At 38.3% G+C, this 288358-nt stretch overlaps 6 protein-coding genes across 27 annotated transcripts; 2 read left to right on the top strand and 4 right to left on the bottom strand.

Annotated features, from left to right (window-relative positions):
* Positions 1-84530: 84530 nt before the first annotated feature.
* PMS1 (PMS1 homolog 1, mismatch repair system component) lies at positions 84531-169719 on the bottom strand. 9 transcript variants are annotated; one of them, XM_045086474.1, is made up of 13 exons: positions 169628-169719; positions 163488-163639; positions 153198-153380; positions 144372-144474; positions 138776-138939; positions 113919-114035; positions 105512-105634; positions 104600-104743; positions 103542-104431; positions 95280-95759; positions 91806-91936; positions 87847-88007; positions 84531-84768 (listed from the first exon to the last, which is right to left on the bottom strand). In XM_045086474.1, the coding sequence occupies exons 2-13, from the start codon at positions 163617-163619 to the stop codon at positions 84604-84606; spliced, it is 2793 nt and encodes a 930-aa protein (XP_044942409.1). In that variant the 5' UTR covers positions 163620-163639; positions 169628-169719; the 3' UTR covers positions 84531-84603. The 9 variants fall into 9 exon arrangements, 8 of the variants coding, with proteins under 8 accessions (XP_044942409.1, XP_004763426.1, XP_004763427.1 ...); XM_004763369.3 differs by lacking the exon at positions 169628-169719 and adding an exon at positions 168457-168563; XM_004763370.3 differs by lacking the exon at positions 169628-169719 and adding an exon at positions 165609-166658.
* On the top strand, positions 168842-186375 carry ORMDL1 (ORMDL sphingolipid biosynthesis regulator 1). Of its 8 annotated transcripts, XM_045086481.1 has the most exons (5): positions 169818-169960; positions 172043-172223; positions 177488-177639; positions 186137-186150; positions 186272-186375. In XM_045086481.1, the coding sequence occupies exons 2-4, from the start codon at positions 172050-172052 to the stop codon at positions 186147-186149; spliced, it is 339 nt and encodes a 112-aa protein (XP_044942416.1). In that variant the 5' UTR covers positions 169818-169960; positions 172043-172049; the 3' UTR covers position 186150; positions 186272-186375. The 8 variants fall into 8 exon arrangements, with proteins under 8 accessions (XP_004763429.1, XP_044942414.1, XP_044942415.1 ...); XM_004763372.3 differs by lacking the exons at positions 169818-169960; positions 186137-186150; positions 186272-186375 and adding exons at positions 168842-169145; positions 181091-182665; XM_045086479.1 differs by lacking the exons at positions 186137-186150; positions 186272-186375 and adding an exon at positions 179246-179324 and having other exon boundaries at positions 169816-169960.
* OSGEPL1 (O-sialoglycoprotein endopeptidase like 1) lies at positions 185032-196087 on the top strand. Of its 4 annotated transcripts, none has more exons than XM_004763378.3 (9): positions 185032-185109; positions 186137-186150; positions 186272-186377; positions 191204-191591; positions 192422-192626; positions 192702-192850; positions 193857-193987; positions 194095-194166; positions 195207-196087. In XM_004763378.3, coding segments are annotated over exons 2-9 (1131 nt in total). In that variant the 5' UTR covers positions 185032-185109; positions 186137-186149; the 3' UTR covers positions 195286-196087. The 4 variants fall into 4 exon arrangements, with proteins under 4 accessions (XP_004763435.1, XP_004763434.1, XP_044942412.1 ...); XM_004763377.3 differs by lacking the exon at positions 185032-185109 and adding an exon at positions 185515-185599; XM_045086477.1 differs by lacking the exon at positions 185032-185109 and adding an exon at positions 185817-185933.
* A 3561-nt stretch (positions 196088-199648) lies between these two features.
* On the bottom strand, positions 199649-266230 carry ANKAR (ankyrin and armadillo repeat containing). 4 transcript variants are annotated; one of them, XM_045086470.1, is made up of 24 exons: positions 263848-266230; positions 261434-262070; positions 257413-257850; positions 255435-255598; positions 254657-254760; positions 249749-249929; positions 247638-247857; positions 246196-246231; positions 239974-240175; positions 237470-237678; positions 234264-234368; positions 230783-231024; positions 226188-226356; positions 220071-220312; positions 218747-218900; positions 218501-218662; positions 212621-212727; positions 210811-210933; positions 208320-208478; positions 207522-207639; positions 205047-205156; positions 203343-203539; positions 201417-201463; positions 199649-199909 (listed from the first exon to the last, which is right to left on the bottom strand). In XM_045086470.1, the coding sequence occupies exons 2-24, from the start codon at positions 262032-262034 to the stop codon at positions 199662-199664; spliced, it is 4338 nt and encodes a 1445-aa protein (XP_044942405.1). In that variant the 5' UTR covers positions 262035-262070; positions 263848-266230; the 3' UTR covers positions 199649-199661. The 4 variants fall into 4 exon arrangements, with proteins under 4 accessions (XP_044942405.1, XP_044942404.1, XP_044942406.1 ...); XM_045086469.1 differs by lacking the exon at positions 263848-266230 and adding an exon at positions 263189-263323; XM_045086471.1 differs by lacking the exons at positions 261434-262070; positions 263848-266230 and adding an exon at positions 258760-259097.
* A 133-nt stretch (positions 266231-266363) lies between these two features.
* On the bottom strand, positions 266364-271262 carry ASNSD1 (asparagine synthetase domain containing 1). Its single transcript, XM_004763379.3, has 3 exons — positions 269799-271262; positions 269328-269509; positions 266364-266733 (listed from the first exon to the last, which is right to left on the bottom strand). The coding sequence occupies exons 1-3, from the start codon at positions 271260-271262 to the stop codon at positions 266448-266450; spliced, it is 1932 nt and encodes a 643-aa protein (XP_004763436.1). The 3' UTR covers positions 266364-266447.
* ASDURF (ASNSD1 upstream open reading frame) lies at positions 271261-274876 on the bottom strand. Its single transcript, XM_045086484.1, has 4 exons — positions 274678-274876; positions 273331-273384; positions 272060-272135; positions 271261-271354 (listed from the first exon to the last, which is right to left on the bottom strand). The coding sequence occupies exons 1-4, from the start codon at positions 274870-274872 to the stop codon at positions 271275-271277; spliced, it is 405 nt and encodes a 134-aa protein (XP_044942419.1). The 5' UTR covers positions 274873-274876; the 3' UTR covers positions 271261-271274.
* Between the last annotated feature and the right edge of the window lie 13482 nt (positions 274877-288358).

Genomic DNA, 288358 nt, shown 5'->3' with positions numbered 1-288358 from the left:
AGAGAATGATAATACAAGCTAGAGACAGGAGGAAGATATTTGCAAAACACATATAGGCCACAGGAGAGAAAAAAATATATACAATGAAAGCATCCTTTTAGGTGGTCAGTCATCTAAAAGAAGTTTCAGAAAAAGAGGAGAAATTAAATTGGGAAGAAAGTATTAAAGAAATATTACAATAAAATTTCCCTAAACTGAAGAACATAAATCTCAAGCCTGAAATTAGCCAGGGAATACCTAGTAAAATGACAGAAATTAAGAACAAGGTACATTATAAAATTTTACAAAACTGGAAATACAGAAAAAGTCTTAAGAAATTCCTTAGAGAAACAACCAGTAACATGCAAAAGATCAGGAATACAAATAGTATTGGTCTTCTCACCAAAAACAACAGTTTCCCATTACTACCAGGATAAATTAAGAACAAAACCCACTACATGGCCTAAAGGCTGTGCACGGTCCTAGACCTGCCCAGCTCTCAAGTCTCATACCATTTCCCTTTTTATTTCTCTTTAAATCAGTTACACTGGCTTATTTTCCTTCCTTCCACCCTGTAAAGCATTTATCTCTGCTATTTCCTTCATAGAGAAGACTCTTCTCACTTCAAATGTTTCACTCTTTCTTCATATCTCAATTCAACTGTCCTTCCTTTACATTTCAGTAGTTACAATGTTTTTAGGAAAGTCAGGGACCCAAATCCTCCTCTTATATGTTTACACAGTCCTATATGCCACCCCATGTAGTACTTACTTCAACCATGATTTTATTTTCTAGTATACTTTTATTAATCTTTAGATGTCATCCTATTTGAAACACCAGCAGTAGCTGATATTTTAATCACTCTGTCCTCTTTAAAAATTGCCTTTGTTAGGCTTGCAGAATCCCACATGCTCCTTTTCCCCCTTAAGTTACTGGATATTACACCATCTCTTTTGAGATTCTTCTCTACCTCCACAACTTTGAAATGTCAGAATGCCCCAAGGTCCACTCCAACGCCTTTTGTTTTCTACCTGCAGTCATTCCAATGACTTTATTCTGTCTCAGTGGTTTAAATACCATTCATAAACAAATGAATACAAAAATTAAGTTAATAGCTTGGATTTCTCTTCTGAGTCCAAGCTTGAGTGTCCAAATGCTTATCTACTTGAATGCTGAATAACCAAACCCAATCTTTTTAGACAAATATCATTTCTAATGCAGCATTCTATATTTGAAATTATATATCAGTCTGAGAGGCCTTTAAGCTATAAAAGCCCTCTGGATATCTTGAGCTGAGAGTAGATATTTGCATGAAAGTTGGTGGTTTCAAACTGAGTTAGTCCAGAGGAAGACATTCAATTATATATCAATACTGTAAGCTGAAAAAGGCAGAAAAATAACTTTGTATCCCTACCTTGGGGCATGAACAGTGGTCTATCTCATTCACCATTATATATTTAGCATGTAGCACAATGACTGACATATGGAAGAATTAAATAAACAATCTGACCTAGCCACTTAGTATATTTTTGAAGACTACTTAATAAAGTGGAATGCATTGCAATTCATGAAGGAAGAAAACCAAATTGCAAATAAATATATAAAAAGATGACCAACCTAAAAAATAAATAAATAAAGATGATTAACCTCAGGGCACCAGGGTGGCTCAGTTGGTTAAGCGTCTGACTGCTGATTCTGGCTTAGGTCACGATCTTGGGGTCGTGAGAATGAGCCTGCATCAGACTCTGCACTGTGTATTGCCCTAGGTCTGCTCAAGATTATCTCTCTTCCTCTCCCTCTTCCCTTTCCCCCACCCCTGCTCTCTCTTGCTCTAAAATAAATAAATAAATCTTTTAAAAAAAGATGATCAACCTCATGAGTTATCAAGAAAATGTACTTAGAGTCACAGAAAGATATAATTTCATGCTTGCTATAATTATAACTTTAAATATCTCACAATACTAAGTATTAGTAAGGATGTGCAGAAATATACTTTCATATGCTGATGAATATAAGTTGGCACAAATGCCTTGGAGAGCAATTTGGCAATATCCTATGAAAATATGCATATCCTATGACCAGTATTTCCACTCATAAACACATCATTCAAAGGAACTCTGCATAACAGCATAACTCTTGCATAAGGGCATATGTGAAAAATATTCATAGCATTATTGTTTAAAATAGCAACATTTTGGGGAACCTAAATGGCCAGTAACAGAAAAATAAATGAATAAATTGAGGGAGTATATAAATGCAATTGAATATTACTCAGCAGTGAAAATGAACAAAATATCTATGTGTTTCAGTACAAATATACTGCATATACACACCATTGAGCACAAAGGCAATCTGCAAAAGAACACCCAGTGATAACATTTACATTAAGTTTCAAAACATGCAAAGCAATACCATATTGCTTAAGAGATATGTATTTAATGAAAGTATTTTAAAAATATGGGAATGATAAATATCAAATGTAATAATCTTTGGAGGAGAAGTGGGAGAGAATATAATCCAGGAAACACAGTTTCTACTCTGTTAGCAATGTTTTATGTCTTAAGCTGGGTAGGAGATACATTGGTGTTGCTTATGTTATTCTTCAGGTTTCCTGAATCTTTTTTTCCTTTTTTTTTTTTTGTAATTCTGAAATAGTTCTTAATTTTTTTTTAGCAATTAAAAAAAAAAACCTCATCACATATGTAAGTCTAATAAAAATGAGTACCTAAAACTTAAGTCAAAACGTCTATAACATTAATTCAATGAAATTTAGTCATTTCTTTTCTTTTTTCTTTTCTTTTCAGCATAACAGTATTCATTGATTTTGCACGACACCCAGTGCTCCATGCAATCTGTGCCCTAATACCCACCACCTGGTTCCCCCAACCAACCACCCCCTGCCCCTTCAAAACCCTCAGATTGTTTTTCAGAGTCCATAGTCTCTCATGGTTCACCCCCCCTTCCAATTTCCCTCAACTCCCTTCTCCTCTCCATCTCCCTTTATCCTCCATGCTAAGAAAAAAGACAGTCTCTTCAATAAATGGTGCTGGGAAAACTAGACAGCTATATGTAGAAGAATGAAACTCGACCATTCTCTTACATTCTCTTACATTCTTTTATCCATAAACTCAAAATGGATAAAAGTTTAGTCATTTCTAATGATGGCAGAAAGGATGTGGGCAAGAAAGTAAAAATATAAACTGGTAATAATTTATGATACATTTGGATTTATATTTGCATATGACATACATGTAGTATATTTCAGAAGCCTTAAATATGTTTATACTATTTGACCCTACATGTTTTTGGATAACATAAAAAATTTCTATGCACATATTTCTAAGTTTTTCTATAAGAACATTATATTTGTATAATAAACCTTTTCTTAAAAGATGAAGTTTAATTTAAGGAAACTCCACACTGTTTTCCAAAGTGGCTGCACCAACTTGCATTCCCACCAACAGTGTAAGAGGGTTCCCCTTTCTCCACATCCTCTCCAACACTTGTTTACTGTCTTGTTGATTTTGGCCATTCTAACTGGTGTAAGGTGGTATCTCAGTGTGGTTTTGATTTGAATCTCCCTGATGACTAACGATGAGGAACATTTTTTCATGCATCTGATAGCCATTTGTATGTCTTCTTTAGAGAAGTGTCTGTTCATGGCTTCTGCCCATTTTTTGACATGATTATCTGTTTTGTGGGTGTTGAGTTTGAGGAGTTCTTTATAGACCTTGGATATAAGCCCTTTGTCTGTAGTGTCATTTGCAAATATCTTCTCCCATTCCATGTGTTGCCTCTTTGTTTTGTTGACAGGTTTTTTTTGCTGTGCAGAAGCTTTTGATCTTGACAAAGTCCCAAAAGTTCATTTTTGCTTTTGTTTCCGTTGCCCTTGGAGACATATCTCGAAAGAAGTTGCTGTGGCCAATGTCGAAGAGGTTACTGCCTATGTTCTCCTCTAGGGTTCTGATAGACTGCTGCCTCACATTGAGGTCTTTGATCCATTTTGAGTTTATCTTTGTGTATGGTGTAAGAGTATGGTTGAGTTTCATTCTTCTACACATATCTGTCCAATTTTCCCAGCGTCATTTATTGAAGAGACTGTCTTTTTTTTCACTGTATATTTTTTCCTGCTTTGTTGAAGATTATTTGACCATAGAGTTGAGGGTCCATATCTGGGATCTCTACTCTGTTCCACTGGTCTATGTGTCTGCAGAAGAATGGATAAATGTATATATGGTCCATATATACAATGGAGTATTATGCCTCCATCAGAAAGGATGATTACCAAATTCTGTATCAACAAGGACGGGACTGGAAAAGATTATGCTGAGTAAAATAAGTCAAGCAGAGAGAGTCAATTGTCATATGGTTTCACTTACTTGTGGACCATAAGGAATAACATCGAGGATATTGGGAGATGGAGAGAAGTGAGTTGGGGGAAATTGGAGGGGGAGATGAAGCATGAGAGACTGTGGACTCTGAGAAACAAACTGAGAGTTTTGGAGGAGAAGGGGGGGTGAGAGATTGGGTGGGCCTAGTGGTGGGTATTATGGAGGTCATGTATTGCATGGAGCACTGGCTATGGTGCATAAACAATGAATTTTGGAACACTGAAAATAAAATAAATTTTTTAAAAAAGAAGTTTAGAGTAAATAAAAGAAACTGAATTGGTGAAGTGAACTTGTAAACATTATAAAGAAACCTCCTAATTCTAGTAAAACTTTTGCCTTAAAGTCTATTAATATATCAAAATCAGTTTTTGGAAGGAGTTTCTGTATTTCATAAGTTTTTCTTTTTCATTCTTCTACTCTTAACCTCTTTGTACTTTTTATATATGCTTTTTGTACATAGAGCATAGTTGTATTTTGTCTAATCCAGTCAACCTTTGTTGTTTAACTAGTTAAAAATATTTAACTATAGCATTTAGTTTGTTCACATTTATCATAGTTATTGAAAAAAATTATGTTTACCATCTTATTTTTGCTCTTGTCCCATCTAGTTTTTATGTTTCCTTTCTCATCTACTTTTCAATTGACTAAATTTTTTTTAATCGTTTGTTTTTCTCCCTCAACTAGTACACTGTTCCTATTGTTTTGGCAATAACCCTGGTATTATCTAGTATTTGATGTAGACTTATACAAGTTTTATATTAATATCTTTTATTCTCTTCTTGAACTACACAGGAACATCTGCTCTTCTTTTGATATATATTCTGTTGCTTTCCAATATTTTAACTTTTTTATCATTAAATGTCTTTTTTTTTTTAGACAATGCTTCTTTGTTTTTACATTTGGGATCAATTCACCTCTGAAAAAAGTACACCCAGGAGAATTTTTTTCAGTCAAGTTCTGCTCATTATAATCTATTCTATTGTCGAAGTTTTATTTCACTCTTGTTTTTGAAGAATCTATACCTTTAAATCAGGTATAGAATTCAGAATGATGGCTGTTCTCTTTTAGAACATTAGAGATAACATTCCAAAGTCGGTTGGGTGACGGTCTTTGGCTGAGGTCAGGATCCTGGAGTTCCTGGATCAAGTCTGCATTGGGCTCCCTGCTCAGTGGAGTCTGCTTCTCCCTCTGACCTTTCCCCTTGTGCTCTCTCACTCAATAAATAAGTAACATCTTAAAACAACAACAACAACAACAACAACAACAAATAGTTGGTCTTTGTTTTTCTTTTTTGTTTTCTGCAGTTACACTGCAATCTATCTAGGTTTATTACCAGTTCAGGGAAGTACTAGTTGTTCAACAGGAAAACCAAACACACAGTCATTCAGTATGATAGGTAATAATCTAGGCTGCCTATTCCAAGTTGACAAGTGGGTTCTCCCCACATTATTTTTCAGGAACCCGGTTTCCTTCCTTCTAGTTTCCTGCCATTCCATGGTCAAAATCAGGTTATAGGCATATTCTTGCTCTGGTTTACAGGAAGTTGGATAGAAAATGGAAGTAGCCTGTTTATTTCTTAAGGTCCCTAGCTGAAAGTATTTTATAAGTAAGAAATAAGGCAATAAGTCACTCTAAACATAAGGGAGACTGGAAGATATAGAGTAGTTGAAAAGTAATGATTCTGGTACTTCCATTACTAAGTAAGAAAGGGAAATTGTGAATTGGTAGATACCTAGCTGTTCTTACCAGTCTACCTGCAGATTCCCTTTATTTATTTTCCATGGGATTATCTGACTACTTAATCTGCAGTATTTTTTTTAATAATTTCTGTGAAATTCTTAACTATCCTTTGTTGTCATAGAAATGTTTAGTATTATTCCAGATTCATGTGAAATCTTAATGAATAACCCAACAAGATCCCATGGATTTTTACCCAGTTTCCACTAATGGTAACATCTCACAATAAAAATGCATGAATTAAGCTTCCTGCAATAACTTGGATGAATCTCAGGAATACAGTGTTGAACCAAATAAATGTCAAAGAATACTTATAGTATTATTTCATTTACATAAAATTTAGAATATTCAACAGTGAACAATAGTTGATCAAGGAGGCAACCTTATGTGGTACCCCCTAAAGAGAAGCAAGACAATGAAATAGACAAAATTGAGGAAAGTGTTTATGTCTGAGGGGCAGCTCTAGCTCTAGCTCTATATTTGGAGTTTCAAATACAAGATCATCTAATGATAAGATGGATTTTGATTTTTCCACTTGCAGTTGTCTCTTATATGTGTATCCCTCCTCAGGAATCTTACAAGGAAGGGTAGTTTACCCAAAGCAAGATTTAGGCACCTGGGTCTCTTGAGATAATGCCTAACAGGAGGTGTTCAATAAATAATTATTACCAGTTAATGATCAAACATATATAATGTACCAAAGATAGAAATTAATATAAGATCAGTTTGGAATGAGTTCTGCCAAGGCAAGTTAAGCTCTGGCTGAATAAAAAACATACTTGCATTTTTTAAAAATTATTTTTGATGCTTATAGGCGGAAGTGGCTTAGTAATGTTTTCGTGTGAAAAGAATGTGAAAACTAATCTACACAAATGTTACATTAAAATTCTTCTCATTTTATGAAAAGACCATTGAATATAATAAATAATGATACCACAATTATTTCTGGGTATGTATTTTTTCATTTCAAATGAATATAACATTATCTACTGCCTCCAATAAAGAAATTATAAATGGATTTTTAAGCTAATGAATCATGAAATATTTTTGTTGAGTTATAAGTGAACCAAATGGTCATATTTATTGTAACACCTGGAAGAAGTCAGGATATGCACAGCTGGCTGTTAGCTTGTCACACATTCCTAAGTTTACAATTACTACTAGTGTTCTCAAAGTCCACTGACAAACAGTTGCAGGTGGCCAAGATGTTTTTGTGTAGAAACAGCTTTACTCAGCAAAATCTAATAATGTATCAATAATAGCATTTACTTTGGAAACTATCAGTATTTAAGAATAACAATTTTCAAATATTTTCTTAAAATTATTTAAGACATGCTTGGAACTACTAATGAGAAATTTAAAAATATTGCTCTAATTTTTTTTTAAAAATTCAGTAAATAAAAGAACAGTTAAAAATACTGTCAAAGGATTATCATATGATCTCCCTGATACAAGGAATTTGAGAGGCAGGGTTGAGGGTTTGAGGGGTAAGGAAGGAAAAATGAAACAAGATGGGATCTGGAGGGAGACAAACCACAAGAGACTCTTAATCTCACAAAACAAACTGAGGGTTGCTGGGGGGAGGAGGGTAGTGAGAGGGGGGTGGGGTTATGGACACTGGGGAGGGTGTGTGATGTAGTGAGTGCTGTGAAGTGTGTAAACCTGATGATTCACAGACCTGTAGCCCTAGCGCAAATAATACATTATATGTTAATAAAAATAATTAATAAAGAGAAGAATACTGTCAAAGGAAAAAAAAAGAATACTGTCAAATAAAAAGTTAACCTGTTAAATAAACTCTATTTGATATATTTCTTACAGTGAAAATAGCCACATCCTTATACTATAAAGGGTTACTTACATAATTCATTTTCTAGAGCATTAGTTCTTTTAAAAAAGATTTTATTTATTTATTTGACAGAGAGAGACAGCCAGAGAGGGAACACAAGCAGGGTGTGTGGGAGAGGGAGAAGCAGGCTCCCCGCTGGGCAGGGAGCCCAACTTGGGACTTGGGCCCAGGACTCTAGGATCATGACCCCAGCTGAAGGCAGGTGCTTAATGACTGAGACACCTAGGTGCCTATCTAGAGCATTATTTCTATATGAAATGCAACTAGTATTCCAGAAGAGGGGAATACATATCATTTTACAGAAGGATCTTTTTCAAGTTTTTAGATAATATTAAAAAGCTAAATTTCTATATTAATTTAAAATGCTTTAATTTAAATTGTTCCATATAATTATTTCAAAATTTCCATTAAATATTGGGGTGCCTGGGTGGCTCAGTGGGTTTAAGCCTCTGCTTTCAGCTCAGGTCATGATCCCAGGATCCCGGGATCTATCCCTGCATTGGGCTCTCTGCTCAGCAGGGATCCTGCTTCCCCCTCTCTCTCTGCCTGCCTCTCTGCCTACTTGTGATCTCTGTCTGTCAAATAAATAAATAAAAATCTTTAAAAAAATTTTTTTAAAATTAAAAAATTTTCCATTAAATATTGATAGGAAATATTTACAAAGTATATAACATGTAAAGAATAACAGAAACAAATATTTACATACCACCTCTCAGTTTAAGAAAATAACATTACCATTGTAGTTCTTTGTGCCTTTTTCTGAACTCATTTCCCTCCCCTTTGCCCCTCAGACATAAACACTTTCCTGAATTTTGTCTATTTCATTGTCTTGCTTCTCTTTAAGGGGTACCACATAAGATTGCCTCCTAGATCAACTGTTGTTCACTGTTGAATATTCTAAATTTTATGTAAATGAAATAATACTGTAAGTATTCTTTGACACTTATTTGGTTCAACACTGTATTCCTGAGATTCATCCAAGTTATTGCAGGAAGCTGTAATTCATGCATTTTTATTGCAGTATATAATTACACCATATAAAAGTACCATAGTAACCATTCATTCTATTGTTGATGGACATTTTGCATATCCCATTTTTGCTATTATTTAGTGTTACTAAAAACGATTTTACACAACCTTTTTGGTCCCCACATCCAAGAGTTCCTAATGTATATGCATATAGAGATATATACATACACATATTTATAAGTGTCTAATTTACATGTAATATACACATTACTTTATTATGTCAAATTATTCCCTAGTTTGGTTTTTACCAACTCCTATTTTCACCACAGTAAATAAGTATTCTGGCTATTCTATATCCTTGCCATACTTGATATTTTTAGATTTTAAATTTAAGTCAATCTGGCAAGTTTATAGCAGTATTTATTTGTGGTTTTAATTTGCATTTCTTCAATTCCAGTGAGGTTGAGAAACTTTTTGATTGTTTAATGGCCATACTAATAACTTCTCATGAAGTGCTCCTTCAAGTATCTTGTTCATTTTCCTTTGGAATTGCTTGTCTTTTTCTCAACTGAACAGGAAAGAGTTATTTATTAATTCTAAACATTAATCCATTGTCAATTTTATGTTGCAAATATCATCTCTTAATGGATTGTTTTCATTTTTTCATCTTTTGATCAACAGATCCTAATTTTAATGTAGAATTATTTAACCATCGTTTCCTTGTTCAAAACCATTTTCATGGGGGAGACAAGATGGCGGGGAAGTAGGAGGAGGCACCATTTCAACCTGTACCCTAAAGTGAGCTGATTACCTTCCAAAGAACTTCAATCACCCAAAACCATTTTCTTGCCATTATCTCGTATGAAAATGGCTTACTTCAGAAGCCAAACATCTGTACTATAGAAATTGAGAAAATGTCATAGCTGTTCTATCATATATTTTAAAAATTAAACAACAGATATTCATATGAAAAACTGTGACTCAGACAAATGGCTAGTTGATTTTTTTTCTGGGTTTAGTGGCAGTTGATATATCAACAAATTAGTTTATTTGCTGATAAATCTGGAGCTACAGAAAAAACCCACAGAGGTTTCTGAAAAGTTTTCTACAACTTGTCACTTAACTGCAATAAAATACTAGTGAGTATTAGTTGTAAAGGTTGTTGGCTGTTAACCAATTGGTTGTTAACACCTGAATTAATAATGGAGATGATACCATTTGTAATGGGAGTTTAGGTGGGTGAAAAGAATAATTTTTTTTACTTTTCACATCCAATCTTTCTATAGTATCTGAACATTATAACATAAGCGTGAATTACCTTTATAACAAAAACATGTTTGATATTCTTCAAGCTGAATTTAAATTTATTATAAAAAATTAAAGCTATAATGATATGAAATTTATGATCTTATAGTGCAACACAGATTTTGTCATGTTTGTATGTAAGATTTGAGTCTTCTAACAACTCTTAAAATTATACTAAGAAAAATTAAGTTCAAGAATGCTGAAATATTATCAGTTAAAAATGTACCATTATTTTAAAGAATTTTTGGAAAGACCTTTAGATAGACCATGGGTTCTATTATTTCTAAAACGGAGAGGCAGAATACATCAGCACTAGAAGTCATTTGTGAACATAACTTATATCCAAACTTAGAACACAAAAATTATAATTTTTGGCAAGAAAACAAAGCAAATGGCTAACTGGTATTCAGATATCTATCTGGTATTAAGTTAGATGTATGTTAATTTTCTGAGACACTTGCATTGAATTAAATTTTTAAAAGACCCTCAGGGAGAAAACTGGATGGGAAGAAATTACAGAAGACAAACCACGGGAGACACTGGACTCTGGGAAACAAACTGAGGGTTACAGAAGGGCGGGTGGGGGCACAGTAACCAGGTGAGGGGCATTAAGGAGAGCACGAGTTGTGATGAGCACTGCGCGTTATACACAACTAGTGAATCGCTGACACTACATCAAAAACTAATGTACTATATGTTGGCTATCTGAATATAATAAAAAATTTTAAAAAAGAAAAAGACCCTCAGTGAGATGATAAGGGGAAAATAAGAACTTTGAAGTTTCTCTTTTCAGTGCCTGGGTGGCTTAGTCGGTTAAGTGTCTGCCTTCCACTCAGGTCATGATCCCAGGGACCTAGGACCGAGTTCCGCGTTGGGCTCCCTCCTCTGCTGGGAGTCTGCTGCTCCCTCTGCCCACCCCGCACTTGTTCTTTCAATCTCTCATGCTCAATCTCTCAAATAAAATATCTTTTAAAAATTTATGTTTTTCTTCCTGCTTTGCCACATAGTGGTGTTTCTGATAAATTTTGTGTTCTTAAATCACATCCCAGTAAGAATTTGCAAGCTGAATAAGTTAAAGAGAGACCTTCTAGAGTCCAGAAATACTGGTATGCATACATCAATAATATATATACAGAGAAATGTAGAACTTGCATCATCTAATTCTGATCAAGGATGCAGCGATCATTTTTGCTGATAATGTTTGAGTATTAGAAAAGTCAGTGATGGTCAGTAAAACTGTAATATTCCAAATCAATTAATATGAGATATGCCAACAGATGTCTGCAAAAAATAATAATCAACTGAACTGAATTAGTCACTATGATAAAAATGATGCAAAGATGTGTTATTTGTAACAGTTAAAACAATACTTATTTAATATTCAACTACAATGTAATTTAATGTTTATATATTTCTCTGGTTTATCACATAAATACATCACCAAACCAGAAGTTTGGTCAAACCATGTTACTGATATTTTAATCTGCAAAATAAAATTTGAAGTACATGTACCTCTTAGCAGCTCATACCAAGAAGGTAAGGAAAAAAGGACTTGGGAGAATATTCCTTTTGCTTCTAGAAATACCTGACCTGGACTGTATCCTTTCTCTTTCTCTTGCCTTCCATCTAACCTAGATCCCCAACCTTGATGATTTAAAGCATTTGCCAAAGGATTAGAGACTTAAATGTAAAAATGAAACCGTAAAAGAACTAGCAAAAATATAAACCAATACTTAAATAATCTTGGGGTGAAAAAGATGCTTCTAAGCTTAACTCTGAAAGTATACTAAAAGAAAAACTTTTTTATCTTTTTCACTGAATAAAAATTTAAAACATATGACAGTAAAAATATCACAAATTAATATTATTGCAGTACTTTTGTATATGCTATATATATGTTGACATGCTATATGTTTTATATGACTTATGCTAAAAGATAAAGGCCTTAATAGAAAAAATCAAAAGGCAATATAAGGCAATTAATAATTAAAATGGCATTATATATTTAATATATTAACTTGGAAAAACATGTTCCTAGCATGTTTCTTGGAGTGGGTATATGTATGTGTGGGTATATGTATATGTATATGTATATATGTACATATATATATGCATATATAAATATGTATATGAATACAATTTTTAAAAGTAGAGCCCATAAAAGTAGACTCACATTCATAGTGGGTATTGCTGGGGAGTAGAACTACATGTACTTTTTATTTTGTTTTCTCCATTAAAGTTTCTTTTTTGTGGGGGGATGGAATACATGTTATTGTAGCAGTAAGAAAAAAAAACTCACTTTAAAAGTTAAATGTACAGGGAAGCCTGGGTGGCTCAGTCAGTTAAGCAGCTGCCTTTGGCTCAGGTCATGGTCCCAGGGTCCTGGGATCGAGTCCCGCATTGGACTCCTTGCTTGGCAGGGAACCTGCTTCTCTCTCTGCCTGCCACTCTGCCTGCTTGTGTGCTCTCTCTCTCTCTGACAAATAAATAAATAAAATCTTTTTTAAAAAATAAAGAGTTAAATGTACAAAATTAAACTTCAAAGGAAAATAGAGATCTACAGAAAGCCCTATGTCTTCTGAGCTAAAGCAGAGACAAAGTAATAATTCTTCTGTTGATGTGAATCTCATTTTCTGAATGTGTGAAAACAGAATTGGTAAAAAAAAAAAAATATTTTGTAAGTTGTGAATTAATTTCTTCCTCTGTTAACTTTCAGTATTTCATTTGTAGGTATATAGGGAAGTCAAGAATGCTAAACATTTTTAATTTTCCCAGCTCATAGAAATTAATAGTAATAAATTAATAATTACATACTGCCTACAATGTATTTACCACTGTAAATACATTGTGGTAAGTTCCACTGGAAGTAAACAAAAGTACTTATTATATGTTAAATATTTAATAACCCAAACTTTCTACCAAATCAGTCTGGTATGACCCAACAAATAATGATTCAGTAAACTTCTTAGTCAAGAATCTCAGCAACATAAACTTACTGCTTCAATCTTCCACGTAACATGCCACTTCAATAAAAATACTTGGTCCACCATCAACAAAATATGCACTTTTGAATACTGGAAAAAGATTTATTCTTCACACAAATTTGAAAACTCTGGTTAGAATCAGAAATCACTATCAATGTGCTAACTTAATCTATATAGGGTTAAATCTGTAATAGTCATTTAATAATGATGATGTTATACAACTTACATTTTTTGAGTGCTTAATACTTTCCATGTACCAAGCTAAGCACTTAATCATTATCATTATGTAACTTCTTGAAAAATTTGGGCTCAGACATTATGCAGCTTGCCTAAGTTCACTTAGCCAGCAAGGGGACTCCAACCTACTGCTGTCTGGCTTTAAATTCTCTAGATCATAATGCATGCGCCCACTTTCCATAACTAAAAATCTAGTAATAGAAGATAAACTCAGATTATTTCAGAATTTTGGACTGAAAAGATTTTACAAGCTAAAAGAAAAACAGGATGTTTAACATAAATATGTTAAAATAGACATTTTAGTTTCTACTTTTTTGGATCACAACATACAATACTCCAACAAAGTCAACACCTTCAGGTTGTTAAATCAAAATCCTCTCTTTTAAATGCTTCTTTTAAAAAGTAGGAATTTAGAAAAGCATCACAGTGAACTATCTTGGAAGGTTCACAGCACCTATAATTGTTTCACATAAAATCAGAAATAGACACATTTTTTAATGCTATATTTATCCTATTTAATGCTACATATTATATTCTCATCATCCATTAAAGTTCCTACTTCATAGAATCATAGATTTCAAAGTTATTTTAGGCCACCTAGTCTAATAACTTCATTTTCATAATGGAGGAGATTAAGACCCAGAGAAATTTGACCAATTTCTCCATGATTGGAGAAATTAAATCTTCAATTTATCACATGATTGTTTTGTGAATTAGTGCTGGAGTGGGGAATGAATGCTAGATTTCCTGATATAGAATCCAAAAACCCACTACATTACACCACCATATCACCTTCATTTCTATTTTGGATAGTGTCAAGCAGTAACTACAGCATATTTAAATCCTTGGGCCCCAAGCAAATATTTTAGAAGTCCCCACCCTCCTACTGAGGAAGTTGAGCAGAATTCTAAGGTGGACAACTACTTTTATCCTAAATGTATACTGGTGAGGTAGAATTTCTGAATAAACAGTCTCCTGCTAAAAGGGGTGCAGATTATTAGTGTCCCCGCGTGCAATCTAAAGTACTCTCAGAGAGTACTTAAAACAGTAGTAACATATTTTGACATATTACAATTTACAATGTCATTTTACATATTATCTTAGCCAAAGACTCTCAACTAAGGTTGTTTTTAAAAATCTATACTTTTGGGGTGCCAGGGTGGCTCAGTCATTAAGCATCTGTCTTCAGCTCAGGGCATGATCCCAGGGTCCTGGGATTGAGCCCCACATCTGGCTTCCTGCTCGGCAGGATGCCTGCTTCTCTCTCTCTCACTCCCCTTGCTTGTGTTCCCTCTCTCACTGTGTCTCTCTCTGTCAAATAAATAAGTAAAATCTTAAAAAGAAAATCTGTATTATTGAAGTATAACTTAAATACCATAAGCCAAAGAAAAATCAATTTAGAGTGTTTGGTTTGATGTTTTTCTGTTGTAGTTTACTACCAGTCTATGTGAATGGGTATTGGGAGAGCCTGGATGCTTTTGGCTCAACTATCTTACAAAGTTGCAGTGAGGTTGTCACCCATGGTATAGAGTAATCTGAAGGTTTGAGTGGGGCTGGGGATATGCTTCTAGGATGGCTCACCCACTTGACTCTTGGAAACAGGCCTTAGTTCTTCTAAGCAAACAGACCTCTCCACTGGGCTACTCGAATGTCCTCAGTAAATGTCAGCTGGATTCCTCAAGTTTAATGAGTTCTGAAAAAGATACACCTATATAACCACTTATAATCAAGATATAGAACATCTCTTTCAGCCAAACAGCTCTCTCAGAAACCTCACCTCAGTTCTGCCCCCAGAAGAGGTACTATTTTGCATTACTTCATGAAACCTGTTGCATTTATAGACACAGCCACAAAAAATCCATATTTTGGGTTGCCATATAAACTTATTTCTTGCTATGCAAATCGCATATGAATAACTCGCATTAGAAGGATGAAAAACCTTTAATCTGCATGTGAGGAAAGGCAGGATGGAAGGTTAATCTTCCCCACAAACTTGCTCTAATGTAAGCTGCTGAGGAATAGTATCATTCTTCAGTTTAAAAATTTTTCTTTATCACTTTGTTGACCTAGAATTCGTGCTCCTGTTCAAGATGCTGTTCTAGTTTAGCTTTCTTCTGTTGTAAATGCATCAGTTTTCTGGAAAGTTCATTAGTAAGGAACTCTTCTTCCTTCTTGTAATTTACAATAAGGGTGTATTTCTGCTTTTCCAAAGGAGAAACTTGGCTCTATATTACCATTGATTAGTTTGTATTTTCTAGAACTTCACGTAAATGGAATCACATAGAATATAACTTTTGTGGAGGGACTCTTTCACTCAGCATGTTTTTGAAATTCATTCCTGTTGTATGTATTGTTAGATCATTCTTTTTTATTGCTGAATAGTGTTTTGCTACATGGAAATAACACAAAAATAATCATTATACTTTTAATTTTACCAGTAAAAGATTATTGAACATTTTTTGTTTTGTTATGTGAACACCTACACAATATCCTTGTTGTGCAAAGTCTAGAATATTTGCTACCCAGACCCTTAAAGAAAAAGTTTGAGGACCTCAAACTAGCTGAATGGTTATGAGCTGAGAGCTTGATAGAAATGCAGAATCATCAATCATACCCTAGGACTACTGAACCAGAAACTGGGTTTTAGCAAGATTTCCAGATAATTCATATACAAAGTCTGAGAAGCCCTGCTGCTTTCTTTTTCTTACAATTCTAACAAGAAACAACATATATTGTATATGTAAAAGTGTGTAAGCATGTGCGTATATGCATGTGTCCATTGTTAAACCTAGAATCACTCATATCTATGACTTTCAGAAAATTATCTAAAATAAATATTTAAAATAAGCACATAAAAATATGGAGATAAATGCAGGCTGAAAAGTCTTATTTTAAAAACTCCTGTTTAGATATAAAATGATCATTATTTTACAATCTTAAGAGTATAAAATAATCTTAAAAAACTCCTTGCTAAAGCAATTTCCAAAAGAGCAAATGTAGCACAAATGAAAACCATTCCATATTCTGTGCGAGGTACCAGTAATTAGTAGAGATTAACAGATGATCATCTTCATGCATGTGATCAACAAGACCAAAAGGTCAACAGGGTTTTAGTTTACCATATGCTGCAAAATTCATGCTGCAAACCTACTTGGCATGTGCTTTCATTATCTATCCCTTTTAATCAACAAATTAGAAGTTAGAAACAAACCATTCACTTATACTCCTATTAACATCTGTCTAATAAGTACTGGAATATGAAGATTTTTCTCTTCTTTATGCAAAACAGCATGATAAAGATATTTTCAAAACCAGAGAAAACTCATTTATATGTAATTATTTTAAATTTGCTATAATAATAACAAATGACATTTTATTACTAAACTTGGATGTTCAGTTTGTATTCATCTCTATAACAAAGGGTTATAACTTTCTGGATTTCTTAGTTAACATTTGAAACTAAATTATACTTACGTAACTGCTATTTTAGATAAAGAGCTTCATAATTCCACTGATTTAATTCTATTTATTCTAAGTTACTATTTAAGACTCAATAAAAATCTTCAAAATAAAGAAAACTTAAAATTTCTTTTACATACTTATTTCATTAGTGCTAGCCAAATAACAATTTCTCCTTTTCAAACAATCTTTTCCAGAATTTCTTGATTCGGTTTGTATCTTTTTGCACACATGTTAGTTCTAAATATACATCTGAACTCTAAATGACTTCTGTTCATATTAATAGTCCATAACAAGCTATTAAATCTTCCTTACAACAAGCAACAATATGCCAAAACACTTGCTCTGTATTTTGGTACTTTCATGAGAAGAACCTATAATCCCCCCAAAAGTAATTATAAAACAATCATTCCTTCATTAATACATATTGTTTTCTTCATTCATACAATAAAATTCAGAAATAGTAAGAAACTCTCAAAGGAATTATTCAAAGGCCAGGAGTTTTAGGGTTTATCTCACCTCGTTTGAATATGTATAGGTATTATGCTTATAACAAGATTATTTGGTCTCTTCATGTCCTTCAGTTATTCACTTTAATTAGTCCCACTTTGGAATGTGAAAGTTGTTTCCATGTTATTGTTCAAATCTTATCAGAAAACAAGTTAACGCAAGAGTACATCTTTTTGTTTCTGTTTGGCATTCCACTCATATTTATCTCTCAGTCTTCAGATAAAGTTGAATGTGAAAAAACATAAAATTGGTAAATTATATACTATAATATCTACTTTAGAAACAAGAAATGGTAAGAAATATATAATAAGAAGGGTTACATTTAAAACTGTGTCCTTCTCTGAGAAATACAAAAATGAGAAAGGTTACGTAAAGAGAAATACAAGCAAAAGCATAAAAAAGGGCAGCTGAAATGAAATTCTAGGTTTAAATATAGGTGTTTGGAGAACACATAGGTTATAATGTAATAAGCCCTGATTTTAAAATGTCATTTTTTCACTCTGAAAAATACCCTTTCATATTTGAATGGTGATATATGGAGAAAAATGGAAATCATTAATGATGCATGAGTCAGAACATTAGTTTAGAGTAAAAGCCAATTACAATTATGGAATCTGCATCTGTTCATTACAACTTTGTCAGTTTTCCAGAATATGAGGCTAGGCAGTTTTTACAAATGACGTAAATGGAAATGTGTTAGAAACGGCTAAACAATTTGCGCAACATGTAAAAAATGTGATGTTACAGCTAAAAAGGAATTTACTCTTCCTCGCATTACTATTTATATAGACTCCTCTTGGTTCTAGTTCTATGGACTTTTTCTTACTCTGTGCAATTTTGTCATTAAGAGACTGACTACATTCCGTGAATGTTTAAAATTTTGGTTACTTTTTCTATTAGAATACAAAACATCTCTCACCAAGGTGTATAGAATGGTTTACAAAGAACATAAATGACTTTGAAATTTGGCATTAAATTGTTTGATGAGTGTGTGATAAAAGTTTAGATGAATAATCTTTCTAAAGTCATCTGTAATATATGGGCTCTGCTTTTTGGAAAATCAATGGAGTTCATAAAACATGTCATTTAGCTGAAAAGAGGTTGTGTGGATTAGTAAGAAAGAAAATACACCTGGGACATATCAAGTGGACCAAAAATGACAACTTTATACTAAAATAATAATAATAATAACAAAGGAATTAGTGTAAAGGAAGTGAAGCAGAACTTTAGAGATCAGATAAGCATTTCCTAAAGTGTATTCTATGATACCATGTCTCTAATAAACTGAGAAAATGAGTTTTATCATTAAATAAGCTTCAAAGATACTGAGTATTCTCCTTCCTCTAAGAGTGTCACAGTGTACAATAATAGTGTAAGGATCTGTGAGCAAAGTGCTGGGAAAAATATCAACCTGATTTTTATGCATGAAATTCCCATCCCTTTTTGAAAATTTCAACCTACCTATTTTCCCACAGAAAACAATTTGTGAACCCTTTAATAGATAAGTATAGATATTTAGGCAGCAAAATGTTAAAAGTAAAAATGGCCCATATATGAAAACCTATTAAGTTAAAAAATGATCTGAAGGAATTTAAGAAACAAAAGCAGCAAGTTGAACCCTTCTTTCAGCCATTATTCATTCAACCAACAAATATTACAGAACACTGACCTCAGTGCCAAACAATGCTAGGCACTGGGTACAGTTTTGACTTTCTGACAAGTTGCTCCCACCTCACCTTCCTATTTCTTCGCAAAAAACTAAGGATCATTTTGAGTGATACTTGAATAAACTGCCAATTTCAACCTGAATATGATGATAACCCTTTTTCACAGTACTGAAATTAGTAAAGATATTTAACGATCAGGAAAGTAACAAAATGCCAAGAAATGCAAAAATAAACAAATGGGATTACAACAGACTAAAAAAGCTTCTGCACAGCAAAAGAAATCATCAAAATAATGGAAGAAAATATTTTCAAATTACGTATCTGCTAAGGGGTTAATATCCAAAATATATAGAGTAGTCAGTGACAAAAAACAATCCAATTTAAAAATGGACAGAGTATCTGAACAGATATTTTTTCAAAGAAGACATACAGATGCACACATATAGATATGAAAAGATGCTCAATATCATTAATTATCAGAGAAATGCAAATCAAAACCACAGTGAGATATCACCTTATACTTGTTAGAATGGCTATTACCAAAAAACCCCAGAAGAAATAACAAGTATTGGAGAGAACATAGAGAAAAGGGAACGCTCTTGCACTGTTGGTGGGAATGTAAATTGGTAGAACCACTATGGAAAACTGTATGGAAGCTCCTCAAAAAACTAAAAATGTAACTACCATGTGATCCAACAATTCTACTTCTAGGTATTTATCCAAAGAAAATGAAAACACTAACTTAAAAAGATATGTTCACTGAAGCATTATTTATAATAGCCAGGAAGCAACCCAAGTATCTACTGATGGATGAATGGATTAGGTAATTGTGGTGTATGTGTATACACACACACACACACACACACACACACGAATATTATTCAGTCATAAAAAAGAAATTCTGCCATTTGCAACAATGTGGATGGACCTCAAGGGCACTAACTGAAATAGCTAGACAAAGACAAATACTATATGGAGTCCAATATGTACAGAAAACAGACTGGTGGCTGGCAGAGTCAGGGGATGAAGGATGGGAGAAATGGGTGAACTATCTTTTTTGCTTAAATTTAAATAAATTGAATAATAATAATAGAATCCCAGGGCCAAGGCATTTCTTTTAAGCAAAAGAATCTGAAGTTACATCACTTCTGCTCACATTCCATTTGTGAAATCTGTGTCACATAACCATGACTTTGCTGCAGGGGATACTGGGAAATGTAGTCCTAGGCCTGGTAACCATATCTTCGTTCTGATTCTATCCTTATGGAGGAAGGGAGAATAAAATTTAGTGATTGCCTCCTCAAAGTCTATATATATCTATAAACAAAAAAGACAAATTATCTGTTCCCTCTCTACCCAATACCCAGTGATGATGTCATAATAGGATAATCATAAAGAAACTCCTATTTGGGAAAAAGAAGAATTAGAAATATTAACAGTCATTGATCTGTATCATTTGTTAAGCCCACTTAGCAGGTAGTCCAAAGACTTCTATCTCTGACAAAAGATTAAATTCCTTGGCTAGACTGACTGCCCTGATTTTGCTGATGGGGAGAATTTCCATGACCACTATCCTCTAAGGTCCTGTCTTTGCTCTCTGGGCATTGCTTCTTTGTCTATTAATCCGCACAATATGGGAGCTATATCATTTTCATAACCGGGTTCTTGCTGCTGCAGGTTTTTCCAAACATTATCATCCTTTGTGTCACCTAGATGGTTTCTAATGCTGCACTGGTTAACGTTCAACTATTGTCTCTGGAATTTCCCCAACCATTGGCACCCATTATGCAAGTTCTGATGTTGGCACTTCTTGATCCTACCAGAATTTAAAGTTTCACCAATACCAAATTTATGCCTTGCTGCTCTGGGCTTTTTGCAAATAGATTTTTTTTTCTTTCATTTCAATGGAAAACAATAGTATTACATTTTTGCAATACTTTAATGGCAATGGAGCTTAACATATGTAGTATCAACAATGCATATAATGGGATGCTGGGTGGCTTAGTTGGTTAAGTATCTGCCTTCAGCTCAGCTCATGATCTCAGGTCCTGGGATTGAGCCCCACACTGGGTTCCTTGCTCAGTGGGAAGCCTGCTTCTCCCTCTGCCTGCCCCTCTCCCTGCTTGTAAGCTCTGAGACAAATAAATCTTAAAAAAAAAAAAAAACACACCCACACACACCCACAGTGCATATAACTCAACCAAAGTGATGGCAATATGAATTACTTTGACTAAATTCCTGTATGTTTCAACAATTACAAATACGTCAGAACAGATGTTTGACAAACAGGGATTGTAACTCACTTTCAATTGTAAGATACTCTTGATTTCCAGAATATTAAAATGTTAAAGCGCATGTCTTAGAATTGATGATTTAAAGGGTATCTCCATGTTTTTGGCAGGATTATTTACAATAGCCAAGACATGGAAATAACCTAAAGAAAAACATCCATTAACAGATGAATGGATAAAGAATATATATTCTTTTTCCATATATAAATATATGTATATATATACATATATAAACATATATATGTTTTTATATATACATTTAATGTTTAGTTTTTAAATATTTAATTTTAATATTTAATTTTAATTTAATATTAATTTTATTTAATATTTAATAATATAATTTTAATTTTTAAAATTTAATTTTAAAATTTAATATATAAATATAAATGTTTATATATAAAGATATATCTCTATATAAAAATAAATATATATACAATATATGAAAATATATATTTATATAATATATAAATTTATTTGTATAATATATAAAAATTTATTTATGTATTATATATAAATATATTTATATACATATATATTTAATATTTATTTAAATATTAATCAATAATTAATTATAAATAAAATTAATATCTACATAATCTATATAAATATACATATATGTTTATAAAGATACATATGTATGTGTGTGTGTGTGTATAAACAGAATAATACTCAGCCACAAAAAAGAGGGAAATCCTATCATTTTAGACAGCATGAATGGAACTCGAAGGCATTATGTTAGGTGAAGTAAGTCAGAGAAAGACAAACACTGCATGATTTCACTTATATGTGGAATCTAAACAAACAAAAATCCCGAACTCATGAGATCAGCTGTGTGGTTAGCAGGGGTGGAAGCAGAGGAAGTAAAGGCATTAGATGAAGGTGGGGGTTAAAAGGCACAAACTAAGAGAAATAAGTACTGGGGATATACAACATTGCTACTGTTAATACTGCTGCATGGTATATTTGAAAGTACTAAGACAGTAGATTTTAAGAGTTTTCAACACAAGGAAGAAATTTTTTTCTTTTTTTTTTTTTTATCTATACAAGATGATGGATGTTAACTAAACTTATAGGAGCAATAACTTCACAATATAGAAGTCCTTATGCTGCATACCTCAGTGCTGTATGTCAATTACAGCTCAATAAAACTCCAAAAAAAAAAAAAAGAATTGATATAAAGGGAAATAAGTGTTAATTTTATGAAAACTCTTCTCGAAACTAGAGTGAATAAATTAGTGAATGTTTGCCCAAGTTAAACAGTAACAAAGCATCCTAGTGAAAACATCTTTCTTTCAATAATGGGTGTGAGATATAGGATAATGCAGAGATGAGATTCAGGCAACTATATGATGAATAATATTTGATTTAATAGTATAATGATAAGTCAGATATTTTAAACAGGCTAAAGATATTCAGCAGATAAGGAATGCCATAATCCATATGACTTCTATCAATACTGCAAAAACAATCCCATTTTCATTACATGATTTACTCAGGATGAATATGAATCAGCCTGAAGGGCTCCCTCCCGCTGGTCAAACCTGGGATAATTTGAACATCAAATAACTAAAGATAGCAACAGATTTTATCCATAAATGAAAGAATCCATGAGTCCCTGAACAATAGAAATAAATTAAAAAGAAGAGAAAATTCTTTCTTAAAATAGAATTCCAATTAATAAATATGGTAGATTTGATAGGATTAGAAAAAAAAATCACAATTTGTCATGAAATAAAGAGAAAGACTAAGGAACTTCTTCAGAGTGGAGGAGACTAACAGAGACATAATAAATAAATGCAATAGAAATCCTGGACCAAAGTAAGAGCAATAGGTATTTAGCAAAATCTGAAACTTTTTCTTTTGCTATAAAAGGCATCAGTGGAACAATGGGCATGATTAAACTCTCTGGACCATTACTGTCTAACAGAACTTTATGCAATGATTAAAATTGTCTATATCTATGCTTTCCAGTATAACAGCCACTGAATTGATAAATGCTTGAAATGTTAAGTAGTGTGACTGGGGAGCGACATTTCTAATTAATTTAATTAGCCACATGTCGCTAGTTGTTATCATATTGCACAGCACAGATATATAGATTAGACAATGATACTATATCAATCTTAATTACTGATTTTTATAATTGTATTGAGTTTGTCATGCTGTCTTTAATTTTGAGAACTATATAGAAAAGTTTTCAGAGGTTAAAGGCGATTACATGTACAGCTTAAATACTTCAAAAAGTTTCAGAAAAACATAAGAGAGAACGAAATCAAATGTGGTTAAATGTTAATATTTGGAGTATTTGGGTAAAGGTATAGAATTCATTGTATTATTTTTGCAACATTTTTGTAAGTCTAACATTACTTCAAATAAAAATTTAAAAAGAGAAAAGAATAAAATAGCACATAAAACCAATGTTATTCTCATTAGAACTTATTTTAAATATAAAATTATTGAGTTTCTATTCATCTCTGTATTTTTCACTTATTTTTGGAATTTAAGTATTCAACTAATTTGATTTTCATTTAAAAAAAAAAGCAACTCTTCCAACGCTCTAAAATAAAATATTCACTTTTGACCCAAAGTGTGTATGTTTAATTATTCTAAACTTTTTATAGTTAGCAGAGAGAGAAGAAAGCTCAGATTTTGGCCTAAGTATAGAATGTTAAAAGCAGCAAAGGTATTTATTTATTTATTTATTTATAATTTTTAATTTTTTAAATTTTTTATTTTTTATAAACATATATTTTTATCCCCAGGGGTACAGGTCTGTGAATCACCAGGTTTACACACTTCACAGCACTCACCAAAGCACATACCCTCCCCAATGTGCAGCAAAGGTATTTAAAAGTTAAGGTTATTCAGGAGAGCACAAATAACATTTTGAGCATCTCTCTGAGGATGTGGAACATATATAGTCATTCCTACAGAGTAAAATGGAGAGGCCTGAAAAGAGTAAGATTTAGTGGGTTCATCCTTGGGAAGATACTCAAGAAAAAAATGACTGTATGTCTCAACTTTATGTGATCAATCATAGGTCAATGACAAATAAACAAAAAAATGACAATAACAAAAAAAGTTGCTGAATGGAAAATCTGGAAAATAAGTAAAAAAAGTTATCTAATTTTAAATAAGATTTCTTTTTTTCTACATGCTCCTTAATCCAGTATAATCAAGTTTTCACCATTACTTCACTAACACTATTCTCATCAAGATCAATTATGTGCATTTCACTAAATCCAATGAATAATTTTTCATTCTTAACATCTGGATAATGTATAATAATACAGACCATGCCTTTTTTCTTCAAACTTTCTTTTCTCTTGACTTTAATGACATATATTTTCCTGATTTTCTTATCTCTCTACATCCTGCTTCCAATATCCTTTGCATGCATGCTTCTCTTCCTTTACTCATTTCTTAACTATTGATATTTCTCCAGATTCTGTTCTAGAGTATCTTTTCACATTATACACACTGTCCCTGAGTCATTTCATCCCATATGAGCATATCTAGCTGAATGTCTTTCAGGAACCTAGAACTCAAAAACTAAACTTCTTACTTTTGACTCCTGTGGCTACTTCCTCCCCATAAACTTCTCTTCCTTAATTCTTGCTCTTCAAAAATGGCACCATCATTTATTTGTGCACAATAGATCTGAGAGTTATTTCTGATTTTTCCCTCTCCATTACTTCTATTTAAAGGATCATCAAGTTTTGTACATTCTACCATTTAGAGCAGATTCTCATTATTTGCAGTAGTTATGTTCCACTAAATAAAGTAAGTGTTATTGATTTAGGATCTTTTTAAAAACAACAAAGTATTTATAGCTCCCAGTACTTTCTTATACTTAAGAAAATGAAAGCCAAAGCAGCGTCAAGGCCTGAAATAAAAGACCGGAGTTTTTAATTGTAACGCCCAAGTACAGTTGGGATTTTTGGCTATGATTACTTATACATGAGACAAACTGGAATCAGCTAAGCTAGAAGTCTAAGATTTGAGATAATTTTTTTGAAAAGTCACATATAGCACTTATAAAAAGTGACTATTTAACCTAAAGAAAATAATGGGCTCCCAAAAATGCAACAGCAGAAATTGTTTCTTAAGTTGCACATCCCACAAGAGAGCATATTCTTTAATGTACACTTTAAATGTGGCTAAAAATAAAAACCTTCTAACAGAAAAGCCAGGGATCACAGAAGACATTGGAAAAAAAGATTCCTACCAACAAACAGAACTGGGGAGATAGGTGATGTTATACTGTATGTAGGAAGTAGTTTAGTTATGGCTATTTGGGTGGTCTTTCAGTTATCTATTGCAGTGTAAAAAATTACCACAAATTAAGCAACTTAAAACTATGTACATTTATTATCTCGCAGTTTCTGAGGACAAAGAATCCAAACATTAGTTAGGTGTGTCTCTTGCAAGGTTACAATCCACATGTTGGCTAGGCCTGGGTTCTCATCTGAAGGCAACATTCTGTTCCTTAAGATTATAGTCCTGAGCATTATATACTTGCTCTACTCAAATAAAATATCACAGAAAAGCTGTGGCCATACCCTCATCCCAAAGCCTGATAGATTTCCACTATGACCAGGTAATAACAAGGCAACAATTAGCTCTGCAGATCTGGAGTCAAAGAAGACCAGTAGGGAACCAGACTTTCACCCACACAGCTAATAAAAGAACCTACTCCTGGATGTCAGGGGAGGCCTTGCGAGGAGATGGAGACTGCACACCCACCCAGCTGTCATGAGAAGCTCTTCTCCACAATACCCCTTGGGAATCAACAGAGGACAATTGGGAAACCTAACATTTCTATCTCCACATGGCAGTAATTAGCCTCCTTCTCCTGCCGGACAGGTGTTGGAGAAAACCAGCTAAAATAACAGGTTTAAATAATATTTGGAGTCTTGTACTGTAATTCTGGACAAAATAAAAATGAGGTTTTGGCTGAAAGTTACTCATCATACGAAGAACCAGGAAGATCTTAAACTGAATGAAAAAGACATTCAACAGATGTCAAAGCCCAGATAACAGAGATGTTCAAATTCTCTGACAAAGAATTTAATGTGGTCATCTATGCTTCAGGGAGAAACTTAGAAGACACTTTAAACAAATAAAAATTAGAAAACTCAGCAAAGAAACAGGAGATATAAAGAACTAAATGGAAATTTTAGAAATGAAAAATATATAACCTGACTAAAAAACTCAAAGGATAGGATCAATGACAGAAGAAAGGAATCAGAAGAAATAATTAGTATTCCAGAAGATAAAACAGAAATTTTATAGTAATGGCAGTGGAAAATAGACTTAAAAATTGAACAGAACTTTAGGAACCTGTGGACCTATAACAAAAAGTCTAATAACACTCATGTCATAAGAGTCCTAAAAGAAGAGAAGAAAGAGCGTGGAGCTGAAAAAGTACTCAAACAAATAAAGGCTAAAAATTCCCCAAATCCAGAAAAGACATAAACTTAAAGGGGCACCTGGGTGGCTCAGTGGGTTAAGCTTCTGCCTTCAGCTCAGGTTATGATATCAGGGTCCTGGGATCGAGCCCCACATCTTGCTCTCTGCTCAGCAGGGAGCTTGCTTCCCCCTCTCTCTCTGCCTCTCTGCCTACTCGTGATCTCTCTCTGTCAAATAAATAAATAAAATATTTTAAAAAGACATAAACTTACAGATTCAAGAAGGTAAGCCCCCAAACAAAAACCCAAATAAATTTCTACCAATATGTATTAAGTCAGACTTCCAAAACTAATGACCAAGAAAAAAATTTGAAAGCATGGAACAAACAATCTGGAAGACAGATATTTCATCAGAAACCACAGAACCTAGAAGGAAGTGGGATAACATTTTTCAAGAGCTAAAAGAAAAGAGGTGTTAACCCAGAATCCTATATCCATTAAAATTCCATCAGGAATGACAGATTAATGAAGACATTTCTTGATAAAGAAAAACTAACAGAACTTGTCACCACAGACACAGTATAAACAAAAGCTACAGGAAATCCTCTAAACAGAGAAGGAATAATGAAAGATGAGAAAAAATATGGGTAAATACAGTATGCTTTACTTTTCTTCTCCAGGTTTCAAAATTATATTTGATGGCTGAAGTAAAAATTAAGTTAACTACTATGTCTCTAAATGTATATAGAGCAATCTTAAGACAATTATATTATAAATGGGAAAAGATAAAAAAAAAAAGAACATCAAAGGAAGCAAAGTTTCTGTACTTGAACTGGTAATATGACAACAGAATAGACAATAAGGAGTGTGTGTGTGTATCTATTGTTTGTGTGTGTACACTAATACCGGAGCAACCCCTAAAAAAGCTCTCTACAGAGATATTTGAAAACACTAAAGATAAATCAAAATTCTAAAGGATGTTCAACTGACCCATATAAAAGTGGAAAAAATAAAACAAAATGAAAAATACATTAAACAGAAAAAAAGAAGCAGACTTAAGTCCTTTATAGTCACAATTACATTAAATGTAAATGGTCTTAGTACACTAATTAAAAGACAGAGACTGGCAGATTGGATGAAAAACACGACCTAAGTATATGCTGTCTATAAGAAATTCAACTTCAAAAATAATAATATAATCAGATTGGAAATAAAGGGATAGAAAAAATTTATAATGCAAACACAAATCAAGAAAAAGCAGGTGTGGCTATATTTAGTGGACCTCAGAAAATTACTAAATACAGATAGTGACTTTATATGATGATAAAAAGTCAATCCATTAAGACAATATAGCAATCTGAAATGTGTATACACCTAAGAGCAGAGCTACAATATTTGAAGTAAAAACTGATAGAACTAAATGGGGAAATAGACAATCCACAATTACTGTTGAAGACTTAAACTCTCAACAACTAATAGAACTAGACAGAAAATCAAGAAGGATATAAAATTTGAACAACACAATCAACAAACAGGATCTAATAAACATTTATAGAATACTCCATTCCTAACAGCAGAATACACACTCTATTCAAATACCTACAGAACATACACCAAGATAGACCATATCTTGGGCTATAAAACAAATTTCAAAACATTTAAAAGAATTGAAATATAATAGAGTATATTCTCTGACCACCACGGAGTCTAACTAGAAATCAAATATCAGAAGGATAATGGGAATATCTTCAAACACACAGAGATTTGTTAAAGACAAAGTCTCAACATAAATTTTAAAAAATATACTGCAATGAATGAAGTGAGAATAAAACATATCAAAATATGCATGACTCAGACAAAAGATTATACCCATTAAGTGTATTCATATGAAAAGTCTCCTTATCAATAATCTGTTTTTACCTCAAGATCCAGAAAAAGATCAAAATAAACCCAAAGAAAGTTGAAGGAAGAATATAATAAACATTAAAAAAAATCAATGATATTAAAAGCTGAAAAACCTATTGAGAAAAAAATCAAAGAAATCACAAGTTGGCTCTTCAGAAAGATCGATAAAATGAACCTCTCACAAAAGTAACAAAGCAAAGAACAGACAAGACACATATTACCAATATAAAAAATGAAATAGTGATATCATAATAGACCTGCAGGCATCAAAAGAGTAATAAGAAAATATTACAAAGAAGCCTGCACACATAAATCTGACAACTTGGCTAAAATAATACAATATCTCAAAAAGTACAAGCTACCATAACTCATCCACTCTGAAACAGATAATATCCAATATAATCATAATTACCTTAGAGTGAATAACCCATCATCTAAAAAAACTCCCAATGTAATAAGTCTTTAGGACCAGGAGTCTATCAAATGTTTAAAGAACTGACACAAATTCTGCAGTCTTTTCTAGAAAACAGAAGAGGAGGGAACACTTTGCAATTCATTTTATGAAGTTAATAATACTCTGATGTAAAAAAAAAAAAAAGGATATAGAAGAAAAATACAGACCAATACCCCTCATAAGTATAGATGCAAACACCCTTAACAAAATAGCAACAAATAGAATTCAGCAATATACAAAAAGGTTCTTTTCACTATGATCAATGGGGTTTATTCCAGGCATGCAAGGCTGGTTCAATATTTGAAAGTCAATATATTCCTTTATTACTAACAAGATAAAGAAAAATCGATGATCATAATGATCAATGCATAAAAACATCTGAAAAAATTCAACACCCATTTCAGAATTTAAAAAAATAACTCAGATAATGAGAATAGAGGGAGCTTAACTTGACAGGGTATCTACAAAAATCTATAGCCAACATTATAGTTAATGGTAAAACTGAAGGGAGAAACTTAAAAGAGAAATCCCAAGATAGGGAACATGTAAAGGAGTGTCCTCTCTAAACTACTTCTATTTAACATAATGCTGGAAGTTATAGCCAGGCGAATGGTAGAAAAAAGAAATGCATAGAAATGGAAAAGAAAGAAAACTGTTCCTCTTGCAGATGACATGACTATCTACTTGGAAAATCCCAAGGAGGGATGCCTGGGTGGCTCAGTCCATTAAGCATCTGCCTTTGGCTTCATTCATGGTCCCAGGGTCCTGGGATCAAGTCCTACATTGGGCTCCTTGCTCAGCAGGGAACCTGTTTCTCTCTCTGTCTGCCATTCCCTCTGCTTGTTCTCTCCCACTCTCTCTCTGACAAATAAAATCTTAAAAAAAAAAAAGGAAGGAAGGAAAGAAGGAAGGCCCAAGGAATTCACAAAAAAACTCCTAGAACTAATGAGTTCAGTACGGTTGCAGGATACAAGGTAAACATATACTAGCAATGACCACATAGACACTAAATGTGAAAATACAATACCCTTTATAACCATTCAAGAAAAAAGAGTTACATAGGTATAAATCTAACAAGACATACATTAGTTGGATGCTGAAAATACAAAATAGAGATAAAAGACATAAAAATCCTAAATAAATAGAGAAAAATAACCGTATTCATGGGTTAGAAGACTCAATATAGTTAAGATTTCAACAGTCTCCTCATTGGTATTCAAACTTTATTCAATTCCTATCAAAATCACAGCAAGAATTTTTGTGGATATAGATGAGATTATTCTAAAATTGATATTAAGGATAAAGAAAGTAGAAAAGCTAAAACAATTTTGAAAAAAAAAACAGAGAGAGAGAAATAGAGCCTGTTTTCAAGGCATGATATAGATGTAGTAATCAAGACTTTATATTAGTGGAGGGATACACACACAGATCAATGGAACACAAATAAGAATCAAGAAATCACCTATACAAATGTGGCCAACTGATTTTTGACTAAAGTGCAAAAACAATTCAATGAAGCAAAGATAGCTCTTTCAACAAATGGTAAAGGACCAATTTGGTGTCCATTATCTCCACCTGACTCCCACCAAAAAAGAATTTACCTAAGATTTAAGTATAAAATATAAAACTATAAAACTTAATACCATTGAAAAAAAGATTTTATATTGTTTTTGAAACAACCCAGATGTCTTTCAATGGGTGAATGGTTAAACATATACAGTGGCATATCCATACTATGGAATAATACTATAAGCCATAAAAAAATTAAAAACCACTGATAAATGCAACAACTCTCTGCATGAATCTCTAGAGAGTTATGCTGAGTGGAAAAAAAATGCCATTCCCAAATGGTTACATACAGTATTAGTTCATTTATATAACGTTCTTAACATGACAAAATTATAGAAATGGAGAACAGATTAGTTGTCAGGATTAAGGGAAAGCAGTGAAAAAGGAAGTAGATATGGCTTTGTAAGGTTAACACAGGGATCCCTGTAGGGATAGAAATGTCCTGTATCTTGACTGTTTTAATATCCGTGTCCTAGATGAGATATTGAACTATATAGTTTTGTAATATGCCATCATTAAGGGAAGTTGGTAAAATGTACAGTGTCTGTAGTAGTAGTATTACTTAAAATTGCATGTAAATCTACAGTTATCTCAAAATAAATGCTCACTTCAAAAAAGTCTTTTAAAAGTATGAAAAAAAACAGACTACAAAGTACTTCTGCCTAATAAATCTCTGTATTATATAAATGATATATATATTCTCTGTGTTGGGTAATTAATTTTTATAGAGACACAAATAATCTGAATAAAATAGCAATGTTGAATATAGCATAGCTGATTAAATTTAGCAAAATATGTAGAATCTTCATTCATTTAAAACTGATAACATGAAATATGACATTTCATACCCTTGTATGCAAAAGGATATGTCTAATTTTCTAATGTCTGATATTTCAGACAACTTTCAGGCAAGAACATTTTGCTTCTAAAAAAACCACCTTATAGTGGGCTTCTACTTTATTAAGTTTCTTCTAGAAATACCTCATGACGTTGTTGATCCTAGTTAATCTTATAAGCATTCCCATCAGTGTCAAGGGAAACTGTGTTGAAGTAACCATCTGTTAGAGATGGAAATCTTAAAGCTCTCCACAAAATAATTAGCTGGACACTTTTAGATTTCTACTATATTTTTTTTAAAATCAAATGCATACAAACATCATTTGCTAGCTGTGATCTTGACAGATTTAATACCTCTGAGACTCAGTTTCTTTGTATATAAAATCGCATAATTCCTACAGCAAATGACAAAATAAACTCTAAGTGTGGAAGTAGTAATGATACCTGGCAGTGAACAGTCATTTAATAAATTTCAATAATAGCTGATATTTCTAGGTTAAGGCATAAAAAATACAACATGCTACTTCAAAAAAGGGACACAAAGTTCACTTTGCACATAATGTCCCTTCTATATAATGCTAGTGTTAGATGCTAAAGGAAGGCAAAACACAAAGTTGTTAAGAACAAATGGCTTGAGGTACCTGGGTGGCTCAGTCAGTTAAGTATCTGCCTTGGGCTCATTCAGGACATGATCTAAGAGTCCTGGGATTAAGTCCCTGGACTCCTTTCTCATCAGGAAGTCTGCTTCACTCCCCTCCTCTGCCCTTTCCCCTGCTTGTGCTCTCTCAAATAAATAAAATTAAAAAAAAAAATAAAAAAACAAACAAGTAGCTTAAGAGAGAAAATGCCTGGGTTTAAATTCAGTCTCCATCACTTCCCAGCTGTAAGACCTTGGTCCATTTACATCCCATCTCTAAAGCTGGACTTCCTCATCTACAAAAAGGAGCAAGAATATTATAATACATGTAAAGTTCTTTGCATAAATCCTTTCAGATATTAAGAGCACAATAAATGTTAGCTATTAATAATAACAATAATCTTACCTAACATAGTTGCTCAAGTATAAAAGTGATAATTATTGACATCACATCTAAAATATCTTTTCTGACAGTGTGGAGATTCCTTAAGAAATTAAAAATAGAGCTACCTTATGACCCTGCAATTGCACTACTGGGTATTTACCCTAAGGATACAGATATGGTGAAAAGAAGGGCCATCTGTACCCCAATATTCATAGCAGCAATGGCCACAGTTGCCAAACTGTGGAAAGAGCCAAGATGCCCTTCAAAAGACGAATGGATAAAGAAGATGTGGTCCATACATAAAATGGAATATTATTCCTCCATCAGAAGGATGAATACCCCACTTTTGTATCAACATGGACGGGACTGGAGGAGATTATGCTGAGTGAAATAAGTCAAGCAGAGAGAGTGAATTATCATATAGTTTCACTTACTTGTGGAGCATGAGGAATAACATGGAGGACACTGGGAGAAGGAGAGGAGAAGTGAGTTGGGGGAAATTGAAGGGGTAGACAAACCATGAGAGACTGTGGACTCTGAGAAACAAACAGGGTTTTGGAAGGTGGGGGTTGGGTGAACCTGGTGGTGGGTATTAAGGAAGGCACGTATTACATGGAGTACTGGGTGTGATGCATAAACAATGAATACTGGAACACTGAAAAAATAAAATTAAATTAAAAAATAAAATATATTTTCTGACAAGGTGAAATGTAAGGATTAAAACATAGTTAAATTGCAAAAGGTCCACTAGAACTGAAATAATTTGCTAAATGATTTTGCCCGAATGTGTTCATTATGTAAGAAAGTATTATGTACTCTGCTCCATAAATATTTGATAAAAGAACCATAATTTCCTTTTTAGCTCATTGATGCCATTTTTCAAGCATAAAATTAAAACAAAATTGCTACATTTAATAATCATATTCATATTCATAAGCAAATATATTTTTAAAAATACTTTAAAAATTATTTATGTCAGTCAATTCAGAGAAATAACAAGTTTTATAAACATATCAATCTATCTCTTTAACAGTCAAACTATCTTTAGAAATCAAATTGTAATAAACTACATTATAAACAATTTAAGATTAGAAATTAGATCTCATTTGGGCCTGGGAAGGGGAAATTAACTAAGAAATTCTATAATTGTAAGTAACAGCTGCACAGTCAATATTTAATCACTATATTGTGAGACAGTTCAGTAGTGGAAGACAGGATTAACATATTGCTTTAAAACATTCCATTACTTTCTGCATCTGTTTACTGATAATAAAAGACACAGCTGTTCTAAACGAAACACACTAACAGGTGTAAAGTGCCAATTTGGCATTTTACACAAAAGTTACTCCTCATTTCCTTTTGGAATACTCTAAAATTATACTCTAAGCACAGCTACCAATAACTTAAAGAATTTTTTTATACTAACTTGGATTATTCTAGTCATTGAAGAAAAGATACACTTCATTCTCCATGAATTCAGGATTATTTTTAAACAGTACACATCCTGAACTAATTATAATTACCCCAGATGTTTTCCATAAAAATGGTCACACATTTGAACAGAGTTTCTTTAGCAACTGTTCTATATCAAATTTACTGCAAAGAGCATCAAAATTATGAAGTAACACTGTATCAGATTTGTCATGTTTAAACTACAAATGATAATGAAGCTTGAGCTTATAATTTATTTTGACAAGTATTCCAGCTAATCTGTAGTTGTATGTATTTAGTCCAAGGCCACCATAAGGAAATTCAATATTTTTATAATAAATTCTCAATAATCACTCACCTAAAGCAACTTAAAGTAACCAAAATTTGTGAATTCCATAAATATAACTATATAGTTTTGGCTTTTTTTGCTTGCTTGTTTTTAAAATATAATATATCACAATTAACTTAAAATATCCCAAGTGAAAGAATGCCATTCAGGTAATTTAATAAACCTGGATAACTACTTTTTAAATTTTATAAAATACATAATGAGACAATTACAGAATCAATGTCAATGAAAATACTTATTTGTGATAAGAAAGAACACTGAAATATTTTAATTTGGCCACCATATTTACTTTAATATATAAAACTTGGAGAGGAAAGGTTAAGGTAGAATATCAAAGAAGTCCAAAGCGTTCCAGTCTCTTTCTTTTCTTTTCCTAAAATAAAGACATTTGTCAGATTAGCTTTAGAAAAAGAGATTCACTAATATTTAAAAATACTTAAGAGTCCTTGAGACTATGTCTATATTTTGAGATATACCTAACCTGAGGAAAAACATATAAAATATAAACATTTTAATTACTTAAGATTACATAAAGCATTCATATATTCCTCCAATAGTTCCTTTTCCTATTGTAGCTCAGCTACAAATTCAAATAAAATACTCCTCAGCTTTACAGTAAAGTGCCCTCAGCCAGGTCATTTTGTTACTATAGCTTTTCTGGTGCTTCCAGAAACATGTTATGATCAATGAAAGCTCTCTTAGTTTGCTGCTTAAGCTTTGTAAAAAAACACAGCAAGCAAATTATTACATCAAAAGAATACATAAATACATCACTTTTACTGTGGAATCTAATAAAGCTTAACTCTGCCTATAATGTGGTAAAATTATGTTACCCAGAAACATAACCATGGGATTTTCTGATTTGTAAAATAAGTCAAAGTATATAGTCAGTAACCCAAATCATATGATAATGAAATCTGTGAGTTGTTTATATAGATTTCATAAGGCTCTCAGTCTTTATAAATTTAACTACTACATACAATGATTTATCCAAGCTATCTTAATCTTTATCATATTTACTATCAAGAAAGGGGCTTGTTACTTGGAATTGCGTGGAAGTACATGCTGTGGTGTATCCGCTACAAAACTACAATGCACACCTTAGTGGATTTTTAAATTCCTTTCCCATACAAGATTATACTTAATTGTTTAATCCTTGCTGTAACTGGATATACATACATTCTAGTAGTTACATAATTATTTTGTATTCTTTTCTGTTCATAGGAAAGGTGGATCAACCAATTTGTATTTTTAAAAGAAACAGTTGAGGTAGACATAAAGGAAAAACTAGGAGTAGAAAGAAAAACAGAGCCTCCTTTAGAAAACTGAGATTGTAAAACACTTGCTAAAGCAGTTAATTCCACTGATTCAGGGGAAAAAAGACAAAATGGCAACCAAGAGACAAAACAACTTGTCAATTCATTAAAGATAGTAGGAATCACAGTTTAATGCCTTTAAAGAATCAGCCTTTAAAGAAATTACAGGATGAGTGCTTTTAACAATTAAAAACTACTTAATTTTTAAAACCTATATTGTATAAATTTAAATTTCTATGTAAACTCTTGACTCTCTTTCCAGTATATATAAGTATGGTTAGAATCATGAGATACTGGCATAGGGTTTTACATTATACCTGACTTGAGTAACTAAGCCTCTTCATCTAACAATCAAGTAATGAGTTACAGCTGTGGTTTGAAATATTTTAGGATGGTAAGAAATCAATAAATTCTCTAAATCTCTTTCATAATTCAATAATCTTACTGCATCAATCTTGCTGTATCTCCTGGATCAATCTTAAAAACTGATATATTTCCTCCAAAACTAGTAACAAATACATAATGAGAATCCTATGTACAAATGGGTCTTAATAAAATGGTATGTTAAGACTAGCAAACCCAGAATTTATTTTGTTCTATAAAATTTCATTTAAAAATCTTCAAGTATTGATTCTAATTCCTACAACCATGACGTAGCTATCCATCTAGTAAATTCTGAGCCATTAATTATTAAGTCTAACTAGTGTGCTTTCCTTCCACCTTCTACTAATGGAATTTTTCTTCAGATGAAGTAAAATTCTTTCAATTCATTGTTTTTCAAAAATTTAAATAAAAGTTTGAGTCAACATGTAAATACATGTAGAGTAATACATAGGAGACTTCATTTAGAAAAGGTATATTAGAAGCTTAACTTAAATCCATGGAATAAATTCTGCCTTTCCTTAGCTTGAGATGTGAACAGTGCTTAAAAAGGAAAGAGATTCCCATCAGAAAGGATCAATACCCCACTTTTGTATCAACATGGACAGGACTAGGGGAGGTTATGCTGAGTGAAATAAGTCAAGCAGAGAGTCAATTATCATATGGTCTCATTTACATGTGAAGCATAAGTAATAACATGGAGGACATCGGAGAAGGAAAGGAAAAGTGAGTTGGGGGAAATTGGAAATTGGAGGGGGAGACGAAGCATGAGAGACTGTGGACTCTGAGAAACAAACTCGGGGTTTCAGGGGGTGGGGGTAGGGGAATGGGTGAGCCTGGTGGTGGGTATTAAGGAGGGCACGTATTGCATGGAGCACTGGGTGTGGTGCATAAACAATGACCTTGGAACACTGAAAAAAATAAAATAAAATAAAGATGCTAGAAAAAAAAGGAAAGAAATTGAGGCATACATAGTTTCTATCAGATTACCTCCAATCTCTAGCGAAAAAATAAGTTACTAAAGAGTGTTTATAAATACTTTTTAACTAGTTACATGTTACATATCACCATTTTATACTCCTAAAACAAAAGCTGTATCTTTGCTTTCACTGAAAATTTAAATAGCTTTATTGCTACCATATTAGCAATTTAGTTACTGATTTCATTATTGATTAACTTAAATACTGATTAACAGTAAAGAAAATTTGATTATGCTTCAATTGTTATGACTGAATAAAACAAGACACTCATAAATATAACCATAGACTACTAATGCATATTAATCCGCACTACTAATACATATTAGTCAAGCATTGAAAACTATTTTAAGAGGTAAATAAGTGAATTTTATAGATCTGGAATTTCATTATTAGGTACATAGTATCGGAATAGGTCAAACTACTACCTGTTAAAAATCAAAAGGGATTTTCAAATTGTTCTATGACTATGCGGTTTGTATACTTCCAAATTTTAAAAAAAATCAATTAAAAATACAAACTCAGATCTTATATATGACATGTTTACACAAACTGGAAGATTGTCAATGTATTAGTTTGGGTGTCAATGGAGAAAGATTAAGAGAGAGATTGAGAGAGATGGGGAGAGAAAACAGACACAGACCTTGGAGTAAACTTTTTTGGTTTGGTCATTTCTGCATACTTTCCAAATCCTTATGATAGTACAATTTAGGAAAATGTAGTTTGGTATGGAGGTGCTGGCTTAAATTCAGATTGGCCAGCCCAGGTCCATTTTCAGGAGAATATTCAGATGAGTGTAACAATACTGTAAATCAAGACTTTTGTGATATGATAAAGCCAAAACAAAAAGCAATAAAGAAATACACTACAACCAGTGCTGATATAAGACTGTAACTGTTATGTTTAACCTTGTTAAAATTAGTTCCTAAAAGCAAGTCTCTTATTCCCATTTTTATATAAAAAGTAAATATATATTAACATGACTTTTATGTAATCTATGCTTTCGATGTTTGTTCTAAAGTCATTAAAAATCTTTTACTTGTATATTAATTTAGCAAAATTCCATAATGCAAAGATAAATGTCCTACCCATTTCAAATGATAAGTTCTTAAATGAATAAAATTTGGATCATAAAGCTAAATTCAGAATACATCCATTTTCACAATGATATATTCATAGCGGGTAATTCAAGCATAGAGCTAAAGCAAAACATATTTATTCTAGATATTGGGCCTGTGTTATTCAGACTTCTTTCATACTTGAAAAAACAACTTTATGGGCACCTGGGTAGCTCAGTAGGCTAAGCGTCTGCCTTAGGCTCAGGTCATGAACTCAGGGCCCTGGGATCAAGCCCCACATCGGGCTCTCTGCTCAGTGGGAAGTCTGCTTCCCGCTCTGTGCTCACACTCTCTCAAATAAATAAATAAAACCTTTTTAAAACTAAACAACAACAAAAAAAAAAAGAAAGAAAAAAGAGAAAATCCCTTTAACATAATTCTAAAAGCAAAATTTTTAAACTATCACTACTGAAATCAGTAATTATCCACAAAGCATCTGAGGTACATACAAAACACAATTTTTTTATTCATAAATATTATAGCTTACCATGTCGGTATTGACTTCTTTGCCTAAGAATAAAAGATAATTCAAATTGCAAATGATATTAAATATTGTCACATAATAGGTTCAATTTTAAAAGCTGATAGAAAAACATAAATATTGACAAAAGCAAACTAAGCAGTTCCTTATGGTACCTAAGGTGCCTATGATACCAATACTAAACACCCACTACATGTGCTAAGTACTGTGTATATAACTCCACATGGATTATTTGTAAACTTTAAAAAAATCTCTACAAGCTGGCATTTTCCAAATTTTATAAATAAGATGACCAAGTGATTTACTGATAAAACTGGTACATTTCTGAGAATTAAGGCAAAAGACATTATTAATAATTATGCTAAGAGGACATCTGTAAGTCATGACTATTCCAGGAAAATGACAATACATGGTCACCTTACCAATGAGGAAAATGCCTTAAACAGACGCATTCAAAATGTATTCATGAACATTTATTTAACAAATTTTGTACTCTATGTTAGTTAACGGGGATGGCACTCTGAATTTGCAGAACAGGTTACTGTCCTATTTGCTTTCAAAGCTTTATCTCTAACCACTATATACACAACCTACAATTCATAAATAATCTGAATCTCTAAGGCTTTATGTTTTTCAAAACATTTTCACATTCATATACCCTTTGATTTTAAAGGTATATTATGTATTACCTAACCATTTCAAACAATAACTTCTACTGTTCACATGTGTTCATTGAACTTAAAAAATGCTCTTAGAAGTTTGATATGCATTTTTATTTTCTACTAGTTTTGCTCTAGTTTCACTATATATATATATATATATATATATATATATATATATATATCTTACTTTGAAATATATTATGAGATAGGATTCTAAGATTTTTTGGTCCAAATTAATAATGTAATGGCTGAATATTGTTCTGAATAATCCATTACATGGCTTGTCATTTATAGCATTTGCTTTTTCATTCTCACAGGTTAAATTTGAGTCATCAATTTCATTCTACTGATATCTGCTTAATCCCATGTTATTAATATACTATCTTATTTACTGAAACTATATAATTATTACTTGGCCCTACCACTCCTTCTATACTTGCTATTGTTGCCTATTTATTTTTTCAGATTCCAGCTTGAATCAAGATAATCAAACTCTAAGAAAAAAAATTGAGAAAAAAGAATTCAGAAAGAAACAGACAGTTGTGAAAATCAATGGTAACACAGAAAATGGTAAGATTTTGGTTAACAACTGACATAACAATTCTACATTTTGTGTTAAAATATTGAAACAAATTCTAGGTAATTTTAACAAGAAATTGCCATGGGAGTTCTATGGGTAAAGTTAAATTTGTCTTAATCAGGGGGAAGAGAGATGCTGACTAATTTTGCTAAAAAAATATTTACAGTTAAGAATATATTTTAGGAGGACTTTCCAAGTTGGTGGAGTAGGAGACCTCAGTTTTGTCTGGTCCAAGGAATTCAGCTAGATAGCTATCACTTCATTCTAAATACATGTGAACTCAACTAGAGATCTAAGAAAAGAATTGCTGCAATTCTACAAATAGAAAAGCAACCACTTTCTGCAAGGCAGGAGGTGCACAGAAGTGAATCTGAGGTGATATTTTGGAAAATAAACTGCAGGGGGAGGAAGCCTTCATAAATCAGGTACTGGAAAGTAATTTAGCAATTAAGTGCAAAATCAAAATCAAAACTATAACAAGTCTGCTCCAGTGAGGGACGTCCCCGCCTGAAAGGCACTCTGGTGGCAAAGCAGAGTGGAATCTTAGGTGGGAGAGTGTGGTCTCAGGATCCTGGGGTGGGGGGAGAGGTGTCACAGAAATAATGGGGGTGCCTAAGTGTGGCAGAGCTCCCAGGCATCAGAGTGAGGGAGTCAGCTGCAATCATTGAGCTCAGGAGTGGACTTTCAGCTCATTGCTGCTATAAAGCACAAACCACCAAAGAGTTGGACAACTGCTGTCCAAGCAGGGACCATGCAAGTGGCAAAACCATGGGGAGACCCCACCCCTATCTCTGGGAGGAGTGGCACAGCTGTGCTCTGCAGGAGTCAGCAAGGTTTGGAGATACAAAGCAGGGTCACATGCCTGAGATAGATAGGCTAGGCAAGCACAGAGTGTGGATGGAGATCAGGGAGAGAGGAGTGATTGACTGCTTTGCTCTGAGGGTGCACTGAGGAGTAGGGGGCATGAGCTTTTGGCTCTGGGGCTGGAGACTGGGAAGCCGCTATCTTCATTCTCATCCTCTAAAGAGGCATGGAAAGGCTTCAGGGAATAAAAGCTACATAGAGAAATCCAGAGCCACTTACTTAGCATGGCTGTCTGGCAATGGCAGTGTAATTCCGCCCCAGGCAAAGACACCTGAGAATCAGCACAGCAGGCCCCTCCCACAGAAGATCAACAAGAACATCCAACTAAAAACAAGTTTACCAATCACACAGAACTGTAAACCTCCAGCACTAGGGGAAAATAGGATATAGAATTCACAGTTGTTTTCTTATGGTTCTTTAGTCTTTCAATTTTTTTCTTTCCTTTTCAACCAATTTTTTATTTTGTCAACTTTTTCTAAGTCTTCTTTATTTTCATCTTTACAGTTACCTTCTGTCCTTTCATTGTATTTAATTTTATTTTTGTATAAATAATAAATATTTTTATTCACTACAATTTTGGTGTGTAGCTTCCTCTAACAAAGAAACCAAAATTTACCCAGAATGCAGTGTATTGCTCTATTCTCTTTACCTGTCTGATTATATTCTCTCTTTTTTAAGTCTTTTTTAATTTTCATCTTTACTGTTACATTTTACCCTTTCATTGTATTTAATTTTACATATATATATATATATATATGAGTTTTTTTCTCTTTATAATTTTGGGATGTAGTTTTCTAGAAAAATGACCAAAATACACACAGAATCCAGTGTATTACTCATTCACTTGTATGATTATATTCTCTCTCTCTCTCTCTCTTTTTTGGTTTTGGGTCTCTTCTGACTTGTTTAGTGTATATTTCTCTGGGGGTTGTTGTTCCCATTTTAGCATTTTGTTCTCTTGTTCATCTATTCTATTCTGCACAGAAGACAAGATGGAAAAACCCACCTCAAAACAAGAGCACAAAAGGCAGTACTGACTGTCAAGGATGTAATCAACATGAATATAAGTAAGATGTCAGAAATAGAGATCAAAATACCAATTATAAAGATACTAATTGGGCTTGAAAAAAGCATAGAGGACACTAGAGAATCCCATTCTGAAGAAATAAAAGAACTAAAATCTAATCAAAATTAAAAAGGCTAGTAATGAGATGCAATAAAAAATGGAGGCTCTGCTAGGATAATAAAACAGAAGAGAGGAATAGTGATATAGAAGACAAAACAGGCATCTGGGTGGCTCAGTCAATTAAGCATCAGCCTTGGGCTCAGGTCATGATCCCAGGGTCCTGGATCAAGCCTTGCATCAGGCTCCCTGCTCAGCAGGAAACCTGCTTCTCCCTCTCCCACTTCCCCTGCTTGTGTTCCCTCTCTCTTCCTCTGTCAAATAAATAAATAAATAAATCTTTTAAAAAAGGAAGATAAAATAATGGAGAAAAAAGAAGCTGAGAAAAAGAGATATAAATAACTACTGGATCACCAGAGGAGATTCTGAGAGATAAGTGATACCATAAAGTATAACAATATTAGAATAACTGGGATCCCAGAAGTGGAGAGAGAGGGGCAGAAGGAATATTGAAGCAAATTATATTGGATAACTTCCCTAATCCAGGGAAGCAAACAGGCATTCAAGTCCAGGAGGCACAGAGAATTCCCTTCAAAATCAATAAAGATAAGTCAACACCTCAACATATAATAGTGAAATTTGCAAATCTCAGAGACAAAGAGAAAATCCTGAAATCAGCTTGAGACAAGTCCTTAACATATAAAGGGAGAATTATTTCACTGGCAGCAGACCTAACCACAGAGACCTGGCTGACCAGAAAGGAATGACATAATATACTCAGGGTGCTAAATGAGAAAATATGCAGCCAAGAATACTTTATTCAAGGGTGTTGAATAAAGTAAGGGTGTCATTCAAAATAGAACAAATAAAAAGCTCCGAGGACAAACAGAAACTAAAAAGAATTTGTGATCACTAAGCCAGACCTTCAAAAAAATATTAAAAGGGATCCTTTAAGTAAAGAGGTAACACAAAAAGTAACAAAAGTAGCACAGCCCAGAAAGGAAAAGAGAAAATACACAGCTTTACAGGTAATACAACAGCACTAAATTTATATCTTTCAAAGTTACTGTGAATGTAAATGGGCTAAATGCCCCAATCAAAAGACAAAGGGTATCATATTGGATTAAAAAAGCGAGACCCATCAATATGCTGTCTGCAAGACTCATTTTAGGCCCAAAGACATTTCCAGATTTAAAATGAAGGGGTGGGGGCGCCTGGGTGGCTCAGTGGGTTAAAGCCTCTGCCTTCAGCTCGGGTCGTGATCCCAGGGTCCTGGGATCGAGCCCTGCATTGAGCTCTCTGCTGAGCGGGGAGCCTGCTTCTCCCCTCTCTCTGCCTGTCTCTCTGCCTACTTGTGATCTCCGTCTGTCAAATAAATAAATAAAATTTTTAAAATAAAATAAAATGAAGGGGTGGAAAACCATTTATCATGCTAATAGACATCAAAAGATATCTGGGGTAGTAATACTTACATCAGACAAAGTAGATTTTAAACCAAAGACTATAGTAAGGGAAGAAAAAGACTGAGAAAGCCTATATCATACTAAGGGTCTACATAAGGGTCTAAAGGGTCTGTGCAACAATAAGATCTAACAATTACAAATATTATGTTCCTAATTGGGGAGCAGCCAATTATATAAACCAATTAATAACAAAATTACAGAAACACATTGATGATAATACAATAATAGTAGGTGATATTAACATCCCACTCATAGCAATGGACGGATCACCCAAGCAAAAGATCAAAATGGAAACAAGGGCTTTGAATGACACACTGGACTAAATGGACTTGACAGATATACAGACATTCCATCCTAAAGCAACAGAATACACATTCTTCTTGAGTGCACATGGAACATTCTCAAGATTAGATCACATATTGGGTCACAAATCGGGTCTCAAAGAGACTGGGATTATTCTCTGCATATTTTCAGACCACAGTGCTTTGAAACATGAACTCAATCACAAGAAGAAATTTGCAAAGAACTCAAATGCATGAAGGCTAAACAGTATCCTACTAAAGACTGAATAGGTCAATCAGGAAATTAAAGAAGAATTTTAAAAATTTACGGAAACAAATGAAAATGGCACGTATTGCATAGAGCACTGGGTGTGGTACACAAACAGTGAATTTTGGAACACTGAAAAATTTTTTTTAAAAATGGCAACAAATGAAAATGAAACACAACACTTTAAAATCTTTAGGATACAGCAAAGGTAGTCCTAAGAGGGAAGTACTTAGCAGTACAAGCCTTTCTCAAGAAATACAGAAGCTCACGTTACACCTAAAAGACTTGGAGAAAAAACAGCAAATGAACCCCTAAATGCAGTAGGAGAAGAGAAATAATGAAGATTAGAGCAGAAATCACTGGACTAGAAACTAAAAGAACAGTAGAACAGCTCAATGAAACTAGGAGTTTGTTCTTTGAAAGAATTAATAAGATTGATAAACCCCTAGTCTGACTTATCAAAAAGAAAAAACAAAGGACCCAAATAAATAAAATCATAGAAGAGATCACAACCAACACCAAAAAAATACAAATTGAAGAACATATTATAAGCAACTATACACCAAAAATTTAGGCAATCTGGAAGAAATGGATGCATTTCTAGAGTCATATAAACTACCGAAACTGAAACAGGAAGAAATAGGAAACCTGAACAAATGCATGACCAGAAAGGAAATTGACACAATAATAAATAATCTCCCCAAAAACAAGAGTCCAGAGCTGGATGGCTTCCCAGCAGAATTCTACCGAACATTTAAAGAAGAATTAATACTTATTCTTCTGAAGCTTTTTGAAAAATAGAAATGGAAGGAAATCTTCCAAACTCTTTTTATGAGGCCAGCATTACTTTGACCCCAAATCCAGACCAAGACCCCACCAAAAAGGAAAATTACAGACAAATATCCCTGATGAACATGGGTGCAAAAATTATCATCAAGACACTAACCAATAGGATCCAACAGTACATTAAAAGGATTATTCACCACAACCAAATGGGATCCTGGGGTGCACAGGTGGTTAAACATCTGCAAATCAAGTACAAAATACACTACACTAATAAAAAAGGGGACAAGACCCATACTGTCCTCTCAATAGATGCAGAAAAAAACATTTGACAAAGTAGAGCAAACTTTTTAAATTAAAACTCTTCACAGTGTAGGGATAGAGGGAACATACCTCAGTATCATGAAAGCCATCTGTGAAATACCCATAGTGATTATCAAGGGTAAAACCTGAGAGCTTTTCCCCTAAGGTCAGGAACATCGCAGGGATGTCAACCATCACTGTTGACTTCAACACTGTTCTTCAACATAGTACTAGCCTCAGCAATCAGACAATAAAAAGAAATAAAAGATCCAAATCAGCAAAGAAGAAGTTAAACTCTCACTTTTCACAGATGATATGATATTCTATGTGGAAAACCCAAAAGACTCCACCCTAAAATTGCCAGAACTCATACAGGAATGCAGCAAAGTGGGAGGATATAAAATCAATGTAAAGAAATCAGTTGCATTTCTATACACTAATATGAGACAGAAGAAAGAGAAATTAAAGAGATATTAAAGAGTTAATCCCACTTACAATTGCATCCAAGACCATTAGATACCTAAGAATAAACCTCACCAAAGAAGCAAAGGATCTATACTGAGAAAACTATAGAACACTCATGAAAGAAACAGAGAAAAACACAAAGAAACGTCCCATGCTTATGGATTGAAAGAACAAATATTGTTAAAATGTCCATGTTACCTTGAACAATCTATAGATTCAATACAATCCCTTTCCAAATACCATCAACTTTTTTCATAGAGCTGGAACAAATATTTGTATGGAAACAGAAAAGACCCCAAGTAGCCAAAGGAATGTTGAAAAAGAAAACCAAAGTTGGTGGCATCACAATTCTGAAAGTCAAGCTGTATTACAAAGCTGTAATCATCAAGATAGTATGGTACTGGCACAAAAACAGACATATAGGTCAATGGAACATAATAGAGAACCCAGAAATAGACCTTAAACTCTATGGTCAACAACTCTTCAACAAGGCAGGAAAGAATATCCAATGGAAAAAAGACAGTCTCTTCAACAAATGGTTTTGGAAAAATTGAGTGCCCATGTAGAAGAATGAAACTGGACCATTTTCTTACACCATACACAAAAATAGATTCAAAATAGATGAAAGACCTAAATGTGAGACAGGAATCCATCAAAATCCTAGAGGAGAACACAGACAGCAATCTCTGTGACCTTGGCCACAGCAACTTCTTGCTAGACTGGTCTCCAAAGGAAAGGCAAACAAAGGCAAAAATGAACTATTAGGACTTCACCAAGATAAAAGCTTTTATACAGCAAAAAGGACAGTTGAAAAAACCAAAAGACAACCTACAGAATGGGAGATATTTGCAAATATCTTATCAGATGAAGGGTTATTATCCAAAATCTATAAAGAACTTGTCAAACTCAACACCCAAAGAACAAATAATCCAATCAAAAAAATGGGGAGAAGACACGAACATGCATTTTTCTATAGAGAACATACAAATGACAACAAGACACATGAAAAAATGCTTAACATCACTCAGCATCAGGGAAATGCAAATCAAAACCACAATGAGAAACCACCTCACACTGGTCAAAATGGCTAAAATTAACAAGTCTAGGAAAAACAGATTTCAGTGAGAATGCAGAGAAAGAGGAGCCCTTTACTTTATGACACAGCAATTGCACTACTAGGGATTTACCCCAATGATATAAATGTAGTGATCTGAAGGGTCACTTGAACCCCAATATTTATAGCAGCAATGTTCACAATAGCCACACTGTGGAAAGAGCCCAGATGTCCACTGACAGATAAATAAAAAAGATGAGGTATTTACATACAATGGAACACTACTTAACCAACAAAAAAAGAAATCTTGCCACTTGCAAAGACACGGATGGAACTAGAGGGTATTATGCTAAGTCAATCAGAGAAAGACAGTATCATATTATCTCACTCATATGTGGGATTTCAGAAACAAAACAGAGGCTCCTATGGGAAGGGAGGAAAAAAATAAAATAAGATCAAATTAGAGAGGGAGACAAACCATGAGAGATTCTTAATCATAGGAAACAAACTGTGGGTTGCTAGAGGGGAGGCAGGTGGGGAGTTGGGATAGTTGGGTGATGGACATTAAAGAGGGCACTGGGTATACAATTAGAATATAATTAGAACTGAGTATTATGTAAGACTGATAAATCTCTGACCTCTACCTCTGAAACTATTAATATACTATATGTTAATTAATTGAATTTAAATAAAAAGAAACTAAAATTAAACTGACATTCTGAGTATCTTAAAAAAGAATATATTCTAAACATTTAAGAGTAAGCATTAAAAATAAAAACCAACAAAGACCAAAAACAATAAGCAAACAAAAAACATAAATGAAAACTATTGCTTCCAAGCCAAGGAAGACTAAAAAAGGGAAAATAAATTTTATTTTTTCAAAGAGAAAGCATTAAATCAGGGAAACACACACATACACAAGCAAAAACAAAAAGAACAAAATAAGATGATGGCACTATGTCCAAATAGATCAGTAATCCCAATAAATGCAATTGTTTAAATTCACCCATTAACTAATAATATTATATTGTCAAGGAGATGAGCAAAACTATATCCTCAATTCTGTTAAAGGACTAGAGGTAGAGAAAAGCCATGCTGCCATCTGGTTTCAATCTTCTATACAAAAGAGATTGACAATTTAAGTCTAGGGTGGTATAGACTCTCTCCTAAAATATTATTCTTCCTTCTCTCCCCACCAAAACACTGATCACCCATACTTATTACAAAGATCTCCCAGCCTCAGGGGGTTTTCAAAATACTGGTAGTCAGGATTACCCTTTAAGAAGGAAATTGAAATAATCTTCCCTTGGGAATAGTACCAGACCAAAGAAAAGACCTGAAATCTGGCCTGGTTCTCCAAAAAAGCAGTCCTCAGATAACTATTTAAGGAAGCCTTCAATAAACAAACCTACCCAACTAGGTATTTAGTGTCCCTTTTTCTTAGTATAAACAGGCAGTCAAGGATCAGAAAATATCTGAGAAAAGCCACTAACATAAAAGACTGAAGTGAAAAACTTGAAAGAGTTACTTGGAAGGAACAAAGGGATATGAAACCTTCAAAAGAACTCATATTGCATATTGAGAAAGAAGCACAGTCATATATCATTAATGGAAGTGCAAAAAAAAAAGTACAATCCTTATCAAAAAGAGTTTTGCTAATATATTTATCCTTTGACCCAGAGTTCCTATTTCAAAGATCCATCCTGAATATATATCTCTACCAGTAAGAAATAACATATTCACAAAGTTATTCATTGAAGCATTACTTATAATAGCAAAGACCATAAAAACACAAATAACCATATTAGGGTACTAGCTGAATAAACTAACATATCCATATAAGACTACACAGCCATAAAAAAAGATCGAGGAAGCTCTCTCTGCACTGATCTCCAAGATATATTGTTAAATGAAAAAAGCCAAGATGCAGCACAAGCTAACTCAAGGAAAAAAAAAAAAAAAAAAAAACGCTGAAATAAATAACCTAATCTTATAGCTAACAGAGCTAGAAAAACAAACAAACAAGCAAACAAACAAACAAACAAGGCCCAAAGGTGGTAGAAAGAAGGAAATAATATTAGAACAGAACTAAATGAAACTGGGGGTGCCTGGGTGTCTCAGTTGGTTAAGTGTCAACTTGTGATTCTGGCTCAGATCATGATCTCATGGACTGTGAGACTGAGTCCTATGATGGTAGGTTCTACGCTAAGTGGGGAGTCTGCTTGAGAGTCTCTCCCTTTGCCTCCCCCCCACCACTTGCACATGTACACTTTCTCTCTAAGGTAGATAGATAAATAAATAAATAAATACTTTAAAAAAAAAGAAATAAATGAAACAAGACTTAAAAAAAAATAGAAAAGATCAACAAAACCAGAAGCTGGTTCTTTCAAAAGATAAAATTGGCCAACCTTTAACCAGACTCATCAAGAAAAAAAGAAAGAGAACTCAAATAAAATCAGAAATGAAGAAGTAACAACCAACACCATAGAAACAAAGGATTGTAAAAGAATAATAAAGGAAATTAATTGCTAACAAATTGGACAACCTGGAAGAAATGGCTGAATTCCTAGAAGCAGATAATCTTCCAAAACTAAAACAGGAAGAAATAGGAAATTTGAACAGACTGAATACAAAAAAATGAAATTGAATTGGTAAAAACAAAAACAAAACCTCCACACAAACAAAAATTCAGGACCAGATGGCTTCACAGATGAATTCCACCGGAGTTAATACCTACTCTTCCCAAACTACTCCAAAAATAGAAGAAGAAGGAAAACTTCCAAATTAACCCTATGAGGGCAGCATTACCCTAATATCAGGACCAGACAAAGTGAATATGAAAAAATAACACTATAGGCTTATACCTCTGATGAACATGGATGCGACCCTCCCCCCACCAAAATACTAGCAAAATGAATCCAAGAATGCAGTAACAAAAAATCATTCACTGTAAGTAAATTAGATTTATTCCAGGGATGCAAAGGTGGTTCAGTATTCACAAATCAATGTGGTATGTCACATTAACAAGGGAAAGGATAAAAACCATATGATCATCTAAATAGAGACAGAAAAAACACTTGACAAAATACAACATCCATTCATGAAAAAACGCTCAATAAAGTGGGTGTAGAGGGAACATACCTCAACATAATGAAGGTCGTATATGAAAACCCCACAGCTAACATCATACTCAGTGGGGAAAAATTAGAAGCATTTCCTCGAAGATCAAAACCAAAATATGAATGTCCACTCTCACCACTTTTATTCAACTTAGTACTGAAAGTTGTAACTGCAGCAGACAAGAAAAAGAAATGAAAAAAGACTCCGGATTAATAATGAATAAGTCAAACAATATTTGCCGATGACTTGATATCATACATAGAAAATCCGAATGACCATTAAAAAGCTATTAGAACAAATAAATTCAGTAAAGTCACAGAATACAAAATTAATGTACAGAATATTGTTGCATTTCTATACACTAATAATGAAGTAGCAGAAAGATAAATTAAGAAAACAATCCCATTTGCAACTGTACCAAAAAGAATAAAATACCTAGGAGTAACTTAACTAAGGAGGTGAAAGATCAGTACTTCAAAAACTATAACTCATTAATGAAAGAAATTAAAGATGACACAAATTGAACAATAATCAACCCTCATAGATTGGAAGAATAGTGTTAAAATGTTCACACTACCCAAAGGTATCTATAGTCAATGCAGTGCCCATCAAAATACCAACATGTTTCACAGAATTAGTACAAATAACACTAACATTTGTATGGAACCACAAAAGACCCTGAATACTTAAAGCAATCTTGAGAAAGAACAAAACTGAAGGTATCACAAGCTCAGATTTCAAGATACACTACAAAGCTACAGTAATCAAAAAAATATAGTACTGTAACAAAAAGAGATACACAGGTTAATGGAACAAAATGGAGAGCCCGGAAATAAATACATGATTATATGGTCAATTAGTCCATGAAAAAGGAGGCAAGAATATACAACGGAGAAAATCTCTTCAATAAATGGTGTTGGGAAAACTGGACCATATACAAAAGAATGAAACTGGAGCATTTTCTTAAACCACACAGAGAAATAAAATGGAATAAAGATCTAAATGTGAAACTTGAAGAAATAAAACTCTTAGAAGAAAACAGAAGGATTATTAATTTCTTTGACACAGGCCTTTGCAACATTTTTATAGATATGTCTCCTCAGGCAAGGGAAATAAGAGCAAATGTGGTCCATATACACGATGGAGTACGATGCCTTCATCAGAAAGGACGAATACCCAACTTTTGTAGCAACATGGACGGGACTGGAAGAGATGATGCTGAGTGAAATAAGTCAAGCAGAGAGAGTCAATTATCATATGGTTTCACTTATTTGTGGAGCATAACAAATAGCATGGAGGACATGGGGAGATGGAGAGGAGATGGGAGTTGGGGTAAATTGGAAGGGGAGGTGAACCATGAGAGACTATGGACTCTGAAAAACAATCTGAGGGGTTTGAAGTGGCGGGGGGGTGGGAGGTTGGGGTACCAGGTGGTGGGTGTTATAGAGGGCACGGATTGCACGGAGCACTGGGTGTGGTGAAAAAATAATGAATACTGTTTTTCTGAAAATAAATTAATTAATTAAAAAAAAGAAATCTATATTTGAACTCAGTTTTTTAAAAAATGACATGGGGTATGTGTATGTGTGTGTGTATCTCCATCCATCTTAGCTATAGGCCCTGGGAAAGCCCCGAATTATTAATACCATCCCAGTAATGAATGAGTACACCTAAAATACATGCCATTGGTTTCTATATGCTATTCTGACAAAAAGGAGCCAGGAAAGATGGCTGATTTTCAGGGCTGAGGAAAGTACAAGATGAGCCTGGGCCATCACATATGGGAAAAAACAGTGATGTGCTCAAAGACTATAAAAGTGTAGGTTGAAAGGACACAAAAGCAGCTTGAAGGGACTCTTATTGGGCAGATTTGGAACAATTTTAGCGTTAAAAGAGTATCTGTAGTTAACTGTAAGATACTGAATTCATAAACATTTAAGAATCCATACTAACAGTCAAAGGGAAAGGAAAAAAATCTTTTGCCGGTATAGGAGAGGACTGCCACATCACTTATAGGGTGAAAATTGGTAAATATTCAAGAATTAGACATTCAACCTGCTTTTTTAACTATAGCTGATGAGAGAAAGCTCTACTTAACAAAAAAAAAAGTCAGCTAATAAATATAAAAAGAACAATCAAATTAGAAATTGCCATTCTGTAATCCCCAGTGTAGTAACTGAGAAGAATACTCGCACAATTAGCATGGCACCTGGGTGGCTCAATTGGTTGAGTGTCCCTGATTTTTGCTCAGATCATGATCTTGACGTAGTGGGATTGAACCCCAGATGATGAAGTATTAGAATATAAGGGAGGTTCAGTGGGGTGGAGTCCGGAGCTGAGAACCAAGAAAGAATTTCTTGAGCCATCTTTGGTTTACTGAATGAGGTTTACTGAAGCACAGGGACAGGACCCATGGGCAGAAAGAGCTGCTGCACGGGGGAGGGGGTGGGTGTTATGAGGGGTGGCTGATTATATATGTTGTGGTTGGAGGAAGTAAGGAAAAGGGAGGTTTTAAAAGAACTTTTATATGCTAAAGAGGACCATTGTCAAGTTAAGGTTATTTTTCCCCTCTAGCAAGGTGCTACCATTAAGAAAGTTGAAGGAATCCTGAAGAATGTCACACGTGCCCCACCCAGAAGTGGAGGGTTGGGGGAACCATAGGGTGTCGGCCTCTGTTTCACTCTCAGCTCACCTTGTGTTCGTCATCACAGGCTGGACTGTGAACTCAGTCCAAGTCTACATGAAATTCTCTCTCTCACTCTCCGTTTGTCCCCTCTCCCTACTCATGTGCTTGCTCTAAAAATAAATTCTTTTAAAAAAAGGAAATATTTGCACAATACCAAGTTCTGTTCCCACAGATAACTTGCTAATTGCAAAGGGAAAGCATGCCTTTACAATGAAGAGGCCTAACAGTCATCACCTTCACCACATGATCAAACTTAGCATCATGGATAGTGGAACAACATTACATCCTTCCGTTATTATGTAGCATATTAAGTCATCACCTATGAAGTCATCTTGCCAAAAAGATTTAACCAGAATCTAATACAAATTGCATTTAGAAATACAAAGCACAGAACAAGTTAAAAAACCAAGAGAAAACAATCAGACAAATCCTTCTTCAAGGCAACTTTCTTGGTCTCATTAAAAAGACAAAGCTATTTTTAAAAAATGAGAGACCCGTTCAACATGAAATAACATCAGTAGATACAATAGCCAAATGCAATGAATGAATCTGATTGTATTTGAATTTTATTTATTTTTAAAAGACATATTCATTTATTTGAGAGAGAGAGAGAGAGAGAACTTGTGTGAGCAGGGGTAGGGGCAGAGGGAGAGAATCTTCAAGCAAACTTCCGGCTGAGCATGGAGCTGGATGTAGGGCTTAATCCCACAACCCATGAGATCGTGACCTGAGCTAAAACCGAAAACCAGATGCTCAACCAAACGAGCCACCCAGGCACCCCCGTATTTGAATTAAAACAAAACAAAACAAACAAACAAACAAAACAGTTCTGGAAGATATTTTTGGACTGGGAAAATCTGAATATGGATTAGGTGGTTTAAGGAATTAACATTAACTTTCTTACATATGACACTTGTTGGGGTTAATGTACAGCATGAAATCATACATACCAGGCTGCTAAATTATAACACAGAGCCTGTGGGGGGGCAAGGCAAGGTTTTGGAGAAGGCCATAGGCCTTTGGAATGCCAAGGCCTGTGTGACCACGCTGCCGTAGGAATGCCGTGGGGAGTTGCCTTCCCTGAAGCTTTCTTAGCCCAAAGGGCTGCCCTGTGATCTAAGAGATGTATGCACTGTCCCCGCAGCTATGTTTAGCAGATCTCATAGAAAATGCAGATTAGCATATTGTATCTTTACTATGAACAGATCCTCCTAGTTCCAGTAACCCCTCTTGTCACACATTATGTGCTTCAGAAACAGTGATAAGGATCTGTGATTATCCTGAAGGACCAATAAAAGGGGGAGCAAAGAAGGGTAAAGGGTCTTTGTTCCTGAGCGTTGACCCCTTTGCCTTCTCTCTTTCATGGCAAAGTCTGGAGAAGTTTCATCCGTCAGGACAGGGACTGCTGGCCATTCCTGGTAGACACAGTTTTATTTTTGAAGAAGAATATTTCTAGGAAATGCATTCTTTTAGGAGATACATTCTGAAGTACTTAGAGATCAAGTGTCATGATGATTACAACTTTCAAATAGTTCAGAAAAAAATACAAACATGTAAATAGCTATAGCAAATGTTAACTGTAAATCTAGAAGGTGAGAATATGGGTAATCACAGGACTATTCTCTCAGCTTTTCTGTTTAAAATGTTCATAATAAATTTTTTGAAAAAATACAGAATATGAGCAGTTGATATTAATAGATTAGCACACATTTTTTTTAAAGTTGGAAAATGAAGTTGAGGAAATTTAGAAACTACAGTATAATGGCAAAGAGATAGATAATTATTCATATATACATATACATCTATATACAAGCATGTGCATATCTATCTATATACTCATCAATCTAAGAAGAGTGTCATACAAAAATTTTAAGAGAATACGCGTAGGAAGAAACCAGCTAGAAAACACAAGAAAATATCTCAGAACTAAAGGAACATAGATTTAAAACTGAAAAGGCTCATGGGCTGCTCAGCACAGTAATAAAATCAAACCCTCACCAAGACACATTTTCATAAAATTCCAGAATAGTTAGGGTAGAAAGGTCCTACCAGTTTCTAGAGAGAATAAACAAGTCACATACCACCTACCCCTCCACATCAAATGCCTTTAGATGGCACGGCTAGAAGCTAAGACAAAAAAGAATACTGCCTTTAAAGTTCTATAACAAATATTTTCTGAGACACCTAGAAGATGGACTTAGTACATCACGCCATTTTATAAAAAGTGGGCATTTTGTAACACAATCATGTTACTATAAATGTGTTATCGCAACCTTCACATACACACGCACAAAAAAACCAAAACGCAAAATACTCCAGATATAACAATTTCAGGAAATGTAGCCCTACCCTAGATATCTGTTTATCCCAGAATTTCTGCTTCTGTACTACGTTTAGCAATTTTAAAAAACTGGCAACGGGATGTGGTTTATGCCTTTGTAAGTCTACCCCTGAGCTCATTCGTGGCTGCGAGATTTTGGAGTGCATGAGCCCCCTCACAGCCACTGGCTTTTTAATAAAGACTCCTCAATTTGGCCTCCTGAATGTGGTGCCTATCTGCATAACTCGCTGCTCTAGATACAACACTTCCACACTAGAATTTTATATCTTGCTGAGTATAAACAATCAGACATAAGTGATTCCAGGCACAAGAAGTCTCAAAAACTTTAAATCTCATGTACCATTTCTTAAGATAGTACTGGAGGATGTGCCTCACTATAACAATGTAGAAAACAGGAAAGAGAGACACTGGGATTCAGGAAACTCAATTCAACTCAAGAGATGTAAAATGAATCCCCAGATCATGGTAGATCCCTGGAACATGGTCGTGCAAGAGGCATAGAGAATGACCAATTCAGAGTAGAGCAGGTCAGAAGCCTCCAGTGTGGTGACTTTAAGAAAATAAAAATGATAGATTACATAAAGTATGTAAATGTACTGAGAAACAATTTAGAGATTGGGCAGGTGTGGTGGATAAATGAATGACAGATGTAAAAACCCCAAAGGGGAAAAAAAAAACACATAGAAAATACATTTGTATTTGATATGGGAATACGAAAATGTTCTTTACAAAAACCTGTTATTTTTTAAAGTTGTTAGATTTTACAAGTAATAACATTTGATCTATATAGCAAAAAAAAAAAAAAATAGGTAAAGAAAAGTCTATGGGAGAAAATTAAACCCACCTAAAATTCTATTACTTAGAGAAAATATTCATTCATTAAACAAATAATTAGTCAATGCTAACTGTATATCCTGACCTATTTTAGTATCTGGGATACAGTAATGACTAAAATAAATTCTTGGTTTTATAAAGTTTACATTTTAGTGAGTACAGACGAACAAACCATTAAACATAGATTAGGTCAGTGATAAAAAGAAAAAAAAACTAGGATAAGTAGGACAGTAATAAATAAAAAGGGAGGGATGGGCTATTTTTTTTTTAAGATTTATTTATTTATTTATTTATTAGACAGAGATCACAAGTAGGCAGAGAGAGAGGAGGAAGCAGACTCTCTGCTGAGCAGCAAGCCCGATGCAGGGCTTGATCTCAGGACCCTGGCTCAATCCCAGGACCCTGGGATCATGACCTGAGCCAAAGGCAGAGGCTTTAACCCACTGAGCCACCCAGGCGCCCCTGGGCTGTGTTTTATAGAGCGACTAGGGAAGTCATTACTGATAAAAGAATACTGCTGCAGAAAGTTCAATGAAGTGAGTCAATAAACAATGTGAATACCAGAACAAAAGCATCCCAGAAAAAAAAAAAGGCAACTGGAAAGACCCTGAGAAAAAGATCATGACTTACACTTTGAAGCAACATTAAAAGGAGCCAGTGTGGCAGAGGACAAGAAGAGACATTTCTGCAAAGAAGACATCCAGATGGCCAACAGACACATGAAAAAGTGCTCCACATCACTTGGCATCAGGGAAATACAAATCAAAACCACAATGAGATATCACCTCACACCAGTCAGAATGGCTAAAATTAACAAGTCAGGAAATGACAGATGCTGGTGAGGATGCAGAGAAAGGGGAACCCTCCAATGCTGTTGGTGGGAATGCGAGCTGGTGCAACCACTCTGGAAAACAGCATGGAGTTCCTCAAAATGTTGAAAATAGAACTGCCCTATGACCCAGCAATAGCACTACTGGGTATTTACCCTAAAGATACAAACGTAGTGATCCAAAGGGGCACGTGCACCCGAATGTTTATAGCAGCAATGTCCACAATAGCCAAACTATGGAAAGAACCTAGATGTCCATCAACAGATGAATGGATCAAGAAGATGTGGTATATATACACAATGGAATACTATGCAGCCATCAAAAGAAATGAAATCCTGCCATTTGCGACGACGTGGATGGAACTAGAGCTTATCATGCTTAGGGAAATAAGTCAAGCGGAGAAAGACAACTATCATATGATCTCCCTGATATGAGAAAGTGGTGATGCAACATGGGGGCTTGAGTGGGTAGGAGAAGAATAAATGAAACAAGATGGGATTGGGAGGGAGACAAACCATAAGTGATTCTTAATCTCACAAAACAAACTGAGGGTTGCTCAGGGGAAGGGGGTTGGGAGAAGGGGGTGGGGTTATGGACATTGGGGAGGGTATGTGCTTTGGTGAGTGCTGTGAAGTGTGTAAACCTGGTGATTCACAGACCTGTACCCCTGGGGATAAAAATATATTATACATTTATAAAAAATAATAATAATAAAAAGTTGGATTTACAAAAAAAAAAAAAAAAAAAAAAAGGAGCCAGTGTGGCTAGAGGAATGAAACATGGAATCAAATACAGAATGTTAAAAGCATAGAGAAATGGAAGTTGGGGCTGAGAGGTATTCATAGTGTAAAACTTTGTAGGGCATAATAAATGTCTGGAATTTACTCTGACAAAGCCATTGGAAATTATATGGAGAGAAATGACTTAATTTCTGTGAAGGATTGCTCTGGCTCCTATGTGGAGAAGAGTTTATAAGGAAGCAAAACTGGAATGAAGAGATCAGTTAAGCAGCTTTTTAAAAAAATAATTCATTTGCTAACATATAGTGTTCTACTAGTTTCAGGAGCACAATACAGTAATTCAGAAATTCCATATATCTCCCAGCGCTCACCACAGGTGCACCCTTAATCCTCATCTCCTCTTGAAACCCATGCCCACGGCCCCCTGCTCTCTGGTAACCATCAGTATCTTCCTCATAATTAAAGAGTCTGTTTCTTGATTTGTCTTTTTTTTCTCCTTTTGCTTGTTTTGTTTCTTATATTCCACGAGTGAAATCATACGGTATTTGTCTTTCTCTGACTTATTTTGCCTAGAATTATACTCTCTAGCTCCAACCATGTCTTCACAAATGGAAAGATTTCATTCCTTTCTAAAGGCTGAGTAATATTCCATTGTATATATGCACCATTTCTTTATCCATTCATCAACTGATGGACACATACGCTGCTCCCCTATCTTGGGTATTGTAAATAATAATGCTATAAACACACGGGTGCATGTATCCCATTGATTTAGCGATTTTGTATCCTTTGGGCAAATACCTAGTAGTCGAATTACTGGGTTATTTGATATTTTTAATCTTTTGAGGAACCACCATACTATTTTCCACAGTGGCTGTACCAGTTTGCATTCTACCAACAGCGAGGGAATATTCCTTTTTTTTCCATTTCCTTGCCAATACTTGTTTCTTATGTTGATTTCAGCCATTCTAACAGGTGTCAGATGAAATCTCATGGATGTTTTAATTTCCCTGATGGTAAGTGATGATGACTATCTTTTCATTTTTCGGTTGGCCATCTCTATGTCTTCTTTGGAGAAGTGTTTATTAATGTCTTCTGCCCATTTTTTATGGGATTATTTGTGGGTTTTTGGTATTGGGTCATATAAGTTCCTTTTTATTTTTACTTTTTTAAGATTTTATTTATTTGACAGAGAGAGAGTACAAATAGGGGTAGCAGCAGGCAGATGGGAGAGGAAGAAGCAGGCTCCCCACCAAGCAGAGAGCCTGATGCAGGGCTCGATTCCAGGACGCTGCATTTTGGGATCATGACCTGAGCCAAAGGCAGTCACTTAATGACTGAGCCACTCAGGTGCCCTGGGTTGTGTAAATTCTTTATGTATTTTGATACTAACTCCTTATAGAATATGTCATTTGCAAACATCGTCTGCCATGAAGAATCTACTATGATTCTCTCTTAGGTTTATTGTTCATTTGCTGTGCAGCAGATGATTTTTACTGTGTTATAGTTCAAATAGTTTATTTTTGCTTTTGTTTCTCTTGACTCAGGAGTCATGTCTAGAAAGATGGTGTTACAGCTGATGTCAGACAAATTACAGCTTGTTTCTAGGACACTTAGGGTTTCAGGTCTCGCTCTTAGGTCCTTAATCCATTTTATTTTTGAGTGTGATGTAAGAAAATGGTCCGGTTTCATTATTTTGCATGTAGCTGTCCAGTTTTCCCAACACCATTTCAGGGTTGTGAGACTAAGCCCATGCTGGGCTCCACACTCAGTGCGGAGTCTACTTGAGATTTTTTTCCCCCTCTGCTCCTCCGCCTCTGCTCCTGCCCTTGCCCTGACTCATGCTCAAATAAATAGAAATTTTTTAAAAAATGCAACAGATTTCTGTTCACTTATTTTGTATCCTGCAATTTTATTGAGTTTGTTTTTCAGCTCTAGTTTTAGTGGGTTTTGGGGTTCTCTATACATAGTATTATGTCATCCGCATAGGTAAAATTTTACTTCTTACCAGCCTGGATGCCTTTTATTTCTTTTTGTTGTCTGATTGCTATGGCTAGGACTTCTAGCAGTAGGTTGAATATAAGTGGTGAGAGTGGACATACTTGTCTTGTTCCTGACATTAGGGGAAAAGCTGTTATTCTACATTAAGGATAATGTTAGCTATAGGTGTTTCATATATGAAATATATAAATATGCCTTATATTTATATAAATATTATATTTATAATAATATTTATAATATTTATGTATAATTTATATAATATTTATATAAATATGCCTTATATTGAGGTATATTTCCTCTAAATCTACTTTATTGAGGGTCTTTACCATGAATTGATGTTGTACTTTGTCAAATGCTTCTACTAGAAATGATCATAGGGTTCTCATCCTTTCTCTTACTGATGTGACGCCTCACATTGATTGATTTGATAATAACGAACCGCCCTTACAACCCAGGAATAAATCCCATTTGATCCTGGTGAATGACTTTTTTAATGCATCATTGGATTTGGTTTGCTAGCATTTTGTTGAGGATTTTTGCATCAATATTCATCTGCAATATTGGCCTATAGTTCTCTCTTGTGTGTGGTGTCTTTATTTGGTTTTGGTATCAGGTTTTGCTGGTGTCATAGAATGTGTTTGGAAGTTATACTTCCTTTTTTATTTTTTGAAATAGCTTGAGAAGAATAAATATTAACTCTTCCTTAAATGTTTGCTAGAATTCGCCTGTGAAGTCATCTGATCCTGGACTTTTATGGGTTGGGAGTTTTTCGGTACTGATTCATTTTCTTTGCTGGTTATCAGTCTGTTCAAATTTTCTACTTCTGCCTATTTCAGTTTATATATTTATATAAATATATCCATTTCTTCTAGGTTGTCCAATTTGTTGGCATATAGTTTTTCATAATATTCTCTTATAACTAACCATATTTGTTACTTGGGCACTACTTCCCCTCTGTCCTTTGTGATTTTATTTATGTGAGTTCTTTCTCTTTTTTTCTTGATAAGTCTGGCTAGAGCTTATCAATTTTACTGAATTTTTCAAGGAATCAGCCAGTGGTTTCATTGATCTGTTCTACTGTTTCTTAGTTTCTATGTCATTTATTTCTCCTCTAATCTTTTTTATTTCCTTCCTTCTGCTGGTTTAGGGTTCTGTTTGTTTGTTTTTTTCCTGGCTCCTATTTAGGTGGAAAGTTAGGTTGAGACTTTTCTTGCTTTTACACTTATATTGATATAAACTTCCCTCTTAGAACCACTCTTGCTGCATCCCAATGGATTTGGGCCATTGTGTTTTCATTTTCATTAGTCTCCATGTACTTTTCCCCCCTTCTTTTATTTCCTGGTTGGTCCATTCATTGTTTAGCAGCATATTATTTAACCTCCATATATTTGAGTTCTTTCCATATTTTGGTTGTGGTTGACTTCTAGTTTGAGTGTTGTGGTCAGAAAAGATATGTGATATGACTTTTATCTTCTTGAATTTGTTGAGGCTTTTTTTGTGGGGTAATATGAGATCTATTCTGAAGAATGTTCCATGTGCACTTGAATGGAATGTGAATTTTCCTGTGTCAGGATGGAATATTCTGAATATACCTGTTAAATCCATCCATCCCTGTGTGTCATTCAAAGCCATTTTTTCCTTATTGATTTTCTGTTTAGAAGATTTCTCCATTGATGTAAGTGGGGTGCTAAAATCCCCTACTATTATTGTATTATTATCAATTAGTTCCTTTATATTTGTTATTAATTATTTTTTGTATTTGGGTGCTCCTAAAGGAAGCTTGTTAAATAACCCCAGTGAAAGATCACGGCAGCTATTAAGACTCTAGTGTAATTCCCTCTAGTCTTTTCCTGTGCATTTTAGTGTCTGTATAATTAATGTAACTCGGATTAAAAGATGTGTACAGTTCAGTACCATGCTAATATATAAAGTTAAAATATTTCATGTAATTTAAAAATTCACATAAAAGGTTATAATTCTGTATCTAACAAATATTTTTCTTGGTTTCTTATATCCTTATAAATTTATTTAAGTGTTAAATGATATATAGAAACAGTGAATAAAAATTTTGAGAAAATTGTAACAATTGAAATCATCAAAAATGTTTAAACAAATCATCTTATATGCTGAAACACAGTGCAGCTATTAAAAAAACACCTAAAAATTATTTTTAACATATGAGATAATACTTATATAATGGAAAGAACAAAAAAAACAATAAGATTATATACAACAATTTGGGCTTTCTCTCTCTCTTTTTTTTTTTTTTTGGATTAGTGTGGCCAATGGTTTATCGATCTTATTGATTCTTTCAAAAAAACAGCTTCTGGTTTCATTGATACATTCTACTGTATCTCTGGTTTCTACCTCATTGATCTCAGCTCTAATCTTGATGATTTCCCTTCTTATGTGTGGAGTTGGTTTGATTTGTTGTTGATTCTCCAGTTCTTTAAGGTGTAGAGACAGCTGGTGTGTTCTGGATTTTTCTATTTTTTTGAGGGAGGCTTGGATGGCTATGTATTTTCCCCTTAGGACCGCCTTTGCTGTATCCCATAGGTTTTGGACTGAAGTGTCTTCATTCTCATTGGTTTCCATGAATTGTTTCAGTTCTTCTTTGATCTCCTGGTTGATCCAAGCATTCTTAAGCAAGGTGGTCTTTGGCTTCCAGGTGTTTGAGTTCCTTCTGAACTTTTCCTTGTGATTGAGCTCCAGTTTCAAAGCATTGTGATCTGAGAATGTGCAGGGAATAATCTCAGTCTTTTGGTATCGGTTGAGTCCTGATTTGTGACCCAGTAAGTGGTCTATTCTGGAGAAGGTCCCATGTGCACTTGAGAAGAATGAGTATTCTGTTGTTTTAGGGTGGAATGTTCTGTATATATCTATGAGGTCCATCTGGTCCAATGTGTCATTCAATGCTCTTGTTTCTTTATTGATTTTCTGCTTCGATGATCTAATTCTGAGAGAATTAAGATCTCCTACGATTAGTGTATTCATATCAATATGACTCTTTATCTTGATTAACAGTTTTCTTAAGTAATTGGCTGCTCCCATATTGGGAGCATAGATATTTACAATTGTTAGATCATCGTGGTGGATAGTCCCTTTAAGGATTATGTAGTGTCTTTCTGTATCTCTGACTACAGTCTTTAGTTTGAAGTCTAATTTATCTGATATGAGAATCGCTACCCCAGCCTTCTTTTGAGGCCCATTGGCATGAAAGATGCTTCTCCATCCCTTCACTTTCAGTCTGCTTGTATCTTTAGGTTCAAAATGGGTCTCTTGTAGACAACTGCCATTTTATCCAATCTGCAACTCTGTGCCATTTTATGGGTGCATTTAGGCCATTCACATTGAGAGTGATTCAGCAACGTGGCAGGATACAAAGTCAATGTGCAGAAATCAGTGGCTTTCTTATACATTAACAATGAAAATACAGAAAGGGAAACTAGAGAATCCATTCCATTTAGTATAGCACCAAGAACCATAAGATACCTGGGAATAAACCTAACCAAAGAGGTAAAGGATCTGTACTCGAGGAACTACAGAACACTCATGAAAGAAATTGAAGAAGACACAAAAAGATGGAAGACCATTCCATGCTCTTGGATCGGAAGAATAAACATTGTTAAAATGTCTATACTGCCTAGAGCAATATATACTTTTAATGCCATTCCGATAAAAATTCCACCGGTATTTTTCAAAGAGCTGGAGCAAATAATCCCAAAATTTGTATGGAATCAGAAGAGACCCCGAATCGCTAAGGAAATGTTGAAAAACAAAAATAAAGCTGGAGGCATCACGTTACCTGATTTCAAGCTTTATTACAAAGCTGTGATCACCAAAACAGCATGGTACTGGCATAAAAACAGACACATAGACCAGTGGAACAGAGTAGAGAGCCCAGATATGGACCCTCAACTCTATGGTCAATTAATCTTCAACAAAAATATACAGTGGAAAAAAGACAGTCTCTCTTCAATAAATGGTGCTGGGAAAACTGGACAGCTATATGTAGAAGAATGAAACTCAACCATTCTATTACACAGTACACAAAGATAAACTCAAAATGGATAAAAGACCTCAACGTGAGACAGGAATCCATCAGACTCCTAGAGGAGAACATAGGCAGTAATCTCTTCCATATCAGCCACAGCAACTTCTTTCAAGATATGTCTCCAAAGGCAAAGGAAACAAAAGTGAAAATAAACTTTTGGGACTTCATCAAAATCAAAAGCTTCTGCACAGCAAAGGAAACAGTCAAAAAAACAAAGAGGCAACCCACGGAATGGGAGAAGATATTTGCAAATGGCAGTACAGATAAAAGGTTGATATCCAGGATCTATAATGAACTCCTCAAACTCAACCCACACGAAACAGGCAAACATATCAAAAAATGGGCAGAAGATATGAACAGACACTTCTCCAATCGAGACATACAAATGGCTATCAGACACATGAAAAAATGTTTATCATCATTAGCCCTCAGGGAGATTCAAATTAAAACCACATTGAGATATCACCTTACACCAGTTAGAACGGCCAAAATTAACAAAACAGGAAACAACATGTGTTAGAGAGGATGTGGAGAAAGGGGAACCCTCTTATACTGTTGGTGGGAATGCAAGTTAGTGCAGCCTCTTTGGAGAACAGTGTGGAGATTCCTCAAGAAATTAAAAATAGAGCTTCCCTATGCAATTGCTCTCCTGGGTATTTACCCCAAAGATACAGATGTCATGAAAAGAAGGGCCATCTCTACCCCAATGTTTATAGCAGCAATGGCCACGGTCGCCAAACTATGGAAAGAACCAAGATGCCCTTCAACGGATGAATGGATAAGGAAGATGTGGTCCATATACACTATGGAGAATTATGCCTCCATCAGAGAGGATGAATACCCAACTTTTGTAGCAACATGGATGGGACTGGAAGAGATTATGCTGAGTGAAATAAGTCAGGCAGAAAGAGTCAATTATCATATGGTTTCACTTATTTGTGGAGCATAACAAATATCATGGAGGACATGGGGAGTTGGAGAGGAGAAGGGAATTGGGGTAAATTGGAAGGGGATGTGAATCATGAGAGACTATGGACTCTGAAAAACAATCTGAGGGGTTTGAAGTGGCAGGGGGGTGGGAGGTTGGGGTACCAGGTGGTGGGTATTATAGAGGGCACGGATTGCATGGAGCACTGGGTGTGGTGAAAAAATAATGAATACTGTTTTTCTGAAAATAAATAAATTGAAAAAAATTTTTAAAAAAGATTATATACAAGAAATATTCTCATCTACATAAAGTATGTATCAAAAACACTGGAAGGAAATATATACAAATATTATTTCTGGATGGTGAGATTATGGGTATCTTTCTGTTATATTCTGAATCCTTCAAATTTCCTATAGTGAATTGGAATCAATTTTATAATTTAAAAAGTTTCATATTAACCAAAATTAAAAAACACATAGTATTGAAAGACATAAATTCAGATGTGTTATATGATACTAATCACATGTTTCTTACATTAAGTGCTCCCTTAAATATCCATTTTCTCACTTTGAAAATGAGGATAATAGTTTTACCCTCAAAGAATGACTGAAGATTATATACCTGAGTTCTCTCCACAGTATAAGTCCTAACATATTCAATGCTTGATAAATGTTTAAACAAATATGAAAATCTGATGGTCTGAGAATTCATATTTCAAGTAAAATGCAAACTCTCTCATGAAGACCTGATTTAAAACAAGTGAAAAATGTCATTTTTCCTTTCATTCTGTTAACTCTTATTTGCAATCCAATTCAAACTGAAGAAAAATAGATTACTCTAAAATTAATATAAAAGGCAAACCAAATTTCTACCTTCCTTCCTTGAGGCATGTGTCTGCCTAAAGTCCTCCTTAGTACTGGAAAGAAATTTTCAAATTTTGCTGCAAAAAACTGTCTTCCTAAAGTTAAAGTAAATACTGGAGAGGAATTATTTAAACCCACCTTTGTTCAAGCAGATGCTGAACGAAAAGTGACTGAAGTACAATTTTCCACAGCTGATGAGAGCTTGGCAATTCATATATGGTACTGACTCAATTTAACAGATAATTATCAACTCATCTTAGATTGCGATGGAAGCACTTTTAACATAATAAATATATAAAATTTTAATAGTGGCCAAGGAATTAAGGTAACTGTAGACTGTAGACATTGAAGACAAAAGATAAGAATTTCCTTTTACTAGAGGAATCTAAAATTACCTTACCTGCTACAGATTTTTTCCCCTGAGTTTCAGATTTTGTTATGTGTGGGCAGGTAGGGGAATTATAAATATTAGTCTTGTGCCAACTATGTAATTATTGCTATATACTTTATTTATTCATTCTCTGACATAAATGTCCTCATTTTCACACTTTTAAAAGAAAGTATAAAACTCAAAATATTATTTCTTTTTTTTTTTCAAAATATTATTTCTTTAAGCTGCTTCATACAAATGGAAACCTGAGACGCCATGTACTTGCAACTAAACCACTAACTTTAGGAAATACAACTGCAGGTGTCTCTAGCTTCAAAAGACTAAAACTCCAGACTTAGAGAACAAAGAAATTATGAAATTACTATATTACACAATGTACTTTACTCTTACCACTTTATCAAATTTCCTTTTAAGAGGAAACTTTATTCCTGAATTCAAGTATTTATTTGTAAATTTTACTTACTGGTGGTAGAGTTTTAATAATCTCATCCTTCTCTTTTGGACAGAAAAGTGACAGAGATACATATGTATAGATTTCAGTAGGGAAAAATGAAAAAAATTTACGGTGCTTTGATGTATATGATCTTGTTTCACCTGAATAATCCTATCAGATTCTTTTTCCCGTTTTTTAAGTGAGAACCTAAGGTTCAAAGAGGATAAATGACTTTGTGAAGATCACTGAACTAGGAAAAGTACCAGAGCCATAATCAGAACACAGGTCTTTTCACTCTAAACAATGTTTTTTTGTAGTATACAAAATCAGCTCTTCTGTGACACATTTTCTCTGCAGGTAGGTTGTATAAATTTAAGGATTAAAGGCTAAACTACACTGGCGTTAAAACTGCACAATCATTTAAAAAACCATTCCGTATTTTCAAATATCTTTTCCCAAAAGTGACTTTAAAACAGGTTCTGTACTCAACATGGCCAAGATGACTCACTAGAAAATTATTTTTACATTTCATATTAAGGAATCCAGTTAGGTAATCTTTTCCCATTCTGTGTTAACAACTTTAATATAGTCAGGGATGACTAAAATAAACAAATATTTGTCTTTATAAAAAGTATAATTGTGTAAAAAGTATAATTCTGTAAGCAACTCTGTAGAATGTCAGCATGGTAAAAAAGAAATGAACCAAGAGTAAAGAGATTTGCCAGGGACAAACTTGTGTTAGTTACTTAAGCATATTGTACTTCATCTACAAAACACTAATGACCTATAGTATTTCTGTGAAAATTACATAAATATGTATATGATGGAAATTTGTAAGGCATCCTATATAAATGTAAGACAACAGAATTATTGATTTGCTATGTGTTTTTCCTAATGTAGATACCAATCATATTTCAATCAAATACATAGCTAAACTTATTTTAAGCTATAGAAGAGTTACTAAAAATTGTACATCAATCAAAAAAAGCAAATTTGAATACTTTTTCACCCCTACCTATTACTTACAAATTAAAAATTTTTACATATGAAGAATGATTATAAGTTTCTAAGTTTACTTTCTACGAATCATATACACAACCATACTTATCATCTGAAGTACATCTTTATAGGCAATGTGTAATCTCTTTTCCAATATAGAAAAATAATTTGAATTAATCTAATGTTTACAATGGAAAAGGCATTCAAATATTTACTGACTCCAAAGGTAATGACTGATTAATGTTAACTATTAGTTCTCAAAGAACTAAAATATAATGAGTGAGATATACTTAATACAAACTGCAATTAATAAATTTAATCCTCCTTAAAAGATAAAAACTTCTCTTTGAGATCTTCCTTTGCTCTACGAATTATTATGTATATAAATTATTGTACAGTATTTTAATAATAATTCAGCTATCTAAAGCAAATGGTTAGCAAATTAATTTAAAAATGTGTTTAACCTAAGTTAATACACGCAATCATTTTATTTTCCATATTGTTCATACTATTTTGGATTAATTTTATCAGCCTATATAATCCATAATAATTAGAATTAAACCTAGTAACATATTAAGTATTAATGTTTTTTATATCTTTTAAGGAAAATTGTGCAACAGAATATACAGTAATATATAATAAATAATAAATAAAAACTATATATAAATAATAAATTTATAACAAATCAATCTATTATATTATTATAAATATAATAATATTATTATATATTATAAATATAATATACTATATTATTATATAATTAATATTAGCTAATTATAATAAAGTTAATAAAAACTATATATATATTACTATATATATTTTTCCTATATATTATATAGTAGTATATATTACTGTATATTCTGTTGCACAATTTTCCTTAAAAGATAATATAGTATATACTATATATTAGTATATACTATGGATATATAGTATATACTATACTATATATGTATTATATATAGTAATATATATAGTTATATAAGGTTCATAGCTGTCTTGCTATATAATATATATAGTATATATACTATATATATAAATATATAGTAATATATAGTAATATAAGGTTCATAGCTGTCTTGCTCAAGATATCAGTTGCTCAACTTTTACTCGTTGATCTTCCATTTATAAATATTTCCTCTAGAATTTATACTTCCAATTTTTCCTATACTTGATATCCTTAAAAAGCCTATTTTTCAGTATCTACTAACACCTATCCTGTTAAACCACCCTATTTCCTTCCTTCCTCATCTCCCACTTGTTAGTTTCTTTCTCTTCAGTTTCTCTCATCAGCTCCTTAAGAGATAATTAACAAAAAATCATTTTTACTTAATGTACTTGAACAAGGAAAAGGGAAGAATATACCTTTTGCCAAGATGTGCAGGAAAACTGATAACCTTCCTAGAACATGTCTTCCCTATTGGCTAAATTCAAACAAAAATTTGGGGTCATGAAAAAAAGATAGTGAAAGTTGAAAACTGAAGTTAGGGTTTTTTCATGGCTGACCAAAAAAGGGTAATTCTGATACCTATTACTCATAGATAGTGTTTATGTCCTACACATGTTTACCTTAATAGCATATTTATAAGCACTCATGCAATACTTTGAATAGTGACAGTACATACCAGTTGATATATTGAATCCAAAGCTTTAAGGAAAAAATAAAAAAGAAATGCTCTATGAGAAATTTCTAACTATGCAGCTAACATATAGAAAATATTTCAGATTTAGCATTTTTTTAAAAAGACTTTTTAAATTAGAAAAGCAGTGATTACCAAGAATTTCCTGGTGATTTTCTGAATTCTTCATTTGTAATTATACCAAACTTCTTAATTCTCATATTAAGCCTCTGAAAATGAATAAAATATTTTATAAGCTTAAGAAACTGTAATAACATTGGAAATAAAACATAATAAAACATAACTAAAAGACAACAATATTCCTAATAGTAGTTCTCAGGAAAAAACAACAGATGAAATAATTAAGAACAGTATTTCAAACCTCAGATAGATATATAATTTGTGGAGAGTAAGTGGTAAAGAAACATAAGATTTTAACACATAAAGATAAATATAATCTCCTAGGCTCCAAAGAAACATATGGATGGAAACTTACCTTACCTTACCAGATATTAAAATTTCTTACATAGCAATAATTATAAAAAGTTTGGTTCTGATCATAAAGTAGAATCAACAATGTTAATAAAAAATTAATAATAATAACTGATTTATTGAGCATATACTGAGTCAATGTGTTAAACAGTATACATGTTTTATTCATATTTACATTTGATTTAATTACTTATATTTAGTTCTTGCAAAAAATTTATTATCTTAATTTTATAGATAAAGAAAAGTGCAGAGGTTAAGGGCACAGAGCTAATATACTTGAACGTATTATAATTTAGCATATGAGCAAGGCAGCATTTCAGGTAAACATTAATTATTTATTAAGTTCAAGAGACAACTGGCTAACATTTTAGAAGAGAAACGTAGATATTCATGACACTTCTCAGACCAAAAAGTATTTCCATAGTTAAAGATTTTCATTAGAAATTTCAAAGGACCAAGGGGCGCCAGGGTAGCTCAGTTGGTTAAGTGTCAGATTTCGGTTCAAGTGATGATCTCAAAGTCCCAGAATCTAGTCCCACATCCATCCAGCTCCCTGCTCCGTGGAGACTCTGCTTGTCCCTCTCACTCTGCCCCTCACCCTTCTCTCTCTCAAATAAATAAAAAAAATTTTTTTAAGTACCAGAAGAAAACAATAACATACATTTATATAATTTTGGAATTGTGATTATTTACATTAGGAGAGCAAGAAAAAAAAAAAACACCAAAAAGCTCTCTAATATATTTGATTACATAAAATCCCAAACATCTACATGATAAAATACACCACCACCATGTTAAATATACATAATAAACTGGTAATTTTTTTACAACGTATAGAACAAAGTTTTTCTCTCTCCAACATAGGAGTTTTACAAATACTAAAACTACTGATACTCTAAATAGAAAAAGAAACTGGTAAAACACAGAACAGGGCATTCACAAGAGAAGAAACAGAATCCTCAATTAACATATGAAAATATTTTCATCTTCACTAGTAATCAATAAAATGCATACTAAAATAATATTAAGGTATATTGCTTGCCTGAGCAAATATAACTGGTACTGGCAAAGGTGTAGGAAAATCTCCACCGACAATTATTGCTGATGTGAGAGTTAACTACCACCATCCTTTCTGAGGGTAAATGTGGTGATGTGTACAGCATCTTTTTTAAAAAAATCATATTCTTAGATGTAAAAATTTCACATCTTATGAATTTAATCTAAGCTATATTAGTATAAAACAAACAAACAAAAACCTTCCACTGGAGCCAGAAGTAAAAACATCCAAAATCACAGTGAAAGATTTTTAACATCCTCTTTCACTATTCAATAACTAACAGAGAAACAAAAACAGTTCATGTATGTTTGTGTTAACAACACAATTAATGAGCTTGATCTGATCTAATGAAAGTGTGTGTGTATGTGTGTGTGTGTGTAAATCTGCACTCAACAAATGGATACTCTTCAAGAACATGTACAAGAGATTTATTTTATAAAGCTGTAATAATTAAAACAGTGTATTAACTCTGAGACAAAGAAACCAATGCAACAGAATAGAGAATTCAAAAATCTTTGGAGGAAGGATGTACCTTAGTAACAATAAATGTCATTAGGATAATTGAAAACTGATAATCTATATGTTTTAAAAAACTGTATACAAAATAAATTCTAGACAAAACCAGTGCTTGAGTGTAACAATGTTGAACTTCATCTGAACCCTGTGTTCTCTGAGACAAGTGGTAGTTGAAAAATCCCACCACATTTTGTGTTCCCAGAACTGAGTAACTACAAAGACCACTGTGTTCTAACAAGCTCTATCCATCCCACGTATGACCCACTTCTACCTTTCCCCAGTGACGTGACTTCCTTGTTTGCCTGCCTTTATAAAACCCAAGTCCCCTTCTTTCGAGATGTTCTTAATGACTGCTGTCACTATTGCAAGACCCTCAATAAAATCACCTTCTTGTGTGGTGCCTCTGACAAGCATGAAAAGCAGAGTGAAAAAAACACTGTGAAAAGAAAATGTGAGAGAAAGTCTTGGTAACACCAGGGCAAGTAACAATTCCTTGACTAAGATGGATTAACTTCAGTAACACTGTTCAAGTTAAAAAAAAGTTGCAGAAAAAACATTCATTTATATAAAACTTAAAAAATGTGTGTGCATATGTGTGTGTAATTAAAAATCCAAACTTATGCAACAAAAATTCAAACTGTGGATGAAAAGGACATGTATCAGCTTTTGAACAGTCATCTATTGTGAGAGAGGGCGGTGAATAGCATGGGAGAGGGGGAAAGTTTTGTTGGATATATATATCTTCATTTTAAAATTGATTTGCATCAAAGTTTCCAATAACTTGGGAATTCTGTTAAAATACAGATTGTGATTCAACAGGATTGGGACTGGGGGTGGTGCTGAGATTCTGCATTTCTAATAAACTCACAGGTGCTGTTAATGCTTCTGGGCCACGGAACACACTTTAGATCCTTGAATTTAAAGACAATATGGCTAACTTTATTAAACCTAGGTGGTGTATATAAAAGAGTCTATTAATTTCTGTGTATGTTTCATCTGGTTCATAAGTAAATATAAAGTTGAAGAGAATTTCTACCAGCTTCATTGAGGTGCCACCATGCAATGGTGAATAATCCTTCTCTCAACTGTATATACATATAGCTTAAGGCTATTCTCATGTATTTGTAATACTATTTACAAATACAAATACACAAACACATATGAAAGTAAGGAACTCACATGGAATTCTAAAAAAATATCAGGAGAGTAGCATAGATTCTTATAAAATTATTTTATTAAATTAATTAATCATTATAAAATCAATAAACTATTAATAATTAATTAGTAGTAAAATTTTACTTTTTTGTCATTCAGTCCCAAAAAGTTGTCAAATTTCTTAGTTAATTTAATCCTAACCTCTTCATCTGTCATTGATGAGATACTCCTGAGGGATACTTTTTGAGGTGTTCTTACACTATAAAAAAATGGAATATAATAGCATTAATTCAGATTAACATTTAGAATTCAGATTAGTATGTAAAGTAACATAAGTAAAGTGCTTCACAAAAAAGAGAAAAAACTCTGCTTCATGAATGATATTTTCTGCATTTGAAGAAATGGGTTTAGGAAGTTTACATCAATTCATTAAGACAATCATTAAGCATAGAATGAATCGTCTCTAAAGGCCAGACCGTTGGTGTGGTTGGTTCTCTGCGATTTCATCAGCATCTAATACACTCCCCGTTTATAAATGCCCTCAACAAATAACTGTCAAATAAATAAATAAATTTCATTTACTGATTCCAATGTACCAGGATATTATAAAGGCTATAAAGATAAACACAAGAGAGCCTTGCCCTTCAGGTGTCAAAATCTAGTGGAGATAACAGACAGAATTAATTTATATCTTATACATTATAAAATTATATACTAATAAAAATTGACATATTTAGAAATATACGTATTTTTATACAATAGGAAGAAAGTATGGTCACATAAAAAAGGAGGAAAGATATGTATTCGGAGACAGGAACTATATATAAAGTCATGTATAATGTGAAAATAAGTAAGGTGGCAAGGATGGTAAAATATGTACAAGATGCTATGAAAAACCATTAAGGAGGGAATGCTCAGTTTGCTCACAGAGATCAAGAGTCCATTCTCAAGAATTAATGTTGAGTCTTGCAGGATAAAGCAAAGCTTGACGGGTGGCCTGGGGTACAGCAGGAGGGATTAAGTTATTGGGAGACAGATACTTGAGAAAGAGGAACGTATAGGAAAGCAGGAAAACTAAGGTTTATTTTAGAAAACTGCAAGCAATTTAGCATGTCAAGGTTTAGGGTAGAAGAGAAAAAAATGATTGGATATGAGGCTGAAAAGGTATACTGAGGTCAGACTATGAAGTGCTTGGTCATCATGCTAAGAGATTTGATTTGTAACCATGATTATAACCAGTAAGAGTGATTTAATTAGACTTGTATTTGAGAAAGATTCTTTGGTAGCAACAGGAAATATGAACAAGAAATGGGTAGGACTAGAGAAAAAGAAAGGTCTTTCAATATGGTCGAGGCCAAAAGTGATTAGAGCTTGCGTTAAGGCAAGAATTTTGATGAGTGAGAAGAGGTTTAAGAGCTTTCAGGAAGTGAGCTGACGAGATGATCGAGCAGATGGTAAAATGGCTCCCATATTCCTGACTTGGAAGACTGGGTGCGGTGTGCAACGCGATTTTAAGTACACCGATGCATGTGTGCCAAAAGCATATGCACAGGGCAGAAAGAAGCTGGGAACAGAGAAGCATGTCAGCACACAGGAAAGATGGGGAAGGCAACATTTAAAATGAAGTATGTGTGTGTGAGAGAAAAGATGGAAGCAGATGGAAAAATGTTTGTGGGGATTTTTTTTTTTTTTAAAGCAGTTCTCATTTTCATTTCAAGTCACCTAAAACCTATACTTAAAATTCAGGGAATGTCTAGTTCTCTAAATAAGTTAACATATATAAAGGCCTTAAAATAGTAGTTAGTAAATAGTAAGTTTTAAACAAATTTTAACTATTTTATTATTACCCTGAACCGTTGAAGAGCTTTAGTCTCTACTCTCACTTTTCTACTCAATTCTGAGTTCCAAAGAAGATTTGGTAAAATCTCCTTGGGATAAATATAACTTTCAACTTCAACCTTGTCACCCAATTAAAGCATTTTGTTGAAATAAAGATGGTCTCTTTAGTCAAAAAAAGGAGGAACTGGAATAAGAGCTTTCATTAACTGTCAAGATTTGCCCCAGGAAATATATAAAACTCACCCACCCCAGTAGGTATTACAGTGACAGTGGTTTCAGATATGCCTTAGAAAGATACTTTACATCATTGAGAGTTGATGCAATCTGTTTCTAAAATGGTTATGAATGAGAAGAATTGGAGAAGAAAAGGATAAAGAAATTCAATAAATTTCCAGAAATACTTGAATTGGATCTTCAAAATGTTCTTATTCTTTTCCTTGAAGAATTAGACCAAAAATAACCATATACTACAGCAAATTTCAAAGAAAATATAACTTAAACTACAGAGAGGCTTTCTTTCATTATCTTAGTAGAAAAATAACTGTAAATTCATAGTATCAAATTACTGTCAGCATCTAATTACTCTAAGATGCTGTAATGATGAGTAACTTACTGAAGATGATATGCATTTGTTAGATGTACAGTGACAGACTAAGCATTTTTAAAACACTTTGTTTAAAAAAAAAAAAGGAAGGAAGGAAGCCAGCAAGATGGTAGGGGCAGGGCAAGTGGGCAAAAAAATAAAATGCTTTGTTTTTGACTGCAGTATCTCTTAAGAAATAGGTGAAAAGAGATAAGGGATATGAACGAATATTCACTGGATATCTACTATGCCCTCGGTATTATATTAGTCGCTTTACATTGTCCCTTATTTTGTCTTTAAAAAATTGGCAAAGTATTATCTGCATACAATAATATAGAGGGGGCACGCTGACATTAACAGTCTATCATAACAGAGCTAGTAATGGATAAAGCCAGAATTTAATCCTGAAGCTTTCCAACTCCAACGCCCACAGTCTTACAGCATACTGTGTTGCTGACTCTTCTATATAGAATAGATATGTCTTATATTTGGCTAAAAGTGATAAATTAAAAAAAAAATTTGTGTATTTCACTGACATATCATGTGCTTCTTTTGAACTACCATCTTCACTTATAGTTTCTGTTTCTTCCTCCTTTAGGGAAAAGAAAAATGTATTAGGACCAATCTTAACATATATACAAGAGTAGGCAGTTTTCCCCCAAAATGTATATCCCTAAATTGCCTGAAATTTAATAATTTAGAGATTAATTTCAGAGAAACTGTTTCATTTTAAAGTCCAAATATCCTAGCCATTCACATCATGGTTTTCCCCCCTTTATGACAGAATGTTTCTTTATACCATTCACAATGATATAAATCCCTTTTAATCTAATTCTTTTTAAAACTTGGCCAAGATCAACCAAAATAAGAAAAAGGAAGTGTAATCTGTGGTTGGGAAAGAAATAATAACCAAGAGGTATCTAGAAATATTTCGGCCCTTACAGAATGCAGCAGAAAGTCCACAGATAGCGATAAGGACATGGAACCCATGAAGTTTAGAGAGAAGGATAACAAAATATACATTTTCCCCCAAGGCAAAACATCAGAATATTTGCTGTTATGAAAATTAAGAAAAACTAAATAAATTAAAAGCATCTTTTTGTCCATGTGCACCATAAACTCAACATTCTTGTTACGTATGTTTTGATCATCATCCAAAGTCACTAATGAACACCTTTTACTGGCAAATATTAAAATAGAAAAATGGAAAATAAAAATATATCTTAAAATTTACTTTGAATTTAAGTTTAGAACTAACATATTTTTATACCTCAAGAATGTCAAATTCTTCTTCAAGCTCTTCTAAAGAAACTTCTTCTTCTTCTATGTTGAATGAACACAATGAGAATGAGATGACTGAGACACTTATGCATACCATAAATGCAATTCTAGCAGTGTGATTTCTTCAACCAACCTTCTTTACTCCTTCCAATTCATTTTCAACATGTTTTAAACTAATATTCTTAATGTACCATTCTGATAATGTTACTTGTCTAGTTAAAAACTTGTAGCTGCTCTTACTAGAGTAAAAAATCTTTAGTCTGACATTCAGGGCCCCTCAAAATTTGTTTCTAAAAGAATGTCTAATATTATTTCCTGTGACCCTCCTTTGGATGAGGAGTAAGAGTACTGGTTAGTCAATATTTGCATATTTGGAATTAAAAGGGAAGAGTGCTAAATAAAATGCTATCATTCAAATATACAGATAATTGTAGATTGCCTTTTGGGTTAGGCCCCATGCTGGGTGATAAAGATAAGAAGAGGTAAAACTATATATAAGAAATATTACAATATTTAGTGACTTTAATACTAAGTATACCAAGCACTGAATGAATGAAAAACACAAATGCTAGAGTTTAGGGCTTATTTCATTGTTTTGGGGGAAAAAAAAATAGAAGGAGGGGTGCCTGGGTGGCTCAGACCTTTGGCGCAGGTCCTGATCCCAGGGTCTGGGGATCAAGCCCTGCATCAGGCTCTCGGCTCCGCGGGGAGTCGGCTTCCCTCTTTTCTGCCTGCCTCTCTGTCTACTTGTGATCTCTCTGTCAAAAAAATAAATAAAATCTTAAAAAACAAACAAAAAAGGAGGAGGCCAGGCAGAGGTAAGAGTCCCATAAGCTATGAGTGAGAAGAAGAAAGTGAGGAAAGAACTTGTGTGGTGATGAAACACAGCTTCCCTCCAAATCTAGGGCTTCTTCCTTTCTTCCTATTGACTCTAGCTGTTGCTCTCTACCCACAGAGCTTTTTCAACTTATTTTTTCTGTATTCTTTCACATACCTTTACTATTTAATTTGAATGTCTTCTTCTATGTTAATGGTTTTGAATTATTTTTTAATTATAATTCACTGCAAATCCTTTTGGAAATAAAAAGCGATCAAGTCACATTTTTTTTTTTTACTGTTTCAAATTTTTTTTTCTTCAGAAAGCAAACAAACCAATTAAAAATATATCTGAACAAACTTTTTTTTCCAAAGAAGATATACATATGCTCACATGTACATGAAAAGATGCTCAACATCATTAATCATCAAGGAAATGCAAATAAAAACCACAATGAGATATCACCTCACCCCTGTTACAATGGCTATTGTCAAAAAGACAAGAGATAGCAAGCACAGGCAAGGATGTGGAGAAAAGGGGACCCTTGTGCATTGTTCATGGGAATGTAAATTGGTAAAACCACTATGTAAAACAGTAAGAAGTTCCTCAAGAAATTAAAAATAGAACCATATGGTCCAGCAATCCCTACTCTGCATATTTATCAAAAAAAAAAAAAGACAGAAAAAGAAAACACTAATTTGAAAAGATATATCCACCCCCTGTTCACTGTAGCATTTATTTACAACAGCCAAAATACAAAAACAACCTGTGTACTGATAAATGAATGGATAAAAAAACATTGTGGTGTATATCTATATACACAATATTTTTTGTATATATATGTATATGTATACATATATACACACACACACAATGGAATATTATTTAGCAATAAAATAATTTGTAACATTTGCCATTTGAAACATGAGTGGACCTAGAGGGTATGATGTGGAGTAAAATAAGTCGTTCTCTGATCTCTTAAATGTGGAATCTAAAACACAAACCGGAAGATACAGATTGCAAAGTGGTGGTTGTAGAAGATGGAGGTAGGAGGCGAATGGGTATACTATGTTTTGTAAGTTTAAATAAATTGAATAAAAAATTATTTTTAGAAGTATATCCAACATTATATAATCATGATGAAAGAATGTGAAAGTATTCATTAAAAATGTTAAGTGTGAAAAAAATAAAGTGAACAAAAAACATGCAAAAAACTTCAGGAAAAAACAAAACAAAACAAGAAAAATTCCCAGCCCCCACAGGCAGCTGTGCAATATTCTTCATGAAGCGGATCACCCTTGCTGATATGATTTGCATTTATTCTGAACCTTCCTCCATATTTATTCCTCTCATTCAACAATGATTCTAACAGGGTTATTTGCGGACTATTCTCTTTTAATAGATCAAATCTTCCGGAGGCAGAGATTATATTTTATTAAATGTTGAATCCCTCGGTGACTTGAATTCCCCAAGGTGGTTTTGATAGATGTCTAGTAAAAACAGAGTAAGTGAATAAATCTGAATAAGTTTTCAAATGTCACTGAAATAATTCTCTATGAAAGAGGTAAAGCCCAGAGGAGATTGCCCTTAAGAAACTATTATAGGGAATAATATCTAGACAAGTCATAACATGAACCAAAGATAAAAGAAAAGTTAATATTCAGTAAAAATTATTAATACCTTTCTCACTCATAATTTGATCCCATGGATAGGGGACAACATGGACGGTAAGAATGGAAAATTCTAGTGATTAAGTGGAAGAGCTGAAAATCAGATCTTCAAATAATCCTCAAAAGTAGTATCTCCAATCTCAAAGACATAATCATAATTTAAATATAAATTATTTCTTAAATATAAATTATTTAATGCTAGAACATTTTCATGAGAAGAAAATAGAATGTGGGCTGGGTGGCTCAGTTGGTTAGGCGCCTGACCCTTGATTTCAGCTCAGGTCATCTCGGTTTAGGTCATAATCTGAGGGTCATGGGACTGAGTCCCAAGTTGGGGTCCTCACTCAGGGAACAGTCTGCTTCTCTCCCTCTCCTTCTGCCCTTCTCCCTGCTCATGTGAACTCTCTCTCTCTAAAATAAATAAATAAATCTTTAAGAATGAAAAAAAGAGAAAAGGAAAATGCTAGAAATTTCATAAATAAATTTATATTAAAAAACTATAACATTTTTGTATGAAAATTTCAGATGAATTTGCAACTCTTATACTGATCATTTTCTCAAAGATCAACATGACATTTTGGTAATAAACATTCTCAAATTGGCATAATATAAGTGTTCTGTATGTCTATCTCTGTATAATAAACCACATCAAGACTTAGTGGTTTAACAATTTATCTTTCATGGTCCTGGGGGTTGATGAGCTCAGCCGCGCAGTTCTCACTGGAAGTATTTCATATAGTTGTCACACAGGGCAACTAAGGCTAGAGTCACCTGAAGGCATCTTCCCTTATTATGTGGCACCTGAGTTTAGGATGGCTGAACAACTGGAAATAGGGAGTCAAACACCTTTCTCCATTTGGCTAGCTTGTGCTTTCTTTTAACAGATTCAAGGTAGAATGACTTCTTATGAGGTGACTGACTTCTTCAGAGAAACTGTTTTAAGAGAGCCAGCAGGAAAGCTACAAAGCTTCTAGGACTTTATCTGGAAGGCATATAGTGTCACTTCTATTAAAGCCTAATGATTAAAGCAATTAATCTAGCCCAGATTTAAGGAAGTGTGGGGGGAATTACTTGTGGGCACAAGAAGGTAAGGACGGATGGTGGCCATTTCGGAGCCAGCTACCTCAATAACATTCTTGAGAATATAGAAATACAACTTTTTTCTCTTTTTTTAAAGATTTACTTATTTATTTTTTATAGAGAGTGTGTGTGTGCACTCAGGGGGAGGGGCATGAGGAGAGGGAGAAAAACAGATTCCCCGTTGAGCAGAGCCCAAGGCAGGGCTTCAGGGCTCAATCTCAGGACCTGAGATCATGACCTGAGCAGAAATCAAGAGCTGGATGCTCAACTGACTGAGCCACACAAATAGCCTTAAGTCCAAGGTAAATAAAGAATGGTATCCCAGAAGAAAACCTAAAGCTAACTTCCCAATGAAAACTGAGAATAGAGAACCATAAACAGACTCATAATCCTGATTATTTGCTTTTCAGTATCCATTTATATTAAAAATGTATCTGTATTCTACTTCAAGAACCTAACATTTGGCAAAGGATCATATGTATTCTTGTTAACCCAGTGTGGTTCCTGAACCAGTAGAAATGTCGAAATGCAGAATATCAGATCCTACTCAGAACTACTGAATCAGACATGTATTTTAGCAAGAAGCTCAAGAGATTCCTATGCACATTAAAGTTTTGGGAAGTGCTGATTTGGATCATATTCATGCACTAGCATACAAAGGGTATCCTCAAACTTCTCATCTGAAGAAATCTAGAAAACATGAAGTACCCTTCCATCTTTGGAGCAGAGCAGTATGTACATTTAGCTTTGGTTTTAAGTGGAGAAAATAGCTAAAATTTGACTGTCTCTAAAAAAATCTTTGACAAGTTAGAAACTACATGTGTGGAGTGGAAATCCTATATTTATCTGGGACATCAAGGATCATCACTATGTATGTGGGAAAATGTTTGATCTATGACAGTTTATATGTATATATATACATATATATATAAACAACTAGGGAAGCTAAAGACACAGACCCAAAAAGGTACAAAGAACTTCAAAATAGATAAGTACCTTATGTACATTTAGCTACTTATATATAAAGACACATGGAAATATTTTTTGCTACTATTAGTGAATCACTTAAAATATATTTTTAGGCAGGATAACATCACTGCCTTGCAAGTTAATTTGCTGTTATTTACCAATGTCTTTAGATTAAAAGAAAGCAAATTTAAAACAAAAATGTCCTTTTTAAACAAATAAAATTAACTTTTGAGAACATACCATTTTCTTCCAAAAATATGTTTAATCCATTCCCAATCTCTTGCTTGTTTCTTCTTAACTCATCACTCATTTCTAGGATCTAAATTATAAAATATAAAATACCTACAAGAAAGTTCTTAAAAATCAAATCAGTTCAACATTAAAGATAATTTTTAATTTTCCAGCCATTATTTTGTCTTGCTAGGAAATTATATTTGAATACTGAAGTCCTTTATAAACAAAACTGTTTCATTTAAGGAACAGCTAGAAACTTCAGGCTGGTTTCCAAAAGGCCCAGATACAAGCCTAGATTACAACTTAGACATCTGATTTAATAATTTTCTAAAAAGAAATCAAATGATTTTCCTAGTCTGTGAGAAACTTAAAAGAATGAGCTGCAATTACATTGACTTCTTCGTAAAGAAAGGAAAGGCAAAGACACTCCATTCTTCTAGTAATCCGATCTCATCATCAATCTGACTTCCCAGAAAAGACGAGGGAACTTGAGTTCTATTACGGCATCATCTCAGAGAATCTAAATTACTGAAACTCCCCCATAAGGCTATGAGGGGCCTCAGTGCCTGTCCAACAGACTCTGTTACTCCAGAGCCTTTATGCATTTGGATCACGCGCACAGTCTGAACCAACTGCTAAGTAGCCTGCTAACTTGTTCTATCTGCTTTTCACTTGGCTAACGTCTTCCAAACCTTACAGTGTACTTCCCTGCTTAAAAATGTGAATGGCTTCCCACAGTCCTTATGATAAAATTTTCCAAATCCTTTGGGCACCTGGGTTGCTCAGTTAGTTAAGTGTCTGCCTTCAGCTCAGGGCCTGTGGGAGCCTGTGTCAGGCTCCTGCCCCGCAAGTACTCTGCTGCTCCCTCTTCTGCTGCCTCTCCTCCTGCTTGTGGTTTCCCTCTCTCTCTAATAAATAAATAAAATCTTTAAAAATTTTTTCCAAATCCTTAGAGGCCTGAGACCCTTTACGAACAATGTTCTACTATTCTAATCCAATCTCCGTTTATTCCTCAAGATCCAATGATGTAGAATTCCTTGAATTCATCAAGGCACTGACACAAGCTGCTCCGTCTGCCTGAAATATCTTTTTTTCCTTTCCTCTCCCAGATCATTCCTTATCAACTTTCTGCTTACTAGTTTCTCCCACAGGTCTCTCCAAGCCGGAGTGGGTGCGCCTTTATGCTTCCATAAATATTCATTTATACTGCAAGTTTTTCTCCTTTAGAGGGCAAAGAATGTCTTCATGTTGTGTTCAGCACTGAGTGTAAATGTTACTGAATAAACAAAGGAATGAATATGCAACTAAAGTAGAGATGGAGGGGTTTGTTTTAGCGATTTCTAGCCCAATCTGAGTAGGGTGGAAGACATCTACACTCCCAATCCTCCACCACTGATTAGTTTAAAAGATTTTATGGAAAAAGTGGCCTAGGTCAGAGGCACTTGAATATGGTTAACGGTAATGTAGTAATAATTAAGTGAAAAGAGGTTATTCCAGGTCCTGCTAATGAATGTTCAAGACAAAACGGGGAGAAACAAAAATATGGCATGTTACAAAAGATTGTGCACTTAGGGGTCAAGTTCAGCATCTTCATTGCAGAAGTGAAAAATAATGAGCTAAAAGAGATGGATTTGAGATTCTTGGGGGAACTGTGATATAGGATAGGGCAGTGGTTCAAATCTGATAACCCCGGGACAGGATTTTAAAAACTAAAGAAAAGATCATTATATTCATGTGTAGAGGCTTAAGGAGGAATAAAAAGTGTAGTAAAATATAAGCAGAGAATCGTAGGTGGCGGCGGGGGGCCTTCAGTGCTAGTATTCCTGGAAACAATAATGGTTTCGAAGATAAAAAATTTAAGTTTAGGTGAGATGAACCAAAAGATCTAGACTGAGGTAATTATTATTATTCATGCTTATAGAGTAGTGGACAGCATCAAGTCATTTTTTAAAAAATCCGTCCTTGCAGTGAACTGTATTCCTTCCGTCCTCGGTGGTCGGCGTCCCGCAGGAGCGGCGGCAGACCCCGCCGGGCACTAGGCCGCCTGCCGCCCCGAGGCGCTCGTTTCATCAGTCGCCGGGAGAGCGCCGGGATCCCCTCGCCTCCGAGACTCTGTGAACCGGGTCCAGCGGCACGGGCTGGCCACGGCCGTGTAGACGCTCGCGACTGCGCGTCCAGCAGACACGTCCTCTCTGCACTTCCGGCTAAGAGCCGCAGGCCGCCGGCGAGAGGGGCTGCGGGTCCCCGACCGCAGCCCGACACCGGTGCGGCCGCGGGGCCTCCAACGGCGTCTACCGGACGCGCCGGGCCGCGGGGCTCACGGCCTCGTCCGAGCGTCCCACGGTCGCGGCGCGGCAGGCCCGGCCCGGCCACGCACCGGCGCTCCCGGGCGGGGAGGCCCTGCCCGTGCGGGGCCCGGCGTCCCTCGCGCGGGGCTGTGCGGGCTGTGCGGGCCGCGGGGCCTCAGGGCGCTTCGGGAATCCCGCGCCGAGAGGCCCCCGCCCCGGCACACGCGGCCGCAGGCGGAAACGGGCCGTTGGGAGCTTCTCCGCTGCCCGCTGCTCCCCTTGCCCCGACCCCGGCGCCGCCCTCCCAGCCGCGGCGGCCGTGACCTCCGTGCCCGGAGCCGGGCCTCGGCCGCCGCCGCCGCCATTTTGTCCCGCGGGGCCGCGGCGGCCGCGGGGGCCTGCGGGGGACAGGGGGGGGGCGACGCGGGCGGCGCGAGGGGCGGGGCTTCCGGGGCCTCCGCGGACCCAGCGACAGCCCCGCCCCCAACGGCCCGCAGCGAGCCGGCGGCCCCCCAGGGCGCTCCGCGCTGCGCCGGACCCTGCGGTGGACGCGGCGGCTCCGGCCCCAAGTCTGTTGCGGCGATTCCCGGGAGACGAGCGAAGCCGGCAGAGCGCGCCCGGCAAAGCCGCAGTAGCACCCGCCGCCGTCACCCGCGGACGGGCCGTCGAGGCGGCGGTGAGCGCACTCGTGTCGCGGGTCGTCGTGAGGCCCCTGCAGCGACACGAGGAGGCCTGAATGTCCTTTCACGCGGCTCCAACGTGTGCTGCGAATTCCCTCTTCTCCGGTATCTCCGTGGGGCTCTTTCCTCAGTTTACCCAGTAATTTAGAGGATCACTCTCAGAAATGCCTCCCAGAGAGCGGCCCCAGACTTCCCAAGGGGATGGAAAAATACAGTGTTGGGGTATCACGGGTAAGAGGATCACACTGGCCTGCCTGCGGGTAGAATTCCGTGAATCACGACGTGTACCTCTTACACAGGGTCCTTAAGACTCGGAAACTTCTGGAGAATTATGGGACATGGGACTGAGTATGCACATCGTGTACCCAGTATAACACATCTTACTTTGTAAAAAAAACATATCCATTAAAAATGTTTCGACTTTTTGGAAATCAAGGGTTTTAGTGCAGTATGCAGGGGACCTAGTTTTTTTAAAGGACATAACGAATAAGCTTACCTAATTTTTCTTTTTTCTTTTTTTTTTTTTTTAAGATTTATTTATTTATTTGACAGAGATCACAAGCAGGCAGAGAGGCAGGCAGAGAGAGAGGAGGAAGCAGGCTCCTGCTGAGCAGAGAGCCCGATGCGGGACTCGATCCCAGGACCCCGAGATCATGACCTGAGCTGAAGGCAGAGGCTCTAACATACTGAGCCACCCTGGCGCCCCTTACCTAAATTTTCTATTAAATCTCGGGATCTTCCTATCTTCTCTTACAAATGGTGACCCCAATGCCCAATAATTCCCATATAAGAGAGAGCAATTTCTAAACTGTTACCCCAAAAGAGAAGTATATGGCAGGATTTTGAAAGCTAAATTTTCTTCCTCTAACTGTTATTTTCTCACTTTCTCCCATTCTGTCTCTCCATCCTATTTTAAACAACATGGACAACTTCTGTCAGATATGCCAGCCCACTCTTTGACTTCTCTTGGCATAGGACTGCTAAGTGTATTAGTCCACTCAGGCGGCCATAACATAATACCATATATTGGCTTGCTTAAAAAAACAACAGACATTTATTTTCTCACAGTTCTGGAGACTGGAAGTCCAAGATCAAGATGCCAGCATGCTTGGTTTCTGGTGAGAGCTCTATTCCTGGATTACAAAGGGTCACCATCTCTCTGTATTCTCATATGGAAGTTGGTGAGAGAAAAGGGAGAGAGTGAATAAAAGCTCTTGATGTCTCTTCTTAGATGGGCACTAACCGTATCATGAGAGCCCTTCCCCTCATGACTTCCTCTAAACCTAATTACCTCTAAAAAGGCCCCATCTCCAAATTCTGTCACAGTGGGGGTTAGGACTTCAACATATGAATTTTGGAGACACAATTCAATCCACAGCCCCTAGTAAATCAACCACCCAAGAATACGAGGTATTTTCAGTTTTGAGTTTACAACCAATAATTATGAAGGCTGGTTCTTGAGAAAAAAATCAAATAGTTGACATTAAAGTTTTCAAAATCTTTTAAAATATAAAAGTCAGTGAAGTGTCACTTATAACACATGATAGTACAAAGATCGTTTAAAGACTGACTCCCATTATTTTATTACCAAAACAATTTTAATAGTAACAAATTTTCTTAAACATATTTAATCAGGTATCTTCTGGAATATGGGTTAAATGATGAAAAAATGGGCGGCCATGAACACACCCTTTAATTTCATTTCCAAATTGGTCCTTCATTCTGTAGATAATGTCTTGGACATCCTCTTTGGTTAAGTACATGGGCAACTGTCTAGATAGACGCACTGCTTCTCCCTGTGAAGAGAAAGTCACATGTTATACCACGATACACCCTGAAGCAGAAAACACGTTATTCCTGACAAGAAAGAAGACAGAAAACAGATTATATTCTTATTATTCATTCACACACATATTAAACACATATTACATGTTCATCACTATTGTACGTTTTACACACAGTAGAGAATAAGACAAATATCCTTGCTCATGTTAAATTTTATTCTAGTGCGGAGAAACGAAACAGATAAAAAGACAAAATTTTGGGGCGCCTGGGTGGCTCAGCCAGTTGGGTGTCCAACTTTTGATTTCAATGCAGGTCTTGATCTCAGGATTGTGGGATAGAGACTGGTGTTGGGCTCTATATTGTGCTCTACACTGGGCATGGAACTTACTTGGGATTTTCTCTCTCCTTCTCCACCTGCCCCTCCCCACACCCCTCTCTAAGAAAATACAAATAAAAATAAATAAATTAAAAAGAGTCCTCACATGAACAGGAGGTAAAGTCAAAACCTGTTGGTGAACTGGTTATGAAGGATGCGGAACCAAGGGTAATGTCCACATTTCTGGTATGGTGATGCTATTTTCTGAGATACGAAAACTGAGCATTTAGGGGTAAATGGTATTAGCAAAGCTGGTTTCTTTTTAAATTTATTTAAAAACAAATTGTACTTCAAAGAGCTTGAGCCTAATATAATTCTCTAACCACATACCCTCTTCCATTATCCTACTCCTTTCCAACTAAACCTATTTTTTCCTTCACTTTGACCTTTAATCTCCTCAGTCCCTCTTTATCGCTCTGCACCAGCACCCTTCTTGTCATCTTTCCCTATGTAAGGCACAGATAGTAAGCCATTAAAGATACTATTTCTAGCTCTCTGTATTCCTTTTTGATTCCTACTACTAAAACCTGTTGGGTCGACAGTTCCGGGAATGCAGGAGGAACAACAGAAATGACCGCCAGGGCCGCCATCTTCCAGTCCCCCCCTTCCTTAACCCTTGACTCTCCCGCCAAAAGGAGGTGCCCAGGTCATGTCTCCATAGGTAACCCGATACCTATGCAGGAAACAGGAGTATCAGGAGCCCCCACCCCATACCCTCTTATCACCAAATATCTTACCATATATGGAAGTGAATCCAGGCCCTGCCTTGGCCTGATAAAAGACCCCCACAGACTCCCTCCCAGTGCAAATTCCCTGACTCCGGCTTTCCAGAGTCTCAGAACTTCGCCCGAGGGTGCCCACCTCTTCCTGGTGCGACTTTCCTGGCTCCCCTTCTCCTGAGCCCTGAAACTTCGCCCCGGAGAGTGCCTTTAATAAATCTTGCCTTGTGCCTACCTTGCCTGGTGTTGTGTTTACCTCGCCTACAAAACCTAATTCATCTTTAAAATCTAGGACCTAACACAGTTTCCTGTGTACATTATGGGTTCAAATGTGCTCACTCACCCCCTTGTTGTACCATATTCACCTTTAATCCCTATACCTGGATAAACTGTACCATGTACTATTGGAAAATCACCAAGCTATCTTGGCTGGATCCAATACCAATGTTAGCTCTTATCAGTGCTCAATGCCATTTGGACATTACTTGGTCTTCTCTAATCAATCTTCTCTTATAGTACCTACAGCTCTTATTTTTTGATCTTTTCTACTATACTCAAATCCCCAATGCCTTCCTAGCCTCTTCACTCTCAGGAGCTAACTTCTCCTACACCTTCATCACATGTATCATACATGACATCACAAGTTTACCTGAAAACAGTTTTACTTCTACTTTCCTTCCCTTTTGCTCTGATTGAGAGAAGTTTCTCCTTTCTAAAACTTTACTTTACCCTTGTCTTCCTTCCTGCCTCTTTTGGAACATCTGCTTACCAATCTTTTATGTCAGTCTTCTCCACCAATAACAAAGACAAGCTAATCTCTCTTTTCTTCTTTTTACCACCATATGACTTGCTGCCTACACTTTTTCACTACTGCCCTTACTCTTTTGCCATTGGCGAGTCTTTCATCTGGACTACTTTTCTATTATCATTGCCATCCAGCAACCATACCAAATGGTCTTCAAGCAACTATTACCCTATAAAGAATCTGCTACTACTTTCTCATTTTCAAATTTCTTTCCTCCCTTGACCTTTATATCTACTCCTCTTTTTCTTTCACTCTCCTGTCTATTTCTGAGTCATCTTACTCAGCTTGACTTTAAACGTTAAATATTCCTGTAGATCTTATAGTTCTCTTTTTTCCCTAGACTCTCTTCCAAAACAATCAATCCACAACTGACTTAATGTAATGAGGTATAATATTAGTAAAAATATTTATACCTAATGCCAACCACTTTTTTGTTTCTAAAATCATATTTCTTCCCACATGGTTTTTCAATATACAAAATACTACCCTCCTTCAACCTTCATTTAAGTTTATTCTACCTTTTTCACAAGAAGATTCCTTTGAAGTCATTAGAAATTATCAGTGTTAAATTGCTCATGCAATAGGCTAGGAACATCCACAAGTCAAAACTCTTGAAGGACCTATAGAATGCTACTGAATACAATCTTCAGAAAGGGTAAAAAGTGGACTTTCCTGAAGTCTGGTCCTCAGAATACAGTGGGGACATCATGATTATATTCTAAACAAAAATGGCCCATTTTTTTTTTTTTTTTTAGCGGAGAAAACAAATCTCATTTATGTTCAGATAAATACCAAACTTGAGGTTTTTGAGATAATACCAAACTTGAGGGAGAGAATTCAAACATTGAGACATTCACTATTACTTTCCAACAACTATCCTATATGACATTTAAAACCTTATAATCTTCCTCCATCCCATATTACATCAGAACTTATTTAACCCACTGTTATGTTTCTTATTTGTGGTAGATATTCCTAGGTAACTAATATTTCCTTTTATTCAATAATATATCTTTCACTTTATCTCTTTTTCTCTTGCAGAGGTTAAGGATTTCTTTTTTTAGTAGTATTTCTTCTTAGAAAAAATAGACCTTACAGAAACTTTACTATTTTGAAACCTTATTGTTTTATTAAGAAACCACTAAGTATGTTAAAATCTAACCAACCTACATAATCTAATAATAAATACCTCTAAGTAGCTTATCACTTTGCGAGGTCTACATTCATAAACTTCCTTTGCATTTTTGTTTAATATAGCATTAAGAATTTCTTTTAAGTCCATCACTCCATAGAATGGGAGACAATTAGCCATTTCTTCTATTTCCAAGTAGTCTTCAGCAATGGAAATGCCTAAAAGAAAAATAAATAAAACCACATGTAGATATGGTTAGTTTTGTTTAAATTATATTCCAGAAAATGTCTATTAAAAACAAAATCACTGTTAAAAACATTTAGTGAACCTTCCTTAGAATTTAATGTAGTAAGGACAAAGTTCTGTTCCTTAGTTGGAGAACAAATAGTAATTTCCCATAGGACTTCACATTAAGTCATAAGCGTCAGAGACACCACATGTGCTTTATATCATTTAATTTAATCTTAGTTATTGCACTTCTGTTCCCTACATTTGTTTAGAACATTTCTTACCTTGGAGAGAAAATGAAGTCCCATGATATTTATTAAAATAAAACTGGTTTAAGTGTTTTAACAACTGCTGCTGTTCAAAGTGTATTCTACTAGTTTAATACTAACTTGAAGGCCTGAATTATTTCTATGATTATTTTAACTTACAATTTATAAAAATACTCATATAGTAATTTTTTTTTACAGTTTTGAGATATAATTGATAAACACTAAGTTTATGGTTTATGCATAGCCTTGATTTGACACACTTATATATTGCAAATAGTAACATTAATATATTACTAGTTTGAGAGAATGAAATACTGTTTAATCAGTAATGTTTACTCAAAATATCTTAGTAAAACAATATTTAAAACTGACATTATTTATTAAACTACTTTAAATAATTTAGTGACTAAAATAAAACTAAAAAAAGCTACATGATTAGATATATCATGAGGTAAAATATCCATAAGAGCATAAATTCCAAAGGATCAAATTTGGCTTTAGAATTCACTTTAAGACGTTGCAAAACAGCAGATATTGAACTTCTTTGGCTCTGTGTAACAGCGTTCTTAATATTTAAGCCCACCCATGTTATATAGAACTAAGAAAACGAGACAGTTCAACATTGGGTAAGTGGCAGCTATCAACAGATGAATGAAAAAAGAGGAGTGATACAGCTTGAAGAGTTTCAGGTCCTGAGACATCAGTGATCCTATCCCTAATCTGTTTCCAGTTAGAGATCACTTTCTTGACCTGGAGAAGATGCAATGGTGGTACACTAAACAGAGCAGGCACCCCTGGAAACAACTGGAGAGTAACAGAAGATCTATAATCAAGCATTGAGGAGTAAAACACAGTTTGGTCAAGGAAGACAAAATAAGAGTTCGAGCAACCAGGGGAACTTAAATGGGACTTGAAACAGGATTTATACAGGCAAAGAGGAAGAAGCAAAATATTAGAGTTCTATCTTTTTGCATATATAGAGAAGGAAATTACAAAAATATTAGCCCAGAGACTTCACTATTGCTGGTTCTTTACCTTTTTATAGAACAATTAGACTGAAGAGTCTAATAGTGACTAGATTTTCCCTGGAAAATCTTACACATTTCACAGAATTACTTGTGCATATGCGTACAGTATTTGGCAGTAGATGAGGAAATTGAGCAATATTTTAATCACCATGTTTGCAAAATTCTGATATGGGAAACTTACAGACATTTGGAACCATGTAACAATAAACTTTCAAGAATTTTCCATAAGATTCTGTGAAATGCTTCCCAATTTTCAGGGAAAATATTTCAAATGAGTAAGTGGTTTGACAAGCTTTCACTTTCTTAAAATACAGAATTCTTATTGATGCAGAACAAAAAACTAATCCTGTGAATGAGCAAAATTCTTAGGATCACATTCAGAATCTTTTCCCTCAGAGTCAGATGTATTCCTCCTCTCTTTTAAACGTCCTTATCATTCAAAGATGTTTAGTGACAACTGGCAAACTGCTCATCCAAAGTTCGTCCAAGAAAACAAACTCACGAAGAGGAGAAATGGTTTTTTAAGAAAGCATGACATAAAAATTAATGAAGGAAAAGAAAGGCTTAAAAAAGAGGAAAACAGAGTTTTAAATCTGATCTGTTACTGCTAAGGTAAATAATGCTGATGACAATCTAAGAAAACTAATTCCAACCAAATCAAGTCAGTTTGCAGGTGACTCTTACTCATTTTTATATCTCTGGTGCCTTGTGAAGTACCTAGTATTCAACAGGACTTAAAGAACACTACCCACGGGGTACCTGGGTGGCTCAGTCTGTTGGGCATCTGCTTTCAGCAAAGGTCATGATCCCAGGGTCCTGGGATAGAGCCTGGTATCAGGCTCCCTGCTCATCAGAGAGCCTATTTCTCTGTCTCCCTCTATGGCTCCCCCTGCTTGTGTGCTCTCTCCTTGTCAAATAAATAAATAAAATCTTTAAAAACAAAAACAAAAAACACTACCCACAAGCTGAGAACTGAAAGCATAAACATGTTCTTAGAAAAGACAGGGAAGTAGTTATTCTTTTTTTTAAAAAATTGCTGTGGTACTATTTTTTATGAAAAAAAGAGTGGCACCTGCCAGCAATACCACATAGTTCGTTAGAAAAATAGATTAAGAAAAAAAAAATCTTACTACACACAAACCTATACACACCCCTTGTCTCACACTTCAAGTAAGTGCTAGGGGTCTCGAGGAGGAAAGATTTCTGGGAGGTCTAAAAGCAATGACAGACAGGGGTACTGGAAGAAGAGAGAATATCCAAACACTCACCAGTGGCAAGTACTATGCTAACTGATTTCCCTAAGTACCTCTCTCGTGCTCACAACTACTTTATGAAGTAAATATCTCAATTTTTGTAGGAAACAATATAACAAATTAGTTAAAAGCTAGACTATAAATGCACTTGGGTTGAAATCCTGGTTCTACTACTAACTGGTATGCTTAAGCAAACCTCACTGTGTCTTGACTTTTCCATCTGTAAAATGGAAACAGCAACAGAACCTACTTCATAGGGCTATTAATTAATATTAATACATTTACTATTTAGAATAGTGCCCTGTACATTATAATTATTTGCTATTTATTAGTTGTTATGATGAGAAAACACTGAGGCCACCCCAAATCTAAATATCCAAGACTGAGATAGAAGGTAAGAAGTCCAGGGCAGGTGTTCCTAAAACTGCAAAAGTAGGTAAAATTAAAGTTTGGAGCACCAAACCATTTTCTGTGTATACTTAATTTCATAGCTTCATACAATCGTTTTTACTCATTTTCTTTTTACGTTTAAATAAAACATCCCTATAAAAATCTTCAACTCTGTTTTAGCTGAACTTTTTTATGACAAGTTTAGCGGCAGGCAGGAGGGGACAGTGGCATCACTCTTCATGATACCCTTGAGACCAGACAAAGGGAAAAGAAGACAAGAACAGCCTAGGCAGGGCAGAAGACAGTTAAGTATGAAAGTTATGAGAGAACAGAGAAGGGCCCAAGCGGGAAAACAGAAGTCTGCTTCCCAGAATGATTTACTTTTCTCTCCACCCAGTGACTTGCCATGCAGAGAAGATAGTGTTATCGCAGTCTTTCTAGCAAAGCAATGGAATCAAATCATTCTCCAAATAGTAAGACTGCTGATGTTACAAATCTAATTGGCAAAACAGGAAAAGAGACGGTCATTTTTGTTAGACCTTTCCGATATACTACACATTTATTTCTTTCATCATCCACAGGAGTATTAAATACTTTAAACACACTAGGCACATTGTGCCAAAGATGTCAAAAATTACAATGAAACTTGTCGATTAGTTATGAAAACACAAATGCAAGGTAACAGACTGAAAGGGATGCCAAACTTCCTAGTTTCAGGGATTACCTTTTTGAAATATGATTGTTTTTATATAGCTGACACTGTACTTTTGGTGAGATAAAAATATACCGGTATGTGTATTATGAAGCCCAAATGAAACTTCTGGAAATAGTAAACCACACCATCATACCTGGTATCCATTTTATCTTGAAACCATTTGCTGTAAGACGAGGATCGGACAGGTAAGCTGATCCACTGTATCTCTGATCATCTGTGGTCATTTTACATAAAATCTCTAAATAATGAGATCCATTAAAAAGACTGAAAAAGAAATTATGGTCCTTTAACTTATTAAATATGTAAAATGAAATAAGAGGATTTATGGAAAAAAGTTAATGCAAGGGCCCTTTAAAAATGATTCATAAGTAGCCCTGTGACAAACTTTACTTTTTTACATCTCTGTTAATATCTCTTAGAAGACCTACTATATTCAGCATACAGAAAGGAGGAAGAATGGACATAAAAGACAGTTTCTATCTTTTAGAACATTACGAACTAAATGTGAGATCAAAAACTGTGCTCTCTCTATAAAATACAAGTAAAAACTTTATAAATAATGCCATTGTTATATTATTATTATTCTATCATAAGGCTGTTGTTAAGATCAAAGGGTTTAGTAAAGTTCCTATCATATGGTAAATCCTCAGCAAACATTGGCCATTGTTATTACTGAGCTCCTACTTCCTATTTTACAGAGATCTAAGTTATGCCATTGAGAGATAAATGACACAATCTGCATTAGAACCGTAGTAAGGACACTGAATCCAACCCATAATTCCAGTCTTTCACTCAGTTTTGAAAAACTTATATTAATTGTGGTGGGCATGTCACATTTCAAAAGAAGGGTGAAAACAATTTTGAATTCAGTTTTGTTGCTGTCCATGTTCAATTAAGAAATCTTTATTATCAGGCTAGTATGGGTCCCAAATAATAGTTTTTCATTTTATTTTTTTTTTCAAAGGTTTTACTTATTTGACAGACAGAGAGAGATCAGAAGTAGGCAGAGGGGCAGGCAGAGAGAGAGGGGGAAGCAGGCTCCCCACCAAGCAGAGAGCCCGATACGGGGCTCGATCCCAGGACTCCGGAGATCATGACCTGGGCCGAAGGCAGAGGTTTAACTCACTCAGCCACCCAGGCACCCCGCAAATAATAGTTTTTAATGTATTTGTTTTTGAATAACAGAATATCATAAAGGAAAAAAATCTTTAAAAATGTTTAATTTGTAGAAGCACAAAATGATTTTTAAAATATAAATGAAAGTTCATAAATAACCATTTAGAGAAGTAATCATGTTTAAAATTTCATATATACCCTAGTTCTTTTTAAGGGAAGAACAGAAAGTACTATCAGATTTTTGAACTGTTTAATACAGGCCGAATCTGTATTAATTCTTTTTCTAATTCTTTGACAGTTTGCTAAGCCAATCTCAAAGAGAATACTATAAAAGATGCTGGATTTAGGTGAATGTATTACTGCTGTCTTAATTAAAAAGACAGCTCTGGGGGCACCTGGGTGGCTCAGTGGGTTAGCCTCTGCCTTTGGCAAAGAGCCTGCTTCCCCCTCTCTCTCTGCCTGCCTCTCTGCCTACTTGTGATCTCTCTGTCAAATAAATAAATAAAATCTTTAAAAAAACAAGAAAAAGACAGCTCTGATATATGTTTTCCTGTGTCTTGGCTCTATTTTTTCCTTCTGGTAACGGATTTTTTTTTTCAAAATACAAAATTATATTGTATATCAAGAGCAGATAAATAGACAATGAAATTTAAAAAATAACCCACTTATATTAGCATCAAAAACCAAAATATTTGGGAAAAATTTTTTCAAAAAAAATGCCTCTATACTGAAAACTACAAAATATTGCTGAGAGAAATTAAAGAAGACTTAAATCAATGGAGACCACTGTGCAGGGATTGGAAGATGCAGTATTGTTAAGATGGCAATTCCCCCCAATATGATCTACAGGTTCAAAGCAATCCTAATCATAATTTGGTAGCAGGGCTTTTTAACAAAAGAGTTTTAATATACTTTATTAAAGATTTTTTCATATATTCTTGGGAGTTCTGAAACAGAGTTATCCAGTAACATGTCCCAGAGATCAAACCCTCAATAGCTTTCTAATTTCAGGTTTTTGTTTTTTTTTTTAAAGATTTTATTTATTTATTTATTTGACAGACAGAGGTCACAGGCAGAGAGGCAGGCAGAGAGAGAGAGAGAGGAGGAAGCAGGCTCCCAGGTAAGCAGAGAGCCCGATGTGGGGTTCGATCCCCACTCTGGGATCATGACCTGAGTCGAAGGCAGCGGCTTAACCCACTGAGCCACCCAGGTGCCCCTAATTTCAGGCCTTTATCTCTTTTCATATATATGATTCTTTCCTCTGTCAGACCAAAGAAAGAAATAATAAATATTAAAAAAGGGAAATGTTAACAGGTTAGCTGGTAGCTATTCATTTTTACAGAAAATAATTTGCTCATGTAGGATATTAAAGGGAAATACCCCATTTTGTAATCTATAATAAAATCAGTTCAGGGGAACAATCATCAATGGATGAAATCATTAGATGGAAAGGTTGACAGGGAATTTTAAGGTATGAGTGCAGCTGTCAGTGTCAGAAACCAGTGATAAGCGCCTTCTGATGTGATGAAACAAGAAGCACATAGCACAACCTATTAAATGGTCATTCCAGAAAGTATAATCAAAATCTATTCAATCCTGCAGGACTAACTTCTGTTTAAACATGGGAGAGGAAAAAACAAGGAACTACGAGGAAGCAAAGGGACAAACTGAGACAGTAGGCTATTCTAAAAAACAAGTGACTTAGTATCAACAACAAGTTAATGGTGTGATATTAGAAGAGATTTAAGAAACAAAATGTAACGGCTGGACCTTAGATACAAATTAAATTTAATAATTTAAATTTTAATTTTAATAATTTTAAATTTAATACTTTAAATTTTAATTTGTTTAGATAAATTAAATTTAATAATTTAAAAACTATAAAAAAGACATGTTGAGACAATGAGATATACTTTCAAGGAATTATATTGTGTAAGATAGGAAAATGTCATTTGTGATTAGGTAAGTCATTTTTAAAAGAGAGAAACCGAAAGATATTTGGGTGGAAATTGGCTAAAAAATTTAGGAAAGAAAAAGAAAATATGTCTGTGTGTGTGTGTGTGTGTGTGTGTGTGTATGCATAATATACACATATATATTTGAAAGGACAAATAGACAAATGTGGCAAAATCCTGGTAATTGTTGATAAAGGTATTCATTGTATAATTCTATTTTGGTATACACTTGAAATGGAAAGTGTACAATGACAGAGTCATGGCAACCTAACTTCAAAATTGTCCGAGGCAAGTCACTTATGAACAGGAGAATTGAGGCTGATATTTACTAACTGCAGAAGTAAACTAGCTAGAATATTCTAAAATTATTTACTCAAAAACAATTCCATTGAAGATTAGAAAATCAACTTTAAAAAAGAATTCTTTAGACTTTCTCTACCAGAAAACACTTCCAACTTTTGCTTTGAATTTCCAATCTAGTATGGATTGATAAATCTTTTGAGAGTTAAAAAAAGAAATCTATTATTTCAACATACCTCTCTGTTAATATAATTGGCTTTTCCAGTGGCTCTGCAGGAAGTTTATGATTCTCAATAAGTCTTTTAAATAGCAGGGCTTCTTCCACTCTGTAAGGATTTAATAGCATTACCTCTGTTTTGGATGTAATTAGCCACGCATCAGGAAACTTGAGATTGTGGAGCAAGCAAAGTTCCTCCTTCTCTTCTAAGTCAAATTTATGTTTCTCAAAATTTTTTTTTAAGTTTTCCATAGAAAAGGAGATCTGAACTATTTTAATGTTTTGGTTCTTTTTTTCAATTTGGGACTGAAAGAGCTCATCAAGTTTAGGCTGATTAGATAATGAAGTTTTCAATTTGTGCTTCTGTGCCAAATTCCATGCACTGGTGGGCTTTATCTTTTTTCTGCCATCCTTAAATGATGTTTGTGATTCCTGTTCAATGGCTCTCTTGATTTGCTTATTGTATCGTTCCAAATCTTTAGTAGCTTTCTCTTCGTATCTGGGAATAAAGATAAAATAGAACTAATGAGGTCATAATCAGAAACGTATTGGCCATCTGAAGTAAATTTTATAAAAAATAAAGAGCTGGTGTTCCAAGTCTGATAATGATGAAGGAGCCTATATTGGACTAACCTTCCCTACATTAACTATAATTCTGAACAAAATACAGAGATCAACTATTTAAAATGGACATGGAAAAGCAACCAAAAATAGGCAGATATTGGAATGACTCAACATTCAAAAAAGAGATCCATATTTATATAGCTTTTACCCAAAGGGAAGTTCCTGGCATTGAAGGGGAATGGCAAAATAAATAAATAAATAAAATCATCAAGCAATAAGCTGTACTTTTTGGGGAAAAAAACCCCAAAAACACTAAAAACTATTTTTTTCAATATTTTATTTGACAGGGTGAGAAAGAGTGAGAGGGAACACAAAGAAGGAGCACAGGAGGGAGAGGGATAAGCAGGCTTCTCACTGAGCAGGGAGCCCGATGTGGGCTCCATCCCAGGACCCTGGGAGTGATACCTTAGCCAAAGGCAAACGCTTAATGACGGAGCCACCCAGGTGCCCCATGAAAAAATATTTTTTTAAAATAAATTTTATTATTTATTTTTATATCACATAATATTACCTTATATAAGTTGCACTTTTACTAGCTTGAATAACTAGAACAGAGTTCCTTGCTTCCAAAACAACTGGAAATTAAGGGAGAAAAATCCCAGAAAATTCCATAAGTGGAAGCCTGGAGGAAAACAACTGCTAGAATGTTCAATGAGCTAGACACAGATTTTAGTGACTACCTATGGCAGAATAAATGGAATTTAGAGCTTGAATTTTATATAATTAGATGGCTTAATAAACACTTTGCGCTTTAAATTAAAACTGGATGAGGGCTACATCCTAGGGTAAGGGAAAAACTATGTCCTAGAACTAAGAAAGCTGCCCCAAGGTTGGGGGCAATATTTAAAGTCTCTCTCTAAGGAAGTATAAAACAGCCTTCCAGCTCAGTGTGATCTGTCAGTAACTTAAATCGTTGCAGAACAAACACCAACACTTTTCAGAAGAAGGCAACAGAATCTAGAGTTTCTTCAACGTATCACCCACAATGTCCACTAAACAAAAGTTATCATTCAAGCAATAAAAAGGGGAAATGTGAGTAATGATCAAGAGAAAAACTGGATAGTAAAAACCAACCTTAACATGTCTCATATGTCGGAAATTGCCAAAGGAAAAAAAAAGTTATTTTTGAAATGGGTTTTTATAAATATTTAAGGACTTAAAGGAAAAGATTATCCTAATGAGAGAACCAAAAGGAATGTAAACAGGGAAGGGACATTATTAAAGAACCGAAAGGAAATTCTACAACTAAAAAATACAATATCTGAGATTAAAAATGTCAAAAAGAAAGCCTGAAAATGCTTAACAGCAGATGAGAGATGGCAAAAGAAAGGGTCGGCAAACTTGAAGGCAGAGCAATAGAACTTACCCAATCTAAACAGGAGAGAAAAATGAAGATTAAAATAAATCTCTGTGGCCTATGGTACAACAAACAACCCCACATATTTGGGATCCCAGATAAAAATGTAATTAGAATTCCAGATTAAAAATGTGGAACTGAAGAGAAAAAAAAAATTGAAAAAAATAATTGATGACAATTAGACAATTTGGATAAATGAAACATTTTGTAGATCCAAGAAGGTCAGTGAACCGGAGCAGGATAAATACAAAGAAATCCACAGTTTGATACATTAGATCAAACTGCTGAGAAACAAAGACAGACAAATTCCCTGAAAGCAGTGAGAGAAAAAAAAAAAAAAGACATTACAAAAAAAGAATACCACAAATGATGGATATAACTTATTAGAAGCAATGTATAGCCAGATGGCAGTAAATTATATTTTTTAAGTGCCAACAGAATCCAATGATACAAAGCAAAAATGTCCTATAAAAATGAAAATGATACAGACATTTTTGGATAAAAGAAAGCTTAGAATCCCTTGCCAGCATAACTGCACTATTAAGAGTTGACACAATAGAAACTGTGATCTACAGGAAAAAATGATAAGTACCAAAACGGTAACTATGTAGGTAAATAGCAAAAAAGGATCTTTTTTAAAATTGTCATTTCTTTGAAAGGTAACTTGTGTTCCCTCTCTTGCTGTCTCTCTTCTGTCAGATAAATAAATAAAATCTTTAAAAAATAGTCACTCTAATGATAACATGCAAAATAAAGATTTTATGATTAAATTTGTAATAGATTCATAGCTAAATATTAACTTTTTCAGTTGCTATTTATTTCTCATTTTAGAGTCATCAGTGAAAAAATATATTTTAAAAAAACCTCAATACATCCAAACTAATTTAATTCAGTTTCAAAGGTACAAGATAATAGACAATTCAAAATTATCCTGGATAAAATCAAGACATCTTTTTTTTTGGATTAATGAAACTCCTACAGCCAATCAAAGACAGTCTAGCATAGTGGTGATAGAAACTGTTTCTAAAAAATTGAGATGCCTAAATCCCATCCTCAAATTTTCAAATTCTCCAGGTCAAGACTGAGGTTGAACAATACTATTTATTTATTTATTTATTTATTTATTTATTTATTTGACAGACAGAGATCACAAGTAGGCAGAGAGGCAGGCAGAGAGAGAGGAGGAAGCAGGCTCCCCGCTGAGCAGGGAGCCTGATGTGGGGCTCGATCCCAGGACCCTGGGATCATGACCTGAGCGGAAGGCAGTGGCCTTAACCCACTGAGCCATCTTTTTAAAAGGCTCCACGGATGATTCTGAAGTACTCCCAAAACTGAAAACTACTCTTAGGTGTTCAGTAAATTATAGTGGTAAGAGCACAGACCCTGGAGACTGACTGACTGGTCTGGTGCTGCCACTTAGTAGCTCTGTAAATCTATAAAAATTATTTAACTTTTCTGTGTCTCAGGATAATAATTTAATATAGATAATAAAAAAAATTTAATGTAGATAATCTACATTTACTTCATAGTTTTGATATGAGCAATAAAATGAGTTAAAATGTTTCAAGTACTTAGAATAATGCTTGGCACCATAGTAAATAATTATAAACATTTGTTATCATTGTATATCAAGGAACACATCTTATAATGAATGAGGAACATGATTGACTAAAGGCTGCTAATTATTTAAGCAACTTTACTAAAAATATTTTTCAAATGCAGTTTTAAGTTTGAGACTGAAGAATTAACGCTCTTTCTAATCTTAAGTAACTCAAGAAACTGGCTAAATTCTATTGTAGGTAATATACATGAAACATTTTTAAGGAGAAATTTATATAGATATGTGTTAGGATATAAAAATGGCATTCTTGGGGCGAACTGTATTAAATGTTAAAATTGAGACTAAAAGACAAGAGACCACATTATGCTGTGTAGTTTGTACTCAGTATATGTTTGTTAAATACAGAAATGTTAGTTGGATAAGAATGTAAAAAAGACCTTGTGTCACTGTAAACTAGATGAAAAATGCTTCTCTGGTTACTTACCAGGCTATATTCATAATTTTGTATATGGTTTTCTCTCATTTCTATTTAGAATCTGACATTCTGGACTAGCTACATAAAACAGATAATTTTCAACAGTTTCCTTTTAATAGGTACTTTAAGTATTTTTAGCTCTTGGACATTCCAGTTCAAGATTTTTCCCTTACGGTTAAAAAGGAGTTCAAGATGAAGGTCACCATTTGTAATTAATTATAATGTGCAAATTTTCACATATGGTACGAATCTTGTGATTTACTCAAGAAGTCAATTTAATTAGTTCCTTGGGAAATATAAAAAGCTATGTCCAAAGGAAGATTAAGCAAACGTTAAGTAAAAACAGCTGCTACATTTGACTTAATGTCATTAAGGGATTCAGTAACCTGAATGGAAAATATTAATTTTGATTTGACCAGTAATCAAATCGAATGTTTTTGTGATGAAAGATTACATGTAATTATAAAGTTTATTTACCATTTTTAATACCCCAGTTACAATATTATTCTTATTTAAAGTAGAAGTATATTCATCGTATGCAAATGTAAAGTTCAAGTTAACATCAATTGACTGAAACCCCAGTGGGCAAGAGCAGAGGCCTAAATCTGGCTTCTAAACCACCAGAGGAAAGGAGAAAAGCAAAGGAAAAATATCTGGAAAAGAAGAACTAAAAAATTAAATACTCCCCACACTGAGTCTATCCTCAGCTCTCAGCACAAAAACCCTGATGGTAGGGCTTATTCAAATTCTTTGTTATGGTTTACAGAATCTTACATAATCTGGCCTGCTTTCCTTCAACTTATTAGACTCTCTCATATTCTGTTCCTGTTACAGAGAGCACTTTCATTTCCTCAATAACACTATTTTCCTTTTAGCTGTTTTATTTAGAAGATTTCCTATCCCTTTCTGATTATTTTCACTTAGGGAACCATTTCCTGTCTCATAGATGAGAATAAGCCCACTGCTAAGTATTTTCATAACTCTACATTTATTTTAAAACTGACTCCTCGTATTCTATGATTCCTTTGTGTTTTCCTCATTACACTGCATCATTTATAAGTCGAGAAAGTCTATTTTGTTTATCGCTGTATCTGAAGTGATCAGCTAGAATGCGGAGGGCCTTGGATACAGAACGCCCGTAATAAGTGTCTCCTGTCTGAAGACGGGTGGGAAGGGAGGGGGGAGGAAGGAGAAGGAAAAAGAAAGAAAAAGGAAAGAGAGGAGAGGAAAGAAAAGGAGAAAGGAGAAAGGGCAATGAGGGAGGAAGGGAAGGAAACAGAAAGAACAGAAGAAAAGGAGAGAGGAAGGACGAAGGGGAAACCCAGGCAGGACAGGAGGAGTGAGGGGAGTATAGAGAGAAAGATCCACTGCCCACAGCAGAGGAGTCTACTCTGATACCCCTGAGCATTTCCGGCAGAACTGAGGATCATGGAACGAATTCCAAGATAAATATTACAGAAAAGTGGTAGTTAGTGTGATTGTTGAGTAGGATAGCATTTTTGCTACACTTTCTCACTGATCATGATTTTGGAACCCAGCCACCATGGTCCCCAAACCCCTGGCTCTCAAAGATTCTAACACATTTTGTGACATACAGTAAACTCTCTGATTCCAAAATACTTATATTTTCTTCTATTTATGGCCTCCAAATTAAATTCAATCTTCACTAAGCAAGTGAAAAATAATGTCAATCAAAACATAGAAATTTTCTTTTCACAGGTTAAAAATTCTAAGTAAGATCACAAGAATGTGCCAGTCACTTTTCTTACATCATAACACATAATATCTTACTTAATCCTCACAACAATCTAGGAGATACTGTCCACACATTTTTACGAAAAGCCAGCAGAGAAACTGGAGTTAAATCCCAGTGTGGTTTCAGAGGTCTGCTCTTGCCCAACACGGCCTCTTTTGATTACCTAATGGCAGTAAGACAGAGAAAACTTTGGATTCTCAAATACTGCCTGATGATAAACAAGTGTTTAGATGGGGACTATTACCCATAATCCTGTACCCTGATACCTTGAGGCCTCCAAGAAGAAACAATGCTGACACTCCCCAAAAGTCAGCTGGAACGATACCTGCTGTTGTGAGGCTGCGAGGGAACAGCCATCTTTTGAGCTGTCACACTGTCCCTATCTTCCATGAGAGGGAAACATCTATGCTTTTTCCCCACATTCTCAGGTAACACATCACCTCCCTGGTCAACATAATTCAACTTCTGTGGACTTGCTGTACTGAAAGTTAAATGCACTGATCTTAAAATGCCTATGCCATTTAGATAAAACTAAAGACAATCACAAGGTGTGAACCTTATTTGCATCCTGATTCATATAAACAAACTTTAAAAAAACTGTTATTAATAAGAGAATCTTAATCTCACAAAACAAACGGAGGGTTGCCAGGGGGAGGTGGGTAGGGAGAGGGTGGTGGGGTTACGGACATCGGGGAGGGTGTGCACTGTGGTGAGTGCTGTGAAGTGTGTAAACCTGGCAATTCATAGGCCTGAACCCCAGGGGCTAATAATACATTATATGTTTATAAAAAAATTAAAAACTTAAAAAAAAGCTGGTAGTAAGTAATTAGAAATTCAAACACTGAATATCTGATGATATTAGGAATTCTTGTTTTAAAAATTATGATTTATGTATATAAAAAATAAAAAATTAAAAAAAATGAATGGATGTTAAAAGTACACTGGCATAACATTAAAATTCTGGTTTATTCTCTGTTAAAAGACAGTTTTCTTAGATTGTTGATCTGTTATTGATAAAAAATTATTAAAAAAATTTTCTAAAATATGTTCCTTTGTGAACAAATGGAAAAAAGAATTACGATGATTATATCATGGCTATGTTTAAAGTAGGAACATCTTTACTCTTTACAGATACACAGCAAAATGTTTATGAACATATGAACCCTAGGATATGCTTCAGAATAGTAGTAGCAAAAAGGGGAAGTGAAGTACATGGAGGTACGGATGATATGAGACTGACCATGACATGGAGGTTCGTGAAACAGGGTGATGGGTTCACTGTGCTCTTTTGTCTATTTCTGTGCATGCCTGAGAAGAGAAAAAAACACAACCATCCCCACCAAAAAGCAAGCAAGCAAGCAAGCAAACAAACAAGCTAATTTTATGGAGGTTTTGCCTGTCAGTGTTAAGAGGGACACATGAGGTGATGAGCACTGGGTGTTATATGCGACTAATGAATCATTGAAAATTACATCAAAAACTGATGTACTATATGTTGGCTAACTGAATTTAAATTAAAAAAAAAAAAAAGGAAAGTTGCATTTTACTCCCACATACAAAATAGTGGTCATTATTATTTTAAATTGATGGTGTCTTTATAAGACTGAATAAGTTAATGAAAAAGTAAAAAAAAAAAAAAATTGGTTAAGTGTCCACGTTTGTCATCAAATAAAAACTCTGAATGATAAGTTATGTTTAAATTTTCTTCAAGCTATTTACCATATTATTGAGATACCATACATAATATATGGTTGGAAGTATAATTCCACTGTTTCATTTTCTGGTGGGCTATATCACTCAAGACATACTACTCTAAGTCAACTATAAATACTCATCGTATTAGTTTATAATATTTATTTAAATCATCTAGTCTAAAAATGGCAAGTAATAAGTAGCTCTTTTCATCAAAGATAGATCAAACCACCTACTGACCTACCAAAACACTCCACCATAGTTTATAAGTTGCCAACAAATAAATAAAAGATTTTAGAAAGAAGCCTTCAGTTTATACTGATTAGGAACAGTATTGATTCTACTAAACTCAATCTGTAAAAATACTGTAATTTTCATTTTGTGTTACATATTTTGGAGACCAATTTAAAAAAGGGAATAGTCAAGATATTTCTTAAAACCACCACTGTTATAACTCTTCTAATGCATAAGCTTAAAAAAGAGAAAGTCCTGTCATAGAAAGATTCTTTAACATAAAATTAGAAAAAAAAGAAGAAAATACATTTTTAAATTAAGAAGAATGGAAAACCTTTAACTTCAAATTTTAATAATAAGTAGTGAAGGCCTGTACCGAAAACAAAAAAAAAAAAACCCAAATAAAAAATAAAACACTGAAAACCTCTAAATTTAAAAAAGTGATGCCAAAAAGGTACTCTAGCCAAACCAAAAGGCATTTTCCATTCTGGTTTTCCATAAATAAGAAGTTAAAAAACCCAGTGAGTCATATAGAATGGAAATATCCCAGCAGCAAGTCACAAGCAAGCTCTGGAAACTTACTTCAGTTTCTCCTCTTCACTCAATGTCTTCCACAGTTCTTCAATTTGTACTGTTGTATCCTCCAAATTGGTCTTAGAATTTTCTGTGAGAAACTGAGCACGATGATCTTGAATAAAAAGGGCACTTGCTGACATGGGTTTTCTGACTACCCGATTGCTAATTAAATCATATGCTGTAAGCTGTCCAGATTTGTTATCTAGCACATTTGATTTTTTGTTACAGGAACCTTCACTGAGATTCTTTTGTTCAGGGCTTGGATAAGCTTTATTATTGAGCTCACATGCTGAACTTTCTCGAGGCACTAAAATTTTCACAGGTTCAATGTTTTCTCCCATTGAATTTTTAAGTGTATTTCCCTTGCTCCAGTCATCTGCACAGATTTCCAAAGACTTCTCAGGAACTGCTGCTTCCTCATTTTTCCCACTCCCAGCGCTATTGCTTTTATTGCTATTTTCTGATTGGGTATGCTTAACGGAACCTACAAAACAAGTCTCACTACATTCCTTCCGGACATCCTCACAAGATAAATTATTCACTGGGATCTCTTGAAATGTATTTCTACTGTTTCTATCAATGTCAGAATTTTCACTATTAAAATGATCATCATAATGGTCATCAACATGTATCGGATGATTTAAACAATAATTAGTGCTTTTCCCAGATTTATCATTATGCACATCATTTTGGAAAGGAATGGCTGAAGTATCAACATTTGGATAATTATTTCCAGATGATTCCATCTTATTAAAAAGCACATCTGTTTCTGTTGTATTACTAACAACGATGTCAGCTGAGGAAACATCTGTTTTATTATTTTCGTAAGAATCTGTACTAGGTAGTGATCCATAACAAGTCGTCATCAGATTTTCAAGAGCAATTAAAACAGATTCCTAAAAACATAAATTAACAAATGTTAGGGAAAATTACAAAAAATAATAAATAGGCAAGATTTAAAATATTTAAAAATATGTATAAATAAGCAACTTTCCATGTGAAAATGGTTAGGACTGCGTAAGTTTGTAAATAACATAAATAAAAAAAACTCTTCCCAAATTTACCTTATTCTGTAGTAATACTTGACTTTTATCTGGTGTTAAATTTACGTCCACATCAGCTGTAGGAACGTCAATTTTCAGAAAGAAAATGGGATACAAACGAGTTGGTTCCTTTAGGCACTTCAGATTGTAATGATGTCGGATTAACTAGAAATACATGTAATACAGAAACGATAAAAATACCACGTAAAGATAGTACTGCCGCCCTTAAATAAAACCAAAAAATCATAGTCTGCTGAGAAACTGAGTAGATGTAACTGCTAATGAGGAAAAGCAGTATCTACATGGTAATACTCATTTGGAGGCCTTGAACTTACATGAAGCACCAACATTCACTAAGAAGTACAACTCTCCAGTGCATCTGGCTTCACCGTTAAAAGATCAGAGAGTCATGGATGTTTCCAAAGTCCAGGGTTCAAATCCAGACTGCTGCTTCCTGGCTATAATGGGCTTCTTAGTCACTAACTTCTTAGTCACTAATACTTCAGTTTCTTCACTATAAATAAGGATAATAATTCATCACAGAATTGTTGTGAAGTCCTATGTAAGACACCTAGCACAACACTTAATAAATACTAGAGTATCTCCTTATCTCCTTCTCCTTATTTTATTTTTTAAGATTTTATTTATTTATTTCATAGAGATTACAAGTAGGCAAAGAGGCAGGCAGAGAGAGAGGGGGAAGCAGGCTCCCTGCTGAGCAGAGACCCCGATGTGAGGCTCGATCCCAGGACCCTGAGATCATGACCTGAGCTGAAGGCAAAGGCTTTAACCCACTGAGCCACCCAGGCGCCCCTCTCCTTCTCCTTATTTTAGAGCAAATCCTTGAAGTAGTTCTTACAACAGGCTGACAAATGGTAGAGCTAGTTTTTATTTTTGATCCAAGTAATACTTTTTTTTTCTAAAATAGATTACCTTTAATATGTCTTTTTGATGTATTGGTCGTTGGTTTATAAAGATAAAACTCCTTTCTGGGGTTGAAAGACTTGTTAAAGAGTGGTCTGCATCATGCTTTGGAAGAAATCCACTTAGATAAATCTGCAATTATAATAAATAGTTACAGAATTAGTATACAATGTCAACAATGAATGTGTTTCCAGGGGGTCTGACTATATACAGTACAAAAGGTATAAAAAAATAAAACGGATTTTCATTTTACGGTCTCAAGAGTCTTATACTGATAACCATGTCTTGAACATTAACCTTAAATAAAACATGGAAGCTTATTACACTGGTGTTCTTGGCCTCCAACTCTCTCTTCCTACAACTCTTTTTAAGGAAAAATTGGCATTCATAAAAGCTTCATGAATGGGCATATGTTTTACTGTCATAGGGCATACAACATAAATACTGCTGTCTGTTCAACCCTATTTTCTTTCTTCTTTTCTTTACGGTCTAGAAATTCTTCATACTATGACTTTCTTTGAGATGTTTGTCCTTTTCTGCCATCTTTTCTATAAAGAAGTGGCTGTTTCTATTTTGTGGAGATGACCTGACTGTGTTTTCATTTCTCATTTAAAAATCCCTTTCAAGGGCACCCGGGGCGGGGGGCTCAGTTGCTAATCATCTGCCTTCAGCTCACGTCATGATCCCAGAGTCCTGGGATGGAGCCCCGCATTGGGCTCCCTGCTCAGTGAGAAGTCACCTCTTTCTCCCTCTCCCACTCCCCTTGCTTATGTTCCCTTTCTTGCTGTGTTTCTCTCTGAAAAATAAATAAATCAAATCTTGGGGGAAAAAAAAGGGTACTCATATATCCTTTCAGAAAAAAAAAGTCCCTTTTACTCTTTGAAGCCATTGTAGTATTTTTTTTTAAAGATTTATTTATTTATTTGGCAGACAGAGATCACAAGGAGGCAGAGAGACAGGCAGAGAGAGAGAGGAGGAAGCAGGCTCCCGGCTAAGCAGAGAGCCCGATGTGGGGCTCAATCCCAGGACCCTGAGATCATGACCTGAGCTGAAGGCAGAGGCTTAACCACTGAGCCACCCAGGCGCCCCCCAATTGTAGTATTTTATTTTCATTTTTGTTCAGAGAACTTTCCTACAATCAACCCAATTATTTTTATGCTCTTTATTTTACAAACGTTATTATAAAAAGGAGGGAGAAAACGATAAAGGATCCTAGAAAAAAATACCAGAGAAAAGAAAGAGATAGAGGAGATAGAAGCAGAGAAAAAATGCTCCTACTTATTATTTCTAAAGATAATACAGAGATCTGTTAAGAATATAGGACAGAGCCAGACCGACATGATTTAAATCCTAGCTCCATTACTAACTATGTGATCTTGGTCAAGTTATTTAAAATATAAGCTTGTACTCTCTTATCTAAAACAACTAGTAACAGAGGTATTTATATTAACCTGTTAAGAAACACTAATAGTAAGATTTCAGCTAAGGTCTAGGAAAGTGAAAGTGTCAGCGGAGATGCTATTTTTAGGTAAGGAGAAACCATGAGGCTCTTTACCAACACACTGGGTGGCTGCCCTCTATGTCTATGGCTATCCCTACTCTTGGAAATAAGTGTTTAAGGAGATGCATTACCAATTTTAGAACACTAAGTGCATTATTGTCACAGTGCCAAACTGTGCCAATTTAAAAAATAAATTAATAAAGCTGGATAATCTACTACAAAATACGACTTAACTGTAAAAGTCCACAGCATTTATAAATGGTTGCATAATTTACCAGGTAACCTGAGATCTTTCTTAAAGCACCTGCTGAGCATCAGGAAGCACCTGTTTAGTCTCTGAAAGACTTACTGGGTTTGTGGACTTAAAACTGCCCCAAATAGGTAGGAATGAAAAATGAAATGAGTAAAAACAGGTAATATTGATAGTATTTTCCTTTTATACCATCTTAGTTGTCCACTGAATAATTATCATTTCCAAATACTGAGTTTTAAAAATGACTTAGGATGACCTTTTGAACAAAGTATATTTAAGTTATATGGAAAAGTAAAATCAAAGAGCAAAGTCATAAAATGCTCTAAAAATGAAAATCAGGGTACCTTATGGAAAAAGAATGTCTGTTAGAGGCCAAAACAGTGCCAAAAAGAAAGAGAGAGCAAGACAGAGAGAAAGACTAATCAGTGCAACCAATAAAAATTTGACCATACAAGATTCTGACCTAAGTATTCCTCAACCTACAAAGCAAAACAAAAATGAAAAGGCAAAAATATCAACAAATCCTCCTCCCCTGACTGCCCTGCGACTATGGCCTCTCCTTCCCTTCATCATCTCCAAGAATCCCCTAGAATCCCCTAGGATCTGGTTTCTACTACCTCCAATGGACACTCAGTCTTTCTCTTATGTAATTCTCTGCAGACTCGTGAGAGGGTCCAGGATGGCAGAGGAGTAGGAGACTTAAATTTCGTTTGGTCCCAGGAAGCCAGCTAGACAGACATCAAACCGTTCTGAACACCTACGAACTCAACTGGAGAATGAAGAAAACAGCAACTCTGTCAACAGAAAATCGACCATTTGCTGCAAGGTAGGAGGTCGGGAGAAGTGAATCTGAGGCAACAAACGGGAAGATTCTCTGAAGAGCCGGAAGACAATGACAACTCTGTCACTCAGGAAGCCTCTCTTTTGGTCTCTCTGCTTCCTCCCTGCACTTCCTCTGTAGTCTGGTTTGCTGATTTCTCTCCCTTTGCTTACCACCTATAAATGATGATGGTTCCCCCCAGTTCCATCATCAGAGCCTTTCTTCTTGGAATGGACTTTGAGTAATTTCATTCACATCCACACACACACACACCAGTGAGACTAAGATACAGATGTACAGCCTCTATTTCTTTCACCCCAAATGCTTACTATTTTTAACTAGCAGTCACAAAAATCTTCTTAATCACACGACATTCAAAACTTGATGAACTATTTCATGCCACTGCTGCCCTGCTGTACTACTGGCTCCTCCACGTGTCTTCAGCATGATAGTGAGTCCTGCCACCAACCCAATCTGTCAAACGCATCTCCTACCCTCTCCTCTAATTCTGCTGAAGTAACCCTGACTGATTTCCTAATCGTAGTTTTCCCTTTCAGTAAACCTCCAGGACACCAGGGAGTTATGTTTCTAAAATAATTTAAGTAATTCTGCTCAGGACAGTGGGACAAATTCATGCAGAAACTCCCTTCTCCCAGATCTCACCTGCAAATACCTAACAGTGATAGATAAAATCAATTTTTACAAAAATCTCAAGACTGAACCCTTTAAAAGGAAGACAACATAAGATGTTAAGGATGCAAAACATAAGGGACAGTGATGGCTGAAATCAAAAGTCTTATGTGCTCTTGGATCACAAACCAGCTGTGTCAGAAAAAAAAGGTTTTTGTAACCATGTGAGGTCATAGATGTAATTAGACTTACTGTGGTGATCATTCTGCAATATATACTTATAACAAACCATTTTGTTGCATGCCTGAAACTAATACAATGTTATATGTCATCTATATCTCAATTAAAAGAAGAAACAATCTGCCAGGTGGAGATTACATTCTGATGTGGAAACAGGAACAGAAAACACATACTAGGCAAGAAATTAATTAAAATCAGTCTTTCCATGTGAGATGAGCCACTGAAACAGCCCTCTTCCTCCCCCTCAAAAATGCTTAAAAAATACTGTGACTACTGTTTATGGAACTGCCTGCAAGGGTCACAAGAAAGAACACAGATAACTCCAAAACCAAAAATAAAGCTAAGCAAAGTCAGCTAGGAAAAGGGGTCGATAAAGTCTTGGCAGGACAGAAGGCATGAACTACTAAGATTAGCACCTGGTTTTGAACTGGGGCCGGGAGGGGGGTAGTACCTGCCAAGCCATGGGGAAGAAGAAGGTGGAGTAGATAAAAACAAAAATAACAAAACAACAAACCTGCATGCACAATGACTGTGCAAATTAAAATTTCAAAGCATATAAAATAGCAGAGAATGAGAGACTATTCTCCCAGAAAAGTAGAAATGACAGAGCTATAGAAAAGAACTTTGAAATTAGTACATGTACTATGCTTTCAAGAGAGTAAAGAAAAGTTACATCCATTATTTAAAAAATCAGGTGATTAAAATAATCAACTCATAGCTATAAACAAGTTTAGAAGAGAACAGGAAAACAAATTCTGAATCCTGGAAATATGCAGTTTTGGGAATAAAAATCAGGCAGCACTGAGGAATTCACCTAGAACTTGGCATGGAAAAACACAGAGATAAAAATATCAAGAGAAGATAGTTATCAAAAAACAAAACAAAACAAAAAACAAACATGAAAAAAAATAAAATCTGATCTCTATCCCTTAAGCTAACAAAGCCACATTGGGAAACTCCTAATAAATGCCATCACAGCAGTGGTTCAGCGGGGATCGCCATCCATAAATAAGAGATCCTCCAACATTAAGTGGCTCTAGGAAAGAAAGTGACCCTCAACATTATGGGAAGAGATACAGAAAATTCTCTCTATCCAAGGTTCTCAATGACGAATGCATTTGCCATCCAGTACAGTGAAGGCGTCTTGGTGGCCAAGTTTCACAACCTGAAGATATGTAATAGGGATAGAAGTGAGGTGAGATAGGGCAACTATTAGCAGTAGGCAAACAACATAAGTTGCTTTTGGCCAGGAATGAGAAAGAGTCAAAGAAACTCTGATACAGGATAACCCTCCTTACAAGTCCAGAAAGCATGGAGTGGTGATGGGGAGCTAATGGCAACATAAATACAACACCCATTTAGATACACAGTTCATAAATAGAAGAGAGATTTGGTTAGACGGTCACTCTCACTAGAGACATACTCAAAAGTTCATCATTCTGACAACCCATGGAACTGGAAATATTCAGCAGCACACGCTTTCCAAATTCCTGCATTTTTCTGTGCAAGGATAACCACATTAAGGTATAGCAAAAGTTTTGATATCTGTGATAGATTACCAGCAGCTCTCACCCAATTCAAAAGAAAATTTAAAAATCAATGGGCAAGCATAGATCTGGCAATACATCTCAATATAGTGATTTCCACTGGGAAAATGACTAACAGGACAGTTCCAATCACACGTGAAAGCATAACTGACCAAAATCTACGTCAGTGTTTTTCGTACTTGAATGTGGGGGTCTTGTTAAAATGCAGATCTTGATTCCCTATGTCCTGGATGAGGTCCTTGATCTCTAACAAGCATATAGGTAATGCTGGTGCTTCTGACCAAACTATGACAGCTAGAATACCAAGAGCACAATACCAAAGATCATCAAGTCTGGATCTCCTGTCATAAGCTTCCTGGGTTACCAGTGTGGGCAATGAAGTCCCATGAAACCACAAGGAACATGGGGGAATTCACTATCCCGAGATAGTACCTTTATTATCCCAAGTCAGCCACCATAACGAGTCTAAGGTGGCACTAGGGTATACTGAAACTACTTAACAACTATTAAGGAAGCTCTGAAAAACAGGACCTATGTCAGATCATGGCCAGTGCTCCAGGCACCACAGCTGGCCACTAAGGCTGGCCTGAATTGTTCCTCAGGCAGAGAGAACATCAACAGAGCACAAGCTTCCATCCAAGACTAATAAAATGATAATTATTAAGAACGCAATACTACAAGGAGAATAGAAGAACTAGTAGCAGAAAAGAAATTTCAAAAAATTATTAAAAAAGAGAAGAACAAAGAAACCAACTGTCTCACAGAACATAGAGCCTTCAGGTTTCAAGTGAGCAGACAAGCAAAAACAAGCAGATTCTATCTTATAGACTGTTCCATAAAGAAACCGAATAAGGATAATCTGTCAAGAACCAATGACAATCATCTAACTTTGCGCTAGGAAGAGAAAAGAAAAAGGAAGGAAAGGAGGGGAGCGGGGAGAGATGAATTTCCTGAGAACTGGAGCAGTGAGTATGCTCCAGTGCAGTGTGCTAAGCCCCCACCCCATGATGGCACTCGTGACTCCCCCAGACTCTGGGAACAGGACCAGGATCTTGATTAATACTCAACTGAAGCCTGACACCCAATAAGCCCAGCCACAAACACTAAGTTCCCAATTAGACTTTTTATTCACAAAAAAAAAAAAAAAATGGCTTGGAGGAAAAAGACCCGAAAAGCAAAACAAAACCGACCTCCTCCTAAAAAAGAGATAATTTAAGGAACAAATAATTTAAAAATAGAAATAAAACTTAGTATCTCTAAAGAGAGTCAAGATTTTGTATCCATAAAACAACAATATGAAGTTGTAAAAAAGCAGTAAAATTTGAAAACACTCTTGGAGGGCACCTGGGTGGCTCAGTTGGTTGAGCATCTAACTCTTGATTTCAGCCAGGGTCATGATCTCAGGGTCGTGGGGTCAAGCTCTGCATTAGGCTCTGTGCTGGGCATAGAGCCTGCTTGGGACTCTTTTTCTCTCCCTCTGCCCCTCCCCACCCTCATTCCCTCTGTCTCTTTCTCTCTAGAAAAATAAAAAATAAAAAATAAATACTCTTGGAAATGAAACATAAAACGTTCAAAAAAATCCAGAAGGGATAAAACAGAGTGTGACATCTCCAAAAACTTATAGAAAAAGGAAAAGATACAAAACTTGAGAAAAACAGGAAGAGAAAAATAACAGAAGATCCTAAATCAATGATAAAGAGTTTCATTAAAAAAGAGAAAAGTGATCAAAGTTATGACAGATAAGAGTATATAACCCAGACCTGAAAAAGAAATGAATTTTCAAATTCAAAAGGTCTCACAAGTGCTCAGCATAATAAGCAAATGAATAATAAAAGACATGCATCTTGAGACATTCTTGGAACAGAGACCAAGGAAAGATCCTAAGAACGTTCAGAAAGAAAAATACAGAAATAAAGAAAGAACTAGAATGCATTCATTTTCCCATCAACAACAATGGATGGTCAAAGGTACTCAATGTCTTCAAAGTTCTGAAAAATTATCTTCAATCTAGAATTCGAGATCTACCAGACTAGAGAGAAAGTCAACAAGAGAAAGTATAAAATAAAGGCATTCTCATACATAAAAGTCTACCTCTCATGTCCCCTTTCTGTGGGACAGAGTTTAGTTAACTAAAGATGTATATGAGAAAAATGAGAATGAATACTTCTCAGGAAGACATGGGATATATGAAATAATGTAAACAAATAGTATTCCTTGGAAAAAAATTCCAGGATGGGAGCTGTATAAAACACCTGGCATGTAATCAGTTCGACTAAGAAATTAGGTTCTAAATCTAATGCTTTTTAAAAATGGAATAGAATAAATTACCAGCTACAGCTACCAGAGTAAGTAGAAGAGCTGGATTTAACTGTCGACATGATGAAGAAAATTTCTTCAACTTAAGAAAGGGAAAAAACAAACAAACAAACAAAACCCAAACTTTGGAAAGTCCAGAAAAAGCAAAAACTCTCTAAGATAGTTCATATATAAAGCAAATTTTGAGCAAGTGACAGGAGAACAAGAAAGGAGATTCCACTTAATTGCAACAATAGCAATAGTCTCATTTGTATAAAATGGACACATAACATGGATTCTTAGGAAATGTAATCCCAGTACAATACTTGGCTTTGCACTGAAATTTATTTGTAGACATGCAGTATTCTCCAAATAAATTTTCAACTTTTGCTGTCAATTTTCAAACAAAAGATGGAGATTTAAAATTGGCTGCAAAAGAAAACAAGTCACTAAGCTTGATAATATAAAAGTAGGGCTGACATGATATAGAAGTAAGACTGGGAGTGTTCTTAATTCATAATCTCGTCCAGCATTCCAGGAATTCAAGAAGCACTGTCTGAAGCTGAGAGATCAAGAGAAGGAAGCTGGAGTACATATTTAGAATTGTTAAGGGAAAACAAAAGTAAGAGAGAGCTCAACTCTTCTTTTTCTTTTTAACAGATTTGTGTATTTGCGCGAGCGCGCGCGAGAGTGGGGGAGGAGCAGAGGAAGGGAGAATCTCAAGCAGACTCCCTGCTAAGTACGGAGCCCAACGCGGGGCTCCATCTCATGACCGTGAGATCACGACCTCAGCTGAAATTAAGAGTTGGATGCTTAACCAACTGAGACACTCAGGTGCCCCAACTCTTCTTCTTTCACGGCAAAAAGTAAATGGATAATAAGATCCTTTACTGAAAAGTATTAAAAAAAAAAATGTAACTATAACGTTCAAATTAAAAAAAAAAACAGGAAGTAGGGCTAGCGAGAGAGGGTTAATATAAGTTGTAAATGTATTTTCTTTTTTTACCCTATACATACATCTAATTAAAATGTTACAAGAAAAACTTCTTGCCAACCCAAACCCCAAAAGAAAAATAATTTGACAGTTTCAGTGGTAAACCAGAATTATTCAAGAACACTTTGTGGCATACCTGAGATTCTTTAGCATGGTACTGAAAGGGCTCCATACTGCCCATAACGCCAGTCCCCAGAACAGACATGAGAGCCATCTTATGATCAGATACTCTATTTTTCTGCCAAATAACTGCCTAGGGACAAAAAGACACAATTTTTAACACAATTTAGATTTACTAAACGCAAATGCTTACCTCATTTATCTCCGTATTTAGCATTCATCCCCAGCTTATAATTTCAGTATCATTTAGAAGAGATGCACAGGCTCCAAAGTCAGAACTCTGGTTGTGAATTTTAGTAACTGTATATGTTATGGCATAAAATCTATTTAACTTCCCCTAACCTCAGTTTTCTCCTCTCTACAAAATGACTCCCAGAGTTGATGAAAGATGAAAATAAACAATGTAGGGAAGTATACGAGGCAGTGCCTGATCCTAACCTTTAGAGTATATACTTTACAGTACATTTAAATGAAACTGTTATTCTCAGAAAGGTATCACTATTTTATTGAGGATGGAAAACTAAGCTGCAAGATTTCTGTAAATAGTCAAAATGGTATAAAAACTTGGGATAATGCATGCTCTTTAAAATTATCATTGCAATTACCTTGTATATACAGGCCACTTAAAAAAGCTAACTGAATCTCACCGACATAAAAAGCTGAATAATGAGCTTGGATTTTTCTCACTGGAAATATGTAGTAGGGTAGTTTAAGAGAATCATGGTCCAGAGAGACTGGACCAAAGTCTGTGAAGTACACCATCAGATATAATATATTGCAATTTGTTCAGTTAACAAGATCCCGTGATAGTAAATCTCCTGAGAAACAATCAATACAGGCATAATTTGTTCGTTAACAAACATTCACCTGGCACCTCCCAAATCCTTACAACGATGTGTAAAGGACCTAGGAGAAAACATCAGCATTCAAGGGACTAGCAGAGGAAGAAGAGACTGAAAAGGAGCAGTGTCGATGCAGAGGGAGGCCGAACTACAGGACAGTACGGTACACAGAACAAGATAATTTTGTAAGAAGCAGTCACAGAAGACCAATGTCAAGAAACAAAGATATGAACAGAGTTGAGGCTACAGGCTTTAACAATCAGAAGAGTGCGGCAGTTCTAGGGAAGGAGAATAAACGAAGCCAAATCTCAATGACGTACAGTGATTATGGGGAGAACGTAAAAAATGTGAACCTAGGGGTGCCTGCGTGGCTCAGTGGGTGAAGCCTCTGCTTTTGGCTTAGGTCACGATCCCAAGTCCAGGGATCGAGCCCTACATTGGGCTCTCTGTCCAGCAGGGAGCTTGCTTCCCCCTCTCTCTCTGCCTACCTCTCTGCCTACTTATGATCTCTCTGTCAAATAAATAAAATAAATCTTTTTAAAAAATGTGAAACTAGACAGCATTTCAGAAAGTTTCACTGTAAACTGAAAGCAGACAGAGCAATAACTAGAGGCAGGTGTGGATCAAGGGTGGGTCTTAATATAACACACCCGAACTGGAAGCAGTAAAGAAATAATGGGTGTATAAACAAGTAGGTTTGTAGATTCAATGGCTAGAGGTTAAGAAGTTCCTTATAATTATCCCCTGTAACGTAGAAAAGTTACATTTGTTGTGAGTGAAAAAACTGTGACCTAAATATCTGATTGTAGAAGGGAGAGAGAGAAAGAGAGAGAGAGAGAGAGACAGTGATACTCTGACAAGACCAAACTAGATCAAAGGATTCGGACCAAATGAGCTCCTTAATATGAACAGAAACCTACAAAGGCAATCTGAAGTACTGAGAATATTATATATAATAAAACGAAAAGTGAAGTAAATGGATTCAGTGTTGCCCTCTAACTGGCATGCTGGGGAATAGCAGTGAAGGAAAGTGCCCCTCTGGACATGGCAATTAGCACTGACCCTGCATGTTGATGTGTTAAGACTTTTAGAATCTTAAAGACAAACCTGCTTAGGAAAGCAGAGGTACTGTAACAACTACTCAACTACTCAACAACTACTCAACAATAAATAACCTGAAATTCAGTGTAACAGGAAACCTTTTACCTATTTCCAGAGTTTTATTAACACTAATCACATAGGACTTATGATTTATGAAGAACTTACTTGGCACTACTATTCTAGAAACCACTGTTAATTTTCACAACTTTTTCACATAGGTATTATTATCTCATTATGCAGAGGCAGGCAATGAACCTCAGACTGACTGATTTATCCAAAGAAACTTAGATAGTAGGTCATGGAGCCATAATTTATACCCATCTTTTTGGCTACAAACTTACTATTTTTACTCTGCTAACATCTCTCCCCCCTCTAGTCAAAGACAGTAATAAGTTAGAGCCAACATCAGACCCTAACTTGGAATTCTCAAAGACAAATGCATATTCATGTATGATTACCCTCCACATCCATGTGGTATACTCTCTACTCTCCAATTAACTTGAGGGTATTAGTGTATTCTCAAACTAAAATTATTTTTAATCTATTCACTTAAAAATAAATAAATAATTGGGGTCCCCAAATCAAAGAAACCACACCAGAATAATGGAAGTCCAAAAAGACTGAGAGCTACTATCCCAGCATCCTAAAATCAGAATATTTTTGAATGCAGTTGTCAGTACTAATACAGATATTATAATACAGATCCTTATACCTAAGAATTTCTAAATTTCTAAATTTCCAGTTATTTTCATTCATTAACATTCACAGAAATAGAGATGTGAAGTAATTAGGCTCAAAGTGCACACAGCAAAATGACAGAATTAGGAAAATAATTCAGGTATTGCGCCATCCTAAATTTCACCTTTCCACTATTATGTATTGCTTTCAAAGTGATCTTAATTAGAAAAACATAAAGTACATGAAGAAACCAAAGTATAAAAATAAATTATAAACAATTAAAAAACTGAGGTATAGGTTCTATGTGTGTATTTCTCTCTCTCTCTTTTTTTTTTTTTTTGAGGATTTATTTATTCATTAAAGACAGGCATCACGGAGAATGAGTGGTAAGAGAGGCAGGAGGGAGAATCCCAAGCTGATTCCATGCTGAGCACGGAGCCCAACAAAGGCCTCCATCTCATGACCCTGAGATCATGACCTGAGCCAAAACCAGTAACTGGATGCTTAACTGACTATGCCATCCAGGTGCCCCCAATGTGTATATTTCTAAACAAAAATTATGTCTTGGTAACTACATTTATACTTACAGGACAATATACTAGACTATTTAAAATTGGAACTGCTTCAGGAAATATGAGATGTAGAGTCACAAATATATATATATATATTTTTTAAACTTCTCCAAAGAGGGACAGGTCTTTTATTTATTTATTTATTTATTTATTTATTTTTAAGATTTTATTTATTTATTTGACAGACAGGCAGGCAGAGAGAGAGAGAGGAGGAAGCAGACTCCCCGCTGAGCAGAGAGCCCAATGCGGGGCTCGATCCCAGGATCCTGGGATCATGACCTGAGCCGAAGGCAGAGGCTTTAACCCACTGAGCCACCCAGGCGCCCCCACAAATATATTTTTAATCTTCAATTTTATCACATATAATCTATAAATACTTTAGCTAAATTAAAATTTTTGGAGGAGCTCATTTCAAAATTTTTTTGAAGATTTATTCATTTTGAGAGAGAGGCAGAAAGAGAGCACATGGGGGCAGGGCATGGAGAGAGACTCTTAAGCCGACTCTGCGCTGAGGCCAGGGGGCCAGAACGAGCACTCAATCCCATGACCCTAAGATCACAACCCAAGCTGAAACCAAGAGCTGGAGGCTTAAGCGACTGCACCACCCAGGTATCCCACTCATTTTGAACTTATTCAGCAAGTATTTATTGAGCATCTACTTCACATCAGATTCCATGCTAAAAGCTGGGAAATTAAAGATAAAAGGAAGCTAAAAATATAAAAGGAAAATAAGATATTAAAATAATTATAATGCATTATAAAAACTGCTATTATGAAACACAGCAGACACACTGTAGTAGAAACCTAAGTCTACTTCACAGAGCAACTGTAGGTGCAGAGAAATCTGCAAGGAGTCTATCACCCATGACTCATGGGATAGACACTGCTGACAGATAGGAGGGCACATGCAAAGGCATGGAAGCACATAGAATATGGGTTGCTGGAGATGAAGCTGGACAGGAGCAAGATCATAAAAGACTGACCATATCACACAAAGAAGTTTAGTTTATCTTATATGCAATGCAGAGTCCCTGGAGAAAGATATCTAACTGGGAAAATGCTTGATCAGACATGGATGTTAGAAAGAGATCTCTGGACTTTAAGGACATTATGTTAAGTGAGAGGAGTCAGATACAAAAAGACAAATACTGTACGATATTGTTCATATGTGGAATCTAAAACCAAACTCAAAGAAAGCAGAGAATAAAATGATAGTTACAAGGGAATAGAAGGTGGGGAGATAGGACAGATGTTGTTTAAAGGTACAAACTTGCAACAAGTAGTAATTAAGTCTAGAGATCTAATGCACAATATAGCAAATATTAACAACACTACCCTATAATAATCATCAAACTTGCTAAAAGACTGAACCCTAATTATCCCAATCACTAAAATTAAATGATAATTATGTAATATGATAGAGATGCTAATTATTGCTACAATGGCAATCATATTACAATATATAAATGTATCAAATTAATATGTAATATACCTTAAATTTACATAATGTTGTATTGTGAACTATATTTCTATAAAAAAGATCTTTTGTAAGAATGATTTAGTGAGAACTGAAACTGAAGTAATATAAGTTTTTAAAAATGTGATTGAATTTATCCAGCTCAGAGATTCTCACTTTTCCTGAGGACATGCTAAAATGAATAAGTTCACATTCACAAAATATTTTTGTGTATAATTCCTGGCACACTAGTTATAATACTACTACTTTTTCTTATACGTACAAAAAAACAAAGTGGAATGCAAGCCACTGTGACAATTATAGGATTATTCTTCTAATTTTTCTTTTAAGGTAAAACATTTGCATACATTGGTACTTTACTAATATTAACACTATGGCTGAGGGGTGCTTGGGTGGGTGGCACAGTTGATTGTCTGACTCTTGGTTTTGGCTCAGGTCATGATCTCAGGGTCATAAGACTGAGCCCCACATTGCACTCTGCGTTCAGCATGGAGTGTCTGCTTAACACTCTCTCTCTCCTTCTGTCCCTCCCCACGATCAAATACATACATACATACATACATACATACATACATCCTGTGGCTAAGAGTCACTGGACTAGGTAACAACTAAGCATATTGCTAAGAGGGAAAGAGGGCACAGTGATCAACCAAAGAATAGGAAACAGACTTGATGTGACTTGGTGATGGCATGTAGAGAGGAAGAAAAGAACAATCGGGAATGTGACTGAGTCCCTCGTATCAAGAACAGTGTCAGGTATCCAAAAGGGCACAATAAACAATTTGCTGAAGGAATGAACATTTGTAGAATACATTTTTCTAGGGAAAAGTAACCCCAGTAGAGTTGAAAACTACCTCTTTATTTTTAAAAATTAAGACTGCTGGTTGTCACACCACTACATGGGTTAGAAATTATAATCTTTTTCTACTCCTTTACTTTAGGAAATCCAAAGTAGCCTTCATTTTTCTTTCATTTCTTAAATATTACAGTCTTATTGAGATATTAATTCATAAACCACACAATTTGCCCATTTTAAGTATATAAGTCAATGTTGTTTAGTATATTCACAGGGTGATGCAACCGTTACAACTAATTATAAAAGCATTTTATCATTCTAAAGAGAAACCCTGTACGTGTTAGCAATCACTCTCCATTCCCTGCCTTCATCTAAGGCAATTACTAATTTACTTTCTGTCTTGATAAATTTGCCTACTTTATGTATTTCATATAAATGGAATTATACAATACATAGTCTTTTTTGAGTGGCTTCTTTCGCCTAATGTAACGTTTTCAAGGCTCATCCGTGTTATACCAGCACCTTGTTCCTTTTTAACAGCTAAGTAATATTCCATTATATTGATACACTTTTGAATTATCCTTTCATTGGAAGATGTACATTTGGGTTATTTCCACTTTTTGGCTATTATGAATGATATTACTATCAACATTCATATGCAAATTTGGTGTGCAATATGTTTCCACTTCTCTTGCTTAATATTATTATTAATATTATTATACTGCTGGGTAATATGGTAATTCTTTTTTTTTTTTTTTGAGGAGCTGTCAGACTGTAATCTTTGTAATTCTTAATGTGTATGTTTGTATGTGTGTGCACATGAATGTAAAAAGACAAAGAAGTGCTGGCTTCTCATATTATAGCTGTTATTTTAAGCCAGCTAGTAGTCGGTGTTTTAAGGAACAATATTCAAAAATAATACCAAGCAGGCAAGGTTCTAAACAATCTGCTGTATGGGAAGTATCCTTGTTTCATACTTACCATATCACAACTTCCTTTAAACAAGGACCAGCTGAGTAATAACAATTTATTCATGAAAAGTTTATCTCTTTAGAGCTATGCTACATCTCTGATACATACATGTAAATATATTTAAAGTAAGTAGTCAAGAAAACTAATGTTTTAAAATTCCAAAATTTCTTGCGTTGATACAGATATAAAGCCTGAGTTAGTTCTAATGTAAACATCATATCAGTTTAGTTTGTATTAGAGTGCCGCCTCAGGTAATGCCTAAATATATACATCTTAGCTGCTGATTAATGCAAAAATGTTGTTTCACTTCCTGACGTGCTGAGTAGCTAGTGCACAGAATTGTAAAAAGATCACTTGAAGAAATGGGTTAGTTCTAAAAAAGCTGTCAAACATGAGAATCATTAAATGTAGAATTTCATTTTTAACTAAATACTGCTAGTAGTTCTAGAACATTATTTCAAAGTAGACAATTACTGGATCAGGTCAAGGTGGGTAATTTAGGAACATTTTCTAAATTAGTTAAAATTGGGACAGCAATAAATGATTATAGAGGTCTGCCAAAAAATGAAATCTTTGCTATTGCTCAGGCAACTAAAATTCATTTTCAAAACAGCACTCATTATTTAAAAATGAATTAAAGGGGCGCCTGGGTGGCTCAGTGGGTTGGCCCTCTGCCTAGCAGGGAGCCTGCTTCCCCTTCTCTCTCTGCCTGCCTCTCTGCCTGCTTGTGATCTCTGTCTGTCAAATAAATAAATAAAATCTTTTAAAAAAATGGATTAAATTTTTTAAAAATATGGTAATTAAAAATTAAGGATCTTTATCTTTTAAAAAACTGAAAATTTTTAAATACCATATTTACTACAGTAAATAGTTTTTAGTGCTTTTTCTACCATTTCTTCAATTCTATATTATCTTCTAAAACAGAGATTTTCTTCCCACTTCCTAAAGTTTTGCCTATATTTTGCTCTAAGGCAGAAAGCTTAACTTGCTAAAAATACACGCACATACTCCCATATGTTTTCTATCTGGGTCACACAAAGTTGGAGCATCTGGATGTGCCAAGTAAGAATCTGACTCTAGTCAGTGTGATGACAGTGCAAAAACACCTCAATAAAAAATATATTATTACATGCATATCAAGTAATTGATTGACATTAGCCAAATATATCTTGCCACTCTTCTACTTCATCAACATATACTATTTGAAAGAAATGATTAGATGAGAATACTCAGTATTAAATTAATAAGCCTCAATTGTGAAGGCAATTTGTGATAGCAGGAAAGAGGACGTTGCAAACAGATGATATACAATTAACTAAAAAGTGCGGTGCTACTACGACTGCCTGAACAAAGGTGACTTCAATTAAACTTTTCATACAAATTATATGCACAGATATACTATTAAGTTCACATCTGAATTTCTTCAAAAAAGCTTTAACTACTTCCTTTACAATATCATTACTATTATTAAAAGAATATCACATTCTATTAACATAAGCATTCATTTGATTATGAGCTGGTCTTGGGTGGCCACAAGGTAAGTAATCTCTGTACCCCCTCTCCTAAATTTTAAATGTCTATATAAATAAGGCCTTAACTGGATTGTCTCACACAATGTCCAGATGGTCTCAACAACGCTCTCCTCTCTGAAGGCTATGCCCTTGGAACAGCTCGCACTGAGGGAATGGCAGGCAGAGCAGGCACTGGGGGAGAAGGGGAAGGAATGGGAAGGGCGCTCTGAGGAGCTACCAATTGCCCAGGGTTCAGTTCAATGGTCAACTGGTGGCCATATCCTCTTGATTACCCCTGCAACATGAAACTACGTATTTTTTTTCCTTTGGCCACATGGCAAGAAATCCACACACCCATATAAGGTAAACAAGATCCTTTAGAATCTAGACCCAAGCACCTTTCCAGCCTCATTTCCTACCTTCCTACACCAGCTTTCTCGGAGCTCCGAGGAGTCTTTGGCTTTGCATGTGATTTCAAATGCCTGTGCTCAACTAGTCTTTATCAAAAACCAGTTCTAAGGCTACCTCCTCTGAAAATACTTTTTGAACCTGAGAAGCATTTAATAATTACCTCCAGATTAATGCCCCAATACTGTTTACAGAAAACCCTTCAGATCAGCCTTTCTGACAAGCTCTTTCATCTTGGAACTCTGAGGCAATCATTACTTCCACCCATATTTAACTTCACCGAGCAGGTTAGGTGCAAATCAAGCTGCTATTGCTCACAACAATATCTCATTTCAGCTTTTCCTCTCTATTCTCACTGAACAGAATACCTTAACTATTAATTTTGTTTTTCATGAGATTTTTATTTTCCAAACTTGTTTATGCTTCTAAATGAAGCCACTTCAACCATCTCTTCTGAAATCCAACTCCATCCTCCACATAGTTCTCTAGTTGGTTCTGTTTTCGGATCAAGACAAATAATGGATAGAAAATCCAGACAGAAGATTAATAAGGAAATAGAGGACTTGAACAACACTACAGACCAAACAGACCTAAAACAGAACAATCTACTCAACAGCAGCAGAACACATATTCTTCTCAAACTCACAGATCTTTCTCCAGGATAGACCAAGTGTTAAGACAAAACGAGTCTAACAAATTTAAGCAGAATGAAACATACCGAATTTTTTCTGATCACAATGGAATGAAACTAGAAATTAATAGGAAGAAAAGTGGAAAATTCACAGCATGTAGAAATTAAATAACACATTCTTGATCACCTACTGAATCAAGAAACAAAAAGAATATTAGAAAATACCTTAAAATAAATGAAAACACAATATACCAAAACTTATGGGATGCAGTAGAAGTAGGGCCGTTTATCTATAGCAATAATGCCTACATTAAAAAAGAAAGATGTTAAGCAAACAACCTAACTATATACCTTAAGGAGCTAGAAAAACAACAAATTAAGATTAAAGTTAGTAGAAGGAAGGAAATAAAGATTAGAGCAAAGCAAAGATAAATGAAACAGAAAATAGAAAAACAGGAAAAAAAACCCTAAGACTTGGTTTTTTCAAAAGAAACAAAATTGATAAACCTTTAGCTAGAATAATGAAAAAAAAAACAACCCCAAATAAAATAAAAAAATGAAGTGATATTACAGCTAATCCCACAGAAATAAAAAGAATCATGAAAGATTATATGAACAATTATATGCCCAAAAAACAGGATAACTGAAGGCTCAATTTCTAGAAACATACAACATACCAAAACTCAATCACGAAGAAAGAAAAAGTCTGAACAGAATTACAACTAGTATAGAGACTGAATCAATAATCAAAAACCCTTCAACAAAAAAATGCCTTGGACCAGATGGCTCACTGGAGAATTCTACCAAACATTTACTTAAGAATTAACACTGATCCTTCCAAACTCGTCCAAAAAACTGGAAGAAGAAATACTTCAAAACTCATTTTATCAGGCCAGCATTACCCTGATACCAAAGCCAGACAGGAACAGTGGGAGGAAAGAAAGCTACAGGCCAAATCCCTGATGCGTATTAGATACAAAAATCCTCAAGAGAACACCAGAAACTGAATGCAACAATGTATTAAACAGATCATAAACCAATGGGATGTATCTCTAGGGTGCAAGGATGGTTCAACATTTGCATTTCAATTAATGTGATTCACTATATTAACAAAATTAAGGATAAAAGTCACATGATTGTCTCCATGGGTACAGAAAAAGCATCTGATGAAACTTAATACCGTTTTATGATTAAAAACTCAATACACTATGAATAGAAAGAAAATAACATAATAAGAAGCCATCTTTTTGGCTTTTATCTCACTGCAACCATCAAACTCAATGGTAAAAAAAACTAAAACTTTTTTTTTTAAGATCAAGACATGGATGCCTAGTCTTGCCACTTCTATTCATCATAAAACTGAAAGTCCTAGCTTAAGCAGTTAGGCAAGAGAAAGAAATAAAAGGCATCCAAATCAGAAAGGAAGAAGTAAAACTGTCCCTGTTTATAGATGATTTGATCCTTCATAGAGAAAATCCTGAAGACTATCAAAAAACTGTTAGAACTTAGAAATTCAGTAAAGTTGCAGTATACAAAATCAAGATACAAAAAATAATTATGCTTCTATACACTAACAATGAGCTATCGGGAAAAAAAAAAAAGAAAGAAAAATAGTCCCATTTACAATAGCACCAAAAAACAATAAAATACTTAGCAATAAATTTAACTAAAGAGGTGAAAGACTTGTACACTAAAAACTAGGAAACACTGATGAAAGAAATCAAAGATGACAAATGGGAAGGAAACCTGTATTCATAGATCAGAATATTTAATATTGTTAAGATGCCCATATAACCCAAAGCAATCTACAAATTCAATGCAATTCCTACCAAACACCCTAATGACATTCTTTATAGAAATAGAAAAACACAATTCTAAAACTCGTGGACCCAAAAAGGACTACAAAAAGCCAAATCAATCCATAAAAAACAAAACTGGAGGCACCACACCTCCTAGTTTCAAAATACATTACAAAGAATTAACATAAAGATATAAAGGCCAATGGAAAAGAATAGAAGAATTCAAAAATAAATCCATGCATACATGGTCAACTGATGTCTGACAATGGGGTCAAGAATACACAATGGGGAAAGAAGAGTCTGCAACTAAGAGTGCTGGGAAAATGATATCCATAGACAAAAGAATGAAACTGGACCCTTATCTTACATCATACACAGACATCAATTTAAAAGGGATTAAAGCAATGAATACTGTTACGCTGAAAAGAAATAAAAAATTTTTTAAAAATGAAATAGAAAATGAAAAAAATAAATAAAAGGGATTAAAGATTTAAATATAAGACCTAAAATTGTAAAACCCCTAAAAGGGAAGACAAAATATTCCTGACACTGATCTTGGCAATGATTTCTTTAATATCACACCAAAAGCATAGGCAACAATAGGAAAGCAGACAAAGGGACTACAACAAACTAAAATGCTTCTGTACAGCTAAGGACGCTATCAACAGAATGAAAAGGCAACCCACGGGATGGCAGAAAACAAGTACAAAGCATTCATCTGATGGTTAATTTCAAAGTATACAGGCATTCCTAAAACTCACTATTAGAAACACTAGTAACACAAATAAAAAATGGGCTAAGAGCTTGATAGACATTTCTCCAAAGAAGAAAATACAAATGGCAAACAGGTGAGTGAAAAAATGCTCAGTTTCACTCATCATCAGGTAAACGCATATCAAAAACACACTGAAAAAAAAAAAAAGAAAAAGAAAGAAAAAAGAGGGAAAAAAAAAAAAACCCACACTGAAATACCAGCTCGCACTTGTCAGGATGGCTATTATCAAAAAAAGAAAAGACAAATATCAGGGAAGATGTGGAGAAATTGGAATGCAAATATACAGAAACAGTAGAGCGATAACTCAAAATATTAAAAATAAAGCTACCATATAATCTAGCAATCCAATCTCATGCCAAAATATTTATTCGAAGGAACTAAAAGGAGGCTCTGAAAGAGATACTAGTATCAGCACTCCCATGTTCACTGCAGCACTATTTACAACAGCCAAGACGTGGGAACAACGAAATGTCCACTGATGGATCAATGGTCAAAGAAACTAGTATATACAGTTGTATATACTAGTATATGCCAGTAGTATATGTATATACTAGTATATGACAGACTATGGTTCCCCCCTTAAGAAGAAATTCTCCCACATATGACAACATGGATGAGTCTTAAGGATACTACGCCAAGTGAAATAAGCCAGTCACAGAAAGACAAATACTACATGATTTCATTTATGGGAGGTATTTAAAATCGTTAAACTCAAAGAATCAAAAATTGGAGTGGTAGTTATCGAGAGGACGGGGGAGGGGGAAATAGGAAGTTACTAATGAACGGGCATCAAATTTCAGTTAAGTGCAATGAAGAAGTTCTAGAGATCTGCTGTGTAACATCGCACCACTAGTCAACAATACTGCACTGTACACTCAAAATTAAGGCAGCTCTCATGTTAAGTGTTCTCAACAAAATAATGGTTAGAAAGACACAAAGAAAGAAAGAAAGAAAGAAAGAGAAAAAGATCAAATCCTCGGATTCTGACCTTCCAACACTCCCATCAGCTAGCTTCCCGGTATTTTCCCAACGGTATTTCTCTTTCCATGCATCCTGTATTACTCAGATAGATGTCCCAATAATAACATTATTTTTCCGATTTTGCGCCTGCTTTTAAAAAACAGTTAAGTTTTAAGGCTAACAAGTAATATCCAGCCTAGACATGATTAGCTTTTCTTTCTTGTCTAGTTAACAAAACCTCTACGATGAGGTATCAATAACTTCACTTTAAAACTTCCCTTTTTGTTTGACTATATTAGCTTTTTAGAGTGAAATCAAAATTATGTCAGAACAATACACATGAAGGTAACTACATTTTATTAAAAGTGAAAGTCAGGGGGCGCCTGGGTAGCTCAGTCAGTTAAGTGTCCACCTTCAGCTTAGTCATGATCCCAGGCTCCTGGAACAGAGCCCTACATCAGGCTCCCCCTGCTCAGTGGAGAGTCTGCTTCTCCCTTTCCCTCTGCCTGCCTGCACTTCCCCCTGCTTGTGCTCGCTCTCTGTCAAATAAATAAGATCTTTAAAAAAATAAACAAAACTGCAAGTCAGACGCATCCATCCAGGGATATAAAGGGGGTGGTGCCTTACCATTTTTCTAGGCACGTAAATTAAATAAATCGGACATTCTCAAATCTTTTCTATTCATTTTCCATATGCAGTCAGCCAACCAGTCTCATTGATTCTTCCTCGTAATAGCTATCACAGACACCCTTTGCTTCCTATGTCCAATATATTTATCCTGATTCAGGCCCATAATGCCTGGATTTCTGTTATAGCTTAACGCTGTAACACTCATTGCTTAAAGCCTCCTATAATTCCTCCCTGAACACTACTGCCAGAGTTAACACCTTGACCAAGTCAGTTCTCTACTCCTGATCTTCTATTAAAAAAAAAAAAAAAAAGAAAAGAAAAGAAAAAAGATTCGGCTTAGCAACAAGACCCTTTATAATCTAGCCTCAAACTGTCTTTCTCTATCTTCCTCTACTCCTTTATACAAAATACCTGACTCACTTAAATTGACTTAATTGCCTCTAAATGTGCTCTGCACTTACCTGCCTATACCTTTTATGTTCACACTATTTCTCTACCTAGAATGAATGTGATCCTTTTATCCACATTAACAAATTCTATAATATATTAGCAAATACTGTAACAGAATACCCCTATGGCTCACCTACCCTGGAGAGGGGGAGTGTCCTAGATGAGATCACTTTTCCAGGTTCTGAGTCTATTCCACTGAATCAATAACACTTACCTTTGCCTAGTGACCAAAATCAGCTCTCTCCCTTCGGAGACCTTCTAGAAGTATCCAGAAGGAAAAGGAAGTGTCTCAGGTCTAAGAGCTGGTTATTTGTTATTATGCCACTTCTCTACTCCAGTTGCTGTCTTTAACCCTTGGTGACCATATCTGCCAATATCTTAAGTGCTTAAATACCTCTGTTCGCAAGCTGGAATGCACTAGGGCCGCACATGTGATGGAGCCCTCCTGGCCTCCATGCTCGGAACCCTGGATTATAGTCATACACCACATGTTTTCTGAGCATCTGTACAAAAGACTACTGCAGGTTCTAGGAAGACAACAGTGAAACAATAGAAAAACACCTTTACCCTCATGTAAATTATATTCTAGAGAACAGAAAGGCAGTAAATCAAGATAAGTATTATAATATATAACATATTAGATGGTCATGAGCTTTAAGAAGAAAACTAGAGCAGAAAATGTGTGTGGGGTAAGGGAAATGGTTGCGATTTTAGGGTGGTTAAAGAAAGCCTGAGAAGTTTTAAAAGATGAGACTGCACCACATACACAGAAAAGTGTTCTAGGCAAAGAAACTATAAATACAAAGGTCCTGGGTTGAAAGTATGACTGGCAAGGTCAAGGAAATACAAGGAGGCTAGTTCAGCTGAGGCAAAGGGAGTGAAAGAAACAAAGAAAGGAGATTAGATACGTTGATGGGTCTGATCATCTATAACAGAGATAGGCAAACTACAGCACGAGGGCTGAATTGCCTTGACATTTTTTTTTTTTTCAGTTTTACTGCCTACGGTCGCTTTCATGCTACTTCAGCAGAGCTGAATATTTGTAAAAGACTGTATAGCCCACAAACCCCAAAATATTTATTATATGGCTTTTTTTTCATAAAGAATGTTCTCTGACCCCAATATAGAATTCATAGGCCATTTATAAAGGCTTTGACGTTACTGAGATGGAAACTTATTAAAGAGGAGTTGTATGATCTGACTTACATTTTTAAGGGTCACTCAAGCTGTTGGGCTGGAAACAGACTGAAGACAGCAAGGAAAGAAATGGGGAGACCGAATCACGATGCTATTACAAAACACCAAGTGAGAGCTGATGGCAGCTTGGAACATGGTGGTAGTCACAGATATAGTGCAATCTAGTTAGATTCTACATATATTTTTTTACATATATTTTGAAGGTAGACCTACAGAATTTACTCTGTGGCAAATGCTAATAAGTAAGACAAGGAGTGAGAAGTGACCACTGGATTTAGCAATTCAGAGGTCAATGGAAACCCTGACAAGGGAGTGATAGAGGAAGCCTGAGAGAAAGTGGACTCAAGAGAGAATGGGAGGACAGTAACTGACAGTAACTGAGACAATGAATAAAGACAACTATTTCAGGAAGTTTGCCCCAGTGAAGAGACTGGCTTTTCCTGGGAACACGGGGAGTGGCACATTCACAGTGATGAAGGGAAGGTGGAATCTATGAGCACAACTGCAGGTAGGTGGGTGCTTTGTAGAAGTTCTCTTTTTATTGCTCCAATTTTCTCACTAAAATAGGATGCAGATCAGATGACAGCGAAGACAGAGAAGGTGTTGGCTGTCTGAGGAGAGAAAAGATGAAAGAGCCATTTGGGGCCTCGCCATTCAATGCGTGCTTCACAATCCAGCAGCAACCACATCAACTGGAGACTTGTTGGATGCAGAAGCTCAGGTTCTCCCTAACCCACTGATAAGAATCTGCATTCTACCAAGATCCCAAGTGATCTGCACGCACACTAGTCTGTCTAAAGCACTGATATAGGAGACCAGGAGAGTAAATGCCCGAGAGAAACACAGTGTAATTACCAAGCAGCGATGAATTTAAAGTGGTACTACTTAGGATAGGTGTGTTTTCTTCCAGCACATTCAGCTTGGTTCAAGCACCAAGAAGACAAGAAGATGGCTTTAACCAGGATTCGGTTAGTCAAGCAAGTACAGTTCAAGGAGAGAAAAGCAATGGTAATTATTGACCTTATAATTTAAGAAGAAAACTGAAAACATCAAAGGCAAGAAACTGCTAAAGATAGTAGGCTCAATGGATCACAGGTCCAGTAGAGTCTGAAGACTGCTAGAGGGAGTAAGCTGGAGAGACAGAGGGTGATGGTGAGACAGTGAAACAGTGAACACTGAAATTATGGAGGACGTGAAGTTTTGGGCTATGACAAGGTCTATGATAGAGTCAGTCACTGGAATTTATGGCTGAGGTAAGGTGGAAAAAAAAAAACACTGGAGAAAAGGTAAAAGATTTGAGAAGCTAGAAAGGACTATGTGGACACTGAAATCACCAGAGTGATAATGATCACGGAATTTAAAGATCTGAAATTCAAATGTGAATGAGATTTTTGGGTTGAAGAAAAAAAGGAATGGTCTGGAAGTTGCCATGAGGTATAATGAGGTGAGGAACAGATGAGAGAAATCAGTCACCATTTGAAAGGGCTGTACATGTTCTCAGGAAAAGCCAGATTTCAGAGCAAGAACATCAAAGAAAAGGCTAAGGACACAGGGATTTTACTCATGACTAATCATGAAATGGGGCATTTCAAGACATGGAAATGTGTGAGAGAAAGAGAAAGCAATGGTATGTATGTATGAGAAAAGGAGTCCCGGGCTCTGGGTGGCTCAGCTGATTAAGCATCTGCCTTCAGCTCACTCCGGTCCTCATTCCAGAGTTCTGCAGTCGAGCCTCATGTTAGGGTCCCTGCTCAGCGGGAGTCTGCTTCTGCCTCGGCCTCTGTGCCCCCACCTTCACTCATCTCTCTGTCTTTCTCAATCAAATACATAATAAAATCTTAAAGAGTCCAGGGTAATAAGGGTTGAATTGAGAGACTCAGGCGTTCTGGATTAACTGACATAAATGAAAATAAAAACACGAGATCAGGACTGGTAGTCTCAAAGCACTTTGTAGTTGCAAGCCTGACTTTTAAGGGCAAGAGTAGAGAGGTCTTGCCAGGATTGAGAGTTCTGGGAATCCCATCTGATACCTGCAGACAAAAGCATGGAGGAGAGAGGGATGATTTTGTTCTCACAAGTGAAGATGCCCTAATGGTAACTACCAGTGGACATCTACACCCGATTGCTCTAGGCGCTCACCTGCCTCCAATCAATAAAAACCTAAGAAGAAGTTTTCCTTTTTGTATATTAGAATCCTTCCCTCACTCACGGGAATTTTTTCAGAGATTTTGCTGATCTGCTCTTGTCCTACCACCTGTTTTTAGTATAGAACTGAATCCCAACTATAAAGAGGATTTAAGCTTATTTTCATGAAGCTCTTAGGCCTTGGGAATGTTCTTTGAAAAAAGAGACATTTTATCTGTTCAGAGGAAGAGAGAACTTTTGTTTAGGGGGTCAAACCTATCTCCACACATTGATCTACCCCAGCCAAGACATTTGTTGAACATCCACACAAAGATACAGATCAAAACACATCCACCATACACATCCACCATACACAAAGACCAGTGAGAGAGCAGAGAGCCCAGATATGGACCCATAACGCTATGGTCAAATAATCTTTGACAAACCAGGAAAAAATATACAGTGGAAAAACAGTCTTTTCAATAAATGGTGCTGGGAAAACTGGGCAGCTATGTGTGGAAGAATGAAACTCGACCATTCTCTTATACCATAGACAAAGATAAACTCGAAATGCAACAAAGACCTCAACATGAGGCAGGAATCTATCAAAATCCTAGAGGAGAACATAGGCAGTAACCTCTTCAACATCGGCCACAGCAACTTCTTTCGAGATATGTCTCCAAAGACAAAGGAAACAAAAGTGAAAATGAACTCTTGGGACTTCATCAAGATCAAAAGCTTCTGCACAGTAAAGGAAACAGTCAACAAAACAAAGAGGCAACCCACGCAATGGAAGAAGATACTCACAAATGACACTACAGACAAAGGGCTTATATCCAAGATCTATAAAGAACTCCTCAAACTCAACACCCACAAAACAGATAATCACATCAAAAAATGGGCAGAAGCCATGAACAGACACTTCTCTAAAGAAAACATACAAATGGCTAACAGAGACATGAAAAAATGTTCATCATCATTAGCCATCAGGGAGATTCAAATCAAAACCACACTGAGATACCACCTTACACCAGTTAGAATGGCCAAAATTAACAAGACAGTAAACAAGTGTTAGAGAGGATGTGGAGAAAGGGGAACCCTCTTACACTGTTGGTGGGAATGCAAGTTGGTGCAGCCACTTTGGAAACAGTGTGGAGATTCCTCAAGAAATTAAAAATAGAGCTACCCTATGACCCTGCAATTGCACTACTGAGTGTTCACCCCAAAGATACAGATGTAGTGAAAAGAAGGGCCATCTGTTCCCCAATGTTCATAGCAACAATGGCCATAGTCGCCAAACTGTGGAAAGAACCAAGATGCCCTTCAATGGAAGAATGGATAAAGAAGATATGGTCCGGGCGCCTGGGTGGCTCAGTGGGTTAAGCCGCTGCCTTCGGCTCAGGTCATGGTCTCAGGGTCCTGGGATCGAGTCCCGTGTCGGGCTCTCTGCTCAGCAGGGAGCCTGCTTCTCTCTCTCTCTGCCTGCCTGTCTACTTGTGATCTCTCTGTCAAATAAATAAATAAATAAATCTTTAAAAAAAAAAAAAAAAAAAAAAAGAAGATATGGTCCATATATGGAATGGAATATTATGCCTCCATCAGAAAGGATGAATACCCAACTTTTGTATCAACATGGACGGGACTGGAAGAGATTATGCTGAGTGAGATAAGTCAAGCAGAGAGAGTCAATTATCATATGGTTTCACTTACTTGTGGAGCATAAGGAATAACATGGAGGACACTGGGAAATGGAGAAGAGAAGTGAGTTGGGGAAAATCAGAGGGGGAGATGAACCATGAGAGACTATGGACTCTGAGAAATAAACTGAGGGTTTTGGAGGGGAGAGGTGTGGCGAAGGGGTGACCCTGGTGGTGGGTATAATAAAGGGCATGTATTGCATGGAGCACGGGGTGTGGTACATAAACAATGAATCTTGGAACACTGAAAAAAAAATTAAATTAAAAAACAAACAAAAACCCCCCACATCCACCATGAAGTCTTCCTTGATTATTCAAGCCTGATGTAATCTTTCCCTTCTCTTACTTTTCATAGTATTTATCAGTGTCATTCAATAATCAGCAAGTTTTCATTATTCTTTTCATCTGTTTAAATGTTCATACACTTTCACATCTTCCTCACTTATACTGTAAGCTCCTATAACATAATTATTCCAGAGGCCATCACATAACTATTCCATGGCACCTACTCAAAGCTCTGTATCCAGTAGCTGTGGAAAAGCTATAGCAACGGTGAATGAACGTTAAAATAAACTCCAAGAGATCTGAACTTTAGCTCATTTTATGCTACATTAAACATTTAAGTTATTGGGCAATGCACACAAACTCTTGGGATCACATGAAGATAAAATGGAAAGGGATTAGAATAAAAAATACTGTACTTGCTAAAAGGTTTGTGACAGAACAAAAAAAGATTTTCAGTGGTCTTTTCCAGATGTAAAGATCTAGGAATCAAGGAGGTATAAACTCTTATTATTTTGTGATTTGATATGTGAATCACCTCTTTAGAACTTTTAGTAATGGAAATGTGAAACTCCCAATTTTGTCAGAAAGAAATTGAAGTACTCAAGATACAGTAGTCCTCCTTAAAAATCAGGGTTTTAGGGGCACCTGGGTGGCTCAGTTGGTAAAGCATGCAATTCCTCATCTCAGGTTTGTAAGTTTGAGCCCCACATTGCCGGTACAGATTATATAAAAAATAAAACCTTAAAAAAAAAAAAAGGATTTTAGAGTTGAAAAGGGTCTTAGCAATCAACTTTTACAGGCCTAGACTCAGAAAAGCTGGATTTGTGCAGAATTCTCTGGATATTACTGATCAGAAATCTACTGTGTTAAAGTAGAGAAATATATTACAATATATAGTAAATACATAAGATGCATTTGATTAGAGGATCTGTAAAGGAATAATTATATACATAGTTCCATTTAACTACATTAATGGAAACAAAACATATTAAATTGAAGGCTCTTAAAGACTATGTCCCTGTCAACTGTTTCTCCCACTGCCCCATCCACGCAATCTTTATATATTTCCAGACTAGTTCTAATGAAGATGTGTCAGTGACTTACCTGCCAGAAAAAGAAACAGACTAGAATAGTATATAGCAATATGAGTGAAAATATACTCTGTAAAAATGTAAGACGTCATTGGAGAATCCAAAAGGATGAATCTTCAAAAACGGATTCATTTCATATAATATGAGGAAGGTCTGAAAGAGGCCAGAGTGTTTGAAACTGGAGCTTTATAAATTTATGTGATTTTTGAGTTTAGCACCATCTACTTCATTTAGCATATTACTCTGAGCTATGCACTGAGTATTAAGGGAAATATGAGTAAGATACAGCTTTTATTCCCACAAGAGTCTTCTGAGAAGGGGAAACAGGATGTAAATCACTGCCAACAAAGCAAAAATGTCATAATAGAGATACACAAATAACGTTATAGAAGAAGATGAAGAATAACTATGTCATCTTGCTGGGGATGGGGAAGAATTCAGAGATGCCTTCAATAGTATGGATAAACATCAAAATCAGAAATAAACTATAGTAAAATGTGATTTCTATATGACTATCATCTTTTCAATATAATAGTTCACAGAAATTAGGTGAAAAGTAAAAGAAATGAATGTAAGAAAGAAGAAAACATGAGAACCATTTAAAAAATTTAGTTATCATTAATTTGCAAGTAGCAAACACAAAACAATACAAAAACAAAAATCCCAAACAACCAGCCAATCAAGATTGATAATCAGCTTCAAGCTAACCAACCATATTTGAATGGACCGCTACCTTTGTTCATTAAAACAAAACAAAACAAAATCCACCCAAACTTTCAAAGTTGGAATTGAAAGAATAATTTTTTCATAAGAAAAGGACATTTGAACTACACTCCTGAACTGGAATTTCTTTTTGACTATCCTGCTTCCATAATGTTGCTTGTGATGTGGGAGGGGGTTAACCCTTTAACACTGGTCCAACTGTGGTCTTTTTCTTCATTCCTCATACAGCACAGCTGAAATAAAACTAAGACATTTAACAATATTTGAGGAAAAGGCTAAATAAAAGATGCAAAAAAGAATAAAATGGGGGCGCCTGGGTGGCTCAGTGGGTTAAAGCCTCTGTCTTCGGCTCAGGTCATGATGATCCCGGGATCCTGGGATCGAGCCCCACATCGGGCTCTCTGCCAGCAGGGAGCCTGCTTCCTTTCCTCTCTCTCTGCCTGCCTCTTTGCCTACTTGTGATTCCTGTCAAATAAATGAATGAAATCTTTAAAAAAAATTTTTAAAAATACTCAGTTGCTTCACGTTAAAAAAAAAAAAAAAAGATTAAGATGAACAGAAAATTACAGGCTACAACTTTTTTTATCTTCCATTTATAATCTAATAAACATGTCCCTTTTTTTTTATTATTCTTGACACCTGCTTCCTCCCCAGTCTTCAGCCACCACCATGAGAGTCTCTCTCCCTCCTAGAGACCCAGAGAACTGTATGTCAAGAGACAACTACTACATTCACTACCGAATTTCTAAGGCCACTTTGTTGGGTTTCTGTTCTCTATCTAAGGTCCTGCTCCTTCCCAGAGGGACTGATGCCAGAGATATTCAACTTTTTGAAGCTGTGTCATCATCCTTCCAGACCTCAAAAATAAACAAACTGATCCCAATAAGCTTTAACACTCATGTGACATGGAGGTGGGGCAGGTAGGTGGGAAGTCACTCCTTAAATTACAGTAAAAACCCTGCAGCAGTGATAAGCCAATTCAGCTTTTGTAATGCAGTGGGCTTCTAATTATCAAGACAAAATTTGATTCAAAACAATTTTTAAAACCACGAATAGTATTTTAGGCAGAAGAAAATATTCACAAAAATCGACAAGCATAAAGTATGAAAGTACCCCTTATTTGAAATCACCGTTTACATAATGTTCTCAATTAGCTGTCTACAAAATTATTCATGCACATATGAAAGAGTTAAAATACTAGTTTCAGACATTATCATGCTGACAAAAACTTTTAATTTTAGGAAATAGCTACTTTATAAATGAAAATATACACAGCAGGACCTCAGAGGAATTCAGTTACTGCAACAAAAGCTGAATACTATAGCACTTTTTAAGGAATGGCTCTAGCAATTTCTCCAAATAATATCTACTTTAAATAAAGTCACTGAATCCACTTGTAAATTATTTCCCTTTAGCTGTCTCATTATTCAATATGCTTTCAAGGAACATGGTGATGAAAGAAGAAAAAGACCTCTTTCTAACATAACCATACTGGCAAGAACATCAACATTATCAGTATTCAAAGAATGTCTTGGCAGGTTAAACCTTCATAAAAAGAAGGAACACTATCTAATCCAAGATGTCAAAATAGCAATAGTCCTTCTCATATTATGTGCAATATGATTGTTTGTTTCTAAAGAAGAAAAAGACTTCAAAAAAAGATGTCAATATCGTCATGTGTAAATATTAGGCAAAAGCAAAAACTTTTCAGAAAAGCATATAAAGAATGATAAACATGTTTAAAAGAAAAAGGCTAAGAGCAGAGCAGGACTCAATGTTCAAAGAGATTTATGACATGTGCCACTTCTATTCTGGGAGGTTTAACAATATATTTCAACATCTGAGGTAGAACAGTACTATTAAGAAACAAAAGTGGAACAATAACTAGTACGAAGAGAAAAAAGCTTGAAGATAGGTAGCTTATTCTAATTCAGTCCTTGATTTCCTTGTGTAATAATAGCTAACACAATTCTACATTAAGACCTTCTATAGTCTTACATCATTTTTACTGTATAATACTCTCAGCATATTCTTCAGGATTTGAATTGCATCTGAAACTACTGAAGGGTACCAAGGGACTCGTGTTTGTTCATTATCAGTTGAGATGCACTGTTCTCCAAAAATAGTAAAATGCAGCATTTCATAAAATCCTACTTTCCATTCTCAAAAGATGATGCATGCACTGATGATCTTAGAGTGGTTAGGAAAATTTATATAAACTTAGAAAATATGCACTTAACTTTTAAGTACTCACTTCCATTACATAAAGCAGAAATCTGGGTTTAATCTAGTATTATTTTCTCACACTCAAAACTTTCCTCTTTACAGAACTTACAAAACTTTCCTCTTTACAGCTTTTCTTTTAGAAATATGTAGTTCCTATCATCATATTTTATCCTTTTTCATATGCTTTCCCTTCCTGATTCTTCTGTCCTTGATCTTTTTTTAACTTGGGTACATTTAACTTTTAATTGCTAACTGTCCCTTGGATCAAGAGGTCATGGGGTTATTTATACTAGCTGGATGAGCCTCCATCTATCAACATCCTGAGGAATCACAGCACGGTAGAGCTGGAAGAGATCTCAAGGTATCATGTGGTTGAGCCCTACGGTACCAGGAACAGGTGGCTGACTAATCTTAATGCTCTTCTTTCTTTTTTGTTTTTTTTAGGATGATCAGTGATTTTGATCATAAATATTCTATCACAGCTTGGTAATACAGAATCATCTCAATAACAAGTAGACACAGAATAGAAAGAAAACTGCATGAAAAAGGGTTCTGACCTAGTACTATTAATTGCTATTAAAATAGAACAATTTCTTTGATTACTCTGAGTGTCAGGTTCCTCATACAAAGAAGAGATACTGCTGTCTAACTTACAAAGTTATTATGAGTGTTCTGAAACCTGGAACAGAATTATATAAATGTAATATAGTGTTAAAATGGGAAAACAAGACAGTAGGGTCTAAGGAGCCTGTACTCTTTAGGCATGATAAGTTTCAAATCCCATCTCAACAATTTGATAGCTGTGCAATATAAAGTTTTCAACCTCTTTGAGTTCAGTTTAGAGAACAACGTAAGTTAATATGTCTACCTCACTTAGTTGTTGCTATGGATTATAGGAGTTTAATGGACTTAGGATATGTTGTAGCATTGCACAGGCCCTCAATAAATGTTAACTCTCAACTCCCCATGAGGTTTCCATAATTCTGCTGTGTGGTCCTGCTCTCCTTCCATTAACTATTTCAAGTGCACATGTGGAACTTTACGAAAAAGAAAATAATCACAAAATACATAAACTTTTCTTCCCACCAAGACTCATTGAGCAACAAGAGTTTCTTAGTCAGCCTTGCTTTGAAAAATGGAAAGGAGGTAGAGCTTCCTTAAAAAAAAAAAACCAAAACACAAAAAAATCTCCTCCAAAGAAAAAACAATAACAGAAGGTGAAAAATATCATTAAATTGTGAACTCCTTAAAGGAAAACATGTCTTACTCATCTTTATATTTAGGAAGGACGCAAACATTTCTTGGGGATGCCTGGGTGGCTTGGTTGGACAACTGCCTTTGGCTCAGGTCATGGTCCTGGAGTCGCGGGATCGAGTCCCACATTGGGCTCCCTGCTCAGCACTGAGTCTGCTTCTCCCTCTGACCCTCTCTGCTCTCACGCTCTCTATCTCTCAAGTAAATAAATAAAATCTTAAAAACAAAACAAAACACTTCTTGGATGTCTCCTGGCAGAATCACTGATTTCAGTAATTACGAAATGAAAGGTTCAATCAGATTTCATTTAGATATCAGTTAAGAAAGTAAAGACGCTCTTTTTATAAAGATAAAACTAAAGAAATGTGGATAAATTTTTTGCAAGAAGACTTTACACATCTGATTTAGATAAAATACACTGTCCCTTTATGATACCACATACCAAAAAATCTTACAGAAGCATAATAATGGGGACACCTGGGTGGCTCAGTCAGTTAAGCGTCTGCCTTCAGCTCAGGTCATGATCTCAGAGTCCTGGGATCAAGTCCCACATTGGGTTCTCTGCTCAGCAGGGACCTGCTTCTCCCTCTGCCTGCCACTCCTACCGCTTGCTCAGTCTCTTTCTCTCGCTGACAAATAAATAAAATCTTTTTAAAAAGCATAATAATGCTTACCTTGTTATGTATAAAAACAATCCGTAAGTCAGGCTTAAGTAAACCATAGCTTATGAGGAGATCCTGGACCTTTTTAATTTCATCTTTACATTTTTTAGTAGTTGAGTAGAACTGCTTTCTTACCGGGAGATTCTTAAACAATCTTAAAGCAGTTACAGTTGTACCTGTTGGCAGATAAGAGAAAAGCACATCTAGACGTGAAAAGAACTTCAGAGATCTTCAAACCCATACACACCAGTATTTAACCCCTTCCAGCACTTGTGTCTATTCTCTTTTTTAGGTCTCATAAAGCATTTGTTGTTTTTACAAGAAAAAAATTCTGAACTGTTCTTTATCCCTGCAGTCAACACATGAATCACCAATTAACAGACAAAACTTCTTGTCCAAATCTGGGAGGCCATTAATTATAAGCCACAGCCTGTTTTCAGAGATGTCAAAATTTGACAAAACATGCATCTTAGAATTGACTAAGATATATTATCTGAGACCTACAGTATTCAAGTTACATAATAAAAGCTTATTCAATTATCATCATGTGGATGTCCCAAAGCCACCTCAAACCAACCACACCCAGAACTGAACTCATTATTTTCCTCTTTGAGTCTGATACTTATAGCTATTCTCTTTCTCATGGAACATGGACACCCAACAGTTTCCAAGACACATACTCTAGCTTTAACTGATTCTTCCCTCTACCTCTCACTACATAAGTCTTCTAGGCCTATCTATTCTATCCTAAAAATCTCTCTCCAATCTATGTGAAGTCCTTTTCCTTCTTTCAAAACTTAGTTCAAGATGACATGTTATAATAAGATATAATTTATGGTATTATAATGTTCTTCTGGTTAATTTTTTAAGTAACATAATATTCATCCTCTACCTAAAAAGTTTCAGTGGCTCACTGTTGGCTATAGAAAAGGTATAAACTCTTACTTTCAGTTCTAGAAATTTCACTTGGTTCTTTTAGAGTTCCATTTTTCTGCTGAAATTCTCTACCTTTTTACCAACTTTGACTATCTTTTCCTCTAAACTCCTTAACACAGTTGTTTTAAGTTCCTTTCTGCTAATTCATACATCTAAGTCATGTTTGTGTTTGCTTATATTAACTATTTTTTTCTCTTGATTATAGATCCCATTTTATGTTTCTCAATATTTTTGTTTTTGCCAGATATTGCATACAAAAATAAATACTGAAGTAGATATTATTTTCCCTCAGAGAAGGCACTTCATTTCCTCTGTCAAGCAGCTAGAGTGATGAGAGGATCTCTTCAATATAATTAGGAATGTATCTGGGTTGGAGCTGAGCTGTCCCTTTATTTAGCTCCAGTTCACTTCTAGTTTCAAATGTCGTTAAGGATGGAATTAGGTCTTCTCCTCCAGCAAGGCTCTGGGATCTAAGCACTGCGAGACTTTAAGATCTTTGTCGATCTCAGTCCCCACTTTCTTTATCACTGCCTACTCAGCGGAAGTCCTGATGAGATTTGGCATCCAGGGTGAACCAGCTGTATTTGAGGATCCCTTCCTCCCATCGGTCATGTCAGTTCATACATGGCTGGTAAAATTCAGCTGGTTTCTTCTAGGTCCATAAAAGATCCCTATCCACAACAGAGAGCACCTATGCCTCCAGATTCAGTTAATGCTCCCATGGATGCAAGGAGCCACTAGTCTCTTCTTGTCTAGGAAGGGGTATCTTTCTCTTGAACTTAGTTCATTTAACTTCTTTCCCCACTGCCCCAAGTTTTCATTTAAATTCCAGTTAGTTAACATACAGTGTAATATTAGTTTCAGGTGTAAGATTTAGTGATTCATCACTTACATATGAAACCCGGTGCTCGTCACAACACATTCCCTCTTTAAAGATTTTATTTATTTATTTGAGAGAGGGAGAGAGAGCATGAGAAGGGAGAAGCAGACCCCCCAAGGAGCTGGGAGCCTGATGTGGAACTCGATCCCAGAACTCCAGGATCATGACCTGAGCTGAAGGCAGTGGCTTAAGCCACTGAGCCGCCCAGGCGCCCCCACATTCCCTCTTTAATAGCCATCACGTATTTAACTCAACCACGTACCCACCTCCCCTCCAACAACCCTCAGTTTGCTTTGTGTAGTTAAGAATCTGTTTTATGGTTTGCCTCTCTCTTTTTCCCCTCTATGTTCATCTGTTTTGTTTCTTGAATTGTACATATGACTGAAGTCATACGGTATTTGTCTATTTTATGGCATAGTTCTCCAGTGGATTGAAAAAAAAAATACAAGTTTTTAAAGGTATGTGCTCTTTTCCTTCATCATTCCTCTCTTGCTGCAAGGTTAAACTCCCACCCCTTCTCACCTTCCATCTTCAAACTCAAATGATAACTTCTCTGAACAACTCCATCACCTTCCTCTAGGCAACTGGTGGCTTCTATTTACTGCCACTACCTTTCTAGTCATCTCTGTTCCCTTCTACTTTGTGAGTCCCTTTAACTCATCTGTGTTCTCCACTAGCTGTGACAGGTGCAATGGCATATACTGTAGCTGTGGACAGATGGTGAGAAGAAGGGCAGACGAAAATCAATAAAGTCAAATATAAATGTATTTTTGAAAAGAAAAGATATCTGTTGCTTTTTAAATTTGTTATACATGAAAGATCACACTGTAATTAATACGTATCTTGATAAATTATTGCTTCAGCAGATAAAAATGCTCTCTTAGAGCAAAATAAGAATTATCAATAAGCCAAGACTGTATGTTTGTGTAAAACTTAATGATGGAAAACTTTGCTGATTCTAAATGAAATGTGTACCCTTAAGAAAAGTACCAAGTGATACTGGCCAACAGGGAGGAGGCCCTAGTATACTATCATATTTTACAAGAGAACTGCTCACCTCTCTAACTTTAGCACATTCTACAAACACCAGAATTAAATTGCAGTCCTATAGTATGGCTCCCTGTTATATTTTTACATGACCCTATGTTATGCCATTTATAAAGGCAGCTATTTATATTCCTAATGCAAAGATGTATGGTTGCTTGAATATATGAAACCTTTCTTAAACTGGTTAATGACAAAGTTTCATTCTCCAGATGAATAAAATCTTTCAATGCATGCACAATCATACCTAGCAGGGATTTACAAAGAACACGATGCTCTACTCTAATAACAGGGTAAGGAAAGGAACTACCTTGATTACTTTAAATATACTACTTTTGATATCTGAGAAATTCCTAAGGCAGAAGTACTAGGAGGTATTAAAAGAACTTGTCCAGGAGGGTAAATCAATTTAGAAAGCTTATACTGATTAGGGTAAAGAAAACAGAAGTGATGAGAGAAAAAAGATAGGATTAAAACAAGTAATTTAATAAGTTATTGGTAAAAATGATTTAAAAGCTGGGGACTTATTTTTACATTTGTTAACTTTTAAAATGTCTCAAAATAGAAGTGACCAGAAGGGTAATTTAAAATGACATACTATTAAGCACACATATCATTTTAAATGGCTAACTTAATCCATAAAACAAATACGTACACCCAAAAAACCCAGAACTAGAATCTCCAGTCAACTATTTTTAAACATTTTAAATGTGTTTTTTTTAAGGGTAACAAATTTTCCAATGCCTCAAAAAGATTTTGCAGTGAGCTGTGCCTGCATCTACAGTTAGGTTGTCTACAGGTATCATTATCTGATCTATCAGATGACACGAGGAGTAACTGCTAAGCAAGGATGTTCACACCACTACAGAAATTAATCTACAAGAACCCTAAATGCATAGGTATTAGTTAAGATGGCTGTACTGTAGTTTTATCTTACACAGAAAATATTTAAATGGAAGTTGAATGACAGCTGGTAGTGAAATGTGAGTCTGTGATTCAACCACTCAAAAACTATCAGCACTGGGCAACATAAATGGAAAAGGCTTTTAAAAGTATTTGCAGATTTCTATAAAATGTCCATCTACAGCAATTTGAAACTAAGAGCTTGATTCTTTATTGCCTTCCTAGCCGGCCAGCTATAATTAGGAGATAAAAATGAATGATGAAAGGCAATTACTAGTTTCAAGTATAGTTTCTTAAGAGGAATACTGCAAAAGAAAGTAAGGCTCATTTATTGACCACAGAAATTCTTTAATATGCATACTTAGTCTCAGTGAAAGTAGAAGACTAGGTCAGCAAAAAAAGAAAAATCAATCAGCAAATGGGCAAAGATCAGAGGGACTCCACATTTAAGTACTGCTATTTCATACTTCCCATGGAGATGGACATAGGAAAGTATGAGAAGAATGAGTGATACAGAGCAACAGGCCATCCAGATTAGACTGGCTACTACTAAGATAAAAATAAATACATTTAAGTTTTAAAATGTGACTAGATTACTTCAAAGTACTCTACTGAACAGCCACACAAAAATCTCCTAATGGTTTCTTAATCTGAACTCCTAAAAATTGGGAGTCAGAGCATTTCTAGAACTAGACCATACTAAAAAAAAAAAAGCAAGCCTTCTCTTTCCTAACCTTCAGTACATAAAAAGAATCACTATTTTTTTTTTTAATTTCTTTTCAGCGTAACAGTATTCATTGTTTTTGCACCACACCCAGTGCTCCATGCAATCTGTGCCCTAATACCCACCACCTGGTTCCCCCAACCTCCCACCCCCCGCCCCTTCAAAACCCTCAGATTGTTTTTCAGAGTCCATAGTCTCTCATGATTCACCTCCCCTTCCAATTTCCCTCAACTCCCTTCTCCTCTCTAACACCCCTTGTCCTCCATGATATTTGTTATGCTCCACAAATAAGTGAAACCATATGATAATTGACTCTCTCTGCTTGACTTATTTCACTCAGCATAATCTCTTCCAGTCCCGTCCATGTTGCTACAAAAGTTGGGTATTCATCTTTTCTGATGGAGGCATCATACTCCATAGTGTATATGGACCACATCTTCCTTATCCATTCGTCCCTTGAAGGGCATCTTGGTTCTTTCCACAGTTGGGCGACCATGGCCATTGCTGCTATAAACATTGGGGTATAGATGGCCCTTCTTGTCACTACATCTGGATCTTTGGGGTAAATGCCCAGGAGTGTAATTGCAGGGTCATAGGGAAGTTCTATTTTTAATTTCTTGAGGAATCTCCACACTGTTTTCCAAAGTGGCTGCACCAACTTGCATTCCCACCAACGGTGTGGGTACACTATTCCATTTACTTGCACATACATACGAAGTTTTCCATAAATAAATATATTTTTATTATTTATTTAATCATAGCATTTTGATATGGTATGGTTTATTACCCTGATTGCCAAATCAATAATGTTTTACGCATTTCAATAAACTATCGTTCTTCACATACAAAGAACACACTAGTGATGCAACAATAGTAACATTGTTCTTACAGTTTTACAGAAGGGTGACTAATCCATATTTTGTCCTAAGGCTTTTACACAGTCCCTTTTGAGAACAATTCTAAGTATTTAAGAAATGATGACTAAAAAAAGGGTTAAATATTCACTTGGAAGTAAAGTAGACTATCACATAACCAAACCTGAAGCAGCACATTTGAATTTAAGGGGTAACAATGTTCTAAAAAAAGACAAGAAAGGCAAAGATACAAAGCTACTCTCTTACCTTGACCAAGATGTGAAGGTTTTTGAGAAATTATGTGGCCGCTGCCATCTAAAACATACTGGGTGCTAAAATTATCAGAAGCTGTCCTTGTAGTAATTAAAACCTGGAATATTAAAAAAAAAAAAACACTAATAAAATTATTATTTTAGATCCTGCAGTGGACTCATTATCCTCATTATCAAATCAAATTTAAAATAACTATAAATTTACTTAAGATTGAAAAAAGTTTTATACTTGCTAATCTCTTATGATCACTTCTCTTGTATTATTCCCTTAGAATTATATTAATAATAGGCTAACATTTTTTTCGAGGGCAAATCACTGATGTTTGAGTATTTAACTTTAATTAAAATACTCATACACAAATCAGTATATCTGATACGGCTATTTGTGTTATATAACTTACATCTGTAAAACCAATATTTTGATTGCATTAGGGAAACTTACTTTTTAAAAGACAAGTCCCATAAATTTGTTGGTAATGTGAAAAATCCTTTTGTAAAATGGTAATTCCCTCCCCTTTTATATTCTGTATAAAACTACACTTCTTTTAAGCTAATGGTTCAGGAATAAAAAAATATAAATCATACACATATATTTATGCACAATTTTTCTTAAAAACAACTATTTAAAGGTAAATTTTCTATTAATTGAAAAATACTTTAGCATTAAGGCATGTATGTATAAGAAAGTATTTTACTGACAATGAATATATTTCCTTAGATGTCAGGACAGAAATAAGAATTTAAGAGTATCTGCATTCAGGGTGCCTGGGTGGCTCAGCTGGGTAAGCCTGTCTTTAGCTGATTCCTAGATGAGCGACAGGCTTCCTCATCAGCTGGGAGTCTGACCATTCCTCTCCCTCAGCCCCCTACCCAACCCTGCCTGTGCTCTTTCTTCATATCTCTCTCTCAAATAAATAAATCTATTAAAAAAAAAAAGCCTGCATTATCTATTTTTTGAGATGAGTGGGAGACTATAACAATAGTAAAGCATTCCATATCAGAAAATATCGTAGTTGGAGAGTGGGGATGTCCTAGCAAAGCACAGTGGTTTCAGAAATGGGTGGCCTCCTCACACATTTTGTGAGCAATGATGACACAAAGCTGGAGCAATCTTTCTTGGCCATTCTTGGACTCAGCAGAGCCAACTACGTAAATCAGGAAGAAGCCGTAAACATTAGCTCCACTGCTGGAACTCATCTAAATTCAGGTGGATCTACACTGGATTTGATGGTTCTACCTGCCTGTTCTAAGCATGCACTAACTTACATATGGCTACAGAACACATGGGTACCATGCAGGAAATAGCAGTCACCCCAAAAATGGCTTCTCTAGCTCATAATACTAGTAGAATCTATTATATTCTCTCTAGGGGTAATGTCCCTCAAATCTTTACCAGGGGCATTGCCTCAAGCTGCCATTTCCATAATAACTGTTCCTCAAAAAAGCTGCACCTAACATAAAGTTGTGAGCATCTATATAATCTTAAGTGATTTTTCTACTTCTTCCAAAAATATATTCCATGGTTCAAAGGTTGCATAATTTTGAAACTTTTCCTGATAACTGACCTTAATCTTCCCTGCTCCATCCCAATTCTATTCTATCCAGTAATGATTTTTTCTAACAAAGTTTAAAACAAAGAGTACAAAAAATTTCTTTCCTGAGTCTAATTTAACTACTTTATGATTGTCCCTTTAAAAATAATTCTAAATTTAATCAACCCCTTCTCAAAAATGCTAAGTTCAACTAAATTCTACTTCTATTCTCCAAAGAGATAACCACCTAGCCTGAAGTTGGAGTCATTGAGCAAAAGTAGCCCTGAACTCTGAGTTCTAGTACTAACTATGCCAGTGGCTTGGTTAGATGGCCTTGAATAAATGATTACTCTACCATCATCAAGAGGAAGGCAATGATAAGATGAAGATGATGCTACTTTACAAAGTTACATGGGTATTTGTCTTGACTACTTACAAAGCATTTCATAGTTATTAACTTGTTCATTCTTTAAACGTATTAGTTAACAGTAAATACACTCTAGCCTAGATGAATAAACTGATATGCTAAAAATCAAAACAGGACCTCACTGGTCCCATTGTAATAGTTGCATTAAAGTAAAAAAAAAAAAAAAAAAAAAAAGAATACAATATTATTTTAGAATGTTAAATTCTTTTAAAATTAGAACGTGAAAGGCCGCGAAGGATAACACATAAGCATGTTTCACAGATTCATGAAATACAATGTGTTCCTCAGAGGAAGGAATTGTATTTCAAGAGTTCATTTCATCATATGACCCTGTGTCCTGGGCAGGAAACCTTTTTTTGGACTAGGCACAAGCTTAGAATGTGTTTGCTCTGCAGGAGCTAACAAATTTGAACCCTTAGTAACTCTACCATCGGATGCATCTCTAACATTACAAACTATTACTTGTGCTTCTTACTAGAGATGTTAATGAACTGTGGCACAATGAATCTAGCAGTGTCAAAAGAAGAACTAAATAAATTTATTTTAAGAATTTTTAAAAGTTTATTTTAAAGTTCTCAGAGAACCTTATAGGTTATATTAGCTATGTTATTAAAAACTGACTTTTGAGTCCAATTATTGAGTTTCAAGGGAACTATAATACTAACAAAAAGTTAAATTACATAAAAGCATTTAAACTTTAAATAAGCATAATGTTTCTCAATATTTTAGATAAAACTAAAATTTAAAACTTAGGATATGTCCTCTTAATTCATGCAAAACCAAAACAAACAAACAAAAAACCTCTCTTGGCAAAAATTCATTTAAGATAATTTTGTTAAAATTGTGTTATTTTTTTTGCTGACTTTTGGATGAATACTTTGACACAGGAAACAGGAGTCTGAAAACTAAGGCAAATGGCCTTCATGATTCAGGAGAAATATCAGCTTTGCCTGGATCACTGAAATGCCTTTTCCTTTCTGGGTGTGAATATGCCCACCTGGCAGAGTTTACACTAATACAAGAGCTCTGACGTCAGAACTTCTGCCGGATAATTCACTCTGGGAGACTAACAACAGGGAAATCTTGGCTCTGACTTCTCTCCTTTTCGAGAGTTCCATTACCTGTGAGGAGGCTGCACTTAAAGGAGCATACCCCGCTGCTTCAAAAATTCCTTAGAAACCAGGATACCCCGCTGCTTCAAAAATTCCTGTGTCTATTCCAATGAAAGCTCTATCAACCATGGCTTTAAAGAACACAGGATGTATCCTACAGTATGGAACAGGAGGGAGGGAATTATCAAAATGATTCTGGGGCTTCCTCCTCTCTTTTAGATAAGAGGGCCCACAATTAAGAAGTCCCAACTTTCATATTCAAAACAGAATCATATAGCTTCCGATTCTGCCCCCCTTTAAGCCATGAGGTTTAATGAAATGTAAAACAAAAATGAACCTAGAAATAGTGCAGACGATCATAAGGGAAGGGAGAGAAAACTGAACGTAGAAATCAGAGAGGGAGACAAACCAAGAGAGACTCCGGATTCTTGGAAACAAACCGAGGACTGCGGAGAGGGAGGTCGGTCGGGGGATGGGGTAACTGGGGGACCGGCATTAAGGACACATGAAATGAGGAGCCCTGGGCGTTACGGGCCACTGAAGAATCACTGAACACTCTATCTGAAACTAATGTTGGCGGTTAATTGAAATTTAAAAAAAAAGAACCACATATCATGTTATCCCATCAAAAAAATACACACAAAGAACTTCATGGAGCAGAATACTACCCAGCACAAGTAACCACTTAAAAAAAAGTACTCTCTGCCCGAAGATTTTCAAAATAAATTAGAGCCTTTAAAACAAATACGTGATGTCTATACGTGAAATTTCAGTTCTGAGTGAAGAATATTCATTAAATTTAAAAAGTGATCTTTCCTCCCCAAAAAGCACTTATTAATAACTATAATTCCTCAATAAAATTTTTTAAATCTAATTGACCTTAACAAGCATATATTAGTTTCTGTATTTCTGAAACACTATTCAGAATCCTCCCACATAAGTTCCAACTTGACTACTCCTTGATATCATCTACTGAGCTTACGGCTGCAGGCCTGAGTATATTATATTCACTATTTTAGTACGAGGTATTTTTATTTATTTTTTATTTTTTTTATTTTTTTTTATTTGACAGACAGAGATCACAAGTAGGCAGAGAGGCAGGAGGAAGCAGGCTCCCCGCTGAACAGAGAGCCCGACGCGGGGCTCGATCCCAGGACCCTGAGATCACGACCCGAGCCGAAGGCAGAGGCTTTAACCCACTGAGCCACCCAGGCGCCCCAGTACGAGGTATTTTTAAACTAATATCTCTCCAATCATACTAGTAAGAAGGCAGCATGAGCTACTGTGGTAAACTCAGTACTAGGAGACATGATATTGGAACTGAATTCTTGGCTTTGCCATGGACACATTATATGTCCCTAAATAGGTCACAATTTTCATATTCCATTTACTGCCCTGGGCACAGTTCTTCTAAAGTAAACTACTTAGCACAGCACCCTGCATACAACAGATAGTTAAATAGTAGCTGACTGTTTATTAGACTATGTTTCAAAGTTGGAGTAAGAAAACCTGGCATTTGGCTTCATCAGTCATATGAGACAGAACCACAGGAGATCTAAATTTTTTGGTGGCTCACCCGTACCACAGATCGAGAGGGACACTGGGGAGCAGGAAGCTCACTGTGAGTGCTCCCGAGATGATCACTTGTGATGGCAGAGCAGAAAGAGACATAGGGCTCTGCAGTCACAAACAAGGATGTGGCTGACCCTGGAGGGTCACTTTGGCCCAGAGATAGCATGGCAGAGTTGCTCTGAATTGGAATAGAACATCTATAATCCCTCTTTAGTCAGTCATTGGATGCAGGTTGCCCTGTTCAGCTGAGGTAAGGGCAGTCTTCAGAGAGAGACTCTGTTTTGAGCTTCAGTGCCAATACCAGGGAGCTAGGGGAATGGACTCCGTCCTAATGATGGGGATCTGGCAGTGAACCGGGGTCCTACCAGGATCCCTTCTGAATCTAGATTTTTGATGATGCTTTAGCTTTCAGAAACAAGCAAACCCAAATCATCAACCCAAATCTGTGACGAAAAGATACATATTGTTAAGACTTCATTTACATCAAGTTCAAGAACAGGCAGAACTAATCTATACTGATAGAGGTCAGAATAGCTGTTACCTAGTGGGAGGGAGCAGGAGAACACCTTCAGGGGTGCTGATTATGGTGTATATCTTGACCTTGAGTCCACATACGTAAAATATGCACACATGTATCTATCTATGTGTGGTTTTCCCAAAGATTTACAAGAAAAGAGATTACATAAAATGCTGGTAATGTTTTGTAAGATAAACATTTGACTTTACAATGTGTAAACTGAATATAATTTTTAAGAAGTTTACAGTCTTATAGTATCCTGGTAGTCTGACAATTCCTTTATTCCTCCAGTAATTCTGATAAATTATTTTAAGTATTTATACTCAAGGCATTCAAATGCCTCAAAAATAAAACAAAAGACAAAATGATAAACTTGGATATCAACTGGGCTTAAGTAGTCAAATAAAGAAACAAAATAGAGTACCACTAGACAGAGACTTGCAAAACTGCCATTTAAAATCAGAACTACAGTAAAGATTTGGATAAATCACATGGCTCATTGCCATGTATTTTAAAAAGACTAAGTATAGTGCTGCCACCTAGTAGACAAAGCTGATAATAACCAATTTCAGTTCTGAAAGGTTACATACATCTTATAGAAAATACAGAAATGACTTGTTGTTTGTTTATTCATTTGTGGGTTTTCCCTTAGAGTCCACCTCTGAATAAAAGGAGTACCGGTTTCCAATGATATGGACTGAATAAGTCATGGGACCCAAGAGGCACAGCATAGAGGAATGTAATCAACAATGTAATAGTGATATATCAAGACACGTTGGCTACAGTTGTAGTGAAGACGGCATAATGTATAAACTTGTCAAATCACTAAGTTGTGTAACTGAAACTAGAGTGTCAACTACACTAAAATTCACAAATTAATTTCTGAAAACCCAGAAATGCTAAATTTTACATTATTTAACAATACTTTGCCAAAATATACCTTAAAGACTACCAAGTTCAGAGGTGCCTGGGTGGCTCAGATGGTTAAGCGTCTGCCTCTAGCTCAGGTAAGGATCCCATGGTCCTGGGATCAAGTCCCACATCAGGCTCCCCGCTGAGCAGGGAGCCTCCTTCTCCCTCTCCCTCTGCCTGCTGCTCTGCCTACTTGTGCGCGCGCTCTCTCTCTCTGTTAGGTAAATAAAATCTTAAAAAAACCCAAAAAACTAACAAGTTTGGACAGCAGCTAAAAAAAAAAAAATCAAATAATTGTGTTCTCAAACAAAAAAAGAAATACATGATTTCTGGGACACCAGCGTGGCTCAGTTGGTTAAGCTTTTGGGCCTGTAGCTCAAGTCATGATCCCAGAGTTCTGGGATCGAGTCCCATGTGAGCCTCTCTGCTCAGCAAGAAGACTGTTTCTGCCTGCCACTCTGCCTGCTTATACTTCCTCCCTCTCTTTCCCTCTCTGTCAGTAAATAAATAAAATCTTAAAAAAAATAAATTATATTATTTCTAAAATAGCTACCAGGAGTTCAAACAATAGTATGTGCTAGTACTGGGAGTTTCAGAGGTTCCCTGGTATAAATCTGAACCCACTTAAAAAACACACTTTCTGCAAGATGCCAGGGCTGTAGGTTCCCAGATATGGTCTCTAGGGAGAAAGATGGGCAATGCCCAGTGAGCTGTACCCTCTACTTGCTCTTCCCTAAAATCTATTTGGAGACTCGGTGAACTCTAAATAAAGCAAGTGCTGGGACGGATACGGAAGCACAGAAAGCAAGGGGTATGCAAGATTTTGAATAGAGGTTTTAAGCAGAATGCACTTAAGGACAAGGCTTTTCCTACTTTAGCAATAACATCTGGATTCTTCTTTTTATTTATTTATTTGAGAGAGAGAAAAAAGGTGTGTATGCGAGTGGGGGGCAGGGGTGAGGGGAGGGAAGAGAAAATCTGAAGCAGACTCCCAGCTCAGCACCAAACCCAGCAAACAATGGGATCCATATCACAACAGCGAGAGTACAATCTGAGCCAAAATTACGAGTCAGACGCTTAAGCAACTGAGCCACCCACGGGCCCCTAGCCGTCTGTATTCTAACACACAAGGGCCCCTAGTCTACCTCTGTAGTAGAATATCAAACTCTCCCACTTTTAAGACCAGCTCCTTCCCCAACCACAATTTTTCTTTGTTACTTCGGCATCACCTCACAGAGCTCCAAAAGACAAAAGTGAATACTGAGCAGGGGCTCTTTTCACAAAAAAATGGAGAAGACCTATACCATGCCAGCACTTTAAGAGCAGTATAAGTACCGCGCGCTAACCGATTGCACCACTGGAGCTCCCAGCACTTTAAGAGCAGAATGAAAGAGGGAAGACCACAGTAAGCATGGAGATATACATATATGACTGCTGTGAGAATGGATGAAAAGTAACAGTATCTCGTGTACATGCCACTTTTCTGAAACGTAAAGTTCTATCATTTGATTGTACCTGAGCATTCTCACCCAAGTAGAGATGGCCAGCAGAGCACAAATGCAGGGATACACAGCCAGTGGACACACACAGGACACAGAGACTATCACACTATAAAATACAGCCCAATACACAGAATAATATAGTACAGCACAAAGAAACTAGTACACAGCAGTGTGATCAAACACTACTAAATCAAGGTTCTAGACAGGCTTTGACACAAACTAGTTATGAAATCCAATGCAGAGGCAGTGAAATGTAATTGGTACTATGCAAAAAAGTTGGTCAGGCTCTGAACTGAAGGGTTTATAAACACTGAAAGCACCATAACCAGGGTCAGGAGAGCAAAGTTCTCAAACCCAATCCGCCTCTGACCAGCTAGGGTTTAGAGTAAGTCAAGTTAAGGGGCACCTGGGAGCTCAGTTGGTTAAGCAGCTGCCTTCAGCTCAGGTCATGATGCTAGTGTCCTGGGCTCGAGCCCCACATCAGCCTTCCTGCACCATGTGGAGCAGCTTGCTTCTCCCTCTCCCTCTGCCTGCTGCTCCCCCTGCTTGTATTCTTTCTCTCTCTCTCTCTCTGTCAAATAAATAAATAAAATCTTTTAAGATTTTTTTTTAATTTGACAGAGAGATCACAAATAGGCAGAGGGCGGGTGTGGGGCGAGGGCGGGTGTGGGGGGGCGGGAAGCAGGCTCCCTGCTGAGCAGACAGCCCGATGCAGGCCTCAATCCCAAGACCCTGAGATCATGACCCAAGCTGAAGGCAGGGGCTTAACCCACTGAGCCACCCAGGAGCCCCAAATCTTTAAAGAAAAAAAAAAAGTGGAACATAATGAATAGCATGGAGGACATTAGAAGGAAGGGAAAAATGAAGCAGGGGAAACTGGAAGGGGAGACGAACCATGAGACTATGGACTCCGAGAAAGAAACTGACAGTTTTAGAGGGGAGCGGTGTAGGAAAATGGGTGAGCCCGGGTACTAAGGAGGGCATGTATCGCGTGGATCATTGGGTGTTAGAAGCAAACATTGAATCGTGGAACACTACATCAAAAACTAATGATGTACTGTATGTTACTAACAGAACACAATTAAAAAAATGGAAAAAAAGGGATTAAATTATACATTTTATGTTATGTATATTCTACCACAATAAAAAAAGTCCATACTTTTTGCCAAAACCTCCATTCATTTTCTCTTAATGCTATCACTCTGTGATTATGAAATCACTAGAGAGGTCAATATATATTACCTTACCTCAGCTACACAACAAATTGATCCCAAGGCTTCTCCACGAAAACCATAAGTTGTCAAATTTTCAAGATCTTCATGACTATTTATTTTTGAAGTATAGTATTTCACTGCCATGACAGGTGCATCAATGGCCTTGATACCCTCACCATTGTCTCGTACCTCAATTTTATCAAATCCATAGTTCTCCTATAAAAAGAGACTATTTTTAGTATATAAAGGCAGTCAACTGTTACCCACAAGAAACACAAGAGAAACAATCGTGTCATTTATTTTTTTATGGAAACTTAATATTAAGAAAGTAAGAGTTCAAATTCTTAACTCTATTAATTCCTAACTATGATACAATGGGCAAGTCCCTTGTTTTCCCTGGTCTCAGATTCAACGATAAAAAAAGAAGGTCAGTCTAATCTTTAAGGCTCCCTTGAATTGTTTCAGCATCATGGATACTTGTGTTTAAATTCACATTTAAACTTCACTAAGAAAATTCTACTAAATTATATATACTTTTGCACATATACTCTCTCAAAAAAAAAAAAAAAAAACCCAAAACAGAATACAATCACCGTCAGCAGCTGGTTCTACCCACTAAAGAGTCTAGCAATTAACATTATTCATCCTGACTTTAATACTTTCTCCCTTTAATAACATTTACCACATAATGACTTTCTGAAGTTCTTTTTGCAAACGGAGAACAGAAAGATGCTAATACACTAATTTGGCAATCTCTGTGAGGTCTTCATTTGAAAAATGAGGGCAAAAAACCCCCAAACTCAACTCATAGTCTAGTGTTCCTAATCTAATACTAGTATGAATACACACAAAAAACAAAATCTAAATTCCTATAGAGATCTTCTTATAATTACAAAGACCTTATTTAAAAATAATAACCAACAAAAACCTAAATTTATATAATTCTGTGTGTCAGTACTTTTTAGGTCAATTAGATATGCAAGGTAATGAAGTCTGATTGAAATCTTACCTAAGATTTAGTTCCTCATCTCTCTCTCTCAATCAAAAAATTAACATCCTGGAAACATTCTGGCAGCTTCATTTTTTTTTTTTTAAGATTTTATTTATTTATTTAAGATTTTATTTATTTATTTATTTGGCAGACAGAGATCACAAGTAGGCAGAGAGGCAGGCAGAGAGAGAGGAGGAAGCAGGCTCCCTGCTGAGCAGAGTGTCTGATGTAGGGCTCCATCCCAGGACCCTGAGATCATGACCTGAGCAGAAGGCAGAGGCTTTAAGCCACTGAGCCACCCAGGTGCCCCTGGCAGCTTCATTTTATAGAAAAATCATTAGCTACAGAAACACAAATCTTGCAATACAAATAAGAAGTCCAAGCATCTGAGTAAAATAACACAAAGATTTGTTTAAATTTTTAAATTATATCAACTGTAATTAATTATGAAAATATTTCTAGTCAGGACAATTATTATTATACGTAATCATAATAAAACAGGTCTTAACTGTATAAAGCAAAATAATATAGTTTAAAACTCTACAAAACAGGAACTGATAAATATCAAGACATTAAAATATAAAGTCAGGTATAAATGTGTACTTTTCTAAGAGGAGTTCCATTGGCTTCCTAACAATAGTTTTACAAACATGTTTTTCTTTCAGAGAGCTTTAAGAGTAAATGTCTGGGGCGCCTGGGTGGCTCAGTGGGTTAAGCCGCTGCCTTCGGCTCAGGTCATGATCTCGGGGTCAAGGGATCGAGTCCGGCATCGGGCTCTCTGCTCAGCAGGGAGCCTGCTTCCCTATCTCTCTCTGCCTGCCTCTCTGTCTACTTGTGATCTCTCTGTGTCAAATAAATAAATAAAAAACCTTAAAAAAAAAAAAAAGAGTTAATGTCTGTTTGCCTAAGTAAGATTCATAAGTAAAATCTACCAAATATAAGTATCTAATCCGACTTATTATCAACTGTATTCTAATCAGATTTTACTAGAGGAAATACCTTAAAAAAACAAAAAGCTGCCTTTCTTTGGGTTTAATGAATTTCCATGTTTATAGAGTTTACAAAACAGTTGACCATGGAATGTCGGGATTAGGGGTACGGACTCCCACATCATCAAAAATCCACATATAACTTTTGACTCCTCAAAAACTAAACAGCCTACTATTTTTTAAAAATTGTTAATTCCAGTGTAGTTAACATAGTGTTATTAGTTTCAGGTGTGTAATATAGTGATTCAACAGTTGCATATATTACTCAATGCTCAACAAGGTAGTGTACTCTCAATCCCACTCACCCATTTCACCATCCCCACAGTCACCTCCCCTCTAGTAATAATCTGTTTTCTGTAGTAAAGAGTCTGTTTCTTGGTTTGTCTTTTTTCCTTTGCTCATTTGTCTCCAAAATTCCACATATGAATAAAATCATACAGTATTTATCTTTCCTTGATTTATTTCACTTATCATTATACTCTCTAGTTCCACCCATGTTGTTGCAAATGGCAAGATTTTACTTTTTATAGGTGAATAATATTCCACTGCATATATACACCACTTCTTGATCCATTCATCTATAAATGCACACCTGGGCTGCTTCCATAATTTAGCTATTTTAAGTAATGATGCTATAAACATAGGAGTGCATGCAGCCCCTTGAATTAGTGTTTTTGTATTCTTTGGGTAAATACCCAGTACTATGATAATTACAGGATAGTTTTAACTTTTTTTGATGAACCTATATACTGTTTTCCATGGTGACTGTACAGTTTGCATTTCCACCAGCACTGTGAGAGGGTTCCTTTTTTTCCACATCCTTTCCAATACCTTTTGCTTCTTATTTTTTAGACTTTGGCCATTTTGACAGGTGTGAGGTGGTATGTCATTACAGTTTTGATTTTCCTTTTTCTGATGATGCGTGATGTAAACATCTTTTCAGGTCTTTGTTGGCCATCTTAATATCTTCTTTGGGAAAATGTCCATGCATGTCCTCTGCCCATTTTTTAACCAGATTATTTGGGTCTTGTGTTGAATTGTAACAACAGTTCTTTATATATTTTGGATACTGTTTACTGGAAATGTCATTTGAAAAGATCTTCTCCTATATGGTACATTATCTTCTATTGTTTCCTTTGCTTTTTTTGGTGATGTAGTCCTAATAGTAGTCCCAATTATGGTGATTTAATCTCAACAGTTTATTCTTGCTATATTTCCCTTGTCTCAGGAGACATTATCTAGAAAAAATGTTAATATTGTTATGGCCGAAATCAAATTACTGCCTGTGTGAGCTTCTAGGATTTTATGGTTTCAGGTTCACATTTAGGTCCTTAATCTGTATAGTTTATTTTTGTGTATGGTGTAAGAAAGTGGTCTAGTTTCATCCTTCTCTAGTTTTCCCAACACCCATTGTTGAAGAGACTGTCTTCTTTCCATTGCATGTTCCTGACTCCATTGTGGAAGATTAACTGACCATGTAATTGTGGATTTACTGCTGAGTTTTCTATTCTGTTCCACTGATTCATGTGTCTATTTTTGTGCCAGTATCATACTGTTTTAATTTTTATTTATTTTTTATTTTTAACATGTATTATTTGTTTCAGGGTTACAGGTCTGTGATTCATTAGTCTCACACAATACACAGGGCTCAGCACAACACATACCCTTCTCAATACTGCTTTGATTACTTCAGCTTTGTAAGTCTGGAATTGTGATACTTTTGGTTTTTTCTTTTTCAAGATTGCTTTGTCTATTTGTGTAGTGGTTCCATACAAATGTTAGGACTCTTTGTTCTAGTTCTGTTAGAAATGCTATTGGTATTTTGATAGGGACTGTATTGTGTAAATTGCTTTGGGTACAATTTTAACAATATTTGTTCTCCCAACCAATAAGCATGGAAGGTCTTTCCATTTCTTTGTATTGTCTTCAATTTCTTTCATCAGTGTTATAAGTTTTCAGAGTAGAGGTCTTTCACCTCCTTGGTTAAATTTATTCCCAAGTACTTTATTAATTTTGGTGAAGTTGTAAAAGGGATTGTTTTCTTAGTTTCTTTCTATTGCTTCATTATTAGTATATGGAAATGCAACAGATTTCTGGATGTTGTTTATTGTGCAACTTTACTAACTTTGCTTATCAGTCCTAGTAATTTTTTTTTTTTGTGAAGTCTTTAGAGTTTTCTACATACATTATCTGCAAAAAGTGAAAGTTTTACTTCCTTACCAATTTGGATGCCTTTTACTCCTTTTTGTTGTTCGGCTGCTATGGCTTGGACTTCCTGGAAGTAGGCTGAATGAAAGTAGTGGGAGTAGACATCCTTGTCTTGTTCCTTACAGTAAGGGAAAAGCTGTTTTTCACCACTGAGTATGATGGCAGCTGTGGGTTTTTCAAATATGGCCTTTATTATGTTGCAGTATGCTCCCTCTAAAATTACGTTGTTGAGAGTTCTTATCATGAATGGATGTTGTTCTTTGTCCAGTACTTTTTATCCATCTATTAAAATAAATCATAAGATTTTTATCCTCTTGATGTATCACATTTATTGATTTCCAAGTACTGAAAAATCCTTGCAACCCAGGAATAAACCCCACTTGATCATGGTGAATGATTTTTTAAAATGTATCATTAGATTTGGTTTACTAAGATTTTCTTGAGGATTTTTGTATCTGTGTTCATCAGAGATGGTGGTCTGTGGTTATCTTTAATTGTGGTGTCTTTATCTGGTTTTAGTATCAGGGTAATGCTGACCTCATTGAATGAATTTGGAAGTTTTCCTTCCTCTTCTGTTTTCTCAAATAATTTGAGAAGAATAGGTCTTAACTCTTCTTTAAATGTTTGGTAGAATTCCCCTGTGAAGCCAGCTCATTTTTAATTTTTGTTTGTTGGGAATTTTTTGATTACTGATTAAATTTCATTGCTGATAATTAGTCTATTCAAATTTTCTCTATTTTCCTGTTTCACTTTCTGTTAGTTCATATGTTTCTAAGAATTTATCCATTTCTTCTAGGTTGTCCAATTTGTTGGCATATAATTTTTCATAATATTCTGACAATCCTTTGTTTTTCTATGATATTGGTTATTTCTCCTTTCATTTATGACTTTGACTTTTTTTTTTTTGATGAATCTGACTAATGGTTTAACAATTTTGTTGATCTTTTCTAAAAACCACCTCCTACTTTCATTGATTGTTCTATTACATTTTTTTTAGTTTCTGTATCATTTATTTCTGCTCTAGTCTTTATTATTTCCTTCCTTCTGCTGGTTTTGGATTTGTTCTTTTTCTAGATCCTTTATTGTAAGGTTAGGTTATTTGAGATTTTTCTTACTTCTTGAGGAAGCCCTTATTGCTATAAACTTCCCTCACAGACTCACTTTTGCTTCATCCCAAAGATTTTGAAGCATTACATTCTCATTTTCTTTTGTCTCTCTCTATGTATTTTTTATTTCTTCTTCAGTTCTTGGCTGACCCATTCATTGTTTGGTAGCATATTATTTAACCTCCATGTAGCTGTGCTCTTTCCAGATTGTTTCTTGTGCTTGTTATCTAGTTTCATTGCATTATGGTCAGAAAAGATGCATAGTATATGACTAATCTTTTTGAATTTGTTGAGACTTATTCTGTGGCCTAATATGTGATCTATTCTGGAGAATGTTCCATGTGTACTTGAAAAGAATGTGTATTCTGTTTTAGGATGGAATGTTCTGCATATATCTATTAAATCCATCTGGTCCAAAGTGTCATTCAAAGCCACTCTTTCCTTGTAGATTACCTGTCCATTGATATAAAGTGGGGTGTTTTAAGTTCCCTACGATTATTTGTTCCTTTCTGCTTGCTATTAAGTTGTTTTATGCATTTGGGTATTCCCATATTGGGTGCATAAATATTTAAATTGTTATGTGTTCTTGTTGGATTCTTCCCTTAGGAGTCTAGTGTCCTTAGCCTCTTGTTACTATCTTTGTTTTAAAGTCTGTTTTGTCTGGGATGTCTGAGTGGCTCAGTTGGTTAAGCATTTGCCTTTGGCTCAGGCCGTGATCTCAACGTCCCGGGATCCAGCCCCACACAGGGTACAGGGAGCCTGCTTCTCCATCTCCCTCTGCCTGCTGTTCCCCCTTTCTCTCTAATAAAAAGAAATAAAATCTTTTAAAAAAAATAAAGTCGATTTGTCCAATATAAGCATTACATCCCCAGCTTTCTCTTGACATACATTTGTATGAAAAATGTTTCTCCACTCCCCATTTTCACTCAACAAGTGTTTTTAGGTTTGAAACGAGACCCACAGGCAGTATATGGACGCGTCTTGGTTTATTATCCATTCCATCACCTTATGTCTTTTGATTGGAACATTTAGTCCATTTACATTCAAAATAATTATTGATATATATTTGTTACCATTTTGGTACTTGATTTGTGGTTGGTTTTGTAGCTCTTCTCTGATCCTTTCTTTTTTTGCTCTCTTTCAAGATATGTTGGCTTTCTTTAATGATATACTGGGGTTCCTTTCTCTCTGTTTTTTGCATATCTACTTCTAGTTTTTGATTTGTAGTTACCATTTGGTCTGTACATAACATTTTCTGCCTACAGCAATCTATATCAAGTGGATGGTCATTAAGTTTGAACCCATTCTTTACTTCTCTCCGCTAATGTTACAGATACATCATATCATATTTAATATCCTTTCATGAAACCCTTGACTGATTTTTACAGAATACTTTTTTAAATTGCTTTAGTGCTTCCTACTTTTTTTGTTCCTACTTATGGTCTTTACTTTCCACTCAAAGAGTCCCCTTTAACATTTCTTGAAGTGGTGGTTTAATGGTCATGAATTAGTTTAACTTTTGTCTGAGAAACTCTTAATCTCTTCTATTCTGAATGACTGCCTTGATGGATCCAGTATCCTTGGCTACCAGTCTTTTCCTTTCAGCACTTTGAATATATCATGCCACTCCCTTCTGGCCTGCAAAGTTTCTGCTGAAAAATCCACTGATAGGCTTATGGGGGTTTCCTTTGTATGTAAAGGTCTTCTCTTCTCTTGCTGCTTTTAAGATTCTCTCTTTATGACTACTTTTTGCTATTTTGCTATTTTATTATGTGGCGTGGTGTGTGCTTCTTTGGGTTGACTTTGTTGGGGGCCTTCTGTGCCTTCTGAATCTGGATCTCTATTTCCTTCCTCAGATTAGGGACATTTCTTTTTTTTTTTTTTTTTTAAGATTTTATTTATTTATTTGACAGACAGAGATCACAAGTAGGCAAAGAGGCAGTCAGAGAGAGAGGAGGAAGCAGGCTCCCTGCTGAGCAGAGAGCCGAATGTGGGGCTCAATCCCAGGACCCTGGGATCATGACCCAAGCCGAAGGCAAAGGCTTCAACCCACAGAGCCACCCACGCAGCCCATCAGCTATTATTTCTTCAAATAAAATTTCTCCACCCTTCTCTCTTCTTCTTCTTCTGGGATCCCTATAATTCCAATGTTACTATGTTTGATGGAGTAGCTGAGTTCACTAAATCTTTTCTCATTCTGTATAGTTTTTTTTTTTCCTCTCACCTGTTCAGTTTGATTACTTTCCATTACTTTGTGTTCCAGTTTGCTAATCTGCTCCTCTGTATCCTCTACCCTACTTTTCCATCTAGTGTATTTTTAATTTCATTTATTGGGTTCTTCATCCATGGTTCTTTTTTACCTCTTTGTTAAGGATGTCAATGATGTCCTCCATTATTTTCTCAAGTCCAGTGAGTACATTTATGATCATTACTTTAAGTTTTCTATCAGGCGTATCACTTCTATTTTCCTTAGGTTTCATACTATGCTTGGCCCTGTTCTCTTGTTTGGAACATATATCTTCTGTCTCCTCATTGTGTCTAATTCTCTGTTTCTGTGTGTTAGGCATGTCATCTCTATCTCCTGCTGTTGAAAGTAATGGCCTTGTGAAGAAGTCCTGTAGTGTCCTGTACGATAATGTCCCCTGTTCACCAGAATCTGACACTTCAGGGGGGTGCCCTGCTGCTGTGTCCTGGCCACTTTTTCCTTTGCTGCAGCACTCTGCAGAGACTCTCTTTTTCTAGTGTGAGCAGTGTTTGGTCCCCAGCTAAGGTCAGGTGTGCAGTTTTAACAAAATGAGTGCTGGTCTGCAGCAAAATGAGACCTGCTGCCACTGCTGGACTGGGTACTGTGAAGTGCATGGGTTGGGAGATGCAGTGTTAGGAAGGTCTGCACTGGTCTTCTAGGGGACTTGAAATGGGGGGACTGAGGCATATGTAACCAGGAAGGGTGGATCTGCTCAAGTGTAGTGTTGGGGGAGTGAGGTGAGCTTGGTGCAAACAAGTTAGGTAGTGTCAGTGTTATGATGGTTCTTAGAGGTGGCCATGTGTTTATTATGCTGGGGTAGGGGGCATGAGAGAAAAATGGTGTCTGCCCACTCCTTTGTTCCTAAAGAGTCCCTCAGTGACCCCTGACCTCTGGGACATGCTCAGGAATGAGTAAACCATTGTCCCACCCATTTTCAAATTGCTGCTTCTAAGCTGTAACTCCGAGGGCTGTTTGTTGTGCTCTCTTTTAAGTGCAGGGATTCAGCTTCCTCTTGCTCTCCAGGCTCTCCCAGAATGGAGCCTGCTGATTTTAAAAATTCCAGGCTTTAAGACCTGCTGGTTTTAAGAACTCATGAAATTGAGCTCCTCTGGCTTCCAAAGCCAAATACAGGGATTCATCTTTCCCGTGAAGGTTCCCTAGTGTGACATAGCTTCTCTGCCCTTCTCATGCCTGCTGCTTTCTCCCCTCTATGGAACACCATGGTCTGTTTTACTCCCCATTGCATCTCTACCCTTCTTACTCTCTTGGATGTGGCCTCTTCTCTACCTTTAGTTATGGAGGTCATTCCGTCAGACTTCAGGTTTTTTCTGGGTTATTTACACTGATGTGTTATCTAGTTGTATCTCTGGGATGTTGTATCTCTAGTTGTATCTCTTAGGATTCTCTTAGTCCACCATCTTCCAAGCCTCCTCTTTATAGCCTACCATTGACTAGAAGCCTTACTAATAACACCAAAAGTCAAATGACACATATTTTGTGTTATATGTATTATATATATTCTTACAATAAAGTAAATTTTAAAAAAGAAAATGTTATTAAGAAAATCCTAAGGAATAGAAAATATATTTACAGTACTATACTGATCAAAAAAAAATCCATGTCAAAAATTCATGCAGTTCAAACATGTGCTGTTCAAGGGCCGAATGTATATTATTCACAACAAATACAGGTTTGGTATGATACAGAATAGCAGTTCTCAGCATCAACACAAACTTGTTGCAAATGTAAATTCTTGGGCCCCACCTAAAATCTGAAATTCTAGAGCCCAGTAACTGTTTTAATAAACTCTGGAAAGTACTCTGATGTACCCAAATATTATTAGAACCACTAACACAGATCTTGAGTGAGTTTTAGAAACACAAAGATCTGAACTGAAATCTCAGATTCACTACTTACCAATTATAGGACTTTGGGCAAGTTCTCAGAACCTTCATTATTGTTTAAAAAAAAAAAGGTATAGTAGTAGAGAAATTCCATGGTTTTTAGAAGGAGCAACTGCAACTACATATACATCCATATACAAGCATTCTATATATAAGCTATCTCTGTGTATATATATAGAAAAAGTAAGTCTCTTTACTACAAACATTTTTATCGCTATTATTTCTAATGTTGTAATACTAAATGTAAATATATGATAATTAGAAGGTCACCAAAAAATGTATTCTTCTATTTACTCAAACAATTTATTCACCATTTATTTACCACGCACTGGCCACGTATGTAGGACACAAAAGTGAAAAGAATATAGACCTCACTTCTACAAATTAGTTTGTAATAATGGAGGTAGATATGCCAACTAATTGTAACAAACCATAAAAAGTGTCATAAGTCCTATTAACTCAAACAATTTAATATATAGCATTTAAGATCTTTTAATATGAAAACTATGACACAATAAGGGCTTTAGTTTTGAAATCAGATTAGGTGGAAAAGATAAAATGCAGATGAGTGTAAAATAAATAAATATGAATAACCAACAATAATTAGTAGAAAATATGGACAAATTAGATTCACATTTTAGGTGATGGAGTCCTAAAGAATAAGTTTTCTTTCAGAATTTACTTTAGTGCTATTGCAGTATTGATTTAAATTAAAACTTATTTTTAAGAATTTCCTCTTAAACAAGACAAAAAAAAAATGCAACATCCTCAAAATAATTTATTAGTACAAAAAGAGAAAAGAAAGGTAATCGCTGTAAGGAGAAATCATCTGCCCAGCCCTTCTTTTCTTTAAAGTATTTGGTTTCTCAGGGACACTCACCAGTTTAACATCTATGCTTGTGGCACCTGCATCCAAGGAGTTTTCAATGAGCTCTTTTACCACACTGACCACTGAAGTGATTATTTGAGAACTTGAAAGGAGGCGCACTGTTGCTGCAGGCAACTGTTTCATTCTAGCTTTTAGGAGAGTAGCTAAAGATAAAATGCAAGTAAGTTGTAAACATACAAATTGTTAAACATTTCTAACTAACAGATCTGATAGCAATAACAATAATTAATCGCAGCTCACATTTACTGACTTCCCACTATGCCAGGCTCTATTGTAAGCCCACACAGTATTAAATACTTTATTTATTACACTATTTTTTAAAATAGGTGGCATTATCACCCTCATTTTATAAGACTGGGGCACAAATCCATACTATGGTAGTAATTAAAGAACAGTAAGAAAAATTGTGCTATAAAGAGTGCAATATCTGATCTACCAGGGTAAGAGTGACCACTGGATAATGTTAGTCTTAAGCCTTAATGGCAATCTCAAAAATCATTAGTCATCTATATGTTTTGATGAATTACAATGTCTTTTTCAAATATTAAGTTTTATTGGAGTTACAGTACTGACACCCTAGCATTACTGTTAATCTAAACTAGTCAGATATCAGACATATCAGATGGCTCTATCTTCTATACTACTGTGTCTAAAACATCATTCTAATCATGTGGCTCCCCAAGATAAACTTCAAATCTCTGTGCCGGCATTCAAAGTCCTTTACATGCATTCCAAACTTACCTCCCAAAATCTCTCTGCCACTGTTTTAGTGTGTGTGTGGGGGGATCCTTTGTCTAAAAGCCTTTCAAACAAAGAACCAAAGGTGGGGGGGGCCTCATATGAAATCCCACATGTAAACATGCAGGGAACAGTGTTTACTTTTGCCTGAATTCTTAATTTCAGAAAAGATTTCAGAAAAATAAAAACTTTAGGTTGACAACATGGAATTCCTCTGTAGATTCAAGACAAAAAAATGGGGAAAAGGGGAACCCTAGGTACTTCTTTAAATTTACCATGACTCACATGCTCACATGATTTGATCTTATGGAATCTAAATCCGAACTAAACAGCAATGCTAAAGATAAACAAAATAAAAAGATATCCATTTAGGATTCTTTCTCAGGCAAATTAAAACATAGAAGAGCAGAATCATATAAAAAAAATAGGTAAGAATGGGAGTACAGCCACTATAATAATTACAGAGGAATTTAAGGGATGCATTTTTGGGAAGAGATCAACACACTGAGTTCGGAATGATATTAACTGGTAACAGTTAATAAATATATTTTGTTTTGTACAAGGCAAACCTGATCAGTACAGTAGAAAAATATACCACACTGGAGTCTAAAAAAACAGGTTTAGAGGTTCACCTTTAATACATGTAAACTGGGGGCACCTGGGTGGCTCAGTGGGTTAGGCCTCTGCCTTTGGCTTGGATCATGACCTCAGGGTCCAAGGATCGAGTCCCACATCAGGCTCTCTGCTCAGCACGGAGCCTGCTTCCTCTTCTCTCTCTCTGCCTGACTCTCTGCCTACATGTGATCTCTGTCAAATAAATAAATAAAATCCTTAAAACAAAACAAAAAAGCATGTAAACTGCAGCAAATCCCTCCCTCTGAAAAATCAATTCATTACCTCCATAAGCGGAGATAGGACTTTGTAGGTTTGTTGTGAGGATCTAGTAAGCAAATACATATAAAATATTCTTAGGGGTGCCTGGGTGGTTCAGTTGGTTAAGCATCTGCCTTTGGCTCAGGTCATGATCCCAGGGTCCTAGAATCAAGCCCCATGTCTGGCTCTCTGCTCAGTGGGAAGCCTATTCCTCCCTCTCCCTGCTATTCCCCCTGCTTGTGTGCTCACTCTCCCCCTCTCTCTAGATGTCAAATAAGTGAAATCTTTTAAGGAAAAAAAAAAGATTAAAAAATAATCTAAAAATAAAATAAAACGTTCTGTAAATGATAAGACTATATAAAATGTACAGTTTTGTGATCCAAGATCTTTATGGAAAGAAATATTGGAAGTTTTTAATACTAGCAAGTGACTTCTAATTAAGCTCTATATTTGATTTAGTTTTAGGGTACAGTTTAAGGGAGAGTAGCTGGAAACAACTACCTTTCAATGGCTTTTTGTGGATCTCAAGTGCTGCGAGGCTTTTCCAGTGAGGAAAAATGTGGACAGGTAGGTTGCTTTACCGTTCTACCATTCACACAAATGAGTGCTATCACAAGCAAAAGGCACCGTCGGCATGCTACCCCAGGTTCAGACTGCAAACAGGCTAAAGGTCTAAGCTGCATTGTCCAACATGGTAATAGCCACTAGACAAATGTGACTGCTGAGCACTTGAAATGTAACAACTCCAAATTAAGATGTTCTAATACACTCTGGGTTTCAAACTTAATATGAAAAAAATATATAAACTTTTACTAAGTTCTTACACTGACTACAAAATGAAATGATTTTCTGAATATATCAGCTTACCTCAATGTATTATTAACTTCATTTTTTTACTTATCTTAATGTGACTATGAGAAAATCTAAAAGTATATATATGTGGTATACATTATAGTTCTATTCAACAGTGCTGTATAGAGCAGTAGTTAACAAAGCAGGCTCTGAAATCATCACTTGCATTATATGCTAGCTCTTATGCTAATAGTTACACAATGCTAATAATTAAAGTCTAAAACTCAATCATCTAATCTATAAAAATGCAGATAATAACATCATACAGTTGTGGTAAGTAGTAAATAAGCTAATGAATATAACTTTTTACAGCATTTGGCATACACATGTTAAAGAGCCTGGGATACATGGGCTACACTGAGTTCCTCTAAACTTAAGAGAATAGGTTTCCTACTCCCTTCTAATCCCGACTCCCACAAAGGTTACATGGCCTGCAATCAGATGAGTGTTGAGTTGAAGAGGTCTTCTACCTTAGTTTGAGAATGCCAAGGATCTAAGAAAACACTGATCAAACGTTAGGTATAAATCTAGCATTACCTCATCTTTTACTCTTTCTGAGCAAGCCCCTTATTAACCTCACCATTTCTGCCTCATTCTCTACAATCTGTCTTTCAAAGTCTATTTTTCCCCCAAGTCCCTAATTCCATCCCAATACTGAAGTCAAGGCAGACCATTATGTGAATTCTAACTTCACACACATCTTACCTCCTCCACCCCACTGTGGCCTCTGGTTTCTTAAAATATTTACACCTCTGTGCACACCCTTCTTCCCTAACTCCCAGGTCTCTGTCTCTTCTCTTAAGAACCTCCACCTAATTTCTTTAACCAGTCTGCCCTCAGGCATCTTGACCTTCAATGCAAAAACAAACAAAAAATTATTCCCTCAACCCTATTACCCCAGTGATTATCTTCTTTCTCTATGAAGCCAAACTATCTTCTAAAACTATATCCCCAACAGAGATCTCTGTCTTTCCACATTAAAATAGGCATTTCTAACAATCAGTGTCAAGGCGACCTCAAGATAATTTGTAAAACAGAATTTATCTTCCTGTTCCCTTCCCCCTACCCTCTACTTCACTTTGCTATTTCCCTTAATAAACACTATCCTTTTTTTTTTTTTAAGATTTTATTTATTTATTTGACAGAGAGAGAGAGAGGGAGAGAGATCACAAGTAGGCAGAGAGGCAGGCAGAAGAGGGGGAAGAAGGCTCCCCGCCAAGCAGAGCGCACAACATGGGGCTTGATCCCAGGACCCTGAGATCATGACCTGAGCTGAAGGCAGAGGCTTCACCCACTGAGCCACTCAGACGTCCCAATCCACACTATTCTTAATTAATAAGACCAGAAATCTCAATCTTCTTTGCCAGCAATCCCATCCTCCTTGTGTCTCTACTTCCTCCTAGTGCAATCCTGTGTATCATCCTAGAGCCAGTCCCACAGCCACTTGTAACATGGTCCTTTCGGACCACCCGATCAGGAAAGATCCTCTCCTCCCTCTACATTCCTAAGGAACTTGGTTCACAGTACTTGTTGCATGTTTATCACACCGTCCTGACCTGCATAACTTCTGAGCACAGGCAATTATATATTATGTATTTCTAGACGCAGCATGGAATAATCAGAGTATTTCACTCACAGTAATCACTTGAAGAATACTAATCAAGGGTCACAAAAAAAATTTTTTTATCAGCATTTCAACGTAAAGCTTAGCTAGAGTGTCCTCCTTCCTGGCCAGTCACCACTGCCTTAATTCCCCCCTTTTATAAACTCTCTTTTACCTGGCTCCTGTCATCTCCTATCTCACCTGTATTTCCTAACCAGCCTTTTTTTCCGGACCTCATTCCCCAGAGCCTTCTATCATCACCATTTGGATAACCCGGAGGAAACTCACACTTAAACATGCCCCAAACTAGTCTCAGGTCTTTCTCTATTTGACGGTCGTTGTTCTTGTGTTTGATAGTAACAGTAACAGCTACCATAAGCAACTTCATATATATATATATATATAAAATCCCATTTTAATCTTCACAACTGCCCTATCGTTCCTCTATCGCAAGTGGAAGTTAAGTCTTCTAAGATGGAAGATCACAGGACTCAAGATCACAAAGCTAGTCCGGGACAGGTGCGCACGTTGGGCTGCGAAGGCCGTGCTCAGCCCGTCTCACAGGCGGCACGAGGATCCCGAGGTCGCGCGAGAAATCGCGACGCGTTCCACAGCCCGCGCACAATCCTCTCGACTGCCCAGATCTCTGCAGCTGGCCCCTGCTCTCTACAGCTCGAGCCGCGGCTCCGCCCCCGCACACTCCTGAAGCAGGGCGGAAGCTCCCGCCCGTCCGCGTCCGCCCTCCGGCCGCTCGGCTCTGGCCGCACCTGGACCTCTCGAGGGCGCTGCCCCCGCTCGTCGGGCGGAGCGCGCCGTCCGTCAGCCTGGCCCTGGCCCTGGCCCTGGCCCTGGCGGAGCCCTTCCCCCCGGCCCCCGGATGCGCAGGAAACTCGCCCCAGCACGCGACCGGTCTCTCCGCGCGGTGGCCCTCGCTCGCTCCTCAGCTCACAGGGCGGTCTCCACCGCGGCCCTCGGACTTCCGACTCCGCCGCGCGCCAGCTGCTCCACGCTGGAGCCCCCCGCCGCGAGAGGGGGCTGCCCTCCCGGTCCTGCCCACGCAGGCTGCCCGAGTTCCGACCCGACACTCATCGCGGGCTCCTCCCCCTCCCGTTTCGGTGTCTTCCGCCGAGCTGCGAGTTCATGGGCTCCCACAGCCCCAGCGAACCCGGGAACCCGGCAAGGGCTCGGCCACCCGCGCACCGACTGCCCCGGGGCCGTGAGGGGGGCGGCTGACGTCACAAGCACCGAACGGGCGCGCGTCCGGGCTCCGGCTCCGTCCACACTCGCCGGCCGGGAACCGAACACGCCTGGAACAGACCGTCCGCACAGTCGCTGAAGGCCCGCGAGGCGCCGAGAAAAGAAGGCGGGAGTGTGCGGCCGGAGGGAACAGGATGACGCCGCTCCCTTCGCGCGCCAGCCGGCCCTCCGCGGAGCCAACGGGAACTCCGGACGCGCAGATCGGGCCCGGCTCCCGACTCGAATTCTGAAGCGCCGCCGCACGTTACCGCCGCGAGGCGACCGGCGTCGTGAACGGCCACGCGACGAGGCTCGCTGCGAACAGCCTGACCTTCTCTCCGTCTCGGGTGAGCGCACGCGGCAGCCTGCGCCTCCTCGGCGCGTCCCCCCGCGCCTCCCCGCCTGCGGGCGCCCCCACGGCACCAGGCGCAATCACGGTCCAGCGGCCGTTCGCTTGCGCCCCGAGCGCGCCGCCACAGCACCCCACGCAGCCGGCTGCGGGCCGCGGCCGTCGCACGGCGCCCGCGGCACAAACTTGCAAGCCCGCCCTCAGAAGGCCGCGGCCGCGCGCTGCAGCGAAGCCCCCGCGGCGTTCAGTCAGGACGCGCCGAAGCGGTCCGACGCCCGCCGAGCCCCGCCGAGAGGCCGCGCTCCACGCGCGCGCCCGAGCCCGGCGGCGCCCGCTTCCCGCTCCTTCCGGGCTGGGGGCCGAGCGCGCGGGCGGCGCAGGGCTGCCGGAGGTGCCCTCGCGCCCAACCCGGCGAGCCGAGGGCAGGGGCTCTGCAGACCGACAAGAGGAGCATGAACGCCGTCAGGCGCACAACACTACCTTCTCGCGCGCGCGCGCGGGGGCGATGGCCACCCACGGGCGGACCAGCCGGGCCCGCCGAGCTCCCAGGATCCACCTCCCGGGCCCCGGACCCGCCCCCAGGCGTGCGCGGCGGGGCGGGCGCTGGGCGCGCAGCTCTTAGTCCCGCCCCGCCCAGGCGGCGTGGGATGGACGCTGCCCGCAGCCAATCCCCTGGCGGCGCGTTCCGCTCCGGACGCTTCCGCAAGCTGTGCGGCGCCGCGCGGAGCCGATCGCTGGCGCGGGGGCCTCCGGAGCAGCCGTCGCCCGCGCGCTGACGGGGTTCCGAGCGGGCCGCCGGGACTGAGGCGGCGGGTGAGTGGGCACGAGCGGCCGCGGGGGCTGGGCTGCTGTCCGCGGCGGGAAGGCGCTGTGGGGCAGGAAGGCTGGCGGGGAAGGTGGACTGCGGCTGCGTCGGCGGCTCCGGGTCGGCGGGCGCGGACCCGAGGGCCTCCGAGGCGCGTCCCGGGACCGCGTCCCCCGCCGCGGTCCTGTGGGCGGGGCGGCCGCGAGCCGGAAGGGCGAGTCTGAGGCGGGCGTGGGAGCCGCCGCGGCTTTCGCGGAGCTTCCGCGGGCCGAGCGCCCCCGCCGGGCGAGGGAGTCCCCGGGAGGGCCGTCGCCGCCCTCGAGGCCCCGGCGTGGGCAGAGCCGAGCGGCTCCTCACGGTCCGAAGCCCTGACGGAGCGCGGCGGACGCCCGGGAAGGCTTTCTGCCGTGGGGCGGGGCGCGCCCTGGGCCTCCGGCTCCGACGGAAACGTGCAGAGCTTTGCTGTTTTCCTTCCCACCGCGGACGGTGGACCGACTGTGCTGCGGCTCCTCGGAGCCCGGCCTGCGGCTTGGGAAGACGGGGACGCGGTGGCCGCGCCTCCGGCTCCGCAGCAGCGCGGGCGCGCGGCCCCTCGAGCCCCGGCGCGTCCCGGCGTGTGCCGCTGCGCTCGCGGAGCCGGGCCGCGGAGCCGTGCGCTGGGCCGAGCGCGTGCGGCCCTTCGCTGCGGAAGCGCGTGCTGCACGGCGTTGGGAGCGATTCCTCGGCCGCGGCCGCTCGCGGGACCCAGCGGCCGGCGGCTTCTCGGACCTGTCGCGGGCGCGCCTCGCGGGCGGCCGTCCCCGGGGCCGGAGGACGTTCTTCGGGGCCGCTGCTGCCTTCGAGCGAGGCTGGGAACCGAGGCAGCGTCGGCATTGCAGTCCCGGGGGACTCATACCCCGTCTTCCTGCGACCGTCCTCTCCAGTGCCGTGGAAGGAACGACTCAGAAAAACCAAGAACTAAAATTTTAGGGGAGTTGAGGAGTTAGAGGAGGAAAGGCTCGTTGCTGTGACTTCCCTTCTCATGAGACTGAGAAACCAACCTTCGCCCTTGGCCGCCGGGTCTCCCACCGCCGTGAGTTCTCCCAGGGTCAGTGTTTAAAGAGCGGGGACTTGCTCCTGACCGCTCTTTGGGAGCAGCGTTACGTTAGGTACAAGAGTCTGGCTATTCAGAAGACCGGCTGCATCCACTTTGCCTTTTTCTGTCTTTAATTCGATTATAATTAGCAAACGTAGGAGTATCAGGTGTGCGGGATAAAGATTTAACGACTGTAGGTTTCTCAGTGCTCATCAAGTTAGATAAACTAGTCTTGATCCCCGTTATTATTTCACCCATCCCCTCTCACCAGCCGCCTCGGGCAACCACCCCCGTTTGTTCTCTGTATTTAAGAGTGGTTTGGTTTGGTTTGTTTTGTTTTTTGGTCTTTTTGTTTGTTTTGATTCTTAAATTCCGTATATAAGTGAAATATATTGTTTGTCTTCCTGTAACTTACCTCACTTTAGCCTTACATCCTCTAGGTCCGTCCACGTTGTTGCAGATGACAAGTTTTCATTCCTTTTCATGGCTAAATAATGCTCTATTATACATATATTTGCATCCACACATCTTTATTCATTCACATGGGAGTGAACACTTGGGTTGCTTCCATATCTTGGGTATTGCAAATAATACTGCAGCTTTGTTTTTTTATGTTAGTTTTTTTCTGTTCGTACATTTTTCTCCTGAACTTTCACTTTGGTTTCATGATATAATGAAGTTTAGGTTTTCTCTTTCCGTTTGCGTTTTCCTGTCCATTATTTCATTTAGTAAAAACAACATGCTAGAAGACAAGCTTTAGGAAAGAGATTTTAATTTATTTTTTCAATAAGATCCATAAAAATAAGTGTTGTTTGTCTTACCCTGAAGTCCAATGTTAACAGTTATTTACTGCCTTCATTAGCATCTGCAAGTACTATGTTTTGGTGGGTGTGTGTGTTCTCTTACAGAACTAGAGAAAAATGATCCCAGTGACACTTAGTTTATCATGCCAGAATGAAGACTGTTTACGTTTCCAGTTATATCATTGTTAATTCATTTCATTGCTTTCCTGCAGAGCAAACATGAATGTTGGAGTTGCCCACAGTGAGGTGAATCCAAATACCCGTGTAATGAACAGCCGGGGTATGTGGCTAACATATGCCTTAGGAGTTGGCTTGCTTCATATTGTCCTACTGAGTATTCCCTTCTTCAGTGTTCCTGTTGCTTGGACCTTAACAAATGTTATACATAATCTGGTAAGAATTTCACTTTATACAAAGCACCTAAAAACCTAAGGTTTAGTATTTGTCAGGGACTGAGGGAAGAAGCAAAAGGGAGTTGCTGTTGAATGGGTACAGTTTCAGTTTTGTAAGATGAAAAGAGTTTTGGAGATGGATGGTGGTGATGGTTGCATATCAGTGTGAATGCACTTAATACCACTGAACTGTACACTTAGAAGTGATTATGATGCTACGTTTTATGTTATGTGTATTTAAACAATTTTTTAAAAAGTTTAAAGCTTCATGCTATAAAGAAGAAAAACACATGACTTAGTTTAATAGTTTTATTGAGATATAATCATATAGAATATTAAAACTTGCTGACTTACAGTTCAGTGATTTTTTTTTTAATACATGTGACAATTTTGAAGAATTCTAACCTGGAATAGGATTATATTTTTTTCTATAATACTTAATATTTAAACATTGGGCCCTTTTTCTAAGTAAGGCCTCTTTTTTCTTCCTTATGGTTTTATGGAATCTAGAAAATAGTAGGTCATTTTAGCAAAAATTACAAGACACTAATTCAGGCTGTTACAATATATCGACTAACAAGAATGCTTCAGAAGTAATTATGGTTTTTGATTAACTGGAGACTAATAACCATCTTTGATTTCAATCCTTGTTAATAAACTTCAGTCCTTTCTAAACTGCTTGATAGTGACCTCTCTTATCTTTAACAGTCTAAGAAGGCAGAATGAAAGAGGAGAAATCCATTAGTTGAGTCTTATAATTGACTCCAGACTAATTATATTTTTAAAGATATCCAGAAAATGAGGAACATGGGATATTAAGGCAGGGAAATATAGGAGAAATAGTTCTTTTTTAAATTAATATTTTTAGTTCTTATCTTCTGAAGGGTATTTGAATTTGGAGGAGAACAAGGGTAATGTGGTGACAAAAACAAATAAATGTCATTTAGTCCATTTTATGTGATGGACTTTGGTAGGACTATTTTTAAGTAGTGACTTCTCTGAAATATTTTACAGGAGTTATATACGTTTTACTATATCTGTTTTACTATCGTTTTCTTTGGCTTTCATGAGATCACTTTTTCCTAGATAGATTTCTCATTTTCCCTTTTCTCTTTCTTGTAAATTCTTCCTTCTGTTTTCCTCTCCTAAATATTTCTGCCCCCAAGGTTCAGTTCTTCATCTCTTTTTATTCTGTGTATTCTATCAAGATTACTTCATCCTTATTGCCAGATCATCTTGTACCTTAAGCCAAACGATTATAAATTGAACTCATTCCTGGTCTCTCCCTTACCACTCACAACCTGTTCCTCTGGCTTTTTTCCTGATCTAATCTAAAGGCACCACTGTCTGTCTGGTAAATCAAGCCAGATAGCTGAATGTCAAAGGTAAAGTGATTCTTGTAAAGAATTATCCAAATTGAGACTGTTTTGAGAGTAAAAGGGAGCGCTAATAAAAACTGTTCCAAGAAAATAAGTGTAAATCAGGACCATTCATGCTGTCTAAGATACGTGGTCAGTCTATTTTAGATTAACTCCTTTTCCTCTGCATTCCATATCCATTTAGTCAGAGCCCTGTGTTACTGCTTTACTGTCTCAGTTTGATCCCCACTGGGATTGCTATAATTTGTGCCCTTATTTTTTTCTCAGGTGGATTACTCTAGTAGATTAAATGGATTCCTTGATGTTCCGCTACCATCCTCCATTCCAATTTGGCAGAGAGTTATTTTAAAATGCACATATGCTCAAGTCATGCTCTGAGTCCTTCTATGAATCCTTATTATTTCATAGTAAAATAAGTTCCTTATGTGGTATACAAGACCAGTTGATAACAGTACAGTGTCAAGAAAAGGACTCAACCTTATCTCAATGCATCTCCAAACATGAGTATTGCTCTAACAGTAATGAAAATTATCTTATCTTTTTATTTTGGCTTAGGCTCTTTTCCCACTATTTTAATACCCTCCCTCAACCCTCCTCTGCTGAGCAGATTCCTACTTGTCCAGGAAAACTCGAATATCTCCATCTCCAGGAAGCTACAGAACTTCTATGCTGCATTCTTTTAAGTGTATTTGTCTTAGTTTTATAATTAGGAATCTGTCTCCTTATTTCCCATATCTCTAAAGACCTATGTAACTGCTTGCTGAATTAGTCTGTGTTCTCATATAATTTTCCCTTCTCCAGTGGCACATGTATTAAATATACTTTAGAAGTTACCCTCTCCCCTTGCCCAGATGTTTTCAAGTTGGTTGACTGAGATTTTGAAATACAGTATGTGTCTCTGAACAAAGCATAGGTAATTGACAACTTGTTGGAAAGCACACTTTTGACTTATTAGTTCACCACACTAAAAACCTAACTACCAGCCATTGATGTAGCAATTAACATGACTCCAGATTTAAATTTCCTTTGAAGACAGAGTACATTAAACCAATAAAATATTAAATAGTCCTGAGCCCTTTTAAATGGGAAAATAGACCTACTTGTTATCCGTGGTTAGAAAAATTACTGCCTTTAACTTTCTGAACCATACAGTAGAAGCCAACAGTGATTGTTTGTATTCATTTTTACAGTGCTATAGTTCACTTTTAGAGGTATTAATATTTCACAGAATTCTCAGCCTAGCTTTTTAAAGAATGAAAATGTTCTGTATTTTTAGCCAGTAAATATTAACGGCTAACCATGAGCTACATATTTTCTTCCCCAATTTTTTTGATTTGGGTATAAATTTTCCATCACTAAATTTTATGGAATAACTATTAAAAATAATGGGATAGAAGATGTATGGTCAGATGAGATTTTATTCTTTTTAATTTTTTAATTAATTTTTTTTTTAATTTATTTATTTGACAGGCAGAGATCACAAGCAGGTAGAAAGGCAGGCAGAGAGAGAAGAGGAAGCAGGCTCCCCACGGAGCAGAGAGCCCAATGTGGGGCTCGATCCCAGGACCCTGGGATCATGACCTAAGCCGAAGGCAGAGGCTTTAACCCACTGAGCCACCCAGGTGCCCCTATATAAGATATTTGTTTGAATATTCTAAACACTAGTGATACATGTAATTTGAAGGAAGTAATGAGAGGATTGTTTTTCTCTTTGATGTTTCTAATACATGCATGGGTTAGAGTAGAGATTCTTAACTTTTTGGGTCCTATACTCCTCAGAATTTAACAGACAATTTCTGTTTAATTGTCTCCTGTAAAGCCCATGTGAGAATGGTTTCCTTGTGCTTACAGAATAAACATTCCTTAGCTTAGTGTCATCTTGGCTTAGTATCTAGTACTTGCTGCATACCAACCTTTGTTCCTGAGGTGTTCAGGCTAATGGGAGAACAAACATGTAAACAATGCTAACAAAATATATTGTGCTAGAAATAAAAGTATTTTTAATAAAATTCTATACAAGCACATAAGCTATTACTAATGAGGGAGGCTTCACAAGGAGTTGTCGCTTGACAAGAATGAGATAGTTGATAAGGTAGCATCATAGCTTTTGCCTCAGCAGCAAAGAACCTCCACATTGGCCATATACTCTGACTGTACCTTTGGTAGCGGTTTCTTCCCTACATTATAGTTGCTTCTGGATGTCTTTTTCTTACTGTCTCATAGAAGATTGCATTTTTTTCAAGGCTGTGGACGTTTCTTACTCAGTTTTATATGTGCATACATGTCATGTGTCCTGTACATATAAGCCATTTATTAAATGCTTTTTGACTTAAATCCAATAGAACAAGAGTGTGTTTCTGTATAGCTTAGGTGTTATTGTAGCTAAACAACTTTTGTAATGCCTGATGGAGTAACTGGAAAGTAGACTCAGTTTTGAAAAGAATGGCTCTCTTAACTTAGTTAATAATATAAAATTTCAAACCACTAATTTTTCTTTTTTTTCCATATATTTATTAAAAGTTGAAGAAGCAAAAAAGACACCTCATTGTGACTTCTAAGACGAAAACTGATGATAATATTTAGGCAAGAATATTCTGTTACTGGTGCCTCAGTGATCCATCCTGCAATGAAGTACTACCAATGATCTAAATAGAATCATAAAATCAAGGATACAAAATCTAGCATATATTGGTTTTTTTCCTAATGACAAAATTAGATGTTCAAACATATCCCCAGACAGAATGGATTTTAGTAATGTTTTATACTTTCAAAAAAGCTAACTTCAGGGCCACCTATGTGGCTTAGTTGATTAAACATCTGACTCTTTTTTTTTTAAGATTTTTTATTTATTTATTTGACAGAGAGAGAGCACAAGTAGACAGAGAGACAGGCAGAGAGAGAGAGAGAGAGAGGGGAAAGCAGGCTCTCCACTCAGCAGAGAGCCCGATGCGGGACTCGATCCCAGGACCCTGAGATCATGACCCGAGCCGAAGGCAGCGGCTTAACCCATTGAGCCACCCAGGCGCCCCCAACATCTGACTCTTGATTTTGACTCCAGTCATGATTTTGGCATCCTGAGATTGAGCCCCGCATCTGGCTTTTCTCCTTCTCCCCCACCCTTTAAATCAATAAATAAATCTTTTTAAAAATTAACTTCAGAAGAAACACTATTGGGCACGGTGGCGATTTGAAAACCAAATTGAGTTGAACATTATATCTACTATATAACCATCTTTGTTGTGTTAGAAAAGAACCATGGAGACAAAGACAGTCTTAATATTTTCCAAACCATTTTCCCCAATGCAGAAATTTTATTATTATTTATGAATTTGTATGTTTTTATAATTTTGTAAGTATCATCAGATTTATTAATATGACCCTAAACATTCCTATACATCAGGGATAAGATACTCTTGTTTCCTGAGTGGGTGGCTCAGTTAGTTAAGCTGCTGCCTTCTCTGCCACTCCCCTTGCTTGCGCTCTCTGGCTCTGTCTGTCAAATAAATAAAATCTTAAAAAAAAAAAAAAAAAAGATAATCCTGTTTCCCAATAGGAAAGGTATTAGAAAACCTAAATGTAATGATGTAAAGTTATCCTGATTTTGTGTGTGTGTGTATTTTCAGTTTAATAGAAGATGAAAACAGGTTAGTTTCAGTTGATCTTTTATTGGTTTTCACCAAATAATATTCATATGCCTCTGGAAGTTTTATTTTGCTTTGAAGAAACTGGCCACAGCCTTTCACAAATATTATGAAAGCTTAAAATTTGAGCTGTTAAGTTGAATCACCCATACTGTCATAAGCCCTCTGGAACTATCTTAATGCTTACTGACAAATACTAATTTTATATTTGGTATTGATTATATAACCCCTTGCTTGTTTTCCAGGGGATGTATGTATTTTTGCATGCAGTAAAAGGAACACCTTTTGAAACTCCTGACCAGGGTAAAGCAAGGCTCCTAACTCATTGGGAACAACTGGACTATGGAGTACAGTTTACATCTTCACGGAAGTTTTTCACAATTTCTCCAATAATTCTGTAAGTGGTGGAAATTTCTTAGGTATGAAGAAGATTGGGTAAGAGGGAGCGGTCCTTTTAGTAGGTTGAATTTCAATTAGAAACAATATTTGTTGAAACATCTACCAATAAAGAGCTACCACAGAGCATAAAATACAGGCAAAATTTTTAACAGCTGAAATGAACTGTTTTTACCTCAGTCAGTAATACATAGAGACAACATAGTGTGCCTATTAGTATGTTTAGATATTCTGGGTAATACAAGTCAAATATATCCTAGCTCATAGCCTTAAGTTGCTTACAAGAAAGCTAAAGATACCATCTTATCCCGTATCTTCCTAAACATGGATTTGGATGATTTCAGATGAATTTGATTGACCACCTCCCCCCTGGCCCTGCCCCCAATTTAGATGTTCAAACTCATTGGGAGACACTGCTGTATAGTTTATAGACAAGAGAAGTTAGGCTTTCATCGTAGAACAGATCTCGGTCAAATCCTGTGTTTATCACTCACCCTGCTTGGTTTGTTCATAAATGAAATTCTGACCACTAGTACATAGCTCAGTTTGATGCCATAAGAAATAAATGAGATAATACCTATCTGTAAAGCATTTAACCTTAAATTACCTCCTTTTACCTGATATTCAGGGCCTTTCAGAGTGGTTCCTGCCTCGTTTTCCCTCTGTGTGACTATTTTACCCCCATCCACCTCCCATCTGGTAAAACTTTTCTAGCCAGCATTTCTTGAATACTTCATACATAGTCCTATTTCTGTGCCTTTGTTCAAATCATTTCTCCTACCCCAGATACCTTCTCCTTTCATAATTTATCATTCTTTCAAGATTTAGATCCTACCTCCTCAATAAGGTCTTTTCCTTAGCACCTATCCTTAAGTAATAATGGTCTGTTTTGAGCTTTAGTAGTTATTACATATCCCTTATTTATGCCACTTTGTATTATCTGTGATTGTAAATGATTTGTTTGTGCAAAGAATTTGTCAGTGCATAGATTGCTTTGAATCCCACACTCAGTGTAGTTGCATACGTATAATGGACATTTTACATATATCTTAGTCAAACACTGGGTACCTTATAGCTTATATATAGTAATGCATCCATGATAAAATCAGTGCAGTCTGGAATAACTGGGAAGATTTCTTGGAGGCTTTAGGATTCCTTAAACTAGAATTTTAGATAGATGAGCAGAAAAAGGAAGGCTCTTTCAAATGAGAAGAATAAATTGATCATAAAGTGATTTCTTTTTTCTTACATTGATAGCACTTTGAGGAAATTTTTAAAGGTTTTGTTCCAGCCCCCTATAAAATTAACATAAAAAGATTAATGATTTATATGATATAATAAAGATAAGTGCAGTAACAGGAATAATAGTTATACAAACAACCCTAAATTTGGATTTAAGCTCTACTGCTTACTAGCTGCATGACTTTTGGCTATTTCTTTGAAAGCCTCAGTTTCCTCATCTATAAAATGTTGAGGATTGCATTATAATTAATGTAAAAAGCCTGACATTTCTACTGAATTTTCAGTAAGAGCTATCACAAAATAGTCAACTAAAATGTACCTGTGTACAACATCCGTATTTCTAAAAATGTATTTTTGACCCACAGGTATGATTTCAAATATTCTGTGATTAAATTCCTTATATAACTGGAGAAACAGCATTAAAGCCATCTATATAAATTGATACTTTTCAGAGTGCTTTCATAGTTTCTTATTTGATCATCATTTGTCAGGTAGGTGGGGCATGCAATGTTATCCCAGATTTTTAGATAAAGAAATAGGTTCAAATGCGTTACATTGTTTCAGTCTTACAGCTAGTTAGAGTCCAGAGCCCAGATAAAATCCTAAACTTCAATATAGGTCTCTTTCCGGTATACCCTTTGGTAACTGGAAATGGGCAAATGGAAATCTGGCATCTTGCAGTTAAATAATTCCCACCTTGGTTTTGCATCCCTTTGGAGGGTTGTCTTAAGTTTTCTAAGAACCTGTCATTTACACACAAAGTTAGTCTTTAATAAAAGACCTAAAGGGGGGGGGACATGTGCTACAGTATGAGAAACCATTCCAAGAAGATAAACTATTTCCAACATATCAGGTTATACATTAAACCCATAATGATTGTAGGAAATCAGATATGCTTACTAAATGCAAATGCAGATATGCTTACTAAATGCAAGCTATTTTGTTAGTGAAGGAAGTATAAAAACAGTCTTCAGGTATATGAAATGTGGAAGAAAGGGTTTAGACTGAAGGTTGAGGAGTATGGTTTATTTTTCCAGAAGTTCTGATTATAGTTTGTGAAATAGGTGGAAAATTATAGAATTCCTCAATTTAGATGATTCTGAAAATGATATATGGAGCTCTCTGTGATTTTTTAGTTATACCTGAAAATAGCTGTTCTTTTCTAACCATATTATACAAGATATTTTTTCCCCTTATTAGAAATTAATGACAGTACTTAGAGGAAAGGCTACTAGGATACTTTCCTGTATACTCTAATAGTACTAATTAGATGAACAGCCATAGCAGAATAACTTCTTAGTTATGGTCAAGTAAAGTATGATATTTTAGTCTTTACATCTTTTCTATAGTAGGATACTCTCAGTGGCCAGATGATGTGTCTGCACTCTTGATGTACCCCCGGGTAAAACTAGACAATTCTCACTTGATGGTTTATGGTCCTAAAGGTAGCTTAGTCTTGTTAAAAAAAAATTCTCAGATGTTGAATGTCTTTGAATATGTACATATGTCCAATTCAGCAAAGCAGTTGGAATTTTACAGCAGTGTCTGTCAGTTTTCCAGTTAAATTGGTTGTCAACCTGTACAGCTATAATATGGAAATGAGAACATCAAAAGGGCGATCAAGTATTTGATTTCTTTCAAAGATACTGAATTGTACTAATGTATGAACACCCCATTTTTACAACTTTATAGCAGTAGTTTTTAACCTTTTGGTACATCACAAAGCCTTTGAAAATGTGATAGATGCTTTGGATCTGGATCTTCTCTGCAGAAATACAAAACTGTACGTGAAATTGCCTTATACTTTAATGGATACTAAGTAGCAAACACCTTGTTTTCTTTTAAGATTTATTTATTTATTTTGGAGAGGGAGAGAGAGAGAGAGAGAATCCCAAGCAGACTCGATGCTGAGCATGGAGCCTGTTGCAGGGCTTGCTCTCACCAACACCAAGATCATGACCTGAACCAAAACTGAATGTTGGACGCTCAACCAGCTGTGCTACTCAGGCGTCCTGCAAACACATTCTTTCAAATGCATTTAACATAATGGCAGAGATGTGAAATGTGTGTATATGCCTCCGTTAAATCACTTTTTAAATCCCAAATTAATTTAGGCCCCAAAGGTATTTATTGTTTCACTGGCCTTTTTTACCTTTAAATTTTTTACCAATTTTACATGTTATATATGTTTTTAATTTTTATTTCTGCAGATATTTTCTGGCAAGTTTCTATACGAAGTATGATCCAACTCACTTCATCCTAAACACAGCTTCTCTCCTGACTGTGCTAATTCCTAAAATGCCACAGCTTCATGGTGTTCGGATCTTTGGAATTAATAAGTATTGAAATGTTTTGGAATGGAACAAAAATGTTTACAGCTACTGAGTTTTCTGTAAGGAAGGAGTGGTTAGGAAACTGCACTGTTTCCATGATAATGTGAAATGAGAAGTATTTACATTGGAGGGCCAGTTGCTGGTTCTTCATATGCTGTTTTGAAGGGCAGATATTTACTATAAGATGCCTCTGTCTAATGCATGTGGTGTCTTTCTAAAGAGAGGCTTTACAGGCAGGCTGGGCAGGCCCAGCTTATAAGTTAAATGGCTGTAAAGTGAGGGTATAGTAGATAAATCCAAGGAAAGAAGAGATTTATAAGATACTAAGAACACCTTAGCTTATAATGAGTGGACATTATGTTAGGAGAAGAAAATTTCCAATCATTCAGTCAGTTTAAGCAGACATACATGTAAACCAGAATCATCTCTTTACAAGTTTATTACAGATCATTTTTATTACAGTTTATTACAGATCATTTTATATTCCTCTTGTGTTACATAAGAGGATATTTCCCTCTTGTTTTATACAAGCCAATCCCTACTTTATGATTGTAATTTTTTGGTTTTGCTGGCTCGACACTGTATTGAAGGATGAGGTCATTTTTACATTTATTAAGTTACTGTGAAGGTCCACCTTCATGACTGGTGATAGAAGACAGCCAGGCACCTTATAAAGAGCCTCTGAGTCAGACTTCTCATTTTGGAGCAGAGTGGGTTTTGTTGCCTTTCCAGACACAGGGCTGCTAATCCAGTGAAGAAAATAATTTATTTCACACAGTTAAAATATATGATAAGTTAAAGCTCTCTGCTTATTTAGTTGATCAATCTGATTGTGAAAGACTGCTGTTGTTTAGAAAAGGAAACAAAATGGACAGCTATTTAGCCGACCTGTGGTCTGGCAGAAACTGCTTCTCTAGCAGTAGTACCAAAGTAAATAATGGAGTCGTCTTTAGTGGGATTGCAGTAAAAAAAAAAAAAAAATTTCTTTTCTTACACCCCCTGCTCTCAACCCCCATACTTTTCCCATTAATGTTTTGCCTTTCAATACATGAATTTTAGTGCAGATTAACCCAGAGTGGTAACTGTTTCCAAAGCAGCAACCACATTGAATTCTTGTGGCTTAGAGACACTTCCGATAGCTGGCATTAATTACAAGAAATAACTTATACTGCTTTGAGAAGGACATATGTCAAAAACAAAGTTCTGATACGGGATGAAACTGAAAAGTCCGCTAATATTTGTAAACAAAACTGAGTGAAAAGAGTTATAGACCAACTGAAAAATCAATTTGTTTCAATAAACTGACTTTTGGGGGCTAATGATCATTATTTTGTATTACAGAAGTACCGAGTTTAGAAATCAGTTGTGTAATAATGCTTTTGTATGTTTGTCTTTTCCCATGTATTTTTAAACCAGTAATCTATACTTGAATAAAACTTTTCTTTCATGTAAGATTATTGCAGGTAATCTCCAAATTCAGTCAGCAATGTCACATTTATTTTTCAAGGTTTTTTTAGGCAACTAAATTTGTAAAATGAAGGTAGTTAAAAATGTTCCTTTGCTTTTCTTCATTTTAAAGGCTTACATTTTTGCACAGACTTCAGAGATAGAAATCTGCTTCTGTTAATGCAGGCCTTCTGCTTTTTTCCCCACTTATCACCCACCTTCGAAGTTTTAAAAATATTTATTCAATAGATATTTAAGGGCCCAGTCTTGTGTAGGTATTGTTTTAGGTGTTGTGACTATGGTTTGCGAGCGAGACAGACAAAATCTTTTCCCTTACAAACTTACGTTCAAATTGGAGAACAGATAATAAATGAGTCAAAACATACTATTTCATGTAGTGATAACTGACATGGAAAAATATTAAGCAGGTGAAAGTCAGGAGAGCCTACCTCAGAAAGCCTTCACTAATGTTCCTAAGGTGATTTTTGGATGAGAAAGGCGTGATAAGAAGACAAGAGTCGTAAGAAATGAGGTCAGAGAAATAGAGTCAGATGATAAGAGGGCTCTATTGGCCAAAGTAGTAAGCAAATTTTCTTCTAAGCTTGATGAAGCCATTGGATAGTTTTACATAGATTAAAGGGATCGGATTTTTTTTTTAAGGGTTACTGGCTAATGTTGAGAATAAAGTGTAAAGCAATAGGAAGCAGGAGGAATAGTTGGAAAACTACTACAGACAAGAGCTAGCTCCGACTAGGAAAATGGCTGATGAAGTGGTGAGAAGTGATCAAATTTGGGATATGCTTTTTGGTCTTAACACCAGGATGAATGGTTGTGTTAAATATGGTAGCTTACCAATTTCATAAGTTTGTATCGTTTTATGTTAAAAAAAAAACACTTTTTTTTTTTAAACAAAATCTGTAATGACTGTGACTATTATTTGGAACAAAAGTAATTATTGTGCTGTAATTGTTCCTAATTTCAAATCAGGAAACAATGGCAGTTTCTAAATATACATGAGTTCAGAACTACCACTAATTTTAGGATTCATTGGTGAATTTCCCCGGCAACAGTTATTACTGTGGAGTTCCATGGTGGTTTTCTACTTCCCTATTCCTTCTACATTTATTTATTCAATCATTATATTATTTTGGACTTGCAGATGTTTTTTGGCTTACAGTTCATTGTCCTTCCTCATTTGTTGTTCAAATGTTCTCCAGATTTGGCATTGGAAGTCCAAGTTCCCAGTGATAATTTCCAAGTTGGCTTCTGTTGAGCTACACCCTGCCTCTTTTTCTTAAGCATAGAACTATTTTCTGGGCGCCTGGGTGGCCTGATCATGACCTGAGCTGAAGGCAGACGCTTAACCCACTGAGCCACCCAGGCGCCCCTAACTTCTAATCCTAGCTTTAAGTTTACTCGCTGTATGACCTGCAGATCATCAAACTCTGTGGTCCATTTGCCTCATCTGTCAAATGAGGACAGTAAGTAATTATTTCACAGGATCATAGTGAGGTTTAAATAAATTAATCTGCAACACTGCTCGGGACAACCGAAGTTAATTGCTAGTTATGGTTACTATTGTGACACAACGTTTTGAAAGCGTGAGTTTCACCCAGAAAACTCCACATTCTGGTAGTTCTGGATGTACTGGTATCTGACAGTAGACCGTAGCTGCGACTTCCACAGGGACTCCCCGGTCTTCCACTCACTCCCACCAAGCACCTGATGCCACTCAGACGCGGGTGTGTGTGACAGCCTTACTCCGTGGGGCGCGGGCAGCGGAGCGAGTCCCTGCGGGCCGGGCGGGCCGGGCGGAAGGCAGACCGGGATGAATGTATTTGCCACGTGACAAGTTCCCACGCCAGAAATAGGAAAGCAAAGCACACTGAAGAGGCCCAAGAAGGAGTATTTTCCTGAAGGTCGTGTGCACGGCAAAGACCGTATTCTAGATTTTTCATGGTGAACGAATTGCACAGCCCCGTCCCCTTTGTACTCACAGAAATGAGGCCGCCCCACGCCTTGGCTCCCCGGTTTAGCCCGGCCGCCCCGCAGCGCTGCCGTCCCCCGCACGCTTCCAGGCGGGCGCGGCGCCGTCCCCTCGTTCCACCCGGCTTGGGATCGCGCTCGTCCGGCCGCAGGGGCGGCCGAACTCCTGCCACAGGCCGACGAGCTTTCCACGCAGCGTAGTGTCCGGGAGTTGACGCCGCGGACTCCGTCCCCCGTCGGCTCCACTGGGTCCCAAGCCGGTGACCCTGCAGAAGCCCTGCCGCCCGTAAGCCTAAGGGCCGCGCAGGGCGGCGCGCGGCGTCCCGGACGAGCGCGGCCCCGCCCCGTGAGTGACGTCACTTCCGGGGCGACCGGCCCGCCCCTGGCTCTGGGGGAAGCGCGGTCGGCCGTCCTCGCGGGGCAGGGTCCGGCGCTGTGGCCGCGGTGGTGCGCGGGGACGGAGGGTAAGGCGGCCCGCCCTCCGCACGGCTTTCTTCCCGCCTGGTCCGCCGGCCCGGGACGGGGTCCTCTCGGGAGCCTTCGCGGCCCGCAAGACCGGTGCTTCGCTCCGGCTTCCCCGCGCGTGTCCGTGACGCGACTCCGGGTCCTTCGGGCGGCGGGGCCGGGCCTGCGCTCCCCGCCTCGGCCCTCGCGCCACGGCCGTGCCCACCGCGCTCAGCCCGGGCCCTGCGCCACGGGGACGATGAACGTCCCGGCGCGTCCTCGGACGTCCCGCTGCTGCGGAGGGAAGGGCCGCGGGAGCCCCCGGGGTTCTAGAACGGGCCGTCGGGGGCAGGAGAGCAGACACGTGACCGTGCGCAGGGACCCGGTGCTCCGGTGAGGGCCGCTGTCCTGTTGGGGCGACCACCGAGATGCCCTCGTGCTGAAGTGGAGGTGGCGCTAGGAAACTTGGGTCGCGCGTGACGTGGGCCTCGGCTCGCAGCGCTTCAGTCGGTGAGGCCCTCGGGCGGGGAGCCTTGCGGAACGTCGGCGCACGCCGGGCAGCCGAGCTGTGTCTTTTATGCGGATTGTTTTCTGACCGAGTTGCTAAATTTATTTTGGAAGCGCTTTCCAGGAAATGGGACGCATTTATCTGTTCTGTTGGCCTTTGTCATTTTTCTTAAACCGATTTTGTCTTCTGTAGCTCTCAAAAAATAAATAGCACTTTGCAAAGGACTGTCCGTGCGACTATGAGCTGTTTGACGAGTAATGAATAGTTGACTGAGAACATCATGGTGGTACCGAAAGTTTCACAGTTGATGTCCGTGTGTTCACCGCCGAGGGCACTGTACGCATTCATACGGTTATTTCCGTTCGCACGCTGCTACGGCCTTTAGAAATTTCTGCTAACTTTTACAAAACTCTCTTCTAATTTTACAAAACTATTATATTGAAAAATAAACCAATAAAATTGGAATTTTGCTTAACTGAATGGGTTAGTGGTTATTGTCAGTTCCAAGTAATTAGTTTGTCTCTTCATTTCTTTTCCAGGAGTTATTTATAGAGTAAGTATGCTAATACTGAGTAAGACAGCAGGAGTCCTTTCTAAACCAGCAAGAAGGAAAACTTACGAATTTTTAAGAATTTTTAATTTTCATCCTGGAAAACCGTTTCTTCATAAACTAGTGTTGGGAATCGAAACCAGTTGTGATGATACAGCAGCTGCTGTGGTGGATGAAACTGGAAACATTTTGGGAGAAGCGATACATTCCCAAACTGAAGTTCATTTAAAGTAAGTAGACATTATCTTGGTAGTTCCCACTTTTGGGAAAAACAAAGTGAAATAATTATTTTCTATTTATCATATATAAAAGTTCACTTTTAGGAACTAAGTTCTTCTGTGCAAAAGCTCCTAGTAGCTGTAATAGAAAACCTTAAACCCTGCACCCTGGCTTTTAAGGCTGTCCACAGTAAGCTCTCACTTTAGCTGAGCGTCTTGTGAAAAGAACTAAGCTCATTCCCAACTCTGAGATTTATCCATGATTTCCCCTTAGTAATGCCTTTTCCTCTTTTGTCCACCTGTACGTTTCATGGTCTTGACTAAAGTCCTAGGAGAGCGTAACTCCATCTCTAGCCTATGTTAATCTCTGGGGGAAAAAAAATCCTATTCACCTTTATACCTATAACTCATGTTGGTACTTAGAAAATAATACACTGTTGGTCGCCTGGGTAGCTCAGTGGGTTGGGCCGCTGCCTTCGGCTCAGGTCATGATCTCAGAATCCTGGGATTGAGCCCCACATCGGGCTCTCTGCTCAGCGGGGAGCCTGCTTCCTCCTCTCTCTCTGCCTGCCTCTCTGCCTCCTTGTGATCTCTCTCTGTCAAATAAATAAATAAAATCTTTTAAAAAAAAAAAAAAAGAAAGAAAGAAAATAATACACTGTTGTATAAAAGCATTGAATGGTGCAAGGTTTATAAACCCGTGTCTTTGCAGAGGACCACTAGTGAGGCTACAGAGATGAGTGGGCTGGGTATAAAGTGGAAAATACCTGGAAGAAGAAGAAGCCAGTTGTGGCCATGTAGAAACGTAGGCGCTGTTTTATTTGACCCTCGGAATTTTCAAGAGAAAATGGAAATCCAGAATATAACTGTAATATCTCCAGGTGTTAAAATTAGTTGTTAATTCAAAATATATTAAAATGCTGCACAAATCAAATATGCCTTCAAGCCATCAATTTATAACACTTGAATAGTGAAAAAGGTTGGTATTTTGAGATCACAGACCTGTGTTTGAATTACGAATTAAGCAATTGGTGTTGGCTCTGATTTTAGGCAAGTTCTTTATCCTTTCTGATTGTGTTTTCACACCTGTAAAATGGGAAAGATAATAACCTGCCTTATAGGATTGTAGGGAGTATAATAGAAATAATATATATGAAAAGACAGAATATACCTCTAATAGTTAAATACTGTGTGAAACAGACTGAGGTAAGATTTAATCAGGTGTAGTGAAATACTAAAAAGTCCTTTCCTTCAAGGAGCTTAACCTGTTCTCTGAGGCGTGATATATAGACCTGCAAGGAAACACAGCATTCAGTCCAAGGCAGCATAAAGTATCAAACAAGTGGTACAGACAGTAACTATTACTACCATGCCTCAGTCCCACTCCGTATTTCTGAGTGTCCTGGACGTTTGCACATGTAAATGTTGACTGTGTAGAAAGGCCTTCCCTGACGACTTCATTTAAATTCAGTATCCCCAGCATGCTTATTCTGTTTGACCACACCCTGCTTGTTTTCTTCATCATCCTTTTGATAATTTTTACCTTTGTTTATTTCTGTGGTCTTTTCCCCAGTAGACTCTGAACTCCATGGAGACAGGCTCCGTCTTAACTGTCTGTATTACCCACTGCACTGTGCCAGGTAGCCAGCGCGGCATCTGGTACACTGCAGGGGCTAGTGGCCTTGGATTTAGGCCTTCAATGAATGGAGATGGAGAAAAATATTGTAGCAGGAGTAAACATTGTAGAGGCAAAGAGGTGAGAAAGTAGGACAGACGTTCCGTTTAGTTAGTGCCCAGGTCACTGGAGATGAATACACAGGAAGTAAACTTTGTGGAACCGTCTACACAGCTCATCTCGGCGTTTACTGAATTCCTACCAGGCAACATTTGAAGCACCGTGGTACAAATATGACTAAAATGCATGATCCTTGCCTCTGAGCAGCTTACCATGTCAAGTGCTTTACAGTGTAGGTTTACATTCTGATGCAACGATCTTACTATCTAACTATCTACTACGGTCATACACGGTTTTCTGTGCCTCGGTTTCCTTATGTGTGAAATAGGGATAGTAATGGTAAGTAGCCCCTATTACTGTTGTGAGGAGTAAATGTAAATTCTTCCAAGGTGTGTGGCGCAGTTCTTGACAAATAGCAAGAGCTCAATAGAAGCTACTTATTAGCATCAGTCGTACTTCTAGTACTGTGACAAGTGAGTGAAGAAGACAGTCGGGTAAGCAAGTCATTGTAAAGCAGCATGGAAAATGCATTGATAGAGGAGTGGTTAGTGGGGGGTGTCCTTTCTTCAAGCCAGAAACTGAAGGACAGTCAACTTTTTTTCTCACCACTGTCGAATCAGTCGTAGTAAATCTGCCTCCCAAATATTTCTTCAAACGTTTCCCTCCCTTTCCGCGTAATTCAAGCCCTTGTCTCTTGCCTGAATTCTTGGCTCCTACCTTGAGGCCAGATGGTTTCCCTGACTTTCTATTAGCCTTAACCCCTCGATCACCTACTCTTTATGCTGTGTACAAATTAATTATTTTGAGAATAAAGCCACGGTCTTACTCATCTCTTTTGTCTCAAGTGCTTAGCTAGCATAATCCTTTGGAGATAAAATACATAAAAGAGGTACAAAAAGGAAGGGAGGTAGGCATGTGGGCGAAGGAAGAAATCAGTAGAAGAGGATTTAGACTTGGAGTTACCCAAATTTCAAGAAAGTAAATGTTTTTGAGTAGGATAGTTAGGGGTCAGCATTTTGCTTTACTTTCCGGCAACACAACATAGAATGGACTCCAGGGAATTGGATTTAGAAGGTTCTGAGTAGACTGAGATAATGGGAGCTTCTCAATCAGGCTGCTGTGGGAATGGTGATGTACTTAATTGTGGGAAGGGAGATAAAGGAGATAAAGATGAAGCTGGAAACCCAAGTCATTAGAAGGTTTAATGCCATTAACAGAGTTGAAGAATATAAGAGAAAAAGTAGCTTTGAAGAATTAAGGAAAATGGTATTACTATATATAAATGTGTTGAAATAAGATTGTTTCTTTTATTCCCCTCATTGCCTGATACAATATATATTATAACAATATTTTAAATAATGTATTTATAGCAGAGGTAGAGAGAGCATGAGCAGGGAGCGGAGCAAAGGGAGAGTGAGAAGCAGACTCCCCACTGAACAGGAGCCTGCTTTGGGGCTCCATCCCAGGACCCTGGGATCAAGACCTGAGCTGAAGGCAGATACCTAACTGGCTGAGCCACCCAGCCTCCCTGCATATTATAACTATTAAGTAAATATTAATTGAATGCACCTACTAAGGGTTTTCATATCTGTATAGAAGTTACAGTGTTAAATATTTAAAGGTTTTTTTGAGAGTAGAGGTATATCTTGCTCTGCTTCTCTGGTGGTAAGTTAGTCACATGCTGGCATTTTTTTTGCTAGCAGCTTTGCCTCCTACTTCTTTACTCTTGACATTTTTTTTTTAAGATTTTATTTATTTATTTGACAGAGGTCACAAGCAGGCAGAGAGAGAGGAGGAATCAGGCTCCCCACTGAGCAGAGAGCCCTATGCGGGGCTCGATCCCAGGACCCTGAGATCATGACCTGAGCCGAAAGCAGAGGCTTTAACCCACTGAGCCACCCAGGCGCCCCTGCTCTTGCCATTTGGAGTGGGTCCTACATAAACCCAAAATCAAAATTACCAGCTCTGGCACCAGAGTCCCAACTGTATTTCGGGATTGCAAGCTGTCTGCTGTCCTGCCGTGACCTCAAGTACAGTGTGTGTAAAAATAAACTCATCTTCTTTACAAAACTGTCTTCAAGTTTCTGTTATTCTTTCTTTTCTCCTAGTCACTCCAGCTCAATATGTGAATCATGTTGGTGCTGTGGACCCTTTTCCCCTTACATCCAGTCAGTCAGAACAGTTTTCAAGGATCTCTCCCCCTTTCTTTCACTTCTCATGATCATGTAGTTTAAGATGTAAACAAATACTTTTAAAATGACCTCTTTAAAAATTCTCCATGTATGGGGCACCTGGGTGGCTCAGTGGGTTAAAGCCTCTGCCTTTGGCTCAGGTCATGATCCCAGGGTCCTGGGATCGAGCCCCGCATTGGGCTGTCTACTCAGTGGGGAGCCTGCTTCCTCCTCTCTCTCTGCCTGCTTGTGACCTCTGTCAAATAAATAAATAAAATCTGTCTACTCAGCAGGGAGCCTGCTTCTCCCTCTCTCTCTGCCTCTCTGCCTACTTGTGATCTGTGTCTGTCAAACAAGTAAATAAAATCTTTTTAAGAAAATTCTCCATGTAGGGACACTTGGGTGGCTCAGTCAGCTAAGCTTCTGCCTTTAGCTCAGATCATGATCCCAGGGCCCTGGGGTGAGGTCCCACATCACACTCCTTGCTCAGCATGGAGCCAGCTTCTCCCTTTGCCTGCCACCCCACTGCTTGTGCTCTCTCTCTGTCTGACAAATAAATAAACAAAATGTTTTAAAAATAAAAATTCTATCTCCAGAGAGATTAATTTTTCTAAAATCCAATTTTATCCTGTCCTTTCCTTGTTCAAGACATCTTCCATAGAATGCTTCTTAAGATTGTTTTGGTGGTTCCATTCATCATCAAATCCATAGGAATTCGTTGTGTACAATTTTGAAAAGTCAGACATTACACCTTTAATCACTATATACTGAGTTTTGATAGTGTGCTGCATTACAAGGCATGCATATTTGAATATACTTGACTAATATATTTAGCTGTAAAATAATTTGAAAACATGCCTTCAGCCCTAACTTTTCTTACTCTGTGTTCACAGTCTTGAAATTATAAGAAGCTGTTTTTTTGTTTCTTCCAGAACAGGTGGGATTGTTCCTTCAGTAGCTCAGCAGCTTCACAGAGAAAATATTCAGCGGATAGTGCAAGAAGCTCTCTCTTCCAGTAAAGTCTGTCCAAGTGAACTCTCAGCAGTCGCAACCACTGTAAAACCAGGACTTGCTCTAAGCTTGGGAGTAGGCTTATCATTTAGCTTACACCTAGTAGACCAGTTAAAAAAACCTTTCATTCCCATTCATCATATGGAGGCTCACGCTCTGACTATTAGGTTGTTAAATAAAGTAGACTTTCCCTTCTTAGTTCTTTTGATTTCTGGAGGTCATTGTCTATTGGCATTAGTCAGAGGAGTTTCAGATTTTCTGCTTCTGGGGAAGTCTTTGGACATAGCACCAGGTGACATGCTTGACAAGGTAATTATTTAAGACTTAATTTCTCCATTCCTTTCTATTAAGTTGTCTATTTCAATCAAATAATAATATACTACTACCATTTATCTAAATATTTCTGATTAATATATTAGACTGAAAAATTCATATGAGCAGTAGGAAAAAAAAAAGAATAGTACATAGTTTTAGAAAAGATTTCTAGCCATTATGGGTGAGATGGTAGGGGTTTAGATCAGTACATAAAGGCTCAAATAGTTTGCATATGCAGTTATGTTTTTAATCAAAAAATATATCTGAAAGAAATTGCCATGTAAAGAACTATAAAAAAATGTGAAATAAGAGGGTATATAAAATAATATAAAGACATTAAAGATGTACAAAGTTCTGTGATTAAACATCACAATTGCTGACACCATCACCCAAGCAGGCTTCTTTTTCCTTTGTGTATGAATCCTGAGCCTACTGCTCTCTGCAGAAATCAGCTGCAATGATTAGAAGAAATGGACAGGTTCTCCTTTTTTAAGCTAATCATTAAGCACTCATCGTGAATTTCAGACTTGCTTTTCATCTCCAGTAGAAGAGCTGAAGTAGACAGGGAAGCGGTGATTGCCCACTGCTGGGCGGGCTGTGAGGAGGAGCGAGAGTCTACCCTTACGGACCACCAGCTACGGTCCATTTATATAAAAGCAGAGCGTATCTTACTGATCCAGGCTTCTTGTTCTGTTTTGGGTTTGGGTTGGGTTTTGTGTATATGTGTGTGTGTTTGTGTTTTTAAGTAAATTTCATTTCCTTTGCACCTTGGTTTCAAAATGTGCAATTTTATCACTCATTATAGAAATTTTTGTTTTCGATAGGTAGCAAGAAGACTGTCTTTGATAAAACATCCAGAGTGCTCCACCATGAGCGGTGGGAAGGCTATAGAACATTTGGCCAAACAAGGAAATAAACTGCATTTTGATATCAAACCTCCCATGCAACGAGCTAAAAATTGTGATTTTTCTTTTTCTGGACTTCAGCATGTTGTTGATAGGATAATAACACAAAAGGAAAAAGAGGAAGGTATATTTCTACTTGGGGAGTTAGAACAATGAGTAATCCTGCATTGTACCTAAAAACACCTGCTCGTTTCTGCAGGGATCCAGAAGGGGGAAATCCTAGCTTCGGCTGCACACATTGCCGCTGCGGTACAGCACACGACAGCGTGCCACATTGCGAAGAGAACTCACCGTGCCATTCTGTTCTGCAAGCAGAGACGCCTGTTACCTCCAAGTAATGCAGTACTGGTAAGTTCTGTCACCTCCTCTAACAGGATTATTAATACTTTACAGTATGTTACTTTTCTTCTAGGAGCTTAATTGATCCTGTGCATAGCATCAAATGTGTTTACGTCATAGCCCAGAAGTATGAAATTGTGCAGAATAAAGACTAACAGCCATTTCTTACACAGGTGTGACAGCTTCATGGGACATCTGCACAGCCTGTGTGCTAAAAAAACTCCAAGACTGCATCTTCTCATTGAATTTAAAAGTGGGTTTACAATAAGAAATGAGATGCAGGAACTGCTATCATTATTTTTAGAAAAATAAGCTAGTTCCCTGCAAATTTATGTCCCTTTGATGAAATCCCTTTAGATCTGCGTAAAAGCCTTGGTAATCTTCTGTTTAACTGTATCTTAAACTTTATCCTTTTGCAAATTACAAAATGTGAAAGTATTTAAATGATGGTAGATTCACAAAAAGAATATTATGTGAATATTAAAGGTAATAATAGCTTTTGAAGAATAATGTAAAATGAGAAAAATCCTTATAAGTAAAACCGGCAGGGTCTAAAACACTGTTGAGCTTTGATTATAATTAGAAAAAAGTTAGAAGAAAATGTACAAAAATGATAGCGGTCCAGGACTTCTGATGATACAGTAGGTTAGGTGTCTGACTCTTGGTTTCGGCTCAGGTCATGATCTCAGTTCAGGATTCTGAGATCCAGCCCTGGGACAGGCTCTGTGCTCAGCATGGAGTCTGCTTAAGTTTTGCTCTCCCTCTCTCTCTGTCTCTCCCCAACTCCGAAAATAAATAAGTAAATCTAAAAAAAAATCTAGTGGTCATTGTATACTGATATTGATTTTCTTTTCCTCCAAACTTTTACCATACACATTGATCACTTGCCCATTTCCCACCTCTCAAAATGTGATGTTTTCTTACTGCATATTGCTGGGATTTTCCCCAGGTTAAGCTAACAGTTTGGCTCATACCCACACGTAATTGTTAATTTTGGTCTTTTCATTTCCTTCAGGTTGTATCTGGAGGTGTCGCAAGTAACTTCTACATCCGAAAAGCTCTGGAAATTGTAACAAATGCAACAGAGTGCACTTTGTTGTGTCCCCCTCCCAGACTGTGCACTGACAACGGCATTATGATTGCATGGTAAGCCGTAGGACGTATGTGCTCCACTCAATTTGCCATTTCATCATGCTACATCTTCTTCCTTTAAATCTTGGTCTGTTTATTTTATTTGCATCACTCTTACTTAGGAACGGTATTGAAAGATTGTGTGCTGGTGTGGGCGTTTTACACAACACAGAAGGCATCCGCTATGAACCCAAGTACGTGGTACCTTTTATAAAATCTCTGCAAGCAGTGTAAAATCCAAAGCCTAAAAACAGAGAGTAGTGGGGCGCCTGGGTGGCTCAGTGGGTTAAGCCTCTGCCTTCGGCCCAGGTCATGATCCCAGAGTCCTGGGATCGAGCCCCGCATCGGGCTCTCTGCTCAGCAGGGAGCCTGCTTCCCCCTCCCTCTCTGCCTGCCTCTCTGCCTACTTCTGATCTCTGTCTGTCAAATAAATAAATTTAAAAAAAAAAAAAAAAAAAAAAAAAAAAAAAAAAACAGAGAGTAGTTAGTGGCGGCAGAAGGCGTCTCCTGTCCTGACGGCCTCGCCTCAGGCGGAACATACTGTCCGCGCCAGTGTTGCCTTCTCGTGACCGCGCTGAGGCTGAAGATGGTGCCTTTGTCCAGACTAGGATGGTTGAAGCCTTATATTGGACAATGTTGTAAAAAAGCAAACGTCGGAATTTAAGGAGGAAGAACAGAAAAAAAGAGTAGAATCTCAGACCTTTCCTGCCAGTAGTGACAGAGGAAGGTAGAAAAGGGACAAGCCAGCTTTTGAAACCTCAAAGAAGGATCAGTAAAAACCTCGGGAATTTCTAAAGTAGAAATGGATGCAGATTTGACCTTAGGTCTATGGTAAACTGCTTTTATCCTTTCAGCTTTGTAGAGAATTATAAGGCATTTTTATGGTTTTTCTATTTCACTTTTTTATTTGTAGTATGAGAGCAGAACTATTTCTTTCAAAAACTTCAGTCCTCCAATTCATTGAGTTGTATACATTAAAGATGCATAGCTTTCAATGTCAGTTATACCTCAGAGTCGTTAAAAAAATCCCCAAATTTAGATTTCTTAATGGCATTTACTGGCCTTCTCTTCACCCATTGTGCCTGCTGAATTTGTTTTCAAGAACCGTCATGACATATGATTATACAGTAGCTGCGCACTGTTTGTCGGAATTCTAAGCAAACAGTTTGCAGAACTAGTGACATATCAGGAAGCAAGTATTGGAAATAATGTGATTTTTCTGATTGTGATGCAGATGTCCTCTTGGAGTAGACATATCAGAAGAAGTTGGAGAAGCTGCCATAAAAGTACCACGGTTAAAAATGGACATTTGATTTTTGCTTTTCAAAAAATCCCTAAAGGTAGTATTTCAGCATTAAGTTGTGATTTTTTTTGTATTTCAAATTGTGGAAGATGCACGATATTAATTGTTCATCAATACTTTCTTTTGTTTTTCTTTATGTTTGATATTTAACCCACTCTTCTGAGAATCTGTAGTAATATGTTATAGTTTTATAATGGAATATGGACTTTTTACTATCAAAATTAAAACATCTTGTGAGGAAAAGAATGTACTGATATTTGCAGGTAGAAAGAAAACCTTGGAACATATACAGTGAATCTGCTAAATCCTAGCTTCATATTAAAAAGGCCTAGACCTTTTGGTGTTTTTCTCATATCAGGATTATAAAAGCTATTTTTTAGATTAAGTTCTATTTATTTTATTAAATTTATTTTTAATTGAATTATAGTTGACATACAATATTATATTAATTTGAGGTATACAGCATAGTGATCCAACACTTATATGTATTACAACAGCACGGTGAGTATCATTTTACCATCTGTACCATACAAGTTACTGTAATGTTATCGACTATATTCCCTGTGCTGTGGTTTTCATCCCGCAGTTTATTTTATAACTGGAAGTTTGTACTTCTTAATCCCCTTCACTGATTTCCCCTACATCCCCCCCCACCTCTGCCCTGAGAAACTGGTGGTTATCAGTAGAAGCTATTTTTTAGCTCCTTTTGAAACATTTGTCTAACTTTTCTAATGAGAACGATTTTAGAAAAGTAGCCTGGTCAAAGTCATGTCAAATCAGAGAATTCTGAATAAAGACAAAAGGTGACTTTAGCAGAGTGGATGTTATTAATAATAAAAATATATGTTATTAGGTATATTCCCTGGAGCAATTGGAATGTCTATATGTTTCTTAAAATCCATCTGAGATTTTAAGAAATATGGTAGGCAAGTAATCCTTCAAGTATGTATTGTGCTTTTAGTTGACCACGTATGTTTACATCCACTATTTTAGAAATTGTATTTAATCAATGAAAATGTATGAGATGTAAAGGTTTTTGCTTTTGTTTTTGGATAATTTTCTTTGAATTTGAAACTTTATACCTACTTATCCTTTTTTTCTATCTAAAGTAACTGAATGGGGGCGCCTGGGTGGCTCAGTGGGTTAAGCCGCTGTCTTCAGCTGAGATCATGGTCTCAGGGTCCTGGGATCAAGCCCCACATCAGGCTCTCTGCTCAATGCGGAGCCTGCTTCTCTCTCTGCCTCTGTCTGCCTCTCTGCCTACTTGTGATCTCTGTCTCTCTCTCTGTCAAATAAACAAATAAATAAAATCTTTTAAAAAAATAAATAAAGTAACTGAATGTACTGTCCTTTAATATAAAGACAATGCTACTGACTTTAATGTCCTTTGAGAGATTTTATCAGTAAAGAGTTGTATTACATCATCATACTGGACCAGGTTGTTAATTTTCTAGTCAATGACTTGCTTTCTTCAGAAAATAGGGGGTAAGGATAAAAATCTAAACTGTGAAAAGAGTTCTTATTTTAATCCTAACTTAAGGTGACCTCAATTTTGGGAAATTCCATAAGTAATTTTTTTTTTTTTTTTTTAAGAATTGTGATCATAGGGTATTCCTTTATGATCACCCACTTGGAGATAGAAAATATAATTTATGTGAGGGAACATATAGAAACAGCCAATATTTTTAAAAAACTGTATTCTTTGCTGTTGAGGTATAGCTTTGATAGAATTGGTTTTTTAATATTATTTAGAGAGGGCGCCTGGGTGGCTCAGTGGGTTAAAGCCTCTGCCTTCAGCTCAGGTCATGATCTCAGGGTCCTGGGATCGAGCCCCGCATCGGGCTCTCTGCTCAGTGAGGAGCCTGCTTCCCTTCCTCTCTCTCTGCCTGCCTCTCTGCCTGCTTGTGATCTCTGTCTGTCAAATAAATAAATAAAATCTTTAAAAATATGTGTATATATTATTTAGAAGAAACTTAGTTTATGAACTTACACTTTTCATTTGAATTTGTGTTCTGTATCATGTGAACCTAAATTCATAGAGAAGTAATATAAGTATTTCCTGTGTGTCTCATAGTCAGAGTGCATTCAAACCATGGAAGGAGATTGACCAAAAATTGTTCCCTCATCACAAATATTTTAAAATGGGGTATCTGTAATCTATGCTCTTAAAATTTTTAAGTATCGAAATTGCTACAGGTGTTACAAGCACACATGTCAAAACTGAATTCATGCTATAAATAAGAGAAACTACAGTTAAAGAAAATGAGCAGTTTGGGGACGCGTTCCGTGTCTGTAGGCCTTTTGTACTTGGCAGTGAGGGAGGAGGGAGGGAAGAGACAGGAGGAGGGAAAGGATAAGGAAGGGAGCAGCACTGAACTCTGTGTGGGCAGACGCGGACCAGTTAGCTCATGGTACAGGTAAAAGGCAGACGATTTGCTGAAATCCTCTGTATCTTGAGGCGTATCTCGTATTTTATTTATTAACTTTTTAAAGATTTGTTTTTATTATTCACTTGACAGAGAGAGGACACAAATAGGCAGAGAAGCAGGCAGAGGAAGAGGAGGAAGCAGGCTCTCCACCGAGCCAGGAGCCCAAAGCAGGGCTCGATCCCAGGATCCTGGCATCATGACCTGAGCCGAAGGCAGCCACCTAACTGAGCCATCCAGGCACCCCACTCATATATAATTTTTTAAAAACGGGGATGCCTGGGTGGCTCAGTCGTTAAGCGTCTGCCTTCAGCTCAGGTCATGATCATGGCGTACTGGGATGGAGCCCCACATTGGGCTCCCTGCTTGGTGAGGAGCCTGCTTCTCCCTCTCCCACTCCTCCTACTTGTGTTCCTTCTCTTGCTGTGTCTCTCTCTGTCAAATAAATAAAATTTAAAAAAATGAAAAAAAAAAGAAAAAAATGCAGGGTAATAAAAGTAATCTTAACAGGAGGACTGTACTTCAGGAAAAGTACTATAAGTTTTGGGCATAGTAGGATGGCCTTGATAGGCCAAGAAACTCAGGAATTCTTATATTATTGAATTCAAAGAATCCCTGATACTCAGCTCTGAAGGTGTTCTTAGAATATAGTCTTCAGTCCATCAGAAGCCAGTTCCAAAGCTCAAAGTTTGTTGTCTAGAGGGTTTTGTTTTGTTTTACATCTACAGAAGCTTAATATTTCCACTAATATGAACTCTTGTCCTTAGCCGTGCTGAATAAATGACTCATTTCTTATCACTTGAATTACTTTTCCCTTCGTAGTATGGAATAAACCTCCCTCCCCCCAATATTCCTATATTAGAGCACCTACCAGAAGTAGAATTAAATTTGAAGGTGAGAGAGGTCTCCTACTGTCCAGTGGCCAAAAGCCTAGGCTTTAGACTCTGGTGCGTGGAAAGCCCTGCCTGTGGCTGCCATCACCTCCATCTTACTGTGTTAAGGGGTGGGAGAAAGGAACGGCGGGCAGTTCTTACGCTCAGTGCAGCCGGAGCCAAGTGGTCAGAGAAAAATGAGGGCTTTAAAGGCTACAGTGAAGCCCAGCTTGATTTTATATCAAACCTACCTGCTGCAGTAAAATAGAAGCAGACCTACTGCAAAACTTGGGCCCACTGGAAACAGTGCTCATTGGGCAAAGACATCATGTGATTCTGAGCCACAGAGTGTCACACTTTCTAGCTGTAAACCAAAAATACTTGTAAGTATGGGGAATGGTCAACACTGGTAGCCACAGTGTTTAGCCAGACTTTTGTACTTGGTGAGCAGTGATTTCAGATTTTTTAAGTCTTTTTTAAAAGTATACATTTCTACATTTGGGGTTTTAAAAGCCTTGTGCCTTTGTAGTATTTATCATTAACTATCTCAAGGTGCTACAGTGCATGTTAACAGGTGGGCTCTTTTGAATCAGGCCTCTTTAGCCCAGCATACTGATTTTAAAATGTTTCTGACACTTGATATAGAGATACTAATTATGCCACTTGTGTCCGTTGCTGTATTTTAATAGTGTTAAATGCAGGAAAATTTTATTTAATTCTATTTAATAAAATATTAATTCTATTGAATAAATTCTATTTATTTTTGAAACTATGAGTCTGACCTGATGTTAAACTTTGGTAAACAGGCTAGAGAAAATCTGTGAAGTATCATTATCAAGAACTTCCATTCAAAATGTTAATACTCAGTTTTTTATATTCTACTAGAATTAGATTAAAATTAAAAGTAAAAAATGGGGGGGCACCTGGCTGGCCCAGTCAGGAGAGCATGTGACTCTTGATCTTGGGTTTGTGACTTTGAGCCCCACGTTGACTGTAGAGATTACTTAAAAATACAATCTTTTAAGAAAAGTGAAGGATTTGAAAAGATTGCTCAGGAATTCTTTCCTACTTTCATATTAATGGTTTTATTAGCCTTCTGTAGACTCTGGGTTAGCTTTCTGTACGTGTTTCCCAAGTTGGCTCAAAAACACTATTCTTGGTCTTGAAACTTCTGTGATATCTGATGAAATTGCAGATGAAAAGGAAAAAATATTGTGAGAAACAGGGGCCTTTTTTGTTGCTCTGAAGAGTCCCATGAAGTTGGTTACAGGAGGTATTAAAGTCAAAGAATCTCTTGGTTGAATTTTAGGTTTTAGTTTTCTTCGGTGCTCTTTCCCTGAAAATTAGAGAGCCACAAGTAAATGTCTTTCTGAAGCCCAAGAGCCCTAGATATAGTCCCATTGCCTTTGGTTCTGTATAGTTGTATTTTCTTCAAATCACTAAAACATACGAAGAGAATGGATCCATAACTTCCAGACTTTTAGATGTCAGAGAGCAAAAATTTGTGGGGCTAATATGTGGTTGTCAACTTTTTATTATGCCAAGTTGAGACTAATAAAAGAACAAATGGCAAGGTCATCTGTAAAAGTGGGGATATCGTAACACCCAAAAGAAAGTGTAAAAGGTACTATCTCAAAATGACATGTTTTATATTGAATGAAACTAACTTTTTCAGAAACTTGCTATATTGTCCTTATTTTTTCTTATGTTACCATAAACCTATGAAAACATTATACCATTAGTGGTACACAGATTGCTATTTAGAAACCAATATTAAAAAACAAAACAAGAAAACAGTATTAAAGAAAAAAATGGGACTGACTTTATTTCTTTGTGTAAATTAACTCTGACGGGATGCCTGGGCGGCTCAGTGGGCGGCTCTGCATTTGGCTCAGGTCATGATCTCAGGGTCCTGGGATCGAGCCCCGAGTCAGGCTCTCTGCTCAGCAGGAAGCCTGCTCCCTCCACCCACCGCCTGCCTCTCTGCCTACTTGGGATCTCTCTCTCTCTCTCTCTCTCTGTCAAACAAATAAATAAAATCTTGTTTAAGAATAGATAAATTATCTCTGACACTAAAGAAACTATACAAAAAATATTCTACTCATAACATTCATATATATAGCCTCCCACACAAACCTAGCTTTCCTCAGAGACTCCCTGAATGCGTGAACTTCTCTCCCTTTTTTCACTCCCTTTCCATATGTGACTCTTAACACAGCTCCTGGCTTTGGAATGGTTCTATCCTTGGTTTGGGCGATAGGATAATATACCGAGTAAGACTGATACTGGTCCTACACTAAACACACGTGAATAAGCACTAAGCATATAAATTAAGTCAAAAAATAATTTACTTTCCCTATTACATGTCCGATAGGAATTGATGTGTAACCTTAAAAGGTCTGGACTCTGATCTTGCAGGCCTAAAATCACCCAACCAACATCTACCAAATACGTATAAAACAGTAGTGTATCTGTGGAACAAATGTGGTCTCTACCTTAAGAACTTACAGACAAGGTGTACATGGAACAACAGAATAACAAGATCGTAATTTAAGCCACACTTACATGTTTCAGTAATGACCTATTTCTATGCATGGCTTATAAGAAAAAACAAAGTAAGAGGGATTTCTGACAAGTGATATGGTAGGGAAGGCCTTAAAAGAAATGATTACCATAGTCTTTTAAATAGGAAGATATTTTAAGTATACAGAATGGCAAAAGCAGAGTTTACAGGTAAATTTTTGGGGAGTAGCCTCTACACTTTGAATTTTTAGAAATGAAACACAGAACTGTAAGGTGTCAGGGCTAGACATTACCTCAGAGACCAAAGAAAAATCAATTACCTTTTTTAAAGACAGGAATTATGGATGGTCCTCCATTTTTCTCTAGACTAAAAGGAAAACATGTTGATCACAAAAATTTTCAAAGCAATGATTTACCAATGTTTCAAGCCAAAGAATAATAAGGTGTACCTAGTTAATATGGTGTGTGTCTTGAGGGTTGGGGTGGGTGGCTTTTAAAAGCAGTATTATTTTAAATCATCATCCTGTACACATAACATAACAGTTACAGAATTACCCTGGTAATAAAATTTAAGTCTCGCTTAAAGTTAATATATTAAAGGTGGTTATCTCAAATGTATAGCTGGTTAATTTGATGAGGAACATTTGCTGTTGGCCATCTTAGTGAGGCGTAGACTTCAGTCTGTCCATATGCGACCTTCGTGGCCAAAGGGTAGCATGAAACTAGCTGACATTTCAGCTGAATGCTTTCATACAGGGTCAGTTAACACCAGGAAAATTATGTCTCTGTCCATACTTCAAAATTTGCGTATCCAGGGACCCTAATCTGCTGTTCTGGGAGCTGCGTAGGGGCATGGGAAGAGAGAAACAGTATATAGGCCGAGAACATGCTGTTGTGACCCCAACCACAGTCAGCATACTTGCCAGTAGCGGGATCAAGGAACATTTGGCGGCGGAAGGGTATTGGTATCCATGCCAAAGTTTCCAAACATGTCTCGGTGATATTTTAGCACATTTCCCATAGTTTCATTTAATCGATGAATGGTTATGAAAATTAAAATTAAATTATGTAAATACTCTATGAGTTCATAGTACTACTAGTTATGGGAGTAATTATTATTTACTTAACCATTCCGCCTCACCTGTAACCATTCTTATAAATGTGGTGAGCACTGGTCACTGCTTACAGTCCTAGAAGTTGAGTGTTCACAATTCCAGGGGCTGCCATTCCCTCTGGCCACTGTAGCTTTGTATAGTTAGTACACCTGTTCTCCAGCAGAGGACAGTAATGCGTCCTGAGGAAGGGGTATCTCTCTAATTCCTGAAAACTTGCCACTCGGGCTAGTTGTGGGAGTAATTGTGTAAAATAATACTTCCCGTTATTTATCCTAAATTAATTTTTTGAACCAATAAATATTTTTTAACACTGTCAGTTACAGGAATTTAGATTAACCTGTCTCATCATATAAAATTGGGTAAACAGTTTTGCGTCTTTGGGTTTTCCAAGAATTAAAATGAAGATGTACTCATTTTTCTCCATTCTGAAAATTGATTTACAGAACCACAATACAATATTGGATCCTATTCTCTACTATTATCGTAGAGTTAATACTGTATCTTGAGTAGTTCTGTTTCCAACACAAATAGTGCAATTGCGGAGAAAACTTGTAATTCAGCTACATCGACTACAGAAAAGATGCCCATTCTAAGCAGATTCTCCTCTTTGTTTGCAGAAACTTAAGCTCTGATGAAACTCCAGCACTGAAGCAAAATCCTGTGGATAAATTAATGCCCATCAGCCTTCGCCATAACTGCAGGCACTGTGTCTGATTTAGCCCTGTTTCTACCCGGGAGTCTGGCCTAGCTTTGAATGAAATTCAAAGGTCTTTTAAACCTGTTTTGATGATGCCAAAGTCAGGTGGTATTCCTGGTTGGCTCAGGACTCTCAAGTAATATCCCAGAAGTGGTTTTCCAGATCAGACTTGGAAGCGACCAGAACCCCAGAAAGTTTTTCTGAAACATGAATAACTTGGCCAAATGGGATCCCCAAGATTGCCTCCACAGGTAGTTTTGCTGCTAAATCAGAAGTAAAACGGGCTTTGGTAGTGGACATTCAGGGTGAGTTTTCTCTCTCGGTATTCAGTCCCAGCAGGAATAGTTCCCCTTGCTGGATCTCCCTTAAGCTTTCTGACAAGTTCCTCTATGGCTCATCTCACTACTGCAACATCACAGACACAGGCACAATACCTTAAGGAAGGAAGTCCCACTCGCTGCTGCAGCTGAAATTCCTTTAAAAAAGCTGGGTTGATACTTGCATCTCTGTTGATATTATTTGTTATACGGAGGAACTGGTTAGGCTTATTTCTGCATTCCTTTAGTAGGATGCGGAAAGCATTCGCGTTGTAGGTTAAGTAGCCGAGAGCACAGGAGCAAGCTGTGCGAACCTAAATGAAGAAGCAATTCAATCCCTTCATTGAGCTTTATTCTTAAAATATCTAACAAACTGTTCTCACTAAACAGTTCATTAGTCTCTGTAGCTATGCCTAGCAAACATGGATGTCCACCCACGGCAATCTACAGAGGGAAGCAGAACAGCCATATTTTTCGAGAAAGCTGTCAACTGCCATTGGTTTCTAGTACTTGTTCTCAGTCCTGACTGTGTTTTAGAATCACCAGCAGTTAAAAAAGAAAAAAGAAAAAAAGCCCACCAACTGTCTTGGGGTTAGAATCTAGGCATTCACACGGTGCCAGAGGCGACTCTAATATGCAGCAGACTAAGAACCATTGAGTTGGAACTAAGGGTCTCAGTCTTGATTGTGCATTGGAATCCCCTTGATAGTTACTAAAATTGCTCAGTGCCTGGGTTCCACCCCTAGAAACTCTTAATTATTTTGGCTGCAGCCTGGATGCTGGAATTTTTCAAAACTGCTGTTGATTATAATAGGAGACCAGGCAAGAGACTAGAGGATAAAAATAAGATAAAAAAAAAAAAAAAAAAAGAAAAACAACAAAAAAACCTCCATACACTCAAGAAAGCAATTTAGTTTTCCACTGGCAAAAACTAATTAACAGTCACAGGACTGCAGAAAAAGATATCCTCTGCCTGTGACCCGGAAGTAATCAGGTTGTTCATAAGATTAAAGTATATTCCTGGGAAGTTCTTAGAAAATCTGTTAGTGGTGGCCTAAGAAATGTCATAGAATGAACATAAGCCAGAGTTGATATTCTAGTTTCTACACTGGCATGTGACTGCTGCATGTGCCCGTATATCTTCCATACCTTGAACCGTGGCTCTCAGTGTACGGTCCCGATACCATTTCTAACCAGCTTCTAGGAGCTGATTAGAAACGCCCATTTTAGGGCCTAAACCAGATGTATTCAGTAAGAAATGCTGGGAATAGAGCCCAGGAATCTATGGTGTAACAGATTCCCGTGATTTCTGCATACCCTGAAGTTGGAGAAACACTGCCTCACACCTGGGGAGGGGGCGGGGGAGTCTCAGAAGCAGACCAGGACTCTGGCCTTCTTCATACTGTTGGCTCTGATCCTGCTTGGCAGATAAAACTGTCCAGTGGATCCCACTTTCACGCATTCCAAATAATCGTAGAAATGACTTAGATCACAAAAACTGCTTAGTTACTAAGTTAATAAGTTAGTCACCGGTTTTTGTGAGATATTTTATAAATATTTTAATTACAAACTTCTCTATCATCAGTGTACTTATTTGTATATTGAATCTTAAGTACTGATGTTAAAACAAAAATGCACATTTTGTAGGAACCACCATTATGGATGGCAGATGTGGTACTAGAAAAATTAATTTTGAGTCAGTAACATGAACTATTATATAACATAGTCAGCCTGTAGAGAAAGTAGCACACAATTACATTTTTAGAATATTCGCAATTACATTTTTAGAATATTCGATTATACAATTGGTTTTGTTTTTACCTCTTCTTTTCCAGAATACAAATGATAGCAGAGCTGTTGGATTGTCCCTAATGTGGTAAATGCTTCTAGAATAGCAGCTCTAGAATGAGCCAGGCTAGCTATTAAATTCCCTGAAAATTAAACAAGAAAAAAAGTTTGTGTTATTTAATGTATATAAACTGATCGACTGTACTTCTGTTCAGTTGCACAGATTATTAAAAGGGTTGAGTCACAAGACATCTCTAATGAAGGACTGAGAAAAAGCATGTATGTATGAAATGTGGAGTTCCTTCCCCAAAATTATGATTTGGTTTTCTGTCTGTCACCAACAGTAAAAGTTAATTCGCTTTATTTAAAAGTAGGGAGTTTTGAAAATCGGAGTTTTTCTTTCCTGTGGCTTCAGAATATATTCTGTTTTGAGCTTTTGTGTTTTTTTAATGACCGTGAACATAATGTTTGAACTACCATAAAAAAAATTAAGTTTGTCCTTTTTGCAATTCAGATCACTTTGAGTTAAGAGCTTAATGGTATTTTGAACCCAAACAATGTATTACTTAAATTTAAAATTGTTGATGTTTTTGCCATAAAAAGAAATGTTTGGAGATTGAAAATAATAAAGTAATTAGGTAATTAAATAAATCTGCAACTACCAATTTAAAACTCATTCAAATATGTGTTTCATTTTTAGAGGTTTCATGTGATATTTTTTCATAGTATTGTTGCTGTGGTGGAATAAGCGCATCACAGACTGTAAAATATAAATGTGGATGGATGCTCTGTTGAGGTATTCACTTGGGTTTTGTTCTTGTATTTTTTTTTTTGCATTCTTTATAAACCAAGACATTTGTATTTATTGTTTCAGGATGGGGAGGGATGGCTTATGTGGCTTAAAGCAAAAAATGTCTAAAAATAACCTTTTTTTTTTCAGGCGTATATTTTTAAAAGCCTGTGAACATAGAAGGCACTGTTGTAGGGGAAAGGGAGCGAGGCAGAGAGGGTTCTTTAAAGATGGGGAGTAGGGGACGGGGACGGGGCGGAGGCAGGCAGAGGATCCCAGACCAGGGAGTCCACACCAGGGGCAGGAGCTGCATGTGGAGCGCGGTTCTGTGGTGGACACAGGAAAACTGGACCCTTGGCAACAGAAATCTAGTATTTGTGAAACTTCTGTACCTCTGGAGCCATGTGTGGGAACCTTGTCAACTTAGACATCCGGGACAACATTTATTTTACATTATATCTGAGGCCCAAATATCCTGCTTTGCTTGGGATACCCCAGACAGGCACGTGACTCTGGAGATGCATGTGACTGTGATGCCGGAGGGCAAAGAAAGCCCAGAAATTTTTGAGATTCAGTTCCAACAAGCCTGAGAAAATTAATATTTGAAGGATAGTATAACATAGTATTTCTTGCACACAAGAGTTTGTGCAGTAAAATTTAAAACCACGATGATTGTTTTTCAGAGTCATAGAGTTACTATGACTTGAAGAGTGCTATTTAAATAAGAATGTATTTAATAATTTAAACATTTTTTTTCCTAACTCGTTTCCATCAGAAAGTTTTCATTTGCGTGAATTTTCCTTCCATGCCAAGTAAAAATATAAGTGTAGCAGTAAGTGTAACTTCCTTTGCCACCTTCAGTGACCCATCTCAGTTAAAAAAAACAAAGACCTTATGGGGTGCCTGGGTGGCTCAGTGGGTTAAAGCCTCTGCCTTTGGCTCGGGTCATGATCCCAGGGTCCTGGGATCGAGCCCCGCATTGGGCTCTCTGCTCGGCAGGGAGCCTGCTTCCTCCTCTCTCTCTGCCTGCCTCTCTGCCTCCTTGTGATCTCTGTCTGTCAAATAAATAAAATCACAAAAACAAAACAAAGACCTTGTTTATTTTTCGGTAGTAGTCACTTCATGTGGTCGTCATTCTGATACTGTTTCATGTTGTGTTGACAGTGATATATCAAGTCAATCACCTTATTATTCATTTCGAAAATTAGCTCTAGAGTAGATAGAGTTACACGGTTAGCATTAAGTGTGCCAAGAACTCTATTGGACTATTTTGCTTTGCTATATCGCATAGCAACATAAGGAATTCTTGAATGTTAGCAAAATGTGAAGTTGATCAAAAGAAAACCAGCCAGAGGAATAGCATATAAATCTGCCATTACTATTATAAATCAGTGTGTAAATTTTCTGGTTAGTAGCTCAGAGTTGGATTCTCATTTTATATTTGCAAAAAATAATTAGGGGATTGAAAAGGTAACTAGGAAATCAAAAAGGCCACGGTCAGAGTTGCCTGGCTTCTGTTGGGGTGCAGAGTAGACTCCCACTGTCCCATGTAGAATTTGTGTGGAGTTGCACGTAGACATACACCAGTTCATTCTTCAAACCATGTGACATAGTATCAAGTGTATTACTTTGTTTATTGTTCAGATTACAAAAGATTTTTTTGAAAACAGTTTCATGCAGATGTAGTTTTATGTAACCAACCTCTAGTTCTTTCTTACCTGTCAAGATAATAGTAGTGGAATTAACTGAATACAGACTCTCAACTAAAATAGTAACACCTCTTGCAGACAAAGTAATATGGTCCACATCTATAATGACTTTAGCTAAGATGATAATCTGAAAACAAAAAAGAAGCATTGAATCACCGAATGTTTTCTACTCTGCTCCTCTAATTAAGCTTTTTGTTCTTTGGTACTTCTCAGGAAGGTAAGGGGGGAACTCGAAATGGTGCAGTACAAGAAAAGCAAGCGGCAAAGGTTTGAATCAGAGTAGTTTTCACTGTCGGATCACTGTGGTGGACATGGCAGGCCAGTGTGTTCTTCCTGCAATATTCGCAGCTTTTGTGTCCTTGAAGTATGGGTTCATAGAAAGTAGTTCTCCTAAAGGTCACTGGATAGAAAAAGAAGCACCCAGATACACCGGGTGTCATAGGTTGAAGAATCAGTGTGATCAGCGAAAGGTCTGCAGTTAGAAAACTTGTCTTGTATACTACCGTGATTCTCTGCCTGCAGCGTGGGGATGATGAAAATGATACTGTGTGCCCACAGCCTGGCGGTGTTGGAAGTATCAGATAAGGGACAGAGGCAAAAAGTGCCTTGTAACTTGTAAAACTGCAGATAAATGAGGAATCCTCATAAATAATGGAGTTTCTATAGGTGGAAGGGGCCGGTGTAAAAAATACTGTGTATTTTACAAATTGGTAAACGCTTTTCCAGATAAAAATTTTTTCTCATTTTTTAAGTTTTGACTAAAAAGACTAATTTATTGATTTGAAGCTTGAATTCCCAGTTTTATACCTGAAATGCCGCCATTGCCTTCTCAGCTTCAACCGTTGATTCAAGAAAGGGTTCAAAGATTGATACGGTCATTATTCCACTTTCTAAAATTAAGTATTGTTGAAGGCGATTGTTGAAGGCAAAAAGGGATAATGCATAGCCCGCCCTTAAACAGATATCCTGGAAATAGGAGAAACATGTATTATCTTTAACTCAGTTCATCCATTATGTTACTCAAGGTAATGAATTTTGAATTCTTGACCATCTAAATATGGTGCATTCTTATCTTTGGGAGTAAAATTTGACATTATTGGGGAAAATAGGTAGTTGAGTTAACCCAGAATGTTATTGAACAGATAAAATTGAGAAGTAGGTTGCGGTATCAGAGATCCCAGGATCCTGGGATCAAGCCCCGCACTGGGCTCCTAGCTCAGCACGGAGCCTGCTTCCCCCTCTGCCTGCCACTCCCCCTGCTGGTGCATGCTCTCTCTCTGACAAATAAATAAATAAAATCTTAAATAAAAAATAAATAAAAGGAATAGCTCTTCCTTATAGTTAAATACTAATTAATAAATATACAAAGAAGATGTTTATAGCAGCATTATCAACAATCGCCAAATTATGGAAAGAGCCCCGATGTCCATTAACTGATGAATGGATGAAGAAGATGTGGTATATATTTACAGTGGAATATTATTTGGCCATAAAAGATGAAATCTTGCCATTTGCAATCGTGGTTGGAGCTAGAGTGTATTATGCTAAGTGAAGTCAGTCAGAGAAAGACAAATACCATATTATTTCACTCATATGTGGAATTTAAGAAACCAAACAAACAGGGGAAGTGGGGGAGAAGAAGAAAACCAGGAAGCCGACTTTCAACTAGAGAGAACAGACTGGTGGTTGCCAGAGGGCAGGGGATAGGGGGATGGGGTCCACGGGCGATCAGGACTAAGGCAGGCACCTGTGGTGAGCACCAGGTGTTGAATCATTAAATGGTGCCCCTGAAACTAATATGACACTATATAAACTAACTGGAATTTAAATAAAACTTGATTTTAAAAAAAGAATTTTTTTAAAAATTTCCATTAGGCAAATAAACCATGTAATCATTGTTGCATCCGTGGATGCTAAAACTGGTGAGCAAAAGTGCATGCAAAACAGAATTATTTGCATCGGCTCAAAGTGTCTCACCTCAAGAAACTTGTTAATTAAAAGAGGCAAGTACAGTGACTCGACAGTGGGGAAATACGACAGATAGTACTTTAACCAAGTACCCAGAGTTAGCACTGCCTGTTATAAGATGTAACAGCAGCATGTACCTCCTGAAAATAATGCACTGGGCAGGTGAGTAAAGAAGACCACATCAGGGGCGCCTGGGTGGCTCAGGGGGTTAAGCTGCTGCCTTAGACTCAGGTCATGATCTCAGGGTCCTAGGATGGAGCCCCGCATCAGGCTCTCTGCTCAGCGGGGAGCCTGCTTCTCCCCCACCACTTGTAATCTCTCTCTCTCTGTCAAATAAATAAATAAAATCTTAACAAAAGAAGAAGAAGAAGAAGAAGAAGAAGAAGAAAAGAAGAAGAAGAAGAAGAAGAAGAAGACGACGACAACCACATCATTTCTGTGGTATTCTTGCCAAAATACACCACCTCCATTTAATCATGAGAAAACATCAGCTAATTCAAATTGAGGGACATTCTACAAAGTAACTGGTGTAAACTCACAAAAAATGTCAAAATCATGGAAGACATGTAAAAATCATGAAAGACAAAGGACAGTGTTTCACAGATTGAAGGAAACTAAAGGGACATAACAGCTAGATGTAATAGGAGATCCTGGATTGGATTTTGGAAGAGAAAACGGACATTAGTGAGAAAATTGGCAAAACTAGATAAAATCTGCAGATGAGTTATTTGGTATCAGTGTTGATTTCCCTATTGATATCCAGGAAAGCTGGATAAAGGATATGCTAGAAATACTCCATACTATTTTTGCAAAATTTTGGAAAATCTAAAATTATCTCCAAATTTAAAGTTTTTGTGTTTTTTTGTTATTTTTTATTATTATGGTCAGTTAGCCAACATATAGAACATCATTAGTTTTTGATGTATTTTTTTGTTTCTTTGTTTTGAATTATCCTGCCCATAACAGATTGCTCGGGAAAAGCTTTCCTTCATCACAAATAGTTTGAGAAGCTACCACTCTGGAATATTGGGTAAGAAATGGATGATTGAAAGTTGAAACGTCATAAAATTAGGAAAAAGTTTCAACACATCCAGGGCAGAAAAGATTTATTCGTTCTTTGAGCATAAAAATTGCTACATTTCAAAGAAGAAATATGACAACTATGAAAAATATGGAACAGTAGTATTTCATCATTACAAACTAATGACCTACCAAAGAGATTTTACATTTTTTATGTAATATAGTTAAGTATTGCTGTGAAACATTTATAATTTGACAATGGGTCTAAAAACCTTTCCACATGAGCTCTAACATTTTATAAAGATATTACCTTATCTGGTGAGTGAAGAAGTTGAAGGACATCGGCATACCTAAATCCTTCGTTTTCATGTAATTCTTTCTGTAACAGATCATTCCTTAGGACGATGCATGCCAAGGTAAATGCCACTTCAACCTAAATATGTGGTTTTCAGAAATTATTTTTCACTCATGGTTTATCAAATGACATATTTCATTATGCAGACTTTCATATGGGATATACTTATTCAAAGATAATATATAATTCATTGATTCCAGTTTCCTAATATTTATTTTTTTCAGTTCTCTAATATTTAGAGGGTGGTATTTATAATGTTTGGAGGAATATCCCTTATCATTTTTAACAGCCATGTGCCGTCGGCACAACCACACGACTCTGCTGGGGAGCATGGGAGAAAGCAGCCAGAAATAGGAGGGGGCTTTATCTTAAGTGCATAGTTGGATCCCTTCCACATCTAAAAAAATTTTTTTTTAATTTCCTGGCATGGGGATAAAAGCTGTTTTGAATCGCTTGTTAGCTACTGACCATTGAGCTGGACGGCTTCCATGGAATGCCGCTGAATTAAAGCCCTGGGGAGCAGTCCTGAGAAATACTGTATGTCGGGAGTCATCTGACACACACTCTGAAGCCTTTTCAGGGGACGTAAATGAACCTCATCTATTGTGGGGACTCGACAGATAATGTTCTTTAAGCATTACATTATGCGTTTCTACGAAGAATATTATGAACTTGAAAAGCATGATTATTATTACAAAACTTTATTTACTACAGAATCATATTTGAAGAAAAGTATTGGAATATATTTGTGCTCTGTTTTTAACAAGTTAAAGAACTCATTGAAAACATATACCGAAATACAGGTGGACGCAATTGAAGTAAACCGTTTTGCCATGAAATTGTGCGTCTTAAAATAAAAATGTATTTTTATGTGGCATTTTCCATAGTCGTAGGAAATTTGTTTGTACTTTGAAAGTCAGCAGAGGTTTTACATATAATTCAAGCCAAAAAATTGCTAGTGTAGGCTCCTTCCTTTTTCCCCCATCAACTCCTATGAAAGAATATTCTCTCTCACAGCCAGAAAAGCTGCATAACTTAGAACATCTTTTCACATAATACATTCCTTAAAAGAAATAATACTGTATTTACTGACATATTTGTGTTTTCTCATTTCTGACAGAACTCATACCAAATTTTGAAGAGAAAATGTATTTTTTGGCCTTATAATTTCCTGCCTGACTAACTCTAGATGTCCTAAATTTCCAAAGCTTTGGTAGAGGATTTGAATAGACATGAGCATCATTTTATTAAGGGCAGTTTACTAGAAGTAAATAGAAGAGTGAATGACTCTTAAACAACTCATCAATTATTTATATAAGTAAACTATTGTTGCTGGCCAGCACAGACTGCTTGGTATAGGTAAAGCTATTTTAGTGGTGCAATAGTATAGGAATCACTTATATCTGAGAAATTTCGCTACATAAGTCACACACATCCTCATTATCCCCACCATTTTAGCAACCAATATCCGAAAAAGAAGAAATTCTGTGAATAATCAGATATCTGAGGAATAAAACTTATTCAATGAGTAAAGACACAAGACTTAATTATTTGAAAATGTAATATTTTAATAAAATTTACTATTTTTATAGCAAGTTTTTAATTTAAAACTTCTAGAATTTTGTTTAAAATGTTAAATTTTTAATTATACTTGTGAATTTACATAAAGATACAAATTATTCTCAAAAAGTCATATTTCTGTTAATTTTTACTACATCAGAAAAAAAACCCTTAATCAGAAAAAACCTTAAAACCTTTTATATACCTTGATGTTAGGAGAAGGGTGATTTCTCAGTAGTTGAATAAGTATTGGAAAGGCATTTTCCTCTACAACAAATTGTTGACTGATAGGATTACTTGTATGGGCAACACCTATAAGAATATACATAACAGTAAGAATATTTCTTTCCATCTTGGAAATGATAAAGTCAAACACAGTTTGGTATGTTGGATTAAGTTTTCTAGCATAATATGGTTAATAAATTACAAAAGGAAACATCATATTTATGGGTATTTACCAAAAAGATACAAATGTAGCCCAAAGGGGAACCTGCCCCCCAATGTTTACAGCTGCAATGTCCACAATAGCCTAACTATGGAAAGAGCCCAGATGTCCATCGGCAGATGAATAGATAAAGAAGATGCGGCATATACACAATGGAATATTACACAGCCATCAGAAAATGAAATCTTGCCATTTGCAACTAGAACTAGAGGGTATTATGCTAAGTGAATTAAGTCAATCAGAGAAAGACAATTATCATATGATCTCATTGGTGTGTGGAATTAAGATACAAGGCAGAGGATCATAGGGGAAAGGAGGGAAAAATGAAACAAGATGCTGAAACCAGAGACGGGGACAAAGTATAGAGACTTTTAATCTTAGAAAATAAACTGAGGATTGCTGGGGAGGATAGGGTCACTGGGTGGTGGACATTGGGGAGGGTATGTTTGGTCATGAGTGAGTACCGGGTATTCTATAAGACTGATGAGTCACAGGCCTGTACCCCCTGAAACAAACAATACATTATATATTAATTAATTGAATTTAAATTAAAAATAAGGAAATGCTATAGCAACAGTATTTTACCTGAATTAATTTTTTAAAAAGCAAAATGAATAAACATGGAAAAATTATTATTAGAAGTGTGGATGTTTTCTACTAGTTACAAACCAAGGAATGAGAAATGTTAGACTATCAAAGAATAATAATATAAAAGCTATCATTTACTGAAGATTTATTACCTGCAAGGTACTTAAGCTTATAGTTGCTCTTGTATTCCATAAAAAATATTTTTATAAAAATGAATAGAGTAAGTCACCTGATTAAAATTTCTAGATTCCTTAAATACACATAGTAAAAAGATAATCTTACCGTCTCCTTTTATAGCATAATACTTTAAATTATAGGCCAGTCTCGATTTAAAAACTTCTCATCTCTATCTAGTGGATATACAAATAATTTGAATTTTGTTCTTTTGCTAACAAATACCACAACATACACAGCAGGTTTATATACTTAAATATAAACACAAGATCAGACCTCTCTCTGAACAGTGGAGAGAAGTCACTTATCATCTGGGGAAGTCTGAAAGAACTGGAGGAAATAGGAGCAGAGGACATGTTTGTTTCCTTCTCTCCGACTCCCACCCTGGCCACCTGGCGATGTACAGACATTGACTACATGAATATTCTTGACTCAGCTGGCAGGTCTTGAATGCCTAACTCATCAGGAACTGAGGTAAAAAGTAGAGTTAAAAAGAGAAATTAGAGGGTGCCTGGGTGGTTCAGTCAGCTGTGTGTGAATCTTCATCTCAGTTCAGGTCTTAATCTCAGGGTCATGAGTTCAAGCCCTGCATTGGGCTCCACATTGGGCATGGAGCCTACTTAAAAAAAAAAAAAAAATGGAAAAGAGGAATTAGAATCTCTGCCTCCAAGGTGTTTATATTCTATAAGGGAAGCAACTATTTAAATACATGATTTCAGTACATGCAATGGGTGCTTTAACAAAGATACAGAAAATACACCTGAAGCACAGAAAAGGAATTGCTAATCTCAGAGTAAGTGGAAACGGAGTAAACGGAGATTTTGAAGAGTGAGGGTGCTAACGTAGGTCCCCCCAAAATGAATATTTTTAATAATCATGATTATGACAACGATGATGGTAGTGTGATAAAATGAATACCATCCCATCTCTGACTGAATCTTCACATATTAATAATGGGATGAAACCCCACTAGGTTAGGAAAAGAAGCACTATGAGCCGTAGGCTGAACAATTCTCAGAGCTCACACAGCGCTAGGAATGGTTTATGCTCTGTGGCCAGAGTTCAGATTCCTCATAATTCAGGGGATTATATAAGGAATTAAGTCCTTGGAACGATATCATCTTAATAGTGGAGTTAAGTTAGTTCCACAGTAAAAGCTGCTCTAGAATTGTCCTAATAAAGCTTGAAAGCTAGCTGCAAATGGAGCAAACTGATCCCAAGATAACTGCATGCCAGAACAAAGCCTAACTCCCTTCAAAGAAAAACAAAAAAATTCAGCATCTATCAGTTTGCGATTCACAATGTCCAGCACTCAATCAAAACATTATGCATAATTTTAAAATAGAAAATATCTAAGATAAAATATATACAAGAATTATGTATTGGAAACTAGGAATCATTGCTGATTGATATTAAAGAAGACCTAAACAAGTAGAGAGACATAGTTTATAGATTGGAAGTCTTACTATTTCAGAGATGCCTGTTCTCCACAAATTTGTTTATAGATTTCATGCAATTCCAATAAAAATAATAGATCTTTTTCATAAATTGACAGATTGATTTTTTAAATTATATGGAATGGCAAAGGACCTAGAATAGCCAAAACAACTTTAATAAAGAATGGCGATGTTGAAGGACTTATTCTTCCTGCTTGCATGATTTACTGTAAACTTTCAATAATTAAGACAGTGAGTATAACATAAAGATAGACAAATGAGTAAATAGAAGAGAATAAAAAATCCAGAAATAACTCAGAAAAATTCATTGGAGGAAAAGATAATCTTTTCAATAAATGGAGCTGAAACAGTTGGATAGCCATATAAAAAAAAATCTTGGCCATATGCAAAAATTAACTCAAAATGGATCTTATGTCTAAATACAGAAAAGAAACAAAACCTTTGTGATCTTGAGTTTGGCAGGTTTCTTAAAGATGACACATAACTTATGAACTAAATTTAAAATACCAATAAATTGGACTTCATCAAAGTTAAAAACTTTTACTCTTCAAAAGACACTGTTACGGGACACCTGGGTGGCTCAGTGGGTTAAGCCGCTGCCTTCGGCTCAGGTCATGATCTCAGGATCCTGGGATCGAGTCCCGCATCGGGCTCTCTGCTCAGCAGGGAGCCTGCTTCCCTCTCTCTCTCTCTGCCTGCCTCTCCGACTACTTGTGATTTCTCTCTGTCAAATAAATAAATAAAATCTTAAAAAAAAAAAAAGACACTGTTACAAAAATGAAAGGACACACTATAGACTGGGAATAAGAAAAAAATACATCTAACAAATGATTTGTATCTAGAATATATAAAGAATGTTTATAATTCAATATGACAACACAATTTAAAAAACGGGCAAAATAGGGGTGCCTGGGTGGCTCAGTGGGTTAAGCCTCTGCCTTCAGCTCAGGTCATGATCTCAGGGTCCTGGGATCGAGTCCCGCATTGGGCTCTCTGCTCGGCAGGGAGCCTGCTTCCCTCTCTCTCTCTGCCTGCCTCTCTGCCTACTTGTGATCTCTCTCTCTCTCTGTGTCAAATAAATAAATAAAATCTTTAAAAAAAAAAGTAAAAAAAAGGGCAAAATATCTGAACAAAAACTTTACCAAAAAGGATATACAAATAGCAAGTAAGCACATGAAAAGATGCTCTGCATCATTAATATTGGGGAAATACAAGTTAAAACCATAACATATGCACTCTAATGGCCAAAATCATCGTACTAAGTGCTGGCAAGGATGTGAAGCTGTTGGAACTCTCATACACTGCTAGTAGGAATGCAAAGTAATAGCACAACTTTGAAAAACGGTCTGGCAGTTTCTCTGTAAGTTAAACACACACCTACTCAATGACCCAGGAATCCTACTTTTTGGTATTTACCCTAGAGAAATGGAAACATCTGTGTCTGTACAAAGACTTACACACAAATGCTCATGGCAGCTTCATGTACAATAGCAGGAAACTGGCAACAATCTAAATGCCCATGAGTGGGCACCTGGACAAACGGGTCATAGTATGTCCATGTGCATTCGCCAGGCTTGCCAGAGGAACAGCAGCAGCGTGTGTATGCATGTGGGGAGGCAGATCATAACTACAGGTATCATAAGTCATAAAATCATCCATCATACCACACAATGGAATATGACTCAGCATTTAAAAAGTGAACACATATGCATAAATATCAAAATAGCTATGCTGAGTGAAAGCAGCAACAAAAAGGCACATCTGTATAATCCAGTTACAAAAAACTCTCGAAAATACAAACTAATCTACACTGATAGAACACATCAGTGGTTCTCTGGGGATGGAAGCCAAAGAGGGGATTCCAAAAGCACACAATGAAACCATTTGGGGTGACGACTATATTCATTTATTTGACTACTGTGATGGTGTCACAGCTGAACGCACATGTTAAAACTCGCCAAATTGTATGGTTTAATGTATTTTTATATTTTATTCTATTGTATATTTTATTTAAATATTTTATTGTGGGGCTCCTGGGTGGCTCAGTGGGTTAAGCGTCTGTCTTCAGCTCAGGTCATGATCTCAGGGTCCTGGGATCAAGTCCCACATCGGGCTCTCTGCTCAGCAGGGAGTCTGCTTCCCCCTCTGCCCCCGGCCCCCCGTGCACTTGCGCTTACACAAACATGCTCTCTCTATGAAATAAAATCTTTAAAAATAAATAAATATTTTATTGTATGTAAAATATTTCAATAGGTCTTTAAAAACTCACATTTAAAATTTTCTGGGCATGCAAAGAAGTAGGAAAATATGATCCATAATCAGGAAAAAATATTGGCCAGTAGAGACCCAGAAATGATACAGATGCTGGAACTCATTACAGGGACTTTAAAACAGCTATTTTAAATATGTTACATATGTTCAAGAGTGTAGAAGAAAAAATGAACATGAGGAGGAAGAAAAAGGGAGGTGTGTGTGTATGTATAACCACTCTAAACCAGTAAATTTGAAATCAAGAGTTTTCCTCCACAATTCTCGTGGAGATCCCCTTGTCTGTGGCAAATGTAGATGATTTGTAGACAGCTTCGAAGTGAAGTAATGAGAAGAAATTGCACATTTGTGCATGGGCATTTACACACACACACACACACACACACAGTAGTTCTGTATATATGTTGTCATCTATTAGAATTTTAGAAACCTCTATAATCTATACCATAGGTTCTGGCTAAAAAAAAGAAACATTATTTTGTCTGACTGACTGCCTTAGAGCTTTAATGAACTTCAGCAAAGTAGCTTTTTCAAGCAAGGAGAAAAAAATCTTTTTGGAGCCAATTCCTACATTCTTCATTCAGCTAGACTATTTTTTCAGGAAATACAATCAACTACAAATAAAGATTTTTTTTCTTATGTATAAGAAACAGTCTACAATTCGCTTCATGCATTCATGAAGGTCAGCAAAGAACTTCAATGTTCATTTTTGGTAGCTCAATCACTGACAACTCTATAGACTCTTACAGACAGCCCCAACTGTTAGTTCCTTTGCAATGAAAGGAACAACTAGACTTACTGGCCACTTTTATTTTTTTTTTTTTAATATTTTATTTATTTACTTGAGAGAGACAGAGATCACAAGTAGGCAGAGAGGCAGGCAGAGACAGAGAGGGAGAAGCAGGCTCCGGGCTGAGCAGAGAGCCCGATGTGGGGCTCGATCCCAGGACCCTGAGGTCATGACCTGAGCCAAAGGCAGAGGCTCAACCCACTGAGCCACCCACCCCACTTTTACTCATTAAGGTCTTAGAAAAATAAATAACAGTGATAGGCCTTTTATAGATTGAGTATGACTTAGGGCTTTATCAGTGGAGACAGAGAGGAAGGGAAGTATCTTACTGATAATTTAAGAATTGAGAAAAACTTCACAAACCAATACAAATGGACCCCACGGCTCTGATGACACTCAGAAGCGTGCCTTCAGCGATTTTACTAATCCTCAGTAAGCGAACCAACGGGGCGATGCCATTGCCCTCGCAGATCTGATTCTGATGCATCCTGCTGTCCTTACTTAGGGCTATGACTGCCTCACCTCCTGGTCAAGAAAAGCAAGAAATATGTCGGCTACTTCAAGGTGCTGCTCCACGTGGTGCTGATTTATGCACAGGAAATAACTTACCCACGTACTGCATTTTCGCTGACGGTGACAAAAGCATATTTATTATAAAGTTGTATCCGATCTGTTCTGCCATGTACTTCTGCTGTTTCAGGGTTTGTCCTGCCAAGGCCCAAAGGGTCACAGCTCCTTGTTCCTTAACATCTGTTTGAAATGCCTATTAAAAAAAAAAAAATCCATTTTTCCAATGCACATTTTTAAAATTTTTTTATTTCCTTTCAGCGTAACAGTATTCATTGTTTTTGCACCACACCCAGTGCTCCATGCAATCCGTGCCCTCTATAATACCCACCACCTGGTACCCCAACCTCCCACACCTCCCCCCGCCCCTTCAAAACCCTCAGATTGTTTTTCAGAGTCCATAGTCTCTCATGGTTCACCTCCCCTTCCAATTTCCCCCAACTCCCTTCTCCTCTCCATCTCCCCATGTCCTCCATGCTATTTGTTATGCTCCACAGATAAGTGAAACCATATGATAATTGACTCTCTCTGCTTGACTTATTTCACTCAGCAGAATCTCTTCCAGTCCCGTCCACGTTGCTACAAAAGTTGGGTATTCGTCCTTCTGATGGAGGCATCATACTCCATAGTGCATATGGACCACATCTTCCTTAACAATTTGTCTGTTGAAGGACATCTTAGTTCTTTCCACAGTTTGGCTACCGTGGCCATTGCTGCTATGAACATTGGGGTACAGATGACCCTTCTTGTCACTACATCTGCATCTCTGGGGTAAATACCCAGTAGTGCAATTGTGCACATTTATTGAACATTGTAGGGATGTTTTTTAAAATATTCATTCTAAGGACGCCTGGGTGACTCAGTCATGTAAGTGTCCAACTCTTGGTTTTGGTTCAGATCATAATCTCAGGGTCATGAGTCAAGCCCCGTGTCAGGCTTCACACCAGGCATGGTGTCCACTTGAGATTCTTCCCTGGCCCCTGCAACAGGCTCGCACACTCTCTCTAAAACCAACCAACCAACCAACAAACAAATAAGTAAAATCTTTAAAAAAAAAGTTCATTTAAGAATTCGTTTTAGGGACGCCTCAGTGGCTCAGTCATTAAGCGTCTGCCTTCAGCTCAGGTCATGATCTCAGGGTCCTGGGATCGAGCCCCGCATTGGGCTCCCTTCTCAGTAGGAAGCCTGCTTCTCCCTCTCCCACTACCTCTGCTTGCTTGTGTTCCCTCTCTCGCTGTCTCTCTCTGTCAAATAAATAAAATCTTAAAAAAAAAAAAGAGTTGGTTTTAGTTTTCTTCTCACTTTACTAAATTCAGTATTGAATACTTTGTCTAAGAAGTATGACAAGTTATCATAAAATTCCTACCTTGAGGAGTTTTAAAAGATATTTACTTAATGATTGTTCCAGAAATGCTCTCTGTATATACGGGTTGTAACTAGCCAGTGATTCCACAGCCATTGCTCCCTTCACTTGGACACTAAGTTGTTTCCCTTTAAAAAGAGCCACCAGAGGAGGAATGGCTCCCTGCAGAGCGATGGCATCCTGAACATCCCTGTTGTCACGGGCAACCTCAGCGATGGTGGCAGAAGATACAGCCTTCAGCACATCTTCAAATGAATTCAAGAAACAGTTAAACAAACTTTTTAAAAATACAAAAATGCAACTTATCATTAGATTCCTTATTAACAAAATCCAACTTAGAGAGTGTATAGAAAATAAGAGAAACAGGAATAAAATTGTCCAGATTCTCCCAACCCAAATGCAAGTATTTCCTTTAGTCTTATTCACTTTTTAAAGGAAAAGATATATTTAAGTAGTGTTACAGACATATTTAACATAATTGTACTATAAGCACAATATCTTACATTTTAATTTACCAGTAAAACATTTTCTCATTCTTTATGAGCATCAGTGTCTCCCAAATGTTCCATTAATGAGTGTATTACATTTCCTTATCCGTTCACCTTTTAAAAAAATAGATGTCATTTCCAACTTTTCACTGTTAAACAATATTTAGGAGAAATCTTGGCATGAAAGTTATTTTTCTTTCCTGGATTTCCCCTTAGTATATAGAGTCCCAGGTATTATTGGAATAATTTAATATATCACAGTAAACTAGTTTCCAAAAATGATCATTTCATTTTACCCTTTCATAATCAGAGTATGAGTGTTCAATGTGACTGTACATTTTTAAGTATAGATATCGATACCAGCATTAAGAATAAATACATACATTTAGCTAATTTGATAAGCAAAAAGCTGTGTCTCTTTTTATTTCATATTTTTGGATACTGTTGAATCTAAATAGTTTCATACATTCTTATTAACCAGTTGTATTTGTTCTCTTTAAAACTTACAGAAAATTTACAAAAGTCCAAGAACTCCCTCAAGACTTTTTTTTTAGCTTTTTCTTACTTTCTGTCATGATGTTTCAAACTTACCACATACCTGCTCTGCTCCAGCCCTGAAATGAACCATTTCTTCAAGTTCTCTTTTCTTTTAATGAGGAATGGTACTTAGAAATCAAGATTTCTGGGTACTAGATATGTTCATTTCTACTGAAATATCATTGCTTCTAGACTCTCCAAGCAGACAAAACTAGGAAAATAAATATGCTTCCAATTTCCCAATTCCAGCCCAACCCTACAGGATTCTTTATTGCCTTCCCATAGTCTGTATACGTCTTTTCACAGTGAGGCCACAATACTATCAACATATTTATTCATTTGTTCAGTTCTACAATACTCAGAACACAGGTTCAGAGCCGTTTCACCCATATCACTATGAAATACAAATCCAAATTATGTTTGCAGTTATTTTTTTTTCTCCTCTAGACTGAGATTATATAATGAAGTGCTATGTTCACCCATTTTGTTTTTGTTTTTTTTTAAGAAGGGTCCACACCCAGTCTGGAGCCCAATGTGGGGCTTGAACTCACGACCCTGAGATCAAGACCTGATCTGAGATAGTCAGATGCTTAACCGACTGAGCACCCAGGTGCCTGTGAAGGGCTATGTTCAAAAGTCACAGGTTATTAATTTTTTTCTTCTTCTTTTAAAGTCTTCATGTGGGGTCCCTGGGTGACTCAGCCAGTTGAGCATCTACCTTCGGTTCGGGTCATGGTTTCAGGATCCTGGGATCAAGGCCCCTGTTGGGCTCCCTGCTTCTCCCTCTCTCTCTCGATCTCTCTCAAATAAATAAGCAAAATATTTTTAAAAAATAAAAAATAAAATCTTTACGTAATTCATTTGAAATCTAGTTGGGTTCGTTTGTTTCTGCTTGTTTTAAATTTTAGTTTTCCCCAGTAGCCTTATAGATCTAATGTGCTTTTTTGTAATATGTAAGACACACGTTTCCCAAAGTCAAAACTGTACAGAAGGTGTCTTTGTATTCAATTGGGCAGACTCAAAACCTAATGCTTGAGCTTTCACAGACTATTCAGGTTAGTTCTCTCTATTAAGGCCGATTGTTCATATATGTGTGTGTGTATGTTTCTGTGCATGTGTGGGTGTGCCTGTGTGTGTGTGTGTGTGCATGCGTGTGTGTGCATATCACATATCAAATATATTAACTTTTTGTTATGAATATTTTCATCATTCAATCATTTGTTTTCTCAGCAAGTACTTTATTGAGGAGCTACTACATGTCAGGCACTGTCTTAGGCACAGAGAAACAGTGATGAACTGACAAGACAAAGTCCTTGAACCTTGTGGGACAAGCCAAAGGCCAGAAGAATGAAATAGCAATATGTTCCATACTAATTCAGAGTAAAATAAGGGAAGTGACAGGAAGTGATGGGAAGGTCATTTCTATTTGGAATTAGGTTAGAAGGGCACATAAGCTATGACAGAAATTTGGGCTTTATCTTAGGTGACAAAGAACAAGTGAATGATTTAAAAAAGGGTAAAAATGTGATCAACTTTGCATTTACCTATATAACTCTAGTAATACTTGGAATGTTAAACCCAGTAGGTTACTAAAATTAAGGGAGTGGGGGGGGGATCATTTTTTAACCCTGTACTGCTAAGTCAGTCCAAAAAGTGGAAATTCCTATACTCAGGTGTGTTGCTCATTTCTTCCATAAAAGGAATAGTGAGGGAGTGTCTGGGTGGCTCAGTGGGTTAAGCCTCTGCCTTCAGCTCAGGTTATGATTTTATGATCTCAGGGTCCTGGGATCGAGCCCCACATCGGGCTCTCTGCTCAGTGGGGAGCCTGCTTCCTCCTCTCTCTCTGCCTGCCTCTCTGCCTACTTGTGATCTCTGTTTGTCAAATAAATAAATAAAATCTTCAAAAAAAAAAAAGGAAAAGTGAGTTACAAAATTTCTTAATTTGGAGAATCAGTAATCACAAATGCATGACTTGGGTTCTTTTGGCACTATTTTTTTTCCTCTTTTCTTGAAGCAAACTTTACAACAGTGAGGCTGAAGTTTTGATCTATTTGACTCCTGTGTCTACTTACCAAATGGATCCAAATTCTAAAGGAAGAGGGACTATCTTAGCGCCTCAATAGCCCAAACTGTCTCCAATGCTTAGAGGAAAAGCAGGGACTCGGTTAGAGAGCCAGAAAGAGTAGATTCAAACAACAATGAAGTTCTGAAAAGTAAATACAACTGCTTAGGAGAGTGTGGTATATTAAAAACCAACCAACCAACCAACCAACCAACCAAGACAGACCGAGAACAGAGGCTGAGGAACCCCATCTTTAAGAGTTTAGATGGAGTTGGTCTGTATAAGAGTTAAGAATGGAGATGGTCTGTATCTCAAGTTCCTGAAGTTTTCAGATTCTGGAAGGTCCTGACCGCAGGTACTGTCTCTCACCGAAGCCCGTGGGAGAGCGGTGGGCACACCTGCCATGAGCCGTGCCAGTGCTCAGCCTAGGAAGGATGACGAGCTCCATAAGTTTTGCTGACAGTTTGCAGTTGAAAAGCATTGTGTGTACTTTCTGTACAGCTTTCTACTTCCACGGTGGGGTCCTGCGAATCCTAGTCAGTAACACAGAGCAGGACGATCGAGGGCCAGAGGAAGGATGAACTCTGAAGCAGTACAGGGATGAGGGTAGGCACGCAGCAGAAGGTGGCAGAGTAAGAAATAAGCAGCTGAAGACGGGTGAGGCAACGGCTTACACCCAACCAAAGCCGGCAGGGGAGGAAGTCCCAGAGCCAGGGGTGAGACTGAGGAGAGATTAATAAATCCGTCGTCTCAAGAAACTGCCCATGACTCTGCTCTGGGGCCATTTTACCTTAATGCATGAAATCTTAGAGTTGGTGAGAATGGTTAAGATGATACTGGAATTAATAAAATTCCTTTTTGAACCCCTACACATTAACAACCCAGCTAACAGCCAAGAGAAGTATTTGTTAAAGGACTAAAATTATAAATGAAGAGGAAAAAAATGATTAACTTTTTTCCACAAAATTATCTTCCTTGGAATGAGGAGATAAAATAGATTACAGATTAGGATAAATTACATTCAGTAAGATAAGACAAGAGCCCAAAAGAAACAATTTCAACAATTTATTTCTACAGTTTTCCTTCATGCATTTATTTACTGTACTTGTTCAAACAGCCTCTATAATTTGTGCTTTGCTCTAGCATCTAGGATTTGGAGGATGAAAAAGGATAGGGAGAACTAGTCCCTGTCTTTACATTGTTTTAGGGGGGGATGGGCAGAGGGAGAGGGCGAGAATCTTGAGGCAGCTTCACACCCAGCACAGAGCTGGACTTGGGCTCAATCTCACAACCCTGAGATTAGGGCTTGACCTGAAATCAAGAGTTGGATGCTCAACTAAATGAGCCACCCAGGCCTGCCCTGCTCTGTCTTTACGTTTTAATTAAGGAGATAAGACAGAAATAATAAAATAAAGAACAATTATAAACAAGTAAAAAATTCTATGGCTGAAATAAGCATTTTAAAAGCTGGCTCTCTCGTGCTTTTTTTAAAAACTTCTTTAAAAAAAAAAAGAATTTTATTTATGTATTTCTGTGAGAGAAGAGAGCATGAGCAGGGGAAGCCGCAGGCAGAGGGAGAGGCAGAAACAGGCTCCCCACTGAGCAGAGAGCCCTAAATTGGGCTCGATCCCAGGACCCTGAGATCATGACCTGAGCTGAAGGCAGATGCTTAACCCACTGAACCACCCACGTGCCGCTATAATGCTATTTTTTAGATTTATTTTTATAATGCTATTTTTTAAAACTGCAGTACAATGTTGTATCAATTTCGACTGTATAACACAGAACATAGTGATTGGATGATTCTATGCATTGTCTCTAACGCTGTTCTTAAAAATGATACAGTTGGGGAACCTGGGTGGTTCGATTGGTTAGTGTCTGTCTCTTGATCTCAGCTCAGGATCTCAGGGTCCTGAATTCAGGCCCTGAACTGGGCTACACAGTGGGTGTGGAGCCTACTCAGGAAAAAACAAAGATAAAGTAGAGCCTAGTTACTGATGGGGCCGATTAGAGCAGATGACCTTGGGAATTTTAATGAAGGGAAAGGACTTCAAATGATTTCCCCATAGGAGAGGGGTTCTTAGAAGATGACAATTTTTTAAAAGATTTTATTTCTTTGTCAGAGAGAGAGCACAAGCAAGGGGAGTGGCAGGCAGAGGGAGACACAGGTTCCTCACTGAACAAGGATCCAGATGTGAGACTTGATCCCAGGACCCTGGAATCATGACCTGAGTGAAAGGCAGACACTTCACTGACTGAGCCAGCCAGGTGTGCCCAGCAGACCCGAATTACTAACTCTGAAACACTAACGTAAGAGCAAACTCCGTGCGACACCCCCTCATCCATACCCCGACTGACATGCTGACCAGCGTATTTTTTCTATCTTTATTCCTGGAAAACTAGAACAGAAAGATGATAAACTGAGGAAGAAAAATGAGCAAGCTTTCCCCCATTTTTTAATCCCCTCAAATTTGGGGAAAACCATGGAATTGAGGCTTACCCCGTTACATGTCTGCTCACTGCAGTGAACTAATTCCTACAGAACTGAAGAGACCGCCCGCAGTGCAGACCAGAGCTCCCTCACAGCTTGTGGTGCTCTTGTGCCGATACGTAATTCAGAATGTGGTAATTGGCCTAATGACATGATGACCTAGAATTCTGATATCCAATATCTAACAGCGAATCTGAAGCTTTCGTGGCAACTTATACATGGTTCCCAATGTGTCGTTCACACAAGGAGTTGTCTACTCAAGTCCCTGGGTGTACTAACTGCATTCTTTTCATGATTTATGCCAGTATTTCCATTTATTAAAAAAAAAAAAGTCTAATTAAACTTCATTTTTAAACTGTAACTCTGAGAGTCAATTCCTTTTATAAACCAGCATTTGAACTTGAGTGTTTTGGATATTTAGTTTACATTATACATGTGTAGATCCATTCTAGGACATGCATTCCTACCGGACAAGTCCAACCTGTATTTGCTTCAGTTCATATATCTGATCGCTTAGAAATGAAACAGAAATTGAGACTCACCTGAATCAGAACTCAGAAATGTGATAAGATATTGGATGCCTTTGTGGTCTCTCACTGCTCTTTGGTTTTGTTCATTTCCCATACATAACACCCGTATACAGTTCATTACATTTATTAGCACATTTTCTATGTCTAACCTCAAAAGACTTATCAGAGCTGGGATTCCATTCTAAAAATAAAGGAACAAAAATTAATTGATGGGCATGTGATATGATAAGCTCTGGTGGTATACACAACTAATGAACTGTTGAACACTGCATCTAAAACTAAGAGTATACTATATGTTGGCTGATTGAATTTAAATTTAAAAAACATTGAATTTTATAAGATTTATTCAGTCTTTATCTAAAAACATAAGTCCATAATCTGTCTCTCTATAAATATCTGTTTATGTAGGAGAGAATGCCCACAAACAAATATGTCTACCGGTATGTCACATTAAATGACAGTTAATATAATTTTGAGCATAAAGTAGCCTCCTCTACACCGAAGTAAAGTTCACTGTAACACTTAATAAAGCTCTAAAAGGTAAAGCAACTGATTAAGATTAATTGAATACACTGCCAATTTGGAAATATTCACCATTGCAGACATTGTACTGGAAATTGGTGATTATATTTGTGCAACACAAAATATTTTAAAATGTGAATATAATTTCCTAATTTTAAATGGAATAAAGATGGCATTTCCCTCTATTAACAGAAATAATTCAAAAGTATTAAGATCAACAGAAATGCAATCTCATTTTCAATAAAAGCAGGAGACATCTACAATGTTGAGTCGCAAACAGTAGGTGTGAGTTACCAGAAGAGAGGAGCGAGATAGCCCATGGCCACTGTCCACAGGAAATGTTAGCAGAGCACAGTTTTCCTAACAAGTTGCCTCTACCTTGAGGGGCAGAAAAAGAAACACACAATTCTCGGTCTGAAACAACAAGAATGGGTATGCAGGATGGTGGCAGGCTCTTTCCTGGGTCTATGGAGCAAAAAATTTCAAAATTTAAGGGAAGCAAAGATTAGCATCGAATCATACTGACAAGACATGTTCGGAAGAAGTAATCTGGTGGTGGGTACAACGGACGAGACGGACTCCACATTGTGGAGGGAACGGACTCTACATTGTGAAGTACTATGCACCCGTCTCTGCTGGCTCAAGGAAAAGGAAAGCAGAAAGGATCCACGCACACAGCTCCGTGGCATAATTCATAATTCATAATTCACCTCATATATGTTCTTTCCCACATATACTTCCTGCAAATAGCCAGACCAGAAAGAACTTACCTCATTCAAAGACGAGTAATGATCATAAAGGAACTAGAACAGCGTCTGTCTAAATATATTTAAGAAAAAAATAGAAAAACTTACGACAGATGAAGAATGCTCATTGAAAAATATTGTCACAAAATAGATGAAACTGTGACCAAAAGTGGTATATTATTGGCAACGAAAAAAGTTAATGAGGCAATCGCTTCTCTGAAACAGTAATGCACAGGAGAGACATCAGAGCTCAAGAAAGATTTTTTTTTTTGAGACGGGGAGAAGAAATGAGAGCTGAAAAAGCTCAGGAAAGATGTGGAGAAATATAAAAACCAAATTGTAATCAACACAAAAATAAATCGATGCTGAAAAACATAGCAAGTGACATGAAAGGATTGAGAAATAAAGAAAAATGAAATAAACTGAAGAGTGGACAAGGATGAGAACCAAAGTGACGACGACAGAATACAGAATACAGACAGCTACACGAGACAGGAACAGGTGATAACAATACACAAATAATTGGTGTTTGCACAGACAGGTGGTCCTTTAATTCAGATCAATGAATTCAGTGGTCAGTATTTGACTTTCACCTTACGATAGCTTTGACAGGATTGATTATTTTTTCCTCTTTGAAACACCTTCTTCACTTGGCTGATAGGACAATAGATTCCTCAGGCTTCCTCCTACCTCGCTGGCCATTCTTTCTTAGTCTCTTTGAGGTCCCTCAAGATCTTTCAACTTTCCAACACATACTGGTGACTCAACTTTCAAAATGTAACACAGAATGTGATCACTTCTCATCATTTCCACAATTATTGTTCTGGCCTAAGACATCATTACGTGTCATCTGGATTACCGACCTGTCATCTGGATTACCGACCTCTCATGTGGATTGCCGACCTGTCATGTGGATTACTGACCTGTCATCTGGATTACCGACCTCTCATGTGGATTGCCGACCTGTCATGTGGATTACCGACCTGTCATGTGGATTACTGACCTGTCATCTGGATTACCGACCTCTCATGTGGATTGCCGACCTGTCATGTGGATTGCCGACCTGTCATCTGGATTACCGACCTGTCATCTGGATTACCGACCTGTCATCTGGATTACCGACCTTGTCATCTGGATTACCATTACAGTTTTTAAATCAGTCTCGCAACATCCACCCTTGCCTGCCTATTTCAGAACAGAAGGTAAAGTGATGTAAATCTCTCCATGGAACTTCCCAGAACAAAACAGCTCAGTGACTTAACATACTCAGCACAGAAGCTAAGGTGTCTCACAGTTGCCCGCACAGCCTCACGTGACAGTGCACCACCGCCCAGCTGAGCATCACCCTTTTCCCTTCCCTCTGCTACCTTCGCTTTCCCGCTGTTCCTTGAATATTCCAGGCACATCCTGCCTTCCGTTAACTGTGCACTGTCTCCTCGGCCTAGAGTTCTCTTCTGGACGGAAAAGGATGGCACGCTCCCCCACCTCCTTGAGGTCTGTCCTCAAATGCCAACTGCCCCTTCCCACTTCCCTGCTTTACTTGCCTCCTTACCACTTCTGCTCACCTAACGTACTATATATTTGGTTTATCTGCGTTGTTTATTGTCTCGCTACTCCCAGCTACGAGCTCCATGACACTGGAGTTCGGTCTGTTTCACTCACTGCTGTCACCCAGCATCTAGAATAAAATTTGCCATCTAAGAAACCCACAAAAAGTACTCGTTTGTATGGACTAAGACTACTACAGGAAAAAAAAATAATTAAACATACGAATTAGGAAAACATTCCAAAAATAAAAGATGAAGAGACGTGTTGAGAAGTTATAGCAGATCCCGGGAAAAACAAGTAACTACTATTGATGTGTCAGTCCTGGACTTTAAAGATAAAAAGAGAAAGAAAACACTGACCATCTAGTAGAAGATTAAAAAATAAAATTAACAAAATGACAGGACTAAGATTAAACGTCATAAAATGTAAATGAGCCATACTCAAAAAAAGTGAATGACAAAGCAAAACTTAGCTGTACTGTATACGAGGACACACGTATCCTAACTCTGGCTAATTGTCAGATTAAGTGGAGATTTCGGAGTTCTACATAAAGATGAACTCCAGAGGTGGGCCCAGGGCATCCCTATTTCTAATACATTTTCCAAATGATAGCCAACCAACCCAAAGGAAATGACTCCAAGAGTTAGAGCGGGTGGGCGACGCCGAATTACTCCCGAGAACACAGAGGAAACCGAGATCACGGACTACTCCGGACCCGACAGAACCGAGGCCGGGGTACAACGCTGACCAAACGGCACCTGTTGTCGCGAACAGCTCCGTCCACGGGAGGAAGCGTCGCCGGACGAAGGCCACGAGGACCTTCCGTGGACAGGAGCAGACACTGAGGTGGCTCTACTTGGGGACACACTGCGGGGCGGAGGCGCCGCGGTCACGAGAGGGGCCTTCCCGGCGCACCGTCGGGCCACCGCGTCCAGCCAGAGCCGCGCGGCCGCGTGTCTCCGGGAATCTCGGGGACACACGACACCCCGGTGCTGAGGAGGTCGCGGCCGCCCCCGTGTCACCGCCGGGGACAGCCTCACACGTGCTGTCGGTGAGACGCCGCCCCCCGGGCCCCTTGCGCGCCCACCCGCGCCGGAGCGCGTCGAGCCGGGGGCGGCTCCTGCCCTGAGCCACTGCCCGAGGGTCCCGCGGCCGGTGGTCCCGGGGGGCGCAGGAGCCTCCCCCGCCCCGCAAAGAGCGCTCGGGCCGGCCGCTGCCCACGGGGCGCGGTTCTGAAGCTGCAGGTTCTTCCCGCGCGAGGCGGACCCGGCGTACGGACGCGGGTGCGGGTACCGGCACGGGTGCGGGCGCGGGTGCGGGCGCGGGTGCGGGTGCGGGCATGAGCGCGGGTGCGGGTGCGGGCGCGGGTGCGGGCGCGGGTGCGGGCATGAGCGCGGGTGCGGGTGCGGGCGCGGGTGCGGGCACGAGCGCGGGTGCAGGCACGGGTGCGGGTGCGGGTGCGGGTGCGGGTACGAGCACGGGTGCGGGCGCGGGCGCGGGTACGGGCGCGGGTGCGGGCGCGGGTGTGGGCGCGGGCGCGGGTGCGGGAGCGGGCGCGGGTGCCGGCGCGGGTGCGGGCTCCGTGCGGGGAAGCGGCGGCGGGACCGGCCCGCCCGGCCGGAGCTCAGGGCCTCCGCGGCTTCTGGCTCACGCGGGCCGGGGCAGGTCGGGGCCCGCCGCCGTCCTCCGGCCCGAGCCCGTCCCCCGGAGACCCCCGGGCGCGTGACGTGGACCCGCCCAGCTCCCCTCGAGGGCCCGTCCGGCGCAGCGAGGCCCTGCGAGGAAACGCACGTGTCTGGCAATGACGTCCTTGTCCCCGAGCCGGGCGGCGTCGTACAGGAGCAGGGCGCAGCGGGAGTGCAGCGCGGGCTCGTCGCTCGCCAGCAGGTGGATGAGGGCCGGGACGCCGCCGGCCGCCACGAGCGCGCGCACCACGCCGGCGTGCGTGGAGAGGTTGCTGAGCAGCCCGGCCGTCTTGCACCGCAGGCCTCCCCGGGGGCCGCGCAGCAGGCTGACCAAGGCAGGAACGGTGCCTGCAGTCAGGGGCCGAGAGAACTGTGAGCTGCTTGTAAGCGGTCGTAGTGAGGGTGGTTATGGCCAGTGCCATTTAAGCAACCAGCAAGTCATCCTATGAAATCTCTATAAAATTACTGGAAACGGTATGTGTACTCTTCTGGCTTCTCTACGACTCGGGCCGCTCTCCGCGCGCGGGGAGGCGCAGCCCGCGAGCCCGTGTTGCACGGAGGCCCCTCCAAGCCTTGCAACCGCGGACTTCTGGCTGAGCATGATGGAAGGATAAATTCTTCGAGCATATGACAGACTTCAGTTTTGGTATTTCATCCAATTTTTGTGACGTATTTGTGCAACTGTTTGAACATTTTATTACCTTTTTTTTTTTTTTTTTTGCAAACAACTGAAAACAAGTGTTGAATTTAGTAAAAAAACAACTTTAGCTTCATGAGTAACTATTGGTTCAAGGATGGAGATCACCAGCTATGGTGAAAAATAAAAACTCTGGCTTCACCCGATGGTTATGTATCAGTTCCGTGTGAAAGATCTCACAGAACACCCCTTAGAGCACACTGGAAATGCCAGAAAATATAACGGGTATAACTAGCCTTTTATTTATTTATCGACCTGAAATGAAACACTTATCTATGGTTCCCTTTTCGGACACAGACCTTTGTGTACATGTTTCTAGGAACACTAAAGGTTGGTTTTTGGGTACTACCTGTATTTTTTATTCATTCCTTTATTCATTCAACAAATATTTATAGAGCATTTCATATGTGTCCAATATCCACATCAGAGCTGTGGATACTATACTGGACAGAGCAAATAGAACATACCATCATTTCAGAATGTTGTATTCTCAAAACAACCTCGTGAGGTAGGAATCATTTGAATAACGAGGAAATTAGGGTTAGAGAGGGCAAGAAATTAGCCTAAATTCTAAATGCAGGTCTACTTACAAACCCAGGACAAGAATGGCTATTTTTTAAAGTTTTTATTTGAATTCCAGTGAGTTAACATACAGTGTAGTATTTGTTTCAGGCATACAAGGCAGCGAGTGATTCAACCTTCCATACAATACACAGTGCTCATCACAAAAAACCCACTATTTTTAATTTTAAAAATAAATTGCGTAAATACAGCATAGGAATAATTTCTAAGTGAAAGTACATATAAAAGGTAGAATAGGAAGTAATTTAATAACATTTTTGAGTTTATAAATTTTTAGAGAAGTAGAATTTAGAAAGTTTTTTGATCATGTCCAATTTTCATGTGAAAATAAAATACAAAGTTATCAGAGAAAGACAAATTCTATATGTCACTTATATGTGAAATCTAAAAAAATAAATAAATAAATAAATGAATAAACAAACAAAAAGCAGACTCAGACCTCTCAATACAAAGAACAAACTGATGGTTGCCAGAGCAGCGGGAGGTGGGGGGAGTGGGTAAAAAAAATAGGTAAAAGGGAATGGGAGATACAAGCTTCCATACGGGATGAATAAACCATAGGAATAAAAGGGACAGTGTAGCGAATATACTCAATGGTACTGTCATAGTGTTGCATGGAGAAGACAAGGATAGACATTTTTCCAAAGAAGACATCCAGATGGCCAACAGACACCAGATGCTCCCCATCACTCATCATCAGGGAAATGCAAATCAAAACTACAATGAAATACCACCTCACACCTGTCAGAATGACTCACATTAACAACACAAGCAACAACGGGTGTTGGCGAAGATGCGGAGCAAGGGGAACCTCTGGTACTGTTGGTGGGAATGCAGGCTGGGGACAGCAACTCTGGAAAACCGTGTGGCATTGTCTCAGAACGTTACATGTGGAACCACCCTGTGGTCCCACAATTGCACTACTAAGTATTTATCCAGAGGATACAAAAACACAGATTCAAAGGGCTGCATGCCTATAAAATACCAATCAGTGAATATACAAAGAAGATGTTTATAGCAGCACTGTCAACAATAACCAAATAATGGAAAAAGCCCAAATGTCCAATGACTGATGAATGGATAAAGATGTGGGGAGTGTGTGTGCAGCGTGTAAGTTGCTCAGCCGTCAAAAGAATGCAGTCTCGCCGTTTGCGAGGACACGGATGGCGCTAGAGTGTGTTATGCTGAGTGAGATACGTCAATCCGAGAAAGACAATTATCATATGACTTCACTCCTATGTGGAATTTAAGAAACAAAACAGACACAGATGAACACACAGGAAGGGGAAAAGAAAAAAAGGAGAGAGGGAAATCAGTCATAAGAGACTTTTTTTTTTAAAGATTTTATTTATTTATTTGACAGAAAGAGATCACAAGTCAGCAGAGAGGCAGGCAGAGAGAGAGGGGGAAGCAGGCTCCCCGCTGAGCAGAGAGCCCGATGCGGGGCTCGATCCCAGGACCCCGAGATCATGACCTGAGCCGAAGGCAGAGACTTAACCCACTGAGCCACCCAGGTGCCCCAAGAGACTCTTAATGATAAAGAACAAACGGAGGGGTGATGGGGGGAGGCGGGTGGGGGATGGGCTGGACGGGGGATGGGCGTTAAGGAGGGCGCTTGCTGTGATGAGCAGCGGGTGTTGTATGGAAGTGATGAATCATGAACTCTACTCCTGAAACCAATACTGCACTGTATGTTAACTAAACAGAATTTAAATAAGAATTAGAAAAAAATTGCATGGGGACAGATGGTAGCTACACTTATGGGGAACATAGCATAATATATGTATAGAGTTGTTGAATCACTAATTGTACATCTGAAACTAATATGACATTGTGTGTCAACTACGTTCAAATTTTAAAAATATATCGTTATATAATATTTATAAATTAATATATAAAAATATTTATATCTATATATATTTGTCGGGTAAAGGAAGTGATCTTAGAAAAAAGAAAAATGGAAACTTAAAATCAATTAAAAAGTTTCCTCTACAATTAAAAATAGATTTTAAGGGGCACCTGGGTGGCTCAGTCAGTTAAGCATCTGCCTTCAGCTCAGGTCAGGATCCCTGGACCTGAGCCCTGCACTGGGCTTCCGGGGGGGAGGGAGGGGCCGTGGTGGGAGGGCTGCTTTTCTCTTTCCCTCTGCAGCTCTCCCTGCTTTTGTTCTCTCACTCACTCTCTTGCTCTGTCTGCCTCTCAAATAAAGAAATAAAAGCTTAAAAAATAGATTTTAAAGTGACTGAACAAAATTATAGCCCCACATAAAATACCGTAAGCAAAAGACAGTTAAGAGACTTTACATCACCTGCATCCAAAATGGATTTCCAGTATCCATCATTTGCTAAGCAAATTACTTCCAAGGACATCACAGCCATCATCCGTCGTTTATAGCTTTCACACTGCAACATTTCTGGCAAGTGTTCAACAGGAAACACACGTTAGAATTTTACAAGTAGGAATGACTGATCTGCTTTGTACAGGCCAAGTGAAGCTGTGCGTGGAGATCACCACTATCACCACCAAATGCTGTTCGTTAAATTCCCTCTGTGCACGGCCTTCGATGTGGTGCTGAACGGACAGCAAATGCCCACCGTCTTTAAGGTTTTATAATCTGTAGAGTTAGCACCACAAATTCTGAAATTTTTTATCTTTGGTCTGAATGACTTAGCTTGATGGGTCATGAGGTTCAGATACACTGGGAAATCAGTGCACGTTTCTCGTGCCTGACATCCGTTGCTGAACAAAATTTGAGTGTGGGGGCACCTGGGTGGCTCAGTCCCTTAAGTGCCTGCCTCTTGGTTTCGACTCAGGTCATGATCTCAGGGGTGGCGACTCTGAGCCCCGCGATGCTCCATGCTCGGTGGGGGGTCTGCTCGGGATTCTCTCCCTCTGCCCCTCCCCCCACTTGCATGCGCCCTCTTTCTCTAAAACAAATGAATCTTTAGAAAAAATTTTGAGTGTAAGTTTCAAGGATGGCAAAGTAAGCCACGTTATTGTCAATAAAAATTTAATACCCATTAGATCATATACGAAGTTTTGTACATCACCTGAGGATAAAGAAGACATTTCAAAAAATCTTAAGTAACTTATACTCTAGACAGGAGATAATGCAAATAAATATATATGCTTCTAAACAACATCTACGGTACAAGAAAAAAAAAAAAAAAACCTTATGGAAGTATCCTTTCCTGGTCTCTCTTTTCCCAACCCCTTGTAATAGCAAATCTGGTCTAATCCTGCCTTTGCTAGATCACTCAAAATTCGGATCTCTTAACATTCAGCTGCTCTGCAGGAGCTAACCCTGGAGATGTCCAATAAACTGTGACTAATGCTTCCTTTCCTCGTCGTGGAAGTGCGCTGTGTGAGCAAGGAGACCTACTCCAGGGCTCAAAGAGGCGATAGCCACACTCTCTCCGGTCACTGCTGTGTTCAGGTCAGTATCCGCACTTCCCAACAATGGCTGCAGGAAGGAGTGGCTGTTGGGAATTTTTTGTGCCATTAGGCTCTTCCTGTCAGGGGCTGGTTCCTCCAACTATTGAGGTATTTCAAATGAGTTATTCTCTTAAAAGTAACAGGATGGTCTTCTGAGTTCCTCCTAAGAAGCCTGGGATATGATGACACATACACATGCAAATAAGCATTGGAACCTCTCCAGTATCTCGTGGCTGATGCAATTGGAATGTGTTCCCAGTACCCAGTAATCTCCAAAATCAGGTATTGAGTGCTTTTGAAACTAATTATTCAAACTTCTTGAGTCAGTGGAATGGAATTGAAAATCCTAAATATATCTTACCCCATCCTAAAATCAGTTGTTGGGAAAGCCATCAGTTCACATTCCCCAATTGGCTTCATTCTTGTTTTAGTTTTATTTTAGTAAAATGATTCAGAGTTCAATATTACTGAAAGGCCCATAACAAAATATAGTGGTTCCCTGACTCACCCTCTCCATTTTTCTGAGTTCATCTCTCCAGATTTAACCACTTTGGACTCCTCTATACCTTCTGTGACTTACATATCTCCATATTTCTAAATACATTTATTTTTCCTGTATCAATTTTATCTTATTTTAATTTTTTAAAAAGATTTTCTTTCTTTGTGTGAGAGAGAGAGAGAATAGGCGGGGGGAGCGGAGGCAGAGGGGGAAGCAGGCTCCCCACTGAGCAGGGAGCCCGATGCAGGACTGGATCCCAGGACCCTGGGATCATGACCCGAGCCAAAGGCAGACACTTAACTGACTGGGCCCCCCGGGTGTCCCGGCGCCGTATCCATCTGAGACCTCCTCCGTCGACTCCATGTTACGGCGAATGAGCAGCTCTTCCAGCACTGCAGGGCCATTTCCTGTCTCCCTTCCCCATGTTTATAGTATTCAGCTAAATTAATATTCCAGACTTACGTTCTCACGCCTGAACGATATTATTCACAGGTAAGCATTGCAAAGTACTACTGTTTGGGCTCCTTTCTTACTTTTATCTTTCCTGGAGGTAATGATTTCCTTACGTGATTTCATCTCCGCAGGGTTCTTTGTACCTTCTGGGAGTGTCTCCCACGTTTTCCCTTTGGCCGGAGCACAGAGTCCATTCTGGGGCCTCCCTTTGCCGCCGTGTTTGAGATCCCCTTGCTTTTCTCTTGGGTCAGACTCCCAGTTTCCTGTTTGTTGAGAGTCCCTACGGTAGTATATCTAGGTCTCTTCCGGCTAGCCTCAGCAGAGAACATTCCCGACGGGCACTGTGGGTCCTAGAGCCCCAGGAGATTCACGGTGGAGGGCTGAGAAGTCCTCAGCTTCCCCACGTTAGCTCGGGATGACTTCTCCAGCCTGCTAAGGCCGCATCTCGCTGTTCCCAATATTCTGTGGCTGCGGCATCCGTCCCCGCCGCCTCCTGAGTGTGTGTCTCCTGCTGTGGCCGACGTTCTTCTGTGAGCTCGTGTCACTTAGCGGGGTCTTGGGAGACAGTCGGATTAGGCATGTGCATTCAATTGCCCTAGTAGCCCTTACCTTTATAAGATTTCTGGCTACTCTGAACCCAGATTTGGAAAAAAAATCTCCAGCAAAAATTTTCACACATTTATCAATATATGAGGAAAAATGTTGCTGAATCTGTCTTTTAAATTAAAAGAAATAAACTGGAAGGAATCTTTTTCACTTGAACTTTAATTTCCTTCTTCTTTCCTTGTTTGGTGGTTGTTGTTTTTTAATTTACTTTTTTGATGGAGAACAAGATAGACGGACTTTGGAGAACGTTGGAAAATAAAAATCAATATAATTGTATAAGATACAGTCTGGGTCATGACTCTTTGATTTTGGAAATAAAACTACTTTTGTACATACAAAATAAAGCTCAGTATTATTTTTATTTCTGGTTGTAACTAAAAAATGTTTATTTTACGATTTTTAACTGTAAAATATGATGCACGTATTATTTTATTTGCTCTACTTCAGAGTAAGCATCAATGACTAAGCTGAGTGATAATCAAAACATTTGTTTATAAAGCAATTATGTGTTGTATACTCACCTACGAGAGTTTTCCACACTGGGAGTTCAGGAATATTTAACTCTATTATATGTTTGAGAACTTCTGTGTGAAAAGTTAGCACTGATAAATGAATTATGTTGTTTCCTTTGATGTCTGTTTTTCTCCAATTAGCACCGAGAGAAAACAGGTACTGAATAGTGTCCAGTGCCCCCGAGGTGGCAGCGAGTAGCAGGGGAGTGCACTGATTCCTAGAAATCAGGACATATCACAGTAAGTAAGCACAAGTATTATCAGCACGTTTTACAAATGAGGAAACTGAGGCTCAGGTAATGCTCCAACCCATTTTGTCCGGTTCTCAAATCCCAGCTTCCTTCTTGTGGCAGAAACCAACAGAGTTTCTCAAAATCGCACGGTCTACTTTTTAGATCGTGAGGATCTTTGGGTTGGGCACAAGGCTACGATGTGACGTGTCCCAGCTTCCTTTACGGAAAGCTGGGACACATGCCCACGTTTGGCCAGTGTGACGCTGTAGAAGTTACGGGGGCAACTCCCTGAGGAGAAAAGAATGTGCTATCACTTTCCATTTCTTTTTCCCTTCATGGCTGAAACATAGGCATAACGATGAAAGCAGGAGTCCGTCTTGTATGAGGACACGGAAACCACATGGGAAAAAGCAACCTACACGGTCACCTTGTCTGAACTACAATGTTTTGGCAGACTTTTGTCACTGCATCTTGAACCTTATCTGAACCATCAGATCTGCTGACTACAATGTGATCTGAAGCGAACTGGGTTACATTTTCATCTGTCGAGAAAGAGGGGAACAACATTCAGCTCACAGTGTTAGTGTCGGGGTGAATAAGGTGCTTGGTCTTGACACGTGTTCCCCTCTCATTCTCTTGTCACCATGTCACATGCCTCAAATGTTATTACTTTACCCTTATACCCTGGATTTCCTCTCTTCATGAGGCCCCGCTTATCTTGCTTTCTGTCTTCGAACTTTCACCTCTGTCCAGTTGGCCCTAGACACCCCCCTTCCCTTTTTCCTGGGCCTTGGGGAAACTCTTGTCTTTATGAGTACACATGTATCTCTTCACTTTCTCCCTTTTGTACTTAACAAGACTGTTCTCTTGCTTTCTTTATCCTAGTCGGTAGTAGGAGCAAAGACTACTTCTATTTTAACAGCATCACTCTGAGTTTCCTCATATGAAAAAATATGCTATCAAATAAATTAAATTTCTCTTTTCAGTTCCATATTGGCCTTCCCCCTGCCCTGCAGGGTCCTTCTCCGGGATACTAGCTCATGAACGGCCTCACCAACTTGACTTGAAGGTCAGGCTAACGACCGTCGGTGCGCTGACCTCTCGTTCTTTGTCCTGCCTTCATGCATGATCCGCGGTCACGCCCCCCTGGCTGGTGTGCTCTACGTCAGCTCCGCAGAGATCCCAACGTCGGGAACTGTCCTCTCTATGAAGCCTTTCCTTTTCCTTATGCTCACAGATAGCGTCTTCCTTCTACCTCTGATTTGCAACTGGCTTTTTGCAATCCACAGTCTTTATCCCCAAACCCCCTTCTGCTCAGACACATTGTCACAATATGACAGAGTCAGAGCCGACTGGGGTCTCTACATTCCATGGCTCTTTCCAGAATCTATTAGTTAGAGAATCTATTAGCAAGAGATCCTGGTGTCCTGAAAGCTCTCTCTATACACATCTCTGCCTCAACCTAGAGGAAGAATTAATTTCTTCACTGAATAATAATGGTCAGGTTGTATGAAGACCCAGAAATATCTAATGAAACAATGCCTAAATCCTGTTCAGATTCCAAATGAGAGCCTGTCTTTCAATTACTACCAAGAATGTACCTTCAGGAGAAGGTTCACCTCCATCATAAAGGTTGGTCCTCTGCGAAATTATGAAATAGAATTGTGAAATAGAAATTGTGAAATAGAAGCTAATCTGTGAAACTGTGTTTGGGATGTTTCCCTATTTCAAAGTTACTTTCTTCTTAAAAAAAATAAATTGTTTTTAGAAGCTTTTATTTTTGAGGAATCTCTGTCTCCTACCTGGAACTCAAACTTACACCTGAGATCCAGAGCCACACATTTTGCCAACTGAGCCACCAGGTGCCCCCAAAGTTATTTTCTTTCTAATGTGTTTCTTTTCCGAATACCACTGGATGTTCCTCCTGTGACCTGAGGCCTCTCCACACTGGTCTAGAGCACTGAGCTGCCCCCTGGTTGGTTAGGCTCCAAGGTAGAGCACATTTCTCCTTCCCAGTCTCGGGCTTCTTCCAGAGTGCTAAGTAGTGAACTTGATAAACTAGTCTGTAGAGCCACACCACTGAGATGGCATGCGGTAGGCTAGTAGAAGTTCTGCCTTTATACATTCTACAGGTAAGTGGTAGGCGAAGAAGATACAGAGAAGAACAGAGTAAGCCTTACACCGTTCACGTCAATGATACCAACCATTCCTTTACTGTTAGTGTTTGGGGCAAGTCAAAAAAGCAGAAATTTATATTTTTGCAAATGCTTAATAACTTACTCAGCTGTTGCCTCTGCCTCCAGCAAACTAGGATCCTTCCTATAAAGGGCAATGAGGATGCCAATATTGTCATAGAAAGCAGCAAAGTGAATGGGCATCCAGCCTCTTTTCTCAGAAAGCGTGTAATCAGCTTTGAAACAGAGTAGACAGATGGTTGTCTCCAACGAGCAAGCCTGCGCTGCCAGGTGTAGAGGCGTTGGACCTAAAATGGATGGACAGTTACTTAAGTGATCAATTTCTAACATGTCTATCCAAAAAAATATACCTTTTGGGGGCCCTTGGGTGGCTCAGTGGGTTAAGCTTCAGCTTTCAACTCAGGTCATGGTCTCAGCATCCGGCTCCTTGCTCCGCGAGGAGTCTGCTTCTCCCTCTCCCTGCTCTGGTCATGGTCTCAGCATCCGGCTCCTTGCTCAGCAGGGAGTCTGCTTCGCCCTCTCCTGCCCTTGTTCTCTCTCCCTCTCCAATAAATAAGTACAATCTTTAAAAATAAATAATTTAAATAATTAACTAAAAGATGTCTTTTTGATAGCCGTCCACAGAACTTAGTACTGTGATACAAAAGCCCCAAGAAAAGCACTATCAGGATTAATTTAGGCAATTCTATATTTCTTTCACTCAGAATGTCTGACCATTAAAAATCCATCCTCCTTCATAAATTAAGAATAAATAACATTGAAAATATTAAATATTTGAAAAATTAAGTCCATGTTTACAATAGCCTTGTGATCAAATAAGTTGTTTCTTGTTTGAAAAATTAAGTCAATATATAAAATAGTCTTGTGACCAAATACATTGTTTCTTGTTTAAGTTATTTTTCATTTCATTTAACTGCTTTGTAGTAGGAAGCAAGATCCTTTGAAATTGAAGGAAAAATAGGCTGACAAAAGCCCTCTATGCCACAAAATCCAGTGGGTGGTTTTCAGTTCTTGTCTACTTCTCAGCAGTAAGGTTCTTCCTCTCTAAAATAGCTTTTTTCTCCTTGGCTTTTGTGACATCATCACCCCCCGTTTCTCTCCCTCTGGTTACTCCTCCACAGTCTCCTCCAGGACGTTCTCATTGTTCCGACGCCTCTGTGAGCCTTCAGGCTCCTTCTTGGGCCTTTTTAGCTTTGCAGTGACTTCATTTACCATGAAAAGTTGATGATTCCTAGGATTATGTCCCTAGATCTGTTTGTTTGTTTGTTTTTCCACCAGGCTCTACATCTTTATCTCCAACATCTCACTGGGTGTCTCTACCTCAAACTTCACATGCTCTGAGTCAAATTTTTTTCCCTCCACACCTGATCCCTAAATCAGTGAAGGAATCCCCAACCAGCCTGTTCTGGAAGACTCCTGGGTATCTCCATGTCATCTCATCCCCACAACCAGTCCACCACCAAGGCTAAGTCTCTCTACGACCACGTTTTCCGCCACCGCCGCCCCACCCGGCACGCCTACACCCTACCCACATCGTTCCTGCCCTTCAGAACCCGTTATTTCAAAATAGAAATCTGATCTTCCTTCCAGGGGCTTCTCCAGGCCACCTGATGACGGTAGAGAAACGGATCCACTGGCTGCAGTTCAGCCTAAACCGTGAGCTGTCCCCTCCCTCCAAACACCCAGGACACACACAACTTGCTCCCTTCATCGGGGCCTTCTCGCAGCTCCTCACACACAGGGTGGCCAGCCCCGTGGCCCAGCTGGCCCAGGAAGGTGCTCCTGGCGCCTGTGGCCGCAGCGCGCTGACGCACAGTGCCTCTTCCACTTCAAGGCTCCCTGATTTCGCTGATTTGGTCTAGTCCTACTGTCTGACAGCCTCCTTCTCCCAAACAACGCTTTCCTGACCGGGTCCAGCGAACTCCTACTTCTCAGTCTGAGTGGTAATTCCTCAGGGAAGCACTGGTTTTCTCCCAACTCAGACACTTCCAGTGGCCTCCAGTCTGCCTTACTCGTCGAAGCTTATGCCGTCGTAGCCTTCGATCCTCTGTAATATCTGACCTGACGTATCGATCTAAAATCACGGCTTGGTCTTCCAGGCTGGCCAGGCATGGGGGACACTTCCGTCACCACTCCGTCCTAAGCAAGTAGAAAATCAAACAAACTCGGAGATCAAAAACTCTTCTTAGATATGACAGAAAGGTGAGATCTTGGCACAAATGCTGCCCCCAGAGATGGGATATAGAGAGGCTGATACGGACAAGCATAACGGGCTGAAAGCAAGCCTCCACCGCACCCAGGCTAGAGCAGTGCAGCCGCCTCGGCCCCTCCGGCCATCCTGGCAGTCTTTCAGTTTTAGCGATCACCCCTCGTCGTTTGATCGATGAGCCTTTCTTTGTCTACCTGTGGATCACATGTCCTTTCCCAGAAAGAACAGAAGCCTTTTACACAACACAAAACAGAGACCGGACCCTCCTGCACAACCCTTGGCACTAGGAACCAGACCCCTTTGCACAACTGCCTTGCACTGTGATAACGTCTAAAACTGACACCACGGAGTCTGCCTGTAGTTACACAAATGCGACAGACCGCTGCAGCTGATTGACGGTTTACGGCCTGAAACTCCCTCAAAATCCTTCTTGGGCCAAGAAAAACCTTGGAGTTGGCCTTTGGACAAGAGTCCGCCTTCTCTCCAGGTGGCCAGCCTCCTGAGTAAAGCTTATATAGTCCTTTCCAGTCAAAGCTCATCTCCAGGGCACAGGCTTTTTGAGCAGCGGCGGCCGAACCAGGTTTTGGTACCAGAAGGAAAATCTGCACTGTAGGGGACAACCTGCCGCACGCCCGTCGTGGTAAGCTGGGGAGTTAAAAACTCCAGGGCGACCCCGTCTCAGGGGGTCCCCATGCTTCAGGGACTTTTAACTCCAGGCGTTTGACCAAGTCCTCAGGGTGGGTATCAGAGAAAGATCCCCTCGTGCTTGGGGGTGGGGAGCAGGGACAAGGGACCATTTGGAGACAGGCCAGACCACTCCGTTTCTCTTAACAAGGCTTGCCCTGGGGAGAAACGGTGTTTTCGGAGCCAAACCTACTGAATTTTATCGGAGCCTCACCTGCCCTGGGGAAGGAAAATACGCAACCGCAGCCCCTCTCCAGCCCCCCTGACGTACCTAAGGTGGGGGCGGGGACTGACAGGTCAAGTTCACAGTCCAGGAGCCCAGGCTCCCCAAGACTGAGACCTAATCAGGGGACTAGAGAACATGGTTGCTCATTTCAGTCAGCCAAAGGCTGTTAGCTGCTCTCGGCAGTGGCAACATATCACAGTGACCTGAAGGTTTTTTTTTAAAAAACCACACAAGCCTCCTACCCGCCTCTCCCTCTTTTCTACCTTCCTCCAAAGGCAAAAAAAAAAAAAAAAAGAGAGAGAGAGAGATTTTAAAGTCCCTTGCGTGACTTTAAAGTGTGCTTCCTAGAAATGCTGAATCTTGGCACCCACCCAGGCCCTCGGAATCAGAATCAGCATTTCAGCAAGGTCCCTGGACGATTCCCCTGTGCTTGAAGGTCTATCCCAGCATCCTGGGGTAAAGTGCTCTCCCCCAACGTCTGTATGTCTGATGACATTTCATTTGTCACCGCGAGGGTGGGCATTGCTGCCGGTATTTAGAGGTTAGAAGCCAGGAGCAATACTAAACATTCTTTTTTTCCCCTAACATTTTAAAATTTAAATTCAATTAATTAACAGCACATTATTGGTTTCAGAGGAAGAGTTCAGTGTTTCATACTAAACATCCTAGAGTGCACAGGAAGGCCCCGCACAGCAAGGAACTATCCTGCGCTCAAGGTCAACAGAAAACACGGACCTGCGACACGCCAGAATTAGGGAAGTTCTGGAGGGGCTGATGTATTTGAAGGGGATACAATGCAAATACAAATACAATTGAGGTATTTGAAGTTCTGAAGGGGCTGATGTATTCCCTGGTTGGGAATCCTGGTCTGGGGAATAGATGCTCCCCTGGGACCTGAAAGGCATATTTATGTCTTTTTTCTGAATATCTGTATCACGGGACTCTGTGAACCTGCCGGTGATGGTCTGACGCCGCCCGCACCCATCCTTTCGTGCGTCCGCTTCACAGCCAGTTCGTCATCACTTACTAGGGCCAGGCTTTCTTCTGGCCACCGGAGTATCACGGCAAAGTGAACCAAATCTTTGCCCTTATGAAGCTTATTGAAGTGAGGGAGACACATCAGAGGGACAATATCATAGACGGCCGGGATCAATGAACCTTAGGAAATGAACAAAGAAGGCAAAATGCAGGAAGCACACTATTGTTACTCAGCTGCGAACGCCTACAGTATGGGGGGGGTCAGCCGAGAGCCTTGCAGCCCCCCCGCCCCACCTCCTGGGATCGAGCCCCCTCATCCAGCTCCCTGCTCAGTGGGGAGCCTGCTTGTCCCTCTCCTGCTCCCTGCTGTTTGTGTTCCCTCTCTCTCACTGGGTCTCTCTCTGTCAAACAAATAAATAAAACCTTTAAAAAAAATAAAAGTAAACTCTCCTTGGCAAGAAGATGCAATGTGACAGTCTCTTGAACAAATGGTGTTGGGAAGATCGGACCGCCACATGCTGAAGGATGAAACTGGCCCATTCTCTTACACCACACACCAAAATAAACTCAAAATGGATTAAGGACATAAATGTGAGACCTGAAACCATAAAAATCATAGGAGAGAGAATGGGCAGTAATGTCTCTGACATCAGCCATAACAGCAGGTTTCTAGATATGTCTCCTGAGTCCAAAGAAACAAAAGCAACAATAAACTATTGGGACTACATCACGATAGCAAGCTTCTGCACAGCGAAGGAAACAAACAATAAAACTAAAGGCGACCTACTGAACAGGAGAAGATATTTAGAAGTAATACATCTGATAAGGGGTTGGTATCCAAAATATATAAAGAACATATAAAACTCTACACTCAGGCAACAAACAATCCAATTTTTAAATGGGCAGAAGATGTGAATAGCGTTTCTCTAAAGAAGACATCCAGGTGGCCAACGGACACATGAAAAGATGCTCAATGTCACTCGTCATCAGGACATGCGGATCAAAACCACAATGAGAGACCACCTCACACCTGTCAGAATGACTAAAAAGCACTAGAAACTATGAGTGTTGGTGAGGAGGTGGAGAAAAAGGAGCCCTCATGCACTGTGGGTGGGAATGCAGACTGGTACAGCCACTGTGGAAAACAGTGTGGACACGATCCTCAAAAATTTAAAAATAGAATTACCATATGATATAGTTATCGCCCTACTGGGTATTTGCCCAAAGAACTAAAAAACAATAATTCAAAAGGATACATGAACCTCTATGTTCATGGCAGCATTATTTAGAATAGCCAAAATGTGGAAGCAGCCCAAGTGTCCGTCGACAGGTGAGTGGGTAAATGTGTGGTGCGTGTGTGTATTGTGGAATATTATCCAGCCATAAAGGAAGGACATCGTAACATTCGCTCCAGCATGGCGGGATCCAGATGTAATGCCAAGTGACATAAGTGACCAGAGAAACACAAATGCTGCACTCCCATGTAGAATTTAAGAAGCAAAACAAATAAACAAATAAAAAAGAGACAAAAAACAGACTCAAACATTCAGGACAAACTGGTGGTTCCCAGAGGGGAGGAGGGCAGGGGAGGGTGAAGCAGGCCCAGGGGACAGCGCGCCGAGTGCTGGACAGATCGCTGAATCACGCGTCACACACCGACGCTAAGGTAAACTGTACTGAGTTACACTGGAATTAAAAACAGATGTTAAACTCCTGAGCTGGAAGAAGGGCTAGATCATGCCACGTCGCAGACCTTCCTGTCCAGTCTCCCGTGTTCTGGCGACAAGCCAAGCTGCAGGTGGCTGTCACAGGTCCCCCAAAGACGACGAGAGCCCGAAACAACGGACCCTCCCCGAATGCCTCTACGCAGAGAATGAAGGCACAGTCTTGTAGAAACAGATATAGAAGACACGGCCTTTAAAATTCTGATTCTCCAAGTTCAAGGGGTCTGATTTTGTGCAAATAAGGGGAGGTAACTGCAAATCCCACAGTGGGGAAAAAAGAAAAAAGAAAAAATCCCCAAGACTTAAGAGGAATGTGAATAAATGGCCACGGCTAGAAAATACAGTGCACACTTCAAAACAGAGACACAACATCATCACGTGACATGCTCTGGGGACAGAACATTTTGGAGATTATATTCTATAAGGAGAGTTTTAATATATGCAATAACTTTTTCAAACACACCAAATATTTCATTTATGTCTTACCATTTCTTTCTTTTTTCATGTCCATTTTTGATGACTCTGTTTTAAAGGGGAATACACACAGAAGTATGATTATTAATATGCAGCAGTTGCCTAAATTAGTCAAAATAAACTCATATGAATAGGAACAAAATGCCCATGTTTGGACACCAAAAGCAGGATTACGTCAAACAGGACCGAGTTCAAGCTTTGGTCAAGCCATCTGGGCATGGTGGCCGCCCCTGCCATCATGGCAGAGCAGACCTGGGGCGCTGCCTCTCAAGCGTCTGGTCAAAACTGACACTTCGGGCTGTTCTGTGTGGCAAAGTCATAATGCGCAGACATTGCAGGTAGAGGCACACATTTTCCATACTTCAAAATGCGACCAATTCTTAGCAACTGGACATTCAAGTAGTCACAACACAAAGGAGAGACTTCAATTTACAAAAGATTTTTTTTCACACCAAAAAAGGCTTAAAATATAACATAAAATATAACATATCTTTAAAGAACAGAGTATTCACTGAATTTAAATTTAACTGAATGTCTGCTCTGTTTTAATCTAGAGAAGTATCCTAATTTCAAAACATTTTAATTACAGAATTAATTAGTAGTCAGCAGGATTAAAGTGGAACATTTTGTTTTGGCGTGTGAAAATTCAACAAAACTTTTTAAGATAGCTGGTTAAAATATAAAATCATCGCTTCTTACTGCCAATATTGTGGTATCAGCTGTTTCTGATATTTTATCTCTAATGCCCTCTTTAGTTATGGAGGACTTCTACCTTCATTTTCAACATTATCATTTTTATACTGGTTAAATTTATTCCAACAAATACATATATAGGTATGCATATCTAATACTCAGGAAAAATGGCTTTTTAAAGTCAAAACTAAGTTAGCCTTAAGGGGCCCATTAATCTAAAAAATTATTATTATGGATGATTTTTTTGTTATTCATTATAATTTTTTATGTATCATGAAGAAACTGTTCCCTGGTTGAGAACTTGAGGATAAGAAATGGATGTCCTGCTGGGTTCTCCATTTATCTACCTTTTCTCTGAATTGCTACAGTACATCACTGTATATTAATCATCCCAGTGATTACCAGTGCTGCCCTGCATCCGTCCAACCAGGCACTCACCCGGCATCCACTTCTGAGGCTTTCTTCTGGGCACTCGAATAACATGGCAAACAAAGTAAACCAAATCACTGCCTGTGAGGAGCTTATGGTCAAGTGAGGGAGACACAATAAACCAATAAATGATACTATACAGGACAGCAATAAGGGATACACTTAGAAAACTAGAAGGACCCCTTCTGAAATAAGGGAAACGAAACCTCAGCTTTGCTCTGGGTCTCAAAGCCAAACTTTAATCTTGCACCAACGTCAACATGCATTCTTCATTCTGAATCAGGGCAGAAAGTCAAAGAAAACCAGTTTCAAATGTAGAAACTTCATGGTACCTTGGCTAAACATAATAAAGCGTCTCTGGTTGACGTTGAAGTTCGCATTGTGCAGCTGACATATGATGGCCACTCGGTTGTGCAGGGCGGCGTGATGGAAAATGGCATAACCTGATTCGTCTGAAATGTTGATGGTCAAGCTTGAGGTTTTACGGCTAAATGTATGGAAAACAGCAGACAATCCTCTTTCGACAGCAGACTTCATCCCAAATGGGATGCTCTAAAATTATTAAGAGGGTCAGAGTAAATTTTTTCAAAATATACCTCAAGTGTAGCTTAAGGAAAAAAAAAGAATAAACATACTAACATACTTACAATAGATACAATGTTAATATATAACATAATAAATATATATTAATATTATCACAGGATTGGTACCCAGTTAGGGTAGAATTTTCACAAGATCCATGTCTCACTGAACAATGATTAAAATTATTAGAACTATAAAAAACACTGAGAAATTTAAAAAATATTTTTGGGAAGTTTTTTTTTTTTTTTTCTCCACTACTTTTTAGGGAGAAGTTGTAGAATTTTCTTTGAAGACAATTAAAACAGGATAGACAATTTTCTTTCTGAAATACTTAAACAAAGGGAGATCACTGGGTTCTTTTGATTTAATAACAATCTAATTTAGAAACCTAGAAACTAGAAACATACAGCTACAGAAATAAAATTTGTCTTTGCTCTAGGTCTCAAAATAGAGATGTAAAAACAGGACACTCTTCTTTGAGACATATTGACTACTTAATATTTTAAAATTAAGATTCAAATCAAAACCACATTGAGATATCACATTACTCCAGTGAGAATGGCCAGGATTAACAAGATAGGAAGCAACGTGTGTTGGAGAGGATGTGGAGAAAGGGGAACCCTCTTACACTGTTGGTGGGAATGCAAGCTGGTGCAGCCACTTTGGGAAACAGTGTGGCGATTCTTTAAGAATATAAAGCTACCCTATGACCCTGCAATTGAACTCCTGGGTATTTACCCCAAAGATACAGATGTCGTGAAAAGAAGGGCCATCTGTACCCCAATGTTCATAGCAGCAATGGCCACAGCCAAGATGCCCTTCAACGGACGAATGGATAAGGAAGATGTGGTCCATAGACACTATGGAGTATGATGCCTCCATCAGAAAGGACGAATACCCAACTTTTGTAGCAACATGGACGGGACTGGAAGAGATGATGCTGAGTGAAATAAGTCAAGCAGAGAGAGTCATTATCATATGGTTTTGCTTACTTGTGGAGCATAACGAATAGCATGGAGGACATGGGGAGATGGAGAGGAGAAGGGAGTTGAGGGAAATTGGAAGGGGAGGTGAACCATGAGAGACTGTGGATTCTGAGAAAGAAACTGAGGGTTTTGGAGGGGAGGGGGGTGGAGTACCAGGGGTTGGGGTACCAGGTGGTGGGTATTAGAGAGGGCACGGATTGCATGGAGCACTGGGTGTGGTGCATAAACAACAAATTCTGGAACAATGAAAAGAAATGAAAAAAATAAATAAAAAATTTTTAAAAAGAGCTCATTAAAATTTTAAATTTATGGACATTGAGACAAATACATGGTAAATAAAGGCCAGTGGATCCATTAAAGTGGGTGAGCTCACCACTTCTAGTTCCAGAAGCCGTCCTTCAAGGCCTGTTGAAACAGGTACAGAAATCTCATTCAGGATGACAAGTTTGTTCCTCAAGTTTGGGTCCCAGGACTGAAGCCTGACTCTGCCATTTAGTGCGATTTGGGAAAGATCCTTAACTCGCTGCATGTCAAATTTCTCACATGTAAAACAGGAATGATAACAATGTCCGAGTACCTTGAGAAAGTTTGTTAAAAGGATTTAGGAAGCGCCGGGCACACAAAAGCAGCAGTCAGTGCGCACGAGCCTTTATGAAGATGGGCCACGATGCGGTTCATTAACAGATTACTTTGTAACCCTACCAGAGATTTATAATCCAAAATTATATAGCTTCTAAGCTGCTGAAATGTGGAGTTTTTATTTCACATCGAAAACTTTATTTAACCTAATATTTATCCCTAAGATAGAAATTTGAGACATACACTTATCTATAACATATTATGTACACTAAATTATGTCAGAATTACTGAAATACCTTGCATTTCATAGCTTTTTTGAAGCCAAATTTTTTCTTAAATTGTTCATGTAATTGAGCATCTGTTAGGGGAAGCCTTTTTGGTTTCAGACTGTTCACGACTTCATTTATGGCTCCCCACCATTTTGTCTTATATAGTTGATGATAGAAAGCTTCAAGTTCAAAACAGATCACATAGTAGCTATAAAAACATGAAGAAAAAAGATAAATCTTTCTGACTTTTAACTAATTTGCTACTTTTTTTCTATGCTGACTAAACCATATTTTTTCTATAATAATTAAATATAAAACTGTAGTTTATTTTATTTTTTATTTTTTTAAGATTTTATTTATTTATTTGACACACAGAGATCACAAGTAAGCAGAGAGGCAGGCAGAGAGAGAGGAGGAAGCAGGCTCCCTGTCGAGCAGAAAGCCAGATGTGGGGCTCGATCCCAGGACCCCGAGATCATGACCGGAGCCAAAGGCAGAGGCTAAACCCTGAGCCACTCAGGCGCCCCTAGAACTGTAGTTTAGATTGTACTTGATTGAAAAGGAAGGTCTTAGGGAAATACTATGTTATGCACTAGCTGGAGGCGAATGTCCTCTCTTCCTGGACCTCCACTTCCATCCCAGCTTCCTGAACACAGCAGACTTCTGCAGGCTTGGGGCATACTTGAGGACCTAGTCACATTTGTCTGAGGTTGTCATTCTTCCCACCCACCACGCTCTCCTCCGACGAGGACACTAGACCACAAATACAAACTAAGGCTGTCCTCACCCACATCCTGCAAATACAGTGCTGGTCCGGGAGTGGGACTTTTCACCTTGCCCGTGGGCCCTGGCTTGTGGAGGTGCCGCCTTCATGATGGAGGGCTGGCCTGACTCCCTGGACTCCAGCCTCCGGAATCGGGGACAGGCACTCTGAATCTTACCCGGATCTGAAGGCTTTCACACCACAGTAATGATGGCTTCTAGAGCCTTAAGGAGCTGTATGAGTGACACCCGGGTGCTTGATTTACAGTGGATGACTAAACTAAATTTCTAGAAGAAAGTAGCTCACTTTCCTTCGGTGTCATATACGCTGCTAAGAGTAGACACCACAGAGAGATATGCCAGGTCCCAGATGCCTGCTTCCATAGATGTAGTCATAGGGGATCACACTGAAGATATCCTTTGGTCTCTGAGTGGCCCAGTGGCACACCATAGAGTCCCAGTGCCTACACCTCTTCTTTCTATGGTTCCCCAGTGCCGGCTCTAGCTGTGGTAAACCGTTACGGGGTCAGGAGTTGCTGATTACCCCTGGGGCCCCCGTACTCACTGCTGGACTCTTCGATCACTGCCGAGGCAATGCAACAGACTTATACATTTAACACACACCAGGGGAATGTGGGTTGATTTCTTCTAGAAATTCAATTTACTTATCCAATACAAATCAAGCCTTGAGAATCAGCAGGGGCCTATCCTACCCTAGAAACTGGAGAAGAAAGAGGGGGTGAAGGTGGCTGTGCCCTGAGACGGTCTCTACCACAGGATTTCGTGACCCGCCCTCCCCACCCAAGGGTGGATCCACAGCCTGCATTGGCCCAAAAAAAGATGACCTTGGAAGCACAGAAAGCCCACAAGGCCAGCGCCACAAGGGAGCCCTCGTCCAGGCCCTGCAGAGTGACAAACCACTGTTCTTACTCAGACCTTCTGTGCCGTCACCGCTACGATGGAGCCTCATACAATGACCCCATTCATACTCTTCCCTGGAAACCGGCACCCAGCTTCTGAGGAGTTTCCAGCACCACATTTCTGTGATATTCCACTGCTACCTGCTTCCTAATACCCACAGCAGTGTCACAAGGCTAGTCTGCTCTCCATACCGGTAAAATAAGATGTTTTAGTACTGGTATAAATTAATCTTTTTGCTCTGGTCATCGTCACCTTAATAATTCATGAATTCTTGTACTTTTATGGGTGGCCGAGTCCTGAGTATCTGACTGTGGTCCCTACGTTTTGATTCTGGTATGGCAGGAGAACCCAACCTGAACCAAAACAGTCTAGGACTGAAATGCTGCAGGCGTGCCTGGAAGGCTAGTGGAACTGATCCTATTTTCTTAAGGGACCTGGGGGTCCTAGGAGATCAACCACGCCGAGGAAAGAGAATATCAACCCACGCGAGTTCAGTCCAATAACAAGGCCCTTAAAAGCAAAGAGAGGAGATAAGGTGGCCTGCTTTCAATCATTCATTCCGATTACTCTCTGGTCCAGCGCCAACACAGAATGACCTCTCCAGCACAGAAAAGAATGACTATAAGCAAAATGACCAAAAAAGATGTTTCTGCACCAAATTATTAGGGGTTCAAGGCAGCACTTCCTTGAAACCAAGAAAATTAGGAGAGAAATTCTCCTTACTTCAGTAGATGGGCCTCAACACGTCTCACAGCTGATGCTGCTTTTCAGCACGCGTGAGCAGCAGCCTGGCCCAGAGGTGACGCGGACCCACAACCAGGAGAAACTGCATCGCTCACGCAATGGCGTCAGGGCTGAGTCCCTGCATGGGGCCTGCTGAGCGCCAGGGTCCCAGCAGCGGATCCCTACGGAGAGCTCAGACGGGAATGAGGGGACGTCACAGCACCTGAGCGCTGAATGAGCATCTGGCATCTCTAGGAAAAACTATGGGGGGGGGGGCGATTCTGAAACTGAAGGTTCTGTAGTACCTGGTACGGGTACCAGGAAAATACTATTACTCCATTCGCCTGGGTCTGAGAAAGGAGCTCCTGCTGGTTTTGAAAGTCTGCAAATTCAAGTCCAGCTAACTGAGGGTCACCAACCCTGGTGACCAGATGCTTGCATTAGTCAGAAGCTAGAGCTCATTCCGCCACGGCATCCCAGGGCAACGGTGGGACTGGTCCCCTCTGGCTCAGCGGCAGTCTGTGTGCTTATGCCAGCCAGGCTCCCTCACCCACAACAGCCTCTCCCAAGTGCAGCTTTTCTCTCCCCCAACGCCCTGTGCTCCCAGGATCTTAGCGTCCAGCCAGACCCTACGCCTGGGAGAATCAAGTGTTATTCAGAGGGGCTTCCAGGATCCTGTCCAGCTTCGCGAGGGTTGTACGTGGAGCCTATCGGCAGGTGCTGGGTCCCTGAGCGAGGAGGTTCCTCCTCCTGGGAGATGCACACCAGCTGTCGATTCTAGAGGCGTGAGCTCTATTGCTTGATTCCCTCCAAAACCAGGGTGGCCACCAGCCCCAGGCTCTTTGACTTCATCTCTAGCCCCATGTGCACATTTGGGCAGAATTAATGGGACGATCCACCTCTCCTTGTATATCCTGCTTCTCCCTCTGCCTTGTTTCTGGTACTTTCCTCACTGCCACGCGTCCTGGTAGAAACTTAGAATCACTGTCTTTACTTCTTCACATCCCATGAACTCTCCCCGACTCCACCCCTCTGCCCACCACACCGAGCCTATAACCAGAGCTAGTTTCCTTACCGAGGCACAGCTAAGTTCAGTGCTCTCGTCAATCTTAAGTTGACTTGGCCTTTTCTTGAATTTGAGGCTTTCAACTATTCCCATATTTTGAAAATTCTCCCCATTTGGCTTCCATGCTGCCGTGCTTTCCTGGTCCTGCTCCCTGCGTCTTTCCTTGTCGGTCTCCTCTGCTCTTGACCTGCTTCTCTCCACCCCATTGAAAAGCGGCTGTTCTCCAGAGTTCTAGACTTGGTCCTTTCTCTAAATCACTTTCACGCCTTAAAAAACAAGATGAGGGGCACCTGAGTGGCTCAGTGGGGTAAGGCCTCTGCCTTCAGCTCAGGTCATGATCCTGGGGTCCTGGGATCGAGCCCCACATCAGGATCTCTGCTCCGCAGGGAGCCTGCTTCCTCCTCTCTCTCTGCCTGCCTCTGCCTGCTTGTCATCTCTGTCTGTCAAATGAATAAATGACATTTAAAAAAAAAAAAAAGATGAAAAAACTTCTTCTATATGCTTTTAAATCTCAAGTCTCTACCTCCTAATGACAATGCCCCAGCTCTACCTTCCATATTTCCAAACTTCAGCGTCTAAGATATGAAAATCCAAGAACATAATACATAAAAGACCCTAGCAAAATTTAGAGAAACATCCAGCTTCAAAAGATGACAGGCACAGGCGTGCCTGGTGGCTCAGTCATTAGGTGTCTGTCTTTGGCTCAGGTCGTGGCTCTGGGGTCCTGGGACTGAGCTCCGCATCCGGCTCCCTGCTCAGTGGGGAGTCTGCTTCTCCCTCTCCTACTTTCCCTGCTTATGTTCCCTCTCTCACCGTGTCTCTTTCTGTCACATAAATAAATAAAATCTTAAAAAAAAAAATAAAGATGACAGGCATAACAAGACCCAGCACAGGAAGAGGAGTTTAAATCCTATTTCTCTGGGCTCCTGGGTGGCTCAGTGGGTTTAGCCTCTGCCTTTGGCTCAGGTCATGATCCCAGGGTCTTGGGATCGAGCCCTGCATGGGGTTCTCTGCTCAGCGGGGAGCCTGCTTCCTCCTCTCTCTCTGCCTGCCTCTGCCTACCTGTGATCTCTGTCTGTCAAATAAATAAGTAAAATCTTAAAGAATAAAAATATAATAAGAGTTAAAAAAAATAATAAATCCTGCTCTCTGTGCTGAGTCCACTGCCCTTCCACGGACCCACAGGATTTGATCCCCAACTCCATCCCCATGTAAATGCAGCGATAGTTTTAAGAACCAGTCCCCATCGCTAAGGGCTGTTATACAGAACATACCAAAGAGCATGACGTGATAAATACACTATTTAATATTTTGTTGAGTCTGGATTTCATTCATGGAAGTTATAGTTCTAGCATCTCTGTGCTGAGGTATCAAGTTAGCCTTGGCATTTTGACACTTTCCTTGTTTTCTTCTAACGTTCAACAAGTTGTGGCTACTGTGAATGATTACCGAAAGTTCCTTACCTTTTTCCATTAAGTTCCATGACTGGTATGGAGTAATGTTCCTTGTAAACTGAATCTTCCACAAATGCATTGGCAGCACAATTCCGTATTTTTTCTAAATTGTTCTAAAATATAGGTTCTGTTACTAAAGATATATCTTTAAACAAGTCTACAAGACCAGTGCTCTAACCCCTGAGCTATGGAGCCTAAACAATTATGGTTTCTTTCAGATAAAATTTTATACTTGTAAATGTTAATTTTTTAAATATAATATCCCACCAGACCTTAATGATAATTGCATGTATCCAATTCCTACTTCAGGAGTGAAGAAAAAAATACAAAAGATAATGTAAAGAAGGTAGAAAAGCAATGATAATTCAAATGTTGTGTTTATATGAAACTCTAGATTAAATTATTATTCCCAAAATCTAGAGGATCTCTTTTCTAATACTAACTGTTGAGGAAAATGGAGGAATATGTAGTGAATGTTGAGGATTTTTACTATACTCTGATTATTTTAGGGCACATATGGTCCATTAGAGGCCTACAAATTCTGTAAGGATAGGTGCACCTTGCGTATTTATCGTGTCATCTCTGACACCTAACATACCTCGGATATAGTTTGCACTTAAATTCATGTATGTTACATGATATATGGAAAGATTCGTGAGTCAGGCAGATAATCATTTGGAGACTGGCCTAGTGCCGGTACCAGCAGAGACTTTTTGTGGATGGAGAATAAGATAAAGGAGTTGTGAAGTAACAAACAAACCATTTCAGAAACAATAATAATTAAAACCTTAAAATCTTCTAAAGCATTCTCAATTGAAGGTGTGCTGATATCAAATTCAACTCCTCCATGAACATGAAAATATTGATCCTCTTTGTAGTGAAAATGCTGACATTTAAAATCTCGTCCATAAATAAACGGAGGCAATTCTCGCTCTGTCTTGACCTTGTCATCTCCAAAAATGAAAACAAACTTTAATTTAAAAAGTGAAAACAGCATATATGCAATCATATTTTGAATATACAGATTATGTTTTTAAAGCTTTTATGTATTTATTTGTCAGAGAGAGAGAGAGAGAGAGCGAGAGAGAGAGAGCACAAGCAGGCAGAGGCAGAGAGAGAAGCAGACTCCCTGCCGAGCAAGGAGCCCGATGCTGGACTTGATCCAGGACTCTGGGATCATGACCTGAGCCGAAGGCAGAGGCTTAACTCACTGGGCCACCCAGGCGCCCCAAAGATCTAAATTCTACTTTATGTAAACCAAGTGGAAAAAAGTCCACATTAAATGAATATCTTGGCAATTTTAGTCTCTAAAATCATTGCCTTAATATATATTTAAAACATGAAAATATATTTGTATCATACATTTTGGGCATTTTCTATAGTTTCATTGTAAAGACATTTCAAGAGAACAGCCAAAACATTATTCTACTTAATGATTTCTGTGTGTGAGTTCAAGACTTATATATTACCTCCAATTGTCAGAAAAAATTTGAAACTATGTCTCAGAGAATCTTGGGCTAAGTAAAAAAAACAAAAACAAAAACCAAACAAACAAACAACAAAATGTAACCTGAGCTGGCTCAGGTAAAAAGAGACATTAAAAACAAATAGTTAAGTATTTCTCATGGACAAAAATAACCAGCTCACCTTTTTGAAAGTCATAAAACCACACATACATTTATTTTACAAAAATAATTTTCTAAAACTCCAGTAATGATTAGGTTTGTCCAAAATTTTGATTTAGGAGCAGAATATGGTTTCATCAATGTAAAGCATACAATGTATTTTGAGAAATGTAAACGGCACAGAAAAGTTCAAGGAATAAATATAACATCTGAATATCACCACTTCGAACTATTAATACTGAGTCATATTTGCTTCCAAAAATCTAAGTAATAAAACATTACAGTTACAGCTAATATTCTCTGTAATCAAGGGCTTCTTGGTTCCGTCCACCCCGCCCTCTTACCTCCACCCCAGGATCAGAATGGTCATGAGCCCATTTTTAAGTCGTTCACGGATAAAGGTAATAATTTTCACCATTTGAATGCTCAGGAGACAAGTTTTCATTAAATGACCTGCAAAATTTCTACTGAAAACTTGCCACCTGTAGAAAGCCCACCATAATAAGCCTACATGCTTGGGCACCAATGGAAATATATAAATTGTGTACTAATCTGGGTGCAGGGAACAGTTTGCACGACGTGTCAGAGTCAATGCAAGTATGGTCCTATTTCAGTTCTTTAGTCTCTCACATCGGTTTGTGTGTAACAGTGCTAACACACTACTAAAGTTTTAAAATATGTTTTTGTCTCTTTTTCAGGAATGTAACACCATTCATGATCCTTTACTGCTCCATAATAATTTCAGAATCAATTTATAAACTTCCATGAAAAACACAATAGGGGTTTTAATAGAAGTGCCTTGAATTTATAGGTTTATAGATCAGATATGATACAGTCACAGTGTATCATATGTCCCATAATGAACGTGGCATATTTCCCTATTCTTCTCAGAATTTAAGTCTCCTAATAGGCCTTATAATTGGTATAAATATATACCAAGTACTACATACATATGGCAAATATTTTTAACTACCTTGGAGACATTGAATTTTGTTTTATTTTGTTTCCTAACAGGCTACAGCAAGGTTATATGCCTGGACACACCTACTACAAACAAAGTTTAATTTAAATATAAAATATATATATATATGTGCATATATATGTAATTATTTCATATTTGATTTTTATTGATACACTTACCTGAAAAAGGCGGAAGCAGACTACTTAAATATGGAACTTTCATCTTCTTTTTTAAACTCAATAAAAATGGAGTCAGAAAACATATTAACTTTAGGTATCCTATCCCTCTTCTGATTTCTTTTTTCTTCTCAAAGTGTTTTTGAATAACCTTTTTCTGGAGATACAATCTTTGCTGTAACCTCTGGTAGGTACAAATATCAAGATAGTCCTGAGTACATTTTATAGCATTTGTAAGCCAATAGGCTGCTTCAAATATAAAAACATTTTCATACTGCTGAACTTGTGTGGTACTGAACGTTAATTTCAGCATAATGTTTTCAGCATACTTCATAAAAACAGCTTTTTCTTCAGGGCTGTTGGGATCGTATGTGGGATCCTCATTCATGTCTTCGTCATAGATCCCATCAAAGTCTGGGTCCTTTGTGACATCAGTCAGGCCTTGACAGCAAAGAAAAAAGAAGATAGTGAAACATCGTACTTGGCTTCTGGATAAATAGAGAAGATTGAACACTGGGTTTCATCTTGAAATCCTACTGAAGTGACAATAAAGGGATAATGAGATGCCAAAAAACTTGTTAAAGATGAAAAGCAAGTGGATGAGTGGGAACTCAGCAGAGTAAAGAAAGACGGAAGCTTGTAGACTGAGGATGGATTCCCACTCCCTTTGGAAGCACGAAACCCAATACCATGGATACAATGTCTCAGATTTAATCACAGTAACTGTGGAAGAACAAAAAAATGTGATCTCTCTTTAAGCAGAGATTCAACTTTTCATTTGGCTAAAAGTATAATCTGCTGTTTCAAGCCTTCTATTACGTATTTCTTGTTTTTGCTGATATCAGAAGCTAAATATACATAATAGAGAGCTTTCTTGGTAACTGGGATGAAACAAATAAGAATTAAAACTTGATTTTACTCTATAAGTGTCAAATTTCCTATTACATTTTCTTCCTATTTATGATGAAATTAAGCACTTCCTTGTTGTCAAATTGTCTTTTTAAGGACGGGTACACTTATAATGCTACACTTCATCTAAGCTTGAGAAAACTGCATGGAATCATAAAATATGTCTTGGTAGAAAATGTGGAGTCTAACATTTGTGCCTTAAAAATGCAAACAATACCTCCCTGTGCCTCCCTTTCTCTCTCCTTTCTGTCCTGCCCCAAAGGTATTAAAAAAAAAAAAAAAAAAAGACGATAAAAGCCAGAATATACTTGGATTTTTAAATGGCTACTATGATTCACTTCCCTCTTGCAAAGGTTAAATTAAGAAATTACAAAGAAACTGAAGTATTCCCGAAAAGTACTGAAGTATTTCTAAAAAGAAGATCCGCACGTGAGCGCGCACCTGCACCTGCTGGCGCCGCAGGCTCGGGGCCGGGGCGCCGCGGGGCCGCCGCGCAGCTGTCGCCGGCCGAGCACGAGGGCCCGGGACCCGGACGCACGTGGACCCTCCGGCCCGCGGGTCCCGGAGCCGGAGTGACCGCCGCCCCCGCCCCCAAGGACAGCAGGGGAAGGAGGAGGGGGTGGGAGCGTGGAACCTGCGGGGGCGGGTCCCCGGGTTAGAATTACCAAAAAAGGGGGGGAGGGGCAGGAAGGGCGGCTCCGAGCCCGAGGAGCGCAGCGAACCCCGACCGCCTCCCCAGCGCGCCCCGCCCCGCCCCGCCCCTCCCCCGCAGGGCTGGGGCCGCCGAGCGGAAAACCGCGCGGGGAGGGTCTGCGCGCGCGAGACCCCAAGCTCCTGCCCCGCCTTGGCCGGGCTCCCCCTCGGTCCAGGCCGGACGCCGCGGGACGATGGACCGAAGCGGAAGGACGGCCGGTGCGGCGTCTGGGGAGACGCTCCCCGCGAGCGGCCCAGGCTCCGGCCCGACCCCGCAGCCCGACGCCCCCGCCGCGCCTGGACAGCCCGAAGCGACCCGGAGCTTGCGAACCCGGAGGACGAGGAAGGGGGACGAGGAAAGGCGGGGGAGGGGGGGAGAGGAGGGGGGCGGGGCGGGGCGGGGCGGGGCGGAGCGCGGGGAAGGACTCTGCAAGCCCGGCGGGGAAGGGTCCGGAAGAGCATCAGTTCCCATAGAAACGGGGGGGGGGACGTCCGGAGCGGAGATGCACCTGCTGCTCCCGGACGTTGGACGGTACCGCGGGGACCTGCGGGCTGAGCCGGAGCCGGAGCTGATGTCTTACGTGACGCAGCTCAAGGCACAAAGAATGTGAAGGTATTAAAGAAAGAACATGTGGGGGCGCCTTGGGGGCTCAGTGGGTTGAGCCGCTGCCTTCGGCTCAGGTCACGATCTCAGGGTCCTGGGATCGAGCCCCGCATCGGGGTCTCTGCTCCGCAGGGAGCCTGCTTCCTCTCTCTCTCTCTCTCTGCCTGCCTCTCTGCCTGCTTGTGATCTCTGTCAAATAAATGAATAAACAAAATAAAAAATTTTTAAAAAGAAAGGAAATGTGATCACATGTTATGCAAATCATATGTACAAAGTCATAAGAAAGTAGAAAACGAGACAGGATCTAATTCAAAGAACTGGTCACAACTCAATCCGGAGGGTGAGGAAGGGAACACGATCCGTCGTATCGACCTCTACCTTAGGTTCTTTCAGTCTCGCCTCCCGCCCTGCGAACTCCTTCTTTCTGCGCCGATGCAAGTCTCTGAGGGTCCAGAGACCCTCCCAAAGCTAACACCCTCCCCGTCCCTGAGATGCGCTTTCTTTCGTTCGCGGCTAAGGGAACGATGTCTCTCTCAGGGCCTCAAACTGGAAACCCAAGAGTCTCCTCAGTTCTTCCCGCACACTCGGTTGTTCCTACCACGATTCCCGCGGGCACGGAGCGCTCGCCGCGCCGTCCACAGGGCGAGGTGCTGCGGGATCTGAACAAGAAACAGACATACCTCTCGGCGCTCTTGAAGAGGAGCTTAAGGGCCGATAAGGCAGACGGAGGAAATCCGTAGTTTCAGTACCGAACCACAGACGGTGTGTGGAAGAGAAGCGGCTGTGCCTGCTCCAGGCCTTGAGAAACCAAGAGCTGTAACCTGCGGAGGACTGCGGAAGAGTGAGGCGGGGCGGCGGGCAGGGCGGCGGGCAAAGGACCGGGAATGACCACAAAAACCATCCCACTGTACCTGTTGTGCCACGAAACGAGTATATATACACAATATATGTATGTGTAGTACAGATAGATTTGTATTAATGAATACATACATGTATTTGTATTTTAACTAAGAGTTACCCCTCCACATTCTTCCATCGCAAGAATGTTTCCCTTCTTTCCTCTCATCCCACAAACCTGATGTGATAAATTAAAGGATCCAAGAATGACTCACATAAGAAACCCTCCGTAAGTTCAATCCCCTACAGAAAACTAGATAATATGATCAGATTTTGATACGCTCTGTTCTCTACTGCTGCTACGACTGTTTTTTAAGACTGGTGTTCGCCGATGGTTTCGTAAATTGCAAATCAGAGAGGTAAATGAAGTTTAACGTGGCCAGACTGATTCTTAGCCGTCTGCCTCCGAGAGAGAGCTGGCCTCCTGCAGAGGCCCTTGGAAACCCACGTTAGCCCAGTGTTTAAGGCAGTGATGTGGTCAGTTGCTCGGGAGATGCTCCAGGATGTAGTGGTATCCGTTGTGAATATACAGGCTTTAGAGAAATATGGCCTAAGAAGGAAGGAGCTTAAAAATTTAGTGAACCAAGAACAAATACTCATTAAACCAAATTCTACTAAAACACCAAAGCTTAGATTGCTGATACACATCTCTCCTTAACTTCAATTCTCCTATCATTCATTTTTGAGATTTATAAAAATGGCGATATAGATGACTATCCAATCTGACAGTCATTTTGCTTCCAAGTTTGGAGATTTTTCTCATGCACTTTAATTCTACTATTGGCTCTATTGCTGATTTTCCTACGTGGGCTCCGCAAGACAAAAGGTATAAATTGAAAACTCCAACTGAGACAAAGATAAATAACTTTTAAATTAAAAAGATGGCTTCTAATAAAAATAAAACATGTTAGATTCTCTTACCTGCAGAACTAAACTCTGCAAAAATATCTTTTTGGGTTTGAGGCTTCCCGTCTGGATCAATGTCCATGATAGTACGCCACAGTTCAGAGAATCTGGCTCGTTTTTCTTTGGGCATGTATATCCCGTGCCACAATGCTTTCAGCATGTAGTCAATATTGATCAGAATTTGCCCAATTCTGGTATCATAATAAGCAGGTGGTAATTGACAAGAGGAACTCTGATCGTAATTAGCTTCTAAACTGATTGAGGGAATTTGATTTAAGCAATAAATTCCAACAGCCAACTCCCTTATGATTTGATGGACTTCCCTATAGTCTAAGAGGGCAGTCGGGTCCACAGGAGTCAGCAGGATGGCAGTGGAGAAACCCACATTATTCATTTGGGTCATAATTCCACACGGGAGGTCGAGCTGAGAGCGGACGTCGTCTTTGGTGGACAGCCAGCTGACCAGGGCCGTGGTTAGCAACTCCTGCACTTCACTCCGGTCGTACTTCTCAAAAAAAGCAGAAGCATTTCTCTGTACTGCCAAGTTTTCCAGGTAGGTTTCTTCATCTTGAATTTGATCAAATCTAGGTAAGCCTTTTTTGGGCAGTCTTAACATTTCTCCAATTAATTGGAGGTGGCCTTTCTGAAGTTTCTGTAATGAAAGAAAGGAAAAGACAGGCTGTGAAATCTGTCCTGCTAATGAAGTTGGATTTCTCAGATCCGTCTGCACCTTTGTCTTTAGTAGGTTGCTTCATGGTCAACCATGATAGTTTTCAATCTTTTTAAACATGTAACACTTTAAACAATTGAAGTGTAATTGTCATAAACATTAGCTTGAGGTCTACAACACAATGATTCAATATTTGTATATATTTTTAAATGATCACCACAAAAGTCCCGCTAACATTATCAACATGCATAGTTACAAAATCTTTTATGATACCTACTTTTAAGAATTTGCTCCCTCATCAACTTTTCAGAATGCAGCACAGTATCATTAACTACAGCTGCCGCGCTATGCATGACATCCCCATGACTGCTTCCTAACTGGAGGCCTACACTTTTGACTCCCTTCCAGCTTCACCAAACCCCCAACCCCTCCGGCAGCCACCAATCTATTCCCTGTATTTATGAGCTTGTGTGCTTTTAAAAATTCTACATATAAGCCTTTTTGTATATTTTTATTTTGTTTTCAGTTTTGTTTTTTTTTTTTAAAGCAAGAAAATAAAGACCTGCTTAAAAGGAAAGACAGGAAGAGCCGATTTAACTTTCTGTTTCTACGTCACTAACTGCCTTTCTGTTCTTGGAATAAGAATGACCATAACCACTGTTTTTTGAGCATCTACTACTTGCCCAGCTCTCGACACATAATATTTTAGTTATCTCATTTAGTTGGCCCCTCTCTTATTGTGCTTCTCAACACTCGCCCTGCAGTTGAACCACCTAGAGCTTATTGAAACACAGCTGGACCCTGCTTAGAGTTTCTGATCCAGTCGGTTGGGTTGAGCTGGGTGATTTGCATTTCTGAAAAGTCAGCGATGATGCTGATGCTGCTGGTTGGGAGGGGACACTTGGAGAGCCCAAGGATCCGAGAGAGGCACTGGTATCCCCGCTGTGTAGACGCAGACATGAAGCTAGGAAGGTTACGGAAGGTGCCTAGGGTTTCACCTTTTCTGGTTCTAAAGAATCAGAACCAACCCAGGTCTGGCCCAAGACCTACGCCCATAGGGACACGAGAGGGGGAGGGGAAAGGGAAGGGAAGAAACCTACTTTGGAATGATTGTTTTCTTGTCCAGGAGAAGGAAGCTGCGTCCACTCTGGTCCCCAGAATATTCACGGGGCTGGGGGCAGTAGTCTGGTCTCCTGGACCGGCCTCTCACATTCAGGATCCCCGCGTGGGCGAGGGGCCCGTGGCACGTGAGAGCTGAGAGCGCGTCTCCTGCGGCGGTCGCCTGGGGAGGCTCCCGGGAACCCTCCGCCTCCGGCCCGGGCCCACGCGTGGAAGCCCCGGGGCCTCGGGAGGACGGCCCGGCCCGCCGCAGGGGCCGCCCCTCTGCGCCCGCGGGCAGTGCTTGGGGCACTGGGCGCTGCTGAATTGTCCGGCGGCCGGTAGGACTCAGCCCAGCTTCCCGCGACCAGCCCCGCGCTCCCCCATCACGTCTCGCTTCCACGGAAACCCAGAACCAAGGGGCAGAGGTGAAGGCGCCGGGCTCGGAGGACCCCGGGCTGGAATCCCGCCGCATCCCCGCCCTTCCACGCGGCGAGGGGTTCTGGGACGCGCATTATGAGCCAGGCGCGGGGCTTGGAGACCCCGGAGGGCGGGGCACACCCAAGCTCCGGGAGCTTCCCGTCGCTCGGATAACCACACGGTTGCATTTAAACAGGGTGACGACTGGGGGATGTCAGGACAGCCCATGAAGGAAACCTACCGAGACCCCGGGCCCGGGAAAGGCTGCTGCGGGAGGCGGGAGTTTTAAACGGGGCTGTAAGATGCTGCGCGAGCAGAGTCGGAGGAGCAGGCGTCGGGGGATGGGGAACAGCGGGTGCTCAAGGGCCGGCCGAGAGGGTCGTTGAACTTTCTGAGAAACCAAACAAAGCCTTGCTGCAAGAACTAGAGAGACAATGGGCACAAAATTAGGCCCTGATCACCCAGGTCGCCGAATTACTGATTTTGAACTTAAAAGATTTAGGCCACGTCGGTGTCAGCAGACGCGAGGTACAGCTCGAGTGTGCGGCGGCGGAGGTGCGCGGGCCCGGGTGCCGGTGGCCTGCAGAAACAATGCGGTGGCAACGGACTGGGGGGTGGTGGTGACCCGGAAAGAAAGTGGCTATCCAGATGACACCCAAATTTCTGTCCGGAGAAATGGGGAATCAGGGCAAGATGAAGAGTTCAGCTGTGGACATGCTGACCCAGACATACGTGCGAGAGAACCAAGTAGAGATGCCAGACATACTTGGACTGCACAGGTCGGGTTCGGGCCAGGAACGGCAGGCTGGGGTGGTGCATACCTCTGGGCAGCCTTAGCTGGGTGAAACCAAGAGTGGCTGAAATCACCAAGGAGAGAACTGGGAAGTTGGGAACCCAGGACGTAAACCTGAGAGTTCTACTGTCTCAGGTTCAGGTGGAGGACGGAGTCAGCGAGGAACACAAAGGGCGGCAGTCGGGAAGGCGGGAGAACCAAGATCCCGCGCCGGAGCAAGAGAAGCGCTTCGTGAGTAAGGGAATGCCCAGCCTCAGTGCTGCTGTCACGTCGAGGGGGACAACTTAAACTCTTGACTGAGTGTACCCACATGCATGTTTAGTGACGGTTTGGGGGCATTTCTTAGTCCAACCACGTCATGATTGTAGCTGCCGTGGGGATAGCGCTAGAAGCGACTGCTGTTCCAGGGCAGGGATGTCAAGATATCACCGCTTCTGTAACAAATTTGCGTCTTTGCACTTGTACAACATATATAAATTCTTCTACTGACGTTTTTTTGCTCAGGTACCCGATGGTTTGTTCTAAGTGTTTCAAATCTTGGAAAAACTAAGGACTAACACAGAACTTCATCCCAGGGTTTATGGAATTAAGTCCTAAGAGGTTCTGAAGGATGAGTCTCTCTGGGAACAGAACAGAACAGCAAACCCGCACACACAGCATTCTGCTAGGAAACGACCGGGCAATTCCCTAGCGGTTCAGCTGGGTTGATCCACGCAGAGTTGCCGAAGCAGTGCCGGCCACACGGTCATCACAATGTCTCAACGGCAGATGTTTTGGTGTTGAACTCTACAGTTACTTCATTATATTCAATCTAGGCTGCTGGGCAAAGCTGTTAGTTTATTCCTCATAGGAACGCTGTCAGTTTGGTGCTCAGGATTACAAAGACACTTGTAAGTTGTCTGCCTTCGGGTAGAGGGATGAAAGCTATTAAGGTTAGTATCTAAATATGGTTTTTCCCAGGGGATAAATTCAGGGCATGTGGAAGTCTCTCACAGGCCTCTAAAACTGCTTTCCCACGGAGATGAAAAGAATCAAAGCGTGTCCAGACCCAGGAAGGATGTCAGCTCTAATTGGGGATGGACCCATGACCTTGGTATGGTGGTCGTAGCTCATGTGGGTGGATGTCAGGCTGGAGTGGAGATGACACGGTGGAGATGGTGAGTGTGGATGGGAGGCTTGAGGTGACAAGCCAAGGAAGATACAGAACCACGTATGTGCATTTGAAGTTGGGTACACCAGAACACCTTAAATGATGATAGGAAGGATCCTACAGAGAAGAGGCTGAATATCCTGGAGAGAGGAGCGGAAGAGTCCTGTAAGGCAAGAAGGGTTGGGATACGGAGAACAGGCGGCCACACAGCCATCTGATGGGTGGGTGGACACATCTCCCTTTCTAATGACCGGAAGGGAGAAAAGGATGGGTGTACCTACAGGTAAGGTAGAAGTTCTGGTGTTGGCGAGTGGAGGCATTTCCTGTCCCGATGACTGATTCTCTGTGAAAAGCTCAGGTCATGAGCTGAGAATGAGGCCAAGAGAGGGAGGCTAGAGATTTGGGGGACGGGAGAATGCTAAAAATGGTCCGAAGTTTGGAGTGGGAAAATCAGCTGCCTAAAGAGATGTAACAGAACTAACCAGTGTTGCCCAGGAGTGAGAACCTCAAGCAAATTGTTCAGCGTCTCTAAACCTTAGTTTTCTCGTCTGTGAAAGAGCACTGTTTAACCAAGCCCCTGACAGTAACAAACTGAGTTATTTCTGGGTATAGCTACCAAGAAAAGAGTTGGTAAAAGCCGCTTTCTTTTAATGTTGCCTGTGGGACGTTACCATGAAAGAGCCCAGTGTGATGCTAGTGTCACAGCTTCAAACATCCAAGGTGTTCAAGTATTCTCTCTTTTCCTCCAGTGTCAATCTGACTCAGTTGGTTATATTGTTATAGCTAAGTAAGAAATTCATGTAATGAACCTTCATATCATTGCATTATTTAATAAAAGGACAGCAGAGTGTTTTCTTTTTACATAATCATCGTTCAGTAAATGTTACATGGTGAAGGATTATGCTTTAATCTCCTTTTCACTAGAAAGGTTTTCTAAGGAAACGACTTGGAGTCTTTCACATTTATCAGATGCCTTTTCATGATTCTTTTCCATTTTTGCAATTCTTGATCCGAACTGCATGGCCCGCTTTGGCAGAAGAGCAGAGGTTGTTAAGCCAAGTTCCACTGCTGCAAGACGCAAAATTAGTTTTTCACCAATTCCACGGGGCAAAGTCAAGTCTGCCTTTTCCCAAACCGGTAGGGAATTTAGAAAGGAGACAACATTTTCATCCAGAAAAGGAAATCTAAAATAAACAGATAAATAGAACCATAAATACAATCACATAAGTATTAAAAAAAGTTATGATTTTTCTTTTACGTTTCATTCAACATTAAAATTTATAGCATCAAATTAATTTTTGATGGCACTGTTTTTCTCAGTTAAAAATATTCTGGTCATTTACACAATTTTACGGCTAAAACTTAATCACATTAACAAATATTTCACATGACTAATTTTAATACATAGGCTACACATAAATTCAATTTCAGAGGCTATACACAAATTCATAGGCTATATGCTAATACATAAATTCAATTCTGCCTCAAAAAATAAATAAATTAGGCCTATGGTAAGAAATAATCTCAAATTGTTTCACAAGGTTTCTTTGGGGATGGATGCCTTGAAAATAAGTACAGTCTTTTTTTTCTTTTTTTAAGATTTCATTTATTTATTTGAGAGCCCGAGTGGGGATGGGGGGTTATGGGGGTGCTGGGACAAGAACAAGCAGGCTCCCTGCTGAGCAGGAAACCTAATGCAGGACTGCATCCCAGGACTCTGGGATCATGACCTGAGCTGAAGGCAGAGGCTTAACTGACTGAGCCACCCAGATGTCCCACAAGTATAGTCTTGACTCAATTACTCAATCTGTGTGCTATCACGTCAAAAGAAAACAAACTTTAGAGGGTATGAAATCAATATAGAAGGGCTCTATAATCCTGAACTTGTGAAACATTTACTTAGGGTAAAATTTTATGGCATCAAAATGATTTAGGGACGCCTGGGTGGCTCGGTCAGTTGAGCGTCTGACTCTGGGTTTCAGCTCAGGTCGCGATCTCCCAGTCAGGGCCGAGCCCTGAGTCCGGCTCTGTGCTCAGCACGGCGTCTGCTTTCCCTCTCCCTCCACCTTTCCCTGTTCGCACTCCTGCACACTCTCTCTCTCTGAAATAAATGAATCTTAGAATTGGGGTGCCTGGGTGACACGGTTAAGGGTCCGATTCTTGGTTTTGGCTCAGGGGATGGTTGGTTGGGGGACTGAGCCCCATGTGAGGCTCCAAGCTTAGCAGGGAGTCTGCTTGAGGATTCTCTCCCCCTCTGCTCCCTCGCTCATGCTCTCTCTCTGAAATAAATAAATCTTCTAAAAAATTGTTTGATTACATGTATGCCCTTTAAACGGAGACAAATGGTGTAACAGAACAAAGTATTAGATTGAAAAAAAAAAAACTTTCTGCCTCTTGGTTTCCCTAGCTTCCTATAAAATTCTCGTTTTTGTTTAAAACACTTTGAAACTCTCCCTCCAGTTCTTTAAATGCAATACTGTTACATTAGTGTTTCTGTTTTATTGTATCTTATTCTCGCTTACACAGAGACACCAGAAAGGGTAAAGGCACTTGTTATATGGAGTATTTTATAAAAGTGAATCAACTGTAAAAACATCTCTAAGATAATCTAATTAATTGATCACTGTTAATATATATGCCAAGATACATAATGAATTATTTAGATCCAGCCACTATCATATTTGTTAAAGCACAAGTCTGTATTCGTTGTTTCAAACTTTCTTCATATGCACTTTTATATGAGGGTATCATATGGGGCCTTTAGAATTAAGTTTTATTAAATAGAATAAATTATTTTCTATGACCTATCTGAAATAAAGACTGAATTTGTCTCTCTCTCAAATACATACACCCTTCAAAAGGAAAACATTTTATACTTTTTATATTATGGTAACATGTATAAATTATGTATGTATATTATATACGTAGAGTTGATATATATAGAATTTACACATTTTCCATATATACTGAAAAGCCGAAGTAGGGTTAAGAGGGAAGTGTTAGAGTGTTGTACTATGATGTTCCCTCCCAAAGCTTACTGGACTCTCTGTTCTCACATGCTTACACACTTGTAAATAAACTATTGCCTAATAAATTAACCTACTTGAACAAACTTCTGCTTTCTGTAACTAAACAATACCTCTTTCTTTATCCTTAATAATTTAAAGTTGTCTTCAAGCATTTGTTTACTACCATCAGACATTCATTGGAGGTAAAAATAAATCCCTGCATTAAAAAAAGAATATACATATGAAAGTGCCCTGATCTCTTTGACACTTTCAGGTAATCTGCAATGTCTGACCAGACTGAGTCCGAGGAGAGGTGGGTGTGGATCGCTACTCACAGACTGTCCATGGCGACAAAGCCCCGTGCCCTCATGCTGGAGGGGAAAGCGTGGGAATAGGGCCTATGCTCTTACTGGGACGAAAGCAAACATTTGAAACAAACCCCAACCCTTTAAAAATACCCTCTCTCAGCATTCCATCACCTCAGTTTTATAGTCTTTTCCACTGTAACATGGAAAACAATCACGTCATTGTATTATCTTTGAAAGTTACCAAAAAGACATTTCTTAGACAATGAGTCCTGGAAAACAACTGCTCCCCAACAGCTCCCCAGCTTTCCCTCTGATGGACAGTGTTTGTGACAGAGGCCGAGACATTACTGTCTCTACTGCTATTCGTGTGAACGGTCTCCAAAGAGAAGGAACGTTAAAATCTTCTCTTACAGTCTAGAGTTTCTACAGAACCACCCACAGCACTCACGTAAGCAGAATTACCTTGCTTCTTTTCCATGATCACCAATAACTCTGTCATCACGACCAAGGTTTCTAGAAGATATTCGTCCCAGCTCCATCTCAATTTCCTGAATCAATCCTTCCATTCCGTGTGTGTGAAAGCGGACACGGTGGCGAGAATAACCCGCAAGCTGCTCGTCAGCACCAATTCCAGAAAGAACCACCTGTGATGGTTTAAGGAAAACCACACTCCCAATATGAGATAAAGGAAATAACTCAAAATAAAAGCAAAGCTTTAAAAGTTATTTATCTTAAACACAACATTTTCTGACAAAAACAAGGGAAGTCATTAAATAGTAAAATATGCCCAATTTTTAAAAAGTCTTACACATTGCACTGTAGGTTAAATGCAATTAAGATATGCTATATTCTTGCAACCTAAATGTTAGTACCTTCAAAGGGTCCAAATCAGGTCTCGGAAATTCCGAGTCCAGTGTGCCTGCCCTCCCGTACCTTCGCACTGCTCTGATAGGATCCCATGTCGCCGTGGGCCGCTAACCAACCAGCTCCTCTCGCAGCAAACCAGACTGCGCAGCCAATGCTGTCATCCAACACTGTATCCAAGGGCTGAACCAAGTGGCGTATTCGAGCTCGTCTTAACTCTTGCAGTTCCTCCAGAGAAACATTAATTTCAACGAAATTCCAAATCCGGGAAGGGTTGGCGGCTTGTAGCTCCTTTAATCCCGCTCTTCCTGTGACTCGATCTGGCACATCGAATTGTCTGTCAACGCCCCTGTCCCCGCTGCCAGTGGCATTATCTCCAGAGGATTCCTCGGAAGGTGTTTCATAACGACTTTTCTGGTTTTTCCTCTTTTGGTTAAAACCAGCTAATACGGTCTTCTCTTTAGTCGCGAAAGCCACGTTAAGAAGATCAATGGGTTCATCCAGGGGTATGTGGAGGTCTGCGAGGGCTGCAAGAACCATGGAATCGACGCCCCCCGAAAACAGGACCGCGACGTTTGCTCTCCTGGTGCCCATTTCCAAAGCCGCACTGGGGGTCAGGTTTGCATCCCTGGGTAAGCACGAGACACGCCTCTGCACTGCAAGACTCAGGACCTCAAGGAACTGCTGAACGACTTCCTTTGTGTGTCTGTCAGTAAGAAACATCTGAAGCGTTTCCCTTGTGGGAGGGACACTGACGGTTCCTCGGGGCATCTCGAGGGGAGCTTGCGGCAACGTCCTATTTAAAGGAACAACAGGTTCTTTCAGATGTAGTCCAGCTTCATTTGCTACCACTGATACAAATGTTGGCAAGTCTGCTGAAACCTGAATTAGGCTATTAACACACTCCTTGATAACATTCTCCCCAGAAACAGATTGCCAAGGGTACAATTTTAAAACCACAGATTTGGACATGGAAGCAGACTTGAGATCAATTCTGAAAATTCCAGATGCTGGAACTTCTTGCCACTGACTGGCCCCTCCGGATGTCTGCGGGCCGACTGAAGAGAGGCAGAAACTCTTGTCCAAGTTACTAAAATGCCAAAGCAGGCTACGGCGACCAAAAAAGTCTCTACCAAACCACAAATGATGACTAGACGCTTGGTAATACATAAAAGACCAAGGACCTTGGACTTCTGAGAAGAGTGACAAAATATCAGATTCATTCTTACAGGAGGAAAGGTAATTAAACATTATTTGAGTATCATTCTCTTCAGCTTCAACCTTTATGCCACTGAACACTTCTCCATTCCACAGGAAAACATTGTCCCGTTCACCTTCCACAGGCTGGGCAGTCAAAACACCTCTTAAGTGAAGGACATGCCCAGAAAACACACACTGGTAGCTAACACTGGACTTTAACAACTGTTTACTACTACTGGGTCCCCGCCGACTAAGATTATACAGTAAATCCTCTTTCAAATCTTTGCTGAAATGCTCAACAGAAAAGCTCACAGAACAACAAATGCCACACATTGTTATGTGAAATCAAGTTGACTCTTTCTTGATTTTGGTCTTCTCTGAGTTTTCTAATTCTTGATATTCTTTTTTCAGTTCATCCAATATATCTGTAGGGAAGGGGAGAAGAAATAAGTAAAATTAAATTTCTCGGACCTTTCCCTAGTAATTCATAGAGCAGCACTTACCAAGATCAAACCACTAGAGAGATCAAACCACTGCATTCAAAAGGCTTCTAATCACGATTATCTTTTGGGAAGATAATTTCTGTTTATTAAATGCTTATTTTGGCCCAGGCACGGGCTATGAACTTTATCTATTCCTTCTTATTTGAATGTCCTCAGCCTCTAGAAGTCCAGTGAGCTACCCATTGTGCCATAGAGCCACCTTATTCCTTCCTGTTTGAATCCCAAAAAACTTTGGAGACTCAAAGTAATTCACTCAAAGTTACAAAGGCAGAAAGTGGCAGAGCAGTTTTCATACCTACATCTGCCAAAAAAATGCTAAAGCAAACATTAATAATTATGGCTTTCTAATACATCTTATATATTTTTATTTTATTTTTTTACTGTAGACTTCCATCTTTGGAAGGCTAACTTAACCCACTGAGCCATCCAGGCGCCCTTTGGAAGGCTAACTTAAAGAAAAACCAGACCACAGTATTACTTTCATCTAACATACCGCCATCTGATCTTCAGATATATATTTGAGCATTCAGATGTAGACAGCATAATTTAGGCACTACCATGAGTTTCTACAGAAAACTTTGAAAAGGCTTTTCATACATTTCTATATAATATACCCAAAAAACTTACTTTTGCTTTCAGAAAGCATTTCTGTTCGGTCTGCAAGAAAGAATATGTTGCTGTTCTGTTGCTGCCTATATACTTTCTGCAAAACATAATTTAGACTAATATCAGGATTTGATCTAAAAAGCCTATGTCAAAACTCTGAATCCTTTTATTGCATATTCTTGAACTTTAGTAACATATATTCAGAATACCTTAGTAAATATAGGTAAGTAAAAGTCACCCATTATCTTACCACCTAGAAACTGCTACCACTAACACTGAGCTGAAATGTTTTTTTGTCTGCATGTATCAAACTATCAGTTTCCTTGAACAAAAAGGCTCTTATTATAAATAGACTTATTTGCTTTTATCAATGAACAATATATTGGGAAGTATTCTTTTACAACATTACTGTATAGGTATAATACTACAGTTTATTCCATAAGTCCTCAAGTTTTAGACCTTTAAAACATTACCAACTTTATAAATCAATGTGGCAATGAAGTTTTTGTAACTAAATCTTTGTTCACTCAAATACTATAAATGGAACTGGGTCAAAGTGCTACATAGTTTTAAGGTTTTGATACATTCTGCCAACTTGCCCTCTAGAAAGTTTGTATCAGTTGTGACTTAAGTTCTAAAACTCCCAAAGGAACAATACCAGAAATGTTAAACAACCTGTTAGTTATCAAAGGCTTTAAAGGGCTCAAAATAATTTCTTCCTGACCTTTAAAATGTAATTTCTGACAGTATAACTATACATACAGCAGTAGCTTGCTTGTTTATGAATACGTTAATGCACATGACATAAAACTGCCAGGTTAAATATATGGAAGACTTGTGTAAAATAATTTCAGGTAGGGGGAAGCAATTTATGCTTTTTGTTTTTTCAACAATTATCCACAGTCACTTAAAGGCATAGTTTCCTTTCTTAATATATTTAAAAGTTATTCATTTCAAAAGAAAACACCAAATTCAAGGATAAGTCAATGCCATTAGTGATTACAGATCTGAGATAGCACTGTATAATTAATATCGTTTGGTTCAAAGGTACTGCGAGTTTCATGTGATGCGAAGAAAACATTATCAACTATAATCAACGCAGACATCCACATACATGTATAAAATCTTGAGCACTTTACACTTCAGCAATGTAAGTAAAAAAAGATGCTGCGACCTTGCAAATTTTAATGTAAATATAAATCTTACATATAATTCTTCTTACTTTAGTATACAGTTAATAAAATATAACCAAACCTTCCCACTTACAATTCAGAATTATCCTCATAACTCACCCTGTTCTTCTTCAGGTTAGAAAGTTCATCCACCACAATTTTTTGTTCTTTAATCTATTGAAATAAAGAAAAACTTCTTAAATCAGAGGCTAGCGAAGTGTGCTCAACTGAGGGCCTTTTCAACTTGGAGATGGGACAAGGGGCTAGAATTCTCCGGTGGCGCAAATGGGCGGTCTGCAAACACACGGATTCTTTCAGAACCGCAGCGTGTGGGCTGCAGCCCGGGCAGCTGGGAGAGGAAACCGTGTCTACACCTGACAGGTGCCCGAGAGCCCCCTGACCCAGACCGGGGGTTTGGGGAGGGTCACCAGCACTCCTGCAAGGGCCCCCATTACTCAACAAAGTCTGCGCTTTTTGTTTCAAACAGACAATATGCATCAAAATTAGTATCGGTTTTCAAGGACTTCATTCAAGTCACACTTCTGCTCTTTTAAAAAGCAGCGCGCGTCACGGGCTGGCAATGGTTTCCGCGGTTTCTGCGCGAAGAGCAGAGCCAGGCGCTCAGCGCGAGTAGGTCGTGCGAACGCCCTCACCGGCCCGAGGCCGAGCGCTTTCCGTCCGGGCTCTGCTCCTGGTCCCGTTTCCGAGGCGGAACCGGGCCGGCCCGGCGGCGGCCGCGTCTTCCCCAGCAGGGCCGGTCCGCCCCGCGCCCGTCGGAGACCCTCGTCCGAAGGCAGAAACGCTCGTTCCGGCGGCGGCGGCTGCGCTCCGAGGCGGAGTCCCCGCGGCGGGACCGTCCCCGCGTCGGACCCGCGTCGGGCAGACCCGACCCCCTGGCCCGGCGGGCGCGCTCGTCCCTTAACGAGGGGACGACCACGAGGGGTCCGGCTTGGCGGACCGGTCGCTGCCCGGGACGGGGCCGAACCGCCCCGAGGCCGCTCGCAGCCGAAAGGCCGTCGCACGGCGGGGCCCAGCGCGTGCCGGAGCGTCTGTCTGCGGGCGGTCGCGCCCCCGCACCCGGGCCTTCCCGCCCCTCCGCCGGCAGCCCGCGACCGAGCGCGCGGCGGGACCCTGGCGGGCGAGCGGGGCGCGTGCGGGGCGCGTGCGGGGCGCGTGCGGGGCGCGTGCGCGGACCAACGGGCTCGACGACGGCGCTTCCACACGGACCGCGCGGGTCTTCGCGACCGACACGGCAGGTCCGGGGCCGCGGCGCAGGTCCGGGGCGAGGTCACGGGTCGGGGGCGAGGCGCTGCCAGCGGCTCGGAAAGCGCAGAGACCCAGGCACGCCTCGGTGCCCGCGCCGCCCGCGTCTAACCGGGGCGAACCTCACGGTCTCCGCTGAACGCGCCGCCGAACGCGACTGAGGGGCGAGCGACGGGGCCCCGCGGCCGTCCGGGCCGCACTCACCCTGCTGCCGAGGTCGTCCTTGCGCAGCGCCGCGGCGTCCGCAGAGCGCAGCCCCGCGCCGTCCTCCGGCCGCCACCCGCCGCTGGGCATCTCCACCGCGCGGGGAACGCGGGCCGCCCGGCCCGCACCTGCGTCCGCTCCCGCCAGGCCTCGGCCTCCGCGCGTGCGCACTCCCGGGGCCCCGCCCCCTCCCATCAGCCTCAGCGACAGCGGCTGCGCAATCCGACGAAGCGTGCAGGAGTTGTGCGCGTGCGCACAGATGCTCGGGGAGCACGTGATCCCGGCTGTGCGGTTCGAGAGGTTTCCGGAGGGTCCCCTAGTGGAGCCAGCGCAGAAAGGCTCCCGCGGCCTCCGCACGTCCGGGAACCCGGTGGACTGTGCGTCCCGTGCGCCCTCCAGTGGTAAGCGGGAGGAATGGAAGCGGGGCGGACAGGACCGCGGGGACCGGGTGGGGGTGGAAGATACATTGTTGACGGCGGACCGCAGGGGGTGGTCAGTTTCCGTTACCTTCTTCCTGGGCTTGGGAGAGAAATGCCGCGGGGCTTCCGGAGCAGCGTGCGACGTACGTGGGCTCCAGGCAGCCTTCGCGGCGTCTGTCCCGTGAGAAAAGCCCTCCAGACTCAGCGAGGAGATTGCTGGGTGACTTGTAGGTTCTGAAGCGGCCGCCGTCGGGTGGGATCGAGCTTGCTTGTTCAGCCAGCGTCCCGCTCCGCGAGTCTAGCGGTTTCTTCACCAGTCGTGCTCGGTGTCTCGTGAGCTCTTCGGTTTTGACGTCTTACCTGTTCGTTAACTGATGCGCTGAAGAAAACTCCGGCGCGTTGTGCCGGCGAGAGCCGCGATTTCGGGTCCGCCGTCGCGCCCCGCGCTCGAGCGCGGGCATCTCGGGGTCCGGAGCAGGTGCCGGCGGGCGTGTGCGCGCCTGATGCGGGCGCGGGCGGGCGTGTGCGCGCCTGATGCGGGCGCGGGCGGGCGTGTGCGCGCCTGATGCGGGCGCGGGCGGGCGTGTGCGCGCCTGATGCGGGCGCCGGCGGGCGTGTGCGCGCCTGATGCGGGCGCGGGCGGGCGTGTGCGCGCCTGATGCGGGCGCGGGCGGGCGTGTGTGCGCGCCTGATGCGGGCGCGGGCGGGCGTGTGCGCGCCTGATGCGGACGCCGGCGGGCGTGTGCGCGCCTGATGCGGGCGCGGGCGGGCGTGTGCGCGCCTGATGCGGGCGCGGGCGGGCGTGTGCGCGCCTGATGCGGACGCCGGCGGGCGTGTGCGCGCCTGATGCGGGCGCGGGCGGGCGTGTGCGCGCCTGATGCGGGCGCGGGCGGGCGTGTGCGCGCCTGATGCGGGCGCCGGCGGGCGTGTGCGCGCCTGATGCGGAGGGGCACCTCGGGCTTGCCTCAGCCCAGGCGTAGCTTTCACTGGCTCCTGGGGTAAATCCAGAAGTGCTTAGAGATCTGTGTTTACTGTTGACTTTCCCTGTTTGCTCATATATTTTTTTAAAGATTTAATTTATTTATTTATTTGACAGAGATCACAGGTAGGCAGAGAGGCAGGCAGAGAGAGAGGGAAGCCGGCTCCCTGCTGAGCAGAGAGCCCGATGCGGGACTCGATCCCAGGACCCCGAGATCATGACCCGAGCCGAAGGCAGCGGCTCAACCCACTGAGCCACCCAGGTGACCATCCCTGTTTGCTCATATTTTAAAGTTTTGTTTTTGTTTCTAATGTATGGATGCCTGATAAATTATTATACATTACTAAGAGCCACGATGAATTTGGTTTCGTGTATGTCCGTTTGATGATACCTATTGCATGCTGGGTATTTAGTTTCTATTAGAAGAGAGATGAGGAGAATCCAGTTTTTTGGTCTTTTTTGTTTGTCCTCTGTGAGCTCAAATTAATTAAGAACTTTGTGTCCACTGGGAAGGAAAACTGGATTTTTGACTTCTAGGCTGGTTAATCTTTGTATTTCTGTTGTGCTTTCAACCCAAGATAGATGTAAAACTGGAGCTATAAGCTCTCTATGTGTCCATATGACTAGAATTTAAAATAGCCTTTATATGTTGCTATCTGAGTGTAAAATGTTTTCATACTTCTGGAGGGTATTAATAAATTCCATTATAATGTCTTTTAAATTAAAGAACTTCTGTTCTGATTGGTCTATAGACATAAATGTGTTCTTGGATAAATCCCCAAATCTAAAAAAGCCCCAAATTTCTAGTATTTAATATGTGTTGGACTTTTTTTTTTTTTTTTTGCTTGACAGTATCGTGTTTTTATTTTTATTTATTTTTATTAACATGTAATCTATTACTTGCTTCAGGGGTACAGATCTGTGAATCACCAGTCTTAAAACAATTCACAGAACTCATCATAATACATATCCTCCCCAATGTCCATAACCCCCCCACCCTATCCCTCCCCCCCCACCCCCCTAGCAACCCACAGTTTATTTCTTGAGATTAAGAGTCTCTTATGGTTTGTCTCCCTCCCTGGCCCCATCTTGTTTAATTTTTTCCTTCCCTTCCCCCATGACCCCCCAACCTGCCTCTCAAATTCCTCATGTGCTGAACTATTATGGAAAAAATTTCTTCTTAGAAAAACTGCTAGCTTATGGGCGCCTGGGTGGCTCAGTGGGTTAAGCCGCTGCCTTCGGCTCAGGTCATGATCTCAGGGTCCTGGGATCGAGTCCCGCATCGGGCTCTCTGCTCAGCAGGGAGCCTGCTTCCTCCTCTCTCTGTGATCTCTTCCCTTCCTCTCTCCTACTGTGATCTCTCTCTGTCAAATAGATAAATAAAATCTTAAAAAAAAAAAAAAAAGAAAAACTGCTAGCTTAGATAAATTTGAAGAATACAAATTTATATAAGTAATGTGAGTCTTTGGAGAAATCAAGTTAGATTAAAATTTTTGGTTTAAGAAATAAAAAAGCACATATGTTTTTGTGCTGATTTGTCAATGATAAAATACAGATACATTTTTAATGACATTTAAATTTGTCTTTTTATGAAGAGATTAGCTAATCTAAATTTCCCAAGCTGCTTTTATTGATTTACTGGTGAAATAAGCTGGCATTATGGCTATAAAATATGGAAATTTATGAAAAATGTATATTTATATCTACTAAAATGAATAATTAGACAGACTTTTTACATCAACATAGTTATGTTCTGTATCATGTAATTTTATGCATAACTCCAAAATCCTTAGGTAAATTGAAATCCTGAGATAAGAAATTGGGTTATTTAATGATTAATCATTAGGTAAGTAGATAACTTATTTTTAAAAATTGAATACAGAAACACTGATTAGTAGAAACATAATTTTAATTTTATTTATATACTTTTGCTTCTTGTTTTTATACACTTTAGAATGGATGTCCTTTGGGGTCTTTTTTTTTTAAGATTTTATTCATTTATTTGACAGACAGAAATCACAAGTAGGCGGAGAGGCAAGCAGAGAGAGGGAAGCAGGCTCCCCACTGAGCAGAGAGCCCCATGCGGGGCTGGACCCCAAGACCCTGGAATCATGACCTGAGCTGAAGGCGGAGGCCTTAACCCACCGAGCCACCCAGGCGCCCCCTTTTGGGTCTTTTTAAAAAATGTTTTTTAAATTTATTTTTTAAGATTTGATTTTTTATTTGACAGAGAGAGAGAGAGAGGGAGAGAGAGGACACAAGCAGGGGAGTGGCAGAGGGAGAAGCAGGCTCCCGCTGAGCAGGGAGAAAATATGGGATTGATTCCAGGGCCCTAGGATCATGACCTAAGCCAAAGGCAGACTAACTAACTGAGCCACCCAGATGCCCAATTTTTAACAATCTTATTACCAACTATTAACTAAAAAACCTAAAATTTGGCATTCTTTTAACTCACCTCCTGTTTACCATTTTCAGAAGGCGTAAAAAGAAAGTGATTGTAGATAGTTGTATTTTGTTGTTTCTTATGAGCATTATTTATCTGCAAAAATATTTGCATATGACAGTTCTCAATTACCTACCTCTAGTTCTATGAAATAGAAGTTACTAAATTGCTTTAAAGTTATAATTAGTATGGATGGCAAAGATCTCATTAGAGGCAAGAGTAGTGGAGAATGCAGGTAATGGGATGAATCTTGTTTTGCAAGAAAAAAGAGGGTTCCAGGTACAGCGTTGCTTTATTCCAGAATGCGAAGGAGCACAGTGAAAGGCAAGACTTGAGGAGACGGAGTAAACTGGGCCAGACTGGATGAAGGTGGATTTTATTTACCTGCTTTATAAGACCTGGGCCTGAAGAGAAGCTATGAAATACATTAAAATTTTGGCCAAGTACATTAGCACAAGATAATATATTTAAAATTTCTAAAAGATTTTATTTCTTTATTTGAGAGAGAGAGCGCGCATGAGAGAGAGAGAGAGCACAAGCAGGGGAAGGAGTAGAGGGAGAAGCTGACTCCTTGCCAAGCAAGTGGCCTGATGGGGGATCGATCCCAGGACCCGAGGATCCTGACCTGAGCCACAGGCAGACCAACTGACAGAGCCACCCAGGCGCCCAGTGTTTAACAGTTTTATTACCAACTATTGTATTAATTAAAAAACTAAAATTTGGCATTCTTGTAACTCAACTCCTGGTTGCATTCCCCAAAACCTTTAGGGTTATATACAGTTAAGCTGGTGGGAACCTGGGAGCACACCTCTCCTGACACATGGGTGTTATTTTAGTTCATGCTCAGAGGCAGAGTTGTGGCTTTTCTCTATAGCTAGAGACCGAGCTTCCCAGGACGTTGTTCTTCCTCATACTCCGCGGTTGGTAGCAGCGGCTGGCAGGGTGGGCGTTCTAGCTCTGCTTTGAGTTGACTCCTTGATCCATGATTTTGTCCATACTGAGTGGTCAGAAATACCGCAGGCCAGTCTATAGCTGCTTACCCCCTTTTGGTGGTGGATTGTTGCTTATGGCTGTGTTTGGCTTGGATGTTTTTTGTGGTTGTTGTTTTTTTTTTTTTTTTTTTTAATTTCTGGGGGCCTCTCAAGGTGGCATACTACTTAACAAAGTAGTGGTATTCATATTTGTGTGGTGAGAAACTGTTTTCAAAGTTCTTTCACATTTTATCTTTTTTTTCATGTATACCCTATTGTTTCTATTTCCTCCCTCAACTGCTATAATTCCTACATTGCTTAAAATAACATTTTGGGGTTACCTGGCATCATTTGTCTTGTGTGACTGGCTCAGGACTGACCATGTGCAGCCCACCACAGAATGAAGTAGACTCTTCTTCCTTCTTTCATTTAAGTCCATTCCTGTCATGCACCCTACCTGGTAAGATAACTTCATGTGTATTAAAGCTGTTATATTCTTGCTCTGGTGCTGCATTCTTAATGTATTTCATTCTGTTTAACAATACATAATTCACTATTGACCTTTTTATGAAAGCATAAAGCATTATTACCCTTCCTTCCAAGGTTTTGAATGATGGTTCCCCCACCACTGTCTTCCCTTGCTTTCTTGGTATATTGCAACACACAATTGTTTCTAGACACGTAAGTCTCCTCTCTGTCTTTCCCAAATGAAGTGTGGAATAGTGCTGTGGTTCCCACATACTATGGTAGCTGGGTGCCCTTCTAACTATGTAAAATCATCTGAAAGTTTTGTTCATATACATAGTGGATCAAATCTTTGGAACCGGGATATGGTTGTCTGCTACATCGCTTAGTATTTACGATTTGTCCTGTAATCAAAATGGCTGGGCTTGAATGTAGGCTTATATTTATTATATGTGTGACTTTGGATAAGTCATTCACCTCTCAAGCCCCAGTTTCCTAATCTGTAGAATGGGAGTAGTAAGTGTGCTTAAGTCAAAGGGTTGTTAGGAAGATTGGGTGAGTTAGTGTTTGTAAGATGTTTATAATAGTTTCAGGCATATAGTAAGCACTATCTAAGTGTGTGTTAAGGAGATAAGTTAGAAGTTACCCCAGGTGAATTTGACACAAGCGATGGAGCAGAAAGAACCAGGTTCCAGAAGCTTGGCCTGATTTTCATCGAAGGTCTGTCTTCTCTTCTACTTCCAGTGACCCCAACAGGGCTAAGGCTGAAGGTGTTGATTATCTTGGTTGTCACAATAAATGGACGGTTCTGTTAACTCTGATGAGGTAGGACTAGTTGGAAGCCAACTGAAAGGAGACAGACTGACCCACAGACTTTTAAGAAGTCTAGACTAGCAGGCTTCCAGGAGACAGCACTGGAAATGGCATGGGGTGGGATTTTGGCCTGGCTCTAAATAACAAAGAGACAAAATCAAGGATGAGGTAATATTGTCATACAAGTAGGTGATTTGCATCAGGAATTCTGTCAGACTGTGACAAGGCCTAAGTATGGCTGGTGTTTATAAGCAGGGTTCTAGTATCAGAAGGCAGACTACTGGGTCTTATCATACAGGCACTGGGGGGAGGAGACAGTGTCTTAGCTTAGTAGAGAACCACATCAGCCTGATCTTGGTCACTTAAGGGAAATGGCCGAGTCCCCAAGCACTGGGCAGGAGATGAGTAAACCCTTTCAACTAGAGAGAAGATGGGTTCTGCAACCTCGTTTCAGGTATGGAATGTGGAGCTTGGACACACTTGACTCTTACAGCCACATCACTTTGGGGCTCTCGTGCAGGGCAGGGATTGGAGGAAGATAAATGAGACACCCAGGTGAAAAATTTAAGGATGTACACACACTCAGGGTATTGCAGTGAGCACCTCTGTAGATTTCATCCCTAGGTATCTTGTACTCCTCATTCTAGGCGGGCCCAGCTCTTGTATCTACTGGGTCTGAACATCTCATTATTGGTGATACAGTCTTACAGTGCAGGGCTCAGTGTGGCTTGTCAGTGACAGCAGTGGAGGTTGCTTTTTATGGTACCCATATATCTTTCCATCTCTGACAGTTAAGAAAAAGGCTGATTAAAATGATCTTAGCTTCTGCCATAATTTCTGTGATATGTTCACCTCATTTCTCAAAACTAGGGATATGCTTAAAAATTTTTGTTCTACATTATTGAAGAAGCAAGGTTAAATGTAACCATCTCTGTGAGCTAGATTACAGTGAATGGCTAAGTCAATTGAATAAAGTTATGAAATGCTTAATATCTGGAGAGTGCTAAAGTGATTAGTCATTTATTGTTATCAAATTTGCATTTAGGTGCTTTTAAAACATGCAGAAATGCATCCATCTGAGTGAATCCATAGGAACAAATAAAGTCTAAATGATGTATTAATAATATATATTTATATATTTGCATAGTGTTTCTTTATATGCCCTCCTTATAATGTAGAGCTAGGTATTTTTACCCCAGTTCTAATTGTTAGCTATAATAAAGTTTTATAAAGCTGTTACTTCAGATCTGTTTATGGTAACAATGTAACTCTTCCTTGGTGTCTTAAGTTTTTGTTTTTATTTTTCCTTTCTTTATGAAGCAATTACCAGGAAAATTATATTTGTGTTATCACAGTATGAACAAGCAAACAAGTTAGTTCAATTTATAAGTTATTTTGCTTGTAGGTTCTGTTGTTTTAGTATTAAAAGCATTGCTACACTGTGGTTATTTGCTTGCCCTAGTAAAACAAAACAAAACAACACATGGATATGTGTCCACAGCTCCCAGGGGTTTTATAGTGGAAGTTGAGTGTGCAAGCCTGAGATTAACTCCCGATGACTAAAGCTGTACTCAGTGCTGACGTACTGTGTCATAGGTGTGGCTGCCACCACAGCTGGGCCTGTGTGGTTGAGCCTTCTTGAAAGAAGGAGCAGAAGATAATTTTTGCAGAAGAAAGAATTTATATAAGGGACAGGGGAAGAGGGAGTTGGTGAGAGTATGGAGGAAGTTGGGCAGTTAGAACTTGAGAGACTGGTGTTCAGAGAATAGAAATTATGATCATACCAGTGGTACTAATATTTGAACTAATTGTAATTTTACTTAAGAGTTAAGTAAATGAAGACAAAATGTAACTACGTACAGTTGTTTATTAATATAAACCTATAACGGGGCCTTGGCTTTTTTTCTATGTTACGTGGTTTAATTAAAGTGGTTAGTTCAACTAAAGAAAATTTGTATCAAGGCATGAAAATTTCTTTTGTTGTTGTTGTTGATTTCCTTTTTTAGTTTCAAGTTTTTATTTAAATTCCAGTTAGTGGGATGCCTGGGTGGTTCAGTAGGTTAAACATCTGACTTCGGCTCAGGTCATAATCTTGGGGGTCCTGGGATGGAGCCCCATTGGGGCTTCATGCTCAGCAGGGTGTATGTTTGTGCCTCTCCCTCTCCTTCTGCATCTCCCCCCCGCTATGCTAACTCTCTCTCTCTCTCAAATAAATAAATAAATAAATAAATATTTAAAAAAGATAAATTCCGTTTAGTTATCATACAGTGTAATATCAGTTTCAGGAGTATAATTTAGGAGTATAATCTAGTGATTTATCACGCTCATCTCAAGTGCCCTCTTTTTTTTTTTTAAGATTTTATTTATTTATTTGAAAGACAGAGATCACAAGTTTGCAGACAGGCAGGCAGAGAGAGGGGGAAGCAGGCTCCCTGCAGAGCAGAGAGCCCGATGTGGGGCTCGATCCCAGGACCCTGAGATCATGACCTGAGCCGAAGGCAGAGGCTTTAACCCACTGAGCCACCCAGTGCCCTCTTAATACCCATCATCCATTTAACCCATCCTCCACCCACCTCCCCGCCAGCAATCCTCAGTTTGTTCTCTATAATTAAGAGTTTATGTTATGGTTTGCCTCTCCACCCCCCTCAATATGCATCTGTTTTATTTCTTAAATTCTACATATGGGTGAAATCATACGGTATTTTTCTTTCTCTGACCAACTGACTTTGCCTAGAATAACATACTCTAGCTCCATCCATGCTGTTGCAAACAGCAAGATTTCATTCTTTTTTATGGCTCAGTAATATTCCAACACACACACACACACACACACACACACACACCCCACCTCTTCTTTGCCCATTCATCAGTAGTTAGATATTTGGGCTCTTTCCATAATTTGGCTATTGTTGATAATGCTGCTATAGACAATAGGGTGCGTGTATCTCTTCAAGTCAGTATTTTTGTATCTGGGTAAATACCTAATAGTGCAATTGTTGGATCATAGGGTAGTTCTATTTTTAACATTTTGAAGAACCTCCATACTGTTTTCCACAATAGCTGTACCAGTTTGCATTCCTGGCAACAGTACAAGAGGGTTCCCCTTTCTCCATATCCTTGCCAACCTCTGTTTTTTCCTGTTAAATTTTGACGATTCTGATGGGTATAAGGTGATATCTCATTATAGTTTTGATTTGTATTTCCCTGATGATGAATGATGTTGAGCATCTTTTCATGTGTCTATTAGGCATCTGGATGTCTTCCTTGGAAAAATGACTATTCATATCTTCTGCCCATTTCTTAACTGAATTATTTATCTTTTGAGTGTTGAGTTTGAGAAGTTCTTTATAGATTTTGAATACCAACCCTTTATCACATAGGTCATTTGCAGATATCTCTTCCATTCCATTGGTTGCCTTTTAGTGATGTTGATTGTTTCCTTCATTGGGCAGAAACTTTTTATCTTGATGAAATCCCAATAGTTCACTTATGCTTTTGTTCCCTTGCCTCTGCAGTAATATCTAGTAAGTAGTCGCTACAGCTGAGGCCTGTTTTCTTCTCTAGGATTTTGGTGGTTTCCTGTCTCACGTTTAGGTCTTTCAACCATTTTGGATTTGTTTTTGTGTATGGTGAAAGAAAGTGGTCCTATTTCATTCTTTTGCATTTTGCTGTCTAGTTTTTCCAGTACCATTTGTTGAAGAGATTATCTTTTTTTTCCATTGGATATTCTTTTCTGCTTTGTTAAAGATTAGTTGGCTATAAAGTTACGGGTCCATTTCTGGGTTCTCTATTCTGTTCCATTGATCTAGGTGTCTGTTTTTGTGCCAGTTCTATACTGTCTTGATCTTACACCTTTGTAATATAGCTTGAAGTTCAGAATTGTGATGCCTCCAGTTTTGCTTTTCCTTTTCAAGATTGTTTTGGTACTCAAGGTCTTTTTGTGGTTCCATACAAATCTTAAGATTGTTTGTTCAAGCTCTGTGAAAATTGCTATTGGTAATTTGGTAGGGATTGCATTAAATGTGTGGATTGTTTTGGGTAGTATAGACATTTTAACACTATTTGTTCTTCTTATCCATAAACATGGAATGTTTTTGCATTTCTTTGTTTCATCTTCAATTTCTTTCATAAGTGTTGTATAGTTTTCAGAGTATAGATTTTTTATCTCTTTGGTTAGGTTTATTCCTAGGTATCTTATGGTTTTTAGTACAATTGTAAATGGGATTGATTCCTTGATTTCTCTTTCTGAAACTTTGTTATTAGTGTATAGAAATGCAACAGATTTCTGTATGTTGATTTTGTATCCTGTAACTTTACTAAATTCATATATCAGTTCTAGCAATTTTTTTGTGGACTTTTATTGGTTTTCTATATGTGGTAGCATGTCATCTGCAAATAGTGAAAGTTTGACTTCTTTCCTACTGATTTGGATGCCCTTTATTTCTTTTTGTTTTACTACTGAGCCTAGGACTTTCAGTATAATGTTAAATAACAGTGGTGAGGGTGGACATTTCTGTCTTGTTCTTGATTGTAGAGGAAAAGTTCTCTGTTTTTCCCTATTGAGGATGATATTAACTGTGGGTCTTTTGTATATGGCCTTTATGATGTTAGGGTATGTTCCCTTTATTCCAACTTTGTTAATGGTTTTTATCAAGAATGGACACTGTTCTTTGTCAGGGGCTTTTTATGCATCTATTGAGAGTTCTTATCTTTTCCTTTCTTATATTTTCCTTTATTAATCATTGATTGATTTGTGGGTATTGAACCACCCTTGAAAGCCAGGAATAATTCCCACTTGATCATGGTGAATGATTCTTTTAATGTATGGTTGGATTCAAATTGCTGGTATATTGTTGAGAATTTTTACATCCATGTTCATCAGGGATATTGGCCTGTAGTTATCTTTTTTTAATGGGGTCTTTGTCTGATTTTGGAATCATGGTAATGCCAGCCTCATAGACTGAGTTTGGAAATTTTTCTTTGATTTCTATTTTTTGGAATAGTTTGAGAAGAATAGGTATTAATTCTTTTTAAATGTCTGGTAGAATTCCCTTGTGAAGCCATCTGGCTCTGGACTTTTTTTGGGAGAGTTTTGATTACATATTCAATTTCTTTGCTGGTTGTCAGTCTGTTCACATTTTTTTTTTGTCTTCTTGTTTCATTCTTGGTAGTTTGTATGTTTCTAGGAATTTATCAATTTTTTCCAGGTTGCCCAATTTGTTGACATATATTTTTTCATGATATTCTTTTATAACTTTGTATTTCTGTGGTGTTGGTTATGATCTCTCCTCTCTCATTTATGATTTTATTTACTTGGGTCCTTTCTGTTTTCTTTTTGAGTAAGTCTGGCTAGGGGTTTATCAATTTTATTAATTTTTCCAAAGAACCAGCTCCTGGCTTCATTGATATGTTCTACTGTTTTTTGTTTGTTAGTTTCTGTATCATGTATTTCTTCTCTGATCTTTATTATTTCCCTTCTTCTTCTGCCTTTAGGTACATTTGTTGTTCTTTTCCTAGCTCCTTTAGGTGTAAGGGTAGGTTACATATTTGAGACTTTTCTTGCTTCTTGAGGTAGTCCTGTATTGCTATATACTTCCCTCTTATGACTGCTCTTACTGCATCCCAAAGGTTTTGGACGACCATGTTTTCATTTTCATTTCTTTCTGTGTACTTTAAATTTCTGCTTTAATTTCCTACTTGCCCTTTTCATTCTTTAGTAGGATGTTTTTTAACCTCCATGTACTTGGGGTCTTTCCAAATTTTTTCTTTTGTTTGACTTCAAATTTCAGAGCATTGTGGTCAGAAAATATACACACTATGATATCAATCTTTTTGTACTTGTTGAAGCCTGGTATGTGACCTAATATGTGATCTATTCAGGAGAATGTCCCTTGTGTATTTGAAAAGCCTATTTATTCTGCTGCTTTAAGATGAGATGTTTTAAATTTATCTGTACAGTACATTTGGTCCAGCATTCCATTCAAAGCCACTGTTTCTTTGTTGATTTTCTGCTTAGATGATCTGTTCACTGAGGTAAGTGGGGTGTTAAAGTCCCCTCCTATTATTGTATTATTATCAATGAGTTCCTTTATGTTTGCTATTGTTTTACATATTTGGGTGCTCCCAGGTTGGGGGCACAAATATTTATAATTGTTAGATATTCTTGTTGGATACACCCCTTTATTATGCTATAATTGTCTCTTCATCTCTTATTACAATCTTTAGTTTAAAATTTAGTTTGTCTGATATGAGTGTTGCTCTTTTGGCTTTCTTTTTACATCCATGTGCATGGTAAATGGTTCTCCATCCCCTCAGTTCCAATCTCAGGTGTCTTTAGGTCTAAAATGAGTCTCTTGTAGGTAGCAAATAGATGGGTCTTGTTTTTTTTACCCATTCTGATGCCCTGTGTCTTTTGGAGCATATAGTCTGTTTACATTCAGAGTAATTATTGATAAATATGAATTTAGTGTTATTTTATTACTTGTTTTGTTGTTGTTGTCTCTGTTCCTTCCTAGTCTTTGTCATTTTTATTCTTTCTTTCCCTCAAAGAATCCTCTTTAATACTTCTTGCAGGGCTGGTTTAATGGTTACAAACCCCTTTAGTTTTTGTTTGTCTGGGAAACTTTTTATCTCTCCTATTCTGAATGATAGCCTTGGTGTATAGAGTATTCCTGGCTGCATATTTTTCCCATTCAGTGCATTGAATTTATCATGCCACCATCTTTGTCTTGACAACTCTCTGTGGAGAGATTTGCTGCAAAGTTTATTTGTCTTCCCTTATAAGTTAGGGACTTCTTTTGTCTTGCTGCTTTTAGGATTTTTTATCTCTGCATTTTGCAAATTTAACTGTGGTATATCTTGGTGTTGGCCTGCTTTTGTTGATTTTGATGGGATTTCTCTGTTCATCCTGAATTTGGATGTCTGTTTCCTTCCCCAGATTAAGGAAGTTTTCAGCTATAATTTCCTCAAATAAACCTTCTGCCCCCTTTTCCCTCTCTTCTTCTGCGGGGACTCCTATGATATGAATGTTATGCTATGGAGTTCCTGATTTTCCTAAGCCTCCATTTGTGATCTAATATTTTTCTTTCCCTCTTCATTTCAGCTTCATTATTTTCCATAATTTTGTCTTCCATATCACTTATTCATTCTTCTGCTTCTTCCATCTTTGTGGCCATTATATCCAGTTGGCTTCAAATCTCAATTTTGCATTTTTCATTTTGGTCTATCTAGTTTTTAGGTCTTTTATCTCTGATACCAAGGACTCTCTGGTATCTTCTGTGCTTTTCTCAAGCCCAGGTATTATTTATATCTGTTTCAATTAGATCTCTGGCCATGATCTTTTGTTCTTTCTTATGGGATGAATTCCTCCATCTTGGCATTTTTGTCTAGGTCTCTGTCTTCTTACAGGGCCTTGCGCTTCAAGAAGTGTCCCTCATATGCTCTGTGCACTCTGCTGCTTTTTTTGGTCTGCTTTTTCCCTCAAGTCAGTCCTCTGTGGAGTTTCCCCTTGCCTGTAGTTGGGAGTGTTTGGACCTTGGCCAGAGTGTGACAGGTTTTAACTAGGTGTGTTCTGGTCTTCTTGTTTAAAGAG

This window comes from Mustela putorius, unplaced genomic scaffold (genome assembly GCF_011764305.1).
Source record: "Mustela putorius furo isolate JIRA1106 unplaced genomic scaffold, ASM1176430v1.1 tig00000992_pilon_pilon_pilon, whole genome shotgun sequence".
Lineage (NCBI taxonomy): Eukaryota > Metazoa > Chordata > Mammalia > Carnivora > Mustelidae > Mustela > Mustela putorius.
This window is presented reverse-complemented; position numbering and strand designations above follow the sequence as displayed.

Coding starts and splice junctions, on each gene's coding strand:
- ANKAR (XM_045086470.1), bottom strand. CDS start 262,034: ATGTTAAGACTGCCCAAAAAAGGCTTACCTAGATTTGATCAAATTCAA. Junction 249,930..254,656: donor ATGGAACTTAATGGAAAAAG/GTAAGGAACTTT, acceptor ATGTTTTTATAG/CTACTATGTGATCTGTTTTG. Junction 218,663..218,746: donor AGCGAAAATGCAGTACGTGG/GTAAGTTATTTC, acceptor TTTCTTGACCAG/GAGGTGAGGCAGTCATAGCC.
- PMS1 (XM_045086474.1), bottom strand. CDS start 163,619: ATGAAACAGTTGCCTGCAGCAACAGTGCGCCTCCTTTCAAGTTCTCAA. Junction 114,036..138,775: donor TTGTTTTTATACATAACAAG/GTAAGCATTATT, acceptor TTTTGTCCCTAG/GCAGTTATTTGGCAGAAAAA. Junction 105,635..113,918: donor ACCATGCTAAAGAATCTCAG/GTATGCCACAAA, acceptor TTATAATTGCAG/ATTTATCTAAGTGGATTTCT.
- ORMDL1 (XM_004763372.3), top strand. CDS start 172,050: ATGAATGTTGGAGTTGCCCACAGTGAGGTGAATCCAAATACCCGTGTA. Junction 172,224..177,487: donor CAAATGTTATACATAATCTG/GTAAGAATTTCA, acceptor CTTGTTTTCCAG/GGGATGTATGTATTTTTGCA. Junction 177,640..181,090: donor ACAATTTCTCCAATAATTCT/GTAAGTGGTGGA, acceptor TTATTTCTGCAG/ATATTTTCTGGCAAGTTTCT.
- ASNSD1 (XM_004763379.3), bottom strand. CDS start 271,262: ATGTGTGGCATTTGTTGTTCTGTGAGCTTTTCTGTTGAGCATTTCAGC. Junction 269,510..269,798: donor CCTATCAGAGCAGTGCGAAG/GTACGGGAGGGC, acceptor AAACCATCACAG/GTGGTTCTTTCTGGAATTGG. Junction 266,734..269,327: donor GATCATGGAAAAGAAGCAAG/GTAATTCTGCTT, acceptor TGTTTATTTTAG/ATTTCCTTTTCTGGATGAAA.
- ASDURF (XM_045086484.1), bottom strand. CDS start 274,872: ATGGGAGGGGGCGGGGCCCCGGGAGTGCGCACGCGCGGAGGCCGAGGC. Junction 273,385..274,677: donor AGGACGACCTCGGCAGCAGG/GTGAGTGCGGCC, acceptor TTATTTCAATAG/ATTAAAGAACAAAAAATTGT. Junction 271,355..272,059: donor AATGCTTTCTGAAAGCAAAA/GTAAGTTTTTTG, acceptor CCTTCCCTACAG/ATATATTGGATGAACTGAAA.
- OSGEPL1 (XM_013061856.2), top strand. CDS start 186,157: ATGCTAATACTGAGTAAGACAGCAGGAGTCCTTTCTAAACCAGCAAGA. Junction 186,378..191,203: donor CAAACTGAAGTTCATTTAAA/GTAAGTAGACAT, acceptor TGTTTCTTCCAG/AACAGGTGGGATTGTTCCTT. Junction 192,851..193,856: donor CTCCAAGTAATGCAGTACTG/GTAAGTTCTGTC, acceptor CATTTCCTTCAG/GTTGTATCTGGAGGTGTCGC.